The 207,779-nt window shown below is 40.6% G+C and overlaps 6 protein-coding genes across 10 annotated transcripts in view; 5 read left to right on the top strand and 1 right to left on the bottom strand.

Moving 5' to 3' along the window:
- Positions 1–38,698: 38,698 nt before the first annotated feature.
- On the bottom strand, positions 38,699–69,473 carry ranbp10 (RAN binding protein 10). Of its 3 annotated transcripts, none has more exons than XM_071457804.1 (15): positions 69,133–69,473; positions 60,620–60,731; positions 56,424–56,476; positions 49,683–49,850; positions 49,535–49,557; positions 48,439–48,623; positions 47,722–47,834; positions 47,177–47,285; positions 46,914–47,062; positions 46,581–46,797; positions 45,449–45,588; positions 45,059–45,210; positions 44,003–44,114; positions 43,134–43,275; positions 38,699–42,058 (listed from the first exon to the last, which is right to left on the bottom strand). In XM_071457804.1, exons 1-14 carry the CDS (start codon positions 69,329–69,331, stop codon positions 43,145–43,147), a joined length of 1,863 nt encoding a protein of 620 aa, XP_071313905.1. In that variant the 5' UTR covers positions 69,332–69,473; the 3' UTR covers positions 38,699–42,058; positions 43,134–43,144. The 3 variants fall into 3 exon arrangements, with proteins under 3 accessions (XP_071313905.1, XP_071313915.1, XP_071313924.1); XM_071457814.1 differs by having other exon boundaries at positions 45,059–45,207; XM_071457823.1 differs by lacking the exon at positions 69,133–69,473 and adding an exon at positions 66,953–66,976.
- Positions 69,474–69,678: 205 nt separating this feature from the next.
- Positions 69,679–76,967, top strand: tsnaxip1 (translin-associated factor X interacting protein 1). 2 transcript variants are annotated; one of them, XM_071457846.1, is made up of 11 exons: positions 69,679–70,351; positions 70,486–70,561; positions 70,807–70,947; positions 71,070–71,163; positions 72,135–72,331; positions 72,615–72,756; positions 72,962–73,125; positions 73,254–73,367; positions 74,068–74,177; positions 74,422–74,533; positions 74,800–76,967. In XM_071457846.1, exons 1-11 carry the CDS (start codon positions 70,296–70,298, stop codon positions 74,887–74,889), a joined length of 1,296 nt encoding a protein of 431 aa, XP_071313947.1. In that variant the 5' UTR covers positions 69,679–70,295; the 3' UTR covers positions 74,890–76,967. The 2 variants fall into 2 exon arrangements, with proteins under 2 accessions (XP_071313947.1, XP_071313938.1); XM_071457837.1 differs by having other exon boundaries at positions 72,959–73,125.
- A 684-nt stretch (positions 76,968–77,651) lies between these two features.
- On the top strand, positions 77,652–83,385 carry nutf2 (nuclear transport factor 2). Its single transcript, XM_071457873.1, has 5 exons — positions 77,652–77,758; positions 78,805–78,926; positions 80,970–81,041; positions 81,300–81,398; positions 82,424–83,385. Exons 2-5 carry the CDS (start codon positions 78,828–78,830, stop codon positions 82,535–82,537), a joined length of 384 nt encoding a protein of 127 aa, XP_071313974.1. The 5' UTR covers positions 77,652–77,758; positions 78,805–78,827; the 3' UTR covers positions 82,538–83,385.
- A 1,716-nt stretch (positions 83,386–85,101) lies between these two features.
- Positions 85,102–109,643, top strand: edc4 (enhancer of mRNA decapping 4). The gene is made up of 30 exons (XM_071457793.1): positions 85,102–85,334; positions 86,966–87,128; positions 87,226–87,337; positions 87,744–87,843; positions 88,672–88,858; positions 89,107–89,254; positions 89,355–89,459; positions 89,785–89,897; positions 90,035–90,118; positions 90,273–90,368; positions 90,674–90,773; positions 91,216–91,396; positions 91,679–91,745; positions 92,008–92,099; positions 92,583–92,767; positions 93,285–93,364; positions 93,816–93,951; positions 94,040–94,332; positions 94,669–94,899; positions 95,258–95,359; positions 95,488–95,631; positions 96,100–96,136; positions 96,488–96,635; positions 97,069–97,224; positions 99,722–99,837; positions 100,405–100,570; positions 102,414–102,600; positions 103,376–103,595; positions 104,273–104,436; positions 107,095–109,643. Exons 1-30 carry the CDS (start codon positions 85,247–85,249, stop codon positions 107,276–107,278), a joined length of 4,185 nt encoding a protein of 1,394 aa, XP_071313894.1. The 5' UTR covers positions 85,102–85,246; the 3' UTR covers positions 107,279–109,643.
- Positions 109,644–109,987: 344 nt separating this feature from the next.
- On the top strand, positions 109,988–174,432 carry nrn1la (neuritin 1-like a). 2 transcript variants are annotated; one of them, XM_071457855.1, is made up of 3 exons: positions 109,988–110,567; positions 155,444–155,594; positions 173,685–174,432. In XM_071457855.1, the coding sequence occupies exons 1-3, from the start codon at positions 110,510–110,512 to the stop codon at positions 173,965–173,967; spliced, it is 492 nt and encodes a 163-aa protein (XP_071313956.1). In that variant the 5' UTR covers positions 109,988–110,509; the 3' UTR covers positions 173,968–174,432. The 2 variants fall into 2 exon arrangements, with proteins under 2 accessions (XP_071313956.1, XP_071313963.1); XM_071457862.1 differs by lacking the exon at positions 109,988–110,567 and adding an exon at positions 123,410–123,974.
- A 28,426-nt stretch (positions 174,433–202,858) lies between these two features.
- The window catches only part of pskh1 (protein serine kinase H1), a 12,319-nt gene continuing 7,398 nt past the window's right edge, over positions 202,859–207,779 (top strand). The window contains exons 1-3 of the mRNA XM_071457782.1: positions 202,859–203,614; positions 204,303–205,131; positions 206,609–207,532. Coding sequence (XP_071313883.1) covers positions 205,063–205,131; positions 206,609–207,532 — 993 coding nt within the window. The 5' untranslated portion in view covers positions 202,859–203,614; positions 204,303–205,062. The remainder of the gene's footprint in view (positions 203,615–204,302; positions 205,132–206,608; positions 207,533–207,779) is intronic.

Here is a 207,779-nt window from a genome sequence, read left to right as displayed (position 1 = left end):
AAATTATCCACTTTAAAATCTAATGGCATTTTCCTTCAACTATGTCTGATTAAACCTATGTCCCATGATGTAGATGTGTGTGTGTGTGTCCTTGTAATGTTTCTGCGCATGAGCGCACATATTTGAGTGGTACCTGCATTCTTGTGTAAAGCCTGTGCCTCCAATTCATGTGTGTGTGTGTGGGTGTGTGTGTGTGTGTGTGTGTTTGTGAGCATGTAAAGGTGTTTGTGGGCTACAACAATAACCAACACTGCAGTAATTCAAAATAGAAACTACGTACTATCCACAAGTTGTTTTTCTGTTATTTTCCCTCTAATAAGCCGCTCACAAAACAGGACCCTCGCCTCAGCTTTTAGCATCAGCCCATGAAGTAGAGACGGCGCAAGAACATGGGGTATTTTTTATACACTTTTTAGTCTATCTGCCAGAAGAAACAGTGCTTATTGAAGATCATTTTTTCCCATCCTTCTGGGCTTTTTGCAGCCCAAAGTGGACAGTGTCTATTGTTCCTGCTCTTTTTCACCTCTCTTTCTCCGAGTGAAACAGTACAGAAATTTTGCTCTTAACTGCTTGCTTTCGGTACTATCACCCTACTCCAAAATGCAGTTACCTGAAAACTTCAAATTGGTTTCTTTTCAGCAGCCGGGGGGGAAAAGATTGTAAGGAAATGCCGCCAGAGCAAAAAGTAACTTTCTGTGGCAACAAGTCTTTTGTACAACATCTAAAAATGTAAGAAAAGACAGAAAAAGAGAAACATCTCTAACATCTTGTTTTGGAACAGTAACTAATGGAGCTGAAGAGAGTACAAAGTCTGCAATTGCTGTTATTATCATCATTATAAAGAACTGAAATTTCTAAAAGAGCATTTGCATTAAAGGACATCTGGATTTAAAGTATAGAGCAAATACATTGACATGATATAACTCCTATATAAAATGCACTTAGAAAAGGTTATTCAAAGCTTGGGGGGGGGGGGGGGGGGGGGGGGGGGCAAATAGAAATACAGAGATTTACCATTTCTTCCATCTTTTTTTACTCAGACATCATTTGTCTTTGGCATTTAACAAAAGCTTTTAAGTTTTCCTTCCAGTCTAATTTCATGGCACAATAGGACTTTTTAACACTGCAACTTTCCAATTCTTACGGAGCTGAACTTTTCTTGTCTTTTGTGGCAGTGGGTGATTTATGCTTTTTTCTTAGAAATTACAGTGATCCCAAATGCATTATGGCAGGCCAGTTTTCGGCAGCATCCTCAGCGCCACAAAGTGTGAAGTGCCAGGCTGTGAGAGAGGTGGATAGGGGAGCGACGGATTGAGGGGAAAATGCAGCTTTGTCTGTCTCCGGGATAGATGGATTAATGAATGTGCCATCCAAGTGAAGGCCCAAGTAGATCCCTGAGTCAGACCCTCCAAAGTTTGAATTTCCCATTACAGTGTCAGTGTCGTGTATTTGTGTCAAAAGAAAAAGTCCTCTGAAGTGTGTGTTCATTCAAATATTTTATGTATTTTAGACATTTGTGAAAGAAACATTCAAATATTTTACTTCAGATAAAGTAGAAATACTGCAAGACACACAACGTTATTATAGAATATAACGCTACATTAAAAGTCCTGCTTTGAAAAAGTCACTTAAGCATGTAAGTGTAAAAAAAGGCACTTAAAATTTCAAAAGTAAAAATGGGCCAAAACAATGGCCCAGTGAGTGTTATACTGTTACAATTATTGGATTATTATTAGTGATGTTTTTTTTGTGTGTAAGTAGCATTTTACTGTTGTAGCTGGTTGAGGTGTGGCTTATTGGAACATCACATACTGTTTAATCAGATGATCATATCTTTGTATGTAAGTAAAACAGTCAAGCAACTTTGGTGGAGAACAAAGTGCAATATTTCCCTCTGAATGGTGCAGTATATGTATAAAGTAACATAAAATGGATTTATTCAGATTTGAACATAAGTACTTCATTGAGTTGTGGTCTAATCCTCATATGTTTTAGTTCAGACCCTGAACTTTAACAAATCAAATCATAAATTTACAAAATCAAACCATACTGAATTCAATCAAACGTAAAAGATTCACATTTATTGTCAACGGTTGTCTCTGCCAACCAGCCAAGTTGCACAAAATATGGTCATGATCTCCCTTTCTTGAGTTACTGCACTGAATAAGCTGGAAGTGTTTTTGCAGAACATTATGATGTCACAGTGAAGTTGACCTTTGACCTTTTGGATATAAAGTTTCATCACTTCATTTTACCCTTATAGACATTTGAGTTAACTTGTGTCATAATTACGAATGAATTATGAATTTGTAAGTTATGACCAAAACTGCGTTTTGTGACATCACAGTGACCTTGAACTTTGACCTTTGACCACCGAACTCTAATCAGTTCATCTCTGAGTCCAAGTGAATCTTTGTGCCAAATCTAAACAAATTTCCCTGAGGTGGTCTTGAAATATCCCACTCAAGAGGTCAAAATCATGTTTTGTGAGGTCCCAGTGACCTTTGACCTATGTCAACCAAAATCTAATCAGATCGTTAAATCCAAATGAATGTTTGTGCCAAATGTGAAGAAGTTCCCCCAAAGCGTTACTGAGACGTCCCGTTCACAAGAAGCTGGCTGTTGCCTGGAGGCATTAAAACATATCCATACAAACAAGTACACACAAGTAAATTACTGTACACACTGGTACATAAAACATCTCATAATTCGCTTGTGGTATCCTGGCTGCAGGTGGAGGCATATTTATTTAAAAAAAAAAAAAAAAATCAAACTGCATTTGATAAAAGACACATTAACTGACATCCAACATAAATATATGTGTTTCCTGCCCAGACCTTTTATACCACTCAGGTATATTCATCCTCAGAGTGTATTAAGTGGGGACACACAGGCCAAGAGGGATAAGAGCATGCATAAGAGGCAAAGTGCTGCGGTACTGTTACTTGGATATTTTACACACAAGAAAGATTCATAGGTTAAACATGCACACAGGACACCACACACACACTCACACACACACGCTCAAGCGATCAAGCCTTAAAAGACATGAGAATGAATGAATGAAAAAAAATCCTCTGCTAATTGATTAAAAACAGTGAGCATGTGTAATTTTATTTATTTATTTATTTATTTATTTTTTGGTAAAGCTTAATTATTTCTACACACAAAAAAACACATCTCTCAATTAATCATATATATTTTCTCCACCCTCCTGTTATTTATTTCAGCTGAAAATTACTCCTCAGCGTCTGGAAGCCATATTCTGGTTCTTGTGTGTAATTGGTTATAAGGGAACCCTCCTGCTAAATGTCCCACATTTTCAATTTCAATTTTCTTCAAGTGAGGCATAATTTTAGATGTGAGTTACCAGGGGGAAAGGAAGGATAGTGAAAAAAATTTAGTGTACGTGTATGCTTTTGCATTTGCACGTGTGTGCTCGTACTTATGTAGGCTAATGTGAAAAATTTCGATTATTCATTCCTTTCTCTTGATCATTGCAAATAACAGAAAATTGCCATTTCACAATTACAGTTATAATTAAGTATTTTCCTCAGAAACATCCCCCTCCCATTTTTTTTTCCTGTGTTTTTCTGCTATTGACTTCCTCTTACATTTTCCATTTGCCAGGCTTTAGCATGATGGAAATAACAGCGGAGGCTATAGTGTTTGTGCGTGTATTTGTGTGTGTGTGTGTGTGTGTGTGTGTGTGTGTGTGTGTGTGTGCAACAGGTGCTGAACAGAGAAACAGCATCAGACATTGATCATGAACATGCAGGACAGGGCCATTTCTTCTCCACAGGGTCAACCTCTCCCCTCACTCAGGTTAGCAGCACAAGGTAAGAAAGGCAAGGTCACAATTATTTCCACCATTTCCCCCCAAAGAAAAAGAGACCATGCTCAAAGGAAAAGCTTAAAAAGAGGTCACCTAAACTTGCATCACTACCGTCTCCCATTCCCAATTCAGTCATTGGCGAATGGCCTTGGTGGGGGACTTCAGCGTCTGTACATATTACAGCCAAGTCAACAGCTAGAGCTGAAGCAGGTCTGTAATTTCTGCCATTTGAGACTGTGAGTTGAAAAGCAGAGTGATGGGCACTTTTCTGTTATTATCCCTTTGGCAGAGTGCTGGCTGAAGGAAACAACCATGCTTTAAGAACATGTCCATCAGTCGTCGGGTGTATTTGGAAAATAACTCTGCCGTGCTGTATCGTTAACTTTGAAAAGCGATTGTGGTTGCACATGTTACAGTATACTATATCCCACCTGCATCTGTCCTCCCTGCTGTATGCATTTTATGGCAGCAGCTGTTTCACCCTGGGTGGCTGCTCGAATGCTACATAACAGAACTTGATGTTTTCACACTGAGATCCATTTGTGTGCCAAAGCTTCCAATGTTGCTGAAAAGTAATGAGGAAAGTTGAAAAGGGCTAAATCATAGCATTGGTGATCAGAAAGGTACAAATTTACCTAAAATTAATAAAGTCGTCTGGAAGGCCAAGATGCCTTTAGGCCTGATGTTAAGTGGGGAAAACTGTTCATGTCAGCCTCATATTTGTAAGTCAAACTTGGAGATGTCAAAAACTTCTGACAGCTACAGTATTTCCTGCTTAGCAACAAGAACTTTGTGTCCAAAAACAACATGGCTTATACAGCTGAAACACCTGTTAGTAAACTGCTAACATAAAAATAAACTATGTATATATGTGTGTGCGTGTATCATTTTAACAGATAAATCTTGGATAATTCTATTTTTTTTTTTCTCAACAAATTTCACAAAGACCAAAATCAACAATGCATTAGTCCATTTCCACACTGTCTGTGACATGAAGCATTTGTTCCTATGAGAACTTAATTCTTGAATATAGGTAAAAATATATATATATAAAAAAAAAAAGCATTGTAGATAAACTAAACTGACAATATTTGTTGTTATGATCAATTCATTGTTAATTTTGGTCATTCTATGAAATTTGCTGATGATGCATATAAAATATATAGAATATCATCAGCATTATCCTTCTATAGCGAGAGACTCCCTTCACAGATTTTAGTTTTTTATTACAGCAATAAGCTGTTTATTTTCATGTTTAGTATACTAAAGTCTTGGGCTTCACCCTGGAATTAAAAGCAATTTGTGAAACAACTATCACCTCACCAGAGTGCTCTTTTAAAGATGACTTGTCACGTTGCAAGTTTTGTCGGCCATGCTTATGAATAAGGACATGCAATACAAGTTGATTTTTGTGTCCAGAGGAGTAGACTTTGCCTGTCGTGATTATAATGGCGTTCGCTGTTAAGGCATAAAATTGTTTACAGACTGAGACGACATGATATGATTGGGAGGGGTGATTGCACAAGAGTTTATTCAATAAAGACCATAAGTGACAGTCACACAATAATTTTTGTTCAATCACTGATGTGAAAATGTAAATCCAGTCTTTTTTTTGGTTGTGAGTTTTGGACCTCCTGTTGAGCTGCACCTGCACGGCTGCTCTCCCTGTGTTTTTCCTCCTCCCCTTGTCTCATCATCATCTCTCCTTTCCTCCACCTCTCTCTCTCTCTCTCTTCTGTTTTCAGACCTGCTTTCACGTTAGCAGGTAAATGAGTTCTTAGTGAGTATTAACTAAGATCAGTGGTGTTATCTGATCAGAGCAGGTCACATGGAACAAAGACCTCTCCTTTACCTCTAGCCACCTGCACTACCTACTACAGATGAGCTTGAAAGCCATGTGTGTGTGTGTGTATGTGTGTGTGTGTGTGTGTGTGTGTGTGTCCCTGCATTTGTGCATGTGACCAAATGTTCATGTAAGTATGTTTATCTATGCATCTATGCATAACTGTGTGTGTGTGTGTGTGTGTGTGTGTGTGTGTGTGCGCGCGTCTCCAGGGCTGAGGGGTTGACAGATGCTCCCTCTCAGTGAACACAATGAATTACTTATAGGCCGTTAAGCCAAACATGACTGCCCTGGCCGCTGGTTTACCCAACACTGATAGGGCCATCTGCCGAGGTGACTCTGTCTTCTCCACTGCTCTTTACAGACATGTAACCAGACGCTTATCTGCCAGGGTGGGGCCCCACTGCTGATTACAAACATCAGGACTTCTACAATTGTCTGTGTGGATTTGTTCAGGTGTGTAGTGCCATGCTTGAAAAAAACACAAAAAAAAAACAATGTGAGGGGTTAGTGCGTGGCCTGGGGCTGGAATCAGGGTTAAGTTTAGGAGTGAGGTTGACCAGGATGACAATGTCGGGTTGTAAAAAGGTGTTATCCTTTTTAAAAGGTTTTTAGCTAGTTTGAACCTTTGACAATGGTTTGAAGACTAACATTAGGGTCAACAAGTCCACAGCCACGCTAGCAGCTGTGACTTATTACGCTTTGGCACAGTGGTGCTTTGAGCAAAATGCTAACGTCAGCATGCTAACATGCTCTCAATGCCAATGTTATACTGATGTGTAGCAGCTAGGCTCTAATGTTCACCATGTTCACCATCTTAGTTTAGCAAGTTAGCATGTCAGCTTTTGCTAGTGCACAACACATTAGTAGGTATAAATCTGGACAAATAGAAATTTTGACTTGATTGTGGCGAAGAAAAAAGAAATGACGGAGTGAAAGTGATTTGTCTGCAATTTTCTCCCATGAAAAAACTATTCCAACAACAAGATTTTTACAAGAATTGCTTATTACTATTTTTAAGTGGAGGGCACAGTTTCAGCTGAAATATATCTGTTAAACAGGTACTAACACTCTAGCTTTTGACTACATTAAATTTCTGTTCCACGAATTCTAAAATTGTACCTGTGAAGGTTTAAATAAAATTCTATTTTAAATTCTTTCAATGATTTCACAATGTTGAGTTTTCTATGTGTGTGGGTGATGATGTCTGTTTGTGTGTCTCCTAGCGTAGGTGCACAATATGTACCTGATGGTGTTCGTGTGTGTTCGCATGCGTGATATTTGAAGTGGTTGCCATGCTTACAGGACCCTCTGTATAAACTGTAGAGACAGAATTATAGATTTTGAAGGCCTCTCTCTGTAATGATGTTTGGGCCTATTCCAGTGAAACTGCACTGTAAGTGCAATCTCTGTCATATTCAACTCTATGAATATATAGCAGTCTGTCAAACTGATTAAACTGGAGGTTTTCCTGTAGAAGTGTTTTGGACTACATTCAACATGTTCAGTTTGGACATATCTGGATTTTTCTGTCATATTTTTAAATTTGGTGCTATTGGTGGTTTTACAGAAGCTAAACTGAAGGGTTATAATCCAAAATGCATTTGGTTTTAAAGATGTTTGCAATATATAACCACTTATATATTGTAAAATGTAACTGTTTTTAAATCAAAGCTGCATACTGCATTGTCACGGCTCTCACATATATTCAACACATTTTGACAAAAATACTTGTTTATTCAAGGTAAAACCTGATTATGTCTGCTAGCTATGTTTTTTTCTGTGAGTAAAGTCATACAAAGATTTTAGGAATGCAGGCAGTAAAAGTGGAAGAATTTTGTAGTGACCATCTGCTTTCTTTGGCTTTAAAGCAGAAGACCTGCCATAATTTACAGCTCTGACAGTCATGGTTATATTTCATATTCCCTGTGCTCTGGATTGTTTGTCAGAAGTGAATGGAACAGCAGGTGAGGCAAAACATCTGTAAAAAAAAAAATACTAAACCTGCCTACTAAATTGCAACATTATCCAAATTTGCACATGGGAGACCAATCATCTCTTATTTAAGCCACTAAATGTCACATCATAAAGATCATTTTAGCTGAGAGCATTGTAGATAATCATGTTGCACGTGTTGACTTATGAGGACATTTAATCTTATTCGTCTTGTATAAGTTATTGTGCATTTTACATTTGTGCCTCTGCTTGTTTTTAATGCATCCCATGATAGGTGAGAGTTGCAGAGACTATTTTGAGGAAAATGGCGACAAGGCAGTGGCTTGCAATCAGGACAAACAACGCAAGCAGTGCTTGACCAGTTAAGGTTAATAATCAACATCAATCCAGGTGATACATGTTGCGTTGGTATGGTCATTTCCTGTTGACAAAGGCTGGGGCTTGTCAAGCAGAGGGGAGAGCAGCATATTTTTGGCCATTTTTGCATGCAATTTGTAGATAATCCTGGGAGCTTTGATGGGTGAGTAACTAGAAATACGTACACATAAGTGTCAAGCTGTCCTCGTTGATGAGGCCAACTGCAGTCAGGAAAAGGCTGTTCTTGTGGAGCAAGGATTTGGTTGTGGCTGATAGCACTCTCCTGCCACGTCGGCCATGATCTTTTCTCCTTGCCTCAGGGCAGGACCTGGAGATGTACAGGTCCTGGAGGGACAGTGGCAGCAGCGTGCAAGGTGGTGCTAGAGCAGGTTAGGATGGACTCAGTGATGTGTAGGAGTGCACCATCATCATTGTCATTGTATATATTCAATGGCCACATGAAGTACATCCTCTACTGGGTTCTTTTGATGCTGGAGCTGATGTTCAGCTCACACTTGAGGTCCTGTGTGATGATGGTGCCCAGGAAGCAGAAGTACTCCACAGTGTTGACGGGGGGGTAGGGGATCACGCAGGGTGATGGTGGCAGGTGGGTCCGGGCTCTTCCTGAAGTTTCTCCAGGAGTGATAAGCTCCAAATTGTTCTACTTGCACCAGGTCATGTAGGCGGACATCCCCACCAGAGCTGAATGAGGGGGGGTGAATGAATGAGGGTGGTGTCGTCAGCAAACTTGATGGCCTGATGGCTAAAGGTGCAGTTGTTACTCTTGGGAGTTTGTTCTGCAGCAGAGCTGGTATGATAGTATTGAAGCCAGAGCGGAAATTCACGAGCAGCATCCTGGCATAGGTTCCCAAGGAATCCAGGTGCTGGAGGATGAAGTGGAGAGCCATGATGACAGCATTGTCTACAGACCTGTTGGCTCTGGGCACAAACTGCAGAAGTCAGTTACGAAATCCTATTGCATCACGTCTCCTGCCAGGCTTCCGGTATCAGAGCAGCCAAGAGAAACAAGTCGTGCTGCCCTGTCTCGTGCTGTCCAGCATTGTCCTACCCTCAGTTTCCATCACCTGTCTCTACTTCCATCACAGTTAGTTTTGTGGTTCGATCAAGATTCAGTTTGTACTATTGCTCCTGCATTGCTCTATATGTGAGCCAGCTAAAATAAAAATGTGCAGTGAGTCCGGGTCTTAATGCATCGACTCATCGACTTTTATGGAGCAGCCCTGGTAATTAGTCCGCTTTAAGCTAGAGGTGCTGGTAGATGGATTTTTTTAACCTTTGGAGACAGGTTAGCAGCTTCCCATTTCCAGTCCTTATGCTAAGCTAAGCTAAGTGGCTCCTCATGCTTTCTTCATATAGTCTTTACTGTACACACATAAGAGAGCTAACAACCCCCATTCAGGTTTCAGTAGGAAAACAAATAAGTGCTGTTCCTTTCATCTTGAAAAGTACAGTAAACTTTACATGATGCGCCAGAATCATCTGACAATATAGATATGATGCGATAAAATGCTTCTCTATGTGTGATGAACTTAAGTCTGAATTAGGTTTAGTTGAACCCAAGTTAAGTTAGGTCAAAGGTTAAGCTGTAAATCCATCAACCCAAACTCTGACTTTGCTATTTCAAAGTCAAAATGTATTTCTTATGTCATCCTCAAACATCACGTTTACCTCATAATATATCAGAAGTCCCATTTTATCTATAGCATGCTGTGTTCACATTAAACTGTCAGAGTGGTACAGTCCCCCTCATCAACCCCACTATTCACTCCCTTCACTGCAGTTGTCAAACCACCACAGTCTTAAATGAAAGGAGTTTAGACTTGACCTAGATGTATGTGAAAGGGAGCACAGACAAACACAGGTTACGTTGAAGTTCTCAAAAAGATTGAAAAAAAAGGAACAAACAAAAACCCTACACAAATGTCTGTGTAAATGTGTGTGTTTGTGCAGACCCATTTCAAGAGCGACACACACAAAATATAATACAGAAAACCCACAGAAAAAAAAACAAAACAAAAAGACAAGCACTCGACAACACAATAGCATTTCCCACAATGGTTTCTGAGTCTGGGAAATTAGAAAGTACAATGATGCACACTGGACACAATGGCCTTACGAATTGCTCATTTGTGTCTGAAAATACACCTCTTTTCCAGCATTTCTGCCATCACTCTGCCAGGGAGACAGATTATGCGTAGCTGTCATCTGCTGAGGGAGCAGAGTTCATATGAAATGTAACATCATTTTTCAATTTGTTTATTGGCTTCAGATACTGTTGTAGTGCTGCAGCTTACAGTTGGACAGCAGTGAACAGGTTCCCTGTATACGTATATATATATATATATATATATATATATATATATATATATATATATATATATATATATATATATATATATATATACCCTTTATCTTTATAATAAAGGGTTTAAAGGGGCTCCCCACAATACAGATCAAACAATTTAAAGCACAGATCTTATTAAACACATCCAACATTCAATTATACTGATCAATATAAAAGGTGTAAAAGATATTAATTCAGATATTCATGGTTATCTCACACACAGGTTGATGGCTACATTCATAAATTAATAATTGACCCTTGAGGCTGTTACTCTCAGCCTTAGCTGTTAATGATCCCTGATAAACAGTAGGAATCATTTGTTGCCTTGCGTTCTGTGTTACTATGTTTCTGAGAGAGAAGGGTGCTCAGGAAAGACACCCAAGGGTGTCACTTGTTATAATAATGGTAATTTAACAGGGCATCCACGGTATAGCATAATTTTATATACAAAAAAACAACATGTAAATCTGGTGTTTGATGTGGCACCTCTATGAGATGGGTTCATTTAAACAATGCTGACATTGTGAAAGCTTTAGATTTGAAAATCTCTGCAAAAATACAAAAACATTGCTGTTTTTTTCCCTTCAGAATTAGGATTTCCCTGAATTCTAGAAAAAATGTTTTTGATATAAGTGTGTACTGGCTAAAGTTATAATATAAGACTAAATATATATAATATTAAACTTTGTTTCCCATAGTGGGTTTTCTTTCTTATTTAGTCCCTCTGTTCTTTCTGGACTTAACTATACTGGGATGGACAGTACAGAAAAATATGATTAAAAGGGTAAAAACAAAAGTGTGCATATTATAAAATTTATATTATATATGTGTTTCATCTGAAATCTTAATATGAAAAGTAACTGTAACTATAGCTGTTAGATAAATGTGGTGGGAGTAAAAAAAACAATATACCATATTTCCTTGAAACATGATGGAGTATAAAGTAGCATAAAATAGAAATCCTCAATTTATTCCACCACAGCAATAGTATTTACATTAAAATAGATTATTCCAATGTAAAATATAAAGGACATATTCAGATATTGAGCTGCAGCCTGTTGCACATGCTACTTAAGGTGGAAGTGACCTGTTTTCGTTGTCTCCATCTGCTCTTTTTCACTATAATATCGCATCTTATCTTTTACAGTATGTATGTATAAAAAAAAAAAGAAAGAAAAACACACACTTTAATTGAATTTTTAAATATCCTATCAGGAAATAGCCTATAATTAACAAATCCATCGAGGTACAGCAGCACTTACACTTAAATCTTGTGCCACCGAAACGTCTCAGTCTCTTTTTTATCCTTCTATGTCGAGGAAATAATGCTGATAGGCTATAATTTATCCTATAGTTTAAATGGAGTGGAGGTGGGGGATGCGCTGGGGGGTGACGTCAGGTCCCATCAGACTGGCAGACCTCCTATTGGACCAGTGGAGGCTTTTTAAAAGAGCAGGCAGCAGCGCACCGGAGGCTTGTTCTCCGCTCCAGACGCGCCGCAGCAGCTCTCCGGCTCTCCGGCTCTTTACCCGGCGGCGGCGGCGGCGGCGGCGCAGCCGGACTGACAGCAGCCAGGTGAGCACAGAGACTCCCAACGAGTCGTGTTTTAGGGAAAAATAGAGCTAGACAGAGTGACAGAGTGGAGGAGGGGGGGGGGGGGGTTGTAGTGAAGGAGCGCACTGTCCTAGTGTAGAAAGATAGGAATCAAAGTCGCGACATGGAGGAAACCAGCTCATAGGCAGACGGATCCAAATCCGACCACTTTGTATCTGAAGTAAAATAGAGATTAAGAGATGGAGCTCATCTTTCCCTGCCTGAACATCTGTCTCCTTCCTCATAGTTTTGACTGGGTGATGATGATGATGATGATGATGATGATGGGGACCCAGCACCCCCGGTGCCGACTGACCCGCCAGATATCAACAGGTACGTGAATCTTCACATAACAGAGTCTCCAGCGGCCATGAGACACAAACAGCTTCTCCAAGCTCCTCTAAAACAGTGTCTGGTCCCTGTGTAGCCTGGCAGCCCAGTGTTAAGTGTCTGTATTGATTTCAAGACGACGGTGCCCCAATTAACAATAATGGCAACGTAATTAGATAGAGAGAAAAAGTTCTTTATGTGGGCCCCCCCTGCAGACAGAGCAGCGTGATCCCCGCGTCCTTAACTCCTGATGGATTATCAGCGTCCTCCCGCCTCAGAGCCTGTCTGGGCCTCCTGGGGTCAAATGACAACAGCTCAATGTTGAAGCCCTCTGACTGAATCAATATGTGCTTGTCTCCTGTAGACTCACACATGATGGAGGGAGAAGCTTAATTGGTCTTTTTTATCTTAAAAAGTGTGAAATGATAACTGCAGCAGGGAAAATCAAGTGCAGGAAAAAAAAAAACCTCCTTAAAGAATTTCACTTTTAGTCGTTCACTTCTTGTGCACAAATCAGAGAAGCCCTGTGCTTGAAATGAATTTTTATTTTTTCTTTCTTCTAAAACCTGTGGTGCAATTACAGTTTTTATGAGCGTGAAAAGAGAGGCAGATGTGTGTTGAACCCAGGCAGAATAAGGATTTCAGCACCGGAGCAGTGGACAGCTCCACACATCTGCCCAGATGCCCCCCAGCAAGGACATGAGAGGGAGAGGAAGCAGCGTCTTTAAAGACACCAGCTGAATCACAAACGTACCAGACAGAGAGGCAGCCGTGCTTCACCTCACAAAGTTGATTTTCAGCCTGATATTTTAAGGCAGACAGATCTGTCAAATGTTTCCTTATCTTCTCGCCTCAGTCCTAGATATGATATTTCAGTATGTTATAGCTGAAAAAATGAGTTGAAAAAGGCTAAAAAAAAAACAACTAAAAAGACCAGTGTTGACAGCCTGAGAAATGTGAAGGCCAAGATGTATCATGCATATGATTAATTTTTGTCAAAGTCCCAAATTATTCTGGGTGAATTGCCTTGGGATGTGTCAGTGACAGGCAGCCTCCTTCTGGCAGGGTCTGAGGTGTCAAAATGGAAACTGGAGCGCAGCCAGGATTTCCTATTTACATAACCCCCCCTCCACCCACCCACCCTTACATGAGCCTGGTGGGGGGAGGGGGGGGGCACGGATACATACATACACCCACATGTACACACACACAGACACACACATGCACACAACACACCAAATGGTGTGACACAGCACATACAATCTGTAGCCATGAGAGAAATTCAGTGCTAACAGGTGTTCAAACAGGCCGCTCGGTACATTCTTCCAATTATTGCAATTAGATGCTGCCTGGTTACCACTCCATAATGTACAACTGCTGTGGAGGAGAAAGTGTGTGTGAGTGTGTGTATATGGGAGAGAGAGAGAGAGAGAGAGAGGATGACAGAGAGACAGAAATAGAGGCAAAACAGCAGGAAAGCACAAGCGAGAGGGAGAGGCAGGGAGGCCTCAGTGCGTTTGTGGTGGTGCTGCGATTGTTGCGATCTGTGAAAAAAAACAAAGCAAAAAACAAGCAGTGTGAATTATATACTATTGAGTGAACGCGCGCTGAAGGCATAACTAATCCCTTTTTGCCCTGAGTCATTATCAGCTTCGGCAGATTGTCTAGAAACTGCAGGCTTTTTGCCTCTGCTGCAGACGACAATGTTTGATTTCAAATAAAAATACTGACTCCCTCGGTACAGTGGAGTGATTGGTGTGTTTTAGATAAACTGCCTTGTATTATTGGTTTTTATGTTGTGTTTGTACATGCACAGCATACTAATGGGAATAGGATTCGACTTGAAAAGTGAAGCTGTTTGTGTGAAATGTGAATTACACAGCCAATTATTGGTCTTTATCAATTCATCTGCTCATTGTTTTTTTTTGGAATAATTGATTAAATTTGGACTATAAAGCATCAGAGAAACAGTGAAAAGGGGTCATCACAGTTTCCTACAACCCAAGATGATGTTGTCAAATGTTCTGTTTTGTCCAAACCCCAAAAATATCCAGTTTTCAATTATATTAAACAGAAAAATGCAGCAAAAATCCCCTCAAATATTTGGCCTTTTTTGCTTGAAAGGTGGTTATGATTATGTTGTTCTTCAGTTGAGGGAAAAACATGAAAAACCCGAGAATGACGAGAAGGGAAAAATGTCTGATGGAGGGCTCAGGTATTCCATCGTGATGAGGGAACATCTTGATTTGATGAGTGACTGAGCTGTCACACTTTACAGAGAGCAGAGGGCAATCACAGCAGCTGCCGTCTTATCAGAGAGCACCAACAAGAGAGACAGATAACAGGGTGCCATGAAGCGGGACAGCACAGAGTGACATCTGAGCAATATCAGTGTGTGTGTGTGTGTGTGTGTGTGTGTCTATAGGTGAGCGTCCATGTGTGTCATATTAAGCAGGAGATGTTTGTGGCAGCTGTCGGCCTTGTTTGAACAGCAATCACAATCAGCGGCGACAGCAGCCGAGTGTGTGGTTGTGACAGCGCTGGTGGGAGACTCTCTGCCAGCGCTCCCCCGCTCTCCGCCCAGCACCTTCTGTTCCTCCACCGCTTCTCCTCCTCCTCCTCCTCCTCCTCCTCCTCCTCCTCCTGCACCCTCTGCTCCTCTCTAACCTCACTCCTGAACTTCCTGTCTATCCCGCCCCCCGCCCCCACTCCCCAGTCTTCTCTGTTGCTTCTTCGCTTCTTCCCCCTCAGCAAAAGTGACTGACATTGCATCAGTCCCACCACAGCCGAGGCAGGATCTGGGCTGATTCTCTGCTCTCCCGGTAAAGTTATTATAGCGTCAGATCTCTTTCAATCCAACTTCAAAAAGCCTCTTTGTGAAGCCATGAAAACAAGGTGTCCCTGTTCCTGTGGTGTGGCCTTGTGTGGCTCGTCTTCAATACTGCCTGGAAAAAAACATGCCGGCTTCCTCCCTGCTACCTGTGATGAGAGTTACACGCTGTGCAGATGACTTTATTGCATTTCTCTGAGGGGAAATTGTCAGGTTTGAGCGGCAAAAAATTGGCTATAGAAAAGAAAATGTAAGTGTAAATAAGAAGGGAATAAATGAGGTACAAAACAAATATTTATCTTTTATATTTATCACCTACCACTCATATTGTCTGCTTGTTTGAGCTTAGATAATAGCTTTTGTTTATACTTTTTTCTTCCCTGTTCTTTTTTTCCCATGTAATGATAAACACATGCCGCCGATCCTGTAGAAGGATTTGTCTGAATTTAACATAAGAAATAATGGTAATAATTCAACAGCACAATAAACACAATGAGATAAAGACAAAAAGATAGAAAAAAACATCAGGTAAGCGTGAATACGATGAATTTGGCTGAACAATCAGGAAAGATTTGTTAATGATAAATGTTAAAATGACACTAATGAAAAAAATCAATATAGAAATAAATCAAATATTTGTAGTAAAAATAAAAATTTAAGAATAATATAGAAATAAATAAAGTAAAAATAAATGTATATGTCAGGAAATATGGGAAATTGCATCATATATATAAAAGCATTTATCCACGTGTCCCTCACTGTCTAAAATTTCTCATTTTATAAATATGATTTTGTGGAAAAGGTTTTTGTCATTTTTTCTACACACTCAATACTCTTCTTTCCACCTCCTGCCACCCTGTCTCTCTACACCTGGTCCTCACTTCTCCCCTCCTTCACACTCCACTCCACCTTTTTTCTCTTCCTCCACTCACACACTCGCCCCAACCTCCACCCTCTTGCGTCCCAGTTTCGTTTCTCCATCCTCCTCCGTTGTTTCCTTTCCTTTGTTGTACCTAGAGAGCAGGCTGAATCCATTGTTTGATATGGCCTTTTCATTCACTGGAGAAAGGCACAGAAGAGGAGAGGGGGCAGGGATGGAGAGGTGAAGGAGGTGTAGGTGGGTGGGGGCCACTTGAGGATGATAGAGGGTGGTTTGGGGGGGGAGAGAGTCCTGGAGCAACAGACTTGTCAGGCTTTGTGGAGACAGTGCAGTAAGTGTTGCTCCATGGAGACTTAAAGATAAATTTGCTCTTGTTACATATCTCATATATCTGCTCTGTGAATCCCATGTCCTGTGCTCTTCATTAGAGAAAAAAAAAAAAACTGTACTCCACGGGGACAAATTTATATTTCAGATATTTTGTTTTCAGTCTTTTTCTTTGCATTACTCAGTAGAAATGCTGTCAGTTCTCAGTCTGCACAGATAATTCTTTCATACAGTCATTGAAATTGTTCATCTTAAACATAAAGAGGAAATGTCATCGTTCTAACATAGGTTGACAGTCACATTGTCTGTCTGAAATCTCTTCTTAGATCACTCAATCACAGCTCCATATAATAGAATTTCAATCATTTACTCACTAAGTGGTGTAGAGTCACTGTAACTGTAATTTTCTATAAAAGGCTTAAGCAGATTGTGCAACACACTTCACACTTCACACCACTTATTTTTTTGTGTCATTGAGGTAATTTTTGAGAATAAATGGTAAGTGTAGTTAGTGTACTATACAGTAAAGTAAATAGAGAGTGATATGGACACAGTTATCAACTCAATAACAGCCTGTTGTCAGCTATAGTATAGACTGTATATAAAATGGGCGTAGACTCTGGGTCTGAAAAGTGAAGTGCCTTAAACCTGCATTATCTCTAATGACCATCAGTGGGCAAAAAGAAGTCTGAACATATTGAAGTCTATGGGAAAATGTCTCTGCTTCTCACTTGATTTATTATTTCAGTAAATATTTTCCTAATGAGTTTATTGTCTCAATCATTAGTTTCAAGTCTTCTTCAGTACAACGTGATGTTCATTTTTTAGGTTATGGTCCCATTTAGAGGAAAATACCCGATAAAGCAGGGTATGCATTAGGGTGGGGCTACTGTGTGATTGACAGACTGTACCACACACCTGCCTGACAAGCCGGACAGAGTACAGAGCAGGTCAGATCCACCCCTCACTCCTCCTCTGCTCCACCTTCTCATCCGAATATGGTTTCTTCTGGTTTCAAAAAACCAAGATGGCGACGGCCGAATCGCAAACGCAAGGCTTCAAAACAGCCGTTCACGAACCAGTGGGTGACGTCATGGCGAGTCTTCACTTGGCTACAGCCAAACAGTCAGTTCAGATGACAGTATGATGCTTATTCTTTATCACCACTGCAAACAAACACTATCTGTGCGTGACTTATTTGTCTACTTTGACCCCATCATTCCACGACTGTCGCTCAGTCAACAGACACTGACAAGCATTTCCTGCAGCTAATATGCAAATATTTCCCCAAATACCTTTTTTCTTCATCGTAATGACTAAAAACTACAATAAATGAAAAATCACATGTACATAGTTTTGACTACAAAAAGAGATGACAGATTTTTATTTATTTAGACTTGAGCTCACCGAAGACAGTGTGGTTTTTTTTTTTGTCTGTTTAGCTATGTTAGCTATTGCAGCTAAAGATAAATACACACGAATCTAAAGCTGCAACACTCCCAGACCAGTTTTTCCAAGAAACATATGCAGACACTTTAATAAAGTGGTGACAGGCTGAATCATTATCTTGTCACAGTTTTGTGTCAGTGAAAACAGAAGCCAGTGCTTTGCCCCGGTGAGAATTTTAACTCTTAAACTAGATTGAAATGATGGACAAGTACATGTAAGTAATTTTTTTGTCAGGTGATTATTTTTCAGCAGAAATCTTTTTTTGGCAGCGATCCAAATAAAAAATAATTATGACTGGTTGGGGGGAAAAAAGCAGCAATGCACAAGACACACTGGACTAACGAGTAAGCTGATCACCCATCATCTATTTGGAGCGAGTGTATAATGAGATCAAACCGTGGCTGACTGACAGACATTTCTACTGAAAAGTCAGTCGGGCTGGAAGCTGCATGGATAAATCTCCTCATCTGGTTTGACATTTGATCCCCAGCTGTGGCATCCTTGCTGTTATCCCCCCCCTTCTAGAAGAAACACAGGGCAGAATGAACATCGGTGTCGACTGACTGACTGGCTGACGGTCGAAGTCGCACTCATTGTTTTTCTTCTTTTTTTTTTCCCTGCATGCTGAGAAAATGTGCATCATGAAAGGAAAGTTGTTTAAAATGGAGCAGGAAAAAAAAAAAGCACCACTGTTTAGCCCGAGCTGTTCGGTCCTCATGACATACAGGTTGTGAGTCATGATTGGCTTGTAGAATAAAAGATGTGGCTGTCTCTCTGTCTCTTCTCTGACAGGCTACAACATCTGAGCTGTCAGGCTCGCCCCTCTGCACAATTATAAGAAATGATTCATTTCAATAGCACTAACAAAGGGCTGCCAGCATAAAGGAAAATACAGATTAATGCAAATAAAGGATCATGCTTGAAAACTGGAAGGTCAGAGACAAGATCTGCATTATACACATGACTGCTTCTGTGTATTACTGTGTTGCTATGGTGCAAACAGCTGGCTGCTTCTGTTGTATGTATAGTTCATGCATGTGAGAATAAGGTCATTTGATAAAAGGTGTGACTCCTTATCTAAAAAGACTTGCTTTTTATTGCTTTATGTTTAATTATTTACATTTTTAATCTCTGAACTATATTTTTTATCTGGGCAAAAATCTGCCTTAAAATAAGATTTTATTTTTAATCAGTTGTCCAGCAAGATAGTGAGTATTTTCAGGATAATGATGTGAGGGGGGATATAATTAAAGATCTGTTGATTAATTTCTCAGTCAGAAGCAGGCTAATTGTCTTGTATTGTGAACACAACTGGTGCAGATGTAAAAGTTGTTTCATACGCTTCGATACGTTTGCAGAGCAGCACAGGTTCATCTGCGCAGAGAGGGCTGCGGTACAGATGGGCTATATCTCGACATGTGACATTATCTGAATACAAACAACACAGATTGTTGCTTCATTTACATTTCAATGTTTCCGACCTGCACACTGCATGTGATTAAATATACAAAAAAAAAACAGAGCAGAGCAGCACTTACAGCTTCAAACATCTTAATTGGTAACTATTCTCATTCCGACGTATCAGCAGCACACAGCACTTCTCCTGTTTGAATGCATTTAAGAACTCTGATATCTCTACCAGGCCTGTCAGTCTATAGAAAATATTAATAACAACGATGCTGACGATTATGAATTTCTGTGTGCAGAACTGTACCTCGTATTTTTATGTGAATGACTGCTGCAGTTAAAGATTCACGTTTTTCACTCCAAGGTCGACGCAGAGTTCTTTAGCGAGAGGCAAAACGCGTCTTTGTCCACCTGCACTCTGTGAGTAACTGTCAGCATGTCGGCCATCTGCCGCCTCGGTTTTCTCTTACACACCGAATTGTGTTGTTTCTCTGATTGGAATTATTGCAGTCAGCCTTGCATGCATGTATCTCGATGTGTGAAGTCTGTTACGAGTCTGCATGCAGGTGTGAGATCCAGCGTGCTCCGAGGTGTTCGACTGCCTCGTTACGTGTATGACTTAGGCTGGTTTGTGTTCTTTGTGTGCTGCTTGTCATATTGCAGGTGTGTTTGTTTGTTTGTTGAGTGTGTATATCTGTGTGTGTGTGTGTGTGTGTGTGTGTGTGTGTGTGCACATCTATACTGTGGGTGTGTGAAAGTACTTCAAGCATGATGTGTGTTTCCTAAGTTTGTGTGTGTATCCATGTGTCTCTCTGTATCTGTGTGTGTGTGTGTGTGTGTGTGTGTGTGTTTACAATCCAAGGCCATTCAATAGCACCACATGAATCCATCCCATGTCCTAGTCGCCATGGTTACCGGGGCCACTTATCACAGAGGGTCCCGGCAGATCAAACAGGTGTGCATCCTGACAATGTCTCTCCTCGACTACTGTTACCAGGAAGCTTTGTTGCACACAACACACAGGTGCTGGTCGCCACCAGCGAGAACCAACAGGAGTGCAAAAACATTGTCTTGATGTCCCAGTCTGAACTGGTGTGTGTGTGTGTGTGTGTGTGTGTGTGTGTGTGTGTGAGTGTGTGTATTTTTGCACTTATCTTTGTGAGAAACAGAATGAGGTTTAGTTCTTTTTCTATTTCTTCTTTTTTTTTTTGTTTGTTTGTTAAAAACAGATCATTTTGTGGGCCATCACTGAATCAGGGTTCAGAAAGGACAGAGTCTCTTCTCTCCAGCAATTTTGCACCACACCTCCAGGAAGTGTGAGAACTAGTACAAGACAGATTTTTTGAAATGAGTGAAACTCCAAAGACACTGGATGCAGAAATTTCCATAATGCAACTCGATAGTGTCAGTCATCATAAGACCTTCCCTGCCTGTTTAATAGCCTCGATTTTTTATAACTCAGGTTTCACTTGAATATTTGAGGCCTCAAGAATAACTGAAGACGACCCTAATGACATCATGATCAGGTTTTTTTCAGACTTTGATCCTCTCTGTCTGTAACAACAGGAGACTATACCAGATTATAACTGTCTCTAAAGGATGAATAGCACTTAATGGAGACTGTGGATCAATGGAGTGCTCCTTTAGATATTCATTACTAAATGTGCAGTCTGTGTGATTTGGATTTCATGGTTAGGCAACAGGTGTCATCAATAGGAGGAGAAGGACAGGGGAGAAAGGAAGGAGGAAGTGGTAAAACCAAAGGAAATGAAAGGACGGGGAAGATTTGAGAGAAAAGGGCTCGAGGCCTGGCCAGGGAGCCAGAAAAGAAAGGATTATATGTAATTGTGAGCCCAGTGAGAGTTCTTTGACTTGCAGACCCTGCCAAATGCACCGCTCTTCTCACCCTCCCTCCTACCAGCCATTTCCCTCCCTTTACTCACCTCACTCCCCTCCCCCCAGTGACTATGTTGACGGTGCTACCACCCTCAACCTTTCACCTCGCATCCCGCTGTTCTCCACCTCCCTCCCCTGGTGTCCACATCGCAGCACCTGTTCTTCTTATCTCCAGTCTCCATCCTCCAGTGCCCACTTTATCCACGTGTCCTCATCCTTGCGGTGGATAAAGCCCATAACCACAATGTCTCCTCATCCAATCGGACTTGTGGCTTTTGCTGCACCTCCCCCACTTCCCTTCCACCATATCCTGTCTAATAAACCTGAAAGGACAAGCATAATCTCCCTCCACAAAACTGCCCTTACCTCTTGAACCTCCTCCCCACCTGACATTAACATACATCTCATATGATTCAGAGCAGAGCGACATCTGACATTAAGATACAACATATAAATGTGTCTTTCCAAATACGAGTTTCAGTTTGCTTTTCACATCACTTCCTCTGATAATATTCACAGGATAATTAATATTGACAGGAAACACTTGTTGTCTTGTTCAGTCAACTGTTCAGTCTACAAGGAGCCTCATAAATCCATACTGACAAGTGGGTTGCAGTCTGAGCTGCCCTCCACCTGTTTGCGAGTTTATTTCTGCGTAACACAATTGCAGCATGCAGACGTGATCAGACCTTCGGTTTGCCCTGGGTGCATTTACACCTGCAGGTGATCTGATTTTGCTCCATCCGATCTTGATTTTATCAGGTTGTAGTTTGGAGCCAGGTGCAAAGGGGTCCTAAGTGAGGGGAGGAATTAAATGCAATCTTTCAATAAAAGATTTCTTTGTCATTCCTCTTCCTCCCCTCCAACATGTTCGCCACCTCTCTCTGTCTCCCTTTCACCTTTTCCATATGTCGCTCATTTCGGCTTTAATCCCCACATTGCACCTTTCCTGTCTTTCGCACTCACTCCCCAATTTCTCTCCTCTACCTCGCACCTCCCTTACACCACTTGCCTCACCTCTCATCCCTCAACAAGACACCCCTCCCTCACCGCTTCTCCTCCCTCCCCCTCTCCCTGGATCTCCTCTGTGCTCCTTCCCTTAACCCAATAACCTCAGCTCTCGAGAGCACCTTTCCACCTAACCTCCCCTACTGCTCCTCCAGCAACAGCCACCCACCCACCCATCCCCCTCACATTCTCTGCCACCCCCACATCTCGGCCTGCTTCTCCCCCTGTGGCGAGCCCTCATCTCAGGCCGCCGTCTCCAGGATGCACCCTCAGTGAGAGGTCAGTAGTCTGGCTGTTTTCTCTGTTCTCCCCCTCAGCGATTCTCCAACCATGACTGGAGATCACAGAGTCTTTCATTCACTCTTGAATAGGCCGCCAAAGGGTTCAATATACATTAATATGTCCAGTTCCCCTCCCCCCCTTTTTTAACATATTATTTTAGACAGCTACGCGTGGTGCTTTGCTTCATATTAGTTTGTGTTTGATCTCTACAGCGGGAAATTACAGCCATCCTGACACTGATTCATGGCATTTTTTAACACAAATACAGGATTGTCACATTAACTTTGAACCCTTGTAATTACTACAAAACAAATTGCATGACACCAGTGTCACTGCTGTTGCTATTGTTTCTCAAAAATGAAGCTCTTAATTCCACTGCATGTGGCAAAAGGGATGCTTCTCTTCTCGCTTTATATTTCTGTAGAGAAGAAACAAAATGCAGATGATAGTTTCAATTTGTCTGTCTTATTACGATTAACAGTCTTAATTTTATGATAGTATCAAACCAGGCAATGGTTTCATTTGTGTAAGTGTAAGCAGGAAATTTGTGGTGTTTTATATGACAAATGACTTAAAGACAAAATGCAGTAACTTCGTATTTGACTTCAGACCAAATCCAACCTTTTGACATCAGCTTTACCTTATAAAAATGATTATGACGTAGAACTGAATACATGTAATTATAATGTACCAAGTACATTATAATTTGAAAGAAATAGAAGTAAAAATCAAGCGAGAGCTGCAGCTAAAGCTTACACTTTTTCCTGTTTCCTGTTATTGAATTGAACCAATTTTGATGCTCCAGTATCTTAGCAATAGAGTTTCTTTTACAACAGACATAACACAATACCAATATCCAATCATGATGAGGAAAAAAAGTAACACAGGATAAACTATTCCTGCTAAAAGGTAGTTAGCTAGTTTAGCAGCGTCATTTCTGCAGCCTCTGAATTCATGCGATTCATTTGGAAAACCAAACTTTAAATCACATATTTAATGCATTTAATTAAAGACTGATTAAACAGGAAACAAGGTTGTGTATTGTTTGTAGAAACTAGACACCAGGCACATTTTCCATGTATCCTTTTTTTCCCTGGTTTTATGGAGGGTTTGGGACAACCATTGAAAATCAGTCTAAAAAGGCATAAAATTAAGGTTTTGCAACATTTATATCTGTTACACAGTTTGGTTTTCAAAAGGCTTTAGAACTTCAAACCCGTTTTCTCCTCAGCTCGACTGTTTCTGTAGTTACCTACAGTATGTGGTAGAATAATCCATCAAAACCAATAGGCTAAGCCATCAATGGATAATAATTTCAGCACCACTTTAGATATATGGATGTTACAATAGCCATGACAGGATTTCAATACTGTCGTGGTATTTTCTGTGTATTCTTAAAATACAACTTAGAAATTTTGAATATCAGCACTATGCTATGTTAAAATGAATTTAAAATAAGGCAGAAAATGGCATGAACTGATGATACTTGAGGGAGAAATGTAGTTCTTTTTAAATTCATTCTATAGGGCTAATTAATTTGTAAACCAATTTGAACACTTTCAGAGATGCTATCATTTATTATTTCCATCCCAGCTGAGAAAGAGCTCCAGCGAAGAATGAATTAATTGCTGAACCTATTAATTTAACATTAATTTGTTTAAATGTACTTTTGCAAAAATTAATCAAAATATAAATTATCTTTAGAATTGCAAATCATAATGTATGCTGTTGTCCAGAGGACAGAGAAATCTGTTCTGTCACAGAGCGAATAATGAAAATGTGTCATCTTGGATGAGGAAGGCAGAGGCCCACTGCTCTTCAGAGAATTCCATTTTCTAATTCTCTGACAGACGCAGAGGGGGAGCAGAACACATGTACCTCCCCCTCACATACACCAATTACCACAATGAGCAAATGAAAGGCTGTGTCCCATCAGGGCCACCGGAGGGGGTAGAAAGAGAGAGAGAGAGAGAGAGAGAGAAGGGAGTGTAGCTAGAGAAGGGGGGTTGTACATAATTGTCCCCCCTCCTCACACACACACACAGACACACACACACACACACACACAAACATAACCAGCAATCATCATCTGCTGTCACCGTTGTTGATAATCCCAGAGTTGTCTGTTCCGCTTTCGTGCAGATTGGCTCTCCCTGCTTGCATTCACTCTCCTTGTTTTTTTAATTTATTTTTTTATCATTATTATTATTATTCTATTTCTCTGTCTCGCTGTCGATTTCTTTCTTTCTTCTCCATTTCCCTATCATGCCATTTTACCCAATCTACAGATTTTTCTCTCCTCGTCCTCCACATCAGCTGTCACCGTGCGCTGTCTGTGACATTTTCACTCACTTAGTTTTTTACAGAAATAGCATTTAAATTATATAGAAAGAGTCTGTTGCATCAGTCAGGAGGATCTGCAGCTTCACAACATCCAAATGAAAAACAATGACTTACTGACTGCTTCTAAAAAACAGATGAAACCACCTTTTAGTGCTTATATTAATGCAGCTGTAATATTTTACTTATACTTATTGTCCTATTAAGGTATTTGCATCATACTTTTAATAAAAAGTGCATTTTAGCTCAAGTGTAAAATCTCACTAAGAGCCTCTGCAGACTCATGAACTGAAAGCTACAATATTAAACTTCAAATATGAGTCTTCCTGTCTGATTTACAGGCAGCTGTGTGTAAACTTAACTCTAACTGTAAATCTTAGAGCCGTGAAACCCACCTGACTGCATGTTCTCACTGCGCTCGGCTGCAGCACGGTGTCCCTGCAGGATAATTGAAGTCAACCACAGGCCACTGCTAATGATCATCCTACAGCGACCCTTGATGGTCTGTCATCTTTCTGTCTGCAGCCCTGTGTGGTATTTAGAGAGATCATGAAGGTGCAGGGAAAATGAGAGAAAGGCAAAAAGTGAGGTAGAAAAAAAAAGTGGTGGTGGTGGTGGTGGTGGTGGTGGTCAGGCCAGTGGGTGTTAGACAATGACCCAGGTGATGAAATGATCACCACGCTGTGCAGGAAGTAGCCACATCTGGTTTAGTGCACTTCCGCTCAGTGGCCATTATCCCTCCCCTGAGCTCCCCGCGGCTCCAAATTCACTAACTATCGATACGAGCAGGTGGAGGAGGAGGTGGGGGGACGGGAACTGTGGATGAGGTGAGAGGAGGAAGAGGAGGGAGGGCTACAGGCAGGGGGGAAGGGTGAAGAAGGACAGGAAAAGGAGGAAAAAAAGGGGGAGTAAAGGAAAGGAAAGAAAAAGAAAAGGTAAAAAGGAGAAAGGAGAGAAAATAGGTAGTGGGGACAAAAGTAAGGAAAGGGAAGGAAAAGGATGGGGAGAAAAGGAAAGGAATTAAAGGAAAGGAAGAAAGAGGAGAGGTGGCAGAGGGGTTGAAAGGGAAATGGAAAGGCATGACAGACAAACAGAAAGAAGAGAAGAGGGGTAGAAATGGAAAGGAAAAAGAGAAGAAGAGACGGAAAGTGGGAAATAGAAAGGAAAGAACATGAAGAAAATGAATAGTAAAGGAAAAAATAGGGAAAGAAAGGGTCAGAGGAGGGGAGGAAATGAGTGAAAAAAGAGGAAGGAGGAGGAGAGAAGAGCAGAGGACAAAATATCACATTTTTATGAAGTCTTCTGATTGTCTGTGTAAACTGTATTTTCCAATTTAACTCCTGTAATTAAATCCACAACAATCAAGGCTGCAAAAAACTGAAGACAGATGTTTTCTCATGTTTTTGTCCAGTCAGTGTAGATTGAGCCTTTTTACTGCGACAGCACACGGCCCCTTGTGTTCTCGCAACCGGTCAACTGAAGCTCGTTTCTGCCACGTCTGCCCTCGTGGCATTTGCTTTTATGAGCCCCGGCCGGCAGCAGTCGACCTCACCAGTTAGCTCTAACCTGAAAACAAGCACCAAGGCTCAGCCAGTCAGACATAGAGTCCTGCATTAACGCAGGAGCTTCATGAGAGCTGAGCCCTCGCAGAAGAACTGACCTGCAATCGTTTCAATCAGACGATGAAACGTGAAACCTCAAAGACAATCTAATCTTTGTATCATAGCTCAGTTAGAATTAATGTCAGTAAGTCTCCACATGCTGCAATATGGAAATGAACAAAAAAGACATCGACAAATCCTTTTTTTTTTATTTTCTGAAAAAACAAACAAAAAAAAGATTTCTATCTGGTAACAAAATTAACTTTTTAGGCCCACAAAAACTTTGTATCCTTATTACTGCCATTTCAGTTCATTCAAATTCGTTTTGAAGGCAAATGTTTGTCATTTCCTAGATAAAAAAAACTGGATTGAAAAGGAGGAATGTTATTGATTACAGCAGCGAAGCCGTCTGGGTTACAGATAAATCAGCTTTGATATGTTACACACAGGATGTGCACACAATAACAGTAACACCTGTTGAATATACTGCGATCCGATAGAACCATAAAATACCTGTTGTTTTGTATTATTTCATTTTAAAGCCTACTGCGAAGCCCCTGCGTCATCTCCACATTAGGAGCTTTGTGCACATGAAGTGGAAGCAAGAATGAAGATAAACTCCTGTGGCACTTAGGGAGACTCTCTTTTTGCATGTCATTAACATGAAATTCTATTTGAATTCATCATTGTGAGCGAGTATTTAATGATTTGATTAGCGTGCCATATATGTAGAAGAATGGAAATTATTCACATTGGATATGATGGAATATGATAAAAGGACCCCCCCCCCTTCCTCTATATAAGAATTACATTTCACTAACTGCCCTTGACAACCTAATTGAACATCAGTCTAATATAGAGCATTACCGGAGGAGGAATGAAAGTCTGCTGCTGTCTTTGAACACTCATCAGCTTCATTGTGAACACTACTGTCTTCTCCCAGTTGCTTCTCTCTCTGGCTCTGAATGAAAGGACCTTCATCCCAAAGTGAAGAGCATAACTTAGCCTACTCTAATGACACAAGACTATTCAGTGGGCTGCCCATAATTGTTGGACCAGGGCTGGGAGAATAATAGTCCCAAACTCTCACCCTCCGAGCTTTTCTTCTGCACAAGGCTGAGTACATGCAGTGACCTAAGACCTCCAGAAAGACAGAGAGACAGAGATAACTAGAGCCAGTAAGTTATGTGAACTATGGGGAGCCCATTATTTCTTAATATGCTTTTTTAATGTGAAAATTAGAAGCAGACTAGACGTGGAGATAATTCTCAATGTGTCATTCTGTGGTTGTGCGTGTGTGTATGTGGATGTGTGTGTGTGTGTGTCTGTGTGTGTGTGTGTCTGTGTGTGTGGGGGAGGAGGGGGTTCATGGGTTTAACCAGGCAGCATGTCCTTGCGAGGCAATCTTCAATGTTCCTCAGCTAATACCTGTAACTCAGTGGCTGATACTGGACGTTAATGAGTACTGAGAAGGGCACACCTCGTCAGGCAGAGAGAGAGAGAGAGAGAGAAAGAAAGGAGAGCGGTGCTGGTCTAATGAACTCATAGCCCGCTGCACGCTGTCACTCTCCTGCTCAGCGCTGTGACGTGGACAATGCAGCCACATTGTTGCCCCGGCATTGTGCATGCTAACCCAGGCAGCCAGCTCCCCATAGAGAATCAATGACTCCTGTAACTTAAACTTGGTGGCGGTGCGGGCCAGCGAAGGCAGATGTCATTCTGAGTATTGTTGGCGATGACAGCAGCCTTTGATGAGGGCATTGTAAAGAGAGAAGCTCAGCAGAATGGCAGAAAACTACAGATGCAGAGTGGTGCAATGTGGAGGCTGTACACGTTCACCACGAGATGATAAAGATGTAGCACTACAGTTACAGCAACTAAAAGAACAGTTACGTTAGGGACTGTACAGAAATTATTCTAGGGGAAGGAGGAGTTAAAAAAAAGGGGGAGGGGCTTTTCTTGGCTGGTTTTGTCTTCTTCCTCTTGTCATTATTCACTTATTTTTCATCCTGGATTATATACTTTTATTTTAGCTTTCCCTTTGAAGACTTAATTACAGCAATAGTGCAGTAGTGAAAATGAAAATGTTTTTATAATTTTCTGATGTTTGCGATGCCATAAATTTAGCAATTTCCACTTTTAATGTGTGGATCATTCCAGATAAGATACTGAAATTTTAATTGGGGTACATGTTAACAAGTCTGTTCCTAGAAGGTCCTCTAGTCCGACAGTGCCTATTTCTATAAAAGTAAATGTCAGTTTTGCTACACTGTGTTATCATTTTGATATATATTAAAAAAAAGCCACATTTTGTCTACTGCACATCTGGTAGAGATGTGCAAAGTAAAATGAATTGAGGTGAAAGATCAAATTTCCCCGTGTCTGTGGCACTAACCCCCAAGTCCAATTTTTCCCAGTGAAAATGGACATTGTTAAAAACTCAACTACAAAATTTCAGTTTAGATAAAAGATCAGTAATTTTCTAAATCAGCTTGGCGCTGGAGATTTTAGTCGTGGAGGTGGGACTGAGTCAAAATAAACGACTGTGTCTGTGTTCATCATAAAGAGGGAACACGTCACCCAGTTCAACAGTGCGGCTCATTGATATGTTTTAATCATTTCAGGGCAATGATGGAGAAAGAAAAAAAAGCATGCCACTTATTTGAAACCCTGTAATGCAAAGAAGAGCCATGCACAGTCTTTCACTAACAAATGATCTCTGGAAGTGCAGAGCAGAGACACCAAAGTCACAGCTGGTTAGCACCTAGCATGTGAAAATCAATTAAAGAAGGAACTCAAGCATTTACCACTTTTTTTTTTGGTGTAGAGAAAACAGTATTGTTCTTGTGGAAAGCTGTGATTTTACTGTAATCACATGCTTTTAAAGCCTGTGAAACACCAGCTTCAATGATGCTCTCTTTATACTGAACCTCCCACCGTCCTCTGTAGTGTATTTTAATATGCAACCCAGAAAAATATATTTGTCCTGTTGTGTGATTTCAGACATCAATCATCCATGGCATGGATAAAATAAGAATGTATTACTTAATTCCCAGGAGGGGGATTGGCACTTCTCTGAGATATGAAGTTTTCCTGCAGCTAATATACAGATTTTAAATTATACATTTAACAGCTCAACAGCCTCGGGTCCTGCTTCTTAATGGGCTTTAGAATGAGATTTGATTGGGTCCTGTAGAGCCTCGACCTCAACGAGGACCTGAAAGGCTCCCAGAGAGCAGGGGTATGAATAGAAAGGTATTGAGGCAGGTATTGAGGTTCTAAAGAGAGAGAGAGAAAGAGAGCGAGAGAGGGAGTGTGTGTGTGTGTGTGTGTGTGTGTGTGTGTTCTATTCAGGTCTTAAGAGCTCTTATCCCCGAGCAGTAAAACATGGAGCGCAGCACTCCACGACCCTGCCGGTCATTTCATCTACTTCCAAATGTCACAGTGTCACAGACCTTTGTTGAGATCAGCAAGCAGAGCACCTGTGTGTGTGTGTGTGTGTGTGTGTGTGTGTGTGTTTATACTGTAGAGTACACATGAATGACCTGACAGATAAGGTAAAAAAAAAAGAGAGCAAAAGCTGCAGAGCACAAAAACACTCAGAATTGATAACTTTATTGCTCCGCTGTGCCTCAGCTTTGTGACTTCTCTGTCACATTAAAACCATCAGCCCGGGGAAGATGGCTGCCATTAAACAAGAAGTCACGCATCTGTACCATTTTGGCCGTAATTAAAAAAGCCGGAATTCATCGAGGCTTGAAACAGCTCAGGGCAGATAAAGCAAATGGTGGAGAAACACTACAAACAGCGAAAGTTCACATCCTCAATACATTTCAGAGAAATAAGTAATTTTTTTGTCCCTTCTTCTCCTCCGGGTCAGTAATGAGGTGGTAAAGCCACGTCGGTCAGTTTGTGGCATGGGACCGTTTACATGATATTAAATATTAATAGAAACAGAAGAACGGCAGCGAGGTCAGCGAGGCTGGGGGCAGCGATATTAACAGGAAATAGGATGGAGCAGAGACGCTGCAGGTGGGCTACAGCTAAACAAGCCATTATCATTCATTTACAGGATATTTGTCATTCACAACACAGCCTGCACCCGCGAATAGTGTCGTGATGTTTGGCTTGAATAACAGACAGCTGCTGAAAACAGACATGTTTCAGCAGCATTTTTCCCTTTCCTCGCTTTCCATCTTCTGAAGTTTACTTTCCTTCCATTCGATTGATTTTTCATTTTATTTCCTTTTCCTTCTCTCCTCTCCTTGGCTCTCCTCTATTTTCTTTTTGTTTTCTTTATCTCTTCTCTATCTTCTTTGGCCCTTTTTTCCTTTCCTTTCCTTTCCTTTCCTTTCCTTTCCTTTCCTTCCCTTATCCTGCAGAGATCCAACTTTATTGGCAGAGCTTTACAGAACCAATTCCAGGAGATTAAACTTGTGTCCTTTTACTCTTCTGTTATTAAAACGGCCGCTCTGTCACAACTGCTCAGCTTTCTGTGTGTGTGTGTGTGTGTGTGTGTGTGTGTGTGTGTGTGTGTGTGTGTGTGTGTGTGTGTGTGTGTGTTTGAGGTCCCTCTCCACACTCTAACCCAGCTTATATTAGAGTGGGATCCACATTGAAATGTGTGTGTGTTTATGTGTGTGTGTGTGTGTGTGTGTGTGTATGTGTGTGTGTGTGTGTATGTGTCCCAGCTCCCAGGCAGCAGGATTGCTCTGCTAAATTAATTCATCAAGGTTGCTTCATCGCTCTCTAAGCATGTTGTTTCCTGCTCTGCTGTTTGCATCAACAATGTCCCTCGATGTTTACATCATGTGTGATGAATGAATAATGTAGCTGTGATTCACGTAAATGCGATGAAATAAAGTGTGCACACATGTAGGCTGGTCATTATACAGTGTTGAGAGAGATGCAGCGCCTGTATGATGTGTTTATGTGATTAGCCTCAAGGTATGAAATACCATCCTCTCTCTGGATATACGATCACCGATGTTTAATATGGATATCTGATTACATCTTGAGTATTTAATCTCCACCCTTTTCACAGGCAGCTTCGCCTCCTGACTTAGTCCTGTTGATTCCTGCGCTAAAGAGCAATAATAAAACCTCTATTTAATCAAGAAAAACCTCAGTTATGGTGTCACATATCATCTGATTTACAGGGCTGCTGTGGATAATCCATCAGGACACAGACTTCACATCCCTTCTTTTATAAAATTAAAAAAGCAACCCTTACATTACTCCCTCCCCTACAGTGTGACACGTTGTGGAAGACTAGTGATTTTGTTGTTGTAAACTCACAATCTTGACAACAAGTCACAGTCTACCTCACTGAGTCACGCCCGCACTTCCTTCCTCTCCTCCACTTTCAGCTGTTTCCTTTTTGTATTCACCTGCTCTTTTGACTTCCAGCATCCATACTGTGGCTGCGGTATACAATTATCATCACGTCCCCTCACACTAAATATGGTGACAAAGAACTAAAAAAAAATCAAAGTTTAAATATACAGTTTAAATATGTATTTTTTTTAAGGCCTGCATGAGAAACTGAAGGAAACATTAAAATTATAATCTTTAAGATTTCAGTTCTGGTTCATTTGGCAGCACCTTTGGTTACCGTTGGGTCACACAACAAAGATTTCTGACACAATTTTCAGTCAGTGGGGACAAGAAACTCACTTTGAGCGGCTACTCTGTCAGAAATGCAACAGAGAAAGACAAGCAACCGCTGCAGCTGCACCTGTTCCACTGCATGTTTCTTCTTTTTCTTGACAGCCACTGATAATACAAACTACTCTATAGAAGAACTAATCAGTGTGAACCATTTTAATTTAATCCAGCCATAAATGCTACTAACAAGCCTCCCTCTCCTTATGTCAGTGCTTGTGTAAAGGTAAGTAGTCTTATTTTCTTCCCTGCTTATGCATTTATGTCTTTGTTTCTGTATGTAACTGTGTAAAGAGAACATATATGGAAAACTACACTACTATGCTCATGGATGAACAGTTTCTTGTACTCGTGAATATGGCAGCAACACTGCAGAACATCTGCCAAACCCAATGAAAAAAAAACTGAACATTGTCTCTTTCTTTGCTGTCATCTCTTGCACATGACTTGTACTGTATATATTTTCAACTGTACCTGAAATAAAATGAGAGCCTGTACCCCGTTCGTGTGAGCTGATTAATGTTCTGCGCTCTGTATATTTCACCCCATTGTACAACTCAGCCAGACTCCAACTGTGGCAATCAATTCAATCAGCAGCGCTTATGAACCCATTACAATCTAGCTGAGAGCAGACGGGGGCTGCATCCTTCAACTGGCCTCGGAGTAATTACTATTTAGTCAAGCCAAAAAGGATAGAAGGGTGGAAGGATGGATAAATGGATGGATAGATGGATGGATAGATGATAGATGGGTTGGGTGGGTACACTAATAAAACATGTCCGTAATGACTCGCATGTGACTATGAATATGCATTAGAGCGATTGGGCAAAAAGAGTGGGTGTTGCGTTATTTACACCCCACCTCCTCCCTCTCAGAGAGCAGTATCGCGTTGCCATGCCGACCAACGTTTACCATAGCAACCACGCTGAATGTTCCATCCCAATTCTGAAGGCCAGAGGTCTCACAGCACCACGAGGATGTCTCCGGGCCTTAAGGGCATAATATATGATGTTGGAAATTCATTGGCCGCAGCGCTGACGGAAGCGGCCCACCACTCTCACTTCGTGCACAACTAAAGGCTCAGCTTTCCATCTGCATTTTTTAAAAAATGCTCCAGGTAAAATGTTCAAGCATGTGTTTGAACCACTAACTGCAAGAATTTCTGTGTCACTCGACTGGGAGTTGTAGCACTGCTGTGGTGTGTATGCACACAAGAGAGTGCCCAGTCATAATGGTCAGGGGCCTTATAATCACTGATGATGCATTTATTGTTCAGGTTTGTTTTCAAACCCTCTACATTCAGCGTATACTCTGTACCAGCTTTTGCCTTTGCCATCAAATACCACCTTCTTTGATAACAAAATACTTACAACGTAATTATTTTTTCTTTTTTTTTTCTTTTTTCTTTTTCTTTTATAGCTATCACTGCAAATGCAAAATGAAGCTCACTGTATTATTACAGCTCAATCAATGTTAAGATCTGTCCAGTTGAGGGCATCGTGTTGGCCCTCTAGGTTCAGAAGAGACAGACTGGCTTGTATCATAATACGCATGAAATAAGTTGTCAAAGATCACTGGGACAACACATCAGTTCTGTTTCTGGGTACAACAAGCCCAGACTCAGATCTGTGGTGTCCATGAGCAACAGTTTCCTTGGAGAGCATCAGCAGCAGCAGCAGCAGCAGCACTCCTCTGAGTAATAGCTTTTTAATTGAAAACAAATTGTTTTAAAAGCTGAAATAACAAGGTTGCCAATCTTAATGAAGACATTATTATAAAAAAATGAAAAAATAGCGAAATGGTGTAAGCTGTTGGGATATATATTTTAGACATGGTCTATGGTCATGGTCATGGTCATGGTCATGTATAGATCTGTGCAGAAAATTCAACAAAACTCCCAACAGCTCACTTGACCGACATAATGATGAATGTGGTTGGAGTAGGATGGGGAAAGGAGTAAAGATTTTGAGCTCTGAGCCAATTAAATCACATACTTGACAGGCAGCATACTCTAGCTGTAAATATATTGACATCACTCTCCAACAAGTCCTCCAAATTAACACTGGAACCGGAACACTGGAGACAAATAGCTGTCTTCCCTGTTAAAGTCCAGGTAAGGCAACATTATTTATATAACAGCATTCAGACATGAGACAATTCAAAGTGTGTTATGGAAGCATGGAAATACATTAAAAGTACAGAATCTCTCATCCGACAGACACAAATGCATGGGTTTTTATCTGCGCTGGGCACAACCCGAAGTTGCCCCAGAGATAACCAACGTCTTCGGTAGTGGTGTGGGGCGTAACACACACACACGCACACACCACATACCTTTTTTTCTTCCAAATTAATCAACCAACCACTGACATCAGTACTTACAACAGCATTTCAAAGGAAGTGCTGTAGTGAGAAAAAACATTAAAACAAGCAAAAAGCAAAAATAAGAATTATTAAAAGATTAAAATTATTTGAGCTGAAGTAGTTGTTGTAGTTGAGTCTCTGCTGACACGACACAAGATTAGATAGATGTTACGTTTGTAATTTATTGCAAATAGTAATATTTTAATCCCTGATTTAAATGAGCATATAGTTTCAGCAGGTCTCAGGTATTGGGGAAGCTTGTTCCACAGGTGGGGAGAATCTTGCTTTGGTTTTTATTCTGGTTAAACCTGTTCCTGATGTTTTGTTGACCCGTTCATCCACCCCTATCTCCCTCCTATGTGGACTCTGTTGCTCTGTATTAACATTACCTGCCTTCCTCCTTTGCGCCTGTCTTAACTCTGCCTACTCCAGCTGCAAGTGGGCTCTGCCACTTGAATGTGAACACACAGTATGTTGTTTTCAGAAACCTGAAGCTGTTCTTCCTTGTGGTGTCCCTCAGGGCTCCATTCGTGGTCCCCTGTTGTTCCTGTTCTATTAGCCTCACTGATGCACTGCTATTGATATGTCACACCTTTTCTGAAGAGGCTTCATTACAGCTCTGGCCTTTGTAAAACTGGGAATTATACTCTAAATCATATGTTTAACTTATGAATGCATTATTACTGTTTGAGAAGAAATAAAATGGTAAGAATGTGCAATGTTTATTCTAAATTTGATTAAAGTAGCACATGTTGTGTGTGTATCTTTTTTATCTGTGGGATATAATTACAGTTTGGGAAAATGTGTAAATTAAAGTTTCCTGTGAACGATTGAAACCACCACTAGATGTAGTCCACCAGCATCTCATACCAAAATATGCTTCATTGGCAACATGTCCAGCCTCCGTTTGGCCACCATCCCCCAAACACATTCATAATATCAGGAACAGCAAGAAAGCTAATGTTATCATGCCTTCTGTAGCTGGTCACTAATAAAAACTGACATTTAACATTATGTAGCCATCAAGTCACTTACACATGGAGAAGTCAAACTGGAGTCCTTCAGCTCTGTAAAGCCAGATAAGGCTATTGGCTCCATGATCAGGGCTGGGAAAGAAATTCAACCTGGGACTTATCATAAATGACACTGACAAAGCCAGTGAAAACTTTCAAAAGTTTGTGGATGTTTTGATGGGCCACTGGCCCACCAGCCAGTGCTCTGGTCTGTCTCTTTCTTTGTCAGAGGCATTTAAAATGAAAACTTGGTTTCTTCAGTGAAGGAATTCCTGAAAGTTTGCTTTCACCTGAATGCTGCATACTGCACTGTGCCATCTCGTGTGTGGGCGGTCCCTGTGTGTTTAAGAATGTGGGGAAGGCCAATGATTTAACAGGAGGCACACAGACACCAAAAGATTACATAATGAGGTTGTGACTTTATTCTCTGCTCTGCTCATGAGGTACAGTCTCATGGACTATATCTTTACCTTGAAAATAGTTGTTTCATTAGATGCTATGTAAATGTTTTGTACCATTTTATACAAATTTGTGCAAACTCTGAATATCAAACCTTTACACTTGTCAGTAGAGTCAAGGAGCTTAACCACAGCAAAATGTGTATTTGTTTACATGTTTCTATTCCATTCCATTCAGTTCTATTCTGTCACAAGGAAACACAGCCCTGAACACCATCATGTAGCCTACGTGCATCTTCTCCTCTTTGACCCACCTTGACCACAAATAGTGCAAGAGCCAGTGGAAAGGACTGTAAATTACTGTACTGAGTACTTGCACATTTGAAGGCTCTAAACTTGTGTCTTTATATTCAAAATATGATCTTGCATCTGAGAAACAAGCCCAAGACTTGATGTTGATTAATGACACACTGTTTAATGTGTAGGTCAATGAGCTTACTCATAATGAAAGGTGTTATATAAATAATACCACCTTACAGCACATGTGGGAAATAAAGAGAGCCCTTGACATCAAATGCCACCTTGTTTAATGACAAAAGACTTCCAAAACATTACAACGTAGTTATTTTTTCTTTTATAGCTATCAATGCAAATGCAAAATGAAGCTCACTTTATTATTACAGCTCAATCAAACATTTTAAGATCTGTCCAGTTCAGGGCATCGTGTTGACCCTCTAGGTTCAGAAGAGACAGACTGGCTTGCGTCATAATGAGCACGGAATAAGTTGTCAAAAATCACTGGAACAACACATCAGTTCTGTTTCTGGATGCAACAAGCCCAGACTCAGATCTGTGATGTCCATGAGCAACAGTTTCTTTGGAGAGGAGCAGCAGCAGCTTCTGAAAATAGATGTTTGCTGCTATATTAATGTTCAAAATCTTGTTTACGGAACCATATATGACAGGGGGAAGCTATACTGTACTGATCTGTGCTGTGAGAGTAATGTGTTCAACCGTCTTATGCCCTCTGCTGTACAACTACTGCAGCACAGATGAGCACAACACAATTAATAAAAAATGAGAACTGTGTACACTATGTTTACCAAACTGCTCTGCATTTTGTGGAAGTATAACACAGCAGGTCTGCTTTGTCATCGCAGAATGACTGGCAGACTGTATATCAGCAGTTATCATGAACTTGACTTATTGTTTCATACAGCGATGTCTTACAGTCACAATGACCAGACACACAAACAGCTAACAACAGACCTGTAATAAACACAGACTGCTTTATACTCAGGTGTAATGTATTGAGATGCAAATAAAGGATTTATTCTTTGAGCATTCAGAACTGCATTGAAAAATTCTTATATTTCTCATTAAAAAATTGTAGAATACCCTAAATAATTTCTTTATTTATGGGCAATTGATAAACATTAAATACAATATTATTCTGGTAATAATATTGTGTCACCATTTTGTCTCCCCTTATTTGAATCTAAAAAAATCTGAGATGTGGGTAATTAGTTTACTTAACAATATCTGGTCTGTCCAAAATGCACAAGATTGACGATGTGAGCTGATAGATCTAGAATTTACTGAATTATTGCTGAAATAAGTTTTTTTTTAGCTAAAGTCATACCATAAGACATGCTTACTTTTCCTCTTTAGGATATATGATGTAAACCACAGAGGCCTGTGTGTTACACAAGCATTCATTATAACAGCACACACTTGAGGGCATGCACTTCATGCCTGACAGGCGATATGTAACCCATCAGCCTCAATGTTAAAACCACTGACAGATGTAGTGAATAATAATGATTATCTTGTTACAGTGACACCTGTCAAGGGCTGGGATATATTAACCAGCAGGTAAACAGACTGTAAGTGTGAGGTTCTAAGCAACTTTGACAAGGGCCAAATTGTGATGGCTAGACAACTGGGTCTGAGCAGCTCCAAAACAGCAGGTCTTGTGGGATGTTCCTGTTATGTAGTGATTAGTACCTACCAAAAGTGTTGTAAGGAAAGACCACCCATGTAGTGGTGACAGGGTCATAGGTGCCCGAGGCTCACTGATACATGTGAGGAGCAAAGGTTAGCCCATCTGGTCCGATCCCACAGAAGAGCTACTGTAACCTTAATCCGGGCTAACATAAAGCTGTCAGAACACACTGTGAGGCTGCGTTGCTGCAGAGTGGTCAGAGGGCCCGAGCTGACCCCTGTCCACCACAAAAAGCACCTACAATGTGCATGTGGGTGTCAGAACTGGACTATGGAGCCACGGAACAAGGTGACCTGGTCTGATGAGTGTGTGGCCTTTGTTTTTCAGGAAAAGCTTGAAAAGTCAGGGCTGGCAAAGCCAAGTGTGCAGGGCCGAGAAACAGGAAACATGTTAGAACAGATCTCCCAGTGGCTGTTTCTGTCACTGTTTCCACACTTTCATGCTGTTTTGGGAAGGCGACTTCTCACAGGAAATTCCACAATTATCACTTCAGTGCCATTCCATGATATAAAAGCTAGCAACACTGCTTTATGTGTGTTAGTTAACAAGAGCAACACTAACAGCACCAATTACCCTCCGTGTTCCTTTGAGAGGAGTTTCAATTCATCAGCCTTAAGACTCAGCAGCCCCTGACACTGACAGATCTGAAGTTATAAGTAAGTAGTTTCAATAGGTCTCCTTGAAACCCCATTTAAACCTGTATGTGGCTGGGATGAGTCTATGCATTTACATTAACTCATTTTCGTTGCTTTTGTGCTCACAATTTGCTTACATCCTATGTGACCTGCTGCTTAATTACTTCAATTTTTTTTTTTACATGTCCTATTTGCAACAACACTGCATTAACAGGTCATTATTCTGCCTGTTTGGCAGTTTGAAGTCTCGAATCCACCTTACCTGTGAGAGGAAAATGATTAAATAAAAAAACACACCGAATAAAAACAGATCAATGATATGCTTATGGATGTATTTTAATAAAAATAAGTCTGTCAAAATTAAACAGAATACAATATTTCTTCTTTAACATGTTTCCAGTACATAGGTATTTTTTCAATTATCATTTTTCCTTTTTTATATCATTTTAAAGGTTTTAAAAGTCATGCTAAGTAGAGGGTAACTCATCTCACAATTGTTTTTGGGTTTTTTTTGTTGTTTTTTTTTTACTTTTTTTGCTAAAACTCAAAAGTCAAAATATGAAATTAAATTCATGGTAGAAGTCAACTGTGCACAGCTTATCTGTGATGCCTAAATCCATTTCCCCGGCCTCTCCGGAAGAAGTCCATGTGGCTTCAGAGGCCTTGGGGCCCATTTCCAAAACGGTTCACATCCCTCCTTTCCTTAAAACAATCACTGATCACACCAGTGGCTATGTCTATGCAGGGAGTAGAGGAAGGGTGCATGGTAACAGCGCTGAGACACAGCCCAGGCTCAAACACAAAGGACAGCTGGGAGACTTGTTCCCTACAGGTATGCAACAGAGGTTGTTCTTTCAGGTACAGGTGTGTGTGTGTGTGTGTGTGTGTGTGTGTGTGTGTGTGTGTGTGTGTGTGTGTGTGTGTGTGTAACAGAAGTCCTTTACAGCTGTAGAAGCAGATGTCAAGTGTGTACTGTATGTGTAGTTATTAGAATAGTTCCTATTATAGCAGGTGTGTTTATAAAAAAACAGCTTGGTATAAAGTTTGACCACATACCCTGTAGTAAACCCCACACTGCATACACACATCTATTAATCCATATTTCTCTACCATAGATGGGAATTATCTCGTAAATGGAAATATACATTTCAGGGTGGATCCATTTCCCAGGTCACAACAAAGCAGCCAGAGTGACAGTTTGCCACTAGTCAGACAACATTCAGTCATTGATATTTGGTAGAGAACAGGTCCTGTGTAAAAACAAAAGTAATACATTATATTTTAGATAAAGCCAAGGAAATTTTTTTAAAAATCAAAACCCATATAGACTAATGATTAACATCACAACTGGGTGCAGTCAAGTCAGAGTTGTAATGAACCATCATCAGTTTCGATACACAGAAACAGAAAGCAGGTGATGATGATGATTGATTTTGACCTCCCAAATTAACAACTGTTAATCGGCGAGATGAAGAATACACAATTATGGATAAAATGCCCAAATTACATTCAAGCTTCTATAAGAGGAACCAACATGTCCAATATTAAATAAGTAAACACATCTTTGTGAAATAATCAATAGAGATACAATCATTTAATATTTAAAAGAAATAATCTAATAAATTGAACTTTGGTAGCAAGCTGCTGTTGGGTACAACACTTCCATCATAAACAAGTGTGTTTATGCTTGTTTATGCATAGAAAAGTGTGTTTATGCTTTTAACAGAGTTGTGTAACTTTCTCTAACGTATTAAATCCAAGCTCATTAGCCAGCCTAAGTAGTTAGCCGGCTTGGCAGGTAGCATGTGTAGCCTGGATAAGTTAAACAAAAAGAGCCTGTTCATGAGCGGCAGCAACTAGTTGGGTGACTCTGAATTAGCAGTTAGCTAGTAAGTTAGCTGCTAGCAAACAGGAGCCAGCTGGCTAAAGTTCAGTCAGCAGTTTCTGGCCCTCTCAAGAGAAGCTGGGATAAAAAGTGACCAGTTAGTGACAGTAATATTGAAATTGACTTCTAAAAACAGACTTTATGTGGATTTATTTGATGTTTTAGTTATTTTATATTGAACATGTTGGCATCTAAAAGTGAGGAGTGTTTCACAAAAGATGCTGTTCCTGTAATTGATGTTGTTGGGAGCTGTATGTAGTATTAGGTAGTTTCGTTACTACTAATGCGACTCTTAAATACAAACTCCCGTATAGAAGCAATCTAATGACTTCTTTGTAAATCTCGTAGTGGCCAGCAGCAAACCTGAACAATAAGATGATCATTCTTTTCCATGTTAATATACAAGGTGGAAAACATTCTGGGACAATCTTCTTGTTTTGGGCTACACATTAAATAAATTAGATTTGACTGTGTCTCTCTATCCAGTAGCAGGGAGAACACAGTCAAGTTTATGGTTGTTAGAGAAATGGAGGAGTCTGTGTGATAAAAAAAATACCTTTTCCCTACAAACAGGACTGGTTTTAAATCAAAAGAAATGAAAGACTGTGATTTAATTATTGCAAAGTGCACCTTAAAATAAAAAAAACAAATTACTTCACCTCTTTATTTGAAATTCTAATTGTGATAGCACATGCACAGAGAATGAACTTAAGACCCCTGGAGTGGATTGACTTTTAGTCATACAAACTCTATGCTTGTTAGTCTGCCTTTGATACTGATTTTCTCTATGCTGGGCTCAAGGTGACCACAGCTGAACTCTGCCACCTGCAACCACATCACTGATTGGATGATGCTGTGATATTCACAGCAAAATTAAGGCTTCAACACTTCCATTATTCCAATTTAATCCCTTGTCGTCACCCTTTTCACCTGGTTACTGGTGGTGTTTGCCACTATAAAGCCCCTTCAATTATGTTTTATGCACAATTGACATTTTTAAGGATGGGTCCTGTTCTTTGGCTGCTAACCTGTAAGCTCACAGTATTTCATTCTTTCAAAACCATGGCAGGTTCTGGCAATTTCAAACTTTCCAGAATAATTGAGGATTCACTTTTGTCTTAGTGTTGACCACTGTAATGCATCAGCCTTGACCAGAGCTACTGATCTGCTCCACACAGTCAGAGGTGATTTCATGCTGACAACTTGTTTGCTCATCCTATTTCAAGACATGAATGCACTTCCAAGTGGATATTTTAGGGGGATAAAGGGCTCAGAGCTTGTATTACAGAGTCTATCTGTCTTCAATATCTTATCAAAGATGACCTAATATACCTTAGGTTTTGTTATGCCTGACCTACAGTCGTGGGGGTCACCGTGTCAACCAGCTGTGGGTATTGTGGTCTGTGATATGGTGAACAACAACAATGTGAGTAAAATACTGATTGTAGGGAATCAAAATCCACCCATTGAAAGAAAGGAAATAATAAAAAGGGGAATTACAATTTGTTTTGTCCAGGATGAGCACGACAAACTGACAAAAAAGAACTAAAAAAAAAAGGCTAGATAAACAGAATAATAATTAATTATCTTTAAATAGTGTCACACATTTTTTTATTTGATAATACTAAATTAAAAGGAAGCCTTCTTCTCTCTTGCTCTCCTCCGCTCTTCTGTCTGTGCCGCTGACTTGGTCTGACGGACAGCCAAACACACCAATCACACGCATGCTCTTTCCTCCGTCGCCATGACAACTACCTGCTGGACATGCCTTCTCTCAGTGCTACTTAACATTAACCTGTGGAGAGATGGGTAGTCATCTAAGCAAAGTAATGGTTGAATGTAGCACAGCTTGCATTTATATTCTTGTACAGCATTGACATCCTGTTTTGGTATTTTCACTTTGTTTGGGAGGAATTCCTCTGTCTTTGAAATGTGTATCTTGTCCAGATGTATTTCATTTTATGCATGTATGGACAGTGTAAGCAATCATTCACAAGGTGTCCCACTAAACAGTACTGCCATTATTATTCCATTAACTTCTATAAAGAACACCCAACATGCCAAATGTCGCATGTCATTTACCTAAGAGAATAAAACATAAAAGCTAAAGATTTCATTATTTAGTGATAAGAGTTAACCCACCAACGACCAACATTGTGTAAAGCATCAATATTGTTGCTATGGTTACGTCTAAAGGCTAGGCTACAATGAGCACTGATTTGGAGCTGTGATTACTGTTAAATGACACAACACTGGGCCTCATGCAAGAAATTTTTTGTTTTCTCATCCTAAACCTCTCTACATCTTTCCATCATACATTCACTGTGAAACTGTTTGTTTCAACTTGATGAAAACCACTTGTACATGAGATTTGATCGTCAATAAATCAACTATCTTAAACTGAGGCCACCTATTCCGCTCCATTTGTGGTTCCATTGACATTGACTTTCACACTGCAGAGTCCTGATGTCAGAAATCAGATGAGAACGAAGGGGATCGAAGGAGTGTCACACTCATGAAGATGGATGAAAGAATATTTTCTATTACACACTACATGATGTTACACGGTGAGTTGAAAGTTGAAAAAAAACAAATAAATCAAAAAAGTGTTCCCCCTCTTGACAGAGGCAGACAATCTGTACATGACTCATACAACAAGTCTGGATCACTTTAACTATGAAAAAAATGAGGAAAGGTACAAATTCTTTTTCATTACCTGTACTCATTCATGCTACTCATGAACAAATCTGTACGACTGGTTATTGCATGAGGCCCGTTATGTACAATCTACCTTTCTAACAAATAACTGACAGTTAATCAGAAACAAGTATTCATGGAATAGATAGAATTAAAGATCATAATTTACTCACCTGGACCGGGGCTAGTGCAAAAAGTTGTCTACTCTGGCGAAGGAGCAGGAACCAGACCGAACTCGGGCCATGAGCTGAACACACTCTGTGGCCTGACCCAGTGCTAACATCAGCGGAGGCTGCTTAGGCAGATTTTGGGACTCTTGAGCAAAAAAACACAACCAGGCAGGGAAGTGACACATGAGTCACAATGCATATGAAATTTTCTATAATGATATGAATTGTGAACGGGAGTGATATTTAGTTTTCTTTGTGTGTTTGTGTATCTTTGCTTTCTGTTTTTTGAGGGTGTATTTAAAAAAAACAAAAAGATAAAGGAGAGGAACAATGCATCAATGTTGAGTGTGTCTTTGTATGAGTGTAAATTTTATTATTGAATGAGACAGTTCCTGTTATTTTTGGCTTATTCTTAAGGGACCATAGCAATACTTAAGTGTCCACTAATTATATCTGTTCCTTTGCTGTTTGGATTTGAGTCTCACTCACTGCACTGTTGAAGATATCAGAGCCTGTTTTTCTAGCTTCAAAAAGAAGTTGTTTGTACAGACAAAAAAAAACAAAAAACAAAACAGAGATGGAGCAGATAATTTGATATATTTTGTCCAGTATTGTATCATTTTCATACTATCATGTTATGCTTATGCAATGTGACAGAAAATAGCCTCTGAAACATAGAAACATTATACTAATTATATTGTAACATCCATGTCTAGGACAGTAGATGATTTCAAACGTGGTACTTTGGCTATAAGTACAGGCAGACTGCCTCGTGGCTGTTACATTACCTTGGAGTTACAGTAAAAAACTGCTGGTGTAGTTTGAAGACACATATGTCAAACACAGTATGTGTGTGTGTGTGTGCTCTTTACCCAGTATGGCGCTGTTGAGAGCGGAGCAGAGTGATTCTCTCTGCGTGGGATCTAACTGCTGGCCAACGGGACAGTTCCACGGGTCTGAGTACGCTAACAGGCTAAATGCATCCTACACAGACAGACAGAGACCAACATCAATACAACACTGCAGTGCACACATTCACAGCTTGTTTGGTTGGAATTTACTGCAGATGCAGCATCTGGGCACAGTGTGTGTGAAGACCACACATTAATGTTTGGTCAGTATAAATTAGAATAGGTCAGCTATAATCAAATGTACAAAAAGGCCACCTGTCACTGCTCGACAGCCATTGACAATTAGCATCTGATGTACCAGTTTTGTGCAGATTTTAGCCTCTTTCAGCTCATTGTTTTGGTTCTCCACCTTTGCATAGTCTATATATTTGAGTCCTACAGGTGTCATTGCCATTTAAAGCCTGCGGTGAAAATAACCACACAACAGGTGTCAGACGTCTGCCTTCAATGGGGTGATAATGCTGCTCTGAGTCTAATGGGTGTGTAAGCAGATAGCAGCTTACTTGGCTGAAAGTGCAGCGCTGTACATGAGGGCTGCATTTCTGTTACTTTGGAGTCTTTCTGCCCCCTGGTGGTTACTAAACCAAATTATGTTTTTTTTTTGGAAATGTGGCCATTTCTATGGGTTTAGTTTGTCGTGATAGAGGTTTTGCAATTATGTAATGAGCATACAATTCTTATGATATTAGAAAACAATTTGTGGTTGACTAGAGACAAGCCCTTAGTGCTAATGTTATCATTATAGTACAGCTTGTATTGTTTTGCAAGGGACTTTATTGTTGGAACAGCTGCCCCACTACCCGACTTGTTGCAAGTTTGTTGGGATCTGTCTGCTTTATTACCCTGAATAAAACATCGCTCCTCCTGCAGCGTGGACAGAATATTGTGACCAGGATTTTAATTGGTGCCAACACAGGAAATCTTTTCAGCGCAGTTCTGGCATCAGCTCATATTCTGTCGTAGCACAGCTGTTTGTTGAGCTCAAGCCTGTGTGCACGTGCGGTTATGTGTGTGTACCTGTAACATCTTCTTATGCGTGGCGTTCTTGCCATACTCGCGGCACAGCTGTTCGTTGAGCGCCTGCAGCTCCCGTCCAAACTGGATCATCCTCTCTGTGGCTGCCTGGTTTCCTCCACAAAGCTGTTTGCCATTACTACAGCCCTCATCTGCTGGCAACAGACACACACACACACACACATACATACATAGTTACAGTGCACACATGCTGTAAAAATCTCCTGTGGAAAGCTGGACATAATAAATAGGGAAAAAGTGTAAGCAAAAGATGAGGAATACGGCATAGAGATGAATCAAGTAAAGGGAAGAATAAATAATAAAGAGGAAGAATAAAGCAAGAAAGTTGCAGGAGTATGTAAAGCTGTTGTCTGTGCATGTGTTTGTGTGTACCTGTGACCCCATTGCCAATGCTGTTGTCGTCTGGCTGAAGGATCTCTTCATGTTTGTATGTCCCATTCATGATCCGCGCTGAGGAGCCCTCAACAACCCCGTTGGTATAGTGCTCTGCTTCTATCTCCATCTCACTGTCACTACACACACACACACACACACACAAACACACGCACACACACACACACACACACACAGAGCAGACACACAGAGCAGACACACAGATAAAGAGACAATACCACACAGAAATAGAAAAGATGGTTTCACAACATAACAATGTAAACAAACTGTTCATATTTAATGCCCCAGGTCACTTGGCCATCCAGTCATTTTGATCTGACACATTGTACAAAAACATACTTAATATGATACTGAACTGAGGTCATTTTCTAAAAAGATTTTTACCAGTACCCTTTAACTTTTTTTTTTTTTACCTTTATTCCTACAGGCTATTATATTTAATTATCATTTACATTACAGATGGACAAGTCTCTCAAGGAAAGTAGCATGAATGTAAATAAGTCCCTACAGAAAGTAAAGCAAGTCAAACTGCAACTGGATTATTTTTTCCACTGCAGGAACTAACTATAACTAAATGTTGGTGCTGCTCAGTAGCAAGTTTTTTAAATTATGTCAGTGGCTGCTTACTTTGCTGTTTATTTTATACTCACTAGTCTTTAAACAGCATTTAAGGGGAAACTATTCTTATAGCAACAGCTTCCATTGTAACCGGTGTAAACTTGGGGCCCATTGCAAGGAAATATTTAAGAGACTATTATATTATCACTGTAGTTAACATAAACCCTACCAATCATGATGCCATTGTTTAAGTTAATTAGTTGGAATATTCAGGACACTGATTCATTAACAACATTCAAAAAAGTCCCTGATCATCTTGCTGGAATGAACGCCTGTGGTAATGATTTATGAATGATAAACGATCCCCATGTGGCCCATTTAATGATCAACTGGCATCAGACCACTGATAATACTGAACACATCCCCAATCACCTCTATTTATTTATCACCATGTTGTGTAATATCATCTAATATCAGTGCCAGCACCCAGATCCACACCTAATGCCCCTAAAGTCATCAAGTCGGTGTTTTTCGGACTGACAGGCCTCCTCACCTGGTTTCCTGGGTGCTGTTGGCGCTGTGCGGCTGGCTCTTGGTGGAATCAGAGGAGTTGGACTCAGAGTAGTTGACTGAGGAAGGGGAGGAGGAGGTGGAGGAGGAGGCGGAGGAGGACGCGCTGGGATATTTGACACTGCTGCTGCCAGTGCCGCCGTGGCTCTTTGACTTGTTGGGGGGAGTCACCCCATTACTGCAGGTAGGGCTGTCTGCTCCTGGGTGGAGGGACAACAGAAACACACATCTCATTTCTCCAAGCAACTGGGAAAATCATTCTCTATGGTGACTGTTTTCTTTGTCAGTGTGTGTGTGCATCATGTTGCATGTGTACCTCCGGTGTGCAGGTGTGTGTTGCTGGCTCCATGATGGGGGCTAAGGCTGGGTGAGCCGGGGTAACTGTCCTGGGACTTAGGCGAGCGAATCGTCAAGCAGCGAACCTCACTGTCTGTACCGTTCACCATCTCCACAAACTGACGACACCTAAAGGGCAGAGCATACTGGTGTTACTGGTAAATTACTGGGAGATTGATTTATTATTACAGGATCTGTACTGCATCTGCTCTAGACCTTCGACACACAGCCACAGGGACTTACTTCAACATGAATAGTAGGTTGGGGTTGTGCTCTAACAGGCCGGGATAAAGCTGCTGAGTAGCTTCTATGGCTTCACCCACCCGTCCTGCCAGCACCAGCTTCTGTATTCCTATTACACAAAAGAAACAAGATGCTATTTACAGTATATTGATCAAAAAGCACCATGCTTTCACAGCACACATCTGATAGAGGCCAGTGCGTCATTCATAGAGACAGCAGGTCAAACAATACCCACAGTATCTAAGTCTGGAAAGGTTTTACTTGTAGTCATTATGGAGTATCTGGGTTTGATGGCAGAAAGGTATTTTTTGATGTAAGAACCATACATATTAGTGCAGCGAGTCCCTCCATCCATTGTCAAAGTGGTTACTGGTATTATTCTAGACTACTTTACCTTAGCTAGTGAACAGGAGAACTTTAACAACAACACAAAACCAAGAACTTCCTTTGGTGCCGTTAAATGACTTAATATATAAAGTATGTAATATTTGCAACAAGTTAGGTGAAAATGTGAACTAGTGTGTGTGGCTGGTCTGTTCACTTACTCTGTCTGTTCTTTATAGATGTCTGGTCCTCTTGTATCATGGTCTCTGTGGCTCTGGCGAAGGCTGTTGCGGTGGCACAGTACCCATGGTGCACCAGGTAGCTGGACACCATACTGTAGGCAAAGCATGACAAAAGAAAATGGTGTAAACGTTGAATTTCTGAAACTGATTTACCAAAGTACACCAGGTTTTTGTAGATATCCCAGCTGGAACATTTGAACTCATTTAACCAATTTTATAATGAATTTACAGTCAATAACAATTTTACTCCACATGTGCTGGAAGCACTGCTCAGTCTGTGAGACTCATCTCACCTTGAGCTTGAGACTTTAGATTAATAACAGAAAACCTTGCTTGCAAACTCAGGATGTGGAGTTTGAAGGACATGCATGTTTATGAGGCAGGGAGTGTGCAATAAAAAGATGCATTGTGGGTAATGTTGGACCTAGGGCCTGATCTTGAACTATACTAGGAACTGAAACTCTTTCCAGCCTCCATTCTGTTTTGATCTGTCTCTTGCAAATAAAATAACTGTATCGAAGAGCTAAATAGATGGAGCACCTTGTAAGGGTCAAACATAATAACATGATACAATTGCGGTGCTCTACACTAACTCACTACCCTACACTATGCTGAGTGGTAGCACAATAAGAAGAAAGCTTTACAGTTTTATAAAACAAACATTAGTAGCTGTAAGGACTTGTTGCTGAATCTTACTTCTGCAGGACGGCCTGCCATTCTCCCAGTCTTTCTCCTATGGGGAAGCGAGCGATCATGCCGTGGATCTTGGCCCGCCATTCACTCATGTAGTCCTCAATGTCAAAGACAAATGGCTGCTGGCCAAAGTTAGCGTCTACGATCTCACCCGGGGTCTGAAGCCCCACAGTGGGGTACAGATTGGGCTAGTAGATGTTAAAGACAGAAAATAATTCAGGTTAAAAATGTCAGTTTCTGCATTTTTAAGCATTATAAGTATTTGTAAAATACTGAACAACATTATGTCCTGAGGCAAATTCATGTGTCATAGCATCAATATACAACTAAGATAAAAACCACAAGATAAATATACCCTGGTTTGTATAGTATATACATACTTCAAAGTTTTGTAATGGAAAACTAGAGACCTGTGTTGTAAAGTTCCTGTAAATGGATGTATGAATAACTTACTAGTCTGTCTTTAAATTATAGTGATCAGTTTTACACACTGGACTTTGTCTGCCACCAACAGGACATGAAATTAACCAACACACAGCTGAATGCTGCTTAGGTTTGACAAGGGTTAGTAACTCCGTCTGCTCCTGCAGCCACTGTGGCTTGCAGCCAACTGAAATGTTGACTCCCTGTTCTATTCTTACGACCAGTTTGGTTGGTAAAAACGTTAAAGTGGCTGTTTTTTGTTTTTTTTTCAGGGGAATGTTCCAGTTATTGTGGCCACTTGACAAAAAAAATTAGTTTCCAACCCAATTGCCAAGAAAAGCTGCAATTAGATATGGACCTGCATGGCTGATATCCAGTTATTCAGTTTGTCAGTCTCTACAGTCACAGGAATGGTATAATAAGGATGATATGGGTTTTGTATCATAATATTGGTTTAATGTGTAGGACACTGTGTGACATGTCTAATTTGTTAAGGTATATACTGTATATTTTCCCTAAGAATTTCCTCTAAAAACAAACAAGTGAGGTGGGATTTGAAATGTGAAATTAAAAGCAATTCTCCAAACACTGAGTATTTTTATAGCCGTGAAGCAGCTGCAGAATAAAAACTGAAATCAGAAAAGTCCCTTATTTATACTTAGTCATGGATACTTACAGGGAGGTCTGTAAAGGCCACACCTAAAGGAAAAAAAAACAGTTAAAGTTATAGGTATATATGTACTGTTATACATGACAGCTCAGTCAATAAAGCAAAATATTTTTTTAAAGTATCCATTAATATATCACAATTTAAATTCACCGACCTAAACTGATGCCATTTTTGGTGTAAAAGCAAGTGTTGTTGATGAGGTTAACGCAGCAGCCAATCACGTCCCCTGTGGTGAATGTTGGGCCGTATGGTTGGCCAGTCCCAGAGGAGCAGAAGGAGTGGCCGTCATCTCCATGGTAACCGTATGAGTGCTTGTCCCATCCTAAAAATAGGACAAGGATTAGGATTAATATTTTACTTTATACTTGACCTCTTATGAAAAATGTGTTGTGAGTCAAACCCCTGGGACTACTGACACAGCTAAAGGCTGATAAATATGCATGTTGTTTTACAGCAGTAATACTGCACACATCAAGCGAGCACAACCCCTCAGTATGAACAGTTTCTGATTCCACTAGAGCATATGAGGTGAAGTGACTTGCTCGAGGTCACTCATAACAGCGGTTTCTGCCAAGGGAAGGGAGACAGTTACTCATTGACTTCTGCTGCTCAGATTTTCCCATCTGACTACCACTGCCTGTAAGGCGTCTCATGAAAATTCTCTCACACACACACACACACACACACACACACACACACACACACACACACACACACACACACACACACACACACACACACACACACTTTCTGACTCCTTGGCATGTGGTGCAGTGCCATGAATGACCAGCAGGAGGATCTGGTCTATGTAAAGAAACTGGTGAGTCACTGCCATCAGGAACAGCAGCCCAGGAGGCTGAATCAGGGGAGTACTGGGAGGGGAGAGGATGTCATGATTTGCTCGTGAAACTCCCTTATTTCTTGTTCCTGCTGGTCCTGATGCAGGTGTATGCAACTCTGAGCTATTTATTCAGACAGTTTCTTACTGCAGCTGTAAAGTAAAACACTCATTCAGTGTAACGTGCTGCGTATTGGGTAGTGTATTTTTATGGCCTGTAACTTCCTTAGAAAATTCTCAGAAGTTTTGTGGAAATAAATCTAATTTGGCACAAATGATAGAACAACAGAGACATTGTTGAACAGGCATTTTTCACAGCAGAGATTTTGACTTGTCATGGTAACAATAATTCATAATAACATCAACAATGGTTTCATCTAATAACATCAGCGATGATCCTCGCATTGTGAACAATGTGCTGATATACAGAACATCAGGACCCTGAAACTGAAGCTGCTTAATAAAAGTCAGACATCTTTTCCTACTCTGATATGTCAAAATGTCTTTCATGAGGAAGACTAACTGGTTCCTTTCCAGTTAATAAATCCCACATAATTGCTAGTGTAACGTAGAGCAGTGGTTCCCAAACCTGTTTGGCTTGAAACCATTATTTTTTACCTTTAATTTACCAGACAAGGCATTAAGAACAGGTTCTTATTTACTACGACAGCATGGCAAGTGTCACTTGTAGGGGGGTATAAGGGCAAACAAACACCAAACAAACAAAAACACAGGGCAAGAAGACAAAGAAAACAAAGATGACTGACTAATTAATCAAATCAAACAGAAGTACAACATTTACAAGTACAGTTACCAATTTTAAATAAAGCGGTGTATGTTTCTGATCCCTCCTCAAAGGTTATCGCTTCAGAGTGGACATGAAAGTAAGTTTCCTAACTAACAAAGGAAAAGTTTGACAACCTCACAATGACAGCAAGACACAGTTATGACACACACACAGAGTCACAGGGTAAAAACAGTAACATCCCCGCCATCGGTGGTGGAGAGTAACTACTCAAATATAGTACTCAAAGTGATAGTTTGAGTTATTTGAAGTGGGGATGTGTGAAGTATTACTGCAGGTAATACACTGACGGTGTATAAGTACCTCACACAACCTCACTTCAAATAACAGGCACTTCTGCTTAAGTATTTCCATTCTGTTACTTCATATATGTACTCCATTCAGAGGAAATACTTTACTTTTAATCCACTACATTGATTTATTACTTAAGTTACTAGTTACAAATAAACAGACAAACAAAAAAATATATCAAGTGCTTTACACAATAAAAATAACCCCACTTCCCAATCCACTGAACAACTGTTATAAATAAAGGACTCAATACAAAGAGAGACTGAAGAAACACTATCATAAATGTTGTAGATTTGCAGAAGCAGGATAAAAATGTAAAAATTCAGAATAACAAAATAAGACAAGAAAGAGAAAAGTGAAGTGTGAAAAAAGATAATAAAATGCTAAAAGACAACAGATGTATTGAAGTGAGTAAAACCAGAAATAAGAAGTAGATAATAGGATAAAAAAAAATGGCATAACAAGTAGTAAAGCAGCCTATAATGTATAAATAAATAAAATAACTTCAATTAAACTAATGATAGGTAGTTGTGTTACACAGAACAGCCAGAAGAGAAGAAGAACAAGTAAATGTGTAAATGTATAAATCATGCACTACCATACTACCATGGTAATGGCAAGTGCGGTTAAAAATAAATGGAGGTTTCGGGTTATGGTCTCGACAACTGCTCATTTAAAAACTAGTAGACACTGCACTTCCTCAGTTCCTGCAATACACGCACCAAGTTTGAGGTCGACCGGATGAGCGCTTGTCAAGAAGATCGAACGACAGACAAAGACAGACAGACAGACAGACTCTTTACTAGTAGGACGTAACATCTTTCTAACAGAGAAAACAAGGCAGACTTTAGTTACTCCAGTGAATCCAAACTGGCTGAATCATGTCCAGTAAAACGGATGAATGGGTGGATCTTCAAAAACATCATATCACAGAGCAGACAACAAGGCAACAGCTTCTGAGCTCTGCAACAGGATTCCTTTACGGCAAGAGGAAACGACTACATCAGAGATTCACATTCAGTTATTTTGGATGGCCAGCCTGTTGTGTCTTAACGTCTACACTAATGGAGTTTTGCGGGAAATTCTTCCTCCTGTGGCGAAAAGGATCCGAACCTGACAGCGCTCGGCTTCAGCTCGCTGCCGATCTGTCAGGGTCTCTCCTCAATCACAGCTTGTCTGTCGTTGCCAAAAAGCAAAGCGGGGTTAGTGAAAGTAGGTCGTGGGTGAGCCGAGATATTAGATGCGTACTAGTATATGTTATCTGTGAGCATTAAAAAAAAGTATTAACCTGAGCCAAATGTATGGGTTTCTAGCTGTGTTTGTATTTATTTCAAGTGTAGTGGTGTGTTTCTTTAACCTTAAGTGCCAACTGTTCTTGCTCTCTGCATGCGTTCTTTTGTGTATATGTGTATATACTTCTGTTTGTGTGTGTGTGTTGAGGTATTAGATTAATCTGCTGACAGGGATATTGCCTCTAAAGCCAGGCTCACTGCTCCAACATGCTAATGAAATGGGCAGGCCTCCACTGCAGGATCAGCCACAGAGGTCAGCAGTGGAGAACAATGTGCTATTAAGGGACACACATCCATATAGACCCATATGCTCAAATGTATGAGTTCATCAGCACACACAGTCTGTTTATAAATACCACACATCGATGGGCAGAAGAGTGGGGACAAACACAAGCAAGAACACTCCGAGATGCAATCAGTCAGTCCAGGACACACACAGATAAATCCACGGAGTTCAGAACAAACACACACTGGCACACAAACACACTGAGTCAGTCAGAGTTAAGGCAATCAACAGTAATCTGTCTACCAGGGCTACAGACCATCTGTGGTGGAATCCTAGCAACCAAAAATATTATCATAACTAATGTGTAAGGAGGTTTGAAAAACATGCCTGTCCACACAACACTGTTCCACGCTGTTCCACCATTTGTGTGACATTTGACACATGTGAATCATGAAGAGAGGGGAATGGATGATCTTTGTGTATATGCGTATGAAAGAGTGTGTGTTTGTATGTGGATCTAGAGTCTGCTGAACAGGCTGCCCCAGTGTCCACAGCATTCCACAAACCTCGGTCACTGGACAGATCTTGACTGGTCAATAAGCAGGCCAAACGGCCCCAGACAGGCCTGGAAAACCCACAATGTGATTGGTCAGAGCAAAGCAGTGGTCTGATTGGCTGGGAGAGGCAAGGGGCTTTACTCAGGCTCTCTGCTGCTAAATGGCTACTACGCTTCCTCCTGTGTCATCAAAGACTGCTGAACCATTCACAGACGTTGTTGTTTGTTTGTGTGTGTGTGTTTGTGTGTGGGCCAGGGGTTGAGGACACAAGAAGAAAGGTAGAGTCATATCAGAGAGTATTATATAAATGTTCACTGTGGAAAAAAGGGAAAAGCAGTCTTTTCCTGTATTTTTTATGACACAACCATGTGACGGTCTGCATTGCTATTTGTGTCATCAAAGTGTATGTCAAGTACACAATACATAGTTCATGTTTAAGTGTCAGTAAACAAAGCCTTGTATGATTGTTGTCAAACTGACTTGATTTCTTCTTAAGTCTTTAGAGTGGTGAGTTTGTTCTCTGAATATTAACAGTGGACTCTGTGACTATGGTCTGGATTGAACTTTATTTTCACATATAAATAAATTCCAGTCACTGGAAAGGGCCATGATGTATAAAATGATTGTGATATAAATAAATGAAACTAATAATAAAAGCTGTCCTGTGTTTGCAATTCAGTGTTACACACCATTCACCATGTTTATTTTTATATTTTGTTTAAAGTTGAATTCTGAAAAATCCAAACCCTCCACTGATTTCACTCATCATAGTCAGTTTACGTGTCATGGAGAGTACTACTCAGCCTGTGAAAACAGTTGCATAATGTCATCTGTGGCTAAGGAGGAGGTTTGTCATAGAAAAAACAAACCTGATGAAGTCACGGTTATGTCATCCAGGTTTTCTAAGTTTAAGTGTGGAAACTACAACTTTATGCAAGAAAGACTACCTTACACACTGGGTTATGAGGTCTGAAAGATGTGGGAGTTTACCACACAGGGAGGGTCCAGTGAAAGACCCGATTAAGTTGCATTATGGGAAGTGTAGGATGATGGAATCAGCATTTTGGGGGCTTAAAGGTACGTTGGGTTTATGAGCACTTATGGTGCTACGGTGCAATGATTTAACGTGTGGGTTTTATTCATACTTTGCAAAAGTACTGATGCTAGTTACATGATATTCTGCTGATGGACATTTGATGACAGTAACATGGCAACAAATGTAGCAATGCACCAACAAAGGCAGGGAAGAAGAGGACTACACTCAAACACAAGTGTAAACAAATTTACACTTTAAAATGTTACATAAATCTGCTTTGAAAATTAAAGAGAAAGGAAATGTGTTCATATTTGTCAGATCTGAAGGATACACTCAAGATACAATGAATTTTGGTGAGTAACACTATAAACATTATTTTGTTTGTTTATAAGACAACTCCACAGACCTTTAACCCAAAACTAGGGACTGAAAATCAGAATATTGTCGATTGGGCCTCTGGTTCACTGACTTGGACCATTTCTTTTATATAAGTGAAATACTAAATATGTTTTGCATAGTTTTGTGCTTACTGTTAACCTAATTTAATTCAGCTGTCAATAATGCAGTAGGTTTTATCACATGTAGATATACTGAGTAAAAAACTGAGTACAAATTTACACTAACAGGTTATTTTTGGCATAGTTTGTACGGTGAAAGTGGTGTGACAGCACCCTTAGATAATGTGGCAAACACAGTCACAAAATGCCTTATAAACAAAACGCATATTATATTCATTTAACTGGGTGTGGGCTCAAGCCTAGTTCCAAAATACATTTCTATGTAAAATACTGAGCAAACCAACACTACAAAGTGAGAGGCAATGTTTGTCCTAAGTTGGATCAGTTTGAGGTCAGACGCAAGCTCAAGTCAACCTCATCTGTCACTGCTCAGTGACATGTCCTGACATGTTCTTTCTGCAGCTGTCAGACTGTTCGGACCAAATCCACAAACCACATACAACTACTATAGCAATGCCAGACGCCATCATCTCCTGCTGCTTTCATCCCCAAATCTCATAAATGTGGGCACATTGCCAAGTACTTTCACTTATCCACAAAATACAATTCTTGTCACTTTCTTCATTCCTTTCATCTACCTTTATACCTTTCCTCCACAAACTCCACACATGCATCCGCCAAAGTATCAACCATCCAGAGTATTTCTCCCAATAATACTGTTCCAAAAATATCTGCAGTCTGAATTAAAACAATGAGTTTGTGCTAATGATCAACTTTTTTCCAGTGTTTACATTGTTGATAAGAAATCTCCCTATTCTGTGATGTTAAGTCTAAAGTAAAACAACCACATTCACAGAATTATCAATGCTTGATTGTTATCTGAGCCTTTGGGTTGAAGGGCTGGAACCGTTGGCCAATGAATAATTAGAAATGTTAAGGGTCAACGTTCAGGCCAGCCTCTCCACGGTGGTTTAATTGTACTGTGCAGACTGTCCTGTGAGTAAACGAAATTGAACAAAAGAGGAAAGCGCTGCAGGATGCTGTTCTTCTCAGCTTGCCAAAGCGCTGGTCCGATCTGCTAAGTGGCTGAATTTCTGGCTCCAGACCAGCTAGCCAATGCTATTGCTGGATGTTGGCATGATGAAGTGCTCGCCATACACACTGTTCATGTTCACTAACCTTGAGAATCCTTATTTCACCCCATCTCGCAAATTGCTCCAGCCACAGACTTCGTCATGTTGTTGCTGCCATCTTTGCATCAATAAATTCAGACATCCAACCGCCCGTTGTCACATCCTCAGATTAATTTCACCATCGATCTATCAAACAAATGTCTGTCTATCCATCCCCCTATCTTGTGTGTTATGGTGACATCATTCACATGTTACTCACCAGGCAGCCTGTTCATGTTGACTCCCTGGGCAGACAGGCCGATGCCCATGTACCTACACACACACACACACACAGGAAGAAAAATTCAACTTCAGTAGATTTTACACATTACATACCACATTTAAACATACCTGTAATCATTAAAGAGTATCAGCTCCCTCTGATCTACCCTAATTTATGTGTTTTGGGATGAGTAATCTTTGAAGAATATTCAGATAAAGCTCTGGATCAAAGTTTAATGTGTGTCAGGCAGAGGAAGCTTTGAACACACTGTCTTTGATCTCCTTTCATATTCCAAATGGCAAAACTAGTTATTGCAGAATGAACTGCCTCCGATGTCTAAACTAAAAATGGCAGTGAAAGTTGAAGCTTAGGGGTCAACACAGACATCATAAGTCTTGTCCCACCAGGATAAGTGACTGACCTGCATCTTTTTCATGTAAGCGAGCTTCTGATAGCAACAGCAAAAAAAAGCTATTTGCTCACTTGAAGGAGTCATCAACATTGTCAGCTGAACACATCTGGCATAGTCTCAGCTCGCTTTGACACAATGCTGTTGTCATCACTCAAATCCAAGCAGTAAATTTGTGGTCCGAGATGAATGGGTGGCCTTTTCGCAATTTGTTTGATATTTACTCAGTGGCACCAAGGATGTAAAAGGAGGAAAAGCCATCGGTGTCACGGCAACCACGGCTGTTGGCTGGGAGATGTTTTGAGTTTCATTTCTGTACCAAAGTACAGAGAGCAATACTACCAACCCTAGAACAATGCCACCAGCATGGCTAAAAATGTTGTTCTGACAGGGGTTACCCAAGTGATGAAATCTAAACAACCAACGCTCAAGAACAACAATAACAGAGATCTTAGTTTATGCTTTGTATCCTATTACAGTAATTGTTTCAGCCAATCTAAACAAATCTTAATGAACCTTTGACCAGTTCCTGAAATAAAAGAGCCTGTCTTAAGTCCTCTTTCTTTGCTTCCCCAGATGAAATGTTCATCGGACAGGTCTGAGTCATGAACCTGGCTTTCACTCAAAGGCAGCTACCTGCGTGGCTGAAATGCACAATGTCATAACAATAGCAATGACAATTTTTTTCCTCACCCACTTGCAGGAGGAAAATTTTTTTCCACAGACAGTTTATTAATTGCTGTTCCACTAATGTAATTTACATGCTGATCTGTCCCTGTGGCATCGGCCAGGTTAGTTAGACTAAAAGTCAGACAGGTAACAACTAAGAGGTGGCAAAAAACCTAAACTACACAACTCAAGAGAAATGTTTTGGATTGACCAGCAAAATACAAATCAACCATGTGTATTAAATGGTGAATTTTCAATGAAATCCTTTTTATTGTTGTTAAAGTCAAGCAGAAATTGTGGTGTTTGTTTTGATGTGTGTTCTTATTTGGCCAAAATTGTTACTATGTATGGTGCCCAGAGCTCCTCTGCGTATGGTACTGTATGTACAGCCAAAAGATTTAAACTATGCAACACACAACAGCCATAATATCATTTCAGTTTATAATTTACTACACACAATTTATGTAAATTTAAGGCTTTTACTCCATGTTGCTTAAGAGAGTGAGACCTGAGGCCATGGTATTGAGACTTTGGATTAACTTGCCATGTTTCAGTGGAACACCTTAGAAATACACTCACAGTACATGTCATGATAGTGAATGACATGGCAGTATTTCCTGACACACCGCGTCTGTCTGCACCCTAAGAATGAAAGGAATGTCAATTGTGCTGAGTCTCTGTATGTAGTTATTTCATGTCGCGACTTAAGTATGAATTTAATATGTTGTTAAGTTCTGCAGCTGGTCCAGTGAACCACACAGTTCCTCCATGTGACCAAACTGCAAGCAGCCAAATTGATTTGGTAGACCTTCCTATTTACAGTTAAGGTAGTAGTTTCACAGACACTCCCACATAGCAGTTGTGCTTTACGCCACCGTTTTGTTCTGTCTCACACTGAGCTGCTCAACTGGAACTTGGGAGTGTTAACAGTGTATTATGTAACTTTTATTGAGGAGAACAGAGGAGGGTTTTGGTTCCAATACAAAGTACAGGTCAAACGGTGAGGTGGGAAAACCAGAAATCTAAACACCTGGCAAACAATACATGGATTGGTTTAATCCTGGGGGAAATAGTTAGTACTCATTGTACTGAGGTCTATATATCAGTACTAGCAATAGTATAATAAAACTGTGAAAGCAGATGTGGTTTTTGCACAAATGCCTGCAAAAGAAAGGTGTTGACAACAAATAAAATTTCTCTGAAACTAGTCTGCCTTGCATCTCTGTTAGATGTTCCTTTTTGAGTCACGTGTCTAATGTCCTTTTCCTGTTTTGGTTCAAATGTCACATTCAGATAGAAATTGTGCAGCTAAGGTGAAGCTTTTGATTTGACAGCTGCACAGAGGTTCGACATTCAGGTTTTGCCCCTCAGATTGGACGAGTCATGGCTTGTTGGTAAAGCTGCCAATTTTGGGTTGTAACATCCCAACTTTCACTCACACAGCAGATAAACAAAACTGTAATGTCTACCACTGTCGATGCCACTCTTTCTGCTGCTGAAACGTTTGGACAGCAGGACAACTGACGCAGATACTGGCAACAAGATGCTAATGGAGGTTGTGAGTGACATCTTTGGAGGCACTGTTGTATTTGGCAAGTGATATAAAGATTGCTGTCTTTATGCAGACTCAAGGTGAGGGAAACGCTGCTTAAGCAAGTTTACAAATTTGCAACCCAGCAAAGTGACCCAGAAATGTCTGAGCATGAAAGACCAATCCCAAGAAGCGTTGATGGGTAAAGATACACTGATATCCTGAAATGTTTGACACATTATGGAGGAAAATACAACAATGACAGGACTACAGACAGGCCTAAGCTTGAAAACACATTAATAATCATTTGTTTTGGTACCACTTTCTTTATGAACTACTATAATGTAATACATGGAAACACGAACTGTCATGGTTACAGCCGTGCCTCCAGTTTATTGCTTGTGTTTCTAGTATTTCCCTTTCCCTTGTGCCTTCTGTGCTCCCCTGTCTGTCTCTGTGTGTGTGTGTGTGTGTGTGTGTGTGTGTGTGTGTGTGTGTGTGTGTGTGTGTGTGTGTGGGTGTGATGTGGGCGGGGTGCTCCTCTCCCTCTCCCGGTTCCTTGCTTGTTGATCAGCCTGCACACCTGCACACCATCTACTCATCAACTCAGGAGTATATCAACCTCGGTCCATCACCCACTCAGATCGCTGTTTCAGTCAGTGTGGTAGATCACGTTCTCAGGCCACTTCGAACTGTGCACTCTAAGCTCTGACTCTTGTGTTCACTGAAATACTCCTTGTCTCCCTGTGCCACAAGATCATAGCATGTCTGCCTTTTTCCTGCTAATCTCCCTGCCTGCCCATCAGTCATCTAGCCACACGCACAACCCTGTCTTCATCCCCACTCTGCCCTGCTTCACCAGCTTCCCTCAGCCCTCTGCCTTTGCCTGCCATGATCCTCACCTCCATCCACCTCTACTCTCTGGGAGCATACAATAAACTATTTCTTATTCATTCTAATTCCATGTCCATGTCCTGTGTTTGGTTGGTTAAATTCCTATCAATAATCATACACAGGTATATATCCTACTGTAGGTATGTGGAAATCTGGGAGGCCAAAAACATGCTTTCTAGCAACTGCTGGATTTAGCACAGCAACATAGTAAAATTTACTACATAACAGTTAAATTGTTAATTTGTGTGATAATATTTAGCATGTAATGTTTAGCACATCATCATATTAACATGCATACCATGAGCATTGTAAATGTGATGTGAGCATTATAAATGTCAACATGCTAATATTCAGCATGTTAACATCTTTCATTGTCACTGACATCTAGCATATTAGCATGTTTTAACCCTCATGGCAATCCTTCCAGTAACTGCCAAGGCCAACCAGACAACCTACAATGCTTCCCAATGCAGTCCAGTGACACATGGACCATGGAAGCTGAGACTTCACATAGTACACACAAAGAACAGCTAATAGCAGGAATATTGCAGGTTGATGCAGTTTTAGTTTTCTTTTTGGGCACAGTGATCATGTTATGAGAGAAACAGTGACTGTACCAAGGCTAGAAAGGGTTTCCCTTGTATCACAGCACACATGCACTGAAGCTTGTCCAGGCTTCTTTCTGCTTACCCATCTCGACCTTTGCTGACAATCTTGACTTCAAAGTAGTAGATCCCACAGGCAGCGGGGATGGGGTGTGTGGCTCGCACTGATGCTGCATCCTTGTGGTTCTTACCATGGCCTGCAAGAGGGGAAACATAAGGTGATGAAAAATATATACAATATGCAATTGAATGTAAGGATTAAGTCTTCTGTGTGGGCACGTAGCATCAACAAAGCATCTTTCGTACAGCTGGACAATTCTCTGTCTGAGATGCCTTTCAGTTCCACTGAAAAGAGCTAGGTCCACATGTACGTAACATCAGCCTGCCTCTTCCATTATTATTTAACCAGTAAATTAGGCTTTACAATAACATTGGGCCTGTATTTGACTACTGATACTCTACTATACCAAAGGAGACAGACGAGCTCACCCACAAATGTTTGGGCGGTGACTAAGTTTGATTCCCAAACCAGCAGAGGCAAAGCCAGCTGTACAGTTTTATTTGTTTATAATGTCACCAACAAGGCTCATGTTGGTTAATTCAGTTCATACTTTCCCCAATGCCAACGTTCATGAACTGTCCCCTTAAAAATACTACCTCATGTTCAGTCACATGACTGACAAAAGCGAAGCTGGCAATATGGACGACACGAGCGCAAACGCTGAGCCTCAACTCGAGCAGTTTATACCTAAAAGGGATTTGATGCCAGTCATTTGGGGACATTTTGGCTTCAGTGAAGACTGAATAAAAAGAAGTCAAATGAAAACACTGCAGAAAAACAATTTCAGCAATCAGAGGTAACACCACATTTGTTTAATCACTTGGAACACAATCACAGTCACGAATATGAACAGTGCATGGCTCAAAAAAAGAGAGACAGATAAGCGCCAAAGTAATCGTTCATTAATCATAACTGAGGTAAAAGTCATATCGCCCAGCCCTAGAGTTAAGTGTCTCGAAAGCAGCAAGTCTAACCGGCAGTGTAACATTTCAAAAATAAAAGCTTCCTGAAAATTAAATTCTTTCTAAAATATTGCATTTTATGTATTTTATTCATTTTCGGGACATATGAACAAATTTAGGGCATAAATATGGCGTCCACTTTGGCTTTCCACAGAATCCTACTCCACACAGACAACCTACTGATTGACTCCAAACTGTGCAGAACTCAGCTGATAGGCCTTGACGTGATCACATGACTAGCCTCTTTACACTAGCTCCTAGCATGTTTTACAATTGATTTTAGGATTTTACTGATTACTTTTTAGGTTCTTCATGGCCTGCTATATCTCTGACCTTTTAGTACCTTACCCGCTGGTACGTACTTTGAGATCCTCAGGCAGGGGTCTGTTATCTGTTCCAGAAGCCCGGCTGAAGGGTAAAGGGGAAAGAGTGTTTGCAGTCAGGGCCCCAAGGCTCTAGAATCATCTGCCCAAGGAAATCAGGTCGTCTGACTCAGTAATTTCTAAGTCCCTTCTTAAAACATACTCTTATTAGAGATCTATTCCAGATTTTACTTGAGTTCAATTTTCTTTTGTCTTTTCACTTCTTGTATTTTCCTACTCTGACTTTGTTTTTTATCTGTTTTTATTGAGTTGGTTTTCATTATAATCTCTTTTCTTTTAACACCTGATGGTTTTATGATGGGTCTGTTATATATTATATATATTGTGAAACACTCTGTAACTTGAATTTTAGTGCTCTATAAATACAGAATGTATTATGCACCTTTATCTGTGAGTATGCCAAACAAAATTGCAAATCTGTCATATGGGTAGGACTACCAGCCAACCAGCTGACCAAAGCCTGACTTCACTCTGTAAAAGCCATAGCATTGCACTGATGAGGGGCCACTCGTAAGTCCTGTGACAATGTTATTTTAGGGCCGTGACTATACTGATTTACTGTGCTTTCATCATATTTTTTTAATCCTACATTTCCCCTAAAGCTGTCTTTGAGAGCAAGTTCCTCTTTTTCATACCTAATTTTGTCAATCCACATCTCACATCAGTCATATCTAACTGTGACACTTGATGAACCAGAACCTACAATGAAATGAAGTGAGGTCAGGCACATGAAGCTCAAATAGAACAGATTTTCCTCCAATAATAAATACTTTTGTTCCCGTGACTTTTGATAAGACTAAAAATATGATGATTTTTGTGTTTATGTGTGTGCAACGAGAACACACTCTATATACAGTTTGTAGTCAAGAGGTCATAGGGGTCATATGTATTGTGTCTGGACCAATTCGATTCAAGCACAACACTCATTACTGTCTGTCATTCTATATTCAGATGGCTGCTTATGCAATCCCTCGGGTCCTGAGAGAGAGTATGTGTTCAGTAGTGTGTTGTATAACTGCAATTTAGCCTCTGCAGTTAGCATGTGTATGTGTTACATGTGATCACACCATTGAGCATTGAGTTTGCTTGTTGTGATGCATAACAAAAAAATTTTGAGCTCTGCCTGTATGTGTGTGTATGTTGATGTATAAAATGCAGAAGGGCTACAACCTTACACACAGCATTTGGCTGTCAGAAGAAACATTGAGGCTCCTGTTGTTTTTATGTGTGGGAGACAGACAGAGCATGAAAGCTCCAGCCACTAGCATACAACCAATGATCAGGGCATATAATGATGATCAAAAAATGGTAGTTGACTGGAACTGAGCTCAGTTATCTGGTCTATAATTGACTGTATTTTTTTTTAGATTTTATGTAACATTTATGCTTGCAGTGATTTTCCAGTCCATGTACGCATCATCACACCAGGTACACACTATGTTTTTGTCATGCAAAATTTCCCAGATATTATTATGACTGTGATATTAAATTAAAGAACATTAGAGTTTGCAAGGTATTGTTAATATATACCAAATTGTGTTATTACATGTTAATTTCATGTGTCCAGCATGCCTGTGCATGTGTGTGTTGCAATTGTCTAGTCCAATGGTTGCAACAGCATTCATGTCATCTATTTTTAGCTCCTCCTCGTGAAAACAAGTTGTCAGTAGGCCAGCAGGTCTCTTTACAACTGCATACATTGGTAGGAGAAATGGCTACTACTTTTAACGACCCTCCTCCACCACCCTCTAAATGACACTCCTAAGTTAAACAGAAATTTTACATTCATACAACATACTTGTAAGCAAGGATAGACTGGTTTTTGCACATTGTTAGGTGATTAGGAGAGACTTTTTTAATAGTTTAACAGTCATTCACCCCCAAATACAGCAAAAGCTAGTGCTTCACTAACACTGCAACTTGCAACTTCCACCTAAAAATGTCAGCAAGTTATTTCACTAAAACGCTGAGACAAAACTGTTATCCGAGAAACTGGCACTCCAGTGTCACACACTTCAGCTGTTATGTGACATCAAACTTCTCCACCAGAGGCAAAGGATCAAAGGTCAATGTCCCGTTCTTCTTACCCCACAGCACAGTCTTTAATTGCTTGCTGGGTAACCAGCAGTCCCACCTCAGGTTCTATCCCTGGGGCACAAGCAGGAAAAAGTACAAAAGCTTTCAGTTCGGTAACAGCAAGTGCAACAAAGGGTACAACACCACAATGCCCTCTGCCTCATCCTGTCAACAGCAGCGACGGCAAAAGAGTGAATAGTGCTATGTTGTTAATAAAAAAAAGGTGAAGATTCCTAAAGATCCTGGAAGAATTAGAGGATACAACTATGGTGGCTACAAGCTATGTAAGGTTCATAAAATCATTCAAATGGCTGGAAGAGAAGATATTGGATATTGGACAGAGCAGAGGTCACCTCTGCTGAGATCTATGGCACCACTGCTTCAACAGAATTACGACCATTCAAACAGCTTCGCTTTAATTTTTTAACATGACATCTTCCTCACAGTGGCGCCTCCAGAATTTGTTCATAGGGGTGGCCAGATGGGCCAACGGAAAATTTTAGGCTGGCACACCAAACCCAAAAGCCATAACTGAATTTCAGGAATTCTATTATGCTTTTGTAGTATACTGTATAGGCTATTGTATATAACTATTTCAATATAAGCGGAATCACACAGTGATATACTGTGTTTTCTTATTTTAATGCTATAATACCGGTACAGTGAACATTTTGAATTCCACAATAATCCTGATTTAATGAGTTATGTATCTATCATGTATACACATGTTAGGTCATTCATTGTTCTTCAAATAGACCAGTCCTTCTTATCCTTAAAAGGACAAATATACAGCTTTAGTTAGAAGGAGTAAATTGATTGTACAGAACAAAACATTTACTGGGAACAAGCCTACTCAAGTTTAGAAACATCACACAGAAGCCTCCGAGTACTTTCAATACAGCTTTAACCTGTTAACCCAACTCTTCACATTTCTCTGCTACTGTTCTCTACAATGCTGCAAACAGTCCTCTGGTACTGCACAGTGCAAAGACCACATCATCTAATGCTGCTTTCATTACACTCTGACAATGCAGGTGCATTCACTGACATTTCGGACCTTGGAGTTTCAATTAATGGACCAATCAGTGGTGGGGTGGCCAGAAAGGTGGCCAAATGACATTTCAGTGGTGCCCCCCCCCCTTGACAGTGCCATTGCTTCCTCACAGTCATTCCTCAGTCCTTGCATTGCACAGGAATGTGCAGATGTGATAGAGACGAGAGGTAACATTGGCTTTGCTGTCCACCACTAGACACAGCTCTTGTTGAGTAAAGAATGAAGTTTGATACTGAACTCGCAATGTTTCTTCTAGACTGGTAAGTAAATAGCTGTGGGCTATGTAGGCTATGTAGCAATAGCACCTTTAAGTTAAAGCATCCATAAAAAGTTAATGTGTTATTAGATTTGGATGTGGAACAGTTGTTAGCGATGCTGATTTCGCTTTGGGCTTAAACAAGGACACAGCAACATGTGGACAGGTGGAGATGGGGATCGGGCCATCGACTCTGTGAGTTTATACAACACATCTCCTGGGCCTGCCCTCCCTATTAGTCGTACATTGAATTTAGATGTCTCATGTAATTCCTAGCATAGCTCTGCCCACTTTCAAACCCTAGCAGAGGTCTTATCAACCACATAAACTGAACACACCTGTGTGGATGTGCAGAGCCTCTGAAACTATTAACTATCAGAAAATGTTGATGGGCCGGTCTTAAATAAACTCTCTACTGACTCAAGAGAGAGCAGAGTGATTTGATTTTCAGAGGTATTACACAATCTATTACATAAATAAATTAATATGTTTGGAATTAAACATACTTGGACAGGATGTCAAACAAGGACATCAGCCTCTAAATATCATGTTGCTTTTTGTATCTGCAGTACATTTCTTTTTGACCCTTCATTTCAGTTACAGTGTTTGATGGACTTGGATTGGTCCAAACTGTCCTGAAATGGGCAGGTCTGGGATTATGAACCATTAGGGGTGTTACTATGAGTCCTTGTTAAACTGGACAAAAAACTTTCATCCTTGGCACTTTGTCAGACTGTCTCAGTAGATGGACATGGATTTTCAAGGACAGAATTTTAAGGCACAGCAAAAGTTTGAAGAATGTCCAGTCCGCTCTGTTGACCTCAAGATTGGATGTCATATTTTTGCAGATGATGTATTTATATTAGCTTTGTCAGGCTGTGACCTACATCACTTATGGGATAAAGAACAGAACGTCACGGTTCATGTCAGAAGAACATAAATTATCCACTATGAATTATGAGTCAAGTGCAGCCACAAGTGTAAAAGCTTAAAGCTACATTAATTGAAATGAAATTTCATCATCTGCCAATGTCTATGAGGGTTTGTGCAAACTGCCCATGTACATGCCAAAATCTGTGACTGCACAGACTGTATGCCACAATAAAAAACCCAGATCAAGAAAACAGAAACATCAATTGGTCTGCCTAATACTGGTATAAGTTCTGCTATCCAATTGAGGTTGTTGACAGCTTTCTTAGTTGTTAAAGAAGCATCTTCTGTTTTTAAGAAAACTTAAGAAGTACTTTTAACCTATTGTCTTGAACATGCTTCATAAATAAATCTGTACTAACTTAATCATATATATATATATATATATATATATATATATATATATATATATATATGTATGTGTGTGTGTGTGTGTGTGTGTGTGTGTGTGTGTGTGTGTGCGTGTGTGTGTGTGTGGAGAGAGATCTAAGATTCTATGATTATTATTTAAAATGATAGCCCTGACAGATAATAGCAGGTTTACAGTATGTTTCTCCAACATAAATGCACAGGAAACTTAGTCATCCTGGCAGACAATCAAAAGATGCAGTGAATGCTAGACAATCTATAACAGCATAAACAACACTATAGAGTCTGCTGCATACAGAAGGTTTTACTCCCTATATATAGCCCTACCTGTCAAGCAGCTGTATCTGCCTTTCCATTTATCGATCCTTCAGGCCTATTAAAAGAACAATGAAATCATCTCTGCATCAGAATAAGGCAGAGGAATCCTTAACTGACCCAAATTCTGAGGTTTTAGTAAAAATAAAAGAACATCAGTCAACTGGTGTATTCACAGACACTATGTCAAAATGTTTGATTATATGAGTTGCAGTGTTTATTTATGTATCTACCTGTTTAAACAGGGTAGATGAATCTGTGTTTGTGCACAACAGGACCAGGTAGACACTGTGTGGCCTTGAACAGAGGAAATTGGCACACTGGTCAAAATAGCATCCAAACCCCAAGGGTGAAGGAACAGAGCAGGAGCTAGAACAACCAGGAGGAGAAAATTATCCTACACACTACAGAATAGACCTACTTATATTGTCATCCCTGAACAATTGTGCAGTGTCACTTAATCTGTGCCATTTCATAGTCATGAAGACCCAATGCTCTAAATGGACCCAACATGAGACAGCATGTCTTATCTTAAGACACGCATGGGGCCATTAATCGGTTTGTGCCAATGCCACAGCTGTGACAGAAATCAACATGGAGCATATGTACATCACTAAAAACACAGAATACAGTCTTATATCAAATTAAACCAATGTTCACATCAACAACAGCATCCTGGTCAGTTATGGATTAAATTATCTGTGGGTTATATCAGGCTATCTGCCAGTGAGCCTCGATTTAAACAAATAATAGAGCTTCCCCGTTATTCATAAACAGCAGGCCCATTTCTACGTATGTGCCAAATAAGCTTCTCAAAATGGGTTACACAGCCTGCCTGCATCCTTTCATCCTCTGCATGTTTCACTGGTGTAAACAGCCAACAGGGCCCAAACTGGCCTTGCAATGCCTCTGTGGAGATTTTTCAGAGCCTGAGATGCAGGACTGGTCTGCCTGCGGGGCTGTCCTGACGCGTCGCCTGACGAAAAATAACAGAGCAGGCAAAAGACTGAGAACAGGACTTCACACGGATGTCACTTTGTTTTGATGTAGGAGCTTGATACGTAAAAATAATCCATCTTCCAGGCCTGGCTGACCGTACTGACAGTTTTTAGCCAACTGGATAAGTAACTGACTACGCCGTCTGGCGAGCAAAGTTGTTGTTATCATGAAATTCTCACAGTCTCCCGATACGACAGATTTATTGAAGTATCGGTGCATCTGGCCTAATGCAATGCGCAGAGGCCTCCTCACTCACAGCAGCTGTTGAAAACAAGCTGGCCCTCTGGCTGGAGGTTGGACATGAGATTGTTGTTGTGCTCAGGTCACATATACAAATCTGAATGGAGCTGAACCGGTTGCTTCCAGACTGGAAAAAATGATTTACGAATTCTGGAACCGACTTCTAGAACACAGCCACTGAAATCACGCGAGAAAACACAACAATGCCATTTTTTTTTTTTATTGTATTTTGGTACTTGCTGTGGTCAAAAACTAAACAACTGCGGCATTACACTCGGCACTACACTGTAAATTGTTAACAAGTTTGGGTTGTGTCCGTCTTGTAACCAGCTTATCACAGTTTCCAATACAATATTAGCCACCAGGAACAGCTAGGTTAGCTAACGTTAGCTCGTTAGCCACAAAGCTAACAACTGTACTTGCTTATGAGATAGCTTGTTGTTAGCTTGCTCATGTTTGTTAAATACCATTAGTTAGCTTATCGTTTAACCCCCTGTCTACGACGTTACTGCTGCCAGTGTCCTCTTCCAGTATAAACTAGGGAGGACGTCAGATGCACAGTCAATGAAAACAAATAAACGATAACGGCCATTAACGGTAAATAAACAAAAAGGGAGCTGAAGGTGAATTTCAGTGTGGTGGTAACATGACCAAGTGTCAGGGTTGGCGAGTTCACTGTCACTCATTTAGGCATTCCTCTGCTCATCTGTGCAACAAAGCAAGGTTATAGGACAGGAGAAGCAGCTCAGACTAGATTTACCAGGACAGCACACACACACACACACACAGACAACATAATCGCATACCGTGTATCTGCGAGTGTGTGTTGTGTGTGCGTGTGTGACTGAAAAAGAGACCCCCCCTCCCCGCAACAACAGTGACAGACATGAGCTGAGACCCTCCGCTGCTGTGACTACTGTTGAGACCCATCAGGTCCGACCCAGCTCTCTAACCTTTATAATGGACCCGCAGGTTGTTCTGTGACAGCCCAATATAGCTGTATTTATCCTTGGGGCTCCAGGATCGGGGTAAAGGGGTCTCGTCTTCGTTCACAGCCGGGTAGAGCCGTTTCAGCCGTTCGTTCAGTTCGTGTTCCTGGAAATTAAAAGCAGGATCCCCCAACGACAGGCTTCCCGCTCCAAGCTCTGCCATTTTGGCCTCTGTTTTGTGTCTTATTCTTCGTCTCTCTCTATCCAAAGCCCCGTGTCAGTCCGCTGGAGCTGTGGGCTGAGAGTGAGAGGGACTGAGGGGAGAAAATAGCAGCGGTGTGACATCCCCGGATAAGCAGCAGAATGTACTGTAGGCTGGAACAGTGCCGTGTGGGTACTGTAGTTCAGCTGTGCGCTCTCTTTTATGCTAATGTCTCTAGAAATGACTACACAGCTCCACCGCGGTGACCCTGGGTTTTGGCTTCCACTGAGAAAGGTAGCTAGGAAATGTAGTTTTTCAGCTATTGCATTTTTAATAGTGCGATTTATTTCATTTTATTTTGTATTTTCATACATTATATAGGCCTAAAGTGTCACATGCATGACAGAAAGTAGAATATAGATATCTTTGCCAGCGAATTGAGATGAGTAATATCCGCATTATTTCCAGAACGAAAACAAAATGTGATATATTGCCTATTTCTAGAGACAAAAGCTATCTTTTCAAATGATTTTTAGCACATGGCGTTTTCCTTATCCTCTGTTCTCTTCTACCAGTTTCATATTACATTGTAATTCCTGGAAGTTGCAGTTTGTGCGTGATATTTGTAAAGTAGGTTACCCGTTTCGTTATTTATTATTATAATATTGTTACTTGCCGTAGTCAGAGTGAATGGATTGTACACGGTTAAAATAGACTATCGAACTGTATAAATAAATAAATAAATAAAAACGACTACACTCTCCCTGGTTAGAGGGTGTCTGTTTTCTTTTTAAGAAGCAAATTTTCTCTTACACAATTTGAAAACCAGTGAGGCGCTCTGCGGTCCGCTCTCTGGGTCTTGTTACGTCGTCATCGTTACCATGGAAACCATGCTACAATGCTAGGACCCGTGATGCCAAACCATCCAGTTAAACAGAGCCAGAGCCTGTTATGTTATTATTTAGCTTTTATATAATCGCCGGAGATGTCACTGCACAGAGGTATTAAATTACCACCTTTAACGCCGTCACAAAAACAAAGGCAAGTGATAAAGCGATTGCTATATAAAGTATTGTAACCATTGTATTGTTGTAAGTAGACCTATAGTGATATGCATAACTAGCTAGTTTAATTGCAGTGTTCAACCTAACTAGTTTTGGTCTTGTTTATTTTAGACTTACATATGACACTATCCAGACGTCAGTGGAAGGGCAAGAGGAAGGAAGTGTCCAGCCACCTGCAGCCAGACAGGTAAATAAGCCAGCAACAGGTTTATCAGACCTGTGATGATTTCATGATGCGCTTACTTTATGTTACTGAATATAAATAGTAGCTCAGGTATTTTGATTGCTCTAAAGATGATTAGTCAAAATAGCCAACCGCTAAGGAGCGACCCTTTCCAATGTCATAACAAAGTGGAGCACTGGTTTTGCCTTTTGTGTGTGTGTGTGTGTGTGTGTGTGTGTGTGTGTGTGTGATAAACCCTGCCTTGTTAGTTGCGCTCAGCAGGAAGCAGTTACATTTATGCAGGCCTGGGTAGAAAGCCCCAATTGCTGATGCACCTGGAGAGCTATGTGAAGAAGGAGCTGCATACTATCAGCCCCCATGAGCCAAAACTCCAGGAACTGAAGCTACAGGTGCTGTGGTTTATTTTCAAAATAAAACCAGAATAAAGTACCATACATCTATCCCTGTTCATTTGTTTCTTTGTTTGTTTTTAAAGATAAAATATTACAATCATCATCTGATTTGGCCACAGGTCTTCCGTGAAGTCTTTGGTCGTTTCATCAGAGAGTTCAAAACCTACCAGCCCCTTCTCTCTGCCATCAAAAAAGAATATGAAAATACTTTAGGTCAGTAGCTCTGTGAGTAAACATGTCTGTACAGTAACACTTAGGAATGCATTCTGCAAATGCTATAAGATAAAGGAAAGAGGCGACTTTAGACACACGAGGAAATAAATGAAGTTCAACGAAAAATTATATTTAATTAATGGAAATCTTGTCTCTGAGATACATTACGAATAGCAGACCACTGTGCTTTGGAGAATTGGTTACATTTCTGTAAGAAAAGGTTGATTCATTCACACTGTGTTTATGGCGTTCACATAAGCCAACTTTCTGAGACCAAATCTGAGTGAAGAAGTTAATGAAGGAAGTGGCATGGGGACAAACGGTTGGTGGCAACATATAAATGGTCCGACCCTCAAGGAAATGCCCTTGAGGCTTTTTAAAAAAAAGTTGTAAACAGTTAATGTAGTTTGGTGCAGTCTAAGTTGCACAGATAAAAACTAAAAACATTGTAAAACTAGAGCAGCTGAATTAATAATAACAGGAAGCAGACAGGTTACACATTTGTTATTTTCATAATAGAAAATATTGAAGAATTTTCAATCTGCATCAAAATACAAAGTGACAAACAATCATAGGAAACATTTTCCATTTAAAGTGCAGTACTTGAGAAAATATAAAATATATGTATATAACAAAAAACAGCAGTCTTGCTATTTTAAGACTCAAAGTTTGACTAAATTTCATTGAAATGTATAAACATCTTTTTGATATATCTTACATATAATAGACAAACAAACAACTAGGACAAAAAAAATAAGCTCATCGCAGAGGTTAATAGACTTCATAACAAGATTAATCTTGAATTTAATTTAGCAAGAATAGTTACATACAATATATAACCAACATTTCCAACCCTAAAGGATTCACTTTACACTTATACTAAATGAGAAAAATAAAGCAGAACTTTGATATAGAGAAGCTTATTAAAGCTTAATAATAGATGTTTTATCATGCATTATACATCTGTTCAGCATATCAGCAGGATCAAATCCGAGAATTGGAACCACTACGGTCCCATCTGAGGCTGGTGACAGAGGAATGTGACAGGAAGATTCAAGCTCGCTGGGGAGAAGAGCAGGCTGAGATTGGAGCCTTGAAAAGGGAGAAGCAGCAACTGCAGAAGGCCATTGAGGCCATGGGGGAGAAAGAAAAGGCCATGCAAGCAGTGGTACATGACATATTTGTAAAGTGGTGTTCTAACCACTGTTTATTTATTGATTTATGTAACCCTTTAGGGTATACAACTTGGTGTGATTAATTTCCATATGAATTCCTGTTTCTCCAATATTTATTTTATCTGCTGCCCTGACCTCATACATGTATGAATATTGTTGTTTAGTGTCAGAAATCCCTTTATCGAAACATGTTATGTTTGAAGTGAAGTTCAGATCACGAGGTTGATGATAGTTTATCTTGCATCAGTCACCCCGTTAGTCTCCTTTCATCTCCAGGTAGAACAACTGCAGTATGAACTGTCCAACCAGTATCTGCAGTACCGTGAGGAGCGTGATGCCCGCAAGTTGCTGATCTGGCAGCTCAGTGACCTAACAAGAGCCTCTGTAAAGGGGGAGCAGCCTGCAGATGAAAACACAGGTGAGCCCCAGGCAGAAACTCACATCACTGGTCATTTGTTTTTTTTCTCTTGTACATCCCTGGAGAACCTTGCCCACTGACTCACAATTGAATGATATCTTCTATTTTTGTAATATATGAATAAGAGACTCAACCACATATCTAAATATAGATATCCAAAAACAAGTGTATTTTGTTGTGAGATTTGTTTCCATTGTGAAAGAAGAGGCCAAGGACCCTGTGGAGCTGCAGCTCGCTCTGAGGGTGTGTCGGGAAGACTTGACTAAAGCCCAGGAGGAGCTCAACAGGATGAAGGCAGAGTACTGGGATGTCGTGCCCCGACGCAACTGGGATTCCCTGGAACAAACACACAAACAGACACTCCTGCAGGTGGCTCATACACACAGATACACTGTATACACTCATGCACTCATGTATCCAAAGAATTCATGATCTAAAACTTCAAATGTAAAATCTTGGCTTGTCTTTGCATTTGTATTTATTTTTTTCCTGTCCAGTTGAAGACACTGCAGGCTGACTTTGATCAGTTGAAGAGTGAGTATGACACCCTGTTGGAGCTCCATAAAAGAGACAGAATCCAGCCTGAGACACACGACTCCACCACTGTGCAGGTACAGTCTGTTACACCCATAACTTCAAAATGTTGTGGTGATTTTGTATGGAATTGTATTTCTCAGAATTGTACAGTAAATGTGATCATGTGTTAATAATCTCAAGACCCTTAATTTTTCACCCTAAATAAATTAGTGTATGTTCACAGATTTGTTTCAATAAGTTATACTAACCTTTTACAAAGGAATAGTTCAACATTTGGGTTATACGCTTTGCTTTCTTGACTTGAGTAATATGAAAAGATCGATGATGCTCACACAACTCAATATGAAGATGGAGCCAGCAGTAAGACTGGAAACAGAGGGAAACAGTGAGCCACGTCTAAAGTTTTTGTTTTAAAATATATTTATTACACCTATAATGTTCATTAATTAACATTTTTTAAGCGTAAAAATACAAGTGGTGGGTATTATCATTTTTAAAGAGTAATATTATTTTTTAAATGCAGTTTCTGAATGGATGAAACAAATGAGATTTATCATGTTAATTAGCTGGTAGATTTTTTTTTTAACCTTCAAACTGATCCAGGTTAGCTGTTTCCCTCTTGTTTCCAGTCATTATGTTAAGCTAAGCTAACCATCTCCTGGCTGTAGACAGACATGAGAGCGGTATTGATCTTCTCAGCTAACTCTATAAATAATAAACATATGTCTTGAAATTGTAAGCTTTTTGCATAACAAGCTGTTTCTTGTTTTTCAGATGGGTGCAAGTGTGTCTCAAGGGCAAAACCAAATTCAGTCCAGCCAGCTAAAAGAGCCAATCAACTCTGAAACCCCTGAGAGCAGCACACTCACTAACCAGGAGTTTAGGTGACATAAATACATACACAAAAAAAGTTTATTTGTGTGGTCCAAAATCACAAACTTACCTCAGAGGGCTTTACAATCTACACCAATACAACGCCCATTACTAAAACCACTCCTTAGAGCCTCTATTTAGATGAGTAAAAACAAATAAAAAACCCTTTAGCAGAAAATAGAATAGTTTTTCTCTATTTCTCTATTTGTTTCTATTTTAAAAGAGAGTTGTTTGTGTACATGTGGGTATGTGTAGGGCAGACTTCCCTCTGATGTCAAATGAGGACACAGATGTACTTGTGACCTCGGCTCAAAGTGAACCAGACAGAAGCAATGACATCATCTCTTCCCAGAGACTCAATAGCCTGGTACGTACCATAGGGGTTTCACCATTTCAGTCTGATGTTACATGACGCAATTCACAAAATGTGACTCCCAGCCCACAAGGCATATGGGAATGTAAAATCATTTTATGAAGCCCAGTTGTTTAGTAATTGTAACCACCTAAACTAATGTGGCCATTTTAGTGAAGAAATGTTAAATATTTTCTTATGTCTAGACACAAAAATAGAGTTTTAATAGCCCCTTGCTCCTTTTCTAAAATTTTGCTCTTTTGACTTTAATGTTTCAACAGCCTGCAGAGTCTGGTGTGGCAGCCTTACCTCCAGCTCTTGACCAATCAGAAGAAAACGCTGCATCAAATCATTTCCCAGCCAGCAGCTGATATAACGTTGTAGTATAAATTTTATTGTTTATTTATTGTAGGCCATCTTGCCAGCTTGAGGACATGGAAAAAAGGTGAATGGAGCATTTATTTCTTGAATCACAAATTGTTGAGTATCCCCACAAAACAGCTCCTGATATTTAGATAACTGCAAATACATGTACAGTAACTGAAATATGATTGTCTTTTATAAGTAACTTAAATAAAACAAATGCCATAATTTCCATTGTGTTGGCACCAGAACTCCAAATCTTTCCAAATAAGATTTGGCATGTGAGCCTTGTAGAATGGTTGAATGTCATCCTGCCAACTGACAACTATAATATAATTTTTGGTCATTCAGATGGCTTTTTGATCTGCATTTCATAACATCAAAATATGTCTTAAAGGTTCCCTGTTGAGTTTTCTTGTAAACAAACAAAAGTTATGTTACTCACCAAAATGCATTATGTGTATCCTTGAGGTCTAAGAAATGGTTTGAATGCATTTCCTTCCTCATAAAAGCAGATTTTTTTTAAGTATTGGAAACCTTACATCCATGTTTACGAGCACACAGCCTTCTTCCTCCTTGCCTTTACGTCCTGCATTTCTTAGTGTGTTACAGACACCTATACATCACTGGAATAGTGTGAAACCACTGGCAGGGCTGCGTATTGCATTACCTGTGTGCTAGTGTGAGAGCCAGTGTGTGCGCGCATGTGAAAAAAAACTGGACAGACACATAACTACGCCGTAGCACCAATACCTTTAATTTTCAGCATATTTATCACTTTATTAATACATTTTATTTTACCTGATACATGAAGCTTTACATTCAGTTGAAGCCTGTATACTGTATGTGTCTCTGCTATGCAAACCACATTTGCCAGTCAATGCATCCTGCTTTCGACACCTCTTTACCTGTTGCAACTTTCAATACATGTCTCAGTTAAGAAAACAAACCAATGTTGCAATTTCCTGTTGAAGTGACCCTCTGTGAGCCTCGAGACAATGCATCTGGGCTGGATGTCGGCTTGTATCAGAAACATTGCTTCACTGGGCATTATGCTTTAACAAGAGGCCAGTTGGGACTCAGAGTGTTTAGTCATTGGAGGCCTGAGTTTTAAACAAATCTAGTAACTGGTGATTCATCAAATCACCAATACCTTAAGGTGGACAGAAATAGCCTGACAATGACCAGTTCTACACAGACATTAAGATGTTTATATTGGGTAGCTGAAATAACTGGCATGCTGTATATTCCTCTTTACATGTGGACTTTCACTCACCACAGCCTGTGAAACACTAATAGCTCACACTAAACATTGGTGTGAGCAAAAATAAAAGATGTGTTTGAAGATATGTTTGAAGCACAATTACTTGAGTCAGTATACATGTTGCTTACAGCTTGAAAGCAGATAGCAATGCAGATCTTAACCCTACCAGACTGAGTGCCCTGGAAGTACAGTCGGTGGTCTGGAGGCAGAGATTATTGAATGCATGGTCACTGATAAAGTGGCCACGCTAGATAAACTCATTTCAGACATTCACAGTAATCTTTAAATGCCAATTCTATTGCATGTGTTGACATCATGTTTAAAAACGCTCTCCTTTTTCTGTTAAAAGTTGCTTAAACTCTCCACAATAAAAGTCACCATAGCCCCATTTTCTTATGGAGATATTGTTGCACACTCACTGGACAGATTGAGTCAAAGAAATGTATGTAGGTTTTAGACCAGTCATCTGGGACTCCTTCAGCACATCCAACAAGATGAAACACATGTGCACACACAGTAACCAATGTACCCATGAATGGGCCAATTAAAGACCTGTTTGGGGAGTTTGCAGAGGAACAACTCACTGAGAACACAGTGCTTTAACAGCCTCTTGAGTAGAGGACAAAGTTTAGGTAAAAAGCCCTTTGTGGAATTCACATACGGCCAAGCAGCCCTGGGGTGAGAACAAAAAAGGTAACTGTGATGGGCTCGAGAAAAATTGTGGCTAGTGAAATAAAGCAATTAAAATTTGAATTCCTCTTCCAGTAATAAAGTAATTCATCACATATTTACGGATGACAGAACAGGAACAAAAGCTTCCCACGGAAAGGATCTGTGTCATCAATGCTGAGGAGGGCCGTGGGGCAGAGCTGTGCTGCATCAGTCTGGAGCCTCCATAATTCTTAAAAGGAAGAGGTTTGGAACAACAACGACTTCCTCGAGCTGGCTGGCCAAACTGAGCAATCAGGGGAGAAGGGCCTTGGTAAGAGCGGCGACCAAGAACCATCACTCCTCACTCTACTTGAGCTCCAGAGATCCTGTGTGGAGATGGGAGAAACTTCCAGAAGCACAACCATCACTACAGCACTCCACCAATCTGGTCATTATGGTATAGAGACGGACGCCCCCCCCCCCCCCAATAAAAGTTTGCAAGAAAGCCTCTGAAGGACTCTCAGACTGAGAAACAAGATACTTAGAATTGGTTGTCCTTCTGGAATAAAGTAAATGTGAGGAGTTAAAACATTTCCCTCTGAAATGTGGTGAGGTGTTTGTATAAAGTAGCATAACAAGGACATAATAAATAAATAAACCAAACACATAAACAAACCATACATAAAACATAAAACATACATAAATAAAACCAAATAAATAAATACAAGTACGTTGCCTAAAGTACAGAACATTAAATTCCACTTCAGCTCAAAATTGCAAATTTTCACTAACCTACACGTTTCCTTTGGTTTGCTGTTTATTTGCTTTTGAAAACTGTTAAACTATAAAGACTACAATCCCCACAATCCACCACGCCAGTTACGGCGCCATCGTACGTGCCCTCGTAGCGGAGCAGACACTGCACTTTGCGATCGTGCAGCCGGCCTCGGCGTTGGTTAGAGGTAAGTTTTTATTACTTATTTTTAGGAAACCCTCTTAGGGAATAGTGAATGGAAACATGTGCGAAAACAAAAAGCGCTAGTTTAGCTTGACATCTGGACCAGCGTGAGGGAGTAGAAGCGGTTAAATTAGCTGCTCCTGGCCGGTTTAGGGCTAACGTTGGGCACGCCTATGTAGGGTAGCTGCCCCGGGGTTCCAGAGCAGTGTACGCGGGCCCGGAGGAGGCATCAACACTTAGAAAAGACGGGGTATTTTTAGCAACTAGTGAAAAGGCCAACGCCAGCCGGCCAGTTAGCTAACGTTTGGAAATATAATTTATCTGACGTCTGTCATTAGCTGGCGGGGAGGCTTGCTAGGTGTATGAACTGTCTTTGCCGACGCAGGCTGAGTTAACGTTAGCAAACAAGACAGCTCACAAGCTAGTAGTAGCTAGTTAGCTAGCGTCAACTAGCCATATATGAGCATTTCCATCTATTAACGTTACTCAGTACGCATATTCTGCCCCCTCCCTAGCCTTAACTACATGAACTCGGACCTAGAAGTATTTACGTCCAGCGGTTTTTATGGTGTGTTACTTCGACTTCAGTGCTAATTTTGCGAGCTCTCGGATTGTTCCAGCAACAACAGTGTATCGTAATGTGGAAGCACATGACTTGTGCTGTCACTGTCACCCAAGCGGAGAGAATGTAACGGCGTGCTCAGCAAAAGTCGGCTGGGCCATTTTTTTTTTAAGTAAAAGTTGTTTTTAATGTTTTGTATATATTTTTACGAGTGTGTTGGTAGACATGAGCTTCTTAATGCACAGTAAGTCTGCGTGTTTTATGTTGTTTTTTTTTTTTTTAAATTGTGGTCACCGTTAAGGACGTGATGAAGTTCTACCTAGGAATACAAAAGACTGACGTGATATGAAATCTTTGTGATGCGGGGAGTGTTTATTTTTTCCGTGGGTGTTCAGTTAGGTTAAAATCTGTTGAATATGATCATTTTTATTTCATCCATGTATCTCTGTTTTCTTTCTGGCTCCCCTCCTATCTCTCCATCTACCCAGTGTGTGTTGTAGGGTGATTCAGGATGGTGGACCAGCCTCTGTGGGAGCAGATAGGATCCAGCTTCGTGCAGCACTACTACCAGATGTTTGACTCTGACAGATCACAACTTGGATCCATATATGTAAGTGTGCTTTCATTAAGTTATGAGATGTCTCACCACAGGGATGGGCTCTTGGGAATGACGTTTTTTGTTTTTGTCAGTTTTAAGCAGTTTCATTCATTTAGAGTTAGCCATGGTAATGATCAATAACGTCATTAACATTGTATAACATTAAAAAAAAAAATGCAGTTTTTCAGTTTGCATTGTTCGAGGCACAACCCATATAAATTAGGTATTTGAATCATGAATTAAATCATTACTTAACTTTTTGACTTGTGGACCACAATGAAATAATGTTGTCACTCCCACTTCTCTGTTGGTATTCAACCAATGATTAAACAAAGGGCTGTAGTCAACAGAGTATTATCAAGTACAAACATACTGGTACTGGTTGTATGGCTTTTATCTAAGGGAATGCAGTGACTCCACAGGCCTGGATCAAAAAGTGAGTCCAACTTAGTCTGGCTGTCTTGGCGTTACCTTGCTTCACTGAGACTAACATTGGCCATCTTGGATAACTGGTATTACGAAGTAGGTTATCAAGTGGCTCAGTTAACTCACACAATGATATCATCAGACCCATGATTAAAGCACTTAATTTGATATGAGATGAATCAGTGAAACCTGTGTGTAAATTCAGTTAGACAGCTGGAACTGATATTCAACAAGGTAAAATGTAAAGAATATAATAAGAAGCTGTGCAAACATTAGAAATAATTTGCAAATATTAAAGTATGGCCAAAAAATGCAGGAATTATGCTTTGTCTTTAATGTAGAATGAGTATTTTTTTTTGCTGATGATCAACAAGCTATTATGAAAATGTGATGTACATAAAAAACTTAAAAGAAATGTAAGACTGTTTCAACTGCCAAAGCAGCAATTGAGGAGGGAGGAGAAAGTAGTAAATGCCTGATACAGTCTGTCTGACTGAGATGTTGCATTTGGAGTCATGGGAAATATTAAACAGTCTTTATCCAGTTAAAATGCTGATTCTCTGATAGTCATTTTGTAGTTGAGTGTAGATAAACTCTCCTTGCCTTTGTTAGACGTTCTGTTTTAAAACCAGACAGGAAACATGGAAACATCTGGTGCAGCAAAGTGATTTGACTGATCAATAAAAACATCTCTTGCTCTTTATTATTTGCCCTATTCATTGTAATCTTGTTTGTCCATGTCAGGATTCTGTAGAATGATGACTTAGTTTTTCCAGTGCTCTGATTGGACAGTGACTGTTGGCAGGTTGTGATCTGATCATCTGAAGTTAACTTGTTCTGGAGTAGTTGTTAGTGGATTTGGGTTTTCCAGTCCAGGTATGAGCCTGTGCAAATTAAAGGATGGCTAGCTAACCTAGAGCGCTGACACCCAACAACTTGGTGGGTGTTTCAAGTGTTACTGTTTTGTGCAGCTCTCATTGATTACAGTGTCATACCTTGATAACATATATGTTCTGGCTGTCAAACCTCATCCTTTATCTCCTACATTGTTGGTTAATATATTTTTGATTGATTTGCAGAGATCATTGATTAATCAATATAATTGCTTGCTCGTGCCAAAATGTAATTTTAAAAAATCAAAAGAGTCATCCATAGAATTGGATTTATCAGTGTCAAATCAATGACCTTACTTCGGGTATAGATGAAAAGTACAACTTTACACAGCAGTGCAAGAGAGCTCAAACAGTTGGTCTATTCATCTATTAGCTCATCAACAGAAATTTTATCATGTTTTGATACTTGATTGTTTCAGTAATGTTTGAGCAAAAAAGATGAATTTTTCTCTTGTTCCAGCTCTTAAATGTGAGGATTTGCTGCTACTCTCTGATAAATTTGTGAGGAAACATAATTGGGTAAACTGAATCTTTATGTTTCAGATTTTTATAAATGTTTTATAGCCAAAAACAATATAAATGATGGTGTTTTATAAATAAGTTTGAATTGAACAAATTGAATGAAATAGAAAATCAAGTAAGCCCTTTTTTTCCTACAGTGTAACCAAGAAAAAGTACAAAACATGTTAATTAATCAGTGTGGTAATAAGCCCTCTCTTGTTTTTGCTCCACACAGATCGATGCATCATGCCTTACGTGGGAGGGACAACAGTTCCAGGGAAAAAGAGCAATTGTTGAGAAACTCTCTGTGAGTTTGTTTGATAACTTATTGCTATGTACTGAGGCAACAGGTGTTGGGGTGTACAGACAATCAGTTATCAGACTTCTCCAACCCCCTTCTTGGAGCCACAGTATAAGATTGTGTGTGTGATGATTATACTACTCCTAATGATTTAATAATTGAATAAATAGTTAAAGATACATTTGAGGAATCTTGGGTAAATGTTTTTGTTTTTTTATATGTCTGTATTAATTTTTTTGTATTTTTCCTCTGTGTTTGTGCCAGAGTCTCCCCTTCACAAAAATAGCGCATAGTATAACAGCGCAAGACCACCAGCCAACTCCAGACTGCTGCATCTTGAGTATGGTTGTAGGACAGCTAAAAGTAAGTAGCACTACCATTCACTGCCTTATTCAAATTCAGCAGTTTTACAACCATTCACTGCTGTACATTGACTTCTGAAGTACATAAGGTTATTCATGTATGTACCTGTGTGTCAAATAATTTCTTGTACAATACCATCAGATCATCTTATTAGGATATGATCACCCCTCTTTCATTTACAGTGCATTCAGAAAATGTTCAGACCCCCTCACTTTGTGTAAATGATAAAAAAGTGAAGGGGTCTAAATACTTTGCGAATGCACGGTAAAAGTACAATTTGTGACCCAGCAACATTTTGTATATTGTCAAGAAATCTTTAGTTTGTGCATATATAAAAAAGAAAAATTATTCCTGATTTATCCACGTACTCGTGTGCCTGACACACCCAGAAAAGCACCTTTCAGTTTAGTGCTTCTCACTCCTTAACACATCTGAGATAATTTCCATCTACACACAGGTGGTGAATGCTTTGTATAACTGACTAGCAGAGTCACACCAGCTCCTCCTGTTTCCAGTTACTGTTAAAGTGACTGGATCATTTTCTTGTTGTTACATAAACTACACAAATGTGCACTCAGTTGCTCATATATTAGGTAAATGCAGCTAAAACAACAGTCCTGCAAAAAAAAAAATCATACTTTAATGGAGGTTATGATGTTCCATTTGTGTTGACACTTTTTTTTGATCATTTTGGAGGCTGTAATTTGTGGTGCTGGTGAAGTGCATTGCATTACACTGACAGGTGTACCTATTGTTGTTTTTTTTTCAGTCCCATTTATATCAATGATACATATAAATAACATCTCTCTGTGTGATGCAAAACAAATTACATCCTCTAAAATGAGCAACAATTGCAACACAAACTATAGCCTTCATAACCTTCATTAATCCCCTCCGATAAGACTTTCCTGTGTGCAGAACAAGTAATTTTAGGTTCTTTTAGTGTCCATGTGATGTCTGCTTCAGCCAGTATCTCCAACATGTTCTTTATCCTTAACCTCCTCTTCAATTGTGTGTGTCTGCAGGCAGACGACGACCCCATCATGGGTTTCCATCAGAGTTTCATCCTCAAGAACATTAACGATGCATGGGTGTGCACCAATGACATGTTCAGGCTGGCCATTCACAACTTTGGCTAAGCCCCTACCCTACTCTGGTGGGCAGGGGCGGCCATAGTGAAGGGCACTGTGTAAAGTATGGAGGGAGGGGAGGGAGGAGTTGAGGATGGAGAGAAGAGAACACACTCATCCCTCCCTCCTGCTGTCTCATTTACACCTGTTTGACAAACAAGCAAACACCGGATTCTAGATGTCAATCACTGAACCTCATCCAGGTGGGTTTTCAAACCACCCCAGCCAGTAGAACTGCGATGTGTTTCTTTGCTCAGAGCCGGCCGACCAATCAGATGCCCCTGTCTGCCACTCCGCTGATCTGCATGACGCTGGGAGCCCTCATTACAATATCTACACTCAAGCCACAGGAAAGACAAACAGCTGACTGATGCCATTAACTCATACTCTGCTCTGCTCTCCACCCTTCTTTACTCTATTCTAACCCATTCTACTCTTACTGTTGACTACACTGCTCTCAACTCAGTTCTGTTAGCACTATTGTTGACTGGTTTGTAGATCCATGTTCAGGTCCAGAATCAACTTCCTCAGTTCCGACTTCTTGTGTTGTAATTTGTTTTTAGACGCCACTTGTGTTGTTGACTTTAGCTTGCCTTAGTGTGTTTAACTGAGTTTTATCTCCCTTTACGCAATTGTTAACTTTGCCATGATTCATTCTCATGTCAGGTTTTGCTCTTGCAAACCAAAGACTTAATGGAGGACATAGTTTCACCTTGCTGTGTGATTGGCTCTGATCTTTCATATTTTCTTGCTCTCTCTATCTCTCTCTCTCTCTCTGTCCTTCTCTCTCTCACATATCTGGCAGTTAACATGGACTACAGCCACGATACACAATAAAACCTGGACTTTTTTCTTAATGGTGTGGCTTTGTCTCCATATCATTCTCTTTAGCTAAGTGTTTTACCACTCCTTTGTTTCTTTTGGTTTATGAGTTGAGGAATTGGGAGACAAAAAGTTGGATTAGAAAATCCCCAGTCAGCCACAGCTGCAACCAAGTATTCTAGTCATTTTAAAATGTTACCACTGTTTATCTTGTATATTATTGACACCTTAAAGTATTTTTCTATAGTATGTGTTCCTCAATTATTGTTATACATCTTGAAGCTGAGTAGTACCATAAAGGCACTATGACAGACTATATGACCCAAGTCAAAGATATATGAAGCAGAAATATTTCATACTGTAAGCATCAGTATGATTCATGTGTTGCAACAGCAGGTAGTTATCTCATTGAACACATTATTTCCTCAAAAGGTGCAGCAGTGTTCTGATTCATTTGTGCACTGACGCCTCTCTGATGATTACACCAGTTACATCTGGAAGTAGGAGCAGTCACCTGACATGCTCAGGAGTCAGGAGCAAGATGTGTTGCTTCAACTGTATGAGCATTTTGGAGGATGTAGTTTGTGATGCTGTTGAGCTGCATTTTGTTATCAAGACAGGGATTATTTTGTTCATCCCTTTCAAATCAGTGAGGGTAGGCTAAACAACAGGCAGGCCTCTGTATAATGCAATACAGCTCAACAGCACCACAAACTACAGTGTCCTAACTTTATATGCAATTGAATCAACACCTCTTTAATACAGTTTCAAATGTAACTGAACATCTGCTACAACTATCACTTCATTGCAGAAATGTTCTATTTCACAGCAGTAGGTTAAGCTTGGTGTAACTAATAAACTCACAATTGAGGTTATAAATTGTCAAGTTCATAACCTGACCTCTCCACAGGCACCTCTGTCATGTCAGGAATTTCCATACACAAGGCTACTAAAAATGTGTAGGTGTAGTTAAGTCTTCACAACCATGTCTTATGAAGTCTATAGGCAAAGCCAAAATGACCAGTAAATGAAAAAGGTAGGGGACCCTAAATCTTTGATAAAATGTGTACCTTTACCTATTACATGACATTTCACTGAAGAAAAAGCTTTCTGTCAAAGATCTTTGGTGCATGTGGCTAGAAAAAATAATGCAGGGAGGTGAATTCGTGGGCAAACCTACAAAGACAGTTGCCCTTTGATATAAGGTTAAAATTCTGTGCCACCAGGGGGCCTGAGTGAGGAGCCTTTTTGCATTCAAGAACAAGCAAATGGAAACTTAGTTTTTAGTGTAAATGAATTTGAATTACTTGGACATTAGAATGGCAGCATAGATGATAAAATAAAATTTTACACTAACAATTTTTATATTGGTCTGTGTATAAACTTGTGTAATTGTTAGTGCCATAATATCATTTTTTTTAAAAAATACTATTTTCAAGTCATTAGCTCTTAGCTCTCGTCGTCTTCGCTTAAAAGGATTTTAAGTCAATTTGTTAAATATAAAATAGAGATAAGTGCCTGTCTAGTTAGACTTGTGTGGAGGCCGGAACACATAGAAGTTAAAGGTTAAATTACCAAAGAGCAAATTATAAATACAAAAATGGTACAAGGACAACCACAATTTAAAGTATCAGATATGAAGTTTAAATGTCGAACAATCAGTTTTACTGACCATGGAGGGCGAATGATGTATTTCGGTGTACATGTTTGAACCTCATCAGAATTTGAGGTAGGAACCAATGACCCGACACACCGAAAAGTCGGAACTTACTGCGCGGACATGACGGAAGTTTAGACGGTTGCTCTGGGTGAACGAAGTGACCACTGACAGCATCGCATCAAACAAGAAATTATTCTTTTCCCTTAAATAAACCCAGTCTCCCCTTTCCCTCACCCATGGCGTCCAACTCTAATATAGATATTGAAGGTGCGACCCAGCATCTCCGGGACATCCTCAAGCTCGACCGTCCCGGCAACAGCGCCGGTAAGTTGGACCGGGAATGAAAAACGGCTGCGCTAATTTAGGCCGCAGAAGCTAAAGGAAAGCTAGCTAGCAGGCTAAATTGACACTAGCTAGTGTGAGATGGTTTAGCACGCTGCTTTACAGAAGTGAAGTTAGCTTTGTAGCAGTTTCACTAGCTGCTAACGAAAGACGTCCATTCGCGTCAAAGCCCAATTTGAATGTCATTAAATGTACACTTTTATTTTCACATTTATCTCTGCGGAGCTACGGCTGTGTTCAAGTCCGTCGTAATGTTGGAAAGCTAACTGCGTCGGAAAAGTGTCTGGTATTTCATCGTCCCAAGTGTTAGCTACGCTACGAGCTAGCTTATGTTTCAGTCTATTTTCTGGTGCAGGGAAGCTATGTCTTTTATTACCAGGAAATAATTTAGTAATTGTTAAACAGTTTCGTTTATTCGAAATGCTTTCTGTACCACCTGCTCATTTGTGACTCCAATGCAGTAAATTTTAACGGAACTTAAATCGTATTTAGTCAAGTTATTTTACTGCTATCAAGAATTAGCTTGAGCCCCGAAAGTGCGCACGAAGGTCGCTGTTCTTGGCTAATTTGGTTTGACTCATTTCAGCTTTGTTTGTGGACCTTCAACATATTACTCAATCATTTAGAAACTCACAAAACGATCAAAGCATTGTAACGAAGAGACTGTCGGCATTGGGGAAGTTGTAGTAAAAGAAAACACAGGTCTCTTAAACTTGGACTCTTATGTGTTGTGAAAAGATTGTCCCGCCTCTGCACTAACGTTGTTTACCGTTGTGTTGCAGTATTTGCACCATTTCTTTTATGAAAAAAAAAAACAGTGCACCATATTCTTTGTCCTCAGTCACTCCGCATCCATTTACGTGATAGTATCCGACCAATAAACGTACTGGATTATCCCGAGTAGCATTTAGTGAACATGTTACTGAATTCAGTTTTTAATTATTTCATTAGTTCCACCTGTGTTTTTTCTGCTCTGACATAATAAAACTGTGTGTGAAAAAGTATTATACTACAATCAGAAAAGAACTGATTATTGTCTGCAAGGCAGAACTGTGTAACTGGCATCTTGCAGACACCTTCACCTTACTGTACAAGCATAATAACAGGCATTACATTAGTAGTTTGTTACTGCCTGTCCAAATAATTTGGTATAATAAATAAGATTAGAGCTTAACAGCTTAATAAAACAATTATTTGTAATATGATTAAGGGAAATTATTTGATTTGACATAATTTTTCTTGTAGAATATCCCTGTCTAGTGCAGAAACACTTAATTACCATGGAGCAGCACAGATATTTTATTACCTACTTTACACAACTGAATGGGAATTTAGAATGAAAATTTTGGAAATTTAGACTTCCTAAAAGGGAAAGATACATTTAAAATGTGAATCTAAGACACCAAATAGCTTTTTAAACGTAAAGTGTATTTCTTTTACACGTAAGTGGATAAGTGACATGATTGTTTATTGTGCTGTTAACGCTGTCAAATTCATATAGTCATAAACCTCCAGAACCTCTCTGGAGGCTGTGATTTCTCTTGCTGGGTTTGAATTTACATTTTCATACAGTATATTCTGACATAACCTGTGTATTCAATTTCTTTCCTCAGATTCACAGTCAAGTGATGGTGAGAGAAAGCTATCTTTTAATGGAGAGTTGAATGGGTTATTGGGAACAGCAGGGATTCTAGGAAGCACTGATCGGACAACCATGTCAGAATCTACTAGACCCATCTCCACAGACATCAGCAGCGCTCAAGAGTGTCAGATAATGTGAGTGGGCGCCTAGAATTAGTCACCAAACAAAAGCTTTAAATTCTAAAGAAACTGAATCCATATTTGTACTGAAATCCATGTGCTATAATTTCAGCTGCCTTTCTGGTGATGATGGATCCACCTGTATCCCCATCACCTCTAACAATGTGGAGATTGTAGCGAGTCAAGACTCTAGCATCAACAGTAAGGCTCGAGGCAGCAACAAGGTAAGAACTTAAATCATCAGCTCCAAAATAGTGCTCACATTTATAAGTGTATAAATGAAATGTGGTATATTACTACACCACCAAAGTAAGATTGTCAAGCTGCTGTGCACCTAAAAAGGATCTGTTTATTATTATTATTATTATTATTATTATTATTATTATTATTATTATTATATGTTACTTTTATATTGTATTATATTGTATATTTTATTATAAAAAAGAAAGGACTAGATTTTTGCGAAGTTTTAATTGAGTTTTTTTTTTTTTTTTTTTTTTAATGAGTATTATACGTTTATTTTGACCAGCAGACTTTGGCCCATGAAGACCCCATTAATAAAGAAGTCATTATGAACTTTGTGGAGAGAGTATGAATTAATTCTGAATGGTGAATTTGTTTTCTGTTCAGGTGAAGATTCAACCTGTTGCCAAGTTCGACTGGGAACACAAGTATTATTATGGTAGACTGATAGCTGTGTCAAACTCCTTCCTGGCCTATGCCATCAGAGGTGAGAGTCCTGCACTAATTATTGATTACTTAGTTCTACCATTTAATGGCAGAAACATTAAATAGCACTTGAGATGTTTTAAATCAAGAGGTAATACTACATACAATTGGGTTAGTAGCAAATTCTATGTGCTGCTTATACAACAGCATCTTTATTTTGAATTGTAGGTTTTTGTCTAAAAAAAAAAAAAAAAAAAAAAAAAGTTGTCTTTAAAACTGTATGTACCATGAATGTATATTTATGAATTCCTTTTTTCCAGACTGTAAGTATATTAACAGTTAGACATAATCTGTTCTTCAGGCTCTGTGCTTCTGCCTGTTCAATTTGAAATTAAGTAATGGATACATTTGATTTAAGTAGAATTACATCAAGATAAATAAAGAGCTGTGTGGGAGACACAGACCTTTTAAAACATAGTGCTGAAATTGCAAGGGTTCAGAAGTAATTGGGTGCTTGGCTACTAAATGTTTCTTGGGCACCTGTGTGTTGTTTCAATGTTAGTTCAGGCACAAACAAGCTCACACATGGCTCAGAGTTGATTGAGAGTTTCTGTTAAGATTGAGTTGACTTGTCCTTGTTGACCATGCATAATAATGAATCTCCAAAAAGATCTATCAGAGTGATATCAAAGGTAGTTGGTTTGCCAAAGGTTTGCCATTTTCAATATAGTATTCTGTTGGTCTTGTAAAATTGATACTTTACATAACATGATCAGATACTATGATTGTTTTGTGTGGTTGCTCAAATGATTTTATCTGCACTGGGTGCTGTGATTCCCCAAGCCCCTTGGTTTATCTTTTTCTTTAAAATAAATATCTCCGTCTCCAGGAGCCAACAACCATGCAATGATTCGTGTCCTGAGTCTGGCTTTTGCTGAGCGTTCCCTACTGAAGGGATTTACTGGGGCCGTGACAGATCTGGCTTTCGCCCATCTCGACTCCTCCCTGTTGGGTTGTGTAGATGAAGCAGGAAACCTGATGGTCTGGCAACTCACCTGCACTGGAAACAAGATACTGTATCCTGACGTAGGAGAAACTGAAAGAAGCATGTGGGAGGATGTGTTTTTGTGTGTGTGTGTGTGTGTGTACAGTGGATGTTACAGCTTGTATTTGTACGTTTATATTTCTGTGTCTAATAACAACTAAAATACAATGCACAACCGCCCAAAACCTCAGATTTTTGTCACAGTCACAGTCATGACAGAGACAGATCCTCCAAGAACAAGTCTTCTCTCCTATTTTCCTTAACTCATGTTCCCTGCAGAGATCAGATAGTGGTTCATATCACACGGCCAGAAGACACTCCACTGAATTCCCATCGTCGTCTCATCTGGTGTCCATTCATCCTGGATGACAATGAGGAGAACCAGGATGACACGAGCCAGACCTTGGCCCTTCTACATGAAGACAGGGTATCAATGTTTCACAGTAATACTCTCTGTGATTATTGTAATGTATGAGAATCATATCGTGTGATATCCATGATTTTTTTATTTTGTCCTCCTCTTCTAGGCTGAAGTGTGGGACCTGGAAGTCTTGAGAGCCAACAACAGCAGTTGGCCTGTTGATGCCACAGAACTGAAGGAAGGGCTCATCACAATAAAGGGACATACCCAGGTAAAGGATGGTTATGAAGCACTAATGGTAACTTTCTTGAACAATGTTAAATATGATTTAACCAGTATATTTTTTGTTTAATAAGCTACACTTACATGATCTTATATGAAACACATACTACTTTAAAGTAAACTTGCCACATTTGAGTCAGTTGACTTGCACAACAGGACATAGGTTCATTACTAAAGATGTTTCCATGAGGAAAAGTGAAACCACAATAACTAATAATAGTAAGTACACAGTAGTTAACTGTATGATTTTTGGGTTGTTACATAGATTCCCTCCTGTACTGAAGCTCTGTGTTGTTTTATGTCTGTCTCTCCAGCGAGTCAGTGAAGGGGCCTTGTCTCCAGATGGAACTGTGTTAGCCACAGCCAGCCATGATGGATACATCAAGTTCTGGCAGATATATATAGAAGGGGGACAGGACAAGCCCAGGTAAGCAAGGAAGATGTGTTTTGAATGTGAGTTTTTTGAATGTGTGTAGTGTGTTACTAACATTTTGTCTATTACCTTGGTTTTCTCTCTTCTCTTCTTTTCTTCCCTTATTCTTCTTTCTTCACTCTGTTGTCCAGATGTCTCCATGAATTGCGGCCTCACGGAGGACGCCCGCTTTCTTGCCTTCTTTTCTGTGACAACCACAAGAGGCAGGACCCAGAGTTAGTACACACGGGTGCACACAAAGCTTTCAGTGAAAATTGTGACATACAGCGAATACACTAATCTAAGGTTGTTGCCATTTGATTTTTAGTCCATCTACGTTCTCTTTCTCCTTTGTCACCTCTTGGTTCTTTCTACTTTTCTTCTTTGTAGGGTTCCTTTTTGGCGGTTCCTCATAACTGGAGCAGATCAGAACCAGGAGTTAAAGATGTGGTGCACTGTTTCCTGGACCTGCTTACAGACCATCAGGTTATTCTCTTGATCTATCATTTCAAATTGAAATCACTCTCATCCCATGTTACTGGTGTAATATGGTATTACTATGGCAGAACCTCTATTTCAAACACTAAATGTCTGTCTGAAAAGCTCCCATCATGTTGGTGCATCAGAACAGTCCAGATGTCAAATTTAGCTTATGAGTCAAGAGATTTCAGATCATTCTGTTATCTGATCTCAGTCTAGAATCTATCTCATCTATATCAGTCTATCTCAGTCTAGTCCCAGAAGTCTATTAACTTTAAAGATACTAATGATGGAGTGTTTTCTTCTCATAGGTTCTCTCCAGATCCATTCAACTCCTCAGCTCTGCCAGGTCTGAAGGCTAGTCTGGACCTTGCTGCTGAGTATCTCATCCTCACCGACGTACAGAGGAAGGTCAGCACGATATTGTCATCTACATAGTTTCAGGAATGTTCACATTAAATAGTTTTAACAAATAATGTTGCCCAAGTGCTTACATTATTCTTTGATAGTGATACAAATTTTAAGCAATTGTCACTCCATTGACATTCAGCATTAAGCTGAAGATAAACTGCCTCCTTGAGGGTTAAATTCAAATCTTCCTTCAGGAAATCATTCCAGTTAATTAAACACCAATTAAACTATATTAAATCTTGGGCTATGCTTCATCTACAAGAGCCAGTTTGAGTTAATCTTGTTTGAAAGGCCACTTTTGCTAGAACAAAGCGAAGAGAAGAAAAGTAAAAACAAATCCAAAATCTTTGAAGTTGTGGACTCAATATCTGAGCCTTTCTAACCACATTACCCCCTTATCCCGAGCTTGACTTCATACTTTGTTGATGTCATTCTTTGCCAGGTTCTGTATGTGATGGAGCTGGGGCAGGATCTGGAGAAAGGGAAGGCCAGTTTCACAGCTGTGTCAGAGTTCCTGCTGACCCACCCCGTGCTCAGCTTTGGAGTCCGTGATGTCACCCACAGCCGACTGCGACACACTGAGGTCCTCCCTGCAGAGGAGGAGAGTGAGAGCCTGACCACAGGTGCACATTTACACACATGCTCTATTCACAAAAAACAAACAAACAATGACTCTCTTTACTCCTGTAGTGATGTTGCCATACACTTTTCCGTTATTACTGTATATGGCAGGTCATTTAGAAATACACACAGTTATATATAAAACAAGGTGATTTATTTGCTTTCAGCTTTCATTTGGTGACTCACTGCTGAATGAAAATAATTTTCCCCTTTTAGAAACATTAAATATGGAGCAGCATTGATCTACTTAACAAAGCACTGCTTTCCCTGTTTGTTTTCTTCAGAGGGCACTCAAGGACCCACAGAGTCCAAGTCTGGGATCCAGATTAAACTCTACTGTGTTCACACCAAGTAAGTCTCCACTCACTATCTGAGTCAGCTGTCAGCTCACATTGATTTAAGTAATGTAGAGTGAAGCTTGGTTTACAGGCAGTCATTATATAAATAAATAACAAATTACCAAAGACTGGTTTTTGATCAACATTCAAGTTAAGTGAATCATGACATTTCAAGTTTTGAAAGCCTCTGGCAGATCCACCACCATAGAGTCTGGTGTGAGAGGCGTACAACAGGGTAGTGCTAAATTTGTGTGTTTGTCTGTGTGTGTTTTCAGGAGTTTGCAGGATGTCCAGATCTGGTTTCAGCCCAACATGGGGTCCAGCTCAGCAGTCTTCCTGCCTCATTCTGATTCTCAGGATGGTTTTGGTAAGTAACAGTCCCAAGGGTTAGGGTTAAACTAAAGCAAACATGAAGGCCAAATGCTAATCCATTGAGATGATCCTTTTTCTTTATGTACATTTGTGAACATCTGCAAACGTGTGAAGAGAGAGGAGTATTGGAGGTTTAACTTTATTTTACTTAACAACTGAATAATTTAGTATGTTAAAAGTGTGACTCAGTTATTCTCTAATTTGAAAATTGCTCACAACTTGTCAGTGCAAAATTATTAAAGAGATGCAGGATTTGTCAGTTGCTTTCTGAAAACACACAATTCAAAGTTGGCCCCCCTCTCCCCGCCTCTTTGAGTGAGCGAGAGAGCAAAGGTGGTCAAGCGAGAGTGCTAGTGGCTTTACACCTGGGGCACACTGCCTGTGTTGAATGTATGCAGTTGCATACTGGGTTTGTGCTTTTGTTGTATGTCACATATTGCCACATTACTAAAGTCCTCTTTGCATTTTGTATTTTCAGCAGGGTTCTCGGACCATCTCACTGACCAGAGCTCTGACAAGGAGTCAGGGAGCGGCTCCCAGACCGACCTAAGGAAGATCCCATCTCTTCCTGCTCCTGCTGACTTCCTGTCAAACTCTGCCGCTAGTAGTGGGCCAATGCCCAAGCTGATGACTCCAGACGCCTTCATGACACCAAGCACTTCGGTATGAACAGTCATACACCATGTATATATTGCTACTGGGCTGTGTGATTCATGTTTACACAATGGTCAAAAACACTTCAGCTCCAGCAAATGAACACCATCTTCCAAACATGTTTTTGTTTGTCACCTAGCAACATCTCTTCTCATGAATAACACCTACTCCCACGCATCAGTCAAACGCTGCTGCCAGCACTTAACAGACACAATCCCATAACCCTGTTAATACACAGAAGACTGTTTGAGTTTACATGAAGGTATGACTTAAACAACCAAAGATAGAGTAGGTCTTCAGTTTCATCCATGAAATGAATTTCATAATATTAAAAGACAAACATTGCTGTCTGATTTTTTTGATTGTTGTCATATATGTGATTGTCATGAGAATTTTGTTGGACATGACCCATCCTAGTTGTCTGCACTGTGCTTTAGTTTTTTAGTCTTTTTTAAGCACTGAGGAGGGATTTTCTAACCCCTTTGTTATATTTGGTGCCCATAAATCACTTTTTATCACCCTCCAGGTACCGGCATCTCCTGGCAGCAGTGCCAGCAGTCTGACCATTGTAACAGCTATCAGCAGCAACTCTGACTCGACTAACAGGTAGGTTTCTCTATGAAGATTAGTTGGTATAAGATCATAATACAGTGACTAGTATTGGGCAGTCTGTAATACAGTGGAACATCCATCTGCGATTTTGTGGTGTGAGAATATTTTTCATCTATTCCATATTATATGCAGCTACAGTCATTCCAGTTGGAAATTGGTTTGCACTGTTATAAAGTATCTTTCTAACCATGTACCATTTCAACCTCCTTAATTGTTCTATTTCTTCAGTGCTGAATAACTCTCATATTCCAGTTGCATAAAGATAATTTACTGGGTATGGGATGTTTTTGGGTTTTGGGTTTGATCATAGCTACACATTTTACATATGGGCCCAGTTTATCACTATTAGATTAACATAGCTGCATAATTTGTTCCTGTTTTGTTTTCTGGACACTTACATTGACATGTATGGTTGAGTACAGTCTGTCTGTCTTACTGTGTGCAGAGCTATAGACGATGTCAGTCAGAGTCCAAACAGAGCAGAGAACAACAGCAGCAGCAGTAGTCTGACACTGTCTGCCTCCACCAGCAGCCCAAGAGCTGCTTCTGCTGTGCTCCTGCCTGGCCTGGAGAACCTGCAGGTAAGACATGACACAATTTCCTTCCACCCTCCCCATACTCTTATGGCATGATCTTGTTTTTCAATACATTCTTCTTCTCCATATCTAGGCTTTGGCGTCCCCTAGTGGTCCTCTTGCACTTGACAGCCCTCAGATTTTGGACTCACCTCTCCTACCACCACTGGCCTCTCCGACTAGGGCCCGTTCCCCTGATGTCATCTCCTCAGCCTCCACAGCCATGTCCCAGGACATGCCGGAGATTGCATCCCAGACCCTGCAGCTTCAGCGTCAGCTAGTGCCCAGCTTGGAGCCCTTACCACTCTCTGCTCTCCAGACAGACAGCATGGCCTCTGCTGCCTCTGCTCTGCACCTGCTCACCTCACCACGCACAGCCAACAACGGGTACGTTGATGACCATTAATGATAATGTTACTATGACAAAAATGAACCCAGACTTGATTTACATTTACTCATTTCGCAGATGCTTTTAGCCAAAGTGACTTACATGTTTGCTCTGGATGGAGAATACAAATCAAGAAAATGTATTGAGACTGTTAACTGATCCTATTGTAAGAAAAGGATTGAAAACCTGAAGTTTATCAGGGATAAAAATACATTAATGAATCAGCATGCATTTGAAATAGTCAGGAGTAATGAAAAGCACCCAGAATGTTGTAACTTGCAAAAACACCAGTTCCGTCCCTTAAATTAACCAAACTACTGTATTTTCTGTCTCAGCCTGTTGCCCCTTGAACTTGGAGGGGCTGATGGGCCAGTGGGTGGGGTGGCAGAGTCAGAGCCTAGACTTAGCCACACACCATCTTTACTGGAGAATGCCTTATCGCAGGAGAACCCTGGGGTAGGAGGAGGGTCTTCAGATGGTAGTGTTAGCCACACACCTTGGCCAGCTGCACCTGACATCACCAGAGAAACCAGGAACAGTCTCAGGGACAATGGTCTTGGAGACTGGTAAGAATCCCCACATACATGTACAAATACATTTAACCATTAGAAACATGAACATCTATGTGAAGTATCTCACAGAGGTTCTACAATCTCATTTGCAAAACCTGACCTAAATGATTTCTTGTGAACCAGTTTTGTTATGTATTTACAAAACCTTAAACATACAAAAGTATATAGAGCACCTGAACATAGATACAGATCAGCATGAACATGCAGTTGCATAAGGCTTACAAGTGTAAAGGAAGAGATGATGTGGCGATGACAATGTGAATGGGTCAGTCAGTTTGTGTTGAAATTGTAAAATCAGTGTGAAAAGCATTCATCAAACACAGGTTTGTGGCATCTGTCTGCTGTGTTGTAGTTCGAGAGACGAGTCAAAGGACAGGCACTTGAGCTCACCTTACCATCGGCGCTCCTATCACCTCACACAGAATGACAGTCAGGATGCTGGTGCAGAGCAGAGGTAACATACACACACACATTTTGATTTCATTGAATTTTTCAATGAAATTACTGTATCCATGGCATAGAGTGTGCCTTACAGGCTACAGCAGCTTTCTCACTGTGTGATGTGTGTATCTGTGTACCCAGCGACCCCGACGATGAGGTGGCCAGCTTGGCATCATCCTCAGGGAACTGTGGCTCTCGCTCTTCTCACAGACTCCCAGTTAAGGACTGGAAAACCTCACCACGAGGCTCACCAAAACTGAAGAGGAAGGCCAAAAAAGATGACAGGTATTTAGATATTTGATAAATCTGGGTATGTAGTGGGGTTTTAATAAAAATGATGATGTCTTTGTGCTTTAAGAGATTGTCAGTCACTCACCGAGGCTTGATTGATTTGAGTGTTCATCGGCAGTTTCCTTTTTACTGCATCTCTCCACACCAAGTTGTACAATGAACTAAACTTAAAAACGACTGAGGCTGCTCTCAATCCTAATCCAGGATAATTCAATTAAAGTTCAGAAGATGAGGTTATGTGGATTCTAAAGCTACGACAAAGACGAGACTAAAATGTTTTTGAATATCCAAATACTTTGCTAATGCTTTTTTGTGGATTATTTAGCTCCAATTTATTGTCTTTCTTAAACTGATGGTAATTTATATACACATATAAACATAATTCTTGATACTTGATTCATTGGTTCAAGCATTATTGTTAAGTGTTATAATGCTTAGAATTTCTTTCTTCTCTCTTCTCAGTGAATCGTCTCAGTCCAGGCAAATGGACTCTGGTCAGGTAAGAGATGATCACCAAAAAAATCTGTGCATCTTTCTGTTATTGTGTTTTTATTTTGAATTTATATAGTATCAGTTCTTTTGAAGTTCTTTTGGAAACATTTTGCACCTAACTTAAACCAATAATTGATTTTCAGCTACAAGTTGGACAGGAAAATCAAAACAAACTTGCAGATATGAAGCCACCAGCTTATAAAGTTGCTATTTCTAGTGTTTTCATAAGTACTTGTTTACTTAATTCAGTGTTTAACTAAATATTTATTCACGCATATGTAATTCCTATTTTCCAGTAGAACAATTCCTTGCTCCACTTGGTCTCTTTTTCTCAGTCATTCTCTCCATCTACTCACAGATGAGCGTAGAAGTACAGGAAGAGTTGTTGATGCTCCTACGCAGCCAGCAGAGAGAGTTGACTGAACTGCGTGGACAGATCGAAGCCATGCAGAGCTCCATTATGGCTCAGGTGGAGCACGTCCTGACCAACCACCAGGAACAGGAACGTATCCTTTGGTCTTTCTTACTGATTTTTGGTAGTTTATTTTGCAAATCTGCCATCCATCAAACTTTCTGAGAGAAACTTGAATCCACTGTACACCCAGGCCCAGTGAACAACTGTGATGCCATTATTCAAAGATAAAATTAAATTAAGCAGCCAAAGCAGCCAAAAGCAGCAGCCACATGGAGTTTTCTTTGGTCACACAACCTGGGGCCTGGTGTTAATTGGAGCACCCAAAGCTACCCTGCACGTTTTCCAATAAACACAAAGTTTTATTAAGTGGCACAAAATGGTTTTGTATACAGAATGGTCTCCATTTGAAACACTCCTCATGTAGGAAAAACCCCAAAAGAGTTGTTTGTTACTGAACACATGCTGGTGTCCATGGTGATCCTGTAACAGCTATTATTTTGAGCCTTTACCATTCATAACCTCAGAGCGCAGAGTGGAACGAGTTTTGGCAGAGAGTCAGAATCATCAGCAGCAGCTTCAGGAGCACCTCAGCCAGCAGCTCAGCCACAACCTCAGCTCAGCACTCACCAACAGAATGGACAAAGTGCTGCGAGAGGAAATGAAGAAAACAGTCCCACAAAGTAAGGAAGCACACAAACATTTTAAATACTTTATTTGAATCTGTCAATTAAACCGTCACAGGTCTTCTGTATTTGTCAACACTCAAATATAACGATCACTAATCTCTGACCTTTGCCACCAGAGACTGTTGCTTGGTCAGTTTATCAGAAATAGCTTAAATAAATTCCATTGGTGGAATTTGTACATCCATGCCTTATCTGTCTATCTATGCTTTTTGTTTATGTTAAAGAATGCCTGTATCCACAAGCCATGTTACTGTGCGGGCAAACTCATTCATATTTCATAAAAACTTTATAGAGCTTGGGGAGGAGAGAAATGTATTGTCATGTTGATAAACCACTGTCTTTCTTTGGATTTCTGTGAATAAGGGCACCCCTGAGTAAGAGTTTGAGTGAACTGAGGCCCGGTGGCTTTAAGAATCTCAAATATGATGTTATCAGAGCCACTTACTTTGTTTAGGAGATGAGACAGGACTTACTTCATCTAAAGTGAAACTGTTCGTGTCTGGATAATACCCTGGCACAATTGTTTCAGACCATAGGGGCATGATCAGTGGTATAGGAGAGAAGATTACATGTAGCAGCATAATACTCCTGTACTTTATTCACATCACTGACACTGGGCAGAGAGCCAAGGAAATAACTATTGTTAAGAATAATGTCAGTGGCTCTTGCCTTACAATGTTGCCATAGATACACTGCGGTCTGTGTCACCCTTATACTCTGCTGGTATTTAGTGAGGGCTGGATGATGCCTCTAACAAAGCATGGCTGCTTTTCAAACCAGGCTGAAAGGGAGGCTGTTGTTATTTCCGCTCACATAGGGAGAACTTTCTGAGGACCCTTGACACATGTTTCAAAAGCAGTAGTCTGAGATTTCACGTTTCCTGTTCATATGTGCTGTGCAAAATACTTCAGTTAGGCCGGACACCACCTAACTCAGTTTCCCAGGCTCCCCAGAGGAAATGAAATTAGTCTCTTCTTCAAGCAATTTGGTGTCGAGTATTTTTCTAAAAGCTCTCTTGTGCACCTGAAACTTTTCCCATTGAGACTCAGGGAGTGGTTGAACAAAAAAGGCAGAGGTCCTCTCACACCGGATAGAGCTGGGCCATGGATTTGTAGTTGCTTTTTCTAGACTCAGCCACTGTTCAGGGCTTCTTTAAAGGCCAGGTGTAGTGGAGTCACCAGGCCATCAGTGTCCAGAACATAGTCAATTTCCACTACATTAATAATAGCAGTTACAATGGGAGAGATTTTTTCCTAAATTATTAGCACATTCTGCAGTGCAGCTCTCAGTGTGACGCTGGCCACCCTGACACCGCAAATTACCAAAAGTAACGTTTGTTAGATGCCTCTTGTAGCGACTTATTTAAGCACCAGGGAGGACGTGTGTTGATGTGAAGGCAGTGAGAATAAAGTAAGCTGAAAACACAGTCTCACAAACTAAGGAGAGCTTTAGTCTTTACACTAGAGCTCAGCCATATTTTTTACCAGATGATGGTGACATCGCACCATTTCATTGTTTGCCAGTTGCAGATGAAGATATCAGTCTGAATATGCTGCACACAGTCTCCTGTCTCCAATCCCTTGTTTCTCATCATAGTCACACACACACACACACACACACACACACACACACACACACACACACACATACACACATTACAGCTACAACTGTAATATGAGACAAATTTCAAAATTTTTACTATCTCTAATTTTCCAAACAGTAGGGTTGTTTGGCAGCAAAGTTGAAAGAAAAGCTTTCTCTGACTCTCCACCAGATGTCGGGCTTGATGCAGGTTTGTTGTTTGGTAAAAGTAAGAGAAGGGAAAGGAGAGATTTGTGTTGGTGTTGTTCATGTGCTGCTGTGGACAGAGGTCTTTACAAAAATGACTTAGAAATGATAATGTGGACACAATCATTTGCGAACAAAAACACTGTTTTGAAAGTGTGATGATTTATTGTGGATGTAGTCTGGCTGAGCGACTTTCCATGAATAAATGCATGTGAAACACTGAATTGTATTTAATGTAGATTGGTCATCTCATTTATTAAGGTCAGTGTGCTGATACCACTCAGACAGTCCGATCGGTGCACCCCTGATCTAAATAAGCAGAACACTGCAAGTTTACCATGCCTTTCATAGTTTAAGCAAATGTGGTCTACTGACTGATGTATTTTGTTTCCTTCTTTTATCTTTTAGTTTTGCAACACAAAAATGAACAAAATGTGCACCAGGCTGTACATCAATAAATCACATTGCTATCTCGATGCTTCATTCCAGGCATTAGTTAAATTAAATATAACAAAGGCAGCTGAGGTGTGTTGGACTGTGACACTAATATTGAGCAGTCTTTGGAGAGATGTTTTCTTGCCTTACCTCTCCTGCCCTCTAATTTGAGGATGAGATGTTCATGTCTCTTTACTCCTTCCTTGATCTCAGGCCTAATTATAGGTTAGTTCTTGCTAATCTGTCTTGTTAATTATTTCCTCTCTAGCGATCTCTAAGAGCCTGGAGCCTGTGACGGGTCAGCTGAGCAACACAATTGCTGCCAAGCTGACTGCTGTGGAGGTCACGCTGAAGGACAATGTCAGCAAGGTGGTCAAATCTAAGGTAGGTATCCGGCTTATTTCACCTCTCGTCTGTATTATTATGCCTCCACGCCAGTGACATCCGTGGCCAGAGGCATTATGATGTTGGCTCAATTCATCACATTCTCATGGACATATCAAAACATATTTCAGGAAGAACTAGGAGTTTGTTTGTTTTTGTTTTTTTTTAATTTGAAATTCAGTTGGAATCAAGGATGAACTGATTAGAATTTGGTGGTCAGAGGTCAAAGTTCAAGGTGACTGTAACCTCAGAAAAAACATTTTTGGCCATAACTCAAGAATTCATGCACCAATTATGGCACAATGTAACACAAATATCTATTAGAATAAAATGATTAAGTTCAAAGGTCAATTTCACCTTTACATCATCATATTCTGCAGAAAAACAGGGAACTTATGGCCATTATTCAGTGTTGTAACTCAGGAACTCAAGGGATTATTGTGATCTCCTGTAATGGCATAGAACTGCGAGGAAATAAGTAGTTTATTAATAGTTTAATAGTAATAGTTTATTTATGCTGTGCAGAGTAAACTCTGTATGTTTCTGTTTCTGCTTCCTGTTTTCCAGAACACAACAGATGCAATTGGTCGAGCAGCAGCTGAAGCGATGCAGGGGCCCATCCAGGCAGCCTATAAAGATGCCTTCCAGAGCATCGTGCTGCCTGTTTTTGAGAGAGGCTGCCAGTCCATGTTTCAGCAAATCAATGACAGCTTCAAACAAGGAACACAAGAATGTAAGGCTACTTCAGCAAAGAAATATCAAAATAATACTCGAGAATTAAAGATATGACTAACCTACTACAACACTAGGTCAAATTCATTTTATATATAATATTTTAATAATTATTAATTAGATGTTCAAACCCTTGAACATTTTGGAATTGTGGCTCTCAATGGCATAGTTCCTTCTGATGGTGGAATTGTGCTTTGTTCGTGTTGGTTGTGTCCAGTATCCAGCCCTGAAATGAGGGTCTGTTTATCTGGAAGTCTAATTAAATAGCCACCTCCTTAAAAATGCTCAGGGACAGCTTTTGTAATGTTGCCTGTTCAGAATAAGCCAAGGCACAGATGTATTTATTCTGAGACTGTGTCCATGCCCACCCTAGAAAATAATGTTTTTTAAATTTTACCAAGGCTTTCATAATATGTGTAGGTCAGGGAGACTAATGGTGAGAGCCTACAGTACAATGGTTGGCCACAATACCCACTTGAGTGTGTTGTGTGCTCTTGTGATCATGGATTTAAATTTAATCCCTGAACAAATTCAGAGTTTAGTTTTTTGTGTGTAAATATTGTTATTTTGAGTTCTGCATTAACAGCTATGTTGTTTGAGCCCAGATTGTCTCTTTGTTGTAGGTGTACAATAGTAAATTTGTCAGTGCAGTAACATCTCAAGATTAATATACTGTATATATTGATAGATCATGCAGTGCTTCCCCTAATTTGTCCTATATATGGCTGTATATTGAAGAAAAGACAAATGGATTGATTTACACTAAGCTTTGTTTAATAATAAAGGCACATTCTGGTGAACAAAATAGTAGCTAGAATAAACAGAACACTACAGATTGCTCTTTGGAAAAACCTTCAGTTGTGTACTTCATCCATGTTGTTCAGTTTGACATTTTATTGAAACCAGGGAAACAGGGTCAAGAATGTATTCACATCAGGCAAAACAGTTTTAAAATTTATCTCCATAATATCTATCAATCTGTTCTTCAAACCACCAGCAGAATAAGCAAGGTCCATATCTTAGTACATGGTCCTCCAACTCCTGAGAAAATGTCTGGGGGTCGAACATATATCAAACTCAGTTTTCTTCACCAGCCACAATTTTGCCTCTTTGTGTCAGCAAGGTAAACATCAACTGTATAATGTGTATAGAATCTGGTTTGTGGATGAAAGTAAACAAGCTGCCATTACTGTGGTAGCACCTCACTTGTTAACTCGTGAATAACACTGTAATTTAGGAAAAGGATTTCACTGTTTAAGCACATTTGCCCATAAATCTGTCCAGGAGATACTGTAGAACTGGTCATATGTTGAAAATATTGACACCAAATGCAGTTATCATTATTATCAATCATGGAGTGTGATGTTATATATCGTAAGACAGCCAGTAATTCCTGCTGGGTTAGATTAGCCACTGCACACAGCTCTTTCACATCCAGTCTGGAGGTCAGACAGAAGCAGTAATGTTTTTTGTTTTTTGTTTTTTTTTTTCTAAAACTTGTGTCAAAACACATTTCAGTGTTTAGAGACTGAATAATTTGAAAACCTCACAGACTACCTTCATATGTCAGAGGGGGTGACCTTGAACGACCCAAATATCTCTCCTCTCACTCAGTGTAATCGTGTTCAGTTCAACTCACCACAGTGCTGCCAACACAAATCAACTGCCAGATGCATCTATTGAGCTGTTCAGTGGGTTTGGCTGCTGCCCTTTCACATTACACCCAGTCATGTGATTCAATGTTAATATCACAAATAACCCTCAGTGAAGGTTTGACTATGTTCATGATGTGTTTGCTTGTGTGAGGGGAGGAAATAATTTTCTTTTGACTTTCCTCTCTGCAGACATCCAGCAGCTTGAGACTCATATGAAGAACAGAAAGCAGAGAGAGCAGGAGACACGAGATCCAATGATTGGCCAACTCCAACAGATGATCGACAGCTTCCAAACCTCCAGCGATCAGCTGGCCAATAACATCACAGCTAATGTCCGGGCAGAGATCCAGCACCAGATCCAGATGATGGTGGGAAAGTATGTATCCTGGCTATCCCTCATTGATCACACTACTATCAACTTGTGATTGGAATTCTGCTAATTAAACCTTTTTTGGTCCATTTGAAAACACCTGAATCTGAACCTATTTTCCCTCATTTTTCCTCATCTATCATTTAGGTACATCTATATATTTCCCTAAACATGATCATACTGTAACTAGAAGTTGCATAGCTGCGCTCATCAGTAAAGTTTGTTACAGTGTTTAATACTAAGATAAAAACAAAAAGTCTGATATTGCCCACTCAGTACAATGAGCTGTCACTTTCAAGTGACAAAAGACTCCTGCTGTTGACAAATGCTCCTCACACTGACTGATCTGATTTCATTGATTAACATTCTAAGCAGACATTTTTAATATCAGATAAGCATGTCAGCAGATGCCTATGCCAGCAGTTCTGGCCTTATTCACTGCCTATTGAGCAGGTGTGTAATGGGTTGGAGAGTAGAAACAAGCAAAGCTTAATCCTGGGGCTAATGTAAGAACATAAATTCAATTGAGTCTCTTGTTCCCTCTGCAATTAATTCCATGGCCTTTAGAGTTTATACATTTGTTGGGGGTGGAGCAGAGAGCAAGTAGTCGGCCAACTAAAACTTGAAAATCTTGAAACAAATGACAATGCCCGACTAAGCCAGAATTTTACTCTGAGATTCAAGGTTGTATGTTAGGTACACACTATCAAATCAAACTTAATGTTTGAAGATAACTCTCTTTCTGTCCTTATGTCTTCTCTTCTGTCCTTTTCCTTCCCAGTTTGCAGGAGTCTATTCTTAGCCACGTGCAACGAATTGTCAAAGGGGAGGTGAGCCTGGCAATGAAGGAGCAGCAGGCAGTGGTCACCTCCAGCATCATGCAGGCAATGAGGTCAGCGGCAGGCACGCCCGTCCCCACAGCACACCTAGACTACCAGACACAGCAGGCCAACATCCTGCAGCTCCTCCAGCAGGGCCAGCTTAACCAGGCCTTCCAGCAGGTAAAACACACACACACACACACACACACACACACACACACACACAGTTGTAGGATTGTGCATTTCGCAGCTTCTGTAGCTGAATTGTATTTTCCACTTGATAATGAGTGCAAACACCCTCAAATAGCTTAAAATTTTTCATTAATACAAATGCACTCACACCTACACACACACATACATGCAGGTCCCACCAGGACCATAAGGCCCAGAAAGCCAATATACTACAACTGCTTCAGTCAGTCCCATTTGTAGGCCCCACTAGTGCTTTAGCTCTGATCCGTGCACTCATTATGCTTGTGTTTTTCTGCCCTAAGTAACTTCATACCTGAACTAGTTCTAAATAGCCATTACACTCTCTCAGGTTTTTTATCACCCATGTTCACACCAGCAGAAGACAGTCCATGCATAGCCTTTCGGATTGATATTTGTAAACATAACTGGGTTAGAATAGTTCATCAATACTCCTGAGTTACTCCCATGGTGAACAGATCATTATGGCTTAGATTCATTTTTAGTTTTTGTGGTCTGGACAAATGTTGTGATTTGGTGTCTACAAAATTGGCAGCAATGGAATGGACAGGGATGCTCTCTCATAGAGCTATTGCAGGGAAGTTGATATTTGAGCTGATGGTGAAAAGGGTGCATGACAATGGCGTTCTCTCTCACTTTGTCCCCAGGCTCTGTCAGCAACAGATCTGAACTTGGTCCTATATGTGTGTGAGACCATTGACTCTCAGCAGGTGTTTGGTCAGCACCCCTGCCCTCTCAGCCAACCCGTGCTGCTGTCTCTCATCCAGCAGCTGTCATCCAATCTCGCAACCCGCTCTGAGCTCAAAATCAGGTGAGGAAACCAAGGTTAAAGGGTCAGAGTAACTGTGTCCTTTTTAGTGTGTTATTTGTAGATGAACTAACGTGAGATGTGAACTTTACTGACCACAATGTTACAAATGTCTGTGACATAAGAAAACAGTAAATGTTAAATGAAACAACTGCTCTGTGTCAAACCAGCCAAACTCGACAAGTACCCAGGTTCAATATTGTGGTTAACCTTGTTCTCTTTACTGATACAGTACATCAGCTCCACTCAAAAGCTTCAAGCACAATCTGTCCTCCACATAATGACAAAAAAGGACAGAAGCATAATATCCAGGTTTCCTTATCAAATGTACTGCTTTATATATTTTAAGTGTGTTCTCTTCCTACATGTTTTTACTTGTGCCACTTTAGGTCTTAGACCAATTACCAAATAATTTACAATATGCAATATGGATGATTGAAATAACCATGAAATATTTTTTTGCACATGAATATTGACATACTAAACTCATGGACTGTTTCCAGTTTAAAATTATACAAACATTTGCATCTGTATACCTTTCAGATTCCTTGCAGGGTATCATAGTCTCATTAAATTATTGTCTCACACCACTGTAGTTTGATATAAGACCTGTCTTGCAATGCAGCAGGCATAACTTGCAATTTTGGAAAATGTCATTTGCTTTAATCAGAAACCTGTGAACTGTGTGAGCTTACAATTTCCCCAAAATTAATTTTAAGTTCATTTTCTCACAAAGCGATAGCAGCGAACATGTTCTGAATTTTATTACATGCCTATTCTCCACCATTGTGTGCCCCTCCATCAATTATAGACTCAGCGTTGGCCTAAACTTTTGCTCCCCATCTCATCTCCATTGTATATCCATTATTCCTTATCTCCTGAGTGCCAAACGGTGCTAAACTGCTGACCCCATCACCCTGCTCCGTCTGTAGCCCTGCTACATGGCCGTCCAGGGAGCTCAGATGATCCTTTGAATAGCATTGCAGTTTTTGGATACTCTCTATCGTTCTGCTCTTTCTATGTCCTTGTATCTTTTATCCTGTTGTTCACTCTGACACTCCCCTCTGTTCTTTTCTGTTCTTTTAACAGTTTGTGTTGAGTTGTTACATATCCTCAGAAAGAGTGCTGACCCCCCCCCATTATGTCCTTTTCTTTTCTGAATCCTCGCATCCCATCTCCTCTTGTCCTTCTCTCCCCTAGAAAACCTCCATCTCTTTCATGTTCCTTTTACAGCACATGCCTGGTGCTGCGTTTACATTGCAGCTGCCTGCTGCTGCTAATACAGCCCTCTGGTGCCGCTGTGTGCCATCTGGAGAAAAAGATGAGGGCAGCAGGGTGTGGTTCATACTAAAGCATTATTAGGGCAGATACAGCCGTGGTTGGATGATTGTGGTGGAGGAGAGTTTAGTGGAAGAATCAAAACAGGATGAATCACAAAACGTTTTAATATATTGTCACTTTTGCCTACGTTTATGGCTAATTGTATTGAAGCCTGGAAAAGAGAAGCTAGTTAATATTGGGATAATACAAAAAAACACATGTACAGTAGATGTCACAGTTGCTTGCATGTATTCCCAAGTCTTCAAACCACAGATAACAGATTGCTGTAAGACTTTGCATCCAAAACTTTAAGCAGTTTTTAAGGCTTGAGTAAGTTAAGGGATCCTTCTCTCCTGTACTTCTGAAAGATAGTATCTCAGAAAAATCCATAAGAGATACCCAGAGAGAAACAAAAGCACTGCTAGCATTGTTAGAGCTTGGGATGTTAGGATGTGATTATCCATAAAAACTGTGGTTTGGCAGAATCATTAGCAGTTCACATGAGAAAAATGTGAACTGAGTATTTTTGGGTGGTTTAGTCAAAGCCAGATTGTCTCCTGCAAAACATTAACTGTATTAAGGCAAATAGTGTCTGTGGTGTTATGTGCAGTGACATTAAATGTCCCTTTGAAGAGTTGGCAGCTTTCTGTTATGTGGGAACAGCTCTAATGGTTAGTCTGGGATCAGATAGTGCTCCAGACAAAGAGATAAATGGTAGAGACTGTAAAGACACAGATTGGGAGAGCAGAGCAGAAATAGAGCACAGTCTGGACAGTGTCATCACCAGATGTCTGACTTAAATAATTACTTGAGGAGTTAAATGTAGCCTGAGTGAGAGGACAGGACGCATGTGAGAACAAGCAAAACTCAATTTCTGTTGTGATCTTTGAGATGTACACATTCACACAGTGCGCTGGAAGTCAGGAAGGTGATCAAGGACGGCGCTTGACATTCTAGCTGCGAAAGATAGTTGAGACAGTGATAGAGCTCCCTCTGTGTCCCCTGCAGCCTCTCCAAGGGTCAAAATACAAAGTCTGTGCAAGTTATCCTTGTACTACTTTAATGTCTGAGTGAATGAAGGCAGTGGTTTGGAGTTTCAGATGCACATGTCAACCCTTTTTCATTTCACATCATTTCCTCCATGTGGAACAAAAATGACTACGGCCTCTCACACCAAGTTAATTTATTTCTTTTTCTCGGTCCTGCCTGATGGCTGAGAACCTTAATTCTTTTAACAATCTCCTTCCTGTTCATACCTGCAGAAGATGATATCTGCCTGGCTGGAACTTGTAGTCTTGTCATTGTTATCTAAGATCTTTCTCCCTCTGTGTCCCTGTGCAGTTACCTGGAGGATGCAGTGATGAATCTGGACCACGGCGACCCCCTGACAAGAGACCACATGTCCTCTGTGTTGGCCCAGGTCAGACCGAAGCTCTTCACCTTCCTGCAGCAGGACCCTCACAGCCTGCTCAGCAAGAGGGCGCGGCGTCTGATGATGATGCTGCAGGGTCTCGTCAGCCACTAGTCCTTCATTTAAAGGCTGGCACAGAGGAGACCCTGTCCTCATAGATACAGATCATGAGTCCATTTTTGTTATGAGTCTGCAGACAGCAGCAAGGACGACTTCACCCCAGTTTGAGCAGTTTGTTGGAGCTTGAGGATGGATCATGTTGTGGGTTGGAGATGAAAGACGAGGGCTCCTATATGAAAGTGTTTGAAACTTTTCACTTGGGTAAAGAAGAAGGTTCCCTCTACTCCACCAGTTCCTGCACACAACCCTAAATCCAGCTGTTTCTACCCCTGGGCATTTCTTCCCATTCCTCCTCCTCTAACTGCACAAGTGAAGAGTCCAGTTAGGAAAAAGACTTTTTGTTACTCTTATGTTTTTTTTTCCTAGACATATCTACAATGCAAGACAATAATGGTATGGACAGAAAGATTGTTGCTGATTTATGTTAAAGAGACTCTTTAAGTTCACTGTAGATTCTTCTAGACCTTCATTACTGCTGTTGTCCCCCCAAGAGGCAGTCTGGTTGTGTCTCATCCTTTCATCCCCATCAAGAAGCAAAAGACTGTCAGAAACGACAGCTGGAGAGCCTGATGATTCTGGTCCAGTGTCTGGTCTCCCAGACACACAGTACCTGTCACTCTTTTGGTGTTACGTCATCCAAATGTGCATAAGACTCAAAAAGTGTTCAGCTGAGTGGTCCACAAGACCAAACATCACTGTTCCTTTTGTTCTGCTGTGTCCTCTGACCCGTCAGTCAGACATGTTGTGTTTCGGGATACCGGACAAGTTGTGATGCAGGGGCTACTTCTGAGCAACGTTACGCCAAAACAAGAAGTGTCTCACCTCAAAATATCGCCTTGTATCTCAGCCTTAAGCGCAAACAGCAGGACTGAAGATATTTTTTTCCTTTAATACAGAGCAGCATCCTCTCTGGAGTACACTTGGAATTCAGTTGCCGCAGGAATACACTACCAGGCTAATCCCAGCAACCAAAAGTATGAAACATCCAAAGCTAATTTAAGTTGGTGGCATATTTCCTTTCAGTTATTTCTTGTTAGGTTGGAGATGACAGCCTTGCCAGGCCAAATCTGTCTCAGTGAGGATTATAATGTTGAATTGTTTTACTGAAAGTCAATAACATTTGTTCTGAGTTGGAAGTATTCAAGCATATCTCATTACACCTCTTCAGTCTGTTTTTACAAATCTTTTCTGGTTTCCGAAGGATACAACTAAGACTAAAGGATGAGGAATAACAAAAAAAACATTTTTGAAATTTAATAAATATTTTTGAAAGGTTTCCCAGGCTGAAAGAATTCCCCTTTAAAATCTGAATTGTTTGGAGCTCTGCATCAAGGTTGGCAGCCGTCCATGTGTACAGCTCAGTCTTGTAAATTGATCAGACTGCACCCCATGTTTTCTTCTGTGTTAGTCCCTTCTTTTTTATAACATTTAGTATTTGTAAGACTTGTATCTTTGCTTTAAGAGTTGTCGAAGTAGTTATAAAACATAATAAAAACACTTCCTAAGCATTAATTGTTACTGCTGATGATGTTTTATCAGGATATTCCAAATAATGTTTGTTAAACGTAACATGCAGTTACTTCTCACAGACTTTAGGAGGCAGCACTTAGTTGGACCGCAGATATTCACCCTGCTTGTCATTTAAGTTTTGAGTTCAGAAATCATTCCTGCTCCGGCAGTCTCCGTTTTAGTGAACATTGAAAAGCCTTTAGGTTGTAAATGCACTGTTTATTCATCTTTAAAGTGTGTTCAAAGTGTATGATGATTTGTGTACAGCCCATTTACACCTATTGTTTAATTACAGGGTGGCCACACTTTTGCTGACTGTATAATAAAAGTTCTGTTCATTTGACCTCTGTGTTTAGAATCTCTTCAGTTGGATTTGTCTAGCAAGTGCCTTATTGTATTTTATCTGTTTTGGACATTTGGTCCCATTTGGGCCTTTAGAAAACACATAATGTTCGAGCACTATCCCACAGCAGTTCCATTTAACTTTTACAAGCATTTGTTTTGTTAAATTGTGTGGTTGGATCTGAAGTAAGGCTCAGACAGTACTGCAGAGGAGAACCTGTATGTTTTGTTTGCAAACATTTGACTGGAGACAGACCTGGACAGATATCTGAGTGCTCATGTCAGAGTATGAAACAGAGAGATGTATTATTTTGACTACTAGCACCTTCACCTTTCAGCTGCAGACTGTGTTGAAGGAGAGGCGGAGTCCTGCTTCACCCTGAGTGGCAGCTGTGTCACCTATTCTGTCTGTTGTGTTCATTTCCCTCTGCTTGGTTGCTTATGTTGTAACTTTTACAGTTTCTTTTACCCCCAACATTTTGGAATAAAAAAAAAAAGACTTGGTCAATTTATTGTCTTTATTTATAAAGGAAAACAGACCCAAGGCATCTTTCTGCAGTGGATTTAGGGGTGGACAGCAGCACACTTTTATTGTCCAATGTTGATGCATTTCTACTAAGTCTCTCATAATATTGAAATTAATATTAAATTATCACAAGTATTTCTATTGTACACCACTTTCTTCCATTCCACTACATTTCAAAGAGAAACATTACATTTTACTCAATTGCATTTATTTTTTACAGCTATAGTCACTTTTTCAGATTGAGATTTTATATAAAAACTCAGGTTTATAAAATACAACACATGCTTATAGACGAGAAACCACTGGACTATACTGTAAAGACCACCAGCTACAACAGTAAAACGACCCTTACACTGATGCACCAGCTTTAACATCTATGAGAATAAATGCTTTTAATTTGGTAGTTTCAGTACTTTTTGCTGCTATCGATTTCGACTGCAGCTCCTCTTGTACTTTAACTTGAAGGATCTGAATACTTCTTCCACGCTTTGTAGAGCCCTAAAATCCTCCAAGCATCTACCCGTCCACCCAGGCTAGACCTGGCTCCTCCGCAGCTCATGTGGGACTCTGAGCTGCTGAAGACCTTCCTCCTCCTCCTCCTCCTCCTCCCCCCCCCCCCTCTCCTCTGCACGGACGCGCCCTCCCCTTCAGCGCAGGGGAGCGCACTGTGGATGCTTTAACACTGGAGTACAGAGCTGCACCAAGGACAGGAGGGAGACACTCTGACCAGCTGAGGAGCGGGACGTTGGACTGCCTCTGTTTAATAAAAAGATAGAGAGAGAGAGAGAGAGAGAGTCCTGGTGCCAGCCTGAAGCTCAGAGAGGTCGGGGACAGAGTGCCGGGTCAGCATGACATCCTTGGTGAATTCTGCATGTCTCCTCTTCTTGCCTGTTGCTCTGCTTCTGAGTAAGTACTGGAAATTATCTCAGTGGTTCTGTTGAAACTTGAGTGTCTGTGAAAAGCACAACTTCCACTGCAGTTTGTGCTGCGGGGGGGGGGGGGGGGGGGGGGGGGGCTGTGCGTAACCGGGGGACACAGATGTGGATCTGGACTCAATGCTGCTTTAGAAGGACTCATTGTGATGCATTTGGCTGATCAGCTGTTGTACTCTGCGACTCACAGTTCAGGGGTCCCGTATCTGTCCACCCCCCCCCCCCCCCCACCCCCCCACCCAGCGGAACATGTGCTGCCGCTGAGGGAGCGATCCGAGCAGGGAGCGCTCATAAAAAAAAAAGCAAATATCCTGAAAGGTTGTGGATGCAGCGGTGCTGCTGTGTGAGCAAAGTGTCGTAGTGATTTTCACTGAGTGTGATCTGACTGCATCTCTCCAGCAAACAGCTGCGGATTAACAGCTGGAGCACCCCCCCCCCCGCCTGTAACACCTCAACTCAATCAGGTAACTTATACATTAAAGTAACAGTGCAACGATGGCAGATTCATGTATGTTAGACAGGCAGCTGATAGAGACGAGCTGCCTCATTACAAGTTAATAGTCATAAAATGTACAAGTTTATTCAAATGAAGTTTGTGATATTAGTACTGCGCTTTCATAAAGTTTGAGGACTCATAAGACGCTTTTTTTTTAAACGGTCAGTGGGTAACACGCCAAAATCACTGCGTCCTACATTTCCCATAATGCAACTTGACAGCACCTTTCAACACCCCGCCCTCATAAATGCAAACATCTTTCAAGCGCCACACCTGCAGTTTAACAGACTTAATGATGCATTTTATTGTAGGCTGAACCTGATGACATCACTATGACATCATCAGACTTACTTTTTCAAACTAATTAATAACTGACCCAAACCCTTCAAATATTCAATAATACTGAACAACGCTGGCATTGCAGGTGTATTCATATTTTAATAATCTGAAATAGTACAGTCTGTAGTAAAAAAAAATCATCATCATCATCATCATCATCATCATTGATCATCATCCCGTGTTGCTGCTGCTGATGTCAGAGTAGGATGAGGGGGTGGATGAGACTGGGGCCCCATGGGAGTGTTGCACCGTGGGGGGAAAGAAGAAAAAGACTCACCGATAGAGATAAATGATGAATGAATCGCATCTGTCCACCTCCTCTGCTCAGTGGTGTCTCTGGGGACTCCGTTCAGCCCCACGTCTGAACCTGAGCGGGAAACTCTCCTCTGCTGCTGCTGCCGCTGCTGTCTGTCATCTCTCTGTTCACGCACGCCGTCCCTCAACTCAGTCACGTTACTGACACGCAGGGAAAGAAAAGACCCGGCGTGTGTTAACGTGTGTGTGTGAGTGTACTTTCATGTGTGGATGGTGTCTCTCTGAGCAGTGCTTCCTGTCACCTTTGACTCAGAGACTGTCATCAGTCAAACCTGTCACAGTAGCTATACAGACAACAAATGAACATTACACTGAGTTACGCATCAGGGATGTTTCCGGAATGATCCGTGAAACTGATGTGTGTTTCAAATATCTTGGACCTGAGTTTTATAGATGTTTTATGGAAAATTTCGAGGTTGGCTGTTTCAAATTCTGAAAACACTGATCATCAAAAACCTAGAAAAAAAAAAAAAAGCCTTAATGGCTTGTTCTTTGAGAGTCAACACACAGCTGCACCCTGAGAACGCATGTGGCAAAAGTCTTGTCAGTGTATCTCACAGGTCTGTACTTAGCCCTGCCAGAGGCATTTTACCACATTTACACAACAATATTCTTTTTCTAAAAAGTACCTCAAAGGGAAATTTGAGATATGACTCGAAGTGTGAAAACCTAACCTGCTCAGTATGTGCACAAATGCAGGCACTAGACTAAGGCAGCACAGAAGACTTGGAGGAGAAAAAAGGTTTGCAGTGGCAGTTTGTTTGGTACCTTCAACCCAGCAGCATCAGGACGGCTGTGCTTATGTGTCTAGTAATAAGGAAAAATAACACAAGATCATGAAAGTGTTACTCTGGACCCATTTCGACGCCTTCTCTCCATCTATTTCTATGGATTTTTGAAACATTCCAGGCTAAATGTGATAGTTTGGCTTCAAAACCACCAAAATTCAAACGTGACAGAAGATTAGCATGAACTGTTACTGAAAACTGCGCTATATTTATACAGTGGTCTGAAAAGTTTTGTAAGAAGGGTAAATCTCTTTGAAATACCTGCAGTTACGGATGTTAGCAGGAGGAGGAAACAAGTAGGATGGTCCCACACAGGCCGTCCGACCCCGTCTCTGTCTGCTGGGGAAATTTAGTTTTACTAGAGCCACAAAAAAATCATCTCTCCATCTGTAATCTCATATAAAGATGAATACCTGATACCAAAACTACCACCTTAGTCAGGAGAATGAGAATCACATTTTATCTGAGATGTGGTTTTAGCAAAGGCCAGGAGCAACTGAAGGAAACCTAGATTTGGGGGACAGCCAGCAGCAGGACACTGAGACAGAGCCTGACTGCGTCCTCAGCCATCGGGGTGGGGTTAGGAGGGTAAAAAAAAAGGTCAAATTAATGTAAGAATGATAAACATCTATGCTGCTTTTTAGTCCCCAACATGGGTCAAGCTATAAAACTTGCTGGATCCTACAATTCCCGTAATTCTTAACTTGCTGGTCTTCAGCTACCCTGCCTACCTGGCAAATATCCAAGACTCTCAGACTCCACACCCCCTTTCTATTATCTCCATGACCAAACAGCGATAACCCTGATTTTCCGACTTTAGACAAGTTTACTTATATCACACAAGGGCAGTTCAAAGTGCTTTTTCAGAAGCATGGACATACGTTAGAGATAAAACATTAAAATGACATTAGAATTGTATTTGAATAAATAAAAACATTTAAATAAGTCTGTGACGAAGAGCGCTTCGTCACCTGACTTTGTAAATCAGGCACCATGCACTTTTGACTGTTAGGGTAGGGAAACACATGCACTTCAATAATTGCACAAGCACTTTATAATAGGAGCAACAGCACTTTATTGAAGATTTGCACAACACATTTGATCACATTGCATTTTGCACATTTGTATGGCTAGACTTTGCACTGTTGATGATTGGAATATTTGTCTCTATATTTATTGTCCTTTTTAATTTTGATTGGATGGCAGGGGCTGTGTGGGCCACGCAGCTCCACCTGAAAGAGAGGGACATGGGAGTAAATGTGCAGCCATGTTTGAAGGAATAAAACAATGAGCTTAGAGTTGAGCCAAAAGAATGTAATGGTTGATGTCATGTGTAGTATGTGCAATAAGTGTATGAAGGTGCAATGAGGGAGCCTAAAGTGTGCTAACTACTCACCAGTCTCTTTGTCTTCAGGGTGTTCGGGCAAAAGGCTTCCCCAGACAACGGACCCCATGTTTTATAGTTCCGGGGGTAACCAAGTGTAAATTGGTGTGGGGTGGTTTAGATGTGTGTATTTTATTGTAGTAGATGAAATGTGGGGTTTTGTTTCGTTTGGTAGCGAGGAGGTGAATGTGTGTATGGGGGTGTGAGGATATGTGTGTGTGTGTGTGTGTGTGTGTGTGTGTGTGTGTAGTTGTAAGAAAAGAAAGGTGTGTTAATATGTGAGCAGGCACTGGATCCCTGTAAATGGAGTCTCCCGAGGTCATTAGCCAATACACAGTATAAAAAGGCACCATTTTAACAACTTGTGTGTTGCTGGTGTGATGCTGGGTGATGCTTGCTCCTGAAGATGGCTGAATCAAAGGCCTCATCTGATACACATGCCAAACCTGCCTGTGAGTCTTTTTATTGCTGTATCGTCCAACCGTAATTGTGGTCCATCTTACAAAGTCATATTAAGTTTAAGTCATATCAAGTAAGAAGCTTTTTCTTTAAGACAAAAACTTTTCTTTTTCACCTAAGTGTGTCCCTCTTTTCCTGATGGACACAAATGCACCACAGCTTTTGATTACAGTGGGGTCAGGGAACATTTATCCCATGGGTGCAATTTCACTGAGGGTTTTATCTGCTCCAGGTACAACCTGTAGTTGCCCCAGAAATACTCACCTTTGAAAAGCCGGCTTTTACAGCTGTTTTTGTAGTTCTGCAAGTAAACTTAGCTTTCTGTGTAAAATCAGTGTAGTGACCCTTTAAGTTAAGAACTAAATACTGTTAAAACAATAATCTGCTGTGATCAAAACCAGTTGAAAGAATCGTTTGAGACGTTTTGGGAAGGACACACATTAAATTTCTGATTAGAAGAGTGATACCACTCTCATATCTATACAGCCAGCAGCCAGTTCGCATAGCTTAGCATAAAGGCTGGAAGCAGATAGCCTAGCTCTATCCAAAGGTAAGAACATCTGACTACCAGCACCTCAAAAGCTCAATCATCAACATCTCATATCTCATTTGTTTAAATGGAAACAAAATCTGAGGTGTCACAAATGACAATTCATCATTTTATGGTGGTAAAGTAGGCGAGCGGACTATCTCTTGGGTGCAACCAGTAACTGGTACTTTACTACACCTCAAAATTAGCAAAAAAAAGGTGACCTGTAGTATTGAGAATACTGCAGCCTCGTCCCGTGCCTGACTCCGCCTCTCTTCATGTGTCAGTTATCTGTTTGTCTCTGCTCAGAAAGCTGTGAGTGTCAGGGCCAGACAGAGGGAGAGGGTTCTCCTGGGTGCAGGTCTCTCTCTGCGTCATCAGCGGCCCGAAAATCACATTAAAAGCAGTCCATAGGCGAGGGGGAGATTATATTTGGCTTTTAATTGTTCTCAGGAAACGCTTCCGTACCCCCACCCCCCACCCCCATGTGAGCATGTTCCCTCTCAGTGGGTCGACTGCAGTGTTTCCGAGGTGTTTTTGAAACTGCAGCACAGACACATGAAGTGGAAGATTCCTCATTAAAAGAGCTTTTAAAGTCTCGTGGAAAATTGCCATGCTTCAAACACACACACACACACACACTGCCTACCACACTGCACACTCTTTCTATCCTCTCCTTCTTTCCCTTCTTCCTCCTTCTTCCTTCATCCCCCTTCTTTTTTCCTTCCTTACTCTCAGCAAACCTCCAACCCCCTCGTTCCTCTCACTTCACGTCTGTAGTCATATTTTCTCCGTGCCATGCGTCCCTCACTCCCTCTTCTTTTTTATCTTAGTCTTGCTCTATCTCTCATCTCTCTGCCTCTCTCATCATCCCCTCCCACCCGCTTTTTCCACTCTTCTTCGTCCTCCATCCGTCCTTCTCATCTGGGATTCACAAATATTGATAAATCTGATGCTGAGAATCCTCTGTCATATGTTACCAATCAAGGAAAAGCCGCTTCATGTCCAGGAATTTTTTTTTTTTCCTCTTTTAAAAGATGAATCTTAAGAGTTTTCTTGGGGTAAGATAAACACCCATGAGCCACACTGTTTGACTGACATCTGACCCCATGAGATCACAAGTGAGGAAACCTCACAGCAATGATTACTTTGCATCAAAGATAGAGCAAAAATAAGAGGACTGTGCAGACACTTGAAGCACTCCAGCAAATATTTTCTCCTCCTCTCTTTCACATCCACTCAGGCCTATGTGAAGGACGAATTTAAGAATGTGTCTCGTTTCTGTCTGAGCTTTGGCTGCATTCCCCTCTGCTGAATTGGTGAAAACCAGTAGTTTTATTGATGCATCTTGTGTTTGAAAATGGAGAAACCGTTCGGTCCACAGTCGGCCCATCATGTCGTCTTTTCCAGTAATACACAACCAAACTCGATTTCCTGATCAGCTCCATCACATCCTGTTTGGTGATAAGTATGGGTCAGCAGGTCTTTTACAGTACCTCAATACAGAACAAGAGTACGGTGGCCCTGAGAGCTCAACGCACTGCAAACACATGCAAATAGACAAAACACAAACTTGTTCAGAAAACACCTTCATCAATTTGACAATACATGATCTGCAAATACTCAAAGCACAACGGAAGTGTTTCCAGGGGACACAAAGAAGTGATGGACCTGGCTGGGAGACACTTGTTCAATGCATGGATGTATCATAATACATGTATTATAATGCGTCCATGCAAGTGCAGGTTCATCACTTTTTTGTGTCCCCTGGAAACACTTCCATTGTGTTGTGAGTGTTTTCTAAGTTGCAGTGTGTTGAGCTCTCAGGGCCTCAGGGCAACCATACAAAGGGGTTGTTCTGTAGATGAGGATGTTGATGTTTGGCATGTTTCACCCCGACTGCCTCACTCATCCATCCAGTCACAGGCAGATTTCCGTGACCACCATACAGTTCTTATTGTTACATAACTAAAAGTGACTAGAGACAAACCAAAAAGGTGCTGAAAGACAGGGGAGGAGGCCACAGCTAACAGGGGTCTGTCCAGGTGAGCTGAATCTCCTCAGTGTCCACCTCTTCTGCTAAACTTCCCAGGTCCTGTTTCCATGTTACGTTTCCTCCTCCATTTCTCAGCCTCCTCCATCCTTCTTGCTGCATTTACCTTCTACCTATTATGCTTTCCCTCCTTTCTTCCTCCCATCTCTACCTCGGTCTCCCTGTATGAGTGCTGCAATCTTCAGCTCCACTTTGCTGTTGTCAACCAACACACATACACACACCCACATACACACACACACACTCACACACACATAATGAACAGACAGAACACATTCACATACTCTTAAATCTTTCAGAAGCACTTAAAGCATCCATGGGCACACTTGACACCAACAAACACACTGAACACAACGCACAGATTTTTTTTTTTTTTTTTTTTGCATCTGCACCTTCTCCTTGATCTCCTCGAGCAGGACTGTTGATGTGGGTTTGTGTGTGTACATGAAAGCAAATGGTGACAGTTTGTGTGTGTACATGCGTGTTTCCTGCAAGAATTGGATTAAGACCTCTTAAACAAGCTGTGTGTGTCAGGTTTCCTCTAACAAATACCAAGTAATGAAGTACCAGCAGAGCATGACTCTCTTCTCCTTATCCCCAAACTACACTCAGCATGAATATTCATACACACATACACATAGATACACACATATCTGTATTACTACACACACACACACACACATATATATACTGTATATATCTGGCTATACACTGCATAAAGGAGTCACTGTCCTCTGTTGTAATCACTCCAATTGAATTCATCCCCTGGTGTGTGTGTGTGTGTGTGTGTGTGTGTGTGTGTGTGTGTGTGTGTGTGTGTGTGTGTTTTAATTTGTGTGCATGTGTTTGATGTGGTTATTCATGTGCACGTATGTTTGCATGTGTGTGTTCATTTGTTCTACCAAACCCTCTCTCTCCAAACACACACACACACACTCTGTTCACCCCACAGTGTGTGCAGAGAGCATATAGGCATATAGAAAGGTTACTGGAAAGGAGAAGAACAGTGGGTGTCCAAGGTCAGCAGAGCTCATCTTTTAGTCTGCCTCCACACACACACACACACACACACACACACACACACACACACACACACACACACACACACACACACACACACACACACACACACACACACACACACACACACTATAGGGAGGTAGTGCAGAGGTTGGCTTCCAGTTTGAAAGAAGCAAGAGAAAGTGAGAAAAGTGAAAAACTGCAATGTAGTTCACAGGAACACAATTCAAGAGAGAAGCACGAGATGTGTTATGGATGTGAGTGAGTGAGGCAGAAGACAAGTGAAAAGGGAGAGAGAGAGAGAGAGAGAGAGAGAGAGGACAGAGAAAATAAGATGGAGAGAAGGAGGAGGAGAGGAGGAATGGAGGCACAGAGAGAGATCAGGACCTGTATTTATCAAGCCTGTCAGAAGAAGACGAACCATCATGGATCACTGACCAGAGCTTCTGGACAATTCAATTTAATATGATCTGAAGCCAAGAAAATAGATCTTGTAAAAGCTCTCCAACTCTAGAAACTTTGAATAAAACCCACCAGAGAGAAGGAGACACTGTATACACAAAAAAAACCTGCAGCTTTTCTGACAGGAGAGTGATGCAGGAATCTGTTGCCCAGACTGGTTCAGGGGAAGACTTCTTAGATGTGAGTACAGTGTAAACAGAGACAAGGGGGCATGCAGCAACTGATGATGTCGTCATTAGTCAAATGTAATCAGGCATCCCTCTAAATGGGCAGAAAATGTGATAAAGCTTGTTATAGTAATAAATGCCCAGATTATGTAGCATCCTTAGATTGATAACGTTCTCATCTTATCCCTGATGGGCAGAGCATTACCCAGCAATACTACAGTCTGCTGCTGCTGTAAAACGAGCCTGTATGTGGCCACTGGTGCAGTTCACCAATGCTTGTTGTGCTCAGCATACAGTTCAGTATGTTGGTGTGGCTTTAAAGCTGCATCAGTTTATTATTTTGGTCATGTGTGGGCAACAACAACATGCAAACCCGAAAGGGACATAATAGCAAGTTTCTATGGCTAACGTGAATTATATACACATCCAGATCCCTGTTTCTGGCCACGTGATGAATTAAAGCCCAATATTCACTCTCTCTCTCTCTCTCTCTCTCACACTCTCTCTCTCCAGTTTGATCTCTACCACCTCCTGAGGGAAATAAGCTGCTAAATGTGCCTCTATCTTCACTTGATGGTTGTCAGCCTTGTCTGATTGGATTTATTTGAAATAATTTGCAGAAAACAACAAAAAGAGAGCAGTGATAAAAACATAAATAAATAAATAAATAAAATAAAAACCAAGATGAGAGCTGAAATACTTCATAGCTCTGAGGAGAACTGGCGAAAATACTCTGCAGGTTCATCTCTACATGCCACACCTTTCAGACTAAAGTAGGCATGATAACGTAAACTGCTGTTTCCTGTGTAATGAATTTGTTCTGCAAACGTTGCTATTGCTAGCTGTCTTACTGCCAGCATTAGTGTCACATACCACAACGATGTTAGCATGGGCGAATATTCAGAGCCTGGAATACTTTCATGACATTATCTGTGGATGAACAGACTGATGGAATATAATTGATAGAGGAACAGACAGACAGACAGTCAGACTTCACAACCAAAGGTCGTCCTGCTGGTTTATGATGCTGGTCAATCTGAATGGATTATACTTTAGTGCTCACAGTGACTCAAAAATTAACTCAGGGATTAAACTATGGCCTTAAACAAGGCCCCCGTTTGGCCACATTAAGTGTAAACTACAGAAATAACTGTTGCGAAAGCAAAGCATCTAACTGTACACAGCGTCTGAAGCAGTCCTCCTTCAGACGCCGGGTTCACGGTGAAAAGGTTTGGAGCAGTGGAGGGAACCGTAGAAAAAATGAAGTAGATTTCTTCAGGCAGCAGAGAACACAGTGTCTTTTTAGCATGGCTGCAAAACTAAAGAAAACTCTTCATTATAAGTTGTAATGTGCTGTGTCTTGTGTAGGGCTGGGCCAAGCTTGTAGGGGGTGTCCAGCTTGCTGGGCAGCATCAAGAGACGTATTGACATCAATAGGTCAGGAAGTAAGGTCTGGACCTCCAACAAGGCGTTTCATACAAATGAGAAAATTGGCTTCTGCCCTGATAGAGTTACTCCCTTTGGTGGGAACTTTCAGCCTTGAGACTCTGTAGAACATTTACATGCACAAAAAACTCTACAAAAACACACTATTAGAGAAAAAACTAAGAGAAGCATAATAAGTCCTCTTAAATGCACACAAATGAGACATCTCACTCTTGAAAAGAAAGTAAAAAACCATATTTCCCAAACTGTTATTTTAATGTGATTTATATCAGTGATTTGCATTCAGCAACAGTGTGTTTGCACCTTCCATCTAAATAGCATCTGAACTGCTTTAAAAGTACATTTCTAGTGTTTTTGTTTGTCCGCATCCTGCCACAGACGAGAGAGGAAGTTGTCTGAATAGCTTCGCACAACCTGCGAGGATGTGAAGTGACTCGAGCATTAAAAAAAGATGCGCATGCCTCAGTGGATGAGCATACATGCACGTCTGCACCTGGCCCCATGTACCTATGTGTGTCAGGTTTTGTGTGCTTGCATGCATGAACGCCTGTGTGTCTGTGGGATGGAGGGAAAGGTGAAGTGGACAGAGCCCAGGTTTGTGGCTGCAGGGCTGAGGAGTTTGAGGCTTACGGAAAGAACACAATCGACCACAGCAAGTCCTTCAGAAACCAGACAGTCAAGATAAAGACAGACACAGTCGAAGGGAAGAGAAAAGCAAGCCAGCAATAACATCAAACAAAAATCACCAAAGATGTGAAGGTTGAGGAAGACACATTCATCTGACTGCCTGAGCTGTTCACCACCGAACCAACCTACACATATGGCTGTTTTCAATGACAGAAAATTAATAGCTCGTGACCTTTACATAACCTAAACTTTTAAGAACTGCGAGGATGTCACGCTCAGTTCTCTTCCTTTATATCTCATATATAAAACTGCTTTAGAAATAGATGTCTGTTACATGCTTGTTTCAGTTCTTCATCTCCTCCTACACCTTTTGAAGATGTGGTGCATGCTCAGTTCTCCTAAGCATTGCAATATCCTGCGGCAAACATTTTAATTTCTCTACAGCTGATTCCCCCTGAATAGCATCCTCTCCCCAAGTGCTCATCAGGTACTTTCCATTGTTCTCGCTTATTTGTAAAGTAAGAGTCATTGTAGTTGCAGTGATAACATGTTTATTGTTGTAGATTTTGTTATGATGTGACACATTCGCTTGACTAATCATCATCCACGCTTCAAAGCTGTGCTTCTAGCACCTACAGATTACCAGCGCCGCCCTGTACCTGGAACTCACCTCTTGAGCATGGCGGAAAATTAGTTTTAGGATCAATCATAATAAAAGCAGATTGTCTAAGCGTTCACAAAGACTGTGTCACAGAAAATTCATTTGCATGCTCTTGAAATACATGTAGGTGAGGCTGGAAGCTTGGTGATGACATTACTACAAGCTCTCTTTGTTGCAACAGTACAGTTTCCACAGTTAATTCATCTCTTGCAGCATCTCTTCTTTTTGTATAGCAGTTTATATTTGTCAGTGGTGTGAATTTGTGTCACTAAAAATGAATTCTACACAAAAACACTCTGAATAGACAAGTGATTAGAATTCATTCATTTGAGACACATTTTGCTGTTATAAATTCTGGTGTAACCAAGCCCTAAAATGGCTACATATCGAATTCCCGATCTTTGAGAAAACTACCTCTACCTCTACTCTGTCTTAGTCAGAAATACAACAGAAGAGCAACTGGTTTTTCCAATTCAGCCAAACATACCCAAATTGTTTGAATAGAGAAGTCAGTATATTATGCCATTAGCAACTGCTATTGAATACCATGGTGGCCCCATAGCTGAATGGTTAGGGCACCTACCACACAGCCACAAAAGACCTGAACAGCAAGTCCCAGACTCAACTCCTGGCTGCAATTCCTGTCTCACTCCACTGCTGCTGTCAATCAGATGCTGTAATCACATGGAAATTGTACACACAGACACAATAAGTCAGGTGAAGAGGTGTTCTTTGGAGCATTAAGGATGGTTGCAAGAATCCAAAGAAATCTACTGACGAGCCAGAGCAGCTCATACATAACATCCTGTATACATATGGCTGTAAACACACAGATGTGCAGATGATAATGTGGTACAGCCACAGATCCTTATCACCGACTGCTCAGAAATGTAGATGTGTACTTCTTTATGGACACATAACAACACACAACACGTACAGCCACAGGGACAGCCAGCGGAAGATTAGATTTCCATATTGTGTATGTTAGAAGTGTATATTTTCTCCATAGGATTCTGGCTTCCTGTTTGTGTCAATGTGAACGTGGTCTGAAGGGAATAGAGCTGAGGGTTTAGAGCACATTGTGAAATTCTTTTAATGGGATGAAAGATTTGAATTTCACTTCATTTCAGTGATGGCAAAGTGTTATTTTCTTAGCTTAACATAAAAAGAAGTAAATGATATTTGATTCAGTCCTAATTGGCTGTCCTATAGCAACATCCATTGTAAATCCTCACAAAAACACAAACGATTATTCTTACCCTGAGCGATTGTCTGTTGAGACATGATCTACATAAATAAAACTGACTTCACTTAAACTGACGTGCAAAGACAAAGACTCCAGTCTGAAGCAGAGGAATCACTGCAGGGATGCACAGTGTGGTGTGTTGCAGTCAGAGGGCGTGCGTTGTTAGTCGTGTTACCATGTAAACCAAAGACTGTGCTTTTGCTTGTGCACACCTTCATGTTTGTGTCGGTGCTGCTTCTTTGACTTGGTCTTGCTTGAATGAGATGAATAAATAGTAAATGACCTTTGTGAAATTTAGCATTTTAAATTTTTATTCACACTGTGTCAGAGAGGCGTTGATTGTCTCTATGGTTTGTGATGATGTACTGGATTGCAATTAATTCATAAATGCTTCCATTTGAACGTCAACATGATTTGCCTAATAATACAATAACGTTGAAATAATTTTCCAGGACATCACAATACTTTCCACTTTATCTCTCATTTTCCATGAGTTTTCCATGACTGGAAAACTAGCCAACTTATTTCCAGGTTTTCAAGTTTTTCCAGGACAAGTGAGAACCCTGATCCTGTATCATGACTGTAAAGACTAACTTTGCATTTATCTGCTATTGGAAACATCAGAATCTAAATTTCAACCCAGATTTCAAAAGAAGTCAAGGTTGGATGACGAGTTAAGACATAGAGAGGATTTCGCCTCCTTTTAACCTACATGATATGAACTTTTTCATGAGCTGGACTAACCATCATTAAAAGTAGCTGTAATTCTTGTGTACCAGACAAAAGACAGTGAGGGTGAGCAGGTATAAATAGAAGGACTTTACTAGGAGTTGTTGGTCGAAGAACAGTCTTAGAATTGGCAACAGGAGAGCAGTCAGTCAGAGAAAGCAAACAAGTCCCATGGGGAAAGGCAGGTAGACTGGTCAGGAACAGGCAGTTGGTCAAAACACACGTCGTGGACAAATTTACAGACCGGGAGCCAGGACACAATGCAGACAGGCAGGCAGATACAGGTTGAGGTTCAGTCACAGGTACATGGCTTGAACACAATGCCAGCCTTGACAGGGAAAGTAACATAGAAATACAGGAGGTCTGGGAGGAGGAGAGAATGTCATGAAAAATGCAGTTAAGTCATATAGATTAACAAACAAAAATTAAATAAGGTAATTGCACTCAAAGTAACTTGGAAGACAACATTGGCCTTTTTCACAGTGGACAGTTTGGCATGTCAGAAGGAAAAACACAGGTGTAAATAATGATATTAATTATGGCTGAATTCCATTCAGCTGCTTCAGTTTCAGAGTCCGAGGATTGTGCTCGCTGGCTCACCGTCACACTTAAGGATCGGTTACACACTGATCAAAGGATCTGCTCAGGGAGGCAAAACTGGTACGTGCAAATGATCCGTAAGTTCAATTTTGATTTACTTTGACACACAAATTTGTGCTGTTGACCATCAGCAAACATTCTTGACAGTGCTGAGCTTTCAGCTGTGCTACACCATTCACTTTTACTTCACCTGTCCTGACAGAGTATAGCCTACTGCTTCTGAACAGAGGAATAGTTTGCATGCAGTTAGGAGAAAGAAGTCGAAGATACAAATGGGCTGCATCTTTAGAATAAATAGATTACTGTCCCGTTAACAAGTTTAACAAGTTTGCCAACAGACCTTTAGCGAGCTCATTAGCTTGGAGAGCGTTATTTACCCATATTAACATTTTATATCATGAAATAATGCACTATGGTGAAGGAAACGCCAGAGGGAAGTAAACAGAGCAGTAAACAGAAAACAGAGAGAAGCTGTGACTAACAGTGGCCTGCCAGACTGGCTAGCAAGTTAGCTAACATAGATTGGTGTGCTAACTGCAGCAGGTCACCAGCCAGCCCTGTTAGTAGTCCCTACATTAATCTACATCAAGTGTTTGCACCTGGACGAGCAAATGTTAGTTTGCAGCGTGACCCCCACTTCACTTGTCTTGACACTTGAGAAGAACAGAGCTATGTTATTATTAACACCTGAGGTTTTCCTATGATGAGTCTTCTGCTCCTTTAGTTTGCTCATTCACTACTCTTTATATAACAGGTACAGATACAGCATTAGTGAGCAGTAAATTGAGATTTTGGACACTGGTACTCAATACTTTGTGCTGTAGCTTAGGTTATTTTTGCATGTATAAAATTTGCCACATTGCATCGTGCATAGTCCTCAGTGGGGGCTTTAGCACCTGGTGTTTTTCTGTTTAAAAAAAGCCCCCAAAAATCCGGTATGGCCAAGTTCTTGTGTCCCATTGACAGCGGTTTTAACGTTGCCTTATTGTCCTGATAGCTAATGTAACCCCTTAGCGAGCCAGCTAAGGTTAGCTTAAGCATACAAGCTCATAGGCCAATATCACTGACAGCCTACAGACAGAGAATGTATATATTATATAGTGTTTAAATTCAATGTTCAGAATTTGGACAAACTGAAATGTTGGACAGTAAATATAGTGCATTATATACATTATATATACATATAATAAATAAGGAGTAGTTTTTGTACGCAGCCTTATTGTAAATCAATCAGGCATCAACATTTTTACTGATTTAAAGTGACTCGAACGATAAATAAATCCATGATTTAAAGCACAAACTCTTAAATATATGTTTAAATCCCTGTCTGTGAGTTCTGTGTCTCTGAACTCCAGGAGATGTTGTGGGTTTGCACACACTCTGAGCTGACACTGTGTGTGTGTGTGTGTGTGTGTGTGTGTCCCTGCATCTCCATGGATCTTTACACACACACACAAACAGATATTATGTGAGTTTGCTCATCTGTGTGTGCGTGCTCCCCTGTGTGTTGTGTATCTGGGGAGTGAGGTGCTAACAGTGATAAGTTACAGCAGCAGCTTCAGGTGCTGAAGTCAATAAAAGCTCATTAACTCAACAAGAGGGTCAGTGGCTCCGTCCACCACAATATACCTCCCACTTTGTCTTCTTCACAGGGAAGCGGTGTGTGTGTGTGTGTGTGTGAGGGTGGCTGCGTTTTTCTCTGCGTATGCATGCATGTGCGAGCTGCTGGATCAATGGGACTACACAGCTCGTTTCCTCTGACTTTGGAGAGACAGGGAGTTAGGAAGTGGAGAGTGCAGAAAGAAAGAAACAAATGAAAACGAACATAAAAGACATGACCAGTGATAACAGTGATTATGTTGTGGTACTCCCAAGGCATATCACGAGTCTTTAGATTGATTTCTCACCTTTCAGGCAGCTGCTAAGTTCACTTAAATCTTAATTGCTTAAACTAAGTAATAGACCTTTTTTCACAGGAGATATTTTAACTGATCATTGCAGGAAAAGCAGTTAATATATCTGACAATATGTCTGTCCTGTCTGCTGTGTGATGTTGGCCAGGTAGTGTATCATGGGTTTATTCACTGGAAGCAGCTGCCTGATTCTGCTGGAAACATGGTTGATAAGAGCCATGAGGGTGAACCAAACAGTTAGGATTTCAACTGTAAAACAATTAGCTAAAAGATGTGAAAATTCACCAGGGAACTGCAAAGGTCTATTTCCAAAGAGGGTTCCTTTCACATTACACATGGTCATTTGATCCATTAGTGAGACAGAAATACTGCTTGGTACAGCATTAATTCCAGCACCGCTAGTATTAATAATAATAGAGGATTAAATGGCCTTATTATTGCCATTTACTGAGTTGGGTTACTTATCTCAAGAAAGTTTCAAATCTCTATGTTGATTTTCATACAATGACTGGAATCATTAATTGATTTCCAACAATTAGTGAGAAATGTGGTTTAATTAACAATATGCAATAACAATCATATTGGAATTATTTCCTGGTGGTGAGCATGATTTGTAGGGTGGGCATCGCTGTAGTACCACAAGGCTTTATTTATGGTATGTTGTGACACATTTTACCTTTATCAAAACAATTCCAGCTCTTACGATTTGGATATTGCACTTGGCCACATTGCTATTTCCATAATATTTTGATTAATTGTTCAGCCCTCTCTCTGTGGGCTGAAACTTTTGACTTTAAACAACTTAAAGCTCTTGCTTAACTTTGAGTACCATCTTTACTCCCTCCTGCTCCACAGAGAGTTGTGGCTTTTCGATGTAGACGGTTTTCATCCAGGAGCAGCGTCGCGCTACAAAGAGTATTTCCTGATGAGAACTGTTTTACTGGTCCATACTGGTGTGTGCTGCACTCGTCTGGTCTTTGCCGTACACTGCTGCGCTACAATGTGCTGCAGTCTGCTGTGCTGTAATGTGCTGTGCTCTGCTGACATGTGTTTGGTCTGGAAAGGTTGTAACTTGTGTCTTATCTGGAGATGTTGGTTTGTGCCTCAGGGAGAACTTCATTAATTCATCTGAGATTGCTCTCTCTCTCACTCTGTCTGCTTGCTTTGCTTTTGCAGCTCCATCTTTTTCATTCTCTCTGGTTTTCTAATATTCTCCGTGTCTTTCTGCTCCTGTTTCTCACTGTCATGCTTTCATTTCTCCTGCTCCTTGTTGCTGTGTTTGTCCTTGTGTCCTGTGTCGGTGCTGTAAATCCCTCTCAACCCTCCTCTTTCTTCTTCGCCCTCTCTGTCTTTACATGCCCATCTCTCAACCACGGCTTTATTGCTTTATATAACACCAGCTAACTAAACTGTTTTTTACACATCAATCTTTCATTATGGCTCCGTTGTGAGCTCTCCCTAACAAGCTTTTAGGCTGAATAATGCACCAACCGGTGGCCAGCGACTAAACATCAGACGTGTGTGTCTCAATACGACTTTGTGTGGATATTATCAGATTCACGTTCTCGTAGGTCTGATCCGTAGCAGGGCGGCTAGTCACTCCACTGACCCATCTGCTGCTGGCATTGCGGCAGACGACTCTGTGCCCCTGGAGGGAGGTTACAGGCTTAAGTGCCTTGCCCAAGGGCGCTCCGGGAAGGCAATTCTTCAGATAGTTAAGAAAATTGTGACACTTTCACATGTGAAACCGTGAACCGTTCTGTCTCACTTGGTCTAAATGACTGTAAATGATTGAATGAACCCCTTCTTCCAGCCACAAACAAGCGCTGTGATCTATATTCTGTTGAATTAGGAAGAAGCATCTGTTTCCTCAAACATGTTAAGGTATTGTAAATCAATACTCAGAGCCTCATGGGAAAAGGTCACAGCTTCAGGCAGGGGTCGGGAAGCCTGGACACAGTAAATGTTGACTTAATAAATGTAAGACACCTTCAAAAATGTTCTTCAGAGGAGCCGCTAACAGATTCCTGAATGACACCTGTGTGCAAAATGCCAGGGATTTCAAGGATCTCAGAAATCCTTGAAAACCTATGAATCAAATTCTTGCAGGTTCTGTAAAAGTTATTACCTCAATAGCTTATGGCTAATGTGTTAGCAAACAATTAGTCATTTACACATCAAGCATTCATTATGAGTTTGGTTTGTGTCCACCTGATGGATTTAAGTCCATTATTCACTCTTCTTTTAGCTCTGTGTTTGGTTCCTGCCAACGTCCAATGAAATTTCTGGCTCTTGGTTCTCTCAGTCTACCATAAAGAGTTTCCTTAACCTTAAGGACAGTGCCATTCAGACAACTACCCCTTCATGCTTGTGGGGGTTTTTCCAGGCGCTTCCAACTGGTTGGAGACCTCAGGACTGACCCAGAACTCGTTGGAGGGATTACATTAGCCTATCTGGCCTGGAAATGCCCAGAGATTCCCCAGGAAGAGCTGGAAGATGTTTACATGTAGCGAAAATATGAACTGTGAGGTCAGTTTGACCTATGCCGCTTGTGTTCAGCATAAATCCAACTAAAGTGATGAAAGACAGACGAGTGGACTTTGCCTGACTTGTTGATGATTTCCACTGAAAAAACATCAAGATCAAACAACTTCAAAAGCACAGATTTATGCATCAATATTGGTTTGAAAAAGATTCACCAGCTGAAAGGATCATCATACTCACTTTTAATGTGAAAAGCCAGTTTCTGTAGTTGTGACAGGAACTAAATCTGTTCTCTGTAGCAACAGATGAGGTTTCCTCTCTGTGTACTGTTGTCTGGAGTGTTATTTGTGCCATTTCACCGCTTTCTGATAGGCTGTTACATAATGTTGTATATTCCTGCACCGAAAACCTCACAATGCTGCAAGGGCACTTAAGAATAAAGCACACATTATAACAGTGCATAATTCTGACAAAACTATGATCATTATTTTTAGAGCACAGCAGCATTTGCATAAGCTTTGAGCAGAATCAGAAATGGCCACAGACAGTGGATTATAATTATCTCAGGGTTTGTCATGAAGGCATAAAATTCTGCAAACACAGACAATAACTTTGTGTTTAGGTCTTGCCAAATGGACTTCCCAGATGTGGAGTCAGTCACAGCAGAGCAGACAGTATTTTTAATTTTGCAACAAATGTTTTTTTTTAATAAACATTTAAACTTATCATCATTTTCTTTTTTTATTTTTTTTTTTATCACATTACCATGAGGAGTCGGGTTTATTGCTCAGCAGGTTGCAGTTAAACACCAATGGAGCTGACACAGTCATCAGGCAAGACAAGAGAACGCAGAATGAGTTGGAGAGAAAGTTCACTAATTTGTTTTTAATTACCTAAACTGGCCAAAACTGGACAGAAGACAAGCAAATGAGGGTTGTGCAGTGCAAGCACGCCAAAGTCCAAAGGGTGAAATTTGATCTATTTCAATTTTTACTCATTAGCTTCAACCATTATATATTCTCCGTGATGAGATGTAGATTTGCCAAGACACAGCTGATGCTTTTGTGCGATTTTGGAAGAAACCTTCCTCTTGTAGCTCCCCTCTCCCGCGTTTGTTTTATTGTCAGGCTCCGTCTTGATGCGCAGAGGGGCTGATGGGAGCAAGTCTGCTGAATAAAACACTGGCGCTGATGTTAAAAGCTTCCTGCCAAAATGATTAGATCCTCCACCTCCTAAGGTGCGACAGTCACTGAGGTGTGTGTGTGTGTGTGTGTGTGTGTGTGTGTGTGTACAGCAAGGGATGCGCGCAGCTTTTAAATGCCTGGAAGGATCCCCAACCACTTTGCGCGCACACACATGCGTGTACACACCCACACTTTTTGAAAGGTGAAGAGACATTCCTCAAGGAACGCCATTTGTTCAAAGGTCTTTTTAATCACCCCAGTGTTGCTCTGAGGGAACCCGAAAGTAACACAGGAGTGTGTGTGTGAGTGTGTGTTGTCCTCACTTACAATGGTGTGTGTGTGTGTGTGTGTGTGTGTGTGTGTGAGAATGTGTGAGAAAGAGGGAGACCAGTAGGGAAATCACCAAGAACAATCAGGGCCACACATCGCTGCCTTCTTTGTTTTAAAGGAGAGACTGACAGATATGAACCACAGCATAACAACTTTGTGTTTGTCTCATTTTCTGTGTCCTTTCTATCTCCATCTCTCCTGTTGCTCTCTCTGTCTCTTCCACTTCTTTCTCTCAATGGTTCTGCACTTTCCCTCCTCCCTTCCTCTCTCAGCTGTAACTCTGTACAGTTTAACTAACTTTCAGATAGAAAACGTGAACCTGAGTTGAGTGGCTGCTGTTCCTCTCCACACACTCCCAGATGTCTCTCATATACTCTTCTTCCTCCCTCTCAAGGTGTCCTCTTCTCCCCACTTCTTTTCCACTACACCCTCCCCCTCTCTCCTCACGAACCTTTCTTTCTTTCTCTCTTTGGCACTACGTCGTCTCAACTTTCCCCAGAGCTTCCTTTAACTTTCCTCCCAATTTTTTTTTGTCCACTCTTAAAATTCTTCCCAGCTTCCACTTTTTTCTTTCTGTTTCTCGGATAAGTGCATCAGTCGTTCCCACTCAGTGGATTGCCATCGTTAGATCGTCTTGTGTGAGAGTGAGGTTGTACCCATCAGAGTCAGTCTCTGGAGACCTTCACTTTACACATGTGCTGCAGTGGTTCGAACTGAACCTTATACATATTCAATGACATATCTTGGCATATTTCCAAAAATGTCGAAAAGTCTTTTGTGTTCCCGTCCAACTTTATTAGGCTGTGTTACGTGTGAGATGAAATGCTGGAGAACAACACCAGGGATTTTGTGGAAGGTATACCCACCTGAACTTGAATTTTACCCCAGTTTTTATTTGTGGAATAATATTATTACCACTTACCTTGTATTTCTATTTCTGGTTGAGTTAAATCTTCAAGAATACAGTAAATTATAATATTGTTTTAATGCAAAATTCTAATCAATGACCTGCATATATTAAAAAAAATAAAGTCCTCCGATCTTTATAAAAATGAAAGCTAACATTAGTAACATAATGAAGCTAACTCATCTTAATTTTCTATCTGTGATGCTAATGGTAGGGATGAATAAGCCCTACGGGATTAATGTCAGCTTCCAGTCATATTAATTTTCCTGTCCACCTTATTCTTAGTGCAGAGCATTAATTATGGACATGAGTTCTGGTTCGTCCTTTCACTAAAGTGGTGACTGCTAGAGCTGGGAGAGTATGCAACAAGCCTCATTTCTAGCCCTATTGTACCTTTGTGGGGAATAAAGTAATTGAAAACACATGGAGTCTCACGTTAGGCATTGTGGGATATACGCTAATATGCTGTCTTGCCAAGACTGAGATGAGAAGATCAATGCCACTCTAAGGTCTGTATGGTCAATATCAACCCACCTCCAGCCAGTTGGTAAAAGCTGCCTCAAAAGTGTTCTAATGAACTTTTTTTTTTTTTTTTTTACCTCTTTTTAAAATCAGTGTAATGGCAATTTGTTGTTTATGCACTTTGTTTCTGGATGGATTAAGTAAATTAGGTATAACATGTTGATTAGTGAGCTTTAGAGAAGTTCGATTTTGTTACGTTTGCCCAGTAACCTGTTTCTGCCTGTTTCTGGTTTCGGTGCTAAGCTAAGTTAGCTGGCTGCTGGTGGTGGCTTCATAGTTAAGATAAGATAAGATAAGATAAAATAACCTTTTAGTCCCACAGTGGGAAAATTCACAATGTTACAGCGGCAAAGTGGCAGTGCAGAGATTGGTGTATGAAAGACTGTTGCATGAGAGGCGGGTGTGTGAGGTTGTTGTGATGTGAGTGTACAGACATGGAAGTGGTGCTGATCATCTCATCTAACTCCTGTAAACAAAGCAAATAAGTACATTTCCCACCCTGTCAACCTGTTTCTTTCAACGGTATGATGTGATCTTAGCTTTGTTTTCTACAACAGAGAGATGGGAGGACGAGCTGAAGAAGTGGCCTTGGATAGCGGTTAACAAAGGAGGTTAGCTTCGCATTAGCTAAATGATGTGCTGATGTGGGACTTTGAGGCTCTGACTTAGCTCTCTGTCATGGTTCCTTTCCACACTCATTTAATAAAACATGCTCGGCTTTATAACTGTGCAAGTACCACTTCTTCAGGTCGTCAGTAGCAGAAGGCAGGTGAATGATCACATTATCCTGTTTAAGGTGTGACTGGATGTGTTCCCACGTCATTTATTTCCTCAAAAGGGATAATGGAGTTAGGAACAAGGTGCACAGATGTTCATTACAGAAATATCACTACTTTAACATTAAAAATAACTATGTGAATACTTAGAAGTAAAACAAAAGCAAAATCATGTGTTGGTTATTTGTCTTTTAATGACTAACTGAAGGTCACAGTTAATTGAGTGAGATGTGTGCGATGCTGCTTGTTTGTTGGTTTAAGAATATTTATCCAGAAGATGAATGAACTGCACCACTTGTCCCCAAGCTAAACTGGAACCATAGATTTAATCAGCCAAATTAATGACTCCCTACAATCATTAAAACACATTATTGGAATGAATCTTTTCCACTAGTCAACTTGTTAGTTGGTAGCTTATTGAGACAGTCACTCCTTCAAAACCCACCAGTATCTGTAGTGTTCATTTCAGGCCCCCTCTGATCTGGCCGACTTTGTTAGAAGCGGTGCCGACCTGTCTGGGTTTCAACCCACCTTAATCACACTCTCGATCTTTGTTTGTCAGTGGGCAATATAGGTTTGGCAGTCAGTCAGTGTAATTGGCTATGCACCAGCAACTTAAAGCCAAGGCAGAGTCTTATTATGCAGCTATTTGTCAGTAAATCCTATACCAAATTAATTAACCAACTATCATCCAGTGATAGTTAGCAGGATATACAGCAGAGAATATGTTGTTGTGAATGAATAAATAAGAGTGTGCATAAATTAAAGAATAAGTCAAATAATAACCAGAGTACTAACTGAACGCTACATTTCTAAACGAATGAAAGAACAGGAGCTCTCACCTCTTGCTCCAGCAGTTTACACTCACTTATTGATCCAAATGCCACAGACATATAGTGTATCACCTGGTGGAGACACGCTATACCCATCAGCAACATGCAGTCACTGAACACTACATCTCTGTGCTGCAGACATTTCACTCCCTTGACTGGCATCCTAATGGCATCTTGTTCTTTGGAACAGAGGGGATGGTGACAACCTCAGTGCGGCAGATTTGCTTGGTGAAGTGAAAGAAGCTCGGAGTAAAAGCAGAGAGTTTGGAGGATGTCGCAGTGCTAATGCAGCACAGTGCAATGTTAATGGCTCAGAGATCACAAGCGCTGCATTTGTAAATACTGTCATTTCAACTTTTCTCTGTGAAAGGGACCAGAAACCATTTTTAGTGATGTCATCGAGAGACACTTTGAGAAGTGGCTCCACTGAAAATTAATGACTTTGTGGACTCGGTCCTGAGTGCTTATTTTATGATTGAATAAACAGCAATTAATGGAACCACAATTCACAAAGACAGCAAGAATTTTTACATAATATGAAACATATACATGAATATTAGATTGTAGTTAAATCAATAACTGGAAAAATGTTTTATGTAAAGAGGAGGAATCAATGCTGTGTTTATATCAACAGAGCAGTGCAAAGAAGTATCAGGCTGTGAGGGCTTTGCTGTATCTTTGCATGAATCTGATTGGACATTTCCTGTCAGCTGGTGGCCAAGCAGCTAATGAATGAGTCACTTATAGTGAAACATAAATGGTACTGATGTCAATCAGCAATTGCATTGTTTTCCAGTCATTTTGGCTTGTGATCCTTTAAAAATGTCAGCTTCCACTGGTTGGGACCAGTTCAGCCAGTGGTATTTTTTAAATCCTGGCTTGACTGATATTTAGAGGCTCAAGAGATGAAATAATGTATTAACAAAAGCAAATAAACCTTAAAAAAGAAAAAAAAAGAAAGAAATACAAGAAATTTTCTATCTTGTTAATTATGTCACAATCCCTAGGATTTATTTTGTAACCCCTAGCAACATCTTGCATATCTGGTCGGGAACCACTGAGCTAATGCCTGAATTAATACTACACCTCATAAGTGCAATAACAAATCTGAGGTGAATTTGTTTATTATCAATATATGAAATGGCAGAGTAATTGGAAAAGAAAATTGATTCTTATTTGTAGCTGCAAAAAACACTCAGTAGCTGCACAACACTAACATCTCTAAAACTACTAATTTTTCTTTGGCCCTTGTTTAGCAGTTCAGGTTGCATTCAAGCAAAAATTATAACAATCAGCAAATCCTTTGACATAGCCTCAGTGGGCTCTACCATGTCTGGTGTTTTTGTGCTTGTTGCAGAGGGTTATGCAGTGAATAAGGATGCAGCGTAGTTGATTCCCTCCACAACTACAAACCACCTACAGCTTGGACAGTCTCCTCTGATGGCTGTGAATAACACCTAGTTTACACAATGCGCACCAAAAAGCAGCAAGTGCGGTTGTCACTTCATTGCCAGCGGAGAGGGTGTGGACCAGCCACAGCAATAGAGATATCAGGCCTCTGTGCTGAAATACACTGACTGACAGCAGCAGACAGTTAAATGATCTAAACCTGTCAGTTTGTAGAAGGATTCAGAGTCTGGAGCAGCAGTGAGCTCCTTCACTGTACACAGTGGGCAGCAGTTATCACCCCACTGTGTGTGCTTGAATATGTGATGAGATGCAACATACAGTGGTGGTAATTGGTGTTTGGGGATTCACTTGTTAGATAAATGCTACTGGAACCCAGTGGGAGCACAATTAGCCATGTTGGAAGGGTTTTTGAGGAGTATGTTTTAGCAAAAAAATACTAGTGTTTTATATTCAGTGAGAGCCTTTGGCATGAATTGCAATGCACCTGTTTGTATATGCTGGTTTAGCAAGCAGGTAATCCCTGTGTTACTCTGTGTGCATACCTGTGTGTGGAGCTGAATTGATTTTCTGAGGAAATGTTGCTGTGGAGCATGGAGGAACAACTACAACGGCATACAAAGTGGAAGCGGATGTTCTGCTGACATCGCATATCGAGTGTAACCATAGCATGCTGTAACCATAGCAACATTTGTTACAGATGAAAAATGGTAAATTGCTTTTTTTTCCTGATATATTGCTTTAACTTTAACCTGGATTTATTTGGCATCTCTGTTGACTTATTCTCGACATGACTTAAAGCATCACGCTGATGTTATATCAGCATATTATCATGTTAAGTCACTCGTCTAGTGCTGTAGCGCTAAAATCACCTGAATCAGCACTTCATGTTTGTCCTGATAGTAGAATAGGTTGTCACTCTGGCTCATTGATATGTGTAAAGGATTTAACTGTCCTATGAGGAGAATGACTTAACTGGAGGATGAATGTAGCCTGTGTGTTCTGGCTGTTCTTGGGATAAACTCCTGCTGTGACCTCAGATGTGTCGTGTTTCGATGAATATTTATTCACTTACTGTCACAAGTCACCAGCCAGTGGGGGCAAAAATAGTTTCCAATACTTTTTTTTTTTTTTTTGTTATGTCCTTTACCTTCAACACAGCTCAGGAAGTTGATCTAGTTATGGACAAAAGGGAGAGAAAGTATTTGTTCATAGGGTGATGAGGGGGAGAGAACTGATATGAGAGATAAAAGACAAGTTTTTCTTTCAAATACATTTCCTTTATGAGCACCTGCCCTACAACGGGAGGGGAGAGAGATACAAAATACAGCTACAAGCACCAATTTTACCAATTTATATCAAACCAGAGGACACACACACACCCACACATGCTCAGACCTCCCTGCTATTAAAGCCAATTTAATCACTGATCACAAGCCTTATCAGACTTAAAAGCCCAGCGTAAACTCTGAGACTCATTTCATTTCATCTCTGCTTTAGAGAGAAAGTTGTGCTAGTCTGCCTAGTTGGTATTAAACATCTTGCTCCTGCCAGCTCTCTAATGCACCAAATGTATTAAGATCAGAGCTTCATCTGTCTGCAAGTGCAATAACTTCTACAGAGTTGTGCTGACGACTTGCTGGTATAAATACAACATTGGCCCAATTGTGAGAAAATAAATTCTTCCTGCTGTTTCCAGAACTAATAATATTTTTTTGTGAAAAGCAGAGAAAGAAAATTTTCAGCAACTGACTATTATACAGTAACAGTACAGTAATAATTATTTTGATCCAGAGTTTGACAAACCCCCATTATAGGCCCATAATACTTTTCCAAAGGGCCAGTGCCCTGGCAATAGGAGAACAATAAACAATGCTGTGAAAACTGTGAAACCTAAAGAAGGGGGATTGATTTTAGTCATGTTACATTAGACTTATAATTAATAATGTCATTGATTAAAGACTTGATTTAACTTGGTTAACAATAAACCGCGAAACCTTTCAAGTACAGAGGGCAAGAGTTTGCCTTAGCACAACCGCTAACACTGTGTCAGCCACTGCCAGTTACAAGCTAACAAACAACATAAACGATAAAAGATGCTAAACTTTTTGACATATACCTGCTAGTTGCAAATTGTGGTTAGTTACTTTTATATTGTTTAAACATGTCTTGAGAGGAAGAAATGAGAATTTCTAGTTTGTTATTTTTCTATATGTTAACATGAAAAACAGGTTGAGAAAGTTCTCTCCTTTCATCTGAACTTAACTGTGAAACTGACAAAGAGTTTACTTGAACTTCAAAATTCATCAATATCTAGAAAACCAGATCAGTCCATGTTCAGTGATAATAACTACATTACTAGGATACTTAAAATTAGTCTGCAGCAGTGGTTAGAGAACCTCATTTGCCATGGCGCCGCGGATGGCTGCCTCGGTGTTTTGTTGCGCATTTTTTTGCCTTATTTTCTTTATAAATCCAGTTTTCTGTTTTGGTTTCCGGAGCTCTTTCACCAGAGAAGAGCTCATTAATATCAGAGAAACAACTCCAGTGGATTTTTTTCCTACTTTTCTCGACTCACCTGTGGAATTATTGGACATTTTGGTCAGAGGTCACTGACCGTTGCTCTCGCAGTGAAACGCCGGAGGAGAGGAAAACGTGCCGGTGCGCTTGCGCGTCTCCGCCGGCGCGGACTCCGCACACCTCTCCCAGGTATCTTTCTCTCCAACGTGCGTTCACTGCCCAACAAACTGGATGAACTTCAGCTACTGGTGCAGAAGAACAGAGACTTTTCTTCATCTGCCGTCCTGTGCTTCACGGAGACGTGGCTGTGTGGATCGATTCCGGACTCTGCGCTGGAGCTGGCCGGCCTCCAACTCTTCAGAGCGGATCGCGACACAGAGCTGTCCGGCAAAACCAAAGGTGGAGGAATCTGCTTTTATGCAAACAGTGGCTGGTGCAGAGACGTGACAGTGATCCTGCAGCACTGTTCTCCTGACCTGGAGACTTTCATCATAAACTGCAGGCCCTTCTACTCCCCCCGTGAGTTCACCTCAATCATCCTGGTCGGTGTTTACATCCCACCACAGGCCACAGCAGATACTGTGTGTGGAGCGGACCAACCCGGACTCCGTAGTTATTGTCCTTGGTGACTTTAACAAAGGTGACCTCAGTCATGAACTGCCCAAATACAGACAGTTTGTTAATTGCCCGACCAGAGAGGGGAACACTCTGGACCACTGTTACACCACAATCAGTGGTGCTTATCCCGCCGTCCCCCGGGCTGCACTGGGCCACTCTGACCATGTCATGGTCCACCTGATTCCCACATACAGGCAGAAACTAAAACTGTGTAAACCTGTTGCGAGGACATCAAAGCAGTGGTGCAGTGAAGCCATAGAGGATCTGCGGGCATGTTTGGACTGCACTGACTGGGAAGTGTTCAGGACTGCTTCCAACAGTCTGGATGAGTTCACAGAGGCTGTGACGTCATACATCAGCTTCTGTGAGGACTGCTGTATCCCATCACGCACCAGGGTGAGTTATAACAATGACAAACCCTGGTTCACAGCTAAGCTCAGTCAGCTCAGGAGGCAAAAGGAGGAAGCTTTCAGGAGTGGGGACAGGGACAAGTTTAAAGAGTCCAAGTACAGGTTTAGCAAGGCGGTGAGAGAAGCTAAACGACTGTACTCTGAGAAACTTCAGCTCCAGTTCTCAGCCAACGACTCTGCTTCTGTCTGGAAAGGGCTCAGAAAGATCACAAACTACAAACCTAAACCCCCCCACTCCATTAATGACTTCCGTCTGGCCAACGATCTGAATGAGTTCTACTGCCGCTTTGAAAGACAGTGGGACAAGCCTGACACTAACCTCCACATCAGAGCCACATCAGAACCCCCCTCCTCCCCTACCAAAGGAACGTCTCTCTCTATCCTGGAGAGAGATGTCAACAGGCTTTTTAAGAAGCAGAACCCCCGCAAAGCAGCCGGTCCTGACTCTGTCTCTCCATCATCCCTGAAGCACTGTGCTGATCAGCTGTCTCCAGTGTTCACAGACATCTTCAACACCTCACTGGAGACCTGCCACGTGCCAGCCTGCTTCAAATCCTCCACCATCATCCCTGTCCCCAAAAAACCAAGGCCCACAGGTCTAAATGACTACAGACCCATTGCCCTGACCTCTGTGGTCATGAAATCATTTGAGCGCCTTGTCCTGTCCCATCTCAAATCCATCACTGACCCACTCCTGGACCCCCTGCAGTTCGCCTACAGAGCCAACAGGTCTGTAGACGACGCCGTCAACATGGCTCTCCACTTCATCCTCCAGCACCTGGACTCCTTAGGGACCTATGCCAGGATCCTGTTTGTGGACTTCAGCTCTGCCTTCAACACCATCATCCCGGCTCTGCTGCAGGACAAGCTCTCCCAGCTGAGCGTTCCTGACTCCACCTGCAGGCGGATCACCGACTTCCTGTCTGACAGGAGGCAGCACGTGAAGCTAGGAAAGCATGTGTCTGACTCCCAGACCATCAGCACTGGATCCCCGCAAGGCTGCGTTCTTTCTCCTCTGCTCTTCTCCCTGTACACCAACACCTGCACCTCCAGCCATCAGTCTGTCAAGCTCCTGAAGTTTGCAGACGACACCACTCTCATTGGACTCATCTCTGATGGCGATGAGTCTGCCTACAGGTGGGAGACTGAGCGTCTGGTGACCTGGTGCAGGCAGAACAACCTAGAGCTAAACGCTCTGAAGACAGTGGAAATGATAGTGGACTTCAGGAAGAGCCCAGCCCCACCCACCCCCATCTCCCTGTGTGACTCCCCCGTGGCTACCGTGGAGCATTTTCGCTTCTTGGGAACCACCATCACACAGGATCTCAAATGGGAGCTAAACATCAGCTCCCTCATCAAAAAAGCTCAGCAGAGGATGTATTTCCTGAGGCAATTGAAGAAGTTCAACCTGCCAAGGACTATGATGGTGAACTTCTACACCTCCATCATTGAGTCCATCCTCACCTCCTCCATCACCATCTGGTACACTGCTGCCACGGAGAGGGACAATAACAGACTGCAGCGTATCATCCACTCTGCTGAGAGGGTGATTGGCTGCAATCTTCCGTCCCTCCAGGACCTGTACGCCTCAAGGACTCTGAGGCGTGCAGGGAAGATTGTAGCTGACTCCTCCCACCCTGGACACAAACTCTTTGAGACACTCCCCTCTGGCAGGAGGCTGCGGTCCTTCAGGACCAAAACCTCTCGCCACAAAAATAGCTTCTTCCCATCTGCTATTAGCCTTATCAACAAGGCTAGAGAGCCCCACTGTTGCTGATCAATTGCACCAATCACCAGAAAAAATTCCTTGTATGTGAAAACATACTTGGCAATAAAACTGATTCTGATTCTGATTCTGATTCTGATTTAAAATCCCATTGACATTTGTAACTACACAAATCACTGAAACTCCAGCCTGCTCAACAGTATTTCATACAGACAATAGTCTTTTGAAAAACGATCTAACATCATTATTTATTCCACTGTTTTTATTCCAGCGTTTGCAGGCTTAATGTCACAGCTTGACAGAAGAGGCAGGTCCATGAATGAGTCACAGGGTTGTGGTTCGCACAGACAGGTCTGTGTAGTAGATAGTAGGCTAGTGACACGCTCTGGGTCAAACACTGATTATTCATGTGTTCACATATAAAATGATATTTAATTTGATCTTTATTAGGAGCTGTAGTAGCCCATAGAGATGTTCATTCAGTACTTCCCAACAATGAATCACACACTTACTTTATAAAAACGTTTGTTTGCAGTGCAGATCTTTTAGCCATACTGCAGAGCTCTGACGCATAAATCAATGTAGTGAGCTGTAAATGAGGCCAGCATGTACATGTGCTGTTGGTGTGGAAGGGTTTGTTGCTTATGTGTGCTCCTCTGTCAGACCTTTGTTAGCAGCTAGGTCTGACAGTGTGGTATTGACACTCCTGTGTGCTGTTAACTATCAGCTAGTCCAGCATAGTTTCTCACAAAGATACACAATGTGCCTGTGGGAAAGATTATATGTGGGGAAGGTTATATACATGTATGACATTTGTTACATTAATAACCACGAGTCCAACAATCTGTGAGCTGTAGCCTGCTGCACAGGACTTGAGTTTTGAAGGTGTGTGGATTTTTTCAGAGTCATATGATTGTGTGGAGTTGCCATTTGTTCCTTGTGGGGTGATGCAGTAACACAACATGTCTGTGGGTTGACTCGCTGTGATGAAACCTCGGTGCAAATTGCTCAAAACACGGCACGATAACTGACTTAGATTTCTACATCGACTGTATCTGTGTGGTAGCACTTGTACAAATACACTCAGACCTAAAGTGTGTATCTGTGTGAGTGGATACCTGTGTGTACATTTACCCATGCCCAAGTGTATGTGTATATTTTTATTTATGTGACCATTTAATTCCATGGATGTCAAGAGTTGTATTTTCAAATCAACTCAGTAACAGTGAATCAAAGGGTGGAAGGAGGTTCGCTGATGCAGGTGGACTATGCTTTAGACTATGCTATGTTATGACTATGCATGTTAATTTTATTTTATTTTTTTTCCTTAATTATACAACATTCAGTGCAATATCCCACCAGGAGAGAGGATGTCAGAGTGAGTCTGTTGCAGCAGGAAGATGTGGACAGGATTGAGACAGACACTCATTAACCTCAGCACTAACAAAATGAGAAACCAACAGCTGCACTGTAGAGGTGTGTTCACCTGCTAAGTATCACTGAAACAGATGCAAAAACAAAAACACTTCCTGGTTTCATTCATGCTGCTGTTCACTGAAACTCAAACCAACCACTGCTCTCACATCTTCAGTGTTTTGATAGAGCACAGTGGGGCAATTAAATTAATATAATTGTCATAATATATTCTATCCCTCAGTGGTGCCAGCTGCTGTTTCACCTCGGGCACCAACATGTGCGGAGATGGACCTGCTTTCCAGCGGTCTGTTTGTTTGATCCACACACAGGCATGATGTACATATTTCAGATTCAGTATGACTTACACTTTCCTTGGATATCACCACTGTCTATGGTGATCAAACGTCCAGAAATCCACTCCGAGGAAGACTCTCTTTTTAACTCCAGAACCTGCCTGAGAAGTTTTCCTCAATGCCAGAGTGGTCCAGTGACAGTTGTCTGTGTGTTCATGGGCACATTGCAAAAAGGAACTGCTAATAGCAAATCTGGCAGACTTTTAATGGTGCCTGTTTGTCCAAATGTAAACATATATAGGATTGAATTAACAGGGCCCACAGCGTAACTTACAGAATGAGGTTGGACACTTTTTATTCTCATTGTTTACATCCCCTGCAGCATGATGAGAAATGTCCTCAGTGACGTCGACACTGCTCATTTGGAGTTGGCAGAGGTCACATGAATAACATTAATTTGAACATTTCAATGAAGATAAAACATGAGCCTTAATTTAATCAGTTGTCACCTGAGGAGGAGGAAAAGTCCTGTGTGGGAGGACATTCAGCACTTCAGCATGAAGCTTCAAACGAGTGGAAAATTAAGTTCATGAGGAACCCCCACCCCCATTTCTCTCATTCCATCTTTTCATGTTAACAAGCACTGAACTTGTCCACAGAGGCCCTCGCTGCACTTTTCTCCCTTTTCACAAGTTACACACTCCTCCAAGTCACCTGAAGCCTTTCACTAATGAAGGACCAGCTGAATGGATGCCTCTCTCTTTTTCTCTCTTGCTTTCATTTCCACTCCATTCTGAGCTACTAGACCCCCCCCTTCCCCAACCCCCTCCAGAGCACACACACAGAGGTGTTAATGGAAAAATAGTGTAGAGCAGGTTTCCCAATCACAGTGAAGAGTCACCTGACCTGGACCAGGCTAATTATAAGGTGTTGTTGTTCACTTCTGGTCCCATGAACACACAGGTAGCGCACACACACACACACACACACACACACACACACAAGCACACATGCACACACACACATGCATGCACGCACAAACACAGACACGCACACATTTATATTAGACATTAGAATATATGCAGGAATATAAAGTATGCGCACATGCATATGCTTAACCCAAATGTTTTCAATGAATTGCATGGGAAAAATCCCACACATAGCCAAACACACACACACGCACACACATGCACACTCACACACAATGCTAGATAGAAGTAAACAGTCTCAGTGGGATGTTGTTTCTCACGCGATGAGGCCTGTCACCCTGAGTACCATCATTAGTTACATATGTTTTCATGAGGAAGCTCGACAGAGGCCTAAGTTTCCATAGTGAAAGTTGCCATAACATCATAGAAAAAAACACTTACTGCTATGATGTGTGTGTGTGTGTGTATGTGAAGGAGGTGGTGGTGGTGGGAGGGGGGAGGAGGGGGCACGGGGAGCCATGTGCATCATTCAGGAATGGATTGACACCTGAAGAAAAATAGCTGCAGGCCTAATCAATTTGAATGTGATCCCCTGAGATACTGTGTTTGTGTGTGTGTGTGTGTGTGTGTGTGTGTGTGTGTTTGTCAGGTGAGGTGAGCAGCCGGCATCAGCAGCATTTCAGTCAAGTCAGCAGTGATCTTGCCAGCCTCTGCACGACTGGACTCATGAATAGATCAGTGCGTTGTGTGTCTGTGTGTGGGGTGGTGTGTACTGTATGCGGACGTGTCTGGATGCCATCTGCATTCTACTTTCCCAAAGACCCGTTGACATCACAGTGTCCATCTCATATATTGGGCATTTCGGTCTGTAACAGGGCAGCAGCCCTCCTGCCTGCTCTGAACACGGTGCTGCCGGCGGGGCGTCACTGTGCTCTCGCCTCTCCACACAGCACGCCGCTCTGAAAGTGGAGCAGAGGGGAGAAGAAAAGCTTTGATGTGTTTTTTACTATACACACAAATGAAAACAGCACCTTAGCTGAATCACTGGTAGAGCAACAGAGCTTCCTAAAGACAATCAGTCTTCAACTGGCTTACTTTCATTTCACCACGTCGGTGCCCTGTTAGCAATTTCAATCTAAGACTTGTGTTGAATCTACTTTCAAGTTGTGGTGTAGGTGAGGTTACAACAATATACAGACATCATGGCCCACATACAGTGGGCTCCAAATGTCTGAGACCACTTTCCCATTCCTTTTCCCATATACCTGCTGAAAACATGAAAGCCTTGCATTGAAAGTCAGCTTGTAAGTTTGCTAATAAAGTTGGGAGGTGGTAGGAGATATTTGGGATGTCGACTGTTCCAAAACAGTCCCATTCATTTTCTGCAGAGTCAACAGCTGATGACTAAAAGATGGAGCACTTACATGAAACTGTCTAAAACTGTATGAAGAGAAACTTGACGCCAAAGGAAGCATCTAATGATAGCGTTTAATAATAATTCATTGTAAGTTGTCAGCTCTGTCAACACCGGGCGAGGGTGGGGTACACCCTGGATGGGACACCAGTCTATCACAGGGCTGACTCATAGAGACAAACAATCACAGGGAAAACATGCAAATTCCACACAGAAAGGCCCCGGGCCCCGGATTCAGACCCAGAACCATCTTGCTGTGAGGCCACAGTTACCCACTGCACAACCATGCAGCCCTAATTAAATTATAGGTTAAAAAGTTGTAAAAAGGTCTTGTGCACTTCAGCCCCTCCGCTAACGGAGGTGGGTGCTCTCAGAGTAGGACATGATGCAAATAGCTCAATGGGAACTACTGGAGCACACAATTCACTGCAGCAGTTTAATGATCAGGTGCAAATGACTAACGTTTCGACACATGCTCCATCTTCTTCAGAGTCAAAGATGCTGCTAAAGTGAATCATGTGCTCCAGTATTTCCTCTGGGTTCAGTCCTTCAGTAGTGGCCCACTGAAGTATTTGTGGACACCACACTTTGAAGTTCTTGGTCAACTAGAACTGTAACTGGCCAAGGCCAAACAATTGTACACACATCTGACAGAACCAGATGCTTTTTTTTTTTTTTGCACATTGTTTTTGAACTGCCAAAAGTGGACGATGACATGTTGGTGTGCTGCAGAGTGAGGCAGCACTGGGCGTTTGAAGGAAACTAGAAAAAATCAGACTTCAAAAAACTCTCATTATTTCTTCTGAGAATTAGAAAACTTCACAATTCGGTTCAAATTTCTGTATTCCAAATGTGCCAGTAGTCAAGATTTTTTTTTAATGCTAAGATATTTGCACTGCAGGCAAAAGAACTAAAGATTTTTACAGAAACTGAATGAAAACAACCAGGTTCAGAGCTGCCTCAGCGGCAGATGGCGATGCCTGCTGTCTGAAGTCGTCATGTGCAGCATTTTAAATTTTGTGTTTCAGTGTGTGAGACATCATTTTGTGGAATCCATTTACCAGCCCCACCACACATTTCAGGATTGGATTTTCAGGTTGACTGCTGGATCGTCCTGTTTAGTCTGGTGTGAAACACAACGTGCTGCTGCTCGTTTGATCGTTCGCTTCGTTTCAAATCAAACCAAACATACAATTTGGAGCAAGTCTCTCCAGGCAGAAAGCCCTGCTATAATCACTGACTTTATTAGCAAATGAAACTGACATTGATTGATAATGATATTCATACATGTGGATGATCATGGCCCTCAGAGAATGCACCTTTGCTGATTCTGCCCCCGCCCCCCCATCATAACTGCACAGTGCACTGTAAAACTAAATGTGCTTTCAGGTATTGTAAGAAATTCCTCATACGTTAATGCCTTAACAGTCATCATACTGTATACTGATATTTCAGGGTCAATCTTTAATCGAGGAAGCAGAATCCAGCGTGTGCTTTTTGTGTCTGTGATAAAACTGTACTCACAGAAAATCCTTTAAATAACTGCAGCTGAATTTCAAAGTCAGGGGAGAAGGTGAGCTGTCTGGCATCTCTGAGAGAGTGAATCAAAGACATAAAAAAAAAAGAAGAGTCTCTTTGAGTTTCTCATACAGTCATAACAAATGTGAACATTTCACAGAGCTCAACAAATGTGTTATATATTTTGAAATCCCGTTGCAATGCATCACTGCAAATTTTTTTTTTCTTTACTTGAAATATCAATTAATAGAAGAATCTTAAATATTTTCTTTAAATATAAACATATAATTAAATAAATAATATAAAATAGAAACACACACACACTAAACCTATTTTACACTGGAGAAAAACCCCACTAACACCTGCGAACACCTAGCTTTCGTCATCATTGTGAAAGGGTATGATTGGCGTGTAAACATGACGCTCGTGTGAACACACTAATTTTCGCCCCTTTCTTGTGCCATGATGTCTTTCAAAGCACGTAAACACTGTAAAAAGACCCGTCACCTGCCAGGTAAGGTGCTTTTAAACCAAACACAAAAACACACACAATCACTGAGCGAAGCGTCACACACTGTGGCTCTGACACTTTCAGCAGCACCGACATGGGGACCACAGCAGCTAGCAGCCCACTCCTTGGCCCTGTTCAGACCTGGCATTACCGTGCCTCTTCAGTGATCCAGTCACAAGTGGTCATCTCTGAGTACGTCACTTCACACCTGGCTTTACAATGCGTCTCCACGTGCGTCTCAAGTGACGACTTGTGACGCTTTATATGCAAATAGACACGTATGTGTTGTGTTGTTTTTAGTCAATCGGACAGATGGGTTCATAGTCAGTGTGTCTGTGTGTGTGTGTGTGTGTGTGTGTGTGTGTGTGTGTGTGTGTGTGTGTGAGAGTGAGAGAGTAAACAGGGCACAGAGGGGTTGAGCTAATCAATGCACAGCTCACAGCTCTACAGTGAAATAAAGTTTTATCCATTTGAAATAGTAAAATATTTTCAGTTCATTATGAAACCGTGTTGGGACTAATTAGACTCTGTCAGAGGATGTCAGCTGAGTGGGCGGTCCTTCAATATGGCTGAGGACACATTTGCTGCTAAAAGAACGTGGCCATGTGGTCCAGACCACCTCCCGATGTGGTCTGAGTGATCAGATCTGAAATGAGTCCTGGCGGCGTTCACACCTGAACTTAGAGCTGTGTTATGTCATAGTATGTTAATACCAGGTCTGAACAGGGGCCTTTGAATCTGTCTGTGTTTCTGTGTGTGTGCTCTGTAACTGCAAGAGGTGACGTTGCTCCCTGCAGTTGTGTGTCTGTGTCTTCATCTGCCAAACTCATCTGCCAGTGTGAAAGGAGTCAATCATGGTTCAAATAAATCACTGGAAGCTGTTACACATTAAAAGAAAACAGCACTGACAATTTCTTCTTCAGAATCACGACCCACCTCGAGGCCTTCATGGTTGCTCTCACACCTGTAGTTCTTTTCATTTGGTTTGGACCACGGAAAAAATAATAAATTGATGTTTTTTAGTTCTGGTGAAGTTTTGCATTCACACTTACTTTTTACAAATAAATCAAGATATACAAACATGATGTTATACAGACTGTCGGATAACTCAGTTTTGGGAACTGTCATCCTGAATCATCAGTAAATCATCAGGCCCAGTGTTGGGAAATCAGACTCTGACAGCAGGTCAGGCAGCACTTTGATGCCTCTCATACTGTATATATATATATATATACTGTGTGTATATATATATATATATATATATATATATATATATATATATATATATATATATATATTGTCTGGTGTAACAAAGACCTTGCAGAGAAACAACTGATTCTGAGCATTATTAGACAGCAAATCTAAATAAATCCTACAGTCATAGGATGGGTATTACTGTGGGATCACTATGTCACACACTTATCACTGATGTAATCATGTATATGTATAAGTGTACTTAACTTGATGGATTTAATGGTGGGTTCACTTGCTTTCAAACCATGAACTAACTGTACTGGAGCCTGCTTGGAAGCAGACCAAGACCCTTGTTTTAAGTTGGTCTTGGTCTAGTTGAGCTTGATTAACACCAGCCCAAACAAAACACACAAAACTCCTGAAACAAAGCAAACGTTTGTGCTTTAGTAGTACATGTTCATATAGTCCCAAATGAAGTTATAATTAATTATTTTACCTGAATCTAATTGCCATGTGGTTAATCTTCTGGGGGTCTGGGGCTACAGCACTGCCTAACTGGTAATCCAATCTGTCCCAACAAACACACAATCCTCCTGTCCAAATTATCATTAGCTAAAAACAACAATGACCAGATGTTTTAGGACAACTCCTGACTCCTTTTTTAAAAATCAATCTATATATTTGTGACTTGTTTTTAAAGATTTCGTCATCTCTAGGAACAGATTTGTTACAGGCGTTAAAGAGTGCCACAGACAGGGTAGGGAAGACATAAAGTATTGAGAGACAGACAGTATTTTCATGTTGTTGTTGACAATAGAGAGAAATGTAGAATAATGCCAGTCTTATCCTTTAACATTTGTCATATTGATTGCTGGGTGCAGTGAGAGCAATGTTTCCTGACATCAATAGTACTCAACAATTCTGCCAAACAAATAGTATTTATCAGTGCTACTCATCTTCTCCCTCAGAAAAATACTTTTCCACACTTTTTTTATATTTTCTTACCCCCTTTATTGCTCTCTGATCACAATCAAGTCTGCAAAGCCTGGAGATTTCTCTTGCTGCCTATATCAATCAGTCACTCCACCTCTCCACTCCCACTGCTCGCTCTCTCTCCCTGGGCTCAGTTTTAGTTCAGATATCAAATATTAATCAAGGTAGGTTGAGAAGCAGTTGATCAGTTGTCCCTTCATTGATCTGCTCCCTTCAGCACTGATGTGTCCAATGCAGCTGGAGTTATTCGTCCAAACATTTCTAGTTTCATGCATGTTTTTTTTTTTTTTTTTTTTTTAATCTTTCGGGCTATTTTATTTATTAATTGATTTTTTTCTACTTATGTACATTACAGCCTCTTCTCTGCTGAACACCATGGCCCATGTCTACATGTACATGTCAACAGTTACACACCACATGCAAGCTTTTTGAAAGCTGTGATTTTTCAGCTCCAAATTTTCAGTCCAATTTGTGATTCCTGTGAGCATAAATCTGCACTAACCTTGACAGATTCTTACCACCGCCTAAAAATCCTGCAAGAGCCTCAATACTTCTTTAGATTATTTAAAATTTCTCATTCATTTATTCGTTTATTTTCTTTACAAGCTTAATGCACATTATGTTACATTTCGTAAGAGACAGACTGTTGACCCTTATATCTGCATTTTGACTGCATGAATCTGATTTGTTCTGGCACCACTGGCTGGTCCTATTTTTGACTTCTGACCCTTTGGTCGAAACAACAATATCTCAACACTAATGGATGGATTGGGAAAAAAATAAAAAATTGTATGGGTGATGGTTCCCAGGTGATTCTCTGGATTTTCTTCCAGCACCACCATCCAGTCAAGTTTTGGTTTGTGACCAAACACCTGCAAAATAATTACATTCCCATCATCCTCAGCTGTACTTTGTGTTCTGTGCTAATTACCAAACATTAGCATGCTAATGGGTGGAACTAAGATGGTTAACATTGTAAACATTGAGTTAATTTTTCATTGAGAGCATGTTAGCATGCTGACATTAGCATTTAGCTTAAAGCAGTGCTGCTGCTCTGTGTTACAGAGCTGCTAACATGGCTGTAGGCTCATAGGCCTGATCCATCATTGGTCTAATATTACAAATCCTAACGATGCAATACAAACAGTAATTCACAAAAGTGACTTATAGCCTCTGAGGTTAGTTCCAGGGACTGTCTGGTTAAAATAGGCTACTGACATGTATGTCATTATGTGAGAGAAACTAGGAGAGCATATAAAGTCCACACAGTAGAGGTCATTCAATCAACCCCAGGGGATCCTTCATGCTATGAAGCCACAGTGGTAAAACACTGAGCCATTAGAGTTACATAACACCGCCCTGTCAGATCCCCAGGTCACCTCAGCATGAGGTGGAAAAGGTTCAATCAAGCGCCGCAAACAGATAATTAGTTTACAAGCCAAACCATGAACAACAAATTCTTGCCAAATGAACAGATGTGCCTCCCTGCCTTGATTTCCCAACTGCACCTCCAGAACTCATTTCAGTTCGGGTAGTGGCTGGTGGAGATAATCATACTGCACTTTTCTGAAGAGGACCTCTCCCAGAGAAGAGTAGAAATTTAAATCAGTGCATCATGGGACAATCCTACATTGTGTTGAATTTCATTTAATCAATATATTAGGCTGAATTAGACATAATTCATAAGCATATATATTGATAAAATCATTCACAGCTTTTGGCACAACAGTCCCACTGCTTAAGACCATTTAATGGTAAACAGCTGTTAATAGTCGTTTATTTACAAACCATTGTCTTTCATTCAATCGCACCAGTTTAAAAGAATATTTCAGCAATTCTGTAATTATTATTATTAAGTCTTATTTCCTTTTTTCCCTTGAGTGAGATGAGAGCAGTGATAACAATAGCACTATATCAATAGTGATATAGTAGCAGCACAAGGGAAAATGTAATAAGAAATAAAATAAAAATAGAAACAATCTAAAATAAATAAGATGAAATAGAAATGCTATATACAATAAGAATATACAATGCAATGTAGGCTGTTCTGTACATGTGAAATATAAAAATTAACCCAAAACTCACAAATTAACAAGTTGTAACTCATTTGTTTAATTCATACATAAACGGAAAGGTCAAAACAACAATTTGTTCTTTTCTTTGGGGCTGTTTTTTAGCAAACAACAACCGGATGGAGTGACACAACGTTAAAAGGAATTAATGTGGTTCTTATGAGTAAGACTGTGACTTCTCACTCAGTGACCTGCGTTTTTACAAACTGCCTGATCAGCCTTCTTAATTTCTCTGTCATTACTGAGTCCAGCATTCTTGGTCTCTTCCTTCCTGGTCATCTCCACCTGCTCTTCTTTATCTCTCAAACTCGTTTCTCCTCCTCAGGTCTTCATTAAAACTTGATGGAGATGAGTGAAGCCAATAATCTCCAGGCTCCGTGAACAACCCTGCCTGAAATCAATAGGTTTCCTAGAAAAAAAAAAAACAACACAAAGAGAATAGCGGGTTGGGAGAAGGTCTGGTTTATCAAATATTAAACAGCAGATCTCAGGGGAGCGGGGGAAGAGTTGTGGTGATGCAGTGCCTGACCCAATTAGCGTCTCCTGTTCACCTGCCAGGCTCCAACCGCAGCTCTGCTCTGACTTTTACTCGTCACGACAATCCACTTCTGGGACAGTCACAGACTCTTCAGGAGCTTTATCCCCGCCATCTTGTGCACTAATCATGACATGATGCACCTGTGCCTGTTACATCCTTGAAGAGGGCCATCTTAGCGTAGTGAAATATCGGTCACTATCAGCTCCAAAATGATGTCGCTCCGCTGGAGAGCCGGCTGTCGACAGGCCACAATGAGGCTCCCCGGGGACGTGTAAACTCTTTTGTAACATTGTCTCGGCTTTTTATGTTACCAGTTCTTCAGTGCCACTCTTAAAGGAGCTATTTGTAAGTTTTGCTGTCACTACATAGCAAACATTAACATTACCAGCTGTTTATTTACCAGCTTAGAAAAAAGTTCAGAGTACACAAGTTCAGCATCAAACTTAAATCCTTTTCTCTACGAGACCTGTCTCCATCTGTGGAAAGCAACCCTTTTGTTTTTCTTCTTTCCTGTTCCTTCTTCTCTTCTACTGAAGTTAGCATCTTAACCAGCTAACCCCAGCCCAGACATCACTGTCTGATAATGAGTCAGCTCAGGCGTCCAGGCTGCCCTGAAGATAGCGCTGCTCGGAGGGCGTATTATAACCTCTTGTCTTGTAAAAGCCACAATGGCTGAAGCTCCTGGGAAAACTGGCAGGTCTTCCATCTTTTAAGAGATAACTGTTCACATGATAAACAACAGATGCTCATACCAGTGCACTGATGATTTAAGTAAATAGTTGTGATGAATGATAAAGAAAAGGTTGTCAACTAAATCAACCAGGTTATTACTGATAATTGATTTCTTTTGAAATTCAACATCACAGTTTGATTCAAATCTATTTTTAGAGAGAGCAAGTTCCTCTCTTTATTACCCCTCTCTCATGTATATGCAGGGATAACTATTCAAACATTGTAATTCAATAGGCAGGTAGTCATTGGTGTGCATCGCCTGTCATGAGACAGGAGCTTCGAGATGAATGAGTAAAGAGATGAATTCAAGAAGAAGAAAGACCAGAATAAGCAACAGATGGTAAAAGAAAGAAGCTGCCAAAACTTTCCTCAGTGCCTCCTTTCTCTCCACCTTCTCCATCACTCATCCCACAAAAGAAGAGGGAGAGGTACAGAGGGAGGTAAAGGGATGACAGCTTGAAAAATATATTTTATAAAGGTTTGTGTCAGTTATTTATTGAATGTTTGTATTTCTACTTCAGCCAGTCAAGCGACAACTGATTGAGTTTTCTGACACGTTTCAGGAAGGCCAAAGATTCATTTTATTGATCACCTGTCTCTTCTTCACATGTAGCAACTTCTCTTGCCTCCCACATTTTCAGAGATTGGGATCACAGATAGACCTGTATACAAATAACAATAGAAATGATGACTGATGAGGAAATGTTGTAGCTTCATAATCAGACTCAATTGTCATTTTGTTTCAGTGCATTAATCAGTCTCCCGTCCTGCTCATGTTAGCCGATTTTTTTCTGGGGGCATTGTTATTTTGTCCTAATCAGTCAGTAAGGAGTGATGCATCTGTCTTGCCAGTCAACAGGTAATCTGCGGTAGCAATTTTCCATGAGGGTCTGTCCACGGTGTCTCCTAGAAACAACAGTTTTATGATACTAATTTGCAAGAAAGTTAATTTGAAGGACACTTTTTAAAAAAAAATCAAAATAATGAGGAAACATTGTCAATCTGGCAAGTTGAAAAGTGTTGATATTAAACATACTGTAATGTACATAAGTTTGCACCTGTGTCTGTTTATTTGCAAAAAATACCGAAATGATTTGCACCAACCTTGAAACTTTAAAGTTTGGGTTAGATCAGGATCATGTACTATGAATTAGATATTTTTTTCTCTTATTTCAAGTGTGTGTTGTTGAGACATTGTCCTTGGTTGAGGTCTGTGCTCTCTGAGCAGCCTTCTAGTTTTGATAATAATATAGTAAACAATATTTGTTACTGATTCATGCTGTACCCAGCACAAATAGTTTTTCCACACAGCAGCAGGACACAGTGAAGTTACCTTGTGCAGATGTGCAGTCATGTTTTGGAACATCTGCACTTTCTATTGATGCTATCTTATCTGCGAAAGGTGCTATACAAATAAACTTACTCACTTCTTCTTCTTTGATGCATTTCTAATGCATAGTCACAGTCAGCACCAACCTCTGTGACAAATACAATGTAACTGTTTCACAATAAAAGCCACCTTTACCAGTTTAAAGCTTTTAATGTGAAGAATCATCAGAAGAATATTATGTTAGCATTAGCAGCCAACCGGTCAGTTTCCACGTCATTTCAGATCCTGCCTCAGTTCTCTCCCTGTCACCTTATTCCCCACACCCACAGCCCACCTTCAGCCTTTTTCCTGTTTGCATGCTGCCTGTTTCCCCCCTGCCTGCCAGTCGTTAGCCTTTGCCTTTGCCCTGTCCGCCTGGTGATTTTGCCTGCTTGTTGTTGACCTCCGCCTGCTCGCTGTCCGAGTCACTTGCCGTTCCCCCGTTGCCTGCCTCCCTCTGTATCTCAGAGAATAAAAATGAACCGTTTGAATTTTTTTCACGGTGCGTCTGACTCTTGTACTTGGGTCCAGTATTTCCTGAACCATGACAGCATTCCACATAACCATGACATCCATGGTTCAACTACCACCTGATGAACCTGCGTTGCGTGTCATAACCCTCTCTCTCCCCCCGTCCCCACATTTCCTCTCTGTCTATCTATCTCTGCTACTATCAAATAGAGGCTTAAAAAAAGATTTTCTTTTCCCAAACCCAACTACAGGTGGAGAACATGGTTTTCCTGTCACTAGTTTTGAGGCTCTGGCACAGGCAGGTTACATCCTCATTCTTAATCCCACCTATAAAATTGTGATGTTTTTACTTTTCCAAACAGGGAAACTGCTGTGAATAAGCAGAACATCAGACCCTCCTGAATCATTGAGAACACGGGAGATGTTGGCGGTGACCTCTGTAAATGGTGGTGCAACATGAAAACAACTGAATGAGTGTTAATTATTATTTTACAACACAACAGTCAAATACACTTCTCTCTCTGAGAGGATTTTCTAATCCTTAAATCCGACTCAATGAACAGCTCTGAGCTTTGGTTGGATGCTGTAAATAGCTGTGTACAAAGTAAAAGACTTGTGAGACATGGTTCAAGGGAAGGTGTGTGCGTGTGTGTGTGTATGAGATTGTGTGCATGAAAGTGTGCGCTTTCGTGCTTGATTTTGGATTTTGTGAAAAGCTTCATTATTTGATCCAGATATAAAGATGCAATTTTCTGAATGGCCTTGATTTTGATTAATATTTTTGAAACATAATTCACACTTTTCCTGTTAATTCCCAAATCCTTAAAATGCGTAAAATCAGAAAATAAAATAATAGGCTACATTACCTCCATTACATCCTGGCACCTTCCATTAAAATGCATCTCCGGTTTATAAAATGGTTTTTCTCTTTCTCCTCCTGAATGTAATGCTTGTCGCTTCCTCCCCTAACCTTTGCACACACCTAGAACTCAGAGTAAACACCTTGTCATGCTTAGTTTTCCATCAGCGAGTGTCCTGACAATCCAAGCTGACAACTGGCAAGATGATTCCTCAGCTGCCTGACACCTGACAGATTTGTTGTTGTTGTTGCTCCTGGTTGGATCCTGGTTATTTCAGTTTCTGCATTTTAGGCACTGCATTCAAATATTGTTGTTAAAGCTTCACTAATCAATATTTTTATGCTAACAATAGATCAAATTACTATGTTTTAATGTGAAATTCACTTGAAATGATAAACCCACTGATGTATGACTTTTTTTTTAGTTCCTTTCAGCACCTTGTTTTGATTTTTTTCAACCCTACTTTCCATTTTGTCTCTTTAGTTGGTTGGAAATATGAGTGACAAACAAATCACATGCTGCATTAACATCTTGATTTATTCACACAAGTCTGTTTCCAATGCAGTTTGTCCTTTTGTCCGTTTTTATTGATACATCAACTTTTCCACCTCGGTCAAGCGTACAAAATTATTTTTGCGATAATAAATTTCCAGTGTTTCTACTGTGGATGGTAAAAACCCTGTTGCTGCCCTTAAGTGGCTAAAAAATTAGGTAATACCCAGAAGACACAACAACCTGAGCAGGTGAAACAACCTCATTTAAGAATGTCATTCATTTCCTCATGAATGTAGCTATCTGACCATCGATGGGCACGAATCCAGGCCACTTTGATTGATCAAACAAATCTGAGATTTGAAAGGTGACTCACTGATCTGAAACCAGGCTATTCCCATGGGACTCTGAGGGTTTCCTAGCACTGTTAATCTAATCATAGTCATAGTCGTCCACGGTGCTGTCCTCTGCGTCTGTTCATTTGCTCAGTATTTGTTTTTTTGTGATTGTTAAGACTAAAATATTCACATTTTATGTGGGTTGTTGAGTCTTTGAAGGTTCCTAGTTTCAGCTTGTTTTGGTGACTGTGTCTTGGCTGCATTTACACATGAGTTGTGTGTGTTGTTGCTCTGAACACAATATGATCACTGAGGATAAATACGTGGGGCACTGCCTGGGCTTATCTCCCCTGTTCTATCTCCATTTCCTGGTCAATGAGCCTTGATGTGTCTCATCTTTGATGTGAGCAATCAATCAGCTGCTGACTTTAAACACTGAATGAGTGAGAGGGGAGAGGACTGAAGATGGACCCGCTGCTGTCTGTAGATCTGTGTGTATAATGGATAATACTCAGCCTCTCAGTCTATCATTGCAACAAGCAGCTGCATAGACAGCAGTGTCACTGCAGCTGCACAGACGCTCTTTTTACACGCATGCTTGTCTGATCTCACTCTGGTCCAGCAGCTGCAGTACATTTGTTGTCAACTGATATTTCTGCTCAAATTGATTTCCCAGTTCATATTACAGAGCATGTTAAACTTTCAGTTCATCTTCTGTGTGTGTGTGTGTGTGTGTGTGGTTTTGTGTGTGTTTTCCAGTGCTGAGCCCGTGCCCTGTGGCTACAGCTTCAGCCAGAAGGTGTCACCCCATCTATAAGGGTTTCGCTCAGTGTCTAATGGCTCTGGGCGACAGTCTGACAGACAGCGCCCCCAAGGACGAGGACATGCACGAGATACACTCCATATGCAGGTCAGTGTAATCACCCACCTACAATGCCAGCTCAAACACAACAGGACGCACAAACACTGAAAAATCTCAAAGCACTGAGTCGGTTAAATATAAGGTCTGCTGAGTTTCAGTACTCAAAGATGCCTGTGCGAACCCCACCAAGCAGCCAGGTCAGTGTTAGTGAGACACCAGTGGCTGCAGGTAAGAGGACAGAAGCTGTCAGGGGAAAGCTGTACACATTCTCTGAGATGGAAATGAGTACACAAGGCTTTTGGAAAGAAAAGTTTAGAAAAGCATTTCACAGTTCCACAAAGTCTGTCTGCTATCTGATATCAATAGGGCACGAACAGACTGTACATCTGTACAATACCACAAATCGAAGTCTTGGCTCAGTCTTAGACTCAGTAATGACCTCTTCACATGCAGTTGGAGGAATAATGTTTTCTCCAAATAACTGTGTCTGAACGATAATAAATTATGACAAAGTTATGAATGAATATCAGTAGTTATTAACAGTGCAATGTTTGTGACTTTTGCATTAACAGTTTCAATGCTGTTGAAAGGGAGAATCAGAGGGTGCAGTGCTAGTGCTGTATATATAACGTGTACAATAGTGAACTGGGTCTTAAAATGTGGTCCATTTAAAACATGGTTTAAATTAGACTCTTCAGTCTTAGTACCACTATAAATGAGAACACTGCTGAGACAGTTAACTGTTTGTATAATACTGTGACTTTAGGACTGTGCAGGCCTTCCTTAAAGAGATACTCCAGCTAATTAGTGTGGCAAAGGGTGGGAGGTTTATTCAGATGAGGCAGTGCAAAGTGTCCTGTTGTTGGTTAAGCTGATTTTGTCATTTGTGACTGTGATTTGCGCAGCTGTTACAGACCAATGAGACCATTGATCTGATTGGCTTAAAGTTAATTTATTAATCGCCACCCCAGCCAGAGCTTTTAGTTGCACCCACAAGAATGAAAATAGCAAATGTGCATGGAGACGCCCATGTAGTCTGTGAAACCCATGCCCTTCTGGCCTGCACTTGTAATTGTGCTTGTGTGGTTGAAATAGAGCTCAAATAGTCTACAACTCTGCTATCAGCTCTGCAAGGCTTTACTTAGTGCTAACATCAGCATGCTAACATGCTCACAATCACAGAGCTACCATGCTGATGTTTAGGTGTGATGTTTACCATGTTCTTAGTTTTGCCTGTTAGCATGATAATATTTGGTAATTAGCACAAATCACCGTATACATTCTAATGTAAACTTAGAGGACATTGCAGGAAGTACAGGAATACTAAATATGTTGTGAGGAAATTCTGCAGAGCGGACTGTAGGCTCTGCAGAGAGAACTACACTTAGCTTTGCTCTGTTCTGAATTCTTTGTAATCAAAAATATGATACTGAAGATGCAGGTGCATATAACATCAAGAGTGTTAGTAATTCTCCACTGCAAACTAAATTTTCATTTGCTATTTTCCCTTTTGTGTCATTGACAAGCACCATCAAAGGATGGTGAATGTGCTCCCAGATAAAATGAAAAATGATTTTACTGAGTCGGATCATATGAGAGGAATACTGATTCTCTCATTTACACAAAGCGAATGATTGCAGTGATCCATGCAGCAGCTAGATTGCCTTAACTCTGCCAGGCATGAGCTGTAGTTTAAGAACGGGTTTATTTTCTTGTGTCATTTTATACAAAGACATCAAAGTTTATTTGAGTGATTTCACTGTAACTTCCATCTGAAAATCAAACTGAAATTTGAATTCTCACATTTTCTGTAAGGAAATATAAACTATATATAATAGTTTTTGGATATATTTGCGGAAACTGCTTTATACTTCAGGCCTCTGGTTCGGTTTGTCCTCTGATAGTGATTGAATGACATTTGAGAGCCAGTGTTTCTTAGAGACTTGCTGTTATTGTCTGTGGTGCGCTACTAACTGGAGAACATCACAGCTGTTTAAAGCCTCTTAAAATTGATTTAAGACTTTTTTCTTGATCTTTTCCTTCATCAACAAGCTCACATAACTGGTTAAGTACCTTTGACTGTCTGAGTGGAAGCTAGTTAATTTTGCTTGCTGGAATTATTGTTCATGTTATTTCAATACCTGCTGAGTCATTGGCAGTTTATACACACTGTGTATAGTGCTGTGCTGTGTTTGTCATATATTATTATAAATAAGGAAGGATTTTATTCTGTCACTCTTCTACGGTCCAATTGTGGTGAATAACCACACTGTCATAACTCACACTAACAAGAGGAATCTTGTAACCTCAGGACTATCAAATCATGACAAGGACGTAGGTTTGGTCTCAACATTGGCAGGGACACAACAATCCCTCCAAAATAAAGAGGACTTTTTAAAGCTGTCAGCTGAATGGTTTGTTAACATGTGATCTGCATGTAGAACCTGATAATGTAATAAATCCCCGATAATGTAATAACCCCAATAATGTAATAAAAAAATTCACTTGAGTGGATTGAAAATGTAATAAAACCTGATAATGTAATAACTTCCCAATAATGTAATAAAGTGCATTTCCCAATAATGTAATACACTCTTAACCAATAATGTAATGAAGTATTACATTAACGGGAGGTTATTACATTATGAAGTTAGCCTTCATTTCAAGGGACCTGATAATGTAATAATACTCCAATAATGTAATAATTTAACAGGAGATCACCCATTACTTGGTTTCAAGTGGTGTGTTCAAGGTTATATTTCTGTGTAAGCAACAAAGCTCCAGAGCGCCACCAACAGGTCAAAGTTGGACATGCATGAATGGTTAACTTTGACCCGTTCATCCGTTTTCACAAACGATGTATGACTGGAGCCCTCGGGCCAAGCCGAGGTAAACGCATCCTTAATGTCTTTTTCCGCCATATTGGATTTCCGCCATCTTTGATTTGATCAAAAACCTTTAAAAGGCCTCTCTTGTCACAAATTTTGTCTAATCTTCTTGAAACGTTGCCCAGATGATATTCAGACCATGACACGCAAATGCATTCAGCATCTTCTTCAAATTCAAAGGCGCTTTTCATGCGTGTCCAACTTTGACCTGTTGGTGGCGCTCTGGAGCTTTGTTGCTTACATTATTGGGAAATGCACTTTATTACATTATTGGGAAGTTATTACATTATCAGGTTTTATTACATTTTCAATCCACTCAAGTGAAATTTTGCATTACATTATTGGGGTTATTACATTATCGGAGATTTATTACATTATCGGGTTCTACATCTGCATTTACATTAAGATCAGTATTTACATTGAAGTGATAGTTCAGGTTATTTGTGTGAGGTAGTCATGCATAGCCTGTGTGTTACTTGCAGTAAATTCAGATCCGCACACCGAAACACCCACAGACACAATCCAATATCCGTTTAAATGTTTGCTTCATTTAGAATATTTTCAGCGCTTTAACTTCCCGTCAAAACAAAGTGAAGTTAAGCTCTTTCTGATTTACTCACCTGAGTTGCGGCTGCGGCGTAATACGTAATAGTGTGCCCTGTAGTTGCACTTCTGCGTAGGGATACAGTAGTTCAGCGGTTGAGAAAAATGTAGTACCAAAGGAAAGAACTGTTTTGACAGGAAGTTAATAACATGAAGTTTCATGTGCTGTGCAGTTCAGACAATAGAGGACTGGGAGTCATCTGAAATACTAAACTTTCGCTCCTGTGTGGTCTGGACTGACAGCACTGATAACTGAACATTGTCAGCACACTGATCTACTCCGTCTCCTCTGTGTCTGGCAGTAAGTACAATGTATGTACATGACATTAGCCAATCAATTCTATCATGCTGAAATCCATCATCCTGGAGACGTAGCCTCTGGGAGGGCACATCAAAATTATCTAATATGACTTCACTCCAAACATTGGTTGGGACATGTCCTTACTCTCCATATGCAAACCTATGCCCTTGAATCATGACATGAAGTAATGTAGGCAGTTCAACAGTTTCTGAAATACATTTTTTCACTTCCTGTCAAAGATGTAGAAGACACCATTCTCATTCTCATGTCTGTACTGTAAATTCGAAACCCCCACCAGCAGCGAGCTAATGTAGCTTAGCACAAAGACTGGAAAGGGGGGGAAACAGGTAATCTGACTCTGTCTGACAGGAACAAAATCTGCCCAACGGCACCTCCAAAGCTCACATTTTATCTCTTTTGTTTAACACATAGGCCACAAAAAGGAAGTAAAAACATGACAAATCGCTACAGTATGTGTCAGACTGTGTCGCTGCATTGCTCAGCTTCTGTGTTGCAGACTCCCGACCAGACTCTGTAATAAACTAGGATATGTCAACATGCTTCATGCTTATTGTACACACGAGTGTGGTGTCAGTCTTTTTTATTTAGCTCTCAAATGCAGCAAAATGTCAAACTTTTCCTTTAAGTGATATCATGAACTATTTTTAGTGCCCAGCTCCACAGATGTTACACCATTCAAATTACAAGTAAATTAAATATTCAATACCCCAGAACACTAATATAGGGAGCGTGGTTAGTGTAGAAAAATAAATGAAACCTAAGCTCCTTGTTTTTATTAGTTACAAGTTAGACCAAATAAGTCAAGTTAAATCAAACACCGTCGCTTTTTCTACTGATTTCTTTGCAACAATGAATTTTAATTTCAGGTGGAGCTAAACAATGAACACTTACTCCCAAACAGCACTGCCTCCTCTCTCCTCGCAGCATATTCTCACTCTGTAGCTCTCTTTTTATCCTCTCATTGTTTCGGCTAGAGGCCTGATGACACTGATTAAAGATGCAGAACATCTCCCCCAACCCCCCAAGCCCCCCACACTACTTTCTCTCACCTCTTCATTTCTCTATATCCTGTATCCATCCATCATTGCTTTCTCTCTCACTGTCGTCTCCGCTCACCACTCTATTTATACACACCTCTGTCATCCATCTTCCGTATCCTCTCGACCAGGACAAGGACCCATTAATGTGTGAAGGGTCTTAGAATAGGATCGCTGATTTGAGAGCAGTGTTTCTGTCAAGTGAAATTTGCACAGTGTTAAAATCATATTGAACCCAGCATCATCACCGCAGACCGTGTGCGGGCAGGATCAGAGGAGGTCAACCAAAGAGGTCAAAGTAGACGTGACAGTCAGGGTGAGGCAGTGACAGGTTAAGTAGTCATTTCATACAACATATTGTGCAACTGTGACCAGCACTCTTTTCTTACTGTATTATGAATGAGGCTTTTGCAAACTATCAGGCAGCAACAACCTACATACTCCATAAAATACAGCTTACAGACATTAAGTAGTTCACAGGGAGGTTTTGTTTGCCGGACTCCAAGGAATCTAGGGAAGAATTTTCTTTAATTCAAGACCCATTTTCTTTGAGCTCTGCATTCCTCCTATGACGATGTGCATATGTGCAGGCCTCTCCTTGCAGTTTCAGTCCTCTTATTGATATTGACATTTTCAAACATTTAGAAGCAGGGTTTGGTTTAATGGTCACTTTTGATTCAAGTAGGGGTAAGGGCACAAGTAGTATAAAAGCTTATGTGTGTGTGTGTGTGTGTGTGTGTGTGTGTGTATGTGTGTGTGTCACCATGGCCCTGCAGCCCACCCATGGTACCACTCCACTGTTGTTAAGTCTCTGCTATTCCTTGAGGTACCAATTAAACTACTAATCCTGCAACCCAGCCACCTCGGTGTGAGTGTTGCCTAATGCAGGGACATATAAGCTCACTCACACACACACTCACACACACACAACCCACGTGTCCACATACACACTTCCCTCCAATCCACACTCTCATTCTCTGTGTCCTCATCTTACTTCTTCACTCTCTTATTCCTCCTTCTCTCTCTCCATCACCTCCACTTCCCTCTCTCTTTCACCTCCCTCCATCCCTCCACTGTGTTTTTCTTTTCTCCCTCTCTAAACTGAGGAACATGGTTTTAGCACTTCTATCAGAGCCACCTAATGAGGAGGTAACATGGCGCTCCCTTCTCTGAAGATCCGCAAGCACATGCACATGCAAATTTACAAACACACACACACACACACACACACACACACACACACACACACACACACACACACGAACATGCGTGCACGCCACAGCCTGAACAGGAGGCTATGATTTGCATCTAGGCCAAGGCTGCTCCATTGTCAGAGCTCTCCCAGGAGTACAGCGCTGCTTTTATTCCTCCTATTCACAAAAGGCATTTATGCAGTTGCGCTCATTCAATGTGGATTCAGAGTAGGTGAGGTGAAATGGAAATGTTTGGGACCAGAGAGACAGAGGAATTAGGTACAATAGTATTAAACACTAACCTTTTGTTGCAGGTTTAAAATGAATAGGGACGGGTGACGTGAAAAATAAATACCACTTAACATTAATTCTTAAACAGGGTGAATAGGATAGATAGATAGATAGATAGATAGATACTTTATTTATCCCCAAGGGGAAATAAAAAAAAAAGATTATCACTAATATGTTTAGAAGGTATTATTATTTGCAATAAGCCATTACAATGCCCATTCTAACATTAATAAGAAGGCTTAGGGAGCCACATCATGTTTGTGTGGGACCCTCTTTGGTTTGTGTGTTTCCTTTGTTGCTTTTGTCTCTGTATCAATCAGCAAGACTCCCAACAACATGTGTGATAGGAAGGAAGGCCAACCGTCATTGAATCAAAAGGATGCAGCATATCCAGTGCTATGCATAAGCTAATGTCAAGTAAAACCACTTGTTGTAGACCTCCCGGTGGACTGTGAAGTTTATCAATGAGTGGTAAACTGACAAGGTCTGTGTGCTGTTAGAAAATACACATATTGTTGTCTACTACAGATAAAAGTGGCAATTTGACTCAGCTGGTAGAGCACCGCTGCAGCCTGGATCCAAGTCTGACCCGTGGCCCTTTGCTGCAGTGGCGGTTCTAGCTTGTATGACACCCTGAATATTACACTATTACACAAGTCAAACAAGACACACACATCTAAAATTGCACAACTGCCATCTAAAGCCTGACCATTTTTGCTTTCCATGATGCAGTCGTCAATAACATCATCATATAAAATCTGCCCAGCAATTAAGTGGTTAATACTGATACTGTACAGAGATAGAAGTGCACTATTTGATAGATTCCCATGGTCCAATGGGGAGCAAACTGTAATAATCTCTTCTTCTCTAATACTAATTATAAATCAGTATTTGGTTCGATTTTTTTGTTACCCTTGATATTTTTGTTATTATTGTTATATAATTTGATATTTTGTTGATATTGTTTGTAATATTTAGAGCAGCACAGTTGATGGTTCATTGTACAGTTAACAAGACTAAGGTTGTGCAGCCGCACTAGCAGCTCTGTGAGGCAGCATTTAGGTACAGGAGTCGCATCATATGCTCAGCAGCTAATGTTGGGAATGTGCCTGATGGGAATATCATTAGTTCTGCGGGTAATTTGCTCATAAAGCAAAATAGTGGACAAACTTTATCTTTAAAATGTGATGGTGCGAGATGAAAAGACAATAAAATATCAATCTCACTCGAAGGAAAATCAGGAGATCAGCATAATCATTACAATTTACTCTGAGGGGGGGAATGAACGTTCATGCTGAACCTGCTGCTAGACTAAAAGCAGTGGATCACCATAGTTATTAGGTTACTATGAATATCCACACAGAAATTGGGGCCAGTCCATCAAGTACATGATTTAAATTTTTCACTGAAGAAGTGAAAAGTTTAACCTGCTGGAAGCCTGGGAGGAATCACCAAAGTCATTACAGCTGATTGTCGATGGAAATATCTGCTGCAAATATCATGTCGGTCCATGTCATAGTTGTCAAGATATTTCGTTGTGAGCCACAAATGTCACTATAGCAGTGGAGGAAAAAGAAAGTGCTCATTACAGTCATCAGGATTCATAGCATGGCACTGTTCATCTCACAGTGATCCATCATAATATAGTAGATATATTCTAAAAATGGACCAAAATGGTGGACCGACTGACCAGCAGACTGATATTACTCTCCCTACAGGCATGTAGGAGGTAAAAGGATAATTCCTGTCTTTTGTCTTCATGTCCAGATAGGGATATATTGCTGGACTGTGGCTGGTCCAGCCAAAAAACAAAAACAAAACCATATGTCTGTGTGAGAGTGAGTGAAAGACTTGATACGATGCAGAGGTACTTTCTCTCTCTCTCTCTAATGACTTGAAAGTGACTGCTGATTAACATGTGGTCTTAATCGGCCGTGTTTCAGTCACTATTTCAAACTTGTTCCGTTGTCTGACAACAGAAACAGAAAAACATGCAAATGAGAACAGCTTTATTGGGATTTAGCTGTATTTTATACTGTGTATGTGAGCACAGAGAGTAGGAGAGAAGCAAACAGATAAAGGGCTGAAACTGGCTGACACTAGCCAAAATGAAAATATGACACAATGACATCATGATTATGCCAATTAAGGTATTAAATCATCTACTGACAATTAGCCAGCAGGCTTCAGCTACTGTCTATTGAAAGTAGTTTACAGCGGTTCTATACTAGATTTAGACTTGAACAGTCTTTGTTTTTCCCTTCTTATGGAGGGAAATGTATGTTATAATTGCTACTGATTAAGTTCAAATATTGTCAGCTAACATACACTTGATGGAACATGGGACATATTGAAAGTGATGGACAACTACAAATAACCAAATGGAGTCAAGAAGGGACACTGCAAATTGATAACGTCATATTTTATGGTGAGCGAGCTTGTTCGGGTTGTTGCTCTGTGTATGTTTGGACTTGTGTATGCGGGCAGGGGTTCTGCGGGCAGCACGGTGTAAGATGTTACTATACTTGAACAAAAAGACAACAAATATATATTTTTTTCAATAAATTCTTTTAGGACAGTTAAAAATGAATTAATTAAATAAGTGGGGCCCGCCCTGCTGGTCAGATACTCACTTTAAAACAAGAGTGTGGATAGGCTCAGTCAAGGATACCATATCATCACTGAGGGATTTAAGACTCATCCAATTTTGTCATAAGAAGAATATAATTGAAAAAATATCTCTCCATACACAAACTGTGCATTCTAAGAAAAAATAAGTCATCACAAGGACAAGAAACTAATCAATAAAAGCAGTTCAATCTTAAACAATCAAGACAAGAGGTCTCAATGGAATGATAGGATATCATTCAGCCATTTTAATAAAAGTATTTATAAAGTATAAACAGGAGCAAGGAAAAAAACAAAAAATATGTCTCCTTGGTTACAAAAAATAGAGTCTAACAATTGCTAAAATGGGTGTTATCGGAAAACTCTCTCACAAGGTTGTGTTTTCTTTCACTCAGTCTTCTTTCACAGCAGCCTTTCTATTTGCCTTTATATTCTTATCCTCTACAGATTTAGATAAGGCCATTCATGTTTTCATTGCATCTCATTGCAGTGCTCTCTGTTCCCATCCCCAACCTCAGTTTAAAGTCACTTTCAGCTCAACAGCTCATTCAGGATGCAGCAGTTAGGGTTTAAATCGCTGCCAAACAAAGCTGCCGTAATATTCCCAAGTTCAGCGTCTCTCACCGGGTATCACATAGATTTTGAAATGATTTCAAGGGGCAAGCAGGAGGGATTTTACGTCTTAGTTTTTAAAAGTTTTTTTTTAAAAAAAGCTATGACAAAAAAGAAAGAGTGATCATAGATCTGTACAGTCCTCTGCTGCCCACAAACTCCACAGTAAATAGTCTGAATAACATGTATCAAAATAGTCATTTACTGTTTAAATCTTTACTGCAGAGATATTGCAGTTGCACTGCCACTGCCAGAAGGCCACTGCAGCTCAAGTGTGTTGGTTTAATATAAAAGCTTTGTCAAAGTCTTCTGCAAGAAGAGAATTCTTTTTATTCCTTTGCTCCTTTTCAATTTGTGCAACATGCCAGAGCTGAGAGGTTGTGACAGTTTTTTTTTGTTATTTTTTTTACCTTTTAGCGCATCAACCTTGGACAGAATAGTCACGACACTTTCTGAGGTTTGTACAGGATGTATAAAAAAGACCAGCAGAACTGAAGTTTTTTGGTGTTATTTTCAGCTCTGATAAAAATGTTCTGATATATCTGATATAAAACATGATATTGAAAGTTGGGAATATTTGTTGAATGTTCTAAGCCAGCCTCCCCCAACCTTTTTTGCACCATGGACCGGTTTTGGAAAGACAAATTTCTCATGGACCAGGACATTTTTGCTCTTTTAGTTTTAGTAGGTATGAAAATAGCGGTTTAGTAGATCTAATAATCAGGCTTTAGCTGACTCAGTACACCACCCAGCTCTTGGTCCAGGCCATAGTGATCTCTCGCCTGACCCTGAGACAGTATTATTTCCTGCTTCCTGCCCCGTTAGGAGACCAATGGCAGGTCTGAGTCTGTTCTTTCCAATGGGAGAAGTGAATGTGATCACAGATTATGACAGATTCTGTCTCCCAATAGTCACTGAAAAATAAATATTGGGTCCATTTTTCACAAGCGACACATCTTCCCAACGTTCTGCCATGGCAATGTCATTTCTTGGACGGACAGATCGGGAGAAAATTTTCTTTATTCTAGACCCATCTCTGTCTCTGCAAAACTCGTCACACAGATCTCTTCTCTCTGTTGGTTCTGGTCTGGCTTCACTGCTGCAAAGCTGCAGATGACGCTTTCCAACTACCAAGTTTAGAGGGACTTACACATGAAATCTTGAATTAAAAGTTAAAACTTGAATAAAACATTTTTCTTTTTAATACTATGACTGTTATTATTGTTTGACTGTTTATAGAGGGAAAACAGGCAGTATTATTAGACCAAAGTGATCTTGTACCGGCCTGAGCGGCAAAATCAGGGGCAAATTCATACCGCATCTAGTGCTGTGACATCATGACCACACACGCTTAGGAGACAGGATGTGTATACCATTTAACATCATAGGTGCTGCCTATAATACGTTATCTTCTGTATTGAGTATCTTTACCTCGACTACTGCAACGCTCTTCTGGCAGACCTTCCTCTGTGCACAGTGAAACCCTCACAGATTGTCCACGCTGCGGCAGCCCGACTGGTCTTCGATCAGCCCAAAAAGGCAGATGTCACTCTGCTACTCATTGACCTCCACTGGCTACCCATGGCCACCCGAATCAAATTCATGTCACTGTAGCTTGTCTTCAGAGGGACTTCCGGGTCTGCACCCATCTACTCGAACTCAATCCCACAGCCTTATGCTCACTCTCGGCCACTCGGTTCCCCTAGGAAACGTCGCCTGGCATTGCAATCCCTGCACAAAAGACAATTTCAGTCCAGACTGTTCTTATCTGTGGTTCTCCGATGGTGGAACGAGCTACTGAATTCTGTCACAGCAAGAAAAAAAAACTAAGTTAACAACTAACAAAGTTAACATAACTAAACTATTTGATGATTTATTGATGCGTTTTAAAATAAAATCTCCGTCTGTCAGTATCAGAACTGATCTCTGTCCATACCATTCACCTACGCTGAGCATGCTCGAGCCGGTTTAAACAGGAAGCAGATTGTCTCCTCTGCAGATGATTAGTTGCACAGAATCCTTCAAATGTGGAACAACAAAGACAGTTGTAGTGTTTCAAACTTAAATGTAGTAGTGTGGACGCAGCCTCAGTCTTTCGGGTCGTCATGTTCATGGTTATCCAAACTGGACTTGGTCACGTCCTCACAACCAAAGTTAAAGGTGCATATATTTGGGAAAGTGGGTGGCGCTGATGGTGATGTATCATACAATGTGAATTATTCATTATTAATCAATTGTGTTAAAATAACGAGATTATACAAAAGACACCTCAAGATCTGATGGGTCACTGATCTTTGTCCACATGTGATTGTCACCAAAAATTTTAAGGAATATTTCTTACATTTCTTTCTTGCCTGTGCTTCACTCTGCAGCCTCACCACTTGCTGTGGTCAATAGTACTTGAATATACGCTTTTATTGTATCTATCCTTGCCCTTAGATTTAATGTCCTATCTATGCGATAACAGTATTGCATTATGCTGCAGTTTCTCCTTACAACAAGAAAATGTCCTTGTTTTTGCAAGATCCTTTTCATGTTATAACAAGATATTGTGTTACTACAATGCATCACTTTAAGTTTTTATATCACAAAACTGACAGATCTCATTGAAATGAACTTTTCTAATTATAAAATAATGGATAAAAATATGACCCAGTGATGTTGTGATGTTGCAGGGTGATTTTATGTTTAATGGCTGAGGGTTGCTCTTGTTTTGTTTGTGTGACTCAGTGACTGAGACTCAGTACATATGGTTTGTAATGTGGAAAAAACATATTTAACTAGTAGCCCCTCTAAAAGCTGCCTGCAAATGTCTGTTTGTGTGTGTCTGCGCTGGTTTCATACCCGCACAGGATAAGTGGTATAGATAGAGTAATGGATGGCTGCTACTTTGCTCTGTTTTTTTTTTTCTCTTAGATTTACTCTAAATGTAACTGTTTTTTTCTGTCATGTTTCCAAACCTTATTTAGGAGCTTTAAATATTTGCTGTTATGACATCCCAGATACGCTGTTGTCAGGTGGAGCAGAATCTGTAGCTGCTTTTATTTGTTTTATGAAAAACACATCTAACAAATATCAATACATCAGTCTTAAAACTGTCAACCTACATGTGAATATCAGTTGACTCAGTCTAGAGTCATGACAACAGGGTTTAGAAACGCTACTTGGATTCATTCTTCTCAGATTTCCTCCCATCCACAATAAACAGGACTCAGACTGATTCAGTGGAGCTGAAGATATTTTTTCTTCTTTGTGCTGCTCTGCTGTTTCACTCTCCTTTGTTCTCATCACTTTACTGTATTTCCTCCTGTAGCTAAATAATTGTGCTGAACATTTTCCAGATGTCAGTGATGTATCCTGTAACACGGAGCCATAAAACTTAGTTGACACCCAGATGATTCATTTGAAGGTAGAAAAAAGAAAAAAAAGCTCAGAGCTCAGAACTGAGGTTTGGATGTTTTCAGGCAGCAGCAGCAGCAGCAGCAGCATGTTAGCAGCAGAACAGACACACTCATGGGAGGTTTTTACTTATTGTGAAAACAGCTGGTTGTCTGTCAGTGGCCTGTATTTCTGCTGTCTCTGCACCACCTGTGACTTTAGCAGAGACCTGCACAACTACACCTAAACACACACACACACACGCTGCAGAAAGACACACACAGACCGATACAGCTGAGGAACTGCACCACTGCACATGATACCATCGCTTCCCCTTTCTGACTTTATTTCATTGTCGTATTGTCATATCTCTTAGACACACTCTTACACACACTGTTTCTCACACACATGGGGGTGCACAGACGACAGCCAGATGCTGACACCCCACAGGGCCACTCCCCTCCTTCAGCTGCTCCTCCCACAGCAGCAGGTAAGCAGCCTTCAGCAACTGCTCTGTCAGAGGTGGACCTCTGGAGTGCTTAAGTCCTGGACGCAGGCCAAACACAGACACACACAGACACACACACACACACACACACACACACACACATGCATGCATACATCAAGGGAGGCCAAGCCTGTTCTATGAAGCTTCATGTTTGTGTGTGTGTGTGTGTGTGAACGCATGGGTGTGTGTCCCGCACTGCGTCGACACAGTCACAAAATTCATGATGTCTGCAAGAATCTGCCAGACTGTGAGTGTGTTTGCGTTTCATTTCTTTACTTGTGATCAGAAGCCAATGTCCTTAAACTGACACACAGAACACACAGAAGAAGAAGAGAAGTCCTCCAAGCTGAAGAAATGTTTAAGGGATCTGTCAGCATTTAGAGCTGTGAGACTTCAGGAGTTCAGTTTAGGTAAGAATTACAGCGACACTTTGCAGGATTAGTAATGATATAAACCCTCAGGGCTCAAGTACATCATAGGAGGAGAGCGTCCCATCCCATCATGTTTATCTTATTTGTTTGAAATAAATTCTGGTGATCAATCCCTCACCAACTACTCTGATGAATAAAAAATAAGAAACGGCTGCCTTCAGACACAGCCAGACTCACCAACATTAGATCTTTGTCTCTCTTGTGTCCTTTTCCTTTGGTGAAACACATCAAAAACTGAATGGATGACTTACTTGAATATGGTATATTACACATTGATAGTTAAAGGGACAGTCCTGAAGTTTGGGGAAATATTAGAGACCATCAACCCTGAAGTCTGATAATATAATAGATAAAAGTAATTTCTCTTTGTTTAGAGAGGTAGATTTAAGATTTGATTAATTTAGGGTCATGTGACAGTGGCAGACAAAGGCATTGATACTTTTTGATAGTCTTAAACAATGGTTCTCAATGTGGATCCCCAGGGGTACCTAAGGGGGTTCCTGGGGGTCCCCAGTAAAAAGGTGAATAATTTATTTTCACAACTAGCATGATGACAGAAAATATGATTATTTTGGTGATGGTTTTAAAGCACTTTCTAAAGTAAAACATCCAAAAGCTAAAATCTTGGTGCCATGGTCTCATTTGTGTCACTGTCGGGGTCCTTGATGTGAAAAAGCTTGAGAAACACTGGTCTAAAAAACACAAATGTGCCGTATTAATCAGTGCAAAATGTTCATAATGAGAAAAACTGACAATCTTCCCTCCACAATATGTTACATTATGTCCTTCATGAATATTCGTGCAGTAAACATCTCTTTGACTAAATCCCCTCAATGCATGACCTTGTTGAATTTTGTTAGAGCTGAACTATTCTTAAACCATCTCAATGAGGAATTCATTCATTAATTCGAACACGTAACTGTAGTAAAAAGACAACAAACACGGTTTTCAATAATTATTTAGTATGAAAATGTGTTCACTCCAACACTTTCAATGAAAACTCAGAATAACATTGTCAGCGCCAGCTGGTGTGATGTTTACTGACCCTCACAACAATGGTCAGCTGGCAGTAAACATGCTAACAGGTTAGCTGTGGTGGCAGCTGGTCGCTAGCGTGCCCTCGTGCCACACCCAGCAAGAGTAAATGAGTTAGCTTTTACTTTTCTGATCCAGTTCAGCAGATGGAGACAACACGACAGAAAGGGATAAGATGGCATGGCAGCTTAAAATGTACAGCAGGCTGTTGCTTCTATTCATATGTGCTATGACATATTGTCATTGCTATAGCTATGAGAAGCAGCTGGCAACAGATTAGAACAACCCAGTGTTTTTATCATGTGTATACAAAATGAAAATAAGGCACATTCTGTATTCATGGTGAAATTAATGTTTTTTTTTTTTTTTTTTTTTGCAAGTCCAAGGTTTTTCATCATCTGCAGCATCCTTCTAAGAGACAATTAAAGGTTCAGTATTATTCAGTAGCAAAGCTGAGCTGCTGGATGAGTGTGTTTACTTTTCTGTTTCTATTGTTAAGTAAATGTGTAAGATTCAGGCTGGAGATGGAGTTGGAGAAAGCTCAGTGCACCGAGCTACACAACAGCGCTGTTAAGAGTGTAAACAGAAGTTCTGTATCATCGTCTCCTTGAACTTACATTCTTATACTACTAAACTGCTTTACACCAAAATTACATTGTGGTGGCAACGTAATCGCTGGCTGGATTATGGTCAGACGCAGCTTGTGAGTCACCACAAGATGGTTGCATGTCTTGTGTATACAGCACACAACTGTCACAACAGAGGTTGAGGTTTGCATCCAGTTTATGCAACAAAAGCACTTTGGTTAGGGATGGGGAAACATCATGGTTTTGATAAATATAAACACTGAACTTTTTTTCTGTACTAAACAATGCTGAAGTCAGCAGAAGTGGATATAGCCCTGTGAGATCAGATGTTTTGATGGAAAATAAATATGTTGTCTGATATGTTCAAGATCAACATATTTGCAGGCTGTAAAAATGGAAAATGGCAATCAGGCAGCAATTAGGATTCAGTTCCTTCAAAACGCATTTGCTGTTGCAGATTAGTTGTATATAAATGTATTTCTGGGAGACAGGGTTGAACCTTCAGTGCCTGTAACCCCAACCAACAGTTGTTGGACAAAAAAACAAAGCCACCATGTGTTGTTTTCTGTGTCTTTGTGTGAAATATAAGCTATCGTGTGAAAATGAGCAGCCTTGAGGAAATTGTTTTCTTTTTTTATCACTGTTCGGCTGGACTATCAGTTTTCCGTTTGAGCTAAATACGTCCTTGATCAGCTCCTGCTCTGAGCGGGTGAAGATTGAATTGATATTGAAGTTATACAGACAGTATCTCCAGAAATATCAAGTTCAGGTTTAAGGTTAATTGTGAGTGTGGATGACGTAAGCACATAGCTCTTCTGTCATGAAAGTGAGAAAGCAGCATGCTCTAATGCCATGGTATTAATTATATGGACATTTTTTGTGTTAATGTGCTTTAAGTATTTAGCATTTGAGTGTTTTGTGTCGGGCAGATTTTGAACAGAGCCATCTGCTTCTGCTTTCTGCACCAGCCCTCTGTCTCTGTTCTTCTATTTAACGCTCAGTCAGTATTTCCTCAGAGACAACTTAGCCAACACATTCACGATGAGAGGGAGAATTAGCAGCCAATTATAGTCAGACTCAGTTCTGGATGTGGAGCTTGAAGGTTATTGGAATAAAGTTTAATGCTGGGTTTTGCTGAAAAAAAAAGTTCTTTATATCCAAGAGAGGTCTGTGAAGGATCATTTCTTTTGTCTCCTCTTCCTCATCGTTCCCTCCTCTTCTTCACTGTTTTCTTTTTTCTGTTTTTACTGTGACTCTTCTCAGGTCTAGACAGTATTTCAAACATCCATTTTGCTGTAAAATTTATATAACATAGCCGCGATTCAACAAACACACAGTTCATGACAGCTTTTCAGTTTGTCTGACTGAGTGAAGGTTTTTCAAAGTTTCAGTCTAACCAGCAGGGAGACCTTTGCTCTCAGAGTGGTGAAGATCAGCAGATGGTCTCTTGGCAACTACCAAAAGAAGCCAAGGGAGCAAACAGATAGACTGAATTTGATTTACTCAGTGAAAGGACTAATGCTTCTCTGTCTGTGCATCCTTATCAGTTCCTTTCAGAGCTGTCTGTTTAGTGGCTCAGGTGCCTCACACCGATGGTATGAATTTTAGATGTGCATTAAGCCAAGGCAAAGACAAACCCGCACAAATGTACATTCAACTTTGACTTTGATGACTATGACTAAATCGTGAACATATAAAGACAAGAACAAGACCAGACAGGTCACATATTGCTGGACCATGTAGGGTCAACATGTGAAATTGAGGACATAGCGGAAAACCGATATAGAAATGCTGTAAACAACCACTTTCAATGGAGAGTAGCTAAAATATGGAAAAGTCAGCAAAAAATGCTAATTGTTCATCGTGCCATGTTTGCATTCTGCCTGTACTCATCTGTGCTCACTTATACAGTAGTTTATTACAGCCAAATTCCCAATAAAGCTATTATCATTTACATATTTTTCTGTTTCTGTTGTCAGAAAACGGTACAAGTTTAAAATAGTGACTGAAACTCAGCCCATTAAGATGTTAACCAGCTGTTACTTCAAAGCCATTCGGATGGCACTAATGGCAACTCTCTTTTAGAGAAAGTAGCTGAGGTTTGTCCAAAAAGTTGCTAGATTTCTCACTCTGTGAGGAAAAAAAAAGTCAGTAAATCTTGTCACAAAGGCACAAGTTAGCTACACTGCTTGTAAATGCCCTCTGATGACAGAATAGAAACTGTTCATTTTGAAAGAGCAATGGCCAATGGGGAAACTTTAACGGTTGGCTGGCAATATATATATATAAATATATGTGCCCTATTATTCCTCCACAGTGCAGTGACTTCTGCTATACTGGGTCCCTTCATCCACCACATTGATTTGTCATAAATACACATTATTTTTTTCGCTGGTATTTTAAAACTTTTGCACCACATAATGTGGTAATGTTTACAATTTTACAACATAAAACTGCTGGTATAACATAATATAACACTGTGTTTTACTTTCATTTGAATAATGCTTATGGCTTATTATACTGTGCAGTCAAATGACCGACTGATTTTGGTTTCATTTGGTATCTGAAGGTGTCCTCATGTCTCTCCATGTCCATCTTTCCCCTCCCCCTCCTTCATCCCTGCAGAGCGTGGGATGAGTTCCATGACTGTGCCAATGTGGCGATGGCTGGCTGTCCAGAGGAAGCAGCAGCTGTGTGGGAGTCCCTGCGTCAGGAGTCCAAAAAGATGCAGTTCTCCGGAAACCTCTACGACATGTGCTCCAACCGAAACAGCCACCCAGTAGCCTCAGTCTCCCCACAGGAAGACATCAACCAGGAGTCTCTAAGGGGGCGTGCTGATCATCTGGCAGGCTGCCTCCACCCTCTCATGCTACTGTCTCCTCTGCTGCTCTTGTTTTTTTGGATATAACTAACAACGACAAAGAAACGGGACTAATGTGAATAGATATAAACTTTGTGTATTTTTCCCTCCTCAAGTCCGTAGACTTTCCACTGTTTTCCTCTGCTCTGCCGGGGGATGAATACTTCTAACTGCATGTTCAGAGGCCCGACAGTCTTTTTGATAATGTATCTTTAAACTGCCTGTGCCGTTTCATGCATATTCTCTGCCTTTTAATTAGTCGCTGTGTTGCAAACACACACAAAATTTATAGAGAGCTACACAACCACTGTACAAACAGGCCTGCAAACACATGCATAGTTAAACAGATGCAAACAGCAGACTCATGTCATCTGTCCTTATCTTCTATCCCCGTACATCTACTGAGTACGAGCTCGTATATGATGGTTCGAGGGGGAGTCTGTTTTCCTGAGTGTAGTAAGAGAGATATGATAACAACGTCCGACTTAATAAACCTGAAAACTAAGTGATGAAGATGCTGCGAATAGTTCCAGCTGAACTCATTTATTTATCTTCATTACAGAATGAACCATTTGATAAATGGTGAATCTAACAGGCCCTACTTGTTTGCTCCTTGCAGTCGGACTCTGAGTGCTGCACTAAATCTCCACTTGACCAACTTTTCCCATTCTTTTCCCCTTCATTTTCCTTTCTGCTCTTTAAACGCTGCCACTGTCAAAGCTCCCGTCCCTGTGACCATCAATAGCTCCGCTCCCATCTGAAGTTAACGCAAAAAGAATTTCCAGAAAATCTGCAAGAAATGAAATGCTAATTAATGCACAACTGCTGTTTAAATATAGTGTACAAATACTCCCGTCATTTTAAGAATTACTTGGAAAAGCCCAAGGACATAAAACCGAGTAGGACTCCTACCACTGTTACTCTCCTCCAAAAAACAGACTATGGTGTCTCGTTAAATGTGAAGGTTCTTAGCTAATGCACAACCAGTCCTGTAAGTATGCTTTGGATGATGTGATGAACTAGATATGTATTTAGCTGCCTTTGAGAAACATCATCTAAGGGAATATGAAATACCCAAACCATCAAAAATGGAACAATGGCTGCTGCAATTTTTCTTCATACTGAACATGTGGACCACCAAAAGGGAGCTGGTTTAAGACAATGGAGGAAAATTGGCATACAGTCTCAACCGCAGTGCTGGAAAGAAGTTGAGATGTAGCATGTAGGAGGTATATTTGCTGAGGGGCAAATATAATAACGTGGAACATACAATTATTTTCCTTTATTTTGAAAATTAAACAAATATTTTATTTACCATAACAGCTTCCTCTGCAGCTGCTGCAGCAACATGACTTTCGAGCTGAAGTTAAAGTGAAGTCAGAGTTCTGCAGCTGTTTTTATTTGGTGTTTGCCCAGGTATGAAATCCTCCGAGGCGCCTCCTTGGCATCCTGCACTGTAGCCATACAGTAAGAGACCAATATGTTCTCCAGTTGGATCCACAATCTGCACGCATGCCAGGTGTATTTCATGCTCCAGGACTCGCAGTTTGGCCCTGCAGGCCTGCTGAAACTGCTTGTTATTCTAAGTGGCTGCAGGTAACAGTTGTTTCTGTCTGGCCCAGGATCAGAAATACTATCAGGTTAGAAAGAGAGGGGGGAGGGGTTGAATGCATCTTGTTGAGGATTGAATCCACCTGTCTAGCATCGAGTGTGTTTTATACAAGGGGCTTTAGGTTGTAGATTTACTTTACTTTCTTCACAAAAAAATAAATCAAAGCTGGGCTGACTTTAAAGAGTTACGCTTGAATGTGAAGAGGCACAAAACAGAATCCTCAAAGGCTGCAACACTGCGCTGACTTTAAGAGGGCTGGAAATAAAATAAAAAATAAAAAAAATTGATTAGACAAAGAAATCCGAAGAGGGTTGTGTTTCACCTTAAGAGAGAGCTTGTCTACCATGCCAGTGGCAAGTTCATTAATCATACCTACACGGTTGAAATGAACAGTGAGGTACACCGAGCAGATTTTAATACAATTATATACATTAGTATTTGGTTTGTGACCTCAGTGTCAAAACTTGTCATTCTTTCCACATAAAAGCTCCAACTGAAATAAACTTTTGACCAATATTCAACACTGACATTTAAACACTGACCTCGCTTTAACTCAATCAATCATTGAGAATAAACCCAGTCACTATAGGAGGCTATAGCAGAAAGTGCTGTGAGGTGAAAGTGCAAGGCTGAGCAGATATAAAGAGTAAAGAAATAACAGGAAAAACCTGCAATCAGCCCACAGCTATTTTTTTTTATACATAAGGGACTTCACCCAAAGATATGCTTGGATGGTTCAAAGAGGCTGCTGTAGTTTTGAACTTTAATTAAAGTGACAGAATTAGCAATTAGAGGCCTCAATGGCTGATTCACGAAGGTGCAGCAATTTGAAACCTATCTCCATGCAGCTCAGATAAGATGTTGTCACCAGAGGCTTAATCTGACTAAATCACAAATTTGAGGCTACACAGAAAAATCAAATTGGATGCATTTTTAGAGATCCAGGCCTAGAGTGTGTTCAGTCATCATAACCTCACCAAGCATCGTTTTATAGGAATATAACTCATTCAGATTAGATTTCGAAGCCTGATGTGCGCAGAGGTGTTGTGGCTGCAAACATAAAAGAACTCAAGAAATCTTTTTTTATGATAAGATATGCTTCATGTAAGGTAGGTGGACAAATCCGATTTCAGAGTGGTTTTCAATAACACAGGAGTGTAAATGCAACATTATTGACCAGAGCAGAGCGTGGAATTATTTTCCAGCATCACATTTGAGACTGTACATCTCTTCGCCTCCAGCAACAGCTCAGTGCTCTGACAAACAGGTTAAATTGGACAGAAAGGACTGCAGGAGAAAGAGACACATTCTTAAACACCAATGCATCACTGTCACATTACTGGTACAGTATATTTGGAGTTATAGCTATGAATATATAACACAGTGATGACTGGTAGCCTCTGTATGACACTATTGTTAGATAGAAGAGCATTTTGCATAAACCTTTTGTTTGTGGCACATGCTGCTTATTCCTCCCCTCCAAGACAGAACCTGGTTTTCTTTTTTTTCTGCTGAAGAAAAATATTCTTACCCCTGAAAAATCACATGACGTGATCCATCAGATTGTTTCACTAGAGGCAACATGCTACTCTGTTTGTCTTGTTGAGCTGCAAAAACACACATGCTTGCAGAGAGTGCATTAACCAGATAGCTGACAAAACATGTGGGTTGTCAGGTATGTACAAAATTCACAATAATTATCAACTTATTTACATTCTGGTAAATGTCTGGCATTCGGACTAGTCAAGGCAGCAGTCAGGGCTGAAAATGAGTTTCCTTTGCTAATTAAACAGGTTGAGGTGAGAGAAAAGGTTCAATAAGAGATTTGTAGAGTAAGAGCTCAGCAAATCCTGGTATCCTGAACATGTTTAGAAACAGATCCATGATGGAAACAGCTATTAGAACATAAAAGGATAGAAGTGAAATTACTCAAAGGTGAACGGCTCCCTTCGTGTTATACAGCAAACCAATAAATCCTCTAAATCCAGCCCACTGGTGCACCATGTAAAATACACTGCAGAGGCTGATGCCTGCTCCTCTTTTCTATGCTAATCTTCATAACAGTGCTCTCAGATGTGTACAGAACCAATGTTGTTTTTACTGATGTTAAAGAGATTGTTCAACTTTTACTAAAGTAGGTGCCGAGGGTTCCTCGGGCAGAGTTTCTGCACAGCATCTCAGCTACAACACAGGTTGTCAGATGCAGTCTGAGGACAAAGCTTCTGTTCTGTTTTGGACCAAAGATAGCTCCACACAAAAAACACAAATTGTTGTTTTTACATTTTAGTTTCTGTACAAATTAAATAAACAAGAGCCTGCTAATTGGTGAGCTTCGGAAGTGCTGGTAGATGTATTTGTACACTGGACCGGGCCACGCTAGCAGTTCCTCCCAGCCTCTAACCTTCAAGCTAAGCTAAGCTGAGCTGAGCTAACACATCCTGACTCCAGCTCCTTCACTACCAATGCAGAGAGATGAGTGTGGCATCTATCTACTCATCCAGCTCTTAAAAAGAAAGCAAATGATATCTCCCAATATGTTGAACTCTTCTTGAATCTCTTTGAAACACATAAGATCAAAACAAAAGAGAGAAGGTTCGAGCTGAGGTTCACAGTCTAGCAACAAAGATCATTCAGATGCACTGCGCTCCAATTCAGGTCTATTTTTCCATCAGCAGGTAGGTCACCTGGGTTTTGCTGTGAATAATTACAAACTCATCCAACTCAACAGCGCTTTAGCAAGTAACTTTGAGTTTGAACAAGCACGACTGGGTGAAACGTGGAAGATGGCACTGTGAAAAATGTGTGTGACAATTTGACTGGAGAACGGCGACGAACAGATTCATGTACTCGCGCCCAGCAAATTGCTGTGTTTTCAGGCTCAAAGTTCAAACCCGCAGCCTCCCAGTTTTAATTACTGATAAGACAAAAGGGAAATTACAATACACTGAAAAATTGGTAAATTACTTGATAAGTATAACTCTGACCTCCAGTACAAATCACAGCAGATCACTGGGGAGAGTGATGGTAGGAAATAATTCAGCTTTTTCCAATCTTATCTAAAATTTACTGAGGAAGACAGTACTGAAACAAATAATAATTCCTCCTCCCCTCATTAAATACAAACACAGACACAGACACACACACACACACACACAACTCAAATAGATTGAAAACTATCTCTAAATATGGAAAGTCTTACAAATCACTGTTTTATGACAAAAAAATGCACAGATTGACAATGAGTTAGGTTAGTGTGAATAATTACAGCTCTATGAATATCAGTGTATATAGCAGTATTTCATATGTGTATAGACAATATCATATATGCCCTGCAAGTGCTACTTTTAAAGCTTTAACATTTTCTATTAGTTGTGCTTTGCACTTTATCCACATTATTCCCAGTCTCATTATCCCCTGTGTGAGTTATGGGCATGACGTTTGGTTGTTCCTGTCGCTGAACATGAGTCTAGCGTTATGCTACAAGTGTTTTAAGTGATGTGGGACCATAGGCTGTCAAATCGGGCAATGTGATCATACCTCTGCCTTTTACTACAGAGGGAGGTGTGGATGATCTGAAGAAGTGAGCTAGAGTTAGCTTGCATTAGCCAACATGTTCTGCACCAACAGCAGAGTGCTGCAGCGAGGACCTTATTTTTGTAATTAGCATCACCCTGATTGAGTTGACAAAAAAAACATTGGGATCTTTGCACTGGCTTTTGGTTTACTGCAGAAAATAAGCTCTGTGACAAAATGTTTATGGTACTTACACATTGTTCACTATAATAATCTTCATAAAAGAACACCACTAAATATTTTTGAAGCCTAAATACAGTCACCTGTAGTAAAAAGCTGACATTAGGCTATAAGTGAACTACATCAAAGGATTTCAACATCAACATCACTAAACTTCCAACTTGTAGTTTGATTTTGCATTCTTACCTCTCCTACACAAGCCTATAATAGTGTTAACAAGTGTGCGAGTATAAACCCAATTAGGCTATAAAGGTGGACTAGTCAGTAAATTGTTTTTCATTTAAAAAATGAACATTTAACATCCCCGACAACCTCTGTAGGTACCTTTGCACCTTTTATTCTACAATAAATAATAAAAAACATCAGTAAATACCCAACTTGAGATTTCTTTAATCTTTTAACCAAAGGTAGTCTAATTTTTTTGCCAATTCCTAGTAACTGTTTTTTTTTAACAGACATAAAAGATTAAAGAAATCACAAGTTGGGTATTTACTGATGTTTTTTATGTTGTAGAATAAAAGTCTTGAACTTGTGTTAACCACAGATCTTATTTCAGCCATCTAACCAAAAACCCATAGACTTTGGTACAAGGGAAGAGGAAGTGCTAAAACTTATTTTCTTATTCCTGCAGCACTCTGTTTAGCTAAACTAAATTCTGTAGCATGCGAACTCTCACAGACACTATTCATTGCAAGGATTAACCATAAACTGTGCCTATAATTGACACAACATGGGGCTATGTGTGTGGGCTAAGCAGAATACACATGACACTATGTTGGTTAAAATGAGGCGTCTAACAAATGTTAAAATCCTGCCACCTTGAGTCAAATGCAGAGTAAACTGTAAAAGAAGGAGCTAAACGTAAAGTCTATGGAGATATTTAACTTGATTGTTTGTCCTTTTCTCACTGTATTGTTGTCTTTGTTCGGCAGATGGTGATGGCTTATTGTGTTCAAGGTTGTATGTAAATGTGTGAGAGACAGAGTGAGAAAGAAGAGATCAAATATCTCACTGTGGTGTAAATTACTCTGTTGAATTTACCATTTATCCACACAAAACGCACATTTCATTGTGCTCTTCTCCCACAAGCTTTACAAACCAATTGTCGCTCTCTACCCTCGTTTGTTTGTAGATATAGCATGCAGTGTCGGTCGCGCTTTCTCTGCCTTTTGTGAGTGTGAGAAGCAGAGCAGCAGGACTACAGCCAGTGTGTACATGTATGATTTTGTGACATGCGCTAACTCTATACTTACATAACACACCTATGTGAAACTGAGAAGCAAAGAGAGCGTGTTCCTGTGGATGAGAAACATGAGCTGGCTTTAAAGCTGCTGCTGCTGCTCAGAGCTCCCCATCAAACAGAATGGAGATCCAGGCGTGTGGGATCATGGATGAAGGATGGACTTCTCCGAGGATGAAAGCGGAAAAACTACATAAGAGAAGCTCTGTGCACGTATGGATCACATAGTCGTAGCTCTATTTTTGTGGACAGTAATGACAACCCCTGTATTGTTCATTAGGTCACACAGCCAAGAGTCTTCAAATGGTGCAGACACAGCATTTCCTGCTTTCAAAAAGAACTTTGTTAATCTTTGTATTTGTCCTTGGTCGTCTGCTTGTCGTACTTTTCTTCTTCCTTCCTTTCTTTCTTTGACTTTCATGTCCCATCTCTGTGCTTCTCCTCCAGGTATTTTCTCTGCCCCTCTGTGCTTGTATCCATACATCTGTAGTAGGTTTTGCTACCTTTATAGAAAATCATTAAATTGGTGCTGACTGACTGAATTACTGAGTGTGTTCATATTGCTTTCTAACATTCAAATGAATGTTTCTGAGGAGGGAATTACGTGCTCAGGGTTAAAACAAGGTTACATACTGCAAAAAGGGGGGAAAAAAACCCAAACCATTATTTAATCTTGTATCAATGGTAGCAAAAGTTCAACACTCTCTCATGGCAATTTAAAGCCTGCTGCATGTTCTGAAAAGTGCTTCGGTTTGTGATGAGGTCTTACAGGCTGCACCTGGAGGAAGTTTTTGAGTGTTTTGACTGAACCCTTGCAGCAGACGTTTCCCCCAGTGATCACATTCATCTTCAGTCTGAACACGAGTTTGGAAGTGACTCATTAACGAACTATTGAAAAAGCAAGGAAAGCTTTCTAAGCACACAAACGTTTTCATAGCATGTTTTTGTTGGTTCAATGCTGTCAAAGTTGAAGCAGTTTTAAGAGATAAAATTCAGTAGACCCACTATTCAAAAAAATAATTTCAGTTCATTACAACTCAGATCTTATTTTTATAGCTTTGGCCGTCGCCCCTATTGGTAATAAAAACATTATACTGACCAAGTTAATTGCTCAAGCCCGGCACACACTGTCTGCGTTTTGTGTGTGTGTGTGTGCAGCGGTCTGGTGTTGCTTTTCATTTCAGTACTTATGTGATGTGGATGCTGCACATGCTCTTGAGTTTCGGTGTCTGGCCTGTTTTTAATGCATGAAGTGCGAAGTTCCCATTAATAACAGACTGGGAAAATATCTGTTGAAAGTGATATTGACATCATACCAGCAACATTACACAATACTGTACTGACACCTTTCATTATGATGTGTAGGCTGAATCTGAGGATGACACAGACGTGAAATAAAAATAAATATATTTGTTGTAACCATTTTAGCCATTGAATGTGGACACAGTGGAGGCCACATGTACTATATAGTCATAGTAGAATATGTTTATATTACGTAAATAATGTTACAAGGGCAGTATTTTTTTTTTTACAGCGCTCTCTCTCTTTGTATGTGTAGCTCTGAATGAGGGTAAGTAAGGTTAATAAGGTTTATAATGAAAAGGAATCAAACATTTAATAATTGATGGCCATTATCCAAGGTAAGTAGAAAGATAGGGCTGGCAGTAGCAGAGCAACAGCAGATGCACTGGTGGCGTGGACACACACACACACACACATGCGTACGAGCCCCAGCAATTCAGCGAGGTAGCATCACACGCACACTAGACCGCAAGATCTGGGAACACGGTAACCTAGTTTTAAAAAGGTCAGACAATCAAACAAAGCCCAGAGGTTTGCCAAACGTATCTGTAAAAAGAAATCAAGGGTAACAGTAAAATTATGACCCAAACTGTATCTTTTAAACCTTCAACACAGTTTACAGACTGGATCAAATTTGACTTGCAGGGGTTGGTATGCATTAAAAACCAATATGCTGGAGGCGCCCACTTTCAGCTTTACTTTCAAATAATGACTGTAGCTGCTTTCTTATGGATTCAATAAACAAATGATATTGTGTTAATTTGAGATGATGATAGGTGGATTTTGTTGTGCAAAACCCCTCCTCACTTTATACTCTTCAGGTTGCAACAAAGCAGAATAAGGTGGATAACTCCATGGGGTTGAGACCTAATTACAGAAGAGGCCTCTAAAAAGTTTTTTTCTCTCTCTCTCTCTCTCTCTGACATTTCATGACTCCAGATTAAAGCCTCACCAGGCAACTCAGCATGTTTTCAGCTCCAAATGGCCACAAGAGATAAGTGTTTGAACATTTTGAACTTCAATGCCCAGAAATCCTTTAAGGTGACATCAGTAAGCAGCACAACATTCTCATCTGCAATGCTTTTATACTGAAGGAGAGCAAAGTAATGACGGCAGAGAAGGTCTTGCACTGCTGAGTGCAGCTTCTTCTGGACAAAGCACTGCTTTCTCTCGTGTGTGGGAGTCAGACTGGACTTCACGCTCAAATTTTGATTTTCCTTATTTCTTGTGACTAGAAATGTTAATACATCCAATGGTAGAATTTTACACTTTAAAATTATGTTTGGTTCAACTTCTTGCAATGTGTTTGGAATTAATTTGTAGTTGAATTCTGAGGTTTTTCTGCCCCCAGACATCATCAAGGAGATCTGGCTAAAAGTGTCTGGAATAAAGCCAATGAAGTGAACTTACAGCATGTGCTTGACAATAATCAGTACCATCAGCTGAAAAGCAAAATGCTCTGCAGCAGCTGAATGTGAGCATCATAACTAACACATGGCCTTGTTTTGACTGAATCTTCTCTCAGGTTTGAGTGTTTTCTCTGACCATGTTTTACACAACATGCGCCTTTTTCTTGAAAACAGTCTCTAGATTCATTGTTTTTCCCATGGGCCAGTGATTCCAGGGTGGATTCCAGGAAGACTATTTTTTGCTTGTTATGGCCATTATGTGAAATATGATTCAGTTACTTGCACACTGCCTCAACTCCTCATGTTCATGCAAAACCACCACAGGGATAGTTTTACCCTCCGGGCCTCCTAAAATATCTCCTGTGTGGATGTGGTGTGGAGATGTTGACCTACAGTGGGCACAATGCATCCCGACCTTCTGCTGCTGTTTGCATACAATGAGCCAGAGAAGTGTATCACAATCCATACATAAATCTGATATATGGGCATATATGGAGATTACAGTGTACATGTCAACGTATGCGCATATATGTATGTACTGTATGTCTCTCGCCGGTTTCCACTCACATATATGAACATATAGCAGAAATCGTCTCCACATCTGTTGTGTCCAGCGTTGGGGAAGCTACTGTAAAGGCAAAGCTTTCCACGCTGTGAAGCAATTACTTCACAAAGGAGAAGTTGAGCAATACCAAAGCCACCCAAGGGAGAAATCTAGTTTAGTTAACTAAAAGCTACTACTAAAAGTAGTTCAAACAACTTTATAAAAAATTATGAAACTGATCATGTACATGTGATGGAATTATAACAAAATATACAAAAAAGTCACATGCCAGTTTACTGCAAAAAGTCCCTTCCTGTTCACATTTAAACATAAACTAAAACAATAAAATACCCCACTATTCATGGGAATTTCCAAGAAATGGCAGCTTTGGTTTTGTATACTGTTACTGCTTAAGTGTGGTCATGGTGATTCTTCCTCAGGTTGAGATTCAGGAGGTTTAACCATGATGATGTCGTCATGTGTGAGCACTGGGCAACACCCGGCCTTGGCTTTTGCACTTGCACACAAAGGTCTGTGGTGGTGAATGTGGTGGCGTCTTCACAGTGGTCAGGGCTCATCAAAGGGGTTCAATTACAGTAGAGAACCATTGGTAAAAAAAAATAAAATAAAATAAAATAGTAATTGCCTTCCTTTTATGGCGCAAAATCATTTGTAGTTCCAGTAGTTAACTACACAAAAAAAACTACTTCCAAGTTACTGCGAACTGTGGTTATACTATTAGTTTAATTACATGCAGTTCACTACTCCCCATCACTGGGTGAGACTAATACATCTTTACAGCTACACATACAGTATATACACTTATACTTTCACAACATAAACACTGACACTGAGGTATGAATATTTTATTTCTTATATTAATGGGACATCCATCCACCCAGCCTGCTTGTAGATTCAAAACAGGATCTTCTCACTATGATGAGACCACAGTTTGTTTTTTTTTATGCGTGTTTTTAAAACTCCATCACTTTGGAAACCATTGCAGCTTCCTAAAAAATGTTTCATTTAATTATATGAAATTAAATAACTACTGAATACTTAATGTTTTAATTTGCATTCATGTTATTTGAATTACCCACTTTGAAATTTCCAAAAGGCTATTACAAGTTGTACAATTTCTTTCTTTTTGATGACGGACAGAATGTAACACGATTAGTGTCCTGATTTTCTAATTATTGTCCGTTTTTCATCTTGAATTTAACCTGAGTCTATTTGAGCGACTGGATTTTATGCCTTGCCTTAAATCTTTAGATCTGAAATCCTATCGAATATATTCAAGTATGTTTGTGAGCACTGAGAAAACATAGGCCCTCCCTGCACTGTGCTTGATCTTCATAGTTTGGTGTGAGGGAGCATGAGAGTCTCAGGTGAAAGCCATGTGCTGTATGCTACACAGGAGTTGCTCCCAGTTATTTGGATGTTTTTTTTTTTTTGCAGATGAATATTTTATTACTGCCGGATGCCTCAGTAAACAGAGAAGCAGCAGCAGTTTATGGAGTGAAGATGAAGTCCCAGAGCTCCTCGAGTTTACACAGTAAGTGCATAAGCACGTGTAAATACACACTCTGATGGACACTGACACATAAACACTTGCAGACTCAAAAACTACATCTGCACTTACAGGCATCTGAAGGTGTTCAGACTCGGCATCCTTTTCCCTCCTTGAGTGCCCTCTGTGTTTCCAGCAGGCAATGAGCAGCAAACCTCCAGCCCCACTGGCCTCAGATATGGAGAAAGCTTCTTCTAAGCCTTGTGCTCAGAAAACTGTGGGTTGTAGTTTGTGTCAAACTTCGTTATTTATTCATTTTGACCTTGAGGTGCAAATCTTTCCAACACAGCGACCGCTCTTCTGCATATGCACAAGACAGCTGAGAAACCGGTTATTATTCTACATAATGAAAGCCAACACTAAGCTATGGCAAGATCTATTGTAATAGGAGTTAATTGTGAGGGTTTAAAAGGAAGTTAAAAGCATTCTCAAGCATACTCAGGCTCCACTATTGTAAATGATGAACTGAAGTTCATCTTCAGTCTGTTTTGTCTTTTGTTACTGCATTAATCACGTGTGCAGACTGCAAATCTCAGTCTATTTCAAAAGTGAGGCTCCTGCTTTACAATGAAATTGACTGGTCTGCTGATCAGTTTTAAATACTGATGCATATGGTTTATTAGTAAGATTGGAACATATATATGTGTGTTGGCTGAGAATAAAATGACAGGACTTCAACTGAAAGTGTCCATCCATATGTTTATATATTTTATAAACCTCCCCAGTGGCACCGACAGGATTATATTTCATAGCATGCACAAGAACTGCTTCCATGTTTGTAGGTGCTGCATCCTGTATAGCATCAATACAGGACACAATTTGTCCCATATCCTGTGCTGTGACTAATATAATGTCAAGTAAAACCAAACTAGTTACAGTCCAGAAGTATATCAATAAGCAGTGGACTGATGAGCTGTGTTTGCTGTGAGAAAATGCATGTATGGTCACTTTTAAGCATAAAATATAATAAAATATGCCTGGCAGAGTGTAGGTCTTAAAGACTTATATTTAACTGCAGCAGTCTGGGTTTGACTCCAGCCCAAGGCCCTCTGCTGCATATCATCTGCTTTCCTCTCCAATACTAACTGTACAGCAGTAGTACACTGCATTTTTTGTTACCCTTCATATTCTTTGGTTATAAGCACATGAAAGGGTGTGTATCAGCATTTTGAAGCGAAAGTAGAGCAGGCCACAGAGTCCCTCATTTAACTAAATTAACAAACACTTTTTTTTTTTTTTTAAATATAAGCACAGTGCGTACAGGATTACTGCTGCCGGCTCCACTGTACCTGCCTATCCTGATCAGGGTCATGGGTCATCCTATTCCAGTATCTGTTTGAGTGAGAGGCAGGATATAGTTTGACACGGTTGTCAGTCGATTACAGGGCTAACACACAGACAGAAAAACATATTCACATTCACACCTACAACCACGTAGGATTCACTGACTCATTTTTCACTGTGAACTTCTGAAAGGAGAAGCTAATTACAATATCTCTATAACGTGCTCACATGCATTTCTGTATCATTTTGTTAAGTTACTGTAGTATTATATTCATAGATTTGATGAAAATCTGCAAGTGAAATTAAGCTTTTTAATTACACAGAGGTCTGTAAGGGACACAACAAATCTAATAATTACCCAGAAATTACTGGCTGAACGTCTTAATGACTAAGTGTGCGGGCGAAACCTCTCTATATTCAGCTGTCACAGGCAGTGATTCATTTTTAAAGGATAAAGCTTTTATTGTCCATAAAGTTTAGAGTAAAAGCAGATTATTATAACCAACATCTGCATGTAATACACAGGAGTCTGGTCCTCTGGTTACCTGGTACCTGGTTAGCGGTGAATGCTGAAAAAGAAGCGAGAGAGACAGCAAGTGATGGCGGCACTGTGACATGAACAATTGGGTAGTGTGATGTGATTTTATATTTGATTGTATTTTAATTACATCACATTAATATTATGTTAATGATTCTGCATTTTTAGTAGCGTATTTTTCTGTTTTTTATCAGGGGGAAGACTGAGGCCAATCAGTGTGACTTAATCCAATTGCATGTGTTTTTATTTGTGTAAGAACTATAGGACAAGGTGTTTTTTATTGCATGGAGTGATTTTCTGTTGCATGTTATTCATTTGTAGTGTATATAATCACACCTGAAGGCCGAGTGTTCTATGATTAGTCCCACTGTGTTATACTGTCTACTTAGTCTCTTTTAAGCCTTAACAATTGTTAGTAAATCAACCTGTCTGTTGAATACCTTTTCTTTTAAATAAAAAAATATTGTTTGGTCTCCCTATCGGATGTCCTCATTTACATGCTCTATTTGGAGTCTAACCCACACACCACCCAGATACTACAAGTAGCATAATTGCAACTCTGCCACCAATATTTTGCCGTCAATAAGACCTCTACTGCTATTCCTGCCACTAAGACCCCTACTGTTGCTGATACTGATACTATCACTACTTCTGAGCTAACGTTACTACCGGCAGAAGTGGTACACAAAGAAGGTACTACATTTACCAAGTACTGTAGCAGCTCCTGCAGAGCAGATACACATATTATTCAGTTATACCATTTTTACACCAAAATTAGTAGGTATGAATGTACAAATGGTTTTATAAACCCACCCTCTCCTTTCACACTGCCAGCAGAGTTTGCTGCAGAGGACACACACAATGTCACCACATGCAGCTATGGAGCACATCCACACACAAACAGACACAGACCCAAGGGAGAAAGAGTGAGCTGCTTGTCTCTGTGCAAACTGGTAAAACAGATCTCGTGCCTCTCTCTCGGGTTGGTGCTCCTATCAGTGTTGGTCGGCGATTGTGTGTTTTTAAAAGTTATTTCAGGGCTGCAGCTCACGCTTTCATTCCCAGGCACAGTGTAGCTGCAGTTTTTCTTGTTTAACAGCACCGTGCAGGTGACAGGTGTGTTTATAGCGTTTGTGCTCTAAAAAACATCACAGCACCAAAAAGGGGCAAAAATTAATGTGTTCACCTGGATGTTGTGTTAACATCAATGCTGATTGGAGCCGGAGCCGATAAATACCCACTTCTACTGCAGAGTCATTTGACCCATGTGTGAATGCTGATTGTACGCTTTGACACTGCCGACAAAGCCTAATGTTAGCAAGTGTTAGCGGGTTTTTTGACCAGTGGAAAAGGTTTTTTTGCCTTCTTGTAAATAATTTTGTAGTGCTTTATTGTGCTTTCCATAGTACAAAAAGAAGGAATGTAAATGCTTATTATCTGTGTTGTTATTGCACTGACTGAAAATCATCTTACCTGACATTTTACTACAAACAGCACTGACCTTAAGTGTTTTGTCCCTGACAGATGTTCATTTCTAGCACTGTTTTAGGAGACGGTTAACTTGAAATATGAACATTAAGTACCTCTTAGTGTCTGCAGTAAGATAAAGCAATAGAATAAAGCAGCTTCTTTTTTACCTGACAGGGGAAACAAAGGGCAAAAGAAAGCTGCAAAACACCTGCTGCACCACTTGCTGCTGTTCGCTGAAAGATTACACCACTGAGTTAGCATTGCACTCCTACAACATGGCTGGATTCACCATGGAAAATGTGTCATAATCAATGGAGCATAACCAGAGATTTGTGTTTTTTATGCCACACATAAACTAACATAAACCACCATTAGCTAATACTACGCCTACTGAACATCAAGATTCGCTGCATAACAGAAAGAACAAAGAAGATAAAACTGTGAAGTAGAAATAATTAAAAAAATAAAAGTATTACATGTGCAGATGCCAGAGAAAGAGTAGTTTCTAAATTCTTCTCAGTTTGTTTGCTTTCAAAGCATTATTGTGAATGCACATTGAGAATGGGAGAGTGGAAGAAGAATTGTTGGGGGGTGTAATGACAAACAAAGCAAAGGAAAAACAGAGGGAAAAAGATACTAAGGAGATATGAGGATTTGAAGGACAGATTATGAAGATATATGCAAGGGAGATGTGAACACAGGGGAAAGAAAGATAAAAAGAAAGAAAGAAAGAACAGAAAGCAAGTGAAGGTTATACTAATGAATGGTTATACTGGGGAAGGCAGAGAGAGGAAGAGAGAAAAAAAGCTTGGAGAGGGAGGTTAGGAAGAGAATCTGTCGGTGTCAAGGGATGTTTAAAGAAGGACATTTATTTCTTTGTGTGTGTGTTTGTGTGTGTGTGTGTGTGAGAGTGTGTGAGAGACCTTGAGTGGCCAAATCAGTAGCTACATGGAATTCAAGGCAGAAGTGTAGAAATAGACACATATTCATTGTCAGTGTAGATTGGTTCACGGAGTGGTAGGCGTGATGGTCCACAAGGCTCATTACACATCAGGAGGATTGATCCATTGTTCAGAACAGCAATCAGAAAAGCAGCAGGAAACACCTGCGTGTATATGTCAGTGTGTGTGTGTGTGTGTGTGTGTGTGTGTGTGAGTTAACATCAGTTATCTGATCTTAAACAGTGTGTCATGTTATAAATTCTGTTCATCTGTCTCTATTAGATGTACATCTATGTGTGTTACTTTACATGAGATCAGACATGTGTTACATTCAAGCATGTGTGTGTGTGTGTGTATGTGTGTGTGTTTCCATAGTGTTACTGCTGCACTAATCCCAGCGACAGTAGCCTTATTGCCCCAGCTGTGCCCTGACCTTTTCTCTAATTGACTCTAATCAATTGACTTCTGTTGTTTCTTCCTCTGTGTTATTCCTCTAAATTGCCTCTTTGCAAATTCCTTTAACAGGATTCATTCAGTTGACAAAACAAACTCAACTCAAGGTCCACTTACTGGCTTGCTTTCAACTGTGTCAGAAGGTTTTCAAAATGTTCAACTTTTTAGCCAGCAGCAACGACAGGTCCTAATGATTTTCAGAATATGGGGAAGTTTGTTCTGTGTGATGTGGCTGAAAGCTCCAGAACAAGGAAGTGAGTGGACCCTGTGTTAAGACTGTTTTTTCATGAAACAGGAGTCAATGGAATACATCATTTAACCATAAATTGTATCAAACTTATTGATCCATTAGCAAATTAATTAGCTAAGCCGTTAGCTAACTCCTTTGCTCTTTTTCCCTCTTCAATAAAGCTCGTTCTTGAATGAAATGATATACAATCTAGAGACGTAGTAGCTATTTATTATATTTAGCTATTTATTATATAGCTATATTTCCCCCTACTCTGCCTCTCATTGGCTTATGCTGATATTCTTACCCTTACCCTAACCAGTCATCCCTCGAAACCAGGTGACGACCTCTTGCACTGAAAATTGAAGCCCACATGGAACTGCTAAAAACAGTTCTTTGAATTGGCTTCAAAAACAAGTCAGTCCCCATAAACTCCCATGTTAACTTTACAGTAGAAAGAAACATGTTTATAGTTTTGGTCTCTATAACTAATAGTCCTCACCATGACAACTGTACGGGGGCTGAATTATTATATAAGTCACCTGTTTCATTTTTTTTTAATAAACTTTCTGCATAATTGAAGATGTGCCGCTTTGAGTGACAGGTGAGTGAGCGTATGCTTACCACAAACCAGAATACCCTGAAGTCTCAGCTCCACACACACCCCACCTCTTTGCCCATTTTTGGAAAAGCCGGTAATTCAGCAGAGTGAGACGCTGCCAAGATGGCGATGGCGGAGCAGCCCACTCTGTGCTTCACAAACACTCTTCAGAAACCTGAGGGTGGAGGCTACATCCATCTTCATTCACAGTCTATGGCCTGAACTCAACCAAACCGACTAACTAAGGCAACGAGTACTAGTCCGTCAGCGGCAGAGTAGGGTGGGTCAAGCCCAAAAAACAAATCAGGGAGGATTTAGAAGTAGATATACCCAATGCTGACTGAAGTGGATATGTGCTGTATACTGTGTGTATCCAGCACAACACCACTGTACTTCATGATTTATACACTAAGCCTGTTTACACTTCACTTTTGCTGCATGTTATTTTTATTGAAACACCAACTTTTCCACTTGAGTATAAAAACTTTTTTGTTATTTTTCATTTTATTTCATTTCACACTTTTTAAATTCTTTTTGTGTCTGTTCCCCGTGTATATTTGTTCATAAGGTTTTTGCTTCATCTTGTTTATGGCTGAGGCTAAACTGTCCAACCGTTGACACACAACATGTTACACGTTCTAATGAAAACAAATCACACACACACACACAGATACCTCTCCCTCTCCCTCTCACTCTCTCTCTCTCTCTCTCGATCTTTCCCTCTCCCACTCCTCCTCCATGTGGTGACATTCACTGCGCTTCCAATCCCTCCTCTGGTGCTCACACCAGGAGTCACTCGATCCCTGATCAATACACTGCTTCTCCCTGTTCACGCACACACACAGACACACATACACACACACACACACACACACACACACACACACACACACACACACACACATACACACAGACACACACACACCACACACTAAACTGTTCCTCTTGTTTATCTTATCTTGCCTTCTCCACCTTCCTCTTCTTCTTTCCTTTGCTTTCACCTACACTTCCTCTGATAATGGACATATTCTGATATGAAATATCCGGCAGCCGTACATCACATACATCCTGTTTTGGTCTAGAAGTATGTGTTTGATGGGTATATATGTGTGTTCATTTGTACTGAAAATCTGTAGACTAGAGCATTCAACTTTTATATGAAAGATATGAAATAGTTATCACAATCACAGCTACAGTCCAGGTACTGCGCTCAGCTGTGGATATACAACTGATCAAAGCAAAGGCTGCTGCTCTGTGTGTGTGTGTGTGTGTGTGTGAGTGTGCGCCTATACCTATATGTGCACCTCTCTGAGTGTATGTAAGCTTTAAGTGATAGTGAGTGGAAACAAAAAGCAGGGGAGTAAGTGTGTATGACAAAAAAACAACAACAACAAAAAAAAGTTTAAGTGTGAAACTCTCCAGTGTGTCACAGTTTGTGTTCACATATGTGTCTGTGTGTGTGTGTGTGTGTGTGTGTGTGTGTGTGTGTGTTTGAGGATATGCGTTAGTAAAGGTGGCTGTGATTAATTTCCCTCTGTAGCCATGGCTCTAATTCCCGGCTGAGGTGGGAATGGACCCTAAAGGAGTCCCAGTGGAAATCACAGTAGGCAGGCAGGCAGACAGCAGCTCTGAGAAACACTGATGAATTATCCATGGAGAGAGAGGGAGGGGGGGGGGGGGTGATGGTGAGAGAGACAGAGAGATGGTGGGGGGGGGGTTAAAAGGAAGAAGGAGAGTGCATGAAGGCGGAAAGGAAGTTATAGGAGATTATAGAAAGGTGTAGATGAAAGAAAGAGGGAGGAAAATAAGCAAAACAGATGAGAGGTGGAGTGTGAGAGAGACAGACAGCGACTGAGAGGAATTTAAGAGCTAGAGCAGGTGTATGTTTGCAGATGGATGGAGGGAGAAGGTGAAAGCTATGTTTTCCCTCCTGGAAAATTCACACTTAGTGCCAATCCACCCCCAGTGTGTGATTCCCCTCGCTGCTGGATCAGATCAGTTCGGTTGTATCTGTTTGGAAACATAAATCTTCAAGTTACATCTCAATACCAGCGGCTATCCGAACGCTCGCAGCTGTCACTGAACTGAGAAGAAGAGTCCAGTCTGAAATGACGTCGCCTGGGAGAGTAAAGGTCAAGAAAAAAATTGACATGAAGCATCCATGCCCTTTATGGAAGAATATGCATGTCGCCGTTCATTTATTCATGATTTTCATGTAGTTTCTCACCTGTATTAGTCGCTAGAAGCAGGTTTCCAACCGTGTGTGAAAAAATTATATGTGATATACCAAAGCCAAATTGAGTATCTGTGTGTTGGAGACATTTTAGAGCTGATCTGGAATTTAAAAAAAAAAATAATAAAAAATGAGATATAAATATAAAATAAACAAATCTGTCAGTACAAGTTCATTAAAGATTTAATGCTGCTAAAGCTATAATTGGGCTGTAGCAAGGTTGTTTTAATGAAAAAAATCATCAAAAATGTGTTGCATTTGTTATACGTTATACAACCAGAAATGGAACTAAGTAGATTTAGGCACTTTTATGCTCCTTTATACCTCTTCACTACATTTCAGATGCAAATATTCTACGTTTGTCTCTACATTTATCTGAAAGCTATGGGTTCTACTTATTTTGCAGCTTAACATGGGCTTGTGAAAGGTTAATGGATAGTGATCCACTATTAAAGCTGCACAGATCAATATATTTTGGGGTCCTCTCCAGACATGTTTTAAACTATTTAAGAAATACTCTGCTTTGATTAATATTTTGTTTAATATGGTTTTCCCACAGAAAAAGTAAAACAAAAGTGGAAAACTAGCTCTGGAGGGTTAGGATTACCAACACTTACTTCCTCATTGAGAAATTCTGGATCAGGGGAACTCTAGCTCTCTCTACTGACCAGGGTTTGGGTTTAATTTGCCCGCCCCCTGTCCCCACAAGTTGACAGGATTGGTTTCTTAGATATATGATGCTGTCTGAATCTTTTTTTATGAGACAGTCATTGGTTCACTGCAGTTTCAAGGTGGAAATACTCATGATATGTCTTTCATTATATAAAAAACACCATATGGTCACATTAACAAGGTTAAAAACTTGGTTTTCTTTTATTAACAATAGATCAAGTGTGCAACTTGAAAGGAGTTGTTCATAGCAATGAACACACAGAGAATTATTATCTGACTCTGCAGCTGTGGAATGTTTGAGTGTCTTTCAGGTCATGTACTGTAACTTTACTTTAATTGTACAGGTTCACTTTCACCACTTCCATCAACACCTACAGCAAATGTTAGTTTGTCATAATAAACCCACTGTACAATACCTGACCCAGCGTCAGACAGGAGCTCGTTAGAAACTACCTGGTGACCACAGTGAAGCATTTTGGCTCCTCAGAGCTAGAAGATGGTGGGAAAGGGAGTAACACTCATCAGGCAGCCAGAGACACAACTCCACACAAATGCTAATATTGCTCTGCATCTCTTAATGTGAAAACAGGCACCTGTTTGCTATTCAATTGGCCACTTCAGCTGCCTGATGTAAGAATATATCAATGTTGTTTTTAAAGCTTCTTCTGCTGCTCCAGAGTAGGCAAAAAAAAACCCAAAAAAACCCCAGAGAGCCATAAACTTGTCATAACGTTCATCTATGTCTAATACTGGAAGTAAAAGATAAAATGTGAAAGTTATTACACTAAATATACAGACTTTTTCCAATGCATAGGGATCAGTTATAAAATTGTATGGGTCGGAGTGTGGGTGTGTGTGTGTTTCTTCATTCATCCATTTCAGATTTCAAAGAGAAACACACACTGGCACAAACATTGCTAACATATCTGCTATACATATTTCATTATTGCACAAGGTCTAATTCATATATTTTTTATATCTGACTAGCTGACTTGACTGGCTGTAAATGGATGTGCAGCATTTCTGTGCATCTGATAGTAATTTCATTTAAAATATGTTCAATTAGTCAGTGATAATATAATGAGACCACATCATCGACCTGCTTTGTAAATCATTTCAAGTGGAGTGTGTTTGACCAAACCGGAGTTGTTTATGGCTCTCTGGGTATTTCTGTATGACCTAGCGTCCTTCGTTTACATTGAGTTCAACGCGGTGCTTCATTATTATTACATTTGAAAGTAACATACAATCTGTCATCATGGATCTGTAATGTAATGTTACCCACACAGTTCCTTCAGAAGGTACTCATTGCCTCGAGGTTGCGCAAATTGCACAGAAGATTATTACATTATGATCATTATGCCTGTAATGAACTCATAAGCTGCTTTTAATGTCTAATGACCAGTGGTTGGAAGAGAAGGGCACAGGCGTTTACTAAAATACAGGACAAGAGGTACTGAGCTCTTCTGTTAGAGCTTTGCAGATGTGACAGGAAGAAACTTTACTGTTTGCCGTTGGGAAATTAGATATATTTTTATAGTTAGTCTAGAAGTTGAAGGAAGGTGAGTACAGATATGTCAGTGTTTTATTCTTTGACATCCATGACAAATGCATCACCAAACAATGCCCCTGACACCTCCTTAGTTTAGATGTTGCCTCCCTTAGAAGATGCCTCAAATCCTCTTCTCCCTCAGTTATGTAGATGTGAAAGTGGACCCAGAGCTACACCGACCAAACAGGGTTTTTTCTGTCTGCTTGTTCAGCCTCACCTGCTCTCAGCACTCTTCCTCTCTCATGCCTCATCTCTTACATCTTCCCATGGCACGGCCAGCCCTGCAGAATAAACCGTATTGTGAGAGGATATTAGGTCAAATGTTAATATACTGGCTACAGTCTATCAGTATTAACAACCCCGGGTTTATCATGACTGTCGTAATGTGTGCCTAAACAACAATAAACCTCATCCAACCTTCAATGTGAGGCAATGCTTCATGTTGGCACTTTTAAGGGCAGAATAATACACTTGCTGTGTTGCTGTTGGAGGCTTCACAGCTCTTTCAGCAAAGATTAACTTTGCATCCTCATACAGATATGTTTATGTTGCTGTTGCTGAGCGTGGGTCATTTGGGAACATAGCTGCTGCTGAGCTGCTCCTCTAAGAGACCGACCACACCAGAAAAATCAAAGTGTCTTCATTTGTTTAAAAAAACTTAAAGAAATCGTTATATGTTTTGGGAAATAAGCTCATTCACTTTCTTGTCAAGCATCAGATCAAAATATAGATACCTCTTCATCAAATTTAAAGCTGGAGCCAGAAATCCATTTGCTTAGCTTAGCATAAAGACAGGAAGCAGAGGGAAACAGTTAGCCTGGCTCTGCCCAGTAGCTCAGAGACTGCCTGCTACCTTTCATTCAGATGTCTGAGCGCAGTGCAAAGTTAACACATAACACGTCACATGCAAACTTGCTTTGCTGGGCACAATAGGTTTTACAGTTTTTTTATGTTTCTCTTTAATTTGCAACTTGTATGCAAACTGCAACAGCAAATGCGTTCAGCTGCGTTATGTTTTCCATGAATGTAACAAAGATATGTTGTTATTATGTAATAATGATAATAATATGGGTTGCCAGGTTGTGGAAAATCCTCCTCCAGCATGATGCTTTGCCTTTTTAGCTAGTTCTTTAAGACACCTCCAATGGACTGTTTTACTTCCCTTCTGGAAAAGTACTGCAGGGCATCTGGATTAAACTACATCTATAAACAGTTTAGCAACATTTACAGCTGCAAACTTGATGAATTGTTAATAGCCACTAATAAAGTCATTTGTGGCAACAATCAATAACTCTTTCATATATACCTATGGGCATGTGATTATTGTTTTAAAGCAGACTTGGCAAAAAAAACTAACCTAAACCTTAAGATTTGTTTGATTTCAGTATAGTGTTGCTTATGCTCAACCATTATCTGACCCTCTTGTTCCTGCACTGCTGTCTCCATGAAGCCTCCATAAAAATCAGGTGCACTGTAAACAGCACAGGAGACTCCCCTGGGCGGTGGAACTGACATCTCCTTTAATGTAGTGTTCTTCATTTTGCACCTTGTACTAATTTGAAGAGTTTGTGGCAACAAATTTAAACAAATTGTTGTTTAGAGCCTGAAATGCATTGAAACCTTGTAATGGTGCACTGTACCTCAACCCACCTTAATCATAAATGATACCAACAAAGTTGTAGCAGAATACAGAGAGAGGATACTGCTGATACCTTCCTTGTCATCTATTTCTATTACATTATCAGACTGAGAGGAAAACAAGTCTAAAATTGAGCTAAAACAATCCACATTTTGACTTCAAAAGCTTTTCCTTCTGACAGCTTTGAGACTATATCTGGGTGGAGTTTTAAAGTAAACTCCGTAAAGGAAAAAGATTGCTGAAAGTCAGACAGGATTCAACTCAGTGGGTTGTTTCAGTGTTAACAGGATGACAGATGTTGGCTTTCAGAGTCTCATCTACCACATCATCTGAGACACAGTAAGAACAGAGAAATATTGTTGGTAGAGGAACTTTCATGACTGCCTGTCAGGCCTGGCTTTCTGGTCATTATGTGGCTATTGCTGTTGTTGCAGCAATGACACAAATTCTCAGAGGTTCATGACCAAGTTAAACATGCCATGAAGATCCAGATGGCCTAGCCAAAGTAATAGTTTGCTGAAACAACGAATCACATGTGCTTCTACCTGCTGTGGGGTTAATATGAAATTCTCAAAATTGCTCATTCAAGCTGTAGTGGAGCAAATGCACCTGAGTAAATGCGGCCCTTCTGTGTCTCTGTTCTGAGACCCATCTGCTCTATTTAGTTCTGTCTGCCAGTGGATCCCACTGTGCCAACCTCTCCTAAGCTGGAAACTAATGAATTAACACCTACCCAGACTGCAATGTCTAAGGAGTTCGTAAGTGCTCCATCACCACAGTGGTCTCTTATTCACCTCTACAGGAGTGGGTAATCAGGCCTTAAATCTAATTTGAGGAACTTGTTTCTTTTACTAAAGAGTATCTAAAATAGTGCTTTCTCCCCTCTGCAAGTTTCCAGTGTTGACGCTGGACAGCAGTTGGCCTAAAACTGGTTGCATCTGTCACTCTCACTATGTCTGCCTGCCACTCTGCTCGCTGGTCTACTTGCCAGTCTGCCATTCAGCCCATCTTAACTGCAAGCACACAACTCTTATCTATCTTCTGTCTACCACTCAGTATTTCAAGTATTTCTCTCCTGTCTTTCTGTCCATCTTCTAGACTCACTGTATCTCACTCTATCTCACTGTATACTCTATATATCTTGAGTTCATTTCAAAAACTAGAGATATCCATCCATCCCTTTGTAGTGTCATCTATGGTTGACAAAGGAAAACTCTCAATAAATAAGCTGACATGAAACATAACAAATGGTAGCATACAACTGAAAATCTGTTCTGTGACTTAAGGAGTGTGAAAATGATTTTAATTAAAGGCTTGGTTTGCCAGATCTGAGCAGATTTTAGACCAATATTCTCCAACACCATCAGAACCCACCTCACCCAGTATCTTATAAGGTCCTGTTACATTATTTTTGAAGATGTTTTAGGTTTTTTTCCTCTATCTGTTTGTGTTTATCTACTATCCATTTTAGATTTTCTATCATCTATGAATTATCTCCTCATCTAGTTACTCATCTGGGTTCAAACTTAGTTATAATGTTAGTGTTTACTATGTGGATATTTATGCATTAATAAATTTAAATTAACTGTAAGGTGTTGTTATTAAATATTTACATCCAGCAATTGCCAGGTGTCACTGAACTAACTAGCCACAATTCACAGATCTAACCTTAACTTGCTAATATACAGTATATGACCCTGTTGTGAGTGAATTCAACAAAACTAAACCCTGTTGGCTGCATAACAAATTGCCCCTCGGGCTTAATAAAGTTTGTCTTGACTTGACTCTTGACTTGAACTATGGTTTAATAATGAAGTGACCTGGGAAGACTTTAAATTACATTGTACAAAAACAGTGACGCCCTATTTACTTACAGTAGTTTATTGCTAGCTAATTTTCAGTGTTGCAACCCTAATTTAAATAAAATTGCCAGTTTTAAACCAGCTAGTAGTTACTAAGAACTTAGTAAGGACTTTATTTACCTTAAACTTGGTGAAGTGCTCACTGAGCCCAGTCATTTTCCAATCTGTTGTTTCACCTGTTCCAACACTACCTCTAACACTATTTGTCTCTATCAGCCCATTGCTGTTACTCAGTCTGTTGGCTTCTCTTTTTCCATGTCTCTGCACTGTATTTTTTGATGACAGCTGCAACGGGAAAAAACTATCTAGTCGGGCACTTCCCAGCTGTGGGCACCTTAAACTTGAATTTTAAGGACATCGGGGACTTTAAATCTGTTACACTGAGAAATATCTCCCTGGTGATTTGGAGGAACTTCAAAAACAACTGTGATAGCAGCACAGCAGGAGACGGAACTTGTGGGCCATTAGCTGGACTATAAAAGTGAGTAGCACAGGTTTTTCAGACATGCACAGTTCAACTGGGACCAAATGAAAATTCTTGTCTCTGGGACACCTGCCATATAGATGCAGCGCCTTCTGACAAGATTAGAAAAAAACTCACTGTAATGTTCTCATAATATTCCCCTGGAAGCTAATCGCTTGCCTGAGGTGGTCAATAATGTCCTTGCAATGGTTGTGTTTTATTTTGCGATATTTTTATCTCCTGCGGTGTCAGTATAATATTCATACAGTATTCCCTCAGAGAATTATGTGCCTGTGGTAATCAATAGCGGGTTTACTGTGACCTGATTGTGCTGACGGCATGCAGCAGTGGTCTCTGTCTTTTTCTGCTTTTATCCCCAACTCTCTGGGGGAGTCCCCCGCTAGGATGAGATGGGGGGAGGAAACAGAAATAGCAATATCCTCCAACAATGATCATATCTGACACATGATGTCATTTTCTAGAGTTTCTCCTCTTTCCCCACTGCACCGAACTGCTTGTAAACACACAAACGTATAAAGTTGTCCTCTCATGTAATCACACTAGCTCATTCATCCTCTGCAGCCTTTACACAAATACACTGAAACCCATGGCACACACACACACACACACTTTAAAACTCTTCTTTCTTGCACACACACAAATGAGAGAGAACCATCATGGGGATATTAATGGAGCCTGAGACACAGACAGAGTCAATTGAGCTTTTAATAGAGCATCTCCTCTTCCTCTCTATGGATAAATAATACAGCAGTCAGCAAATCTAGATCTAATAGATGATATTGACCTTTGGGGGAGGGAAAAGGGGAGAAAGAGTGAGCGCCGGGACAGCACAAGCAGAGATGGAGAGAGTGAGACGGAGAGGAAAAAACAGAGCTGAGAGAGCAGCGATGCAGAGGGATACGCACAAGTGTCAATAGAGGCGAAGCGCTCAGACAAAGCATCTTAATCAGAATGTGTCCAAGTGGTGATCAATCACGAGGATGACGATGTAGCAGCCAGTTGCAGAGCTGGAGAGGCCCTGACCTCAGCTGCACTGCAGATAGAGCAGAGACGCTGGTTGGGCAGCACTAGACCTCAGAGACTCACCCTCTCTTTCATTCTCTGTCCCTTCTTCCCGGCTGCATTGTGTCTTCCTAGCTTCTTCTATCTTTTTGTATCCCCCTCTTTCCATTTTGATTACTCTCTGCTGTTTCATCTCTCTGCCCCCCTTCTCCTCCTTCCCTTCCTTTCTTCCTATATTTCTGTCTGGTACCCACCATCTGTCATCCGTTGTCTTCCCCTGTCACCCCCAACCCCCCTCTCCCACTCATTTTCACTCCCTCAATCCAATTCAAGGAGCTTTATTGGCATCATAAGATGAATTTTACTGTCTCTCTGTCTCTCTTTCCGGAACATTTGTCTTCCTCATACTAATTTTCCACTTTTGATGCTTCTCCACAAAACTCTGCTGTGCCCTGTACAGGGCTGTACAAGTCATGGTCAGTCAGCACTGAGTGCAGCACTCTCTACCACATCAATACTGAAGCCAAGGCCACGCATTCTTTATTACCCTGCTCATGAAAAGCAGGATGAAACTAAATGCTACTCATCCCAGGCTATTTTACAAGTGTACCAGAGGTCTGGGTGTTGAGATATAAAGAAACAGTCTAGAAAAAGTCTAAAACGTCCCCTTACAGTGTGAGATGGCCCTGAAAGTGACTTTTATGTGTATAGTGACACCATGTGGAACTCCCCTGTAACAGATTTAAACATCATTATGCTACAATGTGCTGCTCATGCTGCAGGAACATCTGAAATGCATTTTTTGCTGTGTTCATCTGCAAATGTGTACTTTTATAAAATGTAAATTTTGACCACTTGAAACATATCCAAAATAAAAACACATGTGTTTAAGCATAGGGAATTTCATATATTATTAAACACGTGTCTAAACATATGGTTGAGTCCTGTATATATTTGATGTTTTTACATCAGAGGCTTAGTGAAGTGGCTTGGGGCTGAATTTAAGTTGTTTTTTACTGTATTAGGAATTACAAAAAGTGATCCATCTGCATGTCTGCACTGAATTAAGCGGCTTAGTTGATTCCAAAATGCCCCAGGGTCCCAGAGAGTGTCCCAGTGGGACCCCACCACATAAGAGAATAACAAAGAAATAAAAACATTTACCACATTCTATAATTTTCATGTTGTTATTTCCATATCATTCCTGTTTCACTCAGATGTCTGTAGATAGTAAAGAACTAAGCTTTAACATTACACATTCCCTCAGATGTTGTTACTTGAGGCATGATCATATCAAATAAGGGTCAGGTAAGAGTCATCCTCCAAGACTTTCTAGTAGTTTTCCAAAAGAAAAGTCAGCAGTTTGTCAGAGGGACTTCTCCCTGTATCCAGGAAGTGACGGCGACGACTTAACGGGGTCGAAACAAGCCGAGGGAGGTCGTCCAGTCTCTACAAAAGAAGTTGGGTGGAAGAGGAGCTCACAGAGACAGAAGCATACAGGAAGTGAAGATGTCAAACCTTCAAAGTAAAAGTGGCACACACTTGGTAGTAGAGGGGAAAAAATACATTTATTGTATGTGCTCAACATTAACCTGTGACATGCAGCATCTAGAAAATGCATATCACAAAATCTCTGCTGCTAGCTAAAGCGGGGCCCCGTGAGCTGAAAAACGATGAGCTGCTGGACCCCCCCTTTCCTCCCACTTTGTGTGAAATGTCCTGTTTTCTAACCTAGATACAAGCTCAACTCACTGACATTGAGTAGAAACATTGATACCCTGTCAAAAAGGAGGATCCATTACTAGGTATCATGTCATTTATTGTGCTTGAGCACTGCATATTCCCAAAATATTTTCAATACACTAACACAAACCCCTTGACCCAGTGAGCAGGAGCCTCTGGGCCCTGCAGCCACGGGAGACACTATACATACCACTGTTTTCAGAGGCTGAACGATGAGTAAACTGAACTACATGCGTAAAATTCATGCCCCACGTGCTCTCTAACACACTGAGTTCATAGATGGAACATGAGCCTCTCTGACATTACTTCATGGTTTTCATTGGTTTTAGTAAGGCTGTCACAATATTAACATTTTTAAGACACATCTGAAATAAGTTAAATAAGCTAATTCAAACAATCTAATAAGTAGTTGTGTCAACGCATTCAGAAAATTTTGGATAAAAACTAATTTCCCTTTTTTTCGAGCCTGCTCCATGTTTCTCTTAAAATGCATTTTGTTATGTCTTCACATTTTGTAACATTCACTTGGACTGAAGCATGAAATTATTTGATTTTTGTGGTCAAAGGTCAAGGTCAGGGTGACTTCACAAAACACGTTTAATGCTCATTATTCCCTATGTAGTCCAACACATAGTGAGTTCACCATTTTATAGCATTGTCTGAATGTACAGTGAGAATTGTAATACCCCATGTAGTTGGCTCATACTATCCCACAATGCATCATGAAATGTTCAGTAACCAAGTAATTTATACCGTCATGTGTTGAACTCGTGCTGAAACAAAGAAAAAAGGCGCAGAGAAAATGATCTAAAAATGTTTTTTCATTTCGCAGATGAGCTCACTGCATAGTCCACTATATAGAGCGCCCTAGATAGTGAGTGAATGAGTGAATGATTTTGGACACAACCTTGGACTCGAAGATGAATTGCTTAGAATTTAGTGGTCAAAGGTCAAAAGTCAAAGGTCAAAGGACCTCACAAACATGTCTTTGACAACAATTAACACGTGAATTATGACACAGTTTCACACAAATGTCTAATAAAAAATCAAAATGATGAATTTATGACATTTTATCTCCAAATGATCAAAAGTCAACTTCACTTAACAGCAGCCAAGATTTTTCAGTACGCGTTTTATTTTGAAAATGTAAACCGGAAAGCGTGTGTCGCATTATTTGGCTTCACACCCCTGTGGCCATGGGAAGGTGGTCCTGATCGAAAAACACCGTCCAGAAAAGCGACCGATAGGGGTACTTTTGCATGTTTTTTTTTTTTTTTTTTTTGTATAGTGACTTCAGACTTTAAAACATCTCCCAAACAAACCATGAAATTCCCGGAATTGACATTAAAAAAAAAAAAAAAATGATGCCAACAAAGAAAGCGGTGGATTTGACTGGTTTGTCCTCGGGAATAAAGTTTGGAAAGGAGGAGGTGAAAATGGAGAGCTCAGCTGAGTGAGAGTGGGGTGAGGAGGCTGGGTTTGGCAAAGCTGGGAGTCCTGCCCTGCTGCTAGCATGCTAGTTAGCATGCTCAGACACATCGCTATCTCGGATAAGTTATGAGGTGAGAATGAAAGTTATTTTTACACTTCTAATGTCGGGGATAGTTGTGAAAGTTTTTGTAGACTGTCCTGCTGTTGCCCTCTATTGTCGAATTAAAGCGGTCAAATGTGTTTTTGGCTACAGAAAAAAACATTGTCATGAGTAGGGCCTGGCCATTTTTAACCTTAATACAGTTGTACTGTAAGTTTCTTATATACAATTACTTTGTCATGGTTTCTTATCATCTATAATACTTTCTATTGTATTTTGAGGGATGTTTAGAGTCGATTTGCTGTAATCATATCTGACAAAGTAAAGTAAGCTGATGAATATTTAGTACTGAATAATTCTATAATTATATCAAGCAGTAATATGTAAGTGGCCATCTGTGACAGTAATTTCTTACAATGCCAAAGCATCCCCTTGTTTTCTTGGCTATTTCAAAACATGTGTGGTTAGCTGTGATCATATTTAAACTGTAAGTGTCTCATCACACAACTTTTATGCAAAACTTGTGTGTAAAATAAGTGTTAAATTGATAAATCTCTTTAGATCAGTTGCTTGCCGTGGCTTCTCTGTAACTTTAAGATTAAAAGGCAGTTCCTGTCATTTCTGCATCCAGCATATATGCAGACATTGTGCCCATGTAGTTGATGAGCCTAACCATGAGCACATTAGTTTCATGTTTCTTTCTGTGTTCTGCATTTCAGCCTTCCCTCTGCTGTTATCCAGCCTGTGTTTCTCCAGGGGAGCTGCTTTATCTGTGGCAAGACTGCTGCTGACACCGCGGCTTCTCCCAATGGATTCAAGCATAGTTGATGATATTATTTTTTGTGGAAGCTCTGCATGAATCCTGAAGATGACGTTGCATTTCTCCTAAAGGCAACCCCACTAAAAACCTGGTTTAAAGAGCCTCGGGACCCCGGGCGCAACACTCCCTCCCCCCTTGATCAATCATTTTTGTGCAGCGAGCATCAATTCTAACTCTGCTCACGCGGTCTTCTCCACAACATTCAACATTTTACACCCTCCGAGATGGGGCCCTGCTAGCTTCTTCAAGGGGATCGAGGTACCCCCTGCCTGCTGACAGTGCTGCCTGTGCTGTGTGTTTACAAGACTCATCAGCACAGGTTTATAAAAGCATACTGTAAGGAAAAGACAGCTGATGATAAAGTACTTGCTGGTGGAGTCGAGACATACAACGTGCTTGCCAAAATGCATTCATGAACCCTTCGACTCTTAAACTGGACTTAAGTGGATGTGCTGTTTGTATTCATGAACTGTGACTGCTGATGCCAGCTCATTGGGCCTTGAGTGGGTGTAATCAGCTTTATTCGTGAACCTTCTGTCTCCGTCTGGGTATAGCCTGGGTGTTGGATGCCCTGAGTGTGTTGAATCAGCTGTTGCTGTGATGAGGCAGGGCTCCTGGTGGCCTGTGTGGCTGGCTGGGCAGTGGCCCAAGGTGATGTGATGGGGTGCAGGAACAGTAAGGTCCTCCCTGAGCCTCCAGGGGATGTTCAGTTGGACCTGGTCAAAAAGGTCAGTAAAAGACAATTTTAAACTACTATTAATGATTTCAGTAATGTTACCAGAGTGAATTTCCTAAGGCCCCAGGCTACTTCTTCAAATGTTTTGTTTTGTAAGACCAAAAGTTCAAAATTCAAAGATGTAACATTTCCAGCTGATATAAAACAGAGAAAAGTGGCAAATTCTCAATTTGGAGAAGCTCAAGTCAGAAAATGTTCATTGTTTTTGCCTGAAGGAATAATTAAAGAAATTAATGGATTTTCAACATAGTCGACGATTTTACGATTGGAATTAGATTAGAATTGTGACATCAACTATTCTGATTCAATTCAGTTTTATTTATATAGCGCCGAATCATAACAGAAGTTATCTCATGCCACTTATCATGTAGAGCAAGTCTAGATGGTAGGTTTACAATATTATTTACAGACACCCATCATTTCCGTGTGAGCAAACACTTAGTAACAGAAACAAAACTGTGAAAACCTTGATGGCTTTTTTTTTTTTTTTTTTTTTACAGAATCATTAGGTGTGATTTGTGACAGCTGGTGCAGGCTATGTGTTGCTTGCCCATGATAAAATGTACAATTCCTTACACGGGAGCTGAAACCACAAATGTTTTGATAACCAATCCATCTTTCAAGTGAGAACACCGGAAATGTTCTGGTTCCAGCTTCTTTTAATTTGGATATTTGCTGGTTTTCTGAGTCCTCTGTGATATGTACCAGTCATAGACACTTCATCAATAGCAATAAGAAAATTGTTTGATACAAAAACGATAGTTCAGCGGTTGCATGAACACAAGTGTGCTCCCTCCCTGGCTCATAAAAAGCCAATCATATCCATTGATATCGGAGCGTGCTGTGAATGACACGCAACCAGCCAATCATTGACCAGGGGTATTGTGCAGGGCATAAACAACAATAGAAGTGTGGAGTGAGAAAATGATGAATTGACCTGAACATTTTTGGACTGTTGGTCAGACAAAACAAGACATCTGAATAGAGTTATCTTTTGCTCTGGGAAATTGGGACAGCCATTTTTTACTATTTACTCAGTGAATCAAGAAAATACATACATAAGTTGTTAATAAAGATAATTGTTTCAACCCTACTGCAAAAATCAAAATCCACTAGCTGAGGTGTGTTGTGTATTTCAACCATGTTTTTCAGTCGTCCGGCTCATATGAGACTGACAGAACAGATGTGCTCCTAGCTGAACATGACCCACGGTGTATTTACATGCTTCATCTTCAGTGTATTGCTTGTCTACTACAGTGATTGTGTGTTGGTGGCACTGATTAATACACCAGCTGTGCAGACGCACACAGCACCTGATGCTCTCCTAACATCTAACATGCTGCTCATGCTACACCTCCTGCATAGACACTGTGATCAATTTATTGAATCTTTTCCCCACAGAAAATTCTTGCTGCTTACTCTGATTTCTAATTTCCTTCTGTGATGAACTGTGTTGATGTATTTTTCAGGTCGATCCTCTCCAACCCCCCCAGACAGATATCTTTAAGCACTTCATACGAGGGGATGGCACTGGAAGCAAGATGGGCGGGGCTGGTGGAGGGGCCGGTGACAAGGCTGACGCCACCTCCCCATATCAGGCCCAGGCACAAGCTGCCACTCCCACCGCTTCCGCCCAGCCACCCAAGGACCCATCCGAACTGTCGGACCCTCAGCAGAAGAAGGTGGCAAAATATCGAGCCAAGTTTGATCCCCGGGTCACGGCCAAATATGACATCAAAGCTCTGATAGGGCGAGGGAGTTTTAGCCGGGTTGTTCGTGTGGAACACAAGAGCACGCGGCAGCCGTACGCCATCAAGATGATCGAGACCCGTTACCGAGAGGGGAGGGAGGTATGCGAGTCGGAGCTCTGTGTTCTCCGACGCGTCCGTCATACCAACATAATCCAGCTGATGGAGGTCTTTGAGACGGCAGAACGCGTCTACATGGTCATGGAGCTCGCCACTGGAGGAGAGCTCTTTGACCGGATCATCGCTCGTGGCTCCTTCACGGAGCGGGATGCCACCCGAGTGCTGCAGATGGTGCTGGATGGTGTCAAGTATCTCCACACCTTGGGGATCACTCACCGAGATCTCAAGCCGGAGAACCTGCTCTACTACCACCCCGGGGCCGATTCCAAGATCATCATCACCGACTTTGGTTTGGCCAGCAGCAGGAAGAAGGGAGACGAGTGTCTGATGAAGACCACCTGCGGCACACCAGAGTACATCGCACCTGAGATCCTGGTGAGGAAGCCCTATACTAACGCGGTGGACATGTGGGCGCTGGGCGTGATATCATACATCCTGCTGAGTGGAACCATGCCCTTTGAGGACGACAACCGCATGAGGCTCTACCGACAGATCCTCAAGGGGAAGTACAGCTTCTCCGGAGAGGTGAGGCGTTCGATCTGTGTCAAACTTCTCTCTCTCTCTCTCTCTCTCTCTCTCTCTCTCTCTCTCTCTCTCTCTCTCTCTCTCTCTCTCTCTCTCTCTCTCTCTCTCTCTCTCTCTCTCTCTCTCTCTCTCTCTCTCTCTCTCTCTCTCTCTCACACACATACACACGTATCCTCTCCAGCAGACTTCACCCATATTTGGACTACATTCCTCACACCGCATGAGGCTTTGTCAACAGATTTCCAAG

This window comes from Trachinotus anak, unplaced genomic scaffold, assembly GCF_046630095.1.
Source record: "Trachinotus anak isolate AG129_WGS33_773 ecotype Australia unplaced genomic scaffold, CSIRO_AGI_Tana_v1 ptg000002l, whole genome shotgun sequence".
NCBI classification, from domain to species: domain Eukaryota; kingdom Metazoa; phylum Chordata; class Actinopteri; order Carangiformes; family Carangidae; genus Trachinotus; species Trachinotus anak.
Note: the sequence above shows the minus strand (reverse complement) of the source record. Positions and strands in the feature narration are given on the sequence as shown.

What these genes read in the sequence shown, in the direction of transcription:
- edc4 (XM_071457793.1), top strand. Translation starts at nt 85,247, where the DNA reads ATGGCGTCCAACTCTAATATAGATATTGAAGGTGCGACCCAGCATCTC. An exon ending in CACAAGAGGCAGGACCCAGA is followed by an intron (nt 90,119 to 90,272) that starts GTTAGTACACAC and finishes TCTTCTTTGTAG; the next exon opens with GGTTCCTTTTTGGCGGTTCC. An exon ending in AACTCTGACTCGACTAACAG is followed by an intron (nt 93,365 to 93,815) that starts GTAGGTTTCTCT and finishes TACTGTGTGCAG; the next exon opens with AGCTATAGACGATGTCAGTC.
- nrn1la (XM_071457855.1), top strand. Translation starts at nt 110,510, where the DNA reads ATGACATCCTTGGTGAATTCTGCATGTCTCCTCTTCTTGCCTGTTGCT. An exon ending in GCCTGTTGCTCTGCTTCTGA is followed by an intron (nt 110,568 to 155,443) that starts GTAAGTACTGGA and finishes TGTGTTTTCCAG; the next exon opens with TGCTGAGCCCGTGCCCTGTG. An exon ending in GAGATACACTCCATATGCAG is followed by an intron (nt 155,595 to 173,684) that starts GTCAGTGTAATC and finishes TCATCCCTGCAG; the next exon opens with AGCGTGGGATGAGTTCCATG.
- nutf2 (XM_071457873.1), top strand. Translation starts at nt 78,828, where the DNA reads ATGGTGGACCAGCCTCTGTGGGAGCAGATAGGATCCAGCTTCGTGCAG. An exon ending in CAATTGTTGAGAAACTCTCT is followed by an intron (nt 81,042 to 81,299) that starts GTGAGTTTGTTT and finishes TGTTTGTGCCAG; the next exon opens with AGTCTCCCCTTCACAAAAAT. An exon ending in TGGTTGTAGGACAGCTAAAA is followed by an intron (nt 81,399 to 82,423) that starts GTAAGTAGCACT and finishes GTGTGTCTGCAG; the next exon opens with GCAGACGACGACCCCATCAT.
- ranbp10 (XM_071457804.1), bottom strand. Translation starts at nt 69,331, where the DNA reads ATGGCAGAGCTTGGAGCGGGAAGCCTGTCGTTGGGGGATCCTGCTTTT. An exon ending in TGGCCTTTACAGACCTCCCT is followed by an intron (nt 48,624 to 49,534) that starts GTAAGTATCCAT and finishes AACATCTACTAG; the next exon opens with CCCAATCTGTACCCCACTGT. An exon ending in ATCTATAAAGAACAGACAGA is followed by an intron (nt 47,286 to 47,721) that starts GTAAGTGAACAG and finishes TTTGTGTAATAG; the next exon opens with GAATACAGAAGCTGGTGCTG.
- tsnaxip1 (XM_071457837.1), top strand. Translation starts at nt 70,296, where the DNA reads ATGTCACTGCACAGAGGTATTAAATTACCACCTTTAACGCCGTCACAA. An exon ending in AGCCACCTGCAGCCAGACAG is followed by an intron (nt 70,562 to 70,806) that starts GTAAATAAGCCA and finishes CTGCCTTGTTAG; the next exon opens with TTGCGCTCAGCAGGAAGCAG. An exon ending in GCCTGCAGATGAAAACACAG is followed by an intron (nt 72,757 to 72,958) that starts GTGAGCCCCAGG and finishes CCATTGTGAAAG; the next exon opens with AAGAGGCCAAGGACCCTGTG.